Source organism: Sciurus vulgaris, assembly GCF_902686455.1.
Source record: "Sciurus vulgaris genome assembly, chromosome: 7".
NCBI lineage: Eukaryota > Metazoa > Chordata > Mammalia > Rodentia > Sciuridae > Sciurus > Sciurus vulgaris.
In genome coordinates, this window is record NC_136467.1 from 84,793,289 (window position 1) to 85,081,646 (window position 288,358).

At 35.2% G+C, this 288,358-nt stretch overlaps 2 protein-coding genes across 2 annotated transcripts; one reads left to right on the forward strand and one right to left on the reverse strand.

The window, feature by feature from the left end:
• Window positions 1-25,057: 25,057 nt before the first annotated feature.
• Window positions 25,058-199,148, reverse strand: MEI4 (meiotic double-stranded break formation protein 4; the record flags this gene model as incomplete). The annotated part of the gene is made up of 5 exons (XM_079146544.1): window positions 199,079-199,148; window positions 173,482-173,727; window positions 144,033-144,568; window positions 82,096-82,227; window positions 25,058-25,324 (listed from the first exon to the last, which is right to left on the reverse strand). The coding sequence occupies exons 2-5, from the start codon at window positions 173,711-173,713 to the stop codon at window positions 25,058-25,060; spliced, it is 1,167 nt and encodes a 388-aa protein (XP_079002670.1). The 5' UTR covers window positions 173,714-173,727; window positions 199,079-199,148.
• An 83,245-nt stretch (window positions 199,149-282,393) lies between these two features.
• Window positions 282,394-284,048, forward strand: LOC306666162 (HUWE1-associated protein modifying stress responses 1-like). Its single transcript, XM_079148062.1, has one exon. It carries the CDS (start codon window positions 282,468-282,470, stop codon window positions 283,287-283,289), a length of 822 nt encoding a protein of 273 aa, XP_079004188.1. The 5' UTR covers window positions 282,394-282,467; the 3' UTR covers window positions 283,290-284,048.
• Window positions 284,049-288,358: the final 4,310 nt, after the last annotated feature.

Consider the following 288,358-nt stretch of genomic DNA (forward strand, 5'->3'; position numbering starts at 1 on the left):
AAAGAAAGAAAGAAAGAAAGAAAGAAAGAAAGAAAGAAAGAAAGAAAGAAAGAAAGAAAGAAAGAAAGAAAGAAAGAAAGAAAGAAAGAAAGAAAGAGAAAGAAAGAAAGAAAGAAGAAAAAGAATCTAAAAAGAAATTTGAGGGGATTGGGCCCAGGTACTTCTTATTTTGGAAACTTGTTGGCACCTTTCAAACCACCCAGGAAGGAAATGCCTGCTCTGACCAAAAGAGTAATTATGAGTATCCCTGGGAATAGTGTACAAATTGGGATATTGATTTAAAATGTAGGTTTTCTTATTATATATGTGTGATGACATCCGTGGAGATATTTGCCACTGAACGGATGGTTTCTTAAACGCACAGATCTTAAGAGGACCAGGGACACAGCTCACCATGGGCGTGTGTGGACATAGGTATCAGGGTAAGCTAGGAGACAGCAGGAACACAGGGAAACAGGGGCAATGGGCTTTACTGTGGTTTCCACAGGAAGGAATGGGCAAGCCAGGGTCAAGAGGATTAGGATTAGTTAGTGTGAATAATTTCAGAGGGTACTGAAGTTGTCTAGTACCTGGTCTTGGAGTGATTAGGGAAGGTGGATGGTAGCCCTTAATGTGAGAACCTTGAGAAAGTTCGTATAAAGGATGGATGGGATCTGGGGTCTGGATGACTTGGTTTGTGGATAAAAGATGTGCTTGGATTTATAAACTGATCCTTTACTGTCTCTAAAATTTGGCTTACCCTAGAAGAAGCAGTCCCTTTAGCACCAGCAAGCCCAAATTTCAAAACACCAGAGACCTAAGGTTCACAACAGATCTTGAGGATTATACCTCATCTAGAAGAGTATGATGCTTCCTGAGCACTGTGACACATACCCCATAGCTTCCAACTTGAGAAACATAAAATAGATCTTCCCCAGTGTGAACTACAATAGGAAAAACACATGTGCTGATGAGGTTCCCCATTTCTTTCACTCAAAGAGAGATTTTAAAGGGCTTCTAGATTACAATTAGAATACATGAGTATTTGCCAAACAGCGAATACTCTACTTGGAGAAAATTCTTAAAAGGATCTTTGATTTAGGCAGTGATGGTAGACAAGTTTTGATTTTCACAGTAATCCAAGTAATTCTGACTCATATATTTGCCCTGAAATACTGTGTATCTTCTAAAAATCTCTTTATATAGGAAAAAAGTTCAGTGCAGATCATACTTTAATTACAGCAAAGTTGCTATTTAAAAATAGGCTAGAAGACCATATTGCAACCACTTTTGAAATCCTCCTCCCTCCTCTTTATCACAAATGCTTATTATTTCCCTGAATGATATCCAGGCAGCTTCAAGAGAAAAATCCGCTAATGCCCCCAAATTTGCATTTTTATAGCAGTTTTTCAATTCTTCAACATAGTATAGGAGAACTCATTATGACAGCTCCCATGCTCCCTTCAAAGAAACCGTGATGGAAGGTAGACCAGACCTGTGGAGAATTTAGATTCACTTTTTAAAATCACCTGTGGGACCTGCCAAATTGCTACTATCTATCCCAAACATGGTGCTCATTAAGAAACCCCATTGGTTCATGATTTATTGATTAGACACCAAATATCCTGGAACAGTCATAAATTACTCTTTGAATGGGCTTTTAAACATCCTTTCCCAGATTCTACCAATGAATTGTACTTCAGATACATTTGAACGTGACTTGATCTATGTGAAAATTGTTCTGTTCTTTCTAGTTCATTACTTGGATGATTATGTTGCTGGAATCTATTTAAATAACAGGATATTTATTATGAAATATTATTAGTCATATTAAATATTAGAATTTTTTATAAAAAAGAGATGTTATTTAGAACCCAAGTTTTAATATTTGAGTAATTTACTGAAGCGCTTTCTGAATATAAATTAAAATATTTACATGAATCAAGCTACAAACATTTGTATTCCAAAGTAGAATTTCCTTCCATTTGGAGGAGATTAAATCAGATTATTAAATTTTTTTTCTCTCTACTGTCCCAGAGGTGGGGGACAGTTCAAGATTTCTGCAAATATTGGAATCCAAAAAAGTGTCTGTAGTTCATGCCAGCACGAGTTATGAGAAATAAACAAACCAATCCCTGGTTTCCAAACTGACAAGACTGATACTAAAACTATTCCATGCAATCTGGAAGCTGAATATAAGTAGGACAAACCAAACGCAATAAAGAACAGATGGACAGATAACATGATGTAAACAACAAATGCAATATTTTTTTTTCTTTCTGTCATTCTGGGGATTGAACCCAGAGCCTCACACATTCTAAGCAAGTGTTCTACCTCTCAGCTATATTCACAGCCTTTTAAATTTTTATTGAGACAGGGTCCCTAGGGTCTACTAAGGAATCAAGGCTGGCTTTGAATTTGCAAACCTCCTACCTCAGCCTCCTAAGTAGCTGGGATTAAAGGAGTGTGCCAAAACTCCCAGCAAAGAGGATAATTTTAAAATCTACCAGGGAAACAGAAAAGAAGAGGAGGAAGAAGAAGAAGAGGAGGAGGAGGAGCTGAATGTGGAATTAAGTTGGCGGAGGAACTAAAAAAACTGGAAGTATTTTAAAGATGTGCAAGTTCCTTGTAGGAGTTACTAATTTCATTCATTCATTCATTCATTCATTCATTCAACTTCAAGCCCTCTTTGCGAAAAAATGTGACTACCTTTATGTGCTAGGATCAAAGAAACCATGGGGGGAAAGTCAATACTTTGTTCATCATGAAACTTAAAGACCATCTGGGAAGGTGAACACCATAAAAATTACAAAGAGAAGAGGCTCAGGTTGAACTATGTTGGGAGACTACAACATTTCAGAGGAATGAGGAATTAAGGCATGCGTCCTGAGGTGATGACTTTAGACTTCTTCAAACTTTAATCAGAGGTGTAAAGAATGCATGGGTGGTAGAAAGCAGGGTGGGTGGATGGAGAAACACAGAAGTGGGGGTGGTAGCTGTAACTGTAGCAGGGGTTGAAGAAGAAGCTTCAGGTAGCGGAAAAACAGCAGGAATGCAAGCTCTGAAGTGGAAAGGGGGATGGCGTATCCTAAGAACTGGATGGCAGCATTTCTGGAGATGAGCATGAAGATAAGAAGAACAAAAGGTGAGAACATGTAGAGCCTTAAAGAGTCATTCAGGAATATGAGCTTTACACTAAAAGAAATGAAAAGACATTAGTGAATTTTAATGATGAGAGTTTTGCAATTAACCTGCATTTAAAAACAAACAAAGACCAAAGGACCGTGATAGTTGTAATGTAGAGACTTGTTGGAAGCAGAGATAAATATGTACGACTAGGTATGAGACTACTTCCATAATCATACAATGGATAGTTTTTTGGACTAGGCTCTTGGATGAATCTGAGACTACAGAAATACAAAGAAAATGAAAACCACAACACTTGGATATTGACAGCATATGGATAAGAAGGAAATGGGAAGAATCAGGAAATATCCTTAGGTTCTTAGATTATAATAGACACAGCTGTTGGCTGCTTTACTGAAGAAATAAAACAATGGAAGAAAAACAATTTGTGGAAAAGTGCAGGATCAATTTTAAAACATTGAATTTGGAGTGTTTATGTGACCTCCCAATGCTATGCCTTGCATGTTGTTAGGTATGTACAGTAAAAATGTATAGTCAGAAGAGAGGTCTGCACCTGTCAGTCAGCATGGGCAAGACTGTCACAGAAAAAGTTCAAGGAGCTAGAATAACAAGGTATTTCTCTTGCTTCTGCTATATGTTCATTGCTTTAGCAAAGAACTCCTTTTCTAGTTACTTATTCAGGTTCCTGGGCTGCTAGAGATCTTCCCGGTTATGATGCTGCCTTCTCCCTTTGGGGCTTCAGTGTTCACCATAGCAGAGCAAGAGAGTATGTGGAAATGCATATCAACTCAAAAATATTTCTGTCCTTTAGTGACACCTGTCATTTCCATTTCCATTCCATCAGCTGATGTAAGTCATATGGCCTCTGTTGGTTCTAAAAGGAAATAGATGTAGTTTTCCATTATTATCTAGGAAGAGAAGGATCCCAAAATATTGGTGAATGCTAAGTTTGGTAACATTAGTCAGATGTTCCTAAAGTGTAGTGACAGTCATCATGTAGTAACACTAATAACTAGTGGTAGTCAACTGTTTGCCGTATATTTTTATGATTCCTCAAATTATTAGTGTCTTCCTAAGGCAATGGCCATCAAATTTATATGCCAGACTCTTTCGCAGTTTTAGATGCTAGACTGTGACTTAGATTTCTTCAGCTATTTGAATCCACCTAAGATTTGCATTAGTAAGTAAGCATATGGTATGGTTTTGATATCAGATATGGTTTAGATATGATTGCTCCCAACCCACCCATCTCTCTCACCAACCACCATGTACTCAAAGACCCATATGCTGGAAATATGGTCCTGGTGTGGTGGTGGCAAGGTGGTGGATCTTTATGAGGTAAAGCCTAGTGGAAAATGATTAGATCACAGGGGCACTGCCCTCATGGATAGATTAATAAAGCTGTGATTAGATCAGATTAGTTACCAAGAGAATGAATCCTTATAAGTGAGTTTGGCTGTCTCAACTCACTGTTTTGCCCATGTGCCCAGTCTGCATGTGGCTGGTTCCCTTTCTGTTTCTCTGCCATATCAAGACTCAGACATAGGACCCTTGCCAGGACACAACATCATCATGCTGTTGGACCTTCTAGCTATCATAACTTTGAGCCAGATAAACCTCTTTACTTTCTAAAGAACCCAGATTCACGCATTTTGTGGAAGTAACACTAAACTACCTACTGTCTTTTCCAGAGTAGCTCCTGTAATATGGTGTCATTGTTCCTGGGAAATAGCTTCAGAATCATGCCTTCTGGCCTTTTTCTAATTTATATAAGTTCCAGAATATCCCTTAAAATTATTTTTTCCTTAAATAAGCCAGAATATTTCCTAAGGTTTGCAACTAAGAATCCTGACTAATATAGTATTTGGCTCTTAGAGAGGTAACAGGGCCTCAAAGAAATGAAAATCAGTAGATGGGTCATTCAAGTTGATTGGGCTTGAAAGAATTGAAGATCTAGTCAGTGCAGAATTGGGAACTTTAGTGGTTAACGGCTTAGCATGTGAAACAGTTATTTAAATCCTATAAAGTGAAATAGCATATGAAGTTAAGACATGAGGAAGCATGTACCTATTGATAGAAAATAAATAGAAAGAACCAAGAATTATAGGAAAAGAAGTAGGACTTGCTACTTCCAGCTGCACTGGAAAGCTTGATGACAGAAAATGGTAAGGGTTCAGTCTTAAATTTCTAGCTTGAGGCACAGTAAGTGAATCCAGATCTTACTATGTCAGTAACCAAAGCACTTGTTGTTGTTACAATAGCAGAGTTGACATAGCCAAGAATAAGACATTCTATCTGTTCTGGGTTGCTGAATTTCAACTTAGATTGAATTCAGATCTCTGTCAGATTTCTTTGTAACAGCAGATTGCACAGAAAAGAAAAGCATCCTAGAATCAAAAGGGATTCATTCTGGAGAACCTCGAACCCCCAAACCTCATGGACTGTTTTCCCAGCAAAACAAAACTTCTTTACCAACCTATTAAAGCCAAAGATGCCTTACTTTAATACCTTTATGATATGTTCTTTTCAAGGGAAACAAATTTTCTTGTCCTTTCCCTCTATCCCCATTGCCTGTTGTCCTATAGCTAGAATGAGTCAAATATTTTGTTTGCTCATTGAGTTGACTGAAACTTGTATACAAAAGTGGCCTATGATGAAAGAAGTAAAGATGTCATAAAATTTCTTAAATTAGAATAGATAAATCAATAAATCATGCAAATTTTTGCATTGAATTTTTCATGAGTGACTCTAACCCTACATCAATTTCCTGAAAGGACCTAGATGATTGAAATGCAATTATTGGTAGACATATATTCAAAAGAAGAGTCTTAGAAGAGTCTTAGTGTTAGTGAAAACATAGAGCACAGTGGTATGTTACTGAGATTTTTGGGGGAGGATATTGGGATTTGCTAGACAAGTGCTCTACCACTGAGCCATAACCCTAGGCCCTGGAGCAGGCTTTTGAAGACTTTAAGATAATGGGATTGAAATTAGCTCCCTGATTCCAATCCAATTTCTAGAAGGAATCTACAGAGCTTGGCAGAGCACGTAGAATGTAGTTATTTCTCTGGTATATTCCTTTTTCTTACTTTAATAACCAGAGACCAACAGAAATGACTTTCACGTAGTATAAACAGTGGTATATCTTTATTTTGTCTTAGTGTATTAAATCTATAAATCTAGGTCATTATTTATTCAGGAGAGAACTTGATCTGCTCACAATTTTGTAGAGCATCACACAGGTTCATTACATTGATAACCTCATGAGGAAAGAAATTGGAGATGGGTACTCTAGATTCTTTTAGCAATCCATGTATGCATGCATTACATGTATGCGATACATTCCATGAAAATACTGGGTTCAAGACAGTTCTCTTGGTCCAACCCAATTTTCTAGGCTCTCCCCACTTCTTTCTTGTAGTTCTCAAGAATAAATGTAGAATACACAAGGAATATAATACTCTGAGATAGTGAGGATCTGACCAGAATAGCCTAGATCTGTTCCAATGCCCTCTGGAAATAGATTATCCTTCAATTCTTTAGCCAAGCTGTCACAATGTCCTGGAGTACAAAGCTCAGAGTGGGCTATTTTGTGGGATCTCTCCTTTGTGGTGCAAGTGGGGTTTGCAGTTGAGACTCTACCTGTCCTGGATGAACTTTTGAGCCTTTGGGATCAGATCACAATGAATTATAGGATTTTGTTGTCCCTTACTGCCTATCTATACGTGATAAATACACTTTGTGTAACTTGTTCAGTTTGTGTGTGTTTGGTTTCACAGGATTCAGAGAAGTTGTTGACCAGGGCACAGTAAACCTGGTTCATACAGGGATCTTCCACCTTAGAGAACTTTCCGAATATAGTAGAGTGTAGGACATAGGACATAGTAGGAAATTGCAAGGCAAGTTCTTATACTTTGCACCCCACTCATGAAGGAATAAGCAGAGTTAGATTTTTAAATACTGGAGAAAATAATCACCACATTTTTTTTTCCACTGGGGGTGGGACCAGGAAGTGAACTCAGGGATACTCAAGCACTAAGCGACATCCCCAGTCCTATTTTGTATTTTATTTAGAGACAGGGTCTCACTGAGTTGCTTAGTGTCTTGACATTGCTGAGGATGGCTTTGAACTCTTGATCTTACTGCCTTAGCCTCCCAAGCTGCTGAGATTACAGGTATGTGCCACCATACCTGGCAATCACCACATTTTAGGTGACTATTAGGATGCCATTTTTTAAATGGAACACCAGCAAGAGAAGGCTTTTCAGCTGGATCATACTACATGAGAGCAACCCTATAATGGCCTTAATTATAGTGAGTCCAATAATGTCCAAAGTATCTACAGCAAGAAAGATGCTGTATAGAATCTCTCAAGTCTTAATACAAGACTCATTTCTCAGGTACCTAGGTTTTAGAGCAAAGAACTTCACGTTGAACTATCAAGTGAGCAGGTGAATTTAAGAAGAGAAAGATAAAGAGGTGTCAGAGATGGAGGGGACCAATCCAAAGAGCACGGATCATGTATCCAAAAGCAGGGGTTTTAAGAGGAGGGTGGTCAATCTGTTAAATGCTCCCAAATGAGCAATTGGTGAATAATAATAATCAAATTGTGATATTTATCCCATTTACTCATTTTATTATCATAAGAACCCTATCAAGAGTTAATATTTACCGTGTAAATTAAGGAGAATGTGAGGAAAGGATAATGGATACAACAGATCACTATTTAATTATGATGAGAAAAAGAAATGAAATATTATCTAGAAGAAGATGTGGTATTCAAACAGACCTTTTGTTTGCTTGTCTGTGGTATGAAAAGTTGGTACAGTTTAAAGAGAGATTGATGATATATATGTGTATACATTAGTGTGGAGAGGATGTGATTCAAAATGTAGACACCTTCATCACCTTTGATAGAAGGAAGGCACATATTTTTATGATAAAATTAGTAAAGAATGAACTTAATTGTAGATAGTGGGCAGGTTTATGTTTGGTAATAGGAAATTAAGAGAATTCCAATGTTTTCTAATTTTTATGTAAAATATACTGATTTGGACTTGTCTCCCAAGCACGTGGTGGAAACTTAATCCCTAATGCAAAAATGTTGAGAAGTGAGACCTTCAAGAAGAGGTTAACTCATGAGGGCTCTGCTCATGTGAGTTCTCAAAAGTGGATTAATGATTATTTCAGGAGTGGTTTCACTATCATGAGAATGAACTTCATACAAAAGTGAGTTTATCCCTCTCGCCCTTATGACAATATTGCCATGTTTTGACATAGTAAGAAGGTCCTTGTCAGATGCGACTCCTCAGTCTTAGACTTCTGAGCCTCCAGAATCGTAGGTCAAGTAATTTTCTCTTCATTTGAAATCCCCCAGTCTGTGGTATTCCATGATAGCAGCACAGACAGGACTAAGACAGAAATTGGTACCAAGGAGTATGGCTGTTGTTATAACAAATATCTGAGATTGTGGAAGTAGCTGTGGAACTGTGTGATCTGTAGAGACTGGAAGAATCTGGATGAACAGGTTAGAAAAAGCCTAGATTGTCATGAATGGAATATTAAGGGCGATTCTGGGGAGTATCCAGAAGAAAAGAGCTTTAGATAGATAGAACCTGATCTTCTTAGGGATTACTTAATTGACTGTGAAAAGACTTTTGCTAGAAATACAGCTAGTGAAGGCCATTGTGCTGAGGTCTCCTGTAGAAATAAGTTACGGGCATTGGAAAGTAGAGAAAAGGCCAGACTTGTACAGCAGCAAATGGCAACATTATGTCTGTAACCTCAGACTTCAAGGAAGGGTGAACTTAAGAGCTATAGACTAGGATACATGCAGAAGAAATATTCAAGTAGTGAAACATTCAAGGAGCTACATGGCTTCTTTTAACCTATAGTAAAATGAGAGAAGAGAAAAATGATTTGAGGTTAGAATTCATGATAAAAGGGAAGCAGAACAAAAATATTTGGAAAACTGTCATCCTGGCTATATAAGGAACAAAAAAGCATGTTTAGTTGAGAAGACTGAGTGTGGCCAAGCAACTATTTGCTAAAGAGGTTAATATGGATAGTAGATAGCCAGGTTATGTTCATTAAGATAAAGGAAATGACCTCAGAGGCATTTCAGAGATTCTCAAGGTAAGCCAAGGCCTTCAGAGAAAGATTTCTGGATTAGTGCTTGTAGGACCTCAGCACTAACTGACCTAAGCCTCAGGGCTCTGCTCTCTACCAGTGCAGTGCCTTTCAGCCACTCCAGCCATGGCTCAAGCAAGCCCAGGTGTGGCTCAAACCACTGTTCCAGGAGGTACAAACTGTAAATCATGGTTGTGTCTATTTGATGTTAATTCTGAAAAAAAGAAAAAATGTAAAGTGTAAGAGATATGGGGTTATAGCAACCTCTTCCTGTATTTCAAAGAATGTCACAGAGTCTGAGACTCTAGACAGAGACTTAAAATAGGATTGGTACCTCTGCAGCGAACCCCCATTAGGGCAATGCCTAGTGGAGCTGTGGGTTTGGGGCAGTTCTTAAGACTCCAGAACTGTAGTAACATATTCTCAGTGTGGAATCCCATTCTGGGGGAGCTGCAGACACAAGACTCCAACTCATGAGAGCTGCTTTCTGGATAGGCCCAGAAAAGCCATGTGGATGGGCTATCTGAGACCTTTGGAAGTCCAACCACCTTTCTTCTTGCCTGTTTCTCTCTTTGGAATGGGAATGTCTATCCTATGCCTGTCCTACCACTTACTTTGGAAGTATCTATCTTGTTTAACTTCACAGACTATATCTGCAGCAGGAATCATGCCTTGTGTCTCAACCATGTGGTTTAGATGATTTTGAAATTTTTCTGGAGTTTGAAAATTTGAGTTGATACTGAAGCAAATTAGACTTTGAGGCTCCTGGGATGGAATGAATGTATTTTGTATGTAAGAACACAAATTTGGGGGCTTCAGGGTGGGATAGCATGACTAGAATGTGTCCCCCAAAGTTCCTATGTTCGAAACTTATCCCAGTGTTAAAGTGTTGAGAGGTGGTAGCTTTAAGAGGTGGTTAGGTCATAAGGGCTCTGTCCTTATGAATAGATTCATGTTATCACAGAATTGTGTTCATGTTATCACAAAAGTGGGTTTGTTGTGAAGGCGAGTTCATCCCTCTCTTGCTCTGTCTCACCTGCATGATGACTTACACCATGTTATGACATAGCAAGAAGGCTCTACCAGATGTGGCCCCTTGATCATGGACATCCCATCCTGAAGAATCATGAACTCAGTAAATTTCTGTTCATTATAAATTACCCAGCCTGTGGTATTCTGTTATAGAAGCACAAAATGGACTAAGACAGCAGGGGAAAGGTTACCTTCTAAGAGGGAGGGAAAATGAGATGTCAGAGATCTGAGGAAAAGAAAAAGTAGTTTGAGAGATGTCTTGAAGTGATGAAACTAAAGTAATGAGAAGAGAGAAGAGGTTCAGTGTTGAAGCTAAATTGAAATTGATAACAATGAATGCAAATGATTCAGGTAGGTCTTCTTACGTGATTTTCTGAAGGAATGTTCATTTTATAGGATAAGACTGCAGAAGACAAATGCCTATACACATTCTGAGATGGAAAAACAGAGACATACAATATCTGTCACTCTGTCAGAGTTATGTAGACATGCACACGCTAAGATAAAAATCAGTGTGAGCACAATGTGAGCAAGGAGGAAGATGTGATTTATCCTAAGGGGGGGTGTTTCATAAAGAAGATGCCCACTGAGTGTATAAAAGCCTTGGTGACTGTGTGTGTGTATGTATGTGAAGGGGAGGAGTACTCAGGACAAAGGCAAAGATCTTGGATTTGAGAATCCCCTCTCTGTGAATTCTGAATAATGTAGTTGAAAATGGTTCATAGATATTGCTCATAAAATAAACTATAATTTCAAATTCAATTCATTTAGGTATTTTGTATTGCCCTCTTGTCAGTAATACCTGGATTAAGTGGAGAGTCCAGATAGACTTACTCAAGATGTTATAGATACATGCACACATCCAGTAATATCAAGCAATAACCAGCATCTTTTTTTTTTTTTTTTTTTTTTTTTTTTGGCGGTGCTGGGGATCAAACCCAGGGCCTTGTGCTTGTGAGGCAAGCACTCTACCAACTGAGCTATCTCCCCAGCCCAATAACCAGCATCTTGATATGACAACATTTGTGCACAGAGCCTCAGGCAGACAGATATCACCATCAAGAACAAAAATAACCAATCAACTAGCACTTGGCTTTAGATGGTTGCAAACAAAACAAAGAAGCAAATGAGTAAACAAAAACTTATTTCTTAGAACATGCTGGGATTTTTCTTTGCAATGGATGGTTAGTGCTAAACATCAATATTTTAAGATGATTTTTCTTACTATTCTGTTAAGGTTTGGATGTGACAGGTACCCCAAAAGCTCACATGTGAGACAATGCAAGAAGGTTCAGTGGAGACATGATTGGGTTGTAAGAGTCTTGACCCAGTGATTTATCCCCTGATAGGAACTAACTGAGTGGTAACTGAAGTGATACGGTGCGCCTGGAGGAGGTGAGAATTGGGGAGCCGCTTTGGGTATGTATTTGTGTCTAAAATGGGGAGTCTCTCTCTGCTTCTTGATCACCATGATGTAAGCTGCTTCTCTCCACCACCCTTTCCTGCCATGATGTTCAGCCTTACCTCTAGCCCCAAAGAATGGAACCAGTCTTCTATGAACTAAGACTTCTGAAACCGTCAGTCCTCAAATAATCTTCCTCTACGATTGTTCTGGTCAGATCTTTTAGTAACAACAAATAGCTGACTAAAACATGTTTAAAGATATGATAAAGGGTTATGATAAAGGGTCATGGTGTCTGGAAAGTAGTCTATATGGTGATAAGTTTAACACAGGGAAAATAAAATAATCTTCTATGGATATTAACTTCAATTTTCTAAAATAGTCGAAGGCTAAGAACTAATGTCTGAGTCTTTCCATCTACATTGTCTTACATATCTAATACTCCACATTTTTGTAAAACAAGAATAGAGCACTTTTCTTATGAGAGCCTTAGGGAACACATACCAGTGTTTCATCAGAAAGTTGATGAACTTTATGTATAAAATGTTAAAAGGTTTGATGACTTTCCAAGTCCCAAAACTGTATGTTGGGAAATATTCCCCCACAATAAGAAAGCACCAACTAATTCAAAATAGAAGTTATAGGAGAATTATTTTCTTTCACAGCAAACTTCATATTTGTTCCATATTAAGGTATATTTATTTATCCTCAATTAACTCCACTTAAGATTTAGATGGAAGGTTGTTTTACCTCTTCACAGGCTCAAATACTTAGTTCACATACTCAGGATAATATAGAACCAGAATGGATTTGATCACTTCATAGATTACTTAGGTGCCCTGAATTATGGCCAAGGTGTCTATGAGTTGTCATTTCTTAATATGAATTATCAAATTGAGGTTATTGAGGCTTAGTACAAATCAGAATTAGCATAATGTATAATTTGCAAAAGTTAAAGAATTGAATCCAGTGTATTTTAACAAAAACAGCCCTGTGTATATAGAGATTTTTCACTTTAGTTCTATTATTGCTGATTAAGTATGTTGGGTTTTGTTCCGTGTATTCAAAGAATTGGATTAATCATGATCTTTGGTGTGTTAGACAGACATTCATTGCCATGACCAAAGTGTCTAACAAGAAGAACTTAGCAGAAGAAACATTTACTTTGGCTCATGGTTTCAGAGGATTCAGTCTATGGTCATCTGGCTCCAGGACAGAAACATCATGGTGGAAGAGCACGCAGAGGATGTCAGCTCAGCTCACGTCAGCAGGAGAGCAGAGAGGAAAGGGCTGGGGGAGAAGATAAACCCTTCCAGGGCACATCCCCAGTGACCTACTTCCTCGAATTAGATCTCACCTCCCAGTTAGCCATCCAGCAATCATTGAATTAATCCATTAAATAGGTTTATCCAGTGATGAGGTCAGAGCTCACCAGATCCAACCATTGTGTAAAAACCCCATCTTAGTCTTGCTGCATTAGGAACTATGCTTTCAACACATGAGCCATTTGGGGGACATTTCAAATCCAAACTGTAACAGTTGAGTCATGACAGTCTTATTTGTCCATTCATAGTCTTCTTCTCTCCCTCCCTTCCTTTCCCCCCTTCCATTCTTTATTTCCTTAACAATCTTTTTATAAGAAAACCACTATTCATGAATCCAAAACAAAACTATGAAATCATAGATATCACTTACATGTAAGTGTATGTTCATCTTGGCTAACCCATTCCCCCACCTTCTGCGAACCTGGAGTTAGCATCGTCCTGAAGGGAGAGGAGATACAGTAGGTTGGATAAAAGGTGCTAACATTCTCTTATTTTAACTGTTTGATAATATTCCACCTTGCAAAGATAACACATTACAAACAGTGATGGCATATTTTAGAATTAATAAATGTTCCCTCTTGCACATTTTCAGGGTTTCTTCTGGATATTGTACTTAGAAAGGCAATTTCTGCATCATAGGATACTGATTTATATTTGCTATGAATATTTGTCAGGCTTTAGTTGTCATGATTTAAAACTAAAATAAGGAAGGAAAAAGAATACGGTGAAGTTTTCTTCTTCAGTGGCATTTTGAAAATAACATGGTCTATTTTTGGCTTGAAAGTGTCCAGTAGTAAATAATGACTGTAGAAAGGTTACTTACATATAAATGGGCCTGCTTATACTTTGAGAAGCTCATTTTTTTCATGGCATCCTTCATTACTCTGTACTCACTTAGAAGTAAATAATTTTAACTGTAAATCAATTTTCATACTGACAGAATTGTAACCTAATATTTGGCAGGTACATGGTGCTATAAGGAGATGGATAAAGGTCAGTTATATCTGAAAATATTTAAGATATTTACTCCACTATAAAAGTAAAAGTGAAGTTTCAGGGAAGACCTCTGCATTCCCAACTATATCACTTCTTGCCTTCTTTACATTTAACTTTTTAGACATTATTTTCTGCATCGTAATATACTTTATGTTTTTGCATTATCTCTGTCCGCTTCATTATTATCATAATTGTCAGGATGTCAGTAATTTTATTTCCAAAATGAAGCTGGTGAAAGTGAAATCATGTAGCATTTTCCGGCATCAGGGGTCAAGGCTAGTTCTTGTTATATAATCGCCTGTTCAGAAGTGTACTCTGCTTGTAAGTTCACCTTTATGATATATGCCTTTTGACATTCTAATGGATTTTCCACATTCTTTATGAGTAGAAGCTGACTTGATGATAGTCCTTCAGACTATTAATAAGTTCTGGCATCATTCTGCCATAATTGATCACATTTATTCCTGTGCTTCATTTGCCCCATTGTGAGAAGAAAGTATAGGTAAGACTTATTTGCATGTAATCCCTTTGTGATGACATTAAAATTTGCTATGAACTACCCTCTGTACTGTCAGCAGAAGTATCCATGAACAGAAAGGGGTCATCTATTCTTTGAATGACACCAAGTTTGAAACAGCCACAGCAAACAGTGACTGTGGAAAGTGAAACAAAAGTAGACTAAGTTCTTATTTATGACTCTGTATTTTCATAACTCCCTCCTTAACTTGTCTTGAGTAATAAATTGAAGTGGGACCCTATTTCCCAGTGTATAGAATAATAGAATCATGGATCAATCAGTATTATGCTCATCACTACCTGGTCCTTCTCTCTAACAACTAAGTGCTTCTCATAGAAAATAAAAAATGAAACAAACTATTTTCATTTTTTTCCTTATTCAACTTTTAAAATTACATATACTCAATATGAAAATCTTATGTCCTTCTTCCCACTATGTCTGGACAGTACACAAAATCTCAAACATTCTTTCCTCAAAACAGTACTTCCTTTTAGATACTAAAGGAAAAGAAATAACATGACACTCTTGTCACAGATAGCTATACAACTCCTGATGTACAGCTGACCTTTAGTGACCTAATTAAAAATTAGAAGAACAAATTGTCAAGGGTGGAAGTTCTGACAGTCTACATATTGTAATATATCACAAGTGAATTGAGACATGAAAGTTGATTTTAAAGAGGATAATACAAAATAGAGTGTTTTTTACTACAAAAATCATTCTATACATGGACATGAGGTTTTTTCATCAGGACACAAATTCAGTTTAATCCATGATGAACCTAATGCACTTTGTGCTATTATTTTATTTATAATTACTCATAACCAGTAATTTTTTCCTAAAGAAAACACTTTTAAAATTTCAGCTTATTTTTCACCAAGGAATAGAACCCAGAAATAAGACAGCTACATGAGAGAATACAGTGGTTACATTTCTAGATATGGATATCTGTATTCAGTTGTGGACTCTGTGAAGGAATGGAAAGCAGAAATACCTAGAATGGAAGTGGTGGTGGGTGCTTCAGAGTTACATCCACCAACTTATTTGTGAGCAGATCATTTACAATGTGGACAGCTGATCACCATTGAGAATATGCTCCCACATTTCTAACTCCCATGTGAGAAACCAATAATGTTTCAAATTAGTATAGTAATATAGTCAACAGTTATTGGTCACTTATATATGCTGGAAACACAGTGTGAGACTAGTCTCAAACTTGGAATTTACTTGCCTCAGCCTCCTGAGTTGCTGGGATTATAGGCATATGCCACCATGCTCAGTCTTACATTATTTTTTGAAAAAGTAGTTCTTGATCAGTCAATTAGCTAAAAGTATGACTTGGGCTCATTGTTTAATTTTTCCTGTTTCTGTCTGTCATCTATAAAATGTAGGCAATGAACTGAATAGTACCAGGGTTTTTTTTCAGTTAATATTTTGAAATTTTCAAATACAGAAACAGGAGTATGGACAATGGCTTAATGGGGCAAATGGAGAATTTCTGTTAAGAGTTCTTATATATTCTTGGATTTCAAGATCCAAGGGACAGAGGTTGTGTATCTGAGTCTGCCCATCACTGGACTGCTAGTGATGCTTTCAATATTTAAAATTGCAGGGTTCAAGGGCATACAGAATTCAAGTTCAGTCCAGGCAGACCAGATTGGGAGGTAGTTAGTGCACGGTAGCTTATGCTTCATGGAGTAGTGATATTTAGTATAAGGTGATTAATAATGTTATGGTTCACAGGAGATCTATTTTGATTAATGCAGTTGTCAGTTAATGGCTGGGGTGTCATTGGAAGTCTGGGAGCCCTGGAGGAGAAAATGCTTGAAAATTTGTTCTAGCTATGTTCTGGAAGGCACTCATAGGAACAAACAATGGCAAGAGTACTGAAATTTAATATTAGGTATTTTAGGGATCAGCAGTCCTAAGCTGAAGAAACTGTCTATAGTTAACATAAGCAGAAAAGTGATGTTATTTCTTAAAGAGAGTGGTAGATCATAGGTTTCACTGGAAGCTGGAAGATCAGGTTTGTGAAAAGGCATAAAATAGAATCTGGCAGCAAGGATTGCTCAACAGTCTCATTGGTCTGTTGTCTTCATAATGAATGAGCTACAACTGATTTCATTGATTCTGTTCAGGATTCAAATTCCAGACAAGAAGTTTCCACAACTCTCAACTCTATGCTTTCAAAAATGCATCTTGATTTTTCAGTCATAAGAAATGACTGTACACAGTAGGTTGAGGAAATTAATAAAAGAATATTAGGATATTATTTCCTAAAGAAGGGAATCTAATGTCCACTATTCAGCCAAAACCAGGACCAGGATTCAGATTCAATGGGGAACAGAACAGTAACCATGAAGCAAGGCAGGAAGCCTGGTATGTGAACCATGCACCAAGAATTGTCTATTTAGTGTGTGGACACCCAGAATCTACTCTACAGCTCCCTGAATGATAGGAAAGGGTCTCCTAAAGACATTACTGGTTTCAGATCTCACTCCATGCCTCTGAAAGACTGATTTATCTGTGGCATATTAGCAAGTTAAATGACTTTGCAAATTATGAAATTGGCTAACAATTATGGCTGATTAAAAATTGTGGCTAACATTTATTATCATAATCATCATACTCACTATTAAGTATATAAGCTGAATGGGAAGAGTTTCAGGTGGAAATGGAATTTCAGTTTCGTTTAACTATAAGTCAATTTAGACTTAATGTAGACTACTTGGAGTAGAATAAAATATGAATAAATGAAATTTAATACTGTCTCTGTAACTATCTCTATGTCTCTGGACAAATTAGTTAACCTCTCGGAAACTATTTCTTCATAGATAAAGTATGACTAATAGAAATAATAACATTGCCTACTGTATAGAGTATTATGAGATTCAAATGAGGTAATATAGGTAAAGGGCTTGAAATGGTCCCTGGCACAAAGTAACATTATATGTCAGCTCCTCGTAGTAGAATGTTTAAAGTTCACAAGTACTTTTCACATATATCACTTCATTTCACTTACATAAAGAATCCTACGGTGAAATTATCCTTTTTAAAATTTTAATGATGACAAAGTGGAGGTTTTACTCTTATGATAGAGTCATTTCCTCATTTTAAAATCTAGTTACTATTTTCTTTACTAGATCTTGTTAGGTGTATGTAAATTACCTCTGAAAGATCTCCATAAAGATAATTAGGAAAGAAACAAAACGTTGGTTTCCAATGCTGGCTAATGATATTTAATAAAATTGCATAGTTACATTTTACAATTTTAGTTTAATCATTTATGCATACATTCAAAAGAAACATTCTCTTAGCAGAGTACAGATACTCTTTGTTCTTCACACTCTAAAAGTGAAAAACAGATGCTATTATAATGAGAAAATAATGGTATTGAGTTCCTTGTCCTAAGACTTAAGATGAACTAGTCAATGACAGCCCTCTGTCTTCTGCTCTGCCCCCATCTCCACTCTTTTATTTGGACCTTCTCCAACATGCTCTCTTCCAGGCTTCACTGTTGCTTTAGTGATAAGACCAGGTCCATTCCCTGATGATTATGTAATGCATTGCCAGTTCACAAGACAGAACACAAGTAAAGGTGTCCATGTACCTTTCCCAGATTTAAGGAAACTGAGTAAATGAGGAACATATCACAGACATGTTTTAAATTAATTATTCTTTACATATTTTCCCCTGTGATACAAGAAGTTATGAAGACATTTTATTATTTCATAAAATGGTTTAAAATATCAAACAATACCAACAGGATCATACTGATCAATTCTAATCATGAAATAGAGGTAAATTCTTTATACTTGTAAGAAAAAAAGATAAGATTTTGGAGCCAGTTTAGAGAAGCTATGCTTCAAATGTATTATTTATTTCCATGTCTAAGAATTGGGAATTAACTCTAATCCATGTACGGATGTCTGATTTTGATCCTTGCATTTTGAAAGATTTAACTTGCTTTATCCTCAGAAAGTGTTACTCATACTGACTTGCAAAACAAACACCAGAGTAAACTTACATCTATTTCATCTAAATAAATGCCACCAATTGGAAATCTTTGGCATCTTAACTGCACTTATATTTTTCCAAATGTAAAGGAATATTTCCCCAAATGTAAAGGAATATTTCCATCATTCAATTTTACTTAATTGAGTGCAAATTTCCCACCACTATAATTGTTGCAAGCAGATGCTGCATGTATCTAAAAAGAACATTTTATGAAGAGTGCAAAATGGAATTTTACTGTCAGGATAACTTTATTCTTTATACTGTTTTCTACTGCCAAATTAAGATCAGCTGTTGGTAGCTGGATGTTAGGAGAGCAGACAGCTTGTTGACTTTGTTGCTTACTGCCTATCTCAATCTTGGCTCTGATTCCCATCCCCAGTTCTGTGACTTTAGGCAAATTACTTAAATGACTCTGTGTTTGCATCCTCATCTATTTGGAGATAATAATATACCTTTTTTAGAGGGTTGTTAGATGGATTAAGTAATCAATATTATTTAGTGGAGTTCCTAGCACATACTCAATACATGTTGGGTATTACTATCTGCCTTAATCAAGAGAGGGTGCAAAAGTGCATAGCTTGTGGCATATATGGCAAGACATTCTATTTCAAAGGAAAGTGTCACATGTGCCAAGATTATAGTGACCTTAGAATTATTATTTTTTTTAAAGTTTCCACTTGGGAATAGTATCCACATATTCATTTGAAGTTGGAAAAATCCTTGCATTTCTAGTTATTTCCATCTTTATTTTTGTTTTTATAATTGGAATGGCTGAATTCTCTCAGTCCTATCTCATGTTGTCTTCTAGGTTTTATCAAGCTGAAAGGTAAATGTCTAGTCAGTGGTGGCAAACTTCACTTACACAGTTTAAAGGTCAGTGATCATCCTTCTGGGAGAGTGGTCTGGCTCTAGAGCTCTCCTGGAGGGAACACTGTGCAAGGTAACTCCTGGGCTGACTCTGTGTACTCCAGGCATGTCAAAGAGAAAAAGCACAATAGAGTCACTGCTGCTTGTGATGGCATCTCTCAAAGTCACACAGGGACCTGAAATGGAATGGTGTGGGTGCCATGTTTTTGTGATTATGTCAGGGTATATCCTGGTGTTGTACCACAACTAAAAAAGAATAAATTTAAAAAATTAAAAATGAAAATAAATACAAAATCATAATAAAAATTTTCTCATTAAAAAAAAACAAAGAAACCCCCAACAAAACACAGGTAAAGCAGATTTTCCCCAAACTTCAAATTTTGTCTCAAGTGATTTGGATTTCTTCTTACAAAATGAATGCTGAATTTTGAGTGAGAAGTCTATTCTTTTCCCTGATGGTTGACTGTCTTGCATTTCTTATGTCCCTAATGATTAGTCATTCATGACCATGTCTTAGTGGTCAAGTTGTTAAAGCTAACAGCAGTAATTGCTCTGTTCCCTTATAAGGTGTCAGGGATGCTCACATCCTCATCTATTTGGAGATAATAGTATACCTTTATATATTATTATATGGAGATAATAATATATGTCTGAACATGACATGGATAAGGCCCAAAGTGGTTGAATTAAGTTAAACATAAGAGTAAAATTAAATTAAGCACTGCTTATGATTTGTATCTAACCCTGCTCCAGAAAGATTTAAGGCAGCTATAAATTCATCTCTAGGGTTGTGAAATATGTTTATAATTTAAGTTATATTTATCATATGTATAATAATTTCTTGGAATAAGAGGAATCTGATACTCTTTGGGGTATATAACATTCCAGGGTAAAGTAACATCATGTCTGCATCTTTCCGCATGATCAGCACTCTATACCAAGTCTATGAAAAAAGTTATAATTAGTTTATATATCTTAAACACAGATTACAGTAATTTTTAAAAATACTACCAATGGGGACTCACTATGTATTTCAATAAAGGAACTATATCGAGTACAATCATGTTAATTTTTAAAAGTTCTATTACAGTCAACTAATACATCCATAAATTTACAAATTCACTTATTTGAAGTGGCTCATGAACAATTAGTTTCTACAGAATCCTTTTTTAGGCATACCCAGGGAAGATTTTAAAAAATCCAATTAAGTAACTTGAGGTGATTGAGTTTCTATTTTCTGAATAATTTTGTATGTATATTCAATCCTTCTGTTCAGCAAAAACAATGGGAGTAGCATTGTTTTTGACATCAGAAGCACCTGGAAGATTAGATAAAACAGATCACTGAACACTGGCTTTTCTGATATGCAGTGCGTCCTGGTGGAGGTTTAAAATAAGTATCTTAGAAATTCTCAAATTATGCTAAAACTGCTGGCCTGGGGAACACACGTGCTCAAAGACAACTATGGTTAGTATAAATCCCAGTTAATATTGTTGCCCCTGTGGGCTGGCTATGGAATATTTACAAATACTAACTGAAATAGAATAAAAGTTCACAAACCAATTAAGCAGATAGTGCATATTTATATTATAATATCAGAAGAAAATTTTACAAATTCATTGCATGTACCTATGAATTATAAAATTGAGTTATTTCAATGTCCTAAATGTTAGAATATTTTCTTTTTACAAGCTTTGCTTCTTATTAGTAATATATCATTAAAACTCCTTTTATATAGTAAATGAAAAATGGGCTGATGCCATTTTCTTTGGCAATTTTCTGTGTCAATCTTACTCTTTAGTATTCAAAATGTTCTTAAAAGACCAGCCTATTCACTGCCCAGATAAATTCAGTATTGTATAATTCTACAAACAACTGAAAAGAATGAATTCAATTTCAATAATAATAAAAATTTTCTACCTTTTCCTTCATTACTAGTTAAACATCATAAATATCTCATTTAGCAAATCTGGATGTAGTTTGCTTTGTATACTGACAAACTAAAACAATTTAGGAATCTGACAAAAGATAAAGCATAGCATTTTAAAAAATTTGTGCAAATAATTGGTTTGCACAAAAAATTGGTGCCTAATATTTGAGGAATAAATGAAACTAGTTATTATAAGCCACAGCCAACAATATTTTCACCCCACAAAGTAGCCTTCATAGAATCTATACATATACATTAAAATTTAGAAATGAGAATGGCTTTTTTTCCTGTCTTTATAGGAATATCCTTTTGCTATACAACACCAACAAATATCACTTAAATTGTAATGGTTTGTGAAATAATTACATCTATTTATAGATTCAAGAAGAAAACAATCATTATTTGTTTTCTCTCCGTTTCACTGAGCATTGAGGCTAGGTCCTACACTTACTGATCCCCTTTAGAAAGGACTTTGTACTTTTTAGAACATTGTTGTTTGGAGACTATCTATTACTTAGCTAGAATATTGATTAACAAGAAACTGCAACTCAGAAAAAGTCATAAATGTTGTTCCTCCAAATGGTGGGGACAGCTGGTCTACAGGGTTTGAAGATACTAAAATAAGATAATAATAATAAGCTAGTACTTTCAACTGCTGTGCCATAAGATTCACATTTGAGGGCATATATAACTGCAAAGAAATGGCATTTGTGAAAATCTCATGAAGTGCAATGACTGTTTGCACTAAACCAGCAGTGTAACGTAATAGGATTTTGGACTAGGAAGATGGAATACCTGAGGATGAAACTTAACTCTCCTATTTCCTGGTTGTGTGGACTTGGGCAAGTTGTTTAACATTCTTTTGTCTGAATTCCTCATATCTTAAAAGAAAATAATAATATCTATCTCATATTTTTGTTTGGAGGGCAAAATGAGTTAATATATATAAAATGATATGAGAATGCTAACACACAATAATTGGGGGAACAGAAACTCATTGGATTAGACAAAGGGGAATGAAGGGAAGGGAGGGGGTATACAAATAGGAGACAGTAGAATGAATCGGGTATAACTTTCCTATGTTCACAATGAATACACAACCAGTGAAACTCCACATCATGTTCAACCACAAGAATGGGATCCTAATTAGAATAAGTTACACTCAATGTATGTATAATATGTCAAAGAATACTCTACTGATATCTAAAAGGAACAAATAAAATAAAAATAAAAATGAAATAAAATGCTTAGCTCAGCACCTGGCTATTATTATATATATATATATATAATTTATTATTCATTTACTTAAATTTTATTCCATTATATTTCATGTAACTATCTTATAATTTTATTAATAATAAAATTAATTTATCATATATAATAGAAGCCATAAGGGTTAGCAATTATTATCATTTTTTATCATTTCTTCCATTTTTAGTATTATTTTATGGTACTATTTCCCATCCTACAACTAGTTTCAATCCTGCCTAATTCCTACTGCCTCATTCTTCGCACCCCGCAACCCTTAATGATAAAATTAGATATCTAAATTACTATAATATTCTTAACTATTATAATTCTATACTGACTTTCTTTTCTTCTCCCTTTCCCTCCTTTTTTTCACTTTTTTCTCTTTTACTGAAACATACAGAAACAAATATCTCATTTTATTTTCTTTTTTCAATAGATTTAGACCTCAGTGCTAAATTTACTGCACACTTAACTCTGAAATGGATTGAGCAGAAGATAATGAAAGGTTAGCTATCATATTTTTGCCTGAAGTTAAATGCTTACCTAAAAAGAAAACAAGAGATATCACTTGATTTTATATTAATAATGATCCCAACATCTTGCATCTTCTATAATAAATAAGATTTGCAGTTTAACTTTCAGACCTTGAAACCTTGAATACTACTGGAATTAAAATTTTTTTTCTAGTTACAAAGGCTTCAAAGCTGATCATTATGTTGGCTGGGTGCAGTGGGAAAAGGGCCACTGTGCAGCACAGCTACTTAGGGATCTTGTTAAATAATTATGGAAGAGAGAAGATGGAGATGTCATGGGCAGTGGGTTTTGTGTATTCTTACCAACTGAAGTGACTCATAGAAACCTTAAGAGGTGTCTGTAGAATCCAAACATTGAAAGACCTCCCAGTCCAGGATCTAGAATTTTTGTGTTCAACTGATACTTGTGGTGGCGTAAATTATTGGCCTTGAGTCTCTACCCTCTTCTGTATTCATGACTTTTGTCACACAGCTTTCCTAGTTCTCCCACTCCAAGTGGAGTGTACTTCCCTGCCCTTTTTCTTTGGGCTTGGTTAGTTGATGTACTTTGGTTATTGTGTGTGGGTGTAAGCGACAATGTGACATTTCTCAGCCCAGCCCTTTTCATCTTGTTTGACTGTCATTGTCATAAGAACGTCGCCTAAATGGCTGCTTCTCTGGTAACCTGGATCTGAGAATAAGCACATGTAGAAGAGACCAAAGTTTTACTGGTAGCAAGAAATCTAAGACAGTGTGTTAGGGCTTTGTGCATGCTAGACAAGTGCACTACCACTGAGCTACAGCCTCAGTCTAAGACTTTATTCTTTTTTTAAAGAAAGCTACAAATAACCCCCCAAATAACTCTGACAGATGATATAATTTTATATACATTGTAGAAGGAATTAGAAAGCTTTTCTAAGTACCTATGGCATTTAGAAATGATAATTAACAAAACAACTTTATATTTGGTGTACTTAAATTGCACAACAGGAAAGTATATAATGTGTGCTCATTAAGCCTGTTGGTTGTAATTTTAATAATTGAAATGAAGTCAATGAAATTGCATAACTGGAAAATTCAACCAACACTTCTAATAAGTATAAAGTATATTTTCTGGGTGGATGTTGGAATTATGACTTAATTATACACAACTTAACTACATTTAAACAATCATACGAATTTTATTAACATATTTAATAAAAAATCAAAGCACATATTTGTTGAGAAGAAACACTGAACATTTTAAAGAACTAAATAATACTTTAAAAAAGACTTGATGAGTATGTTGATTTTATAAAATTAAATGCAAATATTAAAAAATTTCCTCCTGTATAAGTAGCCTCCAAGATGACACACAATGATACAAGTGCAGTTATGTAAGAAAATGTTTTTAAAATTGCCTTTGTAACTAATTATTTTAAACACTTTGTATTGATAAAGCCACAAAAATTCTAAGATCTCCTTCATTACCTTTTAGCATCTATTACATGAAAATCTTTCAAAATTTACATATTTGTTATGAGAAAGACAATGGTCCACCTTAGGCAACAGGGCCAGATGATGCTGAGTGACATAGACACAATTACATGGGAGTGAGGTGAGCATTCTCAACTGAAGCAGACTGCTTTTTATATAGAAAGATATTTCATAATCTTTTTTTTTTTTTTTTATTGTAAACAAATGGGATACATGTTGTTTCTCTGTTTGTACATGGCGTAAAGGCATACCATTTGTGTAATCATAAATTTACATAGAGCAATGTTGTTTGATTCATTCTGTTATTTTTTCCCTTCCCCCCACCCCTCCCACCCCTCTTTACCCTCTATTTATACACAATTTATGACTAATCTTTAAGTTGAATTAATGATTACATTTAGAGATCAATTTAAAAACACTCATTTAAAATATTCTTGAAGATATTTAAGCACAAGATCTTCTGATATTTGTAAATTGTTAAGGAAGTGAGTTATTTTCAACAGTTTCTATCTTTGCTGAGTTCAAGAGAATGCCCAGTCTCCATAAGTAAAAAGTAAACAGAGGAAATGCATCTGAGAGTTGGAAGATAGTTTCATCATGATTCTGAAGAAATCTCTTGACTTCCTGGTCATCATGCCTTATACCGGCAGTGTGGTCTTTGGTTTCCATCTGAAGAAGCTGCTCTAGAACCCAGAACAAGGAGAAAATATTTTCATAGCGTGTCACATCGTAACTGGCTTGCACCTACAATAAATAACAAAATACATTTAAAACTAGGGATTGATGGGTGGGAAAAGGGATGAGAAAAAAGAGGAAGGGTAGAATGAAATGGACTAAATTATGCTATGCACAATATAAATACACCACAGTGAATTCCACATTGATTTTTATCTATGAATCACTAATAAAAAAAAAAATATATATATATATATATATATATGTATAAATAGAAGGAAGACCAGTAGGATAGAAGAAGGGAAACTGGGGAAGGGAGGAGGAGAGAGTAAAGGAAAGCTCTAGGGACTGATAGCCAATTATATTTCATGCTTGCATGACTATTTCAAAATGTACCCTAATACTATGGATAATTAACTAATGAAAGAAAATAAAATCACTAATTCGAGTCCAGTTAATAGTCTTATCACCTATGTAATTTTTATAACTGTTATTTTGAAATATTCAGGCTTAATTAAAGTCATTATTGCCCACAATAAATGTGAGTGTAGATTAGTTCAGAAAAATGCCAAGTAAAAAGATTAAATTTGCAGAAAAAGTACAAATATCTGATTTATTTAACATTTTCTGCCTTCTCCCTTTCATTGGTGGAGGAAAATGAAGAAGAAAATTTCCTGTTTTTTTCAAAGACTTTACAATCATAATGAATGACTTATTTTTCTCTTGACAATTTGTAAAGCTTCAAGTTTTTTCTCTGAACTGCTATACACATTGAGCATTCCTAAAACCCAAAATACCCAATCCAAAATGTATCAAAATCCAAAATTTTGAGCGTCCACTACTGTAGGTAGAAAATTCCACACCTGATCTTCTGTTTAGGTGCACATAGGTGCACTAAAACACAGGTTCACTAAAAGTACTGTGTAAAATTACTTTTATAATTGCACAGGGTACATATGAATCACAAATGAATTTTGTGTTTAGAATTGGGTTCTATCCTCAACATATCTCTTTGAGTATATGCAAATACCTGAAAAATCTGAAAACATCTGAAATAAGAAATACTTCTAATCCCAAGCATTTTGGATAAGAAATACTCAACTTGTAATTCATTACTCAGATGTATCTGAGAATACTTGGCATAGAGTTTTACATATAACAATGTTGAACGTTGAAGTCAATATTTTACCAAAGATTGCCAACATATGATACTTCTGCCAACGATAATATAAGGATCTTTGGGAGTAGGATTTTAGGGACATGTGTGGATGAAAAACTCAGTCCTAGAGCAGGGGTTATGATTGTTAAGTGACCAGATGTGGTCTCATGCTAAGTCTACACAAGGCCAAGAGCAGCATCATTATACCAAATCAGGTATATGGTACATGGACATGAAAAGAAACATAGCTGTACCTTATAAAATTTATTTGGCCTAAATATAAGGAAAATAAAAGGAAGGCCTAAAAAGTGGACAATGGTAAGCATAACACGAAACAATAGCAGTATCAGTGCAAAAGCAGAAGGTGGCTTTATTATTTGGTTACTAATTAAGAAATATGCCAGAAGCCCTATGAGGTAAACAGAATGCTTATCAACATTTTACAGGCAAGAAAACTGGGCTTCTGAGAAGTAGACTAATTAGAACATCGAGTCTACTGATCATAACCAGGGACGTTTTTTCTTATACATTTTGTTTGTTCATTAAAAATCCATTACCATTGGGATAAAAAAGAAAGAAAAGTGTTGGAAACATTTACAAAATAAATTCACTGTCATAATACATAAATGAAGGAATATTCTTTTTAGATTCAGAGGAATTTACACTTCAAAAAGGTGGCCTGATAAACAAATATATCTAGACCATTGAAAATAAATACTTTCTTTAAAGCTTATAACAAGACCTAACTCCTCTCTGCACATACATCTCCCCTCAAGAAGTAGTTACTATTATGCCCCTTTCAGGAACTGAGCCAATCCCCAAAGGGCAGACTACCTGTTATTGCCAATATTCCAGATATGGTCTCTGTGGCTATAATGCACCCTCCCACATCTTCAACAAACTCCTTGTTATAGCAAGATAGTTTGCACTCTGGGTTCCAGAGTCATGGTCTTTGAATGTGTCTATGCTTTGGACATTAACTCAGATACCATATAGAACTAGGCTCTTCTCTGATCCTGGAGCCACAGTACCTGAGCATGTCTGTGCTCTGATTCTCAGTTTCCAGTTTCACAAGTACCCATGCCTTGCATACTGTTACCAATACAGCCACGGGTGTACCAAGAACCAGAACCATCAGTCTCAGATACCAGAGCAACAGTCCCTCAATATGTCACTATGTTTCAAGGCTCAGGTCCATGGATGTTCTACTCATCAGACTCTCATGCTCTGACCATGAGAAAAGCTCAGCAACTCTTTCCTGGTGGAAGAAAAGAGTTTGGAAGTACCATAGTAGACATCACTATGAAAGATGCATGCTACTCAATAAGGATCTCAGAATACTCATCAAGACTTATCTTGATGGCAAAGCTGCATGACCAAGTTGTGCTGTCACTGATGCTGGGACCACTGCCCCACCCAGCAAGTGTCCTCCTACTCCCTGCCACAAGGGGAAGGCCTTTCTACACCAAAGTTGGCCTATGACGTTGAAAAGAGATGACTATTCTATCAAATGCACAGGTATCAATGTAAGGCAACAAGAAATGCGAAAAAAATCAGGGAGATATATCCCTACAAAAAACATAATAATGTCCAGTAGCTGAGCCCAAAGAAGTGAAGATTTATAAAATGCCTTATGAAGAATTCAAAATAATTACTTTAAGGAAGCTCAGAGTTCAAGAAAATTCTGAGAAAAAAAATCAATGAAATCAAGAAAACAATGAATGACCAAAATGAAAAATTAAGCAGATAAATTGTAATTTTAAAAAAGTAAAGAAAAATTGTGAAGCTGAAAAATAAAATGAATGGAATGAAAAATGCAGTTGATAGCATCAACAGAACTCATCAGACAAAAGAAAAATTTACTTAAAATATAAAAAAAGAATGAAGATGAACAAAGAAACTGAGTATGTGATAGCTTCAACAGAGCAAATTTTCTAATTAAGTCAAAGGGGTTTTAAAAGGAGAAGAGAATGACAAAGAAACAGAAAGCACAATTAAATAATTAATATCTAAAAATCTCTCCAAATTTAGTTAAGCATATAAACATCCAGGTACAGAAAGGACCAAGTCTGCAATCTCACTCATTCCAAACAAAAGTGCACCAAGATGAACTTTTGAATCAAATGGCTAAAAATAAACACAAAAAGAAGATTTTGAAAGCAGCAAAAGAAGCATATCACATATATGCAGAACCAATATAAGCCAGGAGTATATTCAATGTACTGAAGGAAAAAAACAAATGCAGATACATGGTGTATCTTTTTCCATCCCTTTACCTTTAGCCTGTGGATATCTTTGCGTGTAAGGTAAGTCTCTTGCAAACATCAAATGGTTGGGTCTTGTTTTTTCATCCATTTTGCCAATCTATGTCTTTTGATTGAAGAGTGTAGCCCATTCAGGTTCATTATTATAGAGAGATGATTACTTCCTGCCATTCTGATATATTTCTAATGCTTAATTCATTTGAAATAATCCAGCACCCATTTATGCTAAAAATGTTGGGGAAACTAGGGATAGAAGTTACTTACCTCAACATTGTAAAGGATGTATAAGAATATAAGCTAGAATAAAACAAGGTAATCCTTGTACATTGTTGGTGGAGAAGCAGATTAGTGCAGCCATTATGGGAAAGTTTCTCAAAAATTTAAATATAGAACCAACGTATAAACCAGAAATGCCATCATTGGGTATATATCCAAAGGAAATGCAATCAGTATGTTGAAGAGACACCTGTACTTTCATATTCATTGCAGCACTATTTACTATAACCAACTTATGTGTCTCATGATGGATGAGCTGATGAAGAAAATGTGAAATGTATATTAGGGATCACTAGTCAGTTCCAAAATAGAAGGAAATCCTGTCATTTGTGACAACGTGAATGAAACTGAGGGATAGCATTTAACTGATAAGTCATGTCATGTACATAAAGACAGTTATTGAAAGTTCTCATTGACATGTATAGTACAAAAAAATACAAAATAAAAAGCTAAACTCATAGAAATAGAGTGAAACATTGATTTCCAGAGGTTGGTGGATGGGAAGGTTGGGGATATGTTGGTCTACAGGACACAATTTCAGTTAGATAAAAAGAATAAGTTAAAGACATCTATTACACATTGTGGTAACCACAGTTAATAGCTATATATTACATACCTGAAATTTGTTTAGAGCCTTAAGTTATAGCAGAGTTTTGTGAATCAAATGATCACTTTTTTTCAAAGTTATTTAGGTTATTTCTAGTTGACTATGATTCTCATGTGTAACATAAATAGTAAAGAACTACCAAATTATACCAATCAAAAAACAAGAGCTGATTTCCATTCTGATAAAGCACAGAGCATCCCAGTTCATTTCAGGACAAGGTGTAAAACAGGTAGTGTGTCTTAGCACCTTGCCATCTACTTTGAAGATCCCATTTGAGCATGTGTAGTTCTGCTTGCAGGTGGATTGGGTTCCAGATGCAGTGTCCTATTTCTCTTCTCTTTCACACTTTTTTCATTTACCAGAATTAATCTGTATTGGGTTCCAAATATATCTTAAAATATCTATTATCATAAGTAAGTTGATTAACTTTTTGGCTTCAAAATATCAACAGCTTACAGAATACTAACTTGAAACTAACTCCATTCCTAACTCCATTCTTTAGGGACAAGACAGGAAGCACTTAACTTACATGTCTTAGCAGTCCTCCCTCTCAACAAGACTAAAAGGGCATGTCTGTGGGGGAGATCTTTCCTCTAGTTCCCAAATTTCTTCATGCTGGCAGCTGCCTGTTCTGTTTAATCATATGCTCATACATTTGCTAAATAGTGACAAGCAGAATGAAAACTAGAATAAATGGTTTAAGGAAGATGGCTGACACTCAACTGAATTTTAACTTACATAATTAAATCTTTAGTATCAAAATGGAGTTAATCATATGTGTGTCAGAAAATACCCAAAACATGTGGAACACACTTTCCTGTAAAACACCCAGGTGTTCTGCCTGAATGCTCTGCCAGAGAACTGAATGAACCTTGATAAACACACATCTGACACAATGCTGTCTGTACATCTTCCATCTAAGACTTCATTATGAATGAGTCTTGAAAGGAAACTTCTATAATCTCATGACTATATAGTGTCATTATCTGATCTCATTTTACATAATGGGAATCTTCAGAAGAGGAAATGCTTTTGTGGTTAAAAAAAAATCACTTGATTTTTTTTGAAGAACATTTTCAAAATCAAAACATTTATTTATTTTGTTGTTGTTATTGTTCTTCAGCCATGCTTGAGAAAGTCAAAATGCCTGAATGTTTTTAAATGATGTAGAATATTAATTTTTCTTTATATGCTGCTAAGTTACACTTCAAAATGTAAATTCTTAAGTTTAGTTACAGATACTACATGATACTAATTCCTCATTATTGTTCTAGTTGGAATTCAGTGAAAGTTAACTTGACATTTTTGTGAAGACTTACTATCCTTGGAGGACACAGTGCTAATTGCTAAGGCCATATCCAATTTTTCTTCTTCATCAACACAACCCCAGTTTTATTCAAGATAAGAAGAATAGATCAAGCAAAAATCTTACATTCTCCCGTCACCTTTTGGGCTACGGATAAGTCACTGGGTGGGGCTCCTGGAAAACTTAATCAGTGGCAGTTCAAGATGTTGAAATGAACCTTTTGCTCTCTCCATCATTGTTCTCAGTTAGAAATGCAGACACAATACTTGGAGGTAGAACAGCCATCAGATAAGCCATCTGGATTACCCATAGACAGATACAAAGGGTCATATTTTGGAGGGCACAGTGCAGTTCAACATACCCATGAGGCATGCCTGCACCTTCCCATATGTCAGTGTTCCCCTCTTCCATTTTGTTCTTCTGAAATTGGAATCTTGCGAGTTCATCCAGGCATGGAAGAAATGTTTAAGGTTCTTTAGTCCTGAAAAGGTGCTGCCTTAGGCTACCTCTGACATAAAAAAGTTAGAGATATCTAAGGGACAAAAAGAATGTCACATTCTTTGTCAGCAGAAAATGTAACAATAAAGGTACTATATATTTGAGGTTTAGGTTTTAATTTAGATTTTATATTTCATGCTGTAAGATATGGAAATATATTAATCCAACAATTTAATAATTTATGCGTTTAAGCCAAGGGCATGCAGAGGTTCAGTCTGGCCTGTTCAGAAATAAGCATGCTGCTGTGGAAGGAGTAAAAACACAACACGGCATTTTCCTTTTTGTTACAAAAGCAGAAGAAGGCAAAAATTAGAATGTTACAGAGCAGAAAATTAAGTCAAAGAGTATAGCCACATAACCTAAATGTTAAATTAAATGTTCACAGACTATAATATACCATTAGCTCAGTTTCCTATGTGCCAGATTTTTCTGGACAAAAGCATTAAGTAAGATCCCACCAAAATTAGTTGTCTTCTGAAAGAATGAATTTAACACAATTCTTTAAGGAAAAGGTCAGTTGTCACCATGATAATTAAGTGGGAAACTTATTCCTGACTTTTAATAAATTATCCTTTTTTATTTAGTAGAAGGCAAAAAAAGGTAGTAGATTTCAGTTCAGGATTCTAAGAGGATGATTCTAGGCGTTTTAACTCTGTCTGAGTCATTCACTAAGCAGCTGGCAGCTTCAGAAGCACAGAAAAAAGCTCAAAAGAACTGACAAGCAGGGGCTCACCAGGGTCTAGCACAATATAGCACCTGACCATGCATGCAACAGTGCTCAAGGACAGTGTAGAGAATCACACACAGATTTCTATACATACAAAATCAATGAGCTTAGATTACAATAGAGGCACACATTGATTTATACTTTGTCTCTACCAAAGGTTGTATTATATCCTTTATCTCTCTCCATAACCTGGGTGCTGGGCCCATACTGAGGAAGTATAAAGCCCAGGTCAGAGCACAGTGCAGTTAATTAGGGGAGATTTCCTAGTGATGAATTGTGAGCCAGAGTACAAAGGGTGTGAGGGGTATAGATTAGTGAATCATCTTTTGATCAAAGTGTTAGAAAAAAGAAGAATAAGAAGGACTCCATGGACATTAATCTGTTTTGCTTTATATGGATAAAAAGCAAGGTTACCTGCTTAAAAAGTAGGCTCCTAGAAATTAGTTCTAAGGGGCTTTTGTTTAATTTGTGTTATTTTTTTGTTTAATAGTTTAAAAAATCTAAACTATTTAAACTACTAATATTTTGATTCTTATTTTGTCTTGTTCCTATGGGAAAGTAAGTTCAACAAGTAGGCAAGGCTGTGTACATTAAATTATTCATGAAAGGAATATATATAAGAAAGTTTTACAAAATCTAGTTTTCATTAGGAGTCTTGTTTAAAAGTAATGATCTTATGATTAACCAGTTTTACCTGCTTTTCTTAAATCTGTTTCTTGGGGTTGAGTTTATATGATAAGATGAGAGCAAAATAAGCAGACTGAATGAGGTGGCCTGCAGTCAAGAGGAGTTTGGGCAAGAGTTACAGAAGGGAGAGGATGATCTGTATTTATGGACAAAAATATGGAATAAGACTCTGAATGGGTATATAAGTGGCCAAGATCCTTATTGAATGACATCTTTGAGAAAATAAAATCTTACTAAGCAAGGTTCTTTGTAAAGGAAGACTGTCAATTTAAAAAAAAAAAATTATTTGTTCTTTAGTTATACATGACAGTAGAATCTATTTTGACATATTTATACAAACATGGAATACATCTTATTCTAATTAGGATCCCAGTGGTGGATATACATGATGTTGAGGTTCACTGTGGTGTATACATGTATGTACATATTCTAGGTTAGAATATTTTCAATTTAACACAAACTTATTGCTTATTAACTCACAGCTCAGTCACTGACTAGCTATGTCTTTTGGGAAAGTTATTTAAGTTCTCTAAACTTCATTTTCCTACTCTAAAATTTGGAAATAATAACAGCAACTTCTTTGGTGGGTTGCTGAGAGGATTAGATTACATGTTTAAAACAGCATAGGAGTACATTCATTCAAATAAACGTTATTTATTATCTGCTATTACCATCTTCATTATCATGTTTTTACCTAAAGTTAAAAAAAATAGTTCCCACTCTCAAGGTACTCTGCTACCATATTACTGAGGTCAATTATTGAAAATATTTCAAACTTACTCTCAAAATTATTCATCTAGAGATGTGTAAAAATCAGAGAATATCCAATTATGTACTTTTTCTTATAAAGAAAGCCCTTCAAAGACTGAGATAGCAGAGAATTCCTTTTGTATATAGAAGTGTAATGCCAAGGAATCTAAATATGAGATGATTATTTTAAAGCCTTTCTGATATCAGAAGGCCCTGACCTTCCTGTAACTGGGTTAAACAACCATCTTATGGGATATGAACAACTGCAAAGTGTCCTTTTAGCCTAGTGCCTACCTCCAATCCTCTAAAAAAAAGCATGGTATTTTACTTAAATGTAGCTTGATTTATTTAAAAAAATTCTCTAGTTTCTGATTAAAGTGAGGTGGACAGACTTGTTCAAATCTCTTCTAGAGATGAGTTGGTAAAAACTGAGCTCTGCATCTTAAGTAATGTGACCTTTTAGTGCCTAACCCAATAACATCATACATTCAATTTCAAGTACTTTAAAATTTTGTATTTGCACATTTCTCTGGAGAAATATCCTCTGGTTTGACTCCAATTTATCACTTTTTTGGTTACTGGATTAAGCAGATTGGTGGATATGAGGTTAAGACCTATGACACATCGATTTTAATTCTGATATCTGCATATGAACAATAGGGAATTTCTAATATAGGAACATTGCATTTCTCTGTCCTCACAGATCTCCTGAGTCAACTTTAAAATAGCTCTACTTTGCATTACCACTGCTTTCTCAGTATCTGTACCTTTAATTATGGGACCATAAACCTGATCCATGAATATGTTTCCCTATTTTATACTACAGTAGTCTAATACTCTAAGACTAGAAATTCCTTTCAGATATGTTTAAGAAGCAAAAGGATCATTTAAATCTGAACTTGCATCATGAAAATTCATGACAAAACAAACCAAAAAAGTTATTAATAAAAGAGACTATTAAACGAAGAATAGGGATCAGGGGTGGGGACTAACTCAGATGTGGGTCCTTAGCACTTTAAAAGTTACGAATCGGTGTGCCTTATTCTTTTCCCTCTCTTCTGTCCTTTCACAAACACTCACTGGGTACCCTCATGTGCCTATCTCAATAGCTTCTGGGGATGAACAGGATGGAATCCCTACCTGTCAGTACTTCAAGTACAAGCTGAGTGTCCCTTATATAAAATGCTTGGAACAAGTTATTTCAGAATTCAGTTTTTCTTCAGATTTTAGAATATTTGCATACACCTAATGAGAGATCTTCAGGATAGGCCCCAAATTTGAACTCAAAATTCATTTAAGTCCCACATATTCGTCATACACAGTCTGAAAGTAATTCAATAACAATATTTTTAATGTGCCTGTGTTTTGAATGTAACCTGTCATATGAAGTCAGGTGTGGAGTTTTCCCTGGTGGTATTAGGTCAATGCTCAAAATATTTTGGATTTGGAGCATTCTGGATTTTGGATTTTCAGATTAAGGATTCTCATATTGAGACAAGGAAGCTATAGGGATTATAAATGAACTCAGAAGGGTCACATGGTGGGAAATATGCCAAAGGGCAGCAAATGAGGCCAGCCATGAAAGGTGATCCTGCAGGTCTGATTCCTCCTAGAGGATATGGCAGGAGAAGTGACTGGACGCTTTTTGTCAGCACAGATAAAACCTCTGTTTGACTACTACCATGGAAGGGTCTGTCTGCTTGGCAAGGGAGAGAGGAGTCATCAATCTCTAAAACAACTCACTTAGCATAAACCTTACCTTAGCATAAACATTATGCCTGAATCTTTTCTAGAGCGAGGGAAGTAGATGAGAATAATTTGTGTATGCAGGAAAAGGGTCAACTCAGTTTTATGTGTTAACAAATTCTTAAAGAGTGTATCAGGTTCCATGAGAACTACAGCCACCTCAATTTTCAATTCTTATTCATGTGAAGTAAGACACAGACAGACAAGGGGAAGCATAGCAGCAGCATTTGCGGGAGAAAATGCACCATTTAAACATATTAAGCCATTTCTCCCATGTAAATGAGGCAGAGCGTAAGAAAGATAAATCTAAGTGGGTGAAATATCTGCTAAAGGTTAGAGACAGGTATCCCCTTAGAGGATTATTAATAGAAAAAAAGGTCTAAATAGCCAGTGGGGGGTAAAATCCACAAGAAGCATTCTTTTTGGGGCTGTAAATGAAGATTACTGGGCTGGGGATATAGCTCAGTTGGTAGAGTGCTTGCCTTACAAGCACAAGGCTCTGGGTTCAATCCCCAGCACTGCAAAAAATAAATAAATAAATAAAAAATGAAGATTACTGAAGACAGTATCAAAACCTGAAGAGCCAGGTACAAGGCAGGCACCAGATTTGTTGGAGTAGCATTGATGACGGTCCAACCAAAAAGTCATAGGCTAAAATCCTTTCCTAGAAGCTGCTTAGTAAAGCTTTGAAAAAATTTGCCAAAGCAGGAAATGTACATATTTTTAAGGGCCCTGGATACAAAGCCCATAATTAATGATAAGTGGATAGGCCCATATGTGACTGGATCTTTTCCAAAAATTTTGTTTGGAAACTGCACATAAAATTTGGCTGGTTTCATATAAGGTATTAACTACTTTTTAAAGTCCAACTGAACAAGGTTGAATTCACAGAAATTAAGAGATAACACATTTGTCCATTTTCCTTCCTATTTTCAGTATGTATCACCACAATTTTAATGACATCAGTTTATGAGAACTTGATGTCAAAGACTAAGTGAAATTGCTTAACACCTGGAAAGGGTGGGAAAAGTGAAGAAGAGACAGTGTGTGTTCTTAGGAACATTTTTGCTTTCTTTTTTACTCTTCTTTTTTAAATATGATGACCACCATACCCTCCTTTAAAAAAAAAATCAGGTTCTTTTTTTCAGTACAATTGAAAAATAGTGAAACACACTTTTAGCAGTTTAATTTTGATAAATTACTTATGAGGACGGGAACATATAATATTAACATAATCTCTTCCTATAGAAAATGCATTAACATTTCAATCATTTGATATTAATAACACTTCAAACACTTCTATCTAGACTTTTATTAAAAAATAAACTCATCATTTATTAAGTCTGCTTTCACTACATTCCATGGAATGCTTGTTTACACTTAACTATAATCTGGTTGTCTGAAGATACACTTTTAAAGAAGTCCATTTGGAATACAAAAAGCTTAGAAGAAGGAACTGGACTTCAACTTAAGAAATAAATTTTTCTGGTTTAACTATTTTCACTACCTTCGTACTGAGAGACTGCTGTTAATGTGAAGTATGGTGCTGGGTAGAAATGACAAAATAATGAACAAGAAGCATATCTTCATATGCTGCAGGTCTCACAGCTGAAGGCAGGATTTCATATGTGAAAATCACAAACTTTGAACTTAACAATCAATGGCTAGGTACAAAGGGTTACTATGTTAGCATTACTGCTCACTGAGATAGTCAAAAAACACGAAGAAATGTGCTCACAAAAAAATACAAGGGAGAATTCTAAATGCCACCATTTTGGAAAATTAAACTAGCAAAAGCTTACAAGCAAAACAAAAACATTTTAGGAAATTTAGATATTAAATGTACTGAAAATAAAGCAAATAGGAGAATAATTTAAAATGCACATATTAATACACAAGTTAAAAAGTGGGTCTCATCTTTTTCAGATATAAATTGCAGAACAGGCACTTCACAAGAGAACAAATATGAATGTTCAAAAATACATTAATTGGGATTGGGTTGAATCCACATGTTATCTGGGGCAGAAAGGACATATTAAGAATAATAAATATAACTTATGTATATGAAAAAAATTGCAGAACTAAAACCATGTATTCTGAGAAGATACCCACATCTATGTAACATAGATCAATTAATTTACTTACCCAATACTGTTTGAACTTGGATATATGCTTTATAAGCAATTATTTTCAGAAAAAAGGAATGATTCAGTAAATTGGTTATTATTAGTACTAAAGAAATATTTAACTACTGACCACATTCTAGTTGTATTTGTTTCTTAATTTTAGTCTGAAATTCCAATAAATTTTACCTTTCTCAGAAACTAAATTACTGTACTAACATTAGAAAGTGATATATTATTGAAATTCAAATCCAAATATATTGCCTAGGTCTAAAATAACAAATTAAAAGCTTTAAGTAAGATGATATACTTAATAGGAAAATAAAAACCCTCCAAATATTCCAAGAAAGTGGTCTCAGAAGGAAAAACATGAATATTTTATTCAAAAAATAATCTCATTCTTTGTGTTTCATATGTAAGGAATTGTTGTTCTCTTTAAATGCTCCACTTATTGGGAATAAAACTGTTTATTTGGATTTCTAGCTCCCAAAGGTTAAGCATCTGGGAATCTGCAGATCCTTATGACAGTGAATTGGCTCTTACAAAACCATTCCTGGCAACTTCACCTGGGCCTCTGCAGAGAAGGTCACTGGATCCTTACTCAAATCCTCTCAACTCACATAGGAAGCTAATTCTTAGGATAAGAAAGGAAGTGAAGAAAACGTTGTTAGAGGAAATTAACAGAATTGAGAGCAAATGAGAAGGCAGGGGAAAAATAATAAAACTCAGATGTGAGAATTTCTGTGTCTTTTAGAATGGAAAAGGAGCTCCATATGCTTGAGTGTGCCTCTAAGGACAGACTTCTAATACAACACAATATGATGATTCTGGAAAATGAACTTGGACATATGTTTTAAAAGCAATTATTTTCAGAAAAAATAAAAAAAAAAAACTATGTTTCAGTAAGTTGGCTATTACTAGTTAACATTAAAGAAATGTTTCACATAAATACTGACCATGGTTTAAATGTAACTCTTTCTTAATTTTACTTTGAAATTCCAATAAATTCTACTTTCTTAGTAAAGGAGAATAAGTTTAATCATGTGGTCAATGATCCAATCACTTATGTCTACATAATAAAGCCTTAAAAACTCTGGATAACCGAGGTTGGCAGAACTTTCTGGTTGATGACTACACCTGGTTCCACAGGGAGTAGGCACAGGGCATCTTGCTCAGAACCCTTCCAAACCCCACCCTATTATCAGTCCCATAATTTGGCTTATAATTATTTATATTATTTATAATAACATAAGTGCAGTACTTTCGTTAGTTCTATGTCATTCTAGCAAATTACTGAAATTGGGGGAAATACTGGGAGCTTCCTCCCATTTGTCCCCTTGGTCAGAAGTACAGGTGCCCTGAAGACTGCTGAACTTTCAAATGGCATCTGAAGCAAGGGCAATCTTGCTGGGAACTGCCTTTGATATGTGATACCTGTGCTAACTCCAGGTGGTACTGCAATTTAATAGAACAGGAGTAGGCTTGTGTGTCTCAAAGTTCAGGCAAATTAAGTGAAGGTATGCAAATGACCTAAGGAAGTCACAGAACATAAATTTCTGAAGACTTTCCCCTCATATTAAATACATTAATGACCTCATGTAATGTTGCTTAATTGGGTATCCCTTGATGTTTAAAACCTTTTCACTTCTAGGTCAAAATCTTTCAATTAGAACAAAGGATGGCATAGGCAGTCCGAAAAGTAAATACTTAAAACTAACAAAAGTTTGAGGAATGGAGAAACACGACCAGTAATCAGGACCACTCAAACCAAAATGCATCAGGCAGGGGCAAATATTTCTCCATATGGAAAAATCCAACTTGCTTTGTGACTGAATTCATGGTTTTCTACAAATCTGATCTAGGTGGTCATTAAAAATATTACATAAGTCAGAAGTCATTAGAAAAACTTCAAATTTCTTTTGCAATGGTTTTGCATAAAACATTTTAAAATAATAGTGCATTTGATTGACAATACTTTTTGCTAAATATTATACCAACGAGGTTCTTTCAGAAAAAGGGCTATATTGTTGGAGAAGGTGAAAAACAGTGGATATTATAATTTCTATTTTATTCAGAATTCAAACAGAAACTTTGAGATGCCTGCAGCACATCAGATGGTTCAACAAAACATGTTGAGCATAGAATTTTTTTAATTTTTTGCTTATTTATGGAGAATTGGTGTTCTCCAGAACACGCTGTTAGAATTATTATGTGATAAAAATGACCAACATAATAAACGTTACTTTTGAATGTTAAAAACAAGTGTGTGTCATAGTTATCTGTTATCAGTAAACATATTTATTCCAGGAAAATAATAAATTATTACTGTGGCTGCATTTTAATTAAAAGCCATGTAACATCCAGCTGATTTCACATATAAGTAGTGTCACCCAGGAGGTCAAGAGTGCTTTGCTGAGTTCTTTGCAGATTCTTTCAGAGTAAGCAGAAAAAGTCACTTTCTGTTCTTTCTGTTCATACTTTTATGCGTAAGTCTTTGGGAAAGCTGGAATATTTTTATTCATTTTCGCCAAAATTTGTAATTAAAAATAACATTCTTTATTCAAAGTGGCATAAATATTAAGTTGTATAAGTGATGTTTAAAATACGTACAAGAATATCACCATGAGAGAAAAACACAGTTCTTGCCATCATAGGGCCTATCCTCTAGCAACACAGACATTAAATGAGTAATTGTGTAAATAATATACAATTCCAAGTGTGTTAAGTGGTAGGATGGATAAATGCAGAGTTCTCTGAGAGATCTCACTTATTCTCACAGTTATTTCTGACTGCTTTTCAGTAACTTCTGATTTTCATTAATAATAAAATCTATTTCATTCTAAAGCACAGCTGCCCAACCAGAATAGCTTTTTCTGGGATAACATCCTTAAATTTACTAACAGTCTATATTTATTCCATTTGCTAGGGGTTTGCTTCAGACATGTTGGGGACCAAGTATGGATTCTGAGGATAGAATGTGAAGCCTCAAGGATTCAGGAAGGGCATTGTTGAAAACAGTACCTGCACAGCCCCGGTTCTTGTGGACACTGACCAGTCTAGCATGGCATGTTCTCATTGTACAGATACCACCTCAGTCAACCTCTAAAGCAGCAGCCGAAGCCTTACTGCAGATGGACAAAGAACCTTGGTATCAGGGAGGGTTTACCTCTTCAACAAGTAATGGGCCACGCGGTAGGAGACAGGGAGGGATTTCTCAAACTTTACATTGAGAAAAATGTGCTATTTGTTATAACACAGTTGTAAAATTAAAGATGAGTAAGTGTGGTCTAAAAGGTTTTTTTAAATTTATCTTTTAATTTTTTACAGACTGCATTTTGATTCATTGTACACAAATGGGGTACATCATTTTATTTCTGTGGTTGTACACGATGTAGATTCATACCATTCATATAATCATTCATGTACATAGGGTAATGTCTGTCTCATTCCACCATTTTTTATACTCCCCTCCCTCTCATTTCCTTCTACATAATCTAAAGTTCCCCCTATCTTCTCTCCCTCCCCACCTTCCACCCCCGTTATATATCATTCTCCACTTATCAGGGAAAACATTCAGCTTTTGGTTTTTTTGGGATTGGCTTATTTCACTTAGCATGATATTCTCCAATTCCATCCATTTATTTGCAAATGCCATATTCTTCTTCTTTTTTATGGTTGAATAACATTCCATTGTGTATATATACCACAGTTTCTTTATCCATTCATCTGCTGAAGGGTATCTAGGTTGGCTCCACAATCTAGCTATTGTGAACTGACCTGCTATAAACATGGATGTGGTTGTGTTACTGTAGTATGCTGATTTTAAGTCCTTTGGGTATAAACCACGGAGTGGGATAACTGGATCAAAAGATGGGTCCATTCCAAGTTTTCTGAGGAATTTCCACACTGCTTTCCAGAGTGGCTGCACCAATTTGCAACTCCACCAGCAATGAAATAGTGTGCCCTTTTCCCCACATTCACACCAACATCCATTATTGTTTGTGTTCTTGATAATAGCCATTCTAATTGGATTAAGATGAAATCTTACGGTTGTTTTAATTTGCATTTCTCTAATTCCTAGAGATGTTGAACACTTTTTCATACATTTATTAATTGCCTGTATGTCTTCTTCTGTAAAGTGTCCAGTTCCTTGGCCCATTTATTGATTGGTTTCTTTGTATTTTTGGTGTAAAGTTTTGTAAGTTCTTTATAAATTTTGGAGATAAGTGTGCTATTTGAAGTGTGTGCGGAAAAGATTTTCTCCCACTCTGTAGGCTCTCTCTTCACATTCTTAATTATATCCTTTGCTGAGAAAAAGCTTTTTAGTTTGAGTCTATCCCATTTATTGATTCTTGCTTTGATTTCTTGTGTAAAATTCAGCCTTTCTAAATTCAGCCTTTCGCATGGTCTCATAGACTATCTAAAAGCTGGAAGTGGAGAAGGGAATAAATCACTTATAATTAATGCCTACCTTTGTTGAATGTAAGTCCTGGGATTTATTGTTTTAAGTTTAGTTGATATGCCTATATATAATATAAGAATTCCAAAGTGTGTGTATGTCATGTCAGCATTTTATAATTCTAAATGACTCAGTTTTAGAAATTATAAAATAAGAAGTTGATACTCAGATTTTAAAATGTTCATAGCAGTGGGTCCTAGTTATGTACACCTGTAATCCCAGAGACTTGGGAGGCTAAGGTAGGAGGATCCAGCCTCAGCAACTTACTGAGGTCTTTAGCAACTTAGTCAGATCCTGTCTCAAAATAAAAAGTAAAAAGGGCTGGGGATGAAGCTCAATGATTAAGAGGCCCTGGTTTCAATCCCCAGTATCAAATTTAAAAAAAATGTGGAGAGCACATAGAAAATACTGTTGTATTTTGTCTAATATACTTAACTACTGAAAGGAAATACTATTTATATGCTTTTTAAGTTCAAAGAAAACTAAAATTAATTTTTGTTAATTTGTTTTTCCATATTACTCAAGCTTTGGGGGATGTTATACCTTTGTCACACCAAAGGAATATTTGGTCTCCTTAACAATTCTATTTTTCAGTTTCACTGAATAGATATGAATTCTGATTTTTTAAAAACAAACATCAATTTTAGTGCATACTGTTAGGTCACTAAGTATGCTATTCTCATGAGATTTTAAAAGCTTTCTTATTTTAGTGACTCTATTTGTTGCTATATCATACACACTTTCACAAAAACCTGGAGAAAAGCTAAATTTTAAGATATCTAGACCTAGACCTGTATCCTTGTTATATTGTTAAACAATATCATACTTTCTGATTTGACAGTTTTGACTCATTAAAACAAGTTCATATGGTTTAACCTGATACTATATATACCTTTATACCAGTAAATAAAATTCACTCTTTTAATGCCTTGTTTGATTGAAAATAAATGCAAATGAAACAGAAAAAAAAGATTCTGAGTATATATAAGTCATTTGAAATTAAAATCTCTTGCATAAAGTAAGGTGGCTAATTTCGATTTAGGATTTTAACATTCGTCAAACCTAAATTGCTAATAGTCATCTAATAATTCCATGAAATTAACTTTTAAAATGATTGCTAGCTAAGTTTTAGTGGGTCTATAATTTTTGAATTATTATGCTTAGTTTTATAAATACTTATAAACTCACCTTTTAGCTACTGATTGTGTATTTTAGCTTAAAGTTTATTTCAAAATATTTGTGCAGCCATGTACAAACAGAGAAACAACATGTATCCCATTTGTTTACAATAAAAAAAATAATGAAAAAAAAAATATTTGTGCAGTACGCATCTGGAAAAGTCCCGTGATTCATTGTATAATACTTCACATTTGGAATATTGGCAATCAACAATGTTTGATTTATAGATTCACATTTATTTGCCAGTTTATAGTAGTTAAGTCTTCAAATCACAAGGCTATTTATTTATTTACATTAATTATCTTTTTCTGATCCAAAGGCAAAATGTATTCAGAATCCCAAGGGGATCAACCATTTCCCAGAGACACAATGATGCTACCCCTGATGACCACTCAGTGCCAGTCATTGTAAATTAATTATTTGATGCATTTTATTTGTTTTATTACATTTTTATTATTAAAGACCAAGTATCATTACATATTTTTTCCATTTATTTTCCTCAGATTGCACCTATTATGAGTTGGTTGTCTCTATCTCATGGTGAAAAGCAATCATGCAGTTTTCAGAAGACTAATACCATAGCTTATCTTTACAAGGAATATTTTTGTTCTCACTTAAATCTTTTACTTTATTTTATTGTGCCTCAATAAGAATACATTATTTTTGAGATAAGGGAGACTCATTCTCACATCTTTTTTGGGTGCGGGTACTGGGGATTGAACTCAGGGGCACTCAACCATTGAGCAATGTTCCCAGCCCTATTTCTGTATTTTATCTAGAAATAGGGTCTCACTGATTCACTCAGCACATGGCTTTTGTGAGGCTAGCTTTCAATTCGTGATCTTCCTGCCTCAGCCTTCTGAGCCACTGGCCACCGTGACGGGCTCATTCTCACATCTTCCAGGTGCCTTTTCTATAGCTCCTTACCCAGTGAGTTTTCAAAAAATTATGTTTGATGGTTTGATTTCAGGAGCATAAGTATTTCACCCTTTTCAAAACACTTCTACAGCTTGTATATTGTGCATTGAGCTGCTATAAACATTGATGTGGCTTCATCACTGTAGCATGCTGAGTTTAAGTCTTTGGGTATAATCCCAGGAGTGGGATGACTGGGCTGAATGGTGGTTCCATTCCAAGCTTTCTAAGGAATTGCCATACTGCTTTTCAGAGTGGTTGCACCAACAACCAGTGTAACTCCACATCATGTAAAACCACAAGAAGGGGACCTAAACTGGAATGGGTTGCACTCCATTATGCATAATATGTCAAACCACACCCTACTGTCATGTATATCTAACAACAACAACAACAACAAAACAAAAAAAATTCAAAACCAACAAAAACAACCCATCAACTAGGGGGCAGACTGCATTGATGTTTCTTCCATCAGCCACAGCAACTAATCATTTCAAGATACTCATTTTGCAAATGGCCAGAGTGGACACTTCTGAATATTCGTGCTTAATGTTATTTAAGTTTGAACAAACAGCCATCTACTTGGGTATGTACATTAACTTAAAAAGTTGCCAAATATCTGTGTGTGAGTAAATCCTTTCTGGTCATCAGTTGGATGACATATAGGTAAAATGGCATAATTTTCCTTACTGCTGAAAACTGGCAGTTCAACTGTCAAAAGATTATCTTCTGAAGTATTTGGCCATAAAAATATGAGCAATGCCATCTGTCAATGTGCTCATGTCACTACAACTTTCAAGCCTTGTAAGAGATCAAGAAAATATGAAAAAATGCATACACACACACACTCATCCTATTTGCAGTTAGTAACACTTAAGAATTAAGTATGACTATATTTATTTATTTCAGATAAAAATAAAGCTTATGTCTATATGAAATAGTTCAATTCAAAATGGGCATTTCTAGAATTATTATCAGTGTAGATTTTTAAACTCCTTTATAAACTTATTGCTTATATTCTATTCTTAGCCTTAAATTAGTGTTTGCTTTACATGAGATTAAGAGATCTGGTGAAACACCATGAACCTCACATTTCAAATTTTCACTCTGCATTTTTTTCTCCTTTTTCTTCCTTCTTTCTTTCCTATTCCTCCCTCTCTTTCACACCATTTCTCCCTATTTCTCCTCCTAATTAAAGAGGCACTTCTTGAGAAATTTTGCATTGAAATTTTTTTTTTTTTAGTATTTTGCCTAATATTTTTAAAATTATGATGGTTTATTATTTCAATGACTTTAACTGATCAGTAAACATTGTTTTGGCGTAACATGGTAGGGTTCCTATTTCTGAACATTACATTGGAGAGGTGATGCTTAAGGAATGGCAGAAAAACACTAATATTTATTGTATGCCAGTTGTGGTTAAGCACTGCGCTAGGTACTTGACATACAAATTCTTATTTAAACCAAAAAGGGTCAGCTAGTATAATCATCACTATGTTACTGAGAAAGAATCAGTGAAGCTGACCTTGGATTTTTACCAAGTTTCTATAAGAGACTCCAAAGTCTGTGTTTTTTCTTATCCGAAAATCCATTATCTGGTGATAAGATCTTGGAAAAGTCAATTATGTACTGACTTATATCATTCCAGAAAAGGATTTGAAAAAAATGAATCACCTAATCTTTTTTTTTTTTCCCCCCAGTACCTGGTATTGAACCCAGGAGCACTTCACCACTGAGCCACAACCCCAGTCCTTTTTATTTTTTATTTTGAGACAGGGTCCCACTAAAGTTGCTGAAGGTCTTGATAAATTGCTCAGGCAGACTTGGACCTGTGATCCTCCTACCTCAGCCTGCTGAGCAGCTGGGATTACAGGCACGTGTCACCATGACTGGCAAAGTCCCACATCTTTCTGGATTACAGTTTCTTTGAAGATTTCAACTACAAAATTCCTAGCTGGGCGAGGTGGCACATGCCTATAGTCCTGGCATCTCGGGAGGCTAAGCCAGGAGGATCATGACTTCAAAGCCAGCCTCAGCAAAAGTGAGGAGCTAAGCAACTCAGTGAGACCCTGTATCTAAACAAAATAAAAAATATGGCTGGGGATGTGGCTCAGTGGTTCAGTACCCCTGAGTTCAATCACCAGTACCAAAAATTTAAAAAAAAAAAAAAAAAAAAAAAAGAAGAAAGAAAGAAAATATTCCTTAAATGCTGTGGTTTGGGAGGTTCCATATTGACTAGAGCTCCCCCAAGGTGACCAGATTAAGTGGTATAGTCATCTACTATGCTATATGACACACATCTTACCATGAAGTATACATTTCACTGAAATTTTCATAATGCTTTTCGCATTTTCAAAATATTAAATTGTTGTCATAGAACCATATGAAGACATTTTGGTACAAAATAGCATTGTTATTAAAAATAAAAATTCCTTTCCTAGATCCTGAATTTCTGATCTTTGAAGCCTGACAAATTACCAACAATTCCATCTTGTTCACAATCCCTTTTCAAGGCTTGTTTCACAATTTTTTCAGACTTAAAACCTTTATGGGTTCGACATCTTTTAGTCATGTAAGTCAAATGAAGCAAAAAGCTTAAGCCATTGTTAAACTACACTTTGATCACAAATAATTCCTTCATACTTACCCACAGTCTATTCACACAGTCATATATCCATGTAACTTCCTAAAGGCTTACTAAATGCTACATAAAATGCAAAACCTCTATGGCAGTAAGTCCAAAAACATGAAGAATGTGTTTTATAGTAGTTTACATCATAGTGAAAGAGACAGGAAGTAAACAACAAAGCATACACACAGAGCAGTGAGTATTATTAGAAAATAAATGAAATGTTGAGAAGGCCAAAAGAGGAGAGGGGGATCTCCCTCTGGTGGAGCCATTAGGGGTGCTGAGGGCCTAGGGAGTAGCCACTTTTGTGAAGGGAAGCAGGTAGAGAACTCCAGGCAGACATCCTAACATAGGGTGGGCTATGTAGTTAAATCCACGTGCACATGCAGACAGGCTGAATCCCTGTCAGGACCCATAAGCTTTGAAAGCAAGTACATCAAAACCAGGCAAGGACTTTTACCTGCCTGCCTTCTTCAAACCTTACAAAAGATGAATTTTGCTTTCATATATAGACATTTTTCCAGAAAGCAACTTTCTACAGTACATTAGGACATCTGTATTTAAATCTACAAAATAAAACCAAACTTAAAATGAGTTCATTCTATAGCATGACTATAATTTCTTAAGGGTCTTAAAAAAACATATTCACTTATTTATTTAAGACAGAAAGAAACAGCATGAGAAGTCAAAAGATTCCCATCCTTTCCTAGATTTTCTCTCTGGTCTGCAGTCCTGAAAAAGTCCTGGTTTTCCCTGCGTTCTTACTCATTTTTTTAAAGGTGGGATTGACTGTGAAGTACCTCTTGAGAGATCTCCTGATGTAAAATGCTATGATTATCAAAATGAAGGTGATACTCTCCCTGAATGTTAAAGAATTCAACCCACGGCACTATGTATTAAAAAAAAAAAAAAAAAAAGGAAAAAATGTTATTGTATCACTTACTATAGAAGTCTTCCAAAGACGTAACTCATGAGCATTTGCCAAAAATGCAAAATTTACTTATGAAGTCTGCTTCAAACCATACATACATCGGTATTTAATCTAAGAGTTGTATTGTAAAAGTTACATTAAAAGGAAGATGTAGTTTCTATAATTTATTATCAGAAGGCAATATTATGAGCAGACATTCATTACAAATTCAAGATACAAGTTTCCTTTGGAAACTACATTTCTTTGCTGTAAAAAAAAAAATTTAAGAGTGCAACTACCTGATGAAAACCAGTATATCATGCCTTCATTCAGAGTATAATTATAGTTTTGCCAGCTCTGTAACATTCGTGTTTGTAAACAGCCTGAATGGCATGTAATTATCTGTTCTCTCCTAATACTGTCCCTAAACCTTTCTATTAAGTGTCTTTAAAAAGTTGTTTCACAAAGAAAGTCAAATGAAAGACTTATTTATTTAAGTTCACAGTTTGGACATATGGCTTTAGAAGTAAAGTGACATTTAGCATGGCTGCCTAACTTAATCAAAGTGAAGTGATGGTTAGTTTGTTCGTTCTCCTTGGCATTCTAAATGTGGACTCAACACATCATTAAATGTTTATATTTGAAGGTCACAAGTTCACCCATGTCCTTTATGTCTTCCTCTTCTACCTGCCCTGTAGGTACACATCAGAGCACTTGCCCCTTTCCTCTCTTAGAGTGGAGGAGAGCCCTTTGAGTCCTCCCCATAAAGCAGTACCCAGTCTGTCTGCCAGAGCTCTGACAAGGAACGCCCAGGTGGTGAAAAGTTGAGGAGCACTTAGTTCATCCCACATCTCCCAATTCAACAGAAAAGTATCCACTGTGCCCATCCAATCAGCCACTCTTGCATGTATGTTTATTCCAAACATACTACAGACTAATTGCTTCAAGACTTCTGTTTGTTGCCATTTCTTCTTGATATTCTCTTCACGAAATACTCACAGCCCATTCCTTTGCTTCGTTCAGGCTGGTGTTCAAAGGTCACCTCTGAGGAGAGGCCTATCTTGACTGCATTAGTTTGCTGGGCTTCTATAAGTAATCCACAGGCTGGGTAGATTCAACAACATATATTTATTTTCTCACAGTTCTAAAGGCTGCAAGTTCATGATCCAGGTGCCAGTGGCATTACTTTTCTGGGGCTCTCTTCTTGGCCTGCAGAGGTCTGCCCTCTTGCTGCCTCTTCACATGGACATGCACATGTCTTGCTCTCTTCTGTATTCAAATTACAAGGACACCAGAAAGTCTGTGTTAATGCCTAACCTAATGGATTCATTTAACTTAGTTACATCTTTAAAGGCCCTGTGTCCAAAAACAGTCACACTCTGTGGTACTTGGAGTTACCGCTTCGACATATGAATTTGGGGGAACACAGTTCAGCCTATAACAGATCATCCTAAATAATGATACAGCCTTTGATATTCTGTCTCCTCACTTATTTTTCTTGGCACTATTCTTTGACATAATTTATATGATCTGCTTTTTTCTGTGGCTCCCTCTACTGGAATAGAAATTCCAGGAAATACTCTCTTTAGCTTGCTACAGCATTTCCACCATGTAAATCAATCTCTGCACAGAGTTGATATTCAGTATATAAATACTAAATGAGTAACTTTTCTGAGGACCTGCTCTGCATCAAACACCTTTGGGTCAAGTGAGAGATGCATCAAAGAGGAAGACATGTCCCAAAAGCGAGGAAACAAATCTCATACAAAGACACAAACAGCAAAAACTCAAGGTAATGTTCTAGATTCCAATCCCTTCTTGCCCACCATAGTGCTCATGTTGTGCTTCATCTAGGTACTGCTAGTTGGAACTTCAGAGATGATAACAAGTCAAGGGTAAATGTGTATGAATATCTACTCCTTATACAGACTACCCAGGCCTAGATTCATTTCTGGAGAGTTTTGCTCAATAGTTTTGTCTTTGGGCTCAAAGACAATAAAGCATTAGAGGCTTACCTTCCTTTCTTTTTCATAACCCTCAACACATATAATTCTTTCACTTTCAAAATGCAGTGGTTACATGACACATTTGGAGAAAAAAAGATGAATCAAAGGAGAATGTATTACTCAGTGTTCTGTGTTCTTTTATATTTAAGAGCTTATTTAATTTTACAAAATAAAAATAAAATACATTTGGTATGGATGTATTTTTTAATGGAAGACTTATTTTATTTACATGTACCTATCTGTTAATATATAATGGCTTAACATAACCAACATTTTCCTTTCATTATTAAGTAGCTGCACTGCTGTTATTCACAGAAGTCCTAGAGTCTAGTTATCAAAAGCACATAACATCGGTGTCTGAACACTGGGGAAGGAAGTCAAACTGATAAACATTGTGTATCCTGAATTTTATTATATAACGTGAGACATTAAAGCTACCATATTTACCTGTATAAATAATCATTGAGCAAAATTATAGTCAGTACAAAGTTTGCAACCAGAAAAATATTACCTTTATATATTAAATGCTTCTTTTCATTAGCATTGGCATTTTACTTTTGTCTATTTTTCCCTATGTATCTACTGATATTTCTGATACTCACTAGGCACTAAATAGGCTCTAGAGTGATGTTTCCTAAACCATGTTTACTTATAAAGATGTCTCGTCTAGACTTGCATTTTACTCTAGACCTTTTGAGGTGTACCATAATAATGATGACATAATATCATATGGTTTAACTATTAAAAGTAATTAGCAATATCACTTCTAGTAAGAGCAGTCACGTAGTATTTACTATATGGTAAATATTACGCTAAGTACTTTTTTTTACTCTAAGTACTACATCATTTTATCCTCACAATAAGTCTTATAATAAGTACTCTAATAATGCCCACTTGATAGATAACCAAACTCAGTCTTACAAGTTAACTAACTTAATAATTTCACTAAATTACTAAGTTCCTGCATCAGGCTTTGAAATCATGTCTGCTTGACTTCAGATCCCAAACTTGTCTGATTATACATGCAGCTTCTCAGAAAACACACATATATAAGATCTAGAATCAGAAAGCACATATAAGAAAAGAAATGAATATTAAAAAGAATAATAATTTTTGTGACACAGAGGTTAATATCTGTTAAATGCTTGATTTTTTCAGGAAAATATAATTGACCCAGTTTAACACAAAAGGTAGTTTCAGTCCCAAATCCTAAAATGCCTTTCTTTTTTTTTTTTTCTAAAAACAAAACAAAAATCAAACCTTTCACTGAAAGAACTAGACCTAGAGATTTTTACAGTCAAATTTAATCAGGCTTCAGGATGTAGATAATTGCCTTACCATATAAACCTTTACAGTCCATCAAAAGGGCATTGTAGAACAAGACCTACAAGTGGAGATTACCTCAGATAGGGGAAAGGCAGGCAATGAGGTGACATTAAAATATACAAAAAATGACTTCAGATGCATTCTGTGGGAGTGATGTTGGGAGGAATTCTACACCAAATACCACAAGTCAGGATTACTCTCTCTGAGAAGGTAATATTGTTCCCTGAGCAATGATGTGAGAGAAAGAAATAGGTGGGCTCAAGATTTGAGGAAACAGCATTCAAGAAATAACCGGATGTAAGATTTGAGGAAATAGCATTCAAGGAACAAAGACTAAGGGGAAACACCCTGTGACAGAAATGTGAGGAACATGCTCAAGAAATATATAAGTGGTTTGATATAATGCTCTGAAATGTAATTAAGGAACTATCAGAAGCTCTGAGCTTGGGATGAGAGATGTGCTTTATTAATAATGAAAATACGCTTCTTAATTAAATAAAATCATTTTATAGCATCTCAATCCATCTTTATGATCCCTGTTAACATTTATCTGAGTGTGAACAGATGGCTTTCTAATAAAGTGTACTGACCAGAATGCTTGCTGAATCTTTCTAAACTACATTATGGCTCCATTTTCCATTTGAATCATAAACCAGCTAAGTAACAATCTGAGGTACACACAGCAGCTGCTATCAATTCTCCCCTCTGACTTTGTTCAAATTTCATTTCAGATTTTTCACAATTGCTTATGGAAAAGCATGTATGACAGTAGAAAAGGGAATAGAAGAGAGTCAGAAAATTCATATTCACATCCTTCTGCTAATTATAAAATGATGCTGAGTCTCAGTTTCTTCATCTGCAAAATAAGAATGCCCAATGTCTGTTCTGCTTATTATAGCATTATGTGAGAAGCAAATTAGTTCAGTGATATGAAAGGAATTTTGGAAATTGTAAGATGTAAGAGTTGGCTAATCTGTAATGATTTATAATTCTTCAAAGTACATGAGTTTAATAACGCTCTAAAATCCAATGGGACAATAGAAAATAAGATCAGTACTGAATGTTTATGGGATTTGCATTTGGCTTTTGATCAACAGTAGGCTTAGGATACAATGATCAGCATGAATCAAAAACACACAGTTATTGATGCCCACGTGAGTCCAAGAGCATCATCTCTAAAATGTGGGTGTGGGGATATAAGTTTTGCAGTTCAAATGGGCCATTAAATACATAAATCAGTAACTCAACAAAAACCGAGACAAAGCTTTTTTCATGACTTAATTTGTGTGGGTAGCCATAATAAAAATTATTTCCTCACAAAGTTCACTTATTTCTCATTCAGAGGTATTTAAAATTCAAAACACCAGATTAAAGGGAATTATAAGAAACATAAAATTTATCCTTCTTAAACTGTATAGAAATTCAGTGAAATTGACTTGCAATGGAAATATACAGAAAGTTATTAAAAGGAGAAAACTATTCTACAAACCAAATCCTATTAGATGTCCAAAGATGTTACTTTTTTATAAGGCCTAAATACATTATATATCTAGATATATTTGCCTACAAATATTAATGAGGATTTTCTTCCCTTTATTTAATCATCATACTTCATGATCATTCCGGATATTTCTTTGAACTTTTACCCACTTACAGTGTTCAAAACATCAGTTGCTTTTTAAAGAAATTTAAGGTGGTCTTTCAATTACTGCAGTTAGGAAGGCATATTAAATAGATATAAGAATCTTTTAAAAAGAATTAAGTATGATGGATTTCACCAGAAAAATGACTCAGGTGATTGGGTTGCAAGATGAACTAACTTCGTTTTATGTTAAACACCATTTTTTTTTTTCCTGAAACAATAGCTAACAGACAACTATGAATGAAACAAGATTGTCTTTTCAAAGAAAACCCATTACTGCATTTGCTGCTGATGATAAATTCAATCTTTCAAGCAGAAAAGAGAAGTCTAAAAAACCTATATGGACTTGATAGTTTCCTAATACACAAAGAGTTCTCTCAGGAGGTTAATGGTAATATTAACAAATGTATTTTTGTATTATATAATGAAATGTGTCAACAGTTGGAAAGTTTACATAAGTTATTGAACAAATATTTTCCAATTACCAATGGATGTATAAAAGATCCATTCAAAATGTCAGTGAATCCCCTAGATTTTAAGATATCAGGGTATGAAAAGTTCATTGTTATGACTTCAGATCATTTGGCCCCAAGAACAAACATATCTAGTGTTTCTCATCTTTTTGCTCATGTGTTGCCCTAATTCTGTAATTCTCTCCCATTTGCTCTGTGTCTCCATATGCTAATTCTTTCAGGTGTTTCAGATCTATCAAACAGGAGGCACTAAAAATATGTATTGATTATGTTAAAATATAAAATAAATAAGTTATAAGCCAAATCTTTCAAATATCATATTACTGAAGACAAAAACAAATATTTATAGTTGATTTCCCATAAAGTATTGAGGATTCAGAGGTATATGAGATACACCTACCTACCTGAGGACAGAGAGGCTTTCTGCATACTATCCACCTAGAAACTGCCCAGGATAATCTAATCCCCTGTGATGGCTTAAACTGCAGGCAGCACTTACTTGAAGCCAGTCAGTGCTATGCTCCAGTACCATACTTTTCACTTTTAAGGAAAACTGCAAATCACTGAAGTCTGATTGATAGGTGTTTAAGCCTGTTCAGACTTCTACAACAAAATACCTGAGTGGGTTACAAACAACAGAAATATTCTTCTCATAGTACTGGAGGCTGAGAAGTATAAGATAAAGGCACCAGCAGAGTCACTCACTATCTAGTAAGGATACTGTTCTCATACATAGAGCCTTCCACCAGAATCTTCACATGGAGAGGGAAAACAAACTTTTTTGAGTCTTCTTTATAAGGAAGTAATCCCATTCCCGAGGAACCCCCATATATGGCTGAGTCATCTTCCCAAGGGCAGTACCTCTTAATACTATCACATATAATATGAGATTAGGTTTCAACACATGAATTTTGGGGAGGCACAAATATTCATACCAGTTAGCAACAGGTTCTAGCACAGGGTAGAATTTACATCTCTTCTGTTTATTGTTTAAAATGAACATTTTAATACTTGGTTATTATACTTTTTATAAAAGTGTTGGCATTTGTCTCCCATCTTGATTCAAAAAGGAATCAAAGCATACAAAATTGTCAGGGCAATATATATGTTATACATTAGATATTGCTTACGAATGAATTGGTTGACTCATTCTATGAGTAATGTTTGCTCTTTCAGTATATAAAAAAATGAAAGGAATTTAGATAGTTTACAAGCATCTTCAAAACACACAAATGCTATCTATTAATAATGCAAATAGTTATGAATTTTTTGACCCCATGACCACAATGAGTGAGTCTTTCTCTGCTTTGTGAATGTCAAACACCTAATATAGAATATTGCCTATGGTAGGCAATAAAAAAATGTTTGTCAGTTTGGGTTAAAATCTAAGATCTATATATTACAAGATTAAACTGGTCTCTAAATGAACCTATTCATATTAGTTCATTATGAAAAAGCAGAAGTACTTTGATAGATATTTTTTAATCAAACTATCATTAAAGCTTTCTTTTTTGTTTTATAGGATGAATATCTTTTGTAATAGTTTTCATCATTGTTTTTCTTTTTTGTGCATTTTTATCAGTTTTAGTTATACGTGAACACTTTAGGTACTACAGCAGTCCTTAGGATAATACATTGTGTTGTTGTTGTTATTTTTAACATTTGCCATGCCCCATGAACTTATGAGGATGAGGTTTTCTGATACAGGGAGGTTGACACTCAGCTTTCTAATAGAGAAAAAATTTATTTCATAGAGCAAAGCTATTATGCTGAAAAGGCATAATTTTTATTTCTATAGAAAGGGGAAAACAGAATAATATTCAACTTAAAGGAGAAAACTTGATTAAAATTCAAATGAAACTTTATTACATATTTGAATCCCTGGAGCATTTACATAGAGACTTTTGATGTTCAATCCATTTTAAAAATGATTTCCTAGACCCATTTTCAAATAAGCAAGTTGAGTTGCACTTGAATTGCACTGCTTGTCTAAGCCACTGAAGGACTAACCAGACCTATGAGCAATAAAAGTTCACTCTTTCAGAAGCCATCACTGTTTCCTCTTTCAAATACCTGCTTTCAACCTCTGTAGGTGCCTATCAGTAAACAAGTCCTTTAAAGACTAAATGAAATAGAATGTATACTATATTTTCTCACATTCTAAGCATTTTGTAAGTTCTAAGATGACAATGGAAATAAAATTGATATTTTTATCAAATTCTGCCATTGCCTTTGTACTTTCATAGTAGATGTGTTTATCAATATGGTTCAAAATCAATCTGCCACATTAGATGGATTTTCATGGAAACACTGCCTCAAATGTTAACATAATATTGTATAAAGTAGCAATTCCACTAAAAAGTGTCATATTCTCAGGAATAAACTTCCACTGACTAAATCAAAGAGGTTTTCCTGTACAGTTACAGAGAATCACATGAAACGATCACTTTAGTATTTCAAGCACCACTAAATAGCAGGTCTGCTCTACAGCATGCACTACAGCTCTATAATCAACAAGGCTGTGTAAGGCGGTAGACATTCTTCATAATTTTCTTTGAAGTTTGCATTTTTCCCTATTGCATTCGCTGAGCATCTATGCACTTTCAATAAAGTTTAACAAAGAAGAGAGTAATGCCTAAATAGCCATAAAACATAAAATGTAACCTCCATGCAAAGTACTGGCAAAAATATGGAGTATGCTTTTGCCCAGAGCGAACAGGACCCTTCTCATACACCCAGGCCCTGTGCGGTGGCATCAGTACACTTACCTGACTTGGAGTGCCTTCCTTGAGTACCATCCTTACTCCCATGAGGTTTAAATCCTTTCCTTTCTATGAGATTGCCTGGGGGAATGCCAGGCACCAGAAAACATTTCTTTTCCCCTAAGTCCTTTAAAACTTGTTCTCTGCATTGAAATACTAACAGTCACTTTACATATAAATCTGAATATATTAAATATTGTACAGTCTCATGTCTTCCATAATTATTTTAGGTGTGTGTTCATTCAGAATAATTACTGATGATCCATATTGGTTTGGATGCTGCAGTATTACTCTTCACAATTAAATAGTAAGTGTCCCACACGTTATTCTAGAACATTTGGTAACATACTTGTTTCACAGTACGTGCTCAATACATGTCATTAATTTCCCTAATACAGTGCCCCATTGTCTCACTGAAGAAACTGAAAAGGGAAAAGAAGCTCTAAGCTAGTGGTTGATTAAGCTGAATGGAGAAACACAATCCATGGTCTAAAATGAAAAACTCTCCTGTACTTGCTGAATACTGGGATGGGGGGTTGAGGGGCACTGATGCTGTATATACTGAAGACAGAGCAAAGACCTTAAACTGTTTACACTAAGAACACTAGTTTTATTACAGTCCATAAATTCATCAAAATACTATGGCCAATGCAACAGAATTCCATGAGAGGGTCAATTGAAAAGCCTTGAACTCCAGTACCACTATCTGTTCTCCAGCAAAGAAATATAGAGAGATTTTTACTGGCTTCTAAGTACACAACCACTAGGCCAGAAATAATCCATGCAGCATCTTTAGAAAAACCAGTCAGTTATAATGGTAATTTCTTCATTAGAGTTTAGGTGGAAGGAAAGAAGGAAGGAAGGAAGGGAGGAAGGGAGGGAGGGAAGAAGGGAGGGAAAAGAAAAAGAAAGGAAGGAAGGAAAGAAGGAAGAACGGAAAAGGAAAAAAAGGAAGGAAGAAAACTTAGATCCTATGAGAAATGTTGAGTGACACAACAAAAAGAAGAGAAAGAATCTGAAAATGACTTATTAAATAAACTAAAATAAATGGAGAGAAGGTAGTGTGCATATCCATTATAAAAAGTTGATAAAAAGGATAATAATCATCAAATTGTAAAGAGCAGGAGAAATAAAAGTAGAAATATGGTGAAATGAGAATTATGAGATCTAAAATTCCATTAGGAAAATTGAAATTTACCTTGAAGATTAAAAAAAAACTCAATAATTAATATTGCAGAAAATTGAGTCAATGATGAAAGAATAAACTGAAAAGTTCATTTGATATACAATGGGGAAGAACAAAGAAATGAAAATGATGAGAAAAGTTGATAAATATAAATAATAGGAGCTACAAAACAGACTTTTATTGCAAATACATAATTTTAAAAAATGTTTTCTCAAATGGAAAAAGAAACAATAATGCAGGTATCACTGCATTTACCAAAATTCTTAATTGAAATCTATGCAGTTTTACTTCTGAATTCGAAAACAATAACACTCTCAATACCATTTAGAAATAAAAACAGAAATATCACCTATTAAAAGTTATAAAATAATTAGGTATTAAAATATACAACATACCTAATGTAACTAAATGAGTGTAGAACTGTTTAAGAACTGATAGAAAAATCAAGGAACAAATACTATATGTGAAAAATAAATATATCACAAATTAAAGGAAAGGAGTTAGTATTATTAATCAAATAATGGAAATTGAATTATCTCCCACTTAAGAATCTCACCTTACACCATACTCCAATATACTTTCCAAACAGATACTAAAAAACAACATGCAGAAAAAGTACAAAACAATATAGATTTCCTGTAATATAAAGAACTTGTTGAACAAATTAATCCCCAGCTAGAGACTACCTAATGTATTAAGTGAATACAGTCTCTCTGTAGACTCATAAGACACAGACACAAATTATCAAGAAAAAGGGAACTGTATGAGAAAAGATCATCTTTGGGAGTCAGAAATAATAGGAGACTAAGTACAAAAGGATGATCTGTCTGGCAGTGTTGAAGTCAGGAGAATCTGTTAATCCCTACTGACCAACATCTTGCATTTTACCTGACCAATGTACAAAGTAGAAATCAAAGACTGACTACATAAGATGGAATTAAGCTCAGGCACCCACTTAAGGACAAAGTCATCTGAAGACACAATTGATATGTGAACTAAGGTTAAAAAAAGAAGACCTAGGTTGGAATTGCTAAGTGGCAGAGTACTTAGCATACATGAGACCCTAAGTGCAAAGCACAGCTAAAGACAAAAACAAACAAAAAGATCCCCAAACTCAAAAAACGAACGTGATTTCTTCCGGTTTCCAGTCGATAGGAAAAAATGAAAAAGCCATGAACCAACCCTTAACACAGGCTGGGAATGTAGTTCCATCTAGTTTACAATTCATAGAGACTGTCATATTTTCAGAAGGCTAATTAGTCATAGTTCCTAAAGCCATCAGTACTTGATGCTTTCTTCAACAGGTGAGGGGAAGAATATGAAGATCCGGAATACCACTTTCATTTTCTAATATTACCAGTACAGTACTGGCTTTAACTTCTTTCCCTGACACATGGCAAGGAGGTACATCAGGGGATGGAAGGGGATGCATCAGGGGATGCATTTAGGTATTGTCACTGTTATAACAAAAAAAATACTCTAATTCATTCACTGTAGAATTTAAATTTAGAATAAATAGTACCAAATTATTGATTTCTTTGTATTTTTTAGTGTTTTATATTAATTGCATCATTCAACATGAAAATTTTAATTTGCAACATAAACTGAACTGAAAAATTTGCGAGCTGAAAATTTTACTCAATTCATTAAAAAACCTATTCTATACCTTCAAAAGATGTTTAAAATTAACCACAATACATTCATGTACTCCTGGAAAGTTTCTTTTATGTATTCAAGGCTCTGAAAGATATTTTGTGATCCTTCAAAGTAGACAAAAAAGCTTTTGTTTGTAGAAATGACAATAATCCATCAGGAACTCAAAATCTAATTTCAGAACATCCTTTGAGATCATGAACTCTAAAAAAATATCGACATGATTCCATAAAGCCATGTATAGTGATTGTGTAGACAGAAAGAAAAGACAGATTCATATGCTATTCAAACAAGCATTAGTAATTTTGCTATTGTACATCAGCATCTATTCTACATAACCCTTGAGATGCCCTCCAAACTAGAAGTGGTAAAATGGTCACAGAAGTGATCATGATGCAATCTGTTTGAGAAGTATCCATAAAATTCACCTTAGACTGGCTGTCATTCTAAGGTTTGAATCAACTACCTGGGAATCAAATTATTTAGATATACGTATTAAGCAACTCCATTTGTTTCTAGAACTAGGCTCCGAGGAGTAGATTTTCCAAAGCTACTAACCTAGTTGGCAACAGAACTAGAATTAGAACCCAGAGTTCCCAATTGGCAGTCTGTTCTTTCCACATATTTACCAATTCTATTACATCTTTTTCTTCATCCATGGTAAATTAAATTTAAAACCTTGAGTAAATTACTTAAAAATGTAAACATTTTATTAAAGGACAATTTTTTATATTTTAAGTTGCCTTGTCACAGCCTCTTCAAAAATGGCTTCTGAAATTATAAATCAGAGGTTTTATATCATTATATATGATTTATAGTGACAATCATCCTGGTCTTACTCCGATATACTGATCATATCCTCTAGCATGATCTGGCTGGATGGAGATTCAATGGTTGTTTTGAACCACTTGCTTTAAAAAACAGGTTTTTAAAAAGCATGTTTGCCTACATTTTGATGGCTTTGTGTTCAGTTTTTCTCAACAGGTTAATGGATTTGAACTGAAACAGAAAAATGACAATTAAGTTACCAAGAAATTAATGAGGATATTATGACAACAGAGAAAATTTCTGCAAATAAAGCATCTTTAACTGACTTAAATAATTTTTACTTTAGGATGAAAATTAGGAAAAAAATTGGGTTATTTATCCCAAAAAAATATGGGTTATTTATCCCATATTAACTTCTCAGCAAAATCATCTTAAAAGGAAGCTGTACTCTACAGAAACACTGTGATGGGGTTTTATTTTAAAAGTCACTGCCTACATGTTATTCATCTACATAGCATTTTATTAGAAGCAAACAGTGTCCAAACATTCAACAGGTTTCTAAAAGGCTTAGCAATTCTTAAAATTGAATATTCTACTATTTCACAACATATGATAGTCAATTATGTCAAATTTAGATTTGGGAACAGAAAAAATATGTCTACTGTCTACCAAAGATAATCAGTTTGTTTTATTTTGTTCCTTGATACTTCCTTGTTACTAGAAGACTTTCTGCCAAACTGTTCGTTTAACTTTGAATTCTTTGAATCTAAGATTGATTCAGCATAATTTCAGCTTTTCTGACAAAGAAAAGTTAGTCTAAAAAATATTCAACAATAAATTCAAGTGGAAAACGAGTGCAGGATGTGTTTGGCTCTAAACTATTCCATGAACTATTTTCCTAAATGGAGTGTTTTCCAGGAGTTTCCCAGAGGATGCAGTAATAGTAGAGTTTGGAGATTCTTCTGGATTCAAACCATGGTTTCAGTCCTTTAAACATTTTGATACATCAGTGCCATGCCTTAAGACTTTTTTATATCAGAGTAATGCTGGTCTCATAAAATGAGTTGCCGTGTGCTCCCTCATCTAGTGTTTGGCAGAGACTGTTTGGAAGTGTAACATTTCTTTACATCAGATGCTATAAATTTTCCTTATAATTATTTATTTAGGTGCATTTCACATTTTGATGTATTATATTTTAAATTAGCTCTAAATTTTTTCTAATTTCCTGTTAGACTTTATCTTTGACTAGTGGGTTATATAGAAGCATACTCATCTATTTCCAAACAGGGGGTTTTATAGATAACTTTCTGTTATTAATTACTCACTAAATTCTATGATAATTACTGAACATCTAACACATAATTTCAAATTTTTAAATCTTGTTAAGGTCTGTATTGTGATTCAGAATAAGATTTATCTCAGTGCCTATTAAATGTGCACTGGAAAATATTATAGATTCTCTTGTTGCGAGGTGGATGGTTCTAGAAACACTTGAGCCAAACTGGTTATAGCTTTGTTCCATTCTTCTACAATAATTGCTGATTTTTTCATTTAGTTTTGCTATCAACTACTGAGGGGGCCTTAACATTTTCAGGAACAACTGCAGATTTACTCAACCCTCTCTGAAATTTTATCAACTTTGTTTCATGTTTTGAAAGTGCATGCATTTCTTAGTTGTACACACATTTAGGACTACATCTTCCTGGTGAATAACATGCTTGTCATTATGTGATATCCTTGTTTATCCCTACAGATATTCCTTCTTTTGAGATATATTTTTACTAAAAATAACTTAGTCAACTCAACTTTCTTTGGATTAGTATTTGCATAATATAAATATACCCTCTTTTGGATTAAATACTTCTTAGCTTCTATTTTAATTTTCTTGTTTAAAGTGTTTGGTAGGTCATTCTAGGACTTAAAAATTAAATTTCTAATTTTTCGTAGTGTATTTAGAGTTAATATTTTCCACTTCAACTAGAAGCCTTACAACTACAGATCCCTGATATCCTGAGTTCCTTATATTTTAGTTGTTATAACACATTACACACACAAACATCAGATAATGATATAACCTTCATTTCATCAGTCATATAGATGTAAAAGAACATAATAAAAGCAACATATTCTATTATATTTACTCATATAGTAAGCCTTTCTTTTGCTCTTCCTGCATTCCTGAAGTTACAATTTTCTTTGTACATATCAATTTTTCTTAGTATGAAGTACTACATGTAGCATTTCTTTCACAGAAGTTTCACTGATTAGAAATTCTTTTAGTTTTCCTTCATCTGAAGGAGGTAAAAGAGGGGAAAAATGGAGAACATAATCCCTCTGGTGTTGTTTGTTCATATTTTTTACATTTTAGAGTCCTCAAGTAGTCGATTTTTATTTTGATTGTCTTTCTAAAATTTTAAAATTTTAATCAGTGGAAAAGATAGAATGGAGTGGTTTATATCTCATACTTACCCTTAATTATATTTGTATTTTAAATTTTAAGAACTTAAAATTTTATTAATTATGCAAAGATAAAAGTATAAATCAAACAAAATGTATTTTCTGTCCTCCCATGACAAATCTTTGAATTCTTTAAGATGCTCAATGCCATGAACACAAAAAGAAATTCAGACATGAAATTTGAACTAATTTGGTAACTCTGCAATATGTTTTCTTAAATGTTTGTCCAATACCATAGACTAAACACCAAGAGTAAGAATAAAATCTTTCTGGTTACCCAGACCTGTCTTACACAGAAGATGGTTCAGAAACCATGTGTTTTCAAAATAATACCTGAGAACTTTTTCCTAAAGATGATTTTAATATAATTCTCACTCTTCCCTCCCCTCACCTATCTCTGCTTATTTTTGTGATAGTGGGGATTAAACTTAGGGTCTTATACTTACTAGACAAGTGTTCTACCACTGAGGAATATCCACAGTCCTCTCTTAGATGTTATTTCTACACAGGGTCTTGCTAAATTGCTTAGGATAACCTTGAATTTGCAATTCTCCTGCCTCAGTTTCTCTTGTAGCTGGGTTTATAGGCGTGTGCCACCACATTCAGCTATCATCATTCATTTTTATACATGTGTATTAGTATCAGTACAGTTTTGCCTTTAAAGCTTTATATCTTGTCAAATAGTAATTACAATATCAGTTAATAGCAATTGGGCACTTATGTCAAATTTGCTAACCAGAAATATGTTTTAACTTCATGAAACCCACAACACTGTCCTCAATGGATAGAATTTTAGGTCAATCATGTATTTTGAAGCATTTTAAGTCTTGTTCATCCACACATAAGAAGAAAAAAATTAAGGTTTGTACCAATTATTATTTTTATTTAATCCTTTAATACTTAACTATGTATTTCTAAAAGGCAAAAAATAATACATTACTGTAATGATATAATCAGATATTTTAAAAATAAGATTTCTGTAATATCTTAATATACAGTGGTCAGATTTTCCCAATTGTCATATCATATTTTATTATGCTTTTTGGTTTGTTCAAATCAAGATACAAATAAGATTCATATATAACAAGAATTGACAAATCTCTTATGTAAAGATCCAGATAGTAAGTATTTGATACTTTGCAAGCCATATGGTCTCTGTTGAAACTCTGTTGTTTTAGTGTAAAAGTAGCTTAGTCAAGGCATAAATGAATAGACATGGCTGACTTCCAATAAAATTTTATTTACAAAACCAGGTGGCAGGCTAGATTTAGCTCACGGACAACAGCTGATCCATCCCTGACATATAGCTGTCACTTAATATGTTTCTTTAGTCACTCTAAAAATGTAGACCTATTCTTCTGTTTAGACTCCCTCCCTTCTCTTCTCACTATAATGCAATCTATTTGCTGAAGAAAATGAATTGTTTTCCTGAACAATCTGGGTTTTGTCAATTGTCTCCTTTTGGACAATTTAACATGTTCCTCTGTTTCTATATTGCCTTTAAGTATGCAATTCAATCCAGAGCCTTTAGGCTTAATTTGTTGACCAGACTATTTCAGAGGTTACAATATATTTAGGCATTGGATTCCAAAGCTCATGTTCTTAGCCACATGATTTAGTTTATCCATGGAGACAGCTCTTTAAAAGATTTAGTCTATTAAATGATAAATGAATGCCCTAACTAACTTTCATCTTTATTGACACAGATGAAAGTTTTTCTTAATAGTAGTTTCACAAAGGCATTCAGTAAAGTGGAAATTTTTAGGTCAATTATGTATTTTGAAGAGTTTTAAACCTTGTTTCAACCATACATAGTGATTAATATTATTAAAAACACCAGTAAGGAAGAAAACTGCATAAATATGATAAACTAGAGTTTATTATTAGGAATTTCTCTTAAGTTCTTGTTAAACAAACCAAATTAAAAAAAAAAAAAAAAAAAAAAAAGAAAAACCCATGACAAGGACCTCTAAAATCTATTTTGCTTTCTTGTGCAGTTTGATATAAATTCTAATTTTCCTGATGGATTGAGCGCTGACCTAGCCAAGCTTCCTAGATCTTAAGATATAATTAAAATATGCATAATTTCAGAAAAAAGGATAGTTACTGTTTCTTGCTGAGAACTATGATTATTTTTCTTTTTATCTTATTTAAAATGCTTTTTTTGTTGCTAAATTTTGCCCTGATACAGAAAATTAGTTTACTTTAGAATATAAGTATGGGTACACTTGTTCCAGATTCAGAATTTTTATCTGTATGTTCTACTTTATTAATGAATTGCTTAGTTTTTATTTTATTTAAGCAAAGTAGACAACCGAAAGGAAAATGCTTTCTGATAAAAGCAGCAGAGCTTTTGAATTTCTTTCTGCTCTTATTTTTTATCCAATTTTTAAAATCTACATGCATGTAGAAATTTCATCTACTTTGTAAACATTAGGTCTCTGAGATATTTAATGTGAGTATGCGTATAATACTCTAAATTCAGATTTCAGCCTATCAATATTCCCAAAGCGCTATTCATTTTTAATAGCTTGGATACTATATTCAAAAACATGCTGATGAGATAGATGAACTGCATCTAAGGAGAAAAACATTTCTATGAAAAAGCAATTAAGATTGGAATTTTATTTAAAATCAATATACTTCTAGCACTTAGGAGACTTTTTCAGTAGAAAACTACTTTATAATGCAAAAAGCATAGATCTTAAGTACGCACATTATATAAATTCAAATACATTGCTATTTCCTTATCTGTTTCTTCAGATTGTATACTTTTGAAAAAATGTTTAATGTATGGATACACTGGAAGAGTGTCAAGTGTGTAATAATTATTTTGTTTACATAATTTCTAAAAGTAATATATTTGAATATTTTTCCTTCTTGGATATTTCATTCTTCCTTTCAACTTAACATGCTTTCAAAATCTACCAATATTAATATATGAAGACCTAATTTATTTACTCTAACTGCTTTACAGTGATTATTTTTCCAGCACTGCATGTAGCCATATTTTATGAGACTTCAAATTTCAAGCTATTAAAATAAGAGGCCAAAATGACCATTCTTGTACAGTACTTCCTTTATATGGCAGACTTGCTATTTCTTTTCTTTTTTTCAATTTTTTTTTATTTCTCTTTTAATTTTTTAGACTGTGTTTTGATTCATTGTACACAAATGGGATACATCATTTCGTTTCTATGGTTGTACATGATGTAGATTCATACCATTTGTGTAATCATACATGTACACAGGGTAATGATGTCTGTCTCATTCCACCATTTTTCATACCCCCTCCCTCTCATTTCCTTCTACATAATCTAAAGTTCCCCCATTATTCTCTCACTCCCGACCACCCAACCCCCATTATATATCATTCTCCACTTATTAGGGAAAACATTCGGCCTTTGGTTTTTTGGGCTTGGCTTATTTCACTTGCTATTTCTTAAAGGAAGTGCATCTTTAATTTTGTACAGTGAAGAATTCCATTTTTCCATATCATCTCTAGCATCTCTAATGCCATCAAGTTAATATTTTAAAGGTCTATGTCATTATTAGCAGTACAAAACATTTTATTGTTTCTGTAATTGGCATTTTCTAGTACCCCTGAGGCAAACAACATTCATATTAGTTTATTTGCCTTTTATGTTTTTTCTTCTATTAAACTACGTTTTCATATCTTTAAATTTATTTTTGTATTAGACTGTTAATCACTTTTTTATTGGTGTGTAGTTCATAATAATATATATGTACTATTAATCTTTGATATACTCTACTTTTTACAGAATGTTTTGAAGAAAATATCTTACAACTATTTACCATGTAAATAACACAAATAAACCTTTATAAATAACTTTTCTTAGTAAATTGACTCAGTTCCATAACCAATTCTAGCACACTGACAACACAAGCACTTGACAGCAAATTGAGGGGAAAGAAGATCAATGACCCCACCTACGGCCTTGTTAAGTGGACTTCCTGGTAGTGTGGGTAAGTGCTAGGAGGAAATCTTAACTATTAAAACAAAGCTCTTGGCTACAAAATTACTTACACTGCACAGAACCTATGAGGTGTGGATTCTTGAAAATGGTTCCACAGGCTGCATAATTTCTCTGGATTATAAAACTGAAGATGTATAAAAACTTAGATACCCTTGTGTGAAAAGCCCTACAAAATCTTAATTGGAGACCTTGTCTTATTCCAGGCCAGAACACGTCTCATTTGAAAAACAAATTTGGGGGGCCATATAGGATGCCTGCATCTCTTCCTGTTTAATCTGTGCCTTTTGATTCCTAATATCTTTGAAATTTTAATAAGCTGACACTGAGATTTCCAATTCATTGGATTTGACAACCTGATCATGAACATTTATTCACATGCAACTATTTTGCCAGGGCTAAGCCTGAACCCCCAACTGAACCTCTATATTGTCTATAGTGTCTGCCTTGCTTCTAGATTCTCTCTCTCTCTACCTATCTGATTTAACGTGACATATCATAAAACCACCTGTCTTTCTAATGATTCCAATTTCTTTACAAAAATGCTACTTCTGCCCATTCCTGCTTACCCTTCTCTCAAAGTAATTGGTAAATTATACTTGAGTTTCCTACCACGTGATTCAGGGAGTCTCCATTTAGCCAGAGCCATGAAAAGAAATTAGATTCCACCTAGAAAAAGAGCACATAACTGATGAATGAGGTAGAGTTACATTTTTGTTTTAATGGGGCCCAGATTGAAGCTAAGAAAAGACTCTTTAACATTTACATAAAATGAAAACTAAACATACACACCTCTTTCCCCATCACATTTCTGGAGTAAATAAAACATTACTTTGATAAAAATTTTAAAACAACATATATTGATAAACCATCTTTTAGCAGTACAAATTCAGTACTAGTCAATGAAGGCTGATTCTTTGAAAATCGCATGCCATCCAGTTAAATAGAGATACCTATATACCTATTAATAAAATTCTTATGGAAAAAGGGAGTTTCTTCCTGTTCAAAGTTTTGGAATAATTTATTAATAAGAAGAATTGCAATTAATTCCTCTTGAAATATTTTTTAAAATTGTAATTGTAAAGCTATTAGGTACTAGATTTTTTTGTTTTGTTTTGTTTGGGAGACTTAATTCCTGCTTCAATCTCATTATTAGTCATTATTAGTTTAGATTTTCTATTTCTTCTTGATTCAATCTTGGTAGACTTGATGTGTCTAGAGATTTATCCTTTTCTTTTTGACTTTATAATTATTTGGTATGTAATTGTTTATAGTAGTTGTTTATGATCTTTGTATCTCTGTGATATCAGTTGTAATGTCTCTTTTTCATCTCTGATTTTACTTACAAAAGTCTTCTCTTATTTTTTTAGTCTAGCTAAAGGCATGTCAATTTGGTTTATCTCTTAAAAAGTCAACATCTTGCTGCACTGCTATCTTTTGTCTTATTTTAGTTTTGATTTCACTTATTTCTTCTCTGATCTTTATTATTCTTTTTTTTTTATTTGTTCTTGCTAGTTATACATGACAACAGAGTATATTTTGACATATTTATACAAACATGGAGTACATCTTATTTTAATTAGGATTTCCGTCTCATGGTTGTATATGATGTGGAGATTTACCACAGTGTATTCACATATGTACACAGGACACTTATGCCAGAATCATTCCACTGTCTTTCCTATTCCTGTCCCCCTTCTTATCCCTTCAGTCCCTTTTGTCTAATTCAATGAACTTTTATTCTTTTCTCCCTTCCCTGCTTATTGTGTGTTATTGTCTGGTCAACAAATTAAGCCTAAAGGCTCTGGATTGAATTGCATACTTAAAGGCAATATAGAAACAGAGGAATATGTTAAATTGTCCAAAAGGAGGCAATTGACAAAACCCAGATTGTTCAGGAAAACAATTCATTTTCTTCAGCAAATAGGTTGCATTATAGTGAGAAGAGAAGGGAGGGAGTCTAAACAGAAGAATAGGTCTACATTTTTAGAGTGACTAAAGAAACATATTCCCTATATGTCAGGGATGGATCAGCTGTTGTCCGTGAGCTAAATCTAGCCTGCCACCTGGTTTTGTAAATAAAATTTTATTGGAAGTCAGCCATGTCTATTCACTTACCATCATAGTCTCCAATTTTATCCATTTACTGACAAATGCCATAATTTCATTTTTCTTTATGATAAGTAATATAGTGTGTACATAAACTATATTGTCTTTCTTTTTTTTTTTTTTTTTTTTTTTTTTTTTTTTCCTTGAGGTTCTGGGGATTGAACTCAGGGCCTTGTGCATGCAAGGCAAGCACTCTACCAACTGAGCTATCTCCCCAGCCCTAAAACTACATTTTCTTTATCCATTCATCTGTTGAAGTGCATCAAGCTTGATTCCATAGTTTAGTTATTGTGAAATGAGCTGCTATAAACATTGACTTGGCTGCATCACTGTAGTATGCTGATTTTAAGTCCTTGGGTATAGACTGAGGAGTGGGGTAGCTGGGTTAAAGGGTGTTTCCATTCCAAATTTTCTGAGGAATCTCCATACTGCTTTCCGGAATGGTTGCACCAATTTGTGTCCTACCAGCAATGTATGAGTGTACCTTTTCCCCCACATCCTCACCAACAACTTACCTTTGCTTATATTCTTGATAATTGCCATTCTTACTAGAATGAGATGAAATCTCAGTGTAGTTTTGCATTTCTTTAATTGCTAGAGATATTGAAAATTTTTTCATGTATTTGTTGACCATTTATATTTTTTCTTCTGTGTACTGTCTGAATAGTTCCATTGCCCATTTATTGATTGGGTTTTTGTGTGTGTGTGTTAAGTTTTTTGAGTTCTTTATATATCCTGGAGATTAAATGCTCTAATTGAGATACAGGTGGCAAAGATTTTCTCCCATTCTGTAGCCTAAATCTTTAAGCTCTTGATTGTTTTATTTTTTTCCTGTGAAGAAGCTTTTTAGTTTAATATCAACTCATTTATTTGATTCCTGATTTTACTTCTGGTGCTTTAGGAGTCTTGTTGAGGAAGTCAGTTCCTAAGCTGACAGGGTGGAGTTTTGGGCCTACATTTTTTTTCTAGTAGGAGCAGTGTTTCCATTCTAATTCCTAGGTATTTAATCCACTTTGAGTTGAGTTTTGGAAGTGTGAAAGATAAGGGTTAAATTTCATTCTGCTATGTATGGATTTCCAGTTTTCCCAGCACCATTTGTTAAAGAGCCTATCTTTTCTCTAATGTTCATTTTTGGCACTTTTGTCTAGTATGAGACAACTGTATTCATGTGGGTTTATCTCTGTGACTTCTGTACTATTGTTCCTCATGTCTGTTTTGGTGCCAATACCATACTGCTTTTGTTACTCAAGCTCTGTAGTATACTTTAAGGTCTGGTATTGTGATGCTTTCTGCTTCACTTTTCTCATTGAGGATTGCTTTGGCTTTTCTGGGCCTCTTATTTTTCCAAAAGAATTTAATGATTGCTTTTTCTATTTCTATAAAGAATGTCATTGGATTTTTAATTAGAATTGCATTAAATCTGTATGGTGCTTTTGGTATATGGCCATTTTGGTAATATTAATTCTGCTTATCCAAGAACACGGGAGATCTTTCCATCTTAAGGTCTTCAATTTCTTTCTTTGCTGTTCTGTAGTTTTCATTGTAGAGGTCCTTCATCTCTTTTGTTAGATTCCCAGGATTTTTTGTTTTTTTTTTTGTTTTTTTTTTTTTTTTGTTTTTTTTGAGGCTACTGTTGAGACTACTGTGAATGAGATAGTTTTCCTAATTTCTCTTCCAGCTGATTCGACAATGGTGTATGTGAATACAATTGTTAGAGGCATAAATATTTATGATCCTTATTTCTTCTTGTTTAATTTCCTTTAGCAGTACGAAATGACCCTCTTTGTCCCTTCTGACTAACTTCGGCTTGAAGTTCACTTTTTCTGATATGAGGATAGAAACCACTGCTTGTTTATGTTTTGTCACATCATTCACATCAGTCTGTGGATCCCTTTGCCTATTATTTTTTTCCTACGAATTTGGGGGTTGGTTTATTCTTTCTCTATAAGGTCTTGTGGGATATCCTTACATTGTTTATTTGAAATCTTTTTTCTCCCTTCACAAATCCTTTATTTCTTATACAAACAGGTCCTACTTAAGAGAGACTTCCCATAAAATCATAAACTCCATGTCTTGAAACAGGCCAAGCTTATTAAAGCAACTGACAACTTATTTCTTACTAATTTGAGCTCTCCGGAGTTCCTACACCCTATCACCTTGCCAACCCTGAAGCTGAGTCCTAATTTGAAATCTTTTTTGAAGTATGCTTTTATTGCTATAACTGTCCCTCTTGATACTGCTTTTGCTGTATCCCACAGATTTTGATATACTGTGCTTTCATTTTGATTTGTTTCTGAAATTTTAAAAAATTTATTTAGTTACCCATTAATCATTGAGGTGCTTGTTGTTCAATTTCTATGTATTTGTCTATTTTCCAATGCTGTTCTTAATTTATAGTCTTATTCCAGGTAGTCTGGGAGGATAGATGTTATGACTAACTTTTGAAAATTTATTGATACTTGATTTGTGACCCCACATATCATGCAACCATGTGACAAAGGGAGAATGTGTATACTGCATATACTGCTGCTGCTGGATACAATGTTCTCAAAGTGTCCATTTGCTTTATAGTATGGTTCAACTCTGATTTGTTGATTTTATATCTGAATGATTTCTCCATTTGAGGAAAGTGGGATGCTCAATTCCCCCGTGTTACTATTTTGTAGTCTATCTCTCCTTTTAGATCTAATTATATTTGCTTTATGTATGTGCATGGTTCAGTGTGGGCCAAAGTGATCTATGGATTCAATGTAATCCCTATCAAAATACAAATGACATTTTTCACAGAAACAGAAAAAGTTTTAAAATTCATATGGAATGACAGAAGACCCAAAGTAGCAAAGTAGAGGCAGCACAATACAAACACACTACAAAGCTTTACATGGCACTCACATAAAAATCAACATTTAGACCAAAGAAATGAAACAAAAAAATCCCCAAATAAATCCATGTACATATATATATATCCATTTTGAGAAAAGTGCCAAGAACATATACAAGAAAAGGGAGAGTTTGTTCAATAATTGGTCCTGGCAAAACTGGACATACATACTCAAGAGAATTAAATTAGATTTTTTTTTCAACTACAGACAAAAAAATCAGATCAAAATGGATCAAAGACCTAAACATAAGACTGGGGAACTATGAACCTACTAAAGGAAAACACAGATGAACCATTTAAGAAATTCGTATAGGTAACAGTTTTTTGGATAGGACCCCAAAAGCACAGGTAATGAAAGTAAAAATAGTCAGAATAGGATTACATTAAACTGAGACTTTTGTACAGGGAAGAAACAATTAACACAGTTATGAAGCAACCCACATAAAGAATGAAATTATGGCATTTTTGCCAGTAAATGGATGGAGCTGGAGAGTATCATGCCAAGCAAAATAAGTCAATCTCCAGAAACTAAACACCAAATGTTTTCTCTGATAAGCATATGCTAATTCACAATGGTGCAGCGGGGTGGTGCTAGGGAAGAATAAAGTTACTTTAGATTAGGTAGAGGGGAGTGAGGGAAGGGGAGGGGGTGAGGGGCTAGGAAGGATAGTAGAATGAATCAGACATTATTACCCTATGTACATATATAACCACGCAATTGGTGGTATTCTACATCATGTACAACCAGAAGAATGAGAAATTATCTATATATGATGCATTATACTGTCGTGTATAACTAATTAGAACATATAAACAAATTGTTAAAAAAGAAAAGAAGCAAACTACAGAATTGGAGAAAATATTTGTAAACTATTCTCCTGACAAGGGGTTAACATTAAGAATATGTAAGGAACTCCAAGAATTTAACACCAAAAAAAATTAATAATCCAGTTAAAAATTGGTTAAAGACCTGAACAACATTTTTAAAAGGAAGACATTTAAGTGGCCAACAAGTATATGGAAAAATGCTCAGTATCACGAATCAACACAGAAAAGGAAATCAAACCCACAATGAAATATTGTCTCACAAGGATATGGAAAAAGGGGAATTCTGATGTAGTGTTGGTGGGAATGTAAATGAGTACATCCATGTGGAAAACAGTACCAAAAACTAAACACAGAACTACTGTATGATCCACCACTACTGGGTGCACATTCAAAGGAAATGCAATTATTGTATCAGAAGAGTTACCAGAATTCCCATGTTTATTGTAGCAGCACTATACATAACAACCAAGGTATGGAATCAAAGTATCCATCAGTGGACTAATAAGGAAAATGTGGTAAATATACACCATGAAATATTATTTCGCCATAAACAGAGTGAAATACTGTCATTTGCAGCAACACAGGTAGAACTGGAGATCATTATGTGAAGTGACATAAGTTAGACATAGAAAGATAAATACCGTATATTCTCAATTATCAGTGGAAACTGAAGAGTCAGTCTCATAGAACAGTGGAAGAGTGGTCTCTCAAAACCAAGAAGGGCAGGAAAGAAGTTAGATAAGGAACACAAAAACACAATTAGATAGAAGGAATCAGTTCTCATTTCTACAGCATAGTGTAGTAATTAGTGTTTACAACCCTCTAGAACACATTTCAAAATAACTAGAAGAGGGTTAAAGTTGAAAGTCTCCAACATATAGAAATGATTAATGTTTGAGTAGGCACAAGTACTTATTATTTTGATTTGATCATTACATATACATGTATAGAATTATCATATACCCCATAAAGATGTATAAATTATCTCAATAAATAAAATAAAATGAAGTAAAATAAAATGAGAATATAGAAGAATCACTAAAATTATGGCTATTGCTTTTTCCAGAAATAATCACCCTGTCTTGTTCTCTATTTGTTTACTGTCCCAGATGTCAACTGCTTGGATGTTATTTGAAAAGAATGAGAAACCATTCGAAACAGGAGTTACTCACACAATTTTTGAACATAAGGTTCTACTGACAATAATGACTGAGATATTCAAGTTAATATCTTGATTTCATTCTGTTTTGAACTGCCAAACAAGGGGACCCATAGAAAATCAGTATGTCAGTAGTATTCAGAATCTCCTAGGAGATCCTTTTTCAGTTATTTTCAATAGAAAACTAAGGTGATTATTTCCTAAAATGGTAAATATGCTACAATCATGATGAGACTGTGAAAAGAATGATAGATGCAGTTTTTAATTTTGATTAATTATTAAGAAATCCCTAAAAACGTAAAAAAAAATGTTTGTCAACATTTTAGGAAATTCCACCCTTAACCAATATACAATCGATTTTTTCAAGATCCCCTGCAAGACTGCATTCAGCTGAAAACAGTTAAAGAATTCCCAGGATAACAAAAGAAAAACTCACCTTTCAAAAGTCTGGTTCATGGTCACAGCAGAATTTATATGAATATATTAAATTTGACACCAATATATTATCTGCTATAATTTTCAACACCATAAAGAAAGATAGTATATGTACCACTTGCAGAAGACAAATGAATATAGAATAGTGTCAGTGAAAGACAAAGAACTGAGATGGATAGTCAGTAACAGTATAACTGCATAGTTTATCTTCCAGATGTTAGAGCTGGACTCCTGGGTTCAGTGACCTGATGCTGTCCTTACTGTGACTACGGATAGGCTACTTAAAGTCTCTGATGCTAATTGCCTTCTTTAGGAAAAAAAAGAATAATAGTAAGAAATAGTGTAGGTGGGAAAATTAAATGACATAAAATGAAATTAATGGCTATTTTAAACAATGAATATCTGTGGAAGACTTGAGATAAGTACGAAATGTTTGGAATAGACTTTGATACATAAGTCTGTTCAATAATATCCATGAAAATAATTATCACTGAATTTCCCATTAATCTTTATTAAATAGGACCTCTCCTTGGTCTGATACAAATATACATTATAGTGAACATATATGTGCAAATATGCATACACTATTATTTTTTGAATTAATAACTGCTTAGAAAACTTTGCATCATTAAAACTAAAACTATTCCTCAGAAAGTTCTTTGTGATATCTTAGTATTCATTAAGAAATAAACATTTCTTTCCTTTTTTTTAATTTGTTCTAATTAGTTATACATGACAGTGTAATGCATTTTGACACAGTGAACACAAATGGAATACAACTTCTCCTTACTCGAGCTGTACATGGTGCAGAGTCACACCAGTATTGTAATCATACATTTATATAGGGTAATAACGTCCATCTCATTCCACCATCCTTCCCACCTACACAACCCTACCCCTCCCCTCACCACCCTCTGCCCAACCCAAAGTTCCTACATTCTTCCCTACAACTCCAACCCAACATCATGGATCTGCATCTGTATAGCAAATATTCAAGCTTTGTTGTTGTTTTTTTTTTGGGGGGGGGGGTGTTGCTTATTTTGCTTAGCATATTTTCCAGCTCTATACATTTACCTGCAATGCCATAATTTCATTATTCTTTCAGGCTGAGTAATATTCCATGTGTATTTGTACCACATCTTCTTTATCCATTCATCAGCTGAAGGGCATCTAGGTTGGTTCCACAGTTTAGCTATTGTGAATTCATTGAGTATGCTGATTTTAAGTCCCTTGGGTATAAAATGAAGAGTGGGATAACTGGGTCAAATGGTCATTCCATTCCAAGTCTTCTGAGGCATCTCCATACTGCTTACCAGAGTGGTTGCAACAATTTGCATGCAATGCATGAACGTACTCTTTTCCCCACATCCTTACCAACACTTACTCTTGCTTGTATTCTTGATAATTGCCATTCTGACTGCAGTGAGAGAGAATCTCAGTGTGGTTTTAATTTGCATTTCTGTAACTGCTAGAGATGTCAAGCATTTTTTTCATATATTTTTTCTTTTTTTATTGTAAAAAAAATGGGGTACAACTTGTTTCTCTGATTGTACATGAAGTAGAGGAGTACCATTTGTGTAACCATACATTGACATAGGGTAATGTTGTTTGATTCATTCTGTTATTTTTAGGGTAGTTTTGATTTGCATTTCTCTTTTTTGATTTAATTAAATTTATTGTGAGGATAATATGTGATATCACTTTAGCAGTTAGGTATTAGAGCCTAGATTATAACCATATTACCATGAATATTAGTAAAATAGAGAATTTTAATAACACCCTCTTGCTCAAACTAGAGAATTTGTGTGTGTGTATGTGTTTTGACTTATTAATTCTTTTTTTTTATTGTAAACAAATGGGATACATGTTGTTTCTCTGTTTGTACATGGAGTAAATGCATATCATTTGTGTAATCATAAATTTACATAGGGTAATGGTGTTTGATGCATTGTTATTTTTTCCCTTCCTCCCCAACCCTCCGACACCTCTTTGCCCACTATGCAGTCCCTCCTTCCTCCATTCTCGCCCCCTCCCCACCCCCCGATATGTGTCATCATCCCCTTATCAGCTATATCATTCTTCCTTTGGATTTTTGAGATTGGCTTATCTCACTTAGCATGATATTCTCCAATTTCACCCATTTGCCTGAAAATGCCATAATTTTATTATTCTTTATGGCTGAGTAATATTCCATTGTATAAATATACCACAGTTTCTTTATCCATTCATCAATTGAAGGGCATCTAGGTTGGTTCCACAATCTGGCTATAGTGAATTGAGCAGCTGTGAACATTGATGTGGCTGCATCACTGTAGTATGCTGATTTTAAGTCCTTTGAGTATAGGCCAAGGAGTGGGATAGCTGGGTCAAATGGTGGTTCCATTCCAAGCTTCTGAGGAATCTCCATACTGCTTTCCAGAGTGGCTGCACTAGTTTGCAACCCCACCAGCAATGTATGAGTGTACCTTTTTCCCCACATCCTCGCCAACACCTATTATTCCTTGTATTCTTGATAATCGCCATTCAAATTGGGGTGAGATGGAATCTTAGTGTAGTTTTGATTTGCATTTCTCTTATTACTAAAGATGTTGAACATTTTTTCATATATCTGTTGATTGCTTGTACATCTTCTTCTGTAAAGTGTCTGTTCATTTCCTTACCCCATTTGTTGATTGGATTATTTGTATTCTTGGTGTAGAGTTTTTTGAGTTCTTTATATATTCTGGAAATTAGTGCTCTATCTGAAGTATGAGTGGCTAAGATTTTCTCCCACTCTGTAGGCTCTCTCTTCACATTACTGATAGTTTCCTTTGCTGAGAGAAAGCTTTTTAGTTTGAATCTATCACAGTTATTGATTCTTGCTTTCATTTCTTGTGCTATGGGAGTCCTGTTAAGGAAGTCTGATCCTAAGCCAACATGTTGAAGATTTGGACCTACTTTTTCTTCTGTAAGATGCAGGGTCTCTGGTTTGATTCCAAGGTCCTTGATCCATTTTGAGTAGATTTTTGTGCAGGGTGAGAGATAGGGGTTTAGTTTCATTCTGTTGCATATGGATTTCCAGTTTTCCCAGCACCATTTGTTGAAAAGGCTGTCTTTTCTCCATTGTATGTTTTTGGCACCTTTGTCTAGTATGAGAAAACTGTATTTATTAGGGTTTGTGTCTGTTTCCTCTATTCTGTACCACAGATCTACCTGTCTATTTTGGTGCCAATACCATGCCATTTTTGTTACTATTGCTATGTAGTATAGTTGAAGTTCTGGTATTGTGATACCCCCTGTTTCATTCTTCCTGCTAAGGACTGCTTTAGCTATTCTGGGTTTCTTATTCTTCCAGATGAATTTCGTGATTGCTTGCTCTATTTCTGTGAGGTACGTCATTGGAATTTTAATTGGAATTGCATTGAATCTGTATGACACTTTTGGTAGTATGGCCATTTTGACAATATTAATTTTGCCCACCCAAGAACATGGGAGACCTTTCTATCTTCTAAGATTTTCTTTAATTGCTTTCTTTAGTGTTCTGTAGTTCTCATTGTAGAGATCTTTCACCTGTTTTGTGAGATTGATTCCCAAGTATTTATTTTTTTATATTTCTTCTTCTGTGAAGTGTCTGCTCAGTTCCGTAGCTCATTTAATGACTGGGTTGTTTGGCTTTGTTTTTTTTCCCCCTTGGTATTATGTTTTTTGAGTTCTTTTATATCTTGGAGATTAGTGCTCTATCTGAGGTTCATGTAATAGATTTTCTTCCATTCTGTAGGCTCTCTCTTCATCGTCGACTGTTTCCTTTGCTGAGAAGAAGCTTTTTAGTTTGAATCTACTCCAAGTTGTGTTTTTGTTGTTGTGGTTTTGCTGGGGACTGAAGCTAGGGCGTGTGAATGCAAGGGAAGCACTCTATCAACTGAGCTATATCACCAGCCCCCATTTATTGAATTTTGATTTTACTTCTTGTGTTTAGAAGTCTTGTTACGGAAGCCAGGTCCTAAGCCAACATGATGAAGACTTAGGCCTACTTTTCCCTAGGTGCAGGGTCTCTGTTCTAGTGCCTAAATCTTTGATCCATTCTGAGTTGCTTTTTGTGCACAGTGAGAGATAGTGGTTTAATTTCATCTTGTTACATATGAAATTCCAGTTTTCCCAGCACCAATTGTTGAAGAGGCTGTCTTTTCTCCAATGTATTTTTGGTACCTTTGTCTAGAATGAGATAACCATATTTATGTGGGTTTGTCTCTGTGTCTTTTATTCTGTACCACTGGTCTGAATGTCTTTTTTGGTGCCAATACCATGCCATTTTTGTTACTATTCCTCTGTAGTATAGTTTAAGGTCTGGTATTATGATGGTTCCTACTTCACTCTTGTTGCTAAGGATTGCTTTGGCTATTCTGGGTCTCTTATTTTTCCAAATGAACTTCATTCACAATTGCTTTTTCTAGTTCTAAGAAGAATGTCACTGGAATTTTAATAAGAATCACATTAAATATGTATAACACTTTTGGTAGTATGGCCATTTTGGTAATAATTCTGCCTATCCAAGAGTATGGGAGATGTTTCCATTTTCTAGGGTATTCTTCAATTTCTCTCTTTAGTGTTCCATAGTTTTCACTGTAGAGGCCTTTTACTGCTTTTGTTAGATTGATTCCCAATTACTTTTTTTTTGAGGTTACTCTGAATGGAGATTTCCTAATTTCTCTTGCAGTGGATTCATCACTGATGTATAGAAATGCATTTGATTTATGGGTATTGATTTTAGATCCTGCTACTTTGCTGAATTATTTTAGTAGTTTTGGAAGTTTTCTGGTAGAATTTTTGATTTTCTAAATATAGAATCATGTTGTCAGCAAATAGTGATAGTTTGAGTTCTTCTTTTCTTATTTGTATTCCTTTAATTTCTTTCATCTCTCTGATTGCTCTGGATATAGTTTCAAGGACTATGTTGAATAGAGGGCATCCCTGCCTTGTTCCACTTTTAAGGGGGAATGCTTTCAGTTTTTCACCATTTAGAATGATATTGGCCATGGGCTTAGCATACATGGCCTTTACAATGTTAAGGAATGTTCCCACTATCCCTATCTTTTCTAGTGTTTTGAGCATGAAGGGATGCTGTATTTTATCAAATGCTTTTTCTGCATCTACAGAAATAATCATGTGATTCTTGACTTTAAGTCTACTGATATGATGAATTATGTTTATTGATTTTTGTATGTTGTTCCCTGGGATGAACCGCACTTGATCATGGTGTACTATCTTAAATATGTTTTTGTATGTGATTTGCCAGAATTTTATTGAGAATTTTTGCATTCATGTTCATCAGGGATATTGGTCTGAAATTTTCTTTTCTTGATGTGTCTTTGTTTGGTTTTGGTATCAGGGTGATAATAGCCTCATAGAATGAGTTTGAAAGGGTTCCCTCCTGTTCTATTTCATGGAATACTTTGAGGAGTATTGGTTTAATTCTTCTTTGAAGGTCTTTGTAGAACTCAGCTGAGAATCCATCTGGTTCTGGGCTTTTCATGGTTGGTAGGCTTTTGATGACTTCTTATATTTCATTCCTTGAGACTGATCTGTTTAAATTGTGTGTGTCCTCCTGATTCAGTTTGGATACATCATATGTCTCTAAAAATTTGTCAATGTCTTTGAGTTTTTCTATTTTATTGGAGTATAAGTTTTCAAAATAGTTTCTAATTATCTTATTTATTTCAGTAGTGTCCACTGGGATATTTTCTTTTTCATCACATATTTTAGTAATTTGAGTTTTCTCTCTCTCTCTTTGTTAGCAGAGATAAGGGCTTATCAATTTTATTTACTTTTTCAAAGAACCAAGTTTTTGTTTTGTCAATTTTTTGAATTGTTTCTTTTGTTTCAATTTCATTGATTGCAGCACTGATTTTAATTAAAGTAATAAATGTTTTAAAGTGATGTGAAGAACCAAGTACATGAGCACTTAAAAAAATAATTTTTAGTTTCAAAAATTCATTAGTTTTAAAAATACCTTTTTAACTGAATGACACACAGTGGAATGCCCAGATTTTAAGCACACATTTTGATGAGATCTGACAAATGCATACAGCCATGCAACCAAACACCAACCCCTCATTCTCCCCATTGTCCTCTCTCAAGCCAATCACTGTTCTAATGTCTTTCACCATACCTTAGTTTTGCCTGTTTGAGGACTTAATAGAAGTGGAATCACATCACCCATATTCTTTGTGTCTGGCTCATTTTGCTTAATACAGTGGTATTTTTTAGATTAATCTATGATAATTATATCATTGGTTCCATACATTTTATGGTTGAGTAGTATTCCACTGCATATATTTATGAAACCTTGTTCACTGATTCACCCAACAGTGGAAATATGTTTCCACTACTTTTTAAGACTGATACTCTTAAAATTAAAGATACTATGAACATTCATGTATGACTCTTCATGTAAACCCATCTACTGAATTGTGTGACCACATGGTAAGTTTATGATTAACTTATGGAGAAACTGCCAGACTAGAGTTATTTATGAATCCTTTTCATCTTAAAATTGGCTACAGTGCATTCTGCTCTGTACTATTAAAAATGCTAATAGTTTCCTTGTTTTTAATCAATACAAATCTCTAAGGGCTGTTAAAAGAATTGATTGGAACAATTCATGTGAAGCATTTAATACATGCAACCTGCCAAAAACTAGTTGTTGTTGTTGTTTTATTACTTTTGCTCTTATTATTTTAAATTGACAACAGACAGAATGTCTGAGTTTGAAATCCAGCTTTAGTATATGTTCTTTCTGCAATCTCAATCAAGTTGCTTAAGTAAGTTTTGGTTTCCTTGCCTATAAACCAGTTAAAAAGTATAAATTTTTCATGCTGCTGTAAAAATTAAATGAAAATATGTAAATGAAACTTTCTTACTGGGCACAGAGGCACACACCTGTAATCCCAGCGACTCAAGAGGTTGAGGTGGAAGGATGGTGAGTTCAAAGATGGCCTCAGCAACTTAGTGAGACCCAGTCTTAAAAACAAAAACAAAAACAAACAAACAAAAAAAAAACAACAAAAAACGAAGTCTCATGCAGGGATGTTGGGCTGGACCTGGATCTCTGGGCTGGCCTCCCCAGAGTGGAAGTCTCTCCCAGCAGCACTTTGTGGTATATATACACAATGGAATATTACTCAGCCATAAAGAAGAATAAAATTATGGCATTTGCAGGTAAATGGATGCAGCAGGAGAATATCATGCTAAGTGAGGTAAGCCAATCCCCAAAAACCAAAGGCTGAATGATCTCTCCGATAAGCAAATAATGATACATAACAGGGGTGGGAGGGATGCAAGAATGGAAGAAGGATGGATTGTAGAGAGGGGTGGGAAGAGGGTGGGGAGAAGGAAAAATAACAGAATGAGACAAACATCATTACCCTATGTACATGTATGATTACACAAATGGTGCAACTCTACATCGTGTACGACCAGAGAAAAAACAGTTGTACCCCGCTTGTGTACAATGAATCAAAATAAATAAATAAAATATAAACAAAAAGGAAAACAAAAAACAAACAAACATTAAAAAAAAAAGGGGGGGGGCTGGGGATGTGGCTCAGTGGATAAGTGCCCCTGGGTTCAACCCCTGTACCAAAAAAAAAAAAAAAAAAGAAACAAAACAATACCTTCTTTTCTGTACTTATTGCTATTTTCCAAATAATGCAATTCAATTAAACTTATTTACTACATTACTTCCTGTTGTCAAATAACAAGACCTCCTCTTGTTTCTTCAGAATCCTTGGCACAAGTCTTGCTACATAACATTTTGATGCCTTCACATTCTCTTATCCTTTGCTTATTTAATTCAAATTAACTTTTCAAGTTGCTCCTTTTACATGAAGTCTTTTCAGGGATTTGCAACCTACCTTGCTCTTGGAACTCCTACAAAGCATCGTGCGTTTATTTCAACACTGTACTCTTTTTCAATTAGTCAGTGTGCCTTATCTATTTCTCTTTGATATCTATAACTGTGAATTTCCACAAAATATCTATCAGAGCTCTTCAGAGAGTTAAGTAATTAGTAATCTCTTGAACAATTGCTGATTAGATGATATACCATGTTGTACACTGAATTCAATTAGATTATATAATAGTTACAGATGATGTTATTAAATGTAGAGAACTAGATGTAAGTACTTGATTAAAAGCTATTTAAATGTTCATATATTTTTTCTTATTAAATTTCTCTTTATCAAAACATTTCTACTTGTTTCTGATTTCTTTTAATTGTGCCTTTTAATTCTACCAGTAAGACTGTAAGGAATTAAATGAGCTAAAAAGTGAACACATGTAATAAACCAGTCTCACTATCAAAATTTTAATGACTTATGTTCTTTCTACACATTTGTCAAAGTGACAAATTTTGTACAGGTAAAGGGCCTGGACCATTGGCATTCAAACTAGCCTGCATATTGGCATTAGTTGGAGGGTTTGAACAATTCCAACGACTGCTACCCTATGCCACAGACCTCCATTTAGCTGGACCGGTACATGGCCAGGGTTAAAGGTTAGTCAAGTAATTCTCTTGGGCAACTGGGGATGCCAATGGTTAGAGGCCATTCTTTACTTAGGACCCTCTCTAGTTCACTTTCCTCTCACTTTTTTTGCTTTGTGAACATGCAGCCTGCCTGGAAAGATTTAAGGACATTCATCTGAACATTCCTTTGTCATCAATAAAACCTGTGCTACATGTATATACAAGTAGGGATGACAAGATGGCTTTATTTTGAAAACTACTTCATGAAAGTATCTTTCAGTAATTTCCATATGTAGAAATACTAGTCACATACATTAGAAGTAGAGTAATAACTAAAATATCAGCATGGCAAGAAGATAAGAGAGAAAGAGAGCCTGTAGTTACATTAACTATAAATGAGAGATACAGTTCCAAGTTATACATACCTCACTGATGGACCCCAGATCATCAGCAAAGCTGTTTACTTCTGATAGAAGTAGAGATATAATAGATTTTCTCAACAAGCTGCAACTTCCTAGGGTTACCAGACTCTGAGAGACATAATGCTGCACCTGAAACTAAAAATAAGAATGACTAAATTTCTACTTTACATCAAGTCAAGTCAAAGTGTATTTAATGGGCATTTTGTAACACTTTCTACTAAGCTAAATGCTATGGATAGTGCAAAAAATGTCAACATAATTCTAGGCAGTCTCAAGCAAAATTGTAAAATAGACAAATTATAACAATCTAGGCACTATGACTTTATATAGCAGTTAAATTTTGAAAGGTGTGACAGGGTACTAAAATGAAAGTTTTGCTCAAATACCAAAAGGTAATATAATAGTTTAGATGATAGACTGTAAGCAGAATGAATAAAGGTGATAAGATACTTAAACCTTATCTGATGGATGGCAGATAGATACAAAATGGTGAGAGAAGTTTGAAGATGTCTTTAGGAAGAGCTCCGGGTACTCTTAAGTTCCACTTCCATACTGGAGAGGTACAGAAGGGAGGGACTTCCTTACTTGCCACAGGTTAAAAAAAAAAAAAGCAGGGGGACTTAATAGTGATTAAGGAAAAAATGTGGGTCACTCAATTTTTATATACAGGTAAAGAAAACTATTCACCATTAAATAAATTTAAAAGGGCAGTGGTAAAAATAGACATCTCATAGTTATTAAGAGTAAGATCATTTGATTATTAATCACAACAAGGTCTATAAAATATACCTGAATGAGGTATGTAAAACATACTGAACATACTGGAATTTAATTTAATCTATCCTTTAACAAACTGATGAGGAAGGGGGTTTCAAGTAGTATCTCAAAAAACAAAAATGGTCATATACTTTGTCACTGCTTTACATGAGCTTAGAATCATATTGAAGATACACTGTTATCAATGAAAATAAAATCACGCAAAACTTGGAAATGTCATTTTTGTATCCTTTAAGATGAACACTTACATGTAGATATTTCTCAAATTGATATTTTAATAGTAAACATTAATTTTAAAAGTTAACCAATGAGAATAACAAAATGAATATAGAGTTCAAGAGAAATATCTATTATAAATCTGGACAAGCAAAACTAGCTCTTAACAGTATTCTAAATAAACTTAATGCTGAAAACACATCAAGTTATTACCATAGGAAATCATAGATATTTATTTATCATTATTTCCTTAATAATGTTATTGACTAAGACCCACACGCTGCATAACTCTCCAGCACCATTAGACATGAGATTTCAGATTTTCACAACATTTTCGTGTTTGTAATGAAGAAAAATTTTCTCTTATCTAAACTTTAAAGGACTTATGATGACTATTTCATTGATGCTTTAATTGTATACTTAACTCCTTTCTTAATATTTCATTCTTTAGGCAACAACTTAAGGTAAAAAAAAAGTTCAGAAAAATAAAAGATGCTTTAGAGAATAGTAATTAAATGATGATGGTAGTGAAGGGGGTCGTAGAACCTAGCATTATCTGATTCAAATCCCAGCTTCACTACTCAGGAACTTGTACTAGCAACTTACTTATTAACCTTCTCTGTTTCAGCTTCCACAACTGCAAAATAGCGATTTTGATAGTAACTGTTCAGTGGAATGGTTGTGCACACTAAGTTAAGCAGTAAAAATCCTTTATGTAGTGCCGGACACCTAGTAAGTGCTCAGTAATGAAATGCAACTGAGGATAATAAAAAAGCACTGAAGTTTATATAATAAGAATTTAATTAATTGACCTTTGTAAAGTTAAATACTACAAATAAAATCTACTTTTCTAAAGTTAATAAAATCCTGTTAGAGAACATTGCTAAGGAGAAAAGAAAATTTCATTATAAAGAACTCTTCCATAGCTATGAACTACTACGTCTACCCAACATGACTGAAGTACATGTAGAGCAAAGACTATGTAACCCTTAATGTGGTTTAAAATTCTGTGACTATTATTATAAAAATGGCCTCTATGCTTCCTTAAACTACAATTGCTTCTTGCCTTTTCTTAAATGCAGTGAGTGGAACTTTTTAAGAAGGCTGGTGTGGAGGACAGGCCTGAGGACATATCATGGAAGGCTATTGTAGTGGAAGCACTGGAAGGACCTGCTCAATGACCATGTCCACCTTTTCCTATCACCTTTCTGTTTTTCAGAGACTAGATAACTAGAATTAACTTCTTCCAGAATCCTCTGAAGTTAGGATTTTAGATATGAGTTGAGTTTTGCCAATCAGAGATCCTCATTTGAGTCCTTGATTTAGAAGTGAGTTACAGAGGAAGAGAAGTAGGTATAAGGTGCACATTTTGTTGGTCCAGATTATGGAAGAGGTGACATGGTTCTGATTCATTTAGTGTTAGTTCAGAGGTTACCTAAGTATGAAGGTTCTTAATCACAGCAGAAGCAGCAGCCACCTTCTGGCACTATGGCTTAGGGCATTATTCCTGAAAACTCAACCTTCCCAAAGGTGCTTTGATTTGTATGTTCAGCTGGAGGATTACAGAGCTCAGTGCCATATTAAATTCTTGAAATATGCAAGGGTGGAAATTCCTACCACATGCTTGATTAATTTGCTTGTATGAACTGTACAGAATAGAAGCATCTTGGAGAATGACTGTGAATTATCAAAAACTAAATCAGGTGGTGTTTCCAATCTTGTACTGCTGTTGTTCCAGATGCAGCTCTCTTCTGGGAAAGATCAACATTATCCCTGATGTTTGATAGGTAAGTTTTGATCTTGGAATTTTTCATTATCCTAATTAAGAGACAAATATACCAGTTTGTATTCACCCAGTAGACAGCAGCATACTTTTTCTGTCCTCTTTAAGGTTATGTCAACTTGCTGCCTCTTTGCCATTATTCACAAGGATTCTAATCATCAATACATTCCACAGGACACCATGCTGGAGTAGTGTATTGATACTGTTATGATGATATAGCAGGATCTGTGCATACCAGAAAGTAAAAAATAAATTCCAGAATACAGGGGCCTGACACACTTGGAAAGCTTCTGGGTAAGATGCACAATTTAATGCTACTTCCAAGTGAAAAACAAGTAGATTTAGCATGTGTTTCTTATCATTAAGACAAAGATATATAATGTGTGAAAGGCCTTTGTGAATATTTAAGGCAGCATACATCCATTTGTTTTACCACTTGGATGCACATATTGAGAAAATCACAAGGCTTTAAACTCTGAAAATTACCAAGAGTATTATAGGAAAAACTCCAGCTCTTCTAAGTTGAGGAACAAGAAGCTTTGACACTTGGCTCTCACAAGCAGTCCAATACACTTGGAGCTGATCAATATATGGAGACTGCAGCCCATCCCTGATAAGAAAATTATAAAGGAGGGACCTTGGGATTGTAATAATGCCATACCTTTATTGACATCTAAATATTATTTTATAAGAAAACAAAACAAATCTCTTTGCTTATACTATTTGCCCCTACCAGAGACTTAATGTACACCTGAGCTACTAATTTGAACTGGGTACTATCTAAAATCAGGTATGTATGACAATACTCCATCAAGTAGTCATCAAGTAGTTGTACTCTGAACAAAAACTTGCAACCCAAAATTCAGACTATGCAGTATTAAGAGACAGTACTGCAGTTATCAGCATCAAGATACAAATGAACTTTCTAAGCTATTATAATAAGTAAGCTAAAATCAATGAACATAACATCTAGTTATATCTATTTAGTTTCCTGTAGCCTGGTACAGAAAAGGAATAAAATGATAGATACTTAAGATACTGCTACCTGCTAAGCACCTATTCAGATTTTAGCTAATGACAAGGGATATTCAAGAGCCCCAGAGCTTCAAGACGGGATCAGTGGCACCTTCATAAAGGTCCTCATATTTCCTAGCAGCCATCTCATGTGGGCTTGGGCATGGGGAAACAGTTATTTCTGTTAGACTTTGTCATTTTAGCAATGACTTTTTCAAACCAGTGTGATTCCAAGTGTCTGGAAAGCTCTAGGGCCCTATCTAGTAAGTTTTACAACAGCCATCTGTCAATATGCAGAGTGGATTGTGCTTATTTATGACCAACTTCTCTAAGACAACAGATTAATAAAATTTCATTTCCTTATCACTGTAAACTATGCAACATTTGAATAGAAGTCAAAAGTAAATAATAATAAAAGCACAGTATTTTATGTGCTCAAAAGGATGGAAGGAGTTATAAAATCATAAACCTTCATCAAAACAGTTTATGTTCTTGAGCCACTGCCATTTTTTTAAAAGATGCATATGCACTGCTAATATCAGATACATCAAATCACACACATCACATATGAATAACAAGAAAGACCTGAGTGATGGCAAGTTCACAAGTGAATTCAGCAAAGTAAATTTTAAAAATCAGTTTGGGACCAAAGGGTCATATCACCAAATAAATGAACAGCAGTAGAGGTTGGTTATATGGAAAAATTGTCTATGTATATATGTTAGGATGCTGAACCATTCCTTCTATTTCTATGACATCTATTGGTATACTTCTATTAATAAAAGAAACCAGGTTAAACAAACTAAGGTTTCTACTGGAGCAACAGGAACTGTGCTGGCTTCTTTCGTTTAAGTATTTAGGCAAAATAGTCAGGATACTCCATCCTAACAACAGGATAATGACATCCCCCCTGCCATTGTATGCCTGAGGCATCATATTACAAACTTTTCTGAAGGCATACAAATTTTGAAAGCCCACAGAAAGATCGACAGAAAATGTTCAGCAATTTGCTAGAGACATTGAAGAGAATTTTCACTAATTACCAAACTGAAGTAAGAAAACAACTGCTAGACTACACCATCAGTTTCTGTAACAGACCAGCACCACAAGCAAGCTGTATAGTAAGGAAAATGGGCATACAGCATAAGAACAGAGGTTATCAACAATAAATGTACCATGTGAGTTTCCTACTTTCTGAAGCATGAAGATTTCTTTATTTTCCTATTATTGGTAATAAATGTACATTAATTTTAAAAACAAGAACAATGAAAAGAACAAAATAAACTTGGCTTAGAACAAGAAAGTAAATTAATAAACCAAGCCTGGGAGAGGTTGCTTTTTTGGAATCTGGGAAAAAAAGAAAGTATGAAAAATATTTTCTATCAATTCTCCACGTATGCTTATAAAATGTTTGAAATAACCAAACGACTGATCATAATAATTAATAAAAATCTGTGTTGTCACAGTGCAGCTGGCTAATAGGCAAGAAATTAGCAGGCTGAAATATCCAGAGGACTGACCATGAGAACTAACCCAGACTTTTAGCAAACCATCATGAGTGTGGTCCCTGTCACTCCACTGGTTCTCTAGGATCATGTCAATCTGTGCTGCAGAACAGAAGCTTTTTTTACAAAGAACTTAAAATGTCACTGCAACAAAGTGAAGGTAAATGTTTCAAATTTAGCTGAAATTAAGTCATAAGAAACAATGTTCAAAGGTTCTCAACTCATATAAAAATACATATACTGCAAAAATAAATATTTTTAGTTTACTAAAAGTCAATATGTTAATATACTGTGAAAGTTTCTACTGCAATTAATTACACAAATTAACATTTACATAAGGTATTGTGATTATTCATGACAATGCCATGCTTCTAAAGAACAGGACAAAATAAAACTAAAGCTTAACTTCTATTTCTATGATACCGATCATAGAAAAGAGTTGCATAGTCATTCATTCATGCTTTACAGCAAATATTGACTGAATGTAGTTTATGCCAGTGACTGAGCTAGACCCCATTACCACTTAGAATTCAATGAGGAAGAAAATAATATTACTTTTGCTTCAGTCGTTACTTCTGCTTATGGTGGGCAAGATAACTTTAAAAAGCTATCAAAATATAATCCAGTTTGAGCTTGATCAGAAAGGATACTTTTCAAAAAGTTAAAAACAGCACAAATTTAGAATGAACACATACATGATAAATTTTATATCATTATGGAGGATAAAGAACATTAGAGCACTGAATATGGCTTTGACAAAATACCGAACTTAGATTGCTAGTTTAGATATGAGAATGGTTGCTGTCTTAAAAGGTCAACCCCTCTTGTATCCTCAGGACTACACAGAAACCACTTACATCTGTGTCAGGGAGAGACTCATAGGTTAATATCTAACTTCACAGACTCAAGAGCTTGACAAAGTACATTACCTTAACCATTTAAATAACCACTGGATTGGACTGTTACAAGATGTCCCAGTATATTCTGTGAGAAAAAAAAAACTTTTGAAAAGGTATCATAACACCAAATAAAAGAATAAACCTTAATGTATTGCTGAATTTATAAGAAAGAATACAGATCTTCAAATGTTAGGGAAAAATTTTTTTTAAAAAACAGATGGAATAAGACAAAGAAATTTTAGAAATTAGGAAGCAGGGGTTGCCTTGATGGAAAACAGTACCATCGACACAAAATATTCACCTAAGGCTTTAGCCTTAATAAAGTCAGTGAGAGAGCTTGGGATTTTTTTAAACTAAGCCTAAAGGGTCCTAGTATAAGTAAGAAGGGGTCTGGTAAATGAGGAAAACCAAAACTGACAAAAGAAGCTGATTCTTCTGACAACTGGAAGATAAAAATACAAAACTACTCTTGAGGAAAACAATTTCAATTTTTGGAATTCCCATAAATTCAGACAAACCTAAACTTATATAAGATAACTGGATTTTAAAATAAACTATCTTCTACTACACACTAAAAAATATAGATTACCAAAGACATCAGACATTAGACTTATCAAATATAGAAGAGAAAATAACTATAAATAAAAAATAAGGATTACCAAAAATAATAAAAAAATAACTAAAAATGAGAAATAAAAACATTAAAGCTTAAAATTCAGTGAAAGAGATTAAAGTCAGATAATCTAATAAAAAGAAAGACTATAAATTAGAAAATAGATATAAGGACTCATCCAGACTGAGAAAGAGAAAGAACTTGTACATAAAGAGAGGCTAAGAGACAGAAGAAAGAATAGGAAGGTCTGTATTTAAAAAGAGTTAAAAAAAAGAAAGAAAATAAAATCAGATTAGAGAAGAAACAACTAGAAAGGATGGAGGAAGAAAGTTTTCTAGGAATAAGGAATAATAAAAATGCACAGGACTAAACAGTATGATGTTTGTTTTTAAAAAATACAATTAAACTGACTATAATTAATAGCAACAATGAAAGCTCTCTCTTCTCTGAAAATACTATAACAAAATATGTATTAATGTATAATTGTTACTCAGCAGAACTATTCTTAAAAAACAAAGAGAAAACCAAGGTATTTTTAATGTGTACAATATGAATCAATTTAACAGAATATTTAGAGGGACAAATAATCAGGCCCAGGAGTCTCTTTTTAGCTGATGTTATAAACAGGCATGTGTCCCTTTTCTTAGGTCTACTTATTTCAAAGAAGTTTTATATGTAATTTTATATTTCAGTTTAGTCTACATCAAAGGAAATTATATCCCAATATTGACATTTGTTGGATATGTCAGCAAAAGTACAGGGTACAGGTAGAAAAAAATAATAAAATGTAGGTTCTCTGAAAGATGATAATTAAAAGTAAACTCAAATTTGTTTAGGATATGAAGAAATAAGTGAAGAAAATAAAGTAAGAAAACACAAAAGTTGAATATTGTGAAAACTGAAAATTCTTCAGGAAGAAAATAGAACAACTGGACCAGAACCAATCCTCCAAGTTTTAAATAAGGGAATCTTCTCATAAACAACAAAAGATCAGACAGAAGAAATGGAAGGGCTTCTTCAGGTACCAAACAAAATTGATACACTAAATCCAAGGTAAATCTAAGAAATAGTTAATTCCAAATAAGAAAGTTCTTACTACTTCCAAAGGCATTAAATGTTGGGTCTCTCTAAGAATGGAATGGTACTGTCATCGTTCCAGTTGTATAACATCACTGAACTCGAGGATGCTCCTTGAAATTCAGACCTACCTTAATATAGGTCTGTGTCTTTCAAAACAATCAAGAAACAGTTCTATCAAGTTACTACTTTCCAAGGGCTTGAACCAAATTCAAAGAAGAGGAAAAATGATTCTCTTATTGCCTATATTCTTTTTGTGCATTTACACCACCAAGGATAACATGTAAGAAACAGAAATGGGGAACAGAGTGAATGCTTGTAGCAATAAAAATGAACACATAACAATAAATACAAGACCCCAGAATCATACAACAATGAATACAAGAAGAATTACAGCTTGCCTAAGTAATATATTGGATCTTGGCATTTATATGGATGTATAAATATACATAGGTACACATATACACATAAATATACATATATCTGCTATATATAGGATAGATACAACACTGAGTAAAGCAAAGCAAGTTACTAAAGAATATTTATGGCACAATTCAGTTTACAGGAAGTTTAGAAACAGCTAAACTACATTCTTTTAGAAATACAAATAGAGGTGATGTAACTATTATTAAAAAGAAATTTGTAGTATAAAAGTAAAAAAGTATTTAATCTTCAGAGTGAGAGAGAGGTGACATGGGGAGTGGTACTGGCTGTTTTATTTCTTCCTGTGGGGGTGATGGTTACATAGATGTCCATTTTCTAACCATTTGTTAAAATATGGATGTGCATGAATTATATTTGCAATTCTAAGATCTAAAAATTACTAATAAAGCCATCACAATATGGTCAAAATAAGAGGACATAACAAATTGAACCTAGGAATGAGTCAGTGTCAAGAGAGCAATCTAACAAGGAGCTTGGCAGAAGATTCAAGTCTTCAACATGTTCAACAATGAGTTTTCCCGTAAGGAGATCCTATTTAAATTAGTAAAATCCAAACAGGAATCCTGTCTATGAATATGATAAAGTAGGACACCATAAGGAAAATTCATATAAGGAAATAAGAAAAGATTGAAGTTTAGGGGAATATTCTTTTAGATATATCTAATAAATTTTTCCTGTGCTTTGAAAATAGAATTTCAGCAGGCACTATGTTATTTCCCTTAAGGACTCCATTGAGTCTTCCTTCCCTGCCCTAAAGAGAAAGGTAAAAATTGGGAATAAGCTTAGCTCAAAGTCTAGTTACTTTTAAGAATCCATGTATTTTTTATTTTTATTTACTTATTTATTTTTTGTGGTCCTGGGAATCGAAACTAGGGTCTTATGCATACCAACAAGCTCTCTACCACTGAGCCCTATCTCCAGTCTCCTCAGTCTTTTAATCAGCACTCCCTGTACAGCATCCCTTGAGGAAATTAAAAAAAAAAAAAAATGATAGTAATTATAGGAAAAGAAAGTAAGATTTGCTCATCTAAAATATCAATGACTTCTTTTACGTATCAAGGACGCAGCAGTCAGAGTTTGAAGGCAGGGGCCTGCACAATGTTTAATGAGAACTGCAGAAGAGTGGACTGGGGATGCTGTGCCAGGAGGATGGCAGGGAAACGCCTAGAGATTATTTCCTCTGACTCCCAGGGCTTGATTTCATTTTCTTTCACCTCATCTGGGTCTTCACTCTCCTTTGGTCTGTGGGTTGACTTCTATCGAGCCAAGGCAGATTTATTGCCCACCAGAGTCCAAAACTAATTTCTGAGTGTGCCCTCACTATATAAGCACTGGCACAGAGCCCTTTAGGGCATCTCCCTAATACCTTTGATGTCACTTCTGTTGAACACTTGAAGTACGGGGCTAGTATTTTATGGCCAAGACATTTTTATTAACACAAAAGGGTTACTGTTTCTTTTCTTATTGACATTATAGACTAAGCAGTTCTTTCTTTTCTGTAATTATAAAAGGTTGCTTTGTTTTGTCTTTCATTTCTACATGTTCTAGAGTAACAAGATCACTTATGCTTTTTCAATGCTGCTAACAGAAATTAGCAGTTACTTCATCTTTTTCTTCCTCACCTATACATAGCAATGTGTGCTGTTATTACCTTTTCTATAGGCACATAACTGTAAATACAAAATAGTTTCTAAATAATATAAGGAGCTGAATTAAGCTAAAATACTACCTTTCCTAGATGTATTAATACATTGTCAATCCAATTTGAGCTTTGTGCTTTCTCCTGTGAATAGATATTTTAAATCGCTATTAATAGTAGATATTTAAACTATTATTGATAAATTCTGAGCTTCAAGTTTTTCATTTCAATATTCTTGGACCCATATCCAATCCAAAATTTAATTTGATTCTGCTATCAAGAACACTAAGTCAAACTTTTAGAATGAGAGCTGAAATAGGTATATACTCACTAAATATGCTTTGGGCTATACACACAATCATTATTAACATCACTGTTTAGAACGACCGATTGTTTAATGTTCAATTTCAACTTATCTTGATGAAATTCCTGCCATCATTTGAATATTTTTTGTTTTATAGACTATATTTGCTTATTCATTCAGACTATATTTCATATCATTGTCCTTTTTCACAAAAACTGTTACTACAAGGGTGACTCCACCTGTTACTACATGGGTGAGAATATAAATATTACCTTTTATTTTATATGGATACTCAGGCACCACTATAATTCCATGCACTATTATATCAATACAAAACGATTTTACAGTAATCATGTCTTTGGAATTTTTTTTTTGAGAAAGAAAACATGGTTTTATGCCTTCAGTTGCATTAGCAAAGACAAACATGTATCAGTAACTTCCAAAATATTAGGGCATTATAGTTATTCATAATAGTGCACGTAAGGAATATAATTTGCTCCATTTCAGTCCCCAGTATTTCCACTTTTCTTCCTCTACTCCCTCCCCAATTCCCCTTCCACTACTCTATTGGTCTTCCTTCTATTTATTTGTTTTTAATGGGTGCTTTGGAATGTTTCAGTTCATTAGCACATAAGCCCTGAAAAAGACAGCTGAAGAATTGTGTGGCAGAGGTTGCCTCTCTGTTCAGCATAGCCCCTTCCTTTTCCTACAAGCACAGTGCCATACCATATTTGACAGCTTCCCTTGCAGTCAGGGGTGGCCTGTGATCACTGTCCAAGTTCTGGATAATGGACATTCTTGCATTTATAACTGTTGTCTACATCAGGTTTTCTTTAAATTCAGGATGCTAGATGGGGAATGGTGTCCATGCCAGATACTGACAAATTTACAGCAAGGTGACTTCTGAGCATGACAGATGTGAGTGGCCATCCCTGAACTGTGGACTGCATGATGGGAAGTGAAATAATGGATGTCACTGGGCTCCAGAATTGCATGAAACTCCTTGTGGTGTCTACTCACCCCCACCCAGCTCTTAGTGGGTTCCATGGGGTCAGGAAGAGATCTTCCTATGGGTTTTTTCCTCTTCCCCCTCAGCAAAGAAACTGAAGAAAAGGACATTTCAGTGTGAGCACTACAGTGCAGTCAGTGTGAGCACTACAATTATTTCCAGGATCAATGGTGGTGATAAACTATCACCATGTTTCTAATATTTTTAATTGTAAGTTGATTTTTTTTAATCTCTTCACAAAAATGCAATGTCTTTGGGGAAGGGACCCAGCCTCTTGGCCTGCCACTTTACAGGTGTCCTTTATCACTTTGACAGGACTCTTGGGCCTGCAGAAATGCTATGTGTTGGCATGTTTCTAGATTGTATGATTTGGGTTGCTTTGCTTTGTATTTTGTTTATGTTTACATACATCTTGCATTTCCCTGAAAACTAAATAAAGTTTTTGGACTTTTTAACTGTAAATTAAAGAATAAATAAAACCTTATCAATGTTTTAATGGATACTACTTTTTCTCATAAAGTGAGTAGCTGAGCAAAGAAACTAAAACAGACACTAAACCAGCAAATGCTTTTAGAATCATATACATGTGGCAGAACAATATACAAGATTTGTAATCAACCACAACTACTCAAAAGTATAAAGAGATATGCTGACCTACTACACTGTCATTAAATAAATTAACAGTTAAACTAAGTGAGAGGATAAGGAAAAAAGTAATGGAATAGCCAACCAGTGAATGTTGTTAAATTAACTTTATTCTTTACATACATGTGTAGTTGGGGAGAATCGAAGTATAAATCTTTCCCATTTCCTGAGTAACTAATCCACAAATTTCCCTTAACAACCACTCCATGAAACTATGGTGTTTTAAAATTTATGGACCCCAATTCACTGACATTCCTCCTAATGAATGGGAAAATCTATAATCATTCTTCTTGAAGCTGGGTAGCATGGTGGGAGTGATGCTACATAACTCTCAAGAATAGGCCAAATGAGGCTTGCTGCTTCTACCTTGCCTACTGGGATACTCACTTTTGAAAATATTAGCCACCTCATAAGCATTTTGACTAATGAAGAGGCCACCATGCTAGGAGGAAGCCAAATCAGACCACATGTGATAAGTCTGCTGAGAATCTTTGATTTTCATTATGTTTGAAACATATTAATTGCAGAATCTCCATCCAATACTTTTTATAAAATACCAGTTAGTTTCAAACATAACTGCTCTACTAATTAATGATAACTAAATAGGGTTTCATCTCAAAATGAAAAGAAATTTAAAAAAAAGTATGTTTGAAATGACCAGTGACATATTCCCCTTGGCTCCACCTGAAGGGGTTATGTAAGGATCAAGGTGATGACATCATAACAGTCAACTAATCCAGGCAACTAATATTAAAATAAATTGACAAAGTTTATTTAAAAATAAAGCTAAAATTTCAAATGGTTTAAAACAGAGTTAAATCCTAGTCTTCTTTCCTAATTTGTACTGATTAAACTGATTAACTTTTAGAAGATCTGGATTCAATATATCCAAGTTAAATTAATAAAAGAGCAACATTTGTACTGATGACATATTTTGACAAGTAAGTGGCTTAAAAAACTAAAATGAAATTATGATATTTTCTGGTAAGTGGATGGAACTGGAGAACATTATGGTAAAATGTAATAAACCAGACTCAGAAAGTCAAGGGTTGAATGTTTTCTCTCATATGCAGAACATAAAGCAAAATAAGGGGGTTGGGGGAAAGCAACCTCCATGAAAATGGAAGGGAGATCAGGTGAGTGGAGGAAGGGGTTGAGGAACAGAAAAGGGGAGGAAGAGTGGAATGATGTTGATCAAATTATGTCAAGTGCATGTGTGAACATACCATGGTGAATTCCAGCTTTATGTATATCTATAAAGTACCAATTATAGAAACAATATAGAGACTGGGGAAAGGCCAATGAGGCAGAGAAGGAGCAGGGAGGAAGGGAAAGGAAGGTGGAGATACTGGGGACTGAAATGGAACAAATTATATTCCATACATGTGTGATTATGTCAAAATGAACCTCACTATTATGTATAGCTATAATACTCTAATTAAAACATATAAAATTAAAGCTATTGGTTAGTTGTGCTGTGAAAAGCAAATTAGGATTAACCATGCTAAATTAAAGTTGTGAATTGACCAGACACTATCTAGAATACAAATAGATTATCATCAATTACTTTAGGAAGAAGACAGCTAATTCAGAAAGCCAGAGGTACATTTTATGGTGTTTTTCTCCCAAAGGATTCATAATGATAGATGTTTCTTCTAAATGTTCAACAGGGACTAACTACATAACAGCTTTTTATGGATGCATGGGTGCCTGTTCTGAAAATTTTCTAAGAAAGCAATTTATTTTCTTTTGAGAAAAAAACTAGCTGTGCTTCATAAACACTTATGTTACTTACCATCATCTATGCTGAAAATGTAAGATGATTGGGGGAGGGGTTGGAATTCTGAAGATTCAAGACATTTCTTAATTCCTTGCAGGTGAGTGTCAGTTTTTCTGCTTAGTTGCCAGATGGTCGAAGTGTGTGAAGTTCAGCTAAAACTACATAATACCAATACCTCAGATATTCACCAGAGGGGTCAGTGTTACCTAAAGCCTCAGATCAACAGTTACTAGTTCTCTTGACATTCCAGTGCATGCCTTTATTTCAGTACTGCTCAGACTTCACTGAGCCAGTTTTCTGCACTGTTAATCCTTCATCACTGATCAGTGTGTCTGGGTCCTTAAGTCCTCATACTTAGCAAGTCAGATACATAGTATGTGGTAAATAGCAAGTGAATGAGAAATCTAACACCTTATCAAAAACTAGGCTGAGCCAATCAATATTTAACAAAACAAGTCAACAAATCATTCTACTGACATGTCTAATTTCAGCTAACTATCACCTTAGATCACTTCTAAGTAATATATCTGACCTATACTAGTCAGTTTTTCTTCAGAAATGTTTTCACTGAGTTATGATTTAATGCTATGCCTTTAACTGACCAGGAACCAATAAAACAGATTAACATGACCAGGAACCAACAAAACAGATTAACATGACCAGGAACCAATAAAACAGATTAACAGTTGAAGAACATTACTAATGTTCACAAAGCTAGAGACATTATCCTTTTGTAAGATATGGATCTAGAATACTGGTCATAATTTGCCTATGTGTTTTACTTGTAACTTCTGGTTCCTCATAGTGATCAGAAGTGGGACCCTTAGAATATGGAAAATATTCCTATGTGACTGCCTTGGTTGTGGGTGGAGGGTGTAACTTTGCAGACAGTGTACCCCACTCTTCGGTCTGTGTTTTTGGGGTTACAGGACATGGTGCAGGTTTGTTATGGAGTTATAAAAGTAATACCAAGGGGCGAGGCTAGGTCTAAGCAGCAGTCACGGGGGACTAAAAGGAAGAAATGAATTCATGCTATTTGATACAGTGGGCCCAGGACATAATCCTTATAATATATTAAAATGTAGGCAGGATTCCATTTTGAGAAAGTAAAAATAAATCCAGCTTCCAAACAGACATGATGTTCCTAAGAGAGTACAAATAATTTTCTAACAGGATAAAGCCAGGTCATAGCATAGCTATAAATATGACTAACAATTCCTTCTTTTGCATGATTGTAGCTTTCTTACCAACTAATATTGAGCCCTGCTTTGTTCCTCCCATCTTTGAGAGGATTACTGAGGTATTCATTTGGAAACTTGTCCCTGCTTCTTCACAGCAACCAAATCTAAAGCAAATACTAACTTCCTAATCTTTGAGTTATGTAATACAAGGTCAAACCCCATATAAAAAGCTCCTCCCAACTCCCCTTCCTGAGATGGTCCTATAATTCCTCTGGGTTCATGCACTAAGTATACTAGCTTTGATTGGAGGTATATTCTGTTGGCTTTTAGTTAGTGGGTTTCTACAACTTAAATTGAAAGTCTTGTGAAAAATCTTCCCATATTTAAAAATATCTAAGAAAGGAGATTTTCTAGTCCTACTTTTTAATCCATTCAAAAATATTATAAAAAATTATCACCTTGATGCACATAAAAACATAGAAGTAGATACAATGGAACTTTAAAATTAGTCAGGCATGATGGCATATGCCTTTAATCCCATCAACTTGGAAGGCTGAGGCAGAAGGATTACAAATTCAAGACTAACCTCAGTAACACAGCCATATGCTCAGCAACTTAAGAGACTCCGTCTCAAAATTAATAATAGAAAGGATTGAGATGTTATTCAGTGGTAAAACACCCCTTGGTTCAATATCCAGTACCAAAACAAACAAACAAACAAACAAACAAAAAAAAAACAGACAGCAAATAGGAAAGGGTCTGTAAAAGTTTTTGCCAGAATAATTGTGAAAAAGTCTAATAAACTAATGGTGATAGTTAAAAAGAAATGACAGAAAGATACTGACATTACTATCTTATATATAGAAAATCACAGCCTCTACCAAACTGTGAAAACTGATAAAAGTCATTCAATAAAGTTGTAGAATATAAAAAACCCTTTATAAAACTCAATAGTTTTCTATATGCTAACAATCCATTTGAAAACAAACTAATAAAATAATCCTAGTCCTAATAGCATAAAAATAAAATATAGGAGTAAATTTAACAAAGAAATGAAAGACCCACATATTAAAAACTATAAAAGACTGATGAAAGATATTGAAAAATGACACAAATAGAAAAATATCCCAAATGCATTGATTGAAATAATTAATTTAAAAAAATTTAATTGTAGATGGACATAAAGCCTTTATTTTGTTTAGTTATTTATTTCCATGTGGTGCTGAAGATCTAACCCAGTGCCTCACACATACGAGGCAAGTGCTCTACCACTGAGCCACAAACCCAGCCTGAAATAATTAATATTGTTAAAATATTCATTTAATATGAGTTCAAATAGTCAAACTGGGACTACTTGGATATCCCATATTATTAAAAGCAATTTGCAGATTCAGTGTAACACCTACCAAAATTCCAATGTTTTTCTTTACCAAAATGGAAAAGTCAATCCTAAAATTCTTATGAAACCACAGAAGACCCCAAAGAGCCAAAGAAATTTTAATCAAAAGGAACACAGCAGGAGACATGAAGTTATCTGATTTTAAAATACAGTACAAAGGTATGGTAATCAAAACAACATGGTTCTGGTATTAAAAATGGATACACTGGCAAAAGAACAGAACAGCCAAGAAATAAACCCACATTTATGGCCAATTAATTTTCCACAAAGATGTTAAAACATACAATGGAATAAGGACAGTATCTTCAATACATGGTACTGTGAAAACTATATATCCACAGAAATAAGAATGAATGAACCCTAATCTTATCCCTTACGTTAGAATGAACTCTAAATGGATTAAAGACGTAAAGATAAGACTTGAAACTATAAATCTACTAAAACGAAACTCAGAAGAAAATCCCATTACATTGTTCTGGGTAGAGATTTCTTGAATACAACACCAAGTCAGAGGCAAGGAAAGCAAAAATGGACAAATGTAATGTCAACAAACTAAGAAGTTTCTGCACAGCAAAGGAAACAAAAAAATGAAGAGACAATTCACAGATTGAGATAAAATGTCTGTAAATCACACATTGAGACAAAATATCTATAAACTGCACATTCAATAAGGATCTAATAATCAAAATATACAAACAGCTGGATTCTTCAACAGTAAGAAACAAATCTCTATTAAAATTGGGCAAAAGACTTGAATAGACATTTCTGAAAAGAAGTCACACAAATAACCAACAGCTAATATGAAAAAAAAAATACTCAACATTTCCAATTATGAGAGAAACTCAAATTAAAACCACAATTAGATATAATCTCACACTTGTTACATTGGCTGTCATTCTTTCAATGTAGTTTTATTGGATCAGTATGATGAAATGATCTGCAATACTCAGAATCAACTTATGTCTAGTCTTAAAGAAGGACAAAGGTTATCCTGATCACCAAAGCATCTGAGCATTATCATGACATGATGGTAGAAAGATTCAAGATTCAAGGGCCCATATGGTTCTAGAGTAGGAGGCATCATAAGAACATACTGATTAAGGTCCTGCCCAGAATTTGGGTAAAGTCAAGAGACAGAAGAAAGGAAAGAGGGAATAAGTAGTCTGTTTCTTTTACTGGGATTGAGTTCATATATATGTTAGTCTAAGCTTGCATACTGCAAAACTTCTGGGGTACTGTAGAACTGTTGCCTCTGCAACTGACACTGCTCAAGCAAATTTAAGAGAACTCATTCACAGCTGTAGACTCCAAGAACTGAATCCAACAACTAAGTAATTCTGCAAAACTGGGATCAGATATAATTTACTGACTCTATGTTAAAAAATACTGGCATGAAGATTTCTTTTCTGTTCATATACTCAATAACTACTAGGACCAAGCATTAAAAAAAAAAACACACACACACACAAAAACTTAGCTACTTGTTTCAGTATATATTTATGCCTGGAAGATATGGTTAATATCTGAGGAAAACAACTTGCTCATCAAAACTTGCTTCAGGGTCCTTCACTGGTTAGGCTCCTCAACTTAAAGCTATAATGTTACAAATTCTTCCCATCCCCAACCATGCCTTTGTTTCACAAGACCTACCTTAAAATTATCCAGCTCGGGCTTTAAAATTTGTAAATACTTCTTCCTTATTTTCCAATTTATAGATAGTATTATATCTCATAGTCTTACAACTCTGTCAAAGGTGTGTTCTATAACCTTAGCTTTAAGTTTACCAAAAATTTTGTTTTGTTTTACTCTGGTGATCTTTTGGAGAGTTGAGAATCCACAGCCCACACTATGATCTGCTCTAAACATGAATAGAGGTCACAAAATGGAAAAACCAATGGACTAGGAAACACAAAGGTTCACTAAATGGGGGCTTAGTGAAATGACCGGAGATCTGATCAGTCTGAGCATCCTGATGTTTACCTTACTTTCCAACCCTCCACCTTCAGGGAATGAAACTTTGTATATCTAGAGCACCTGTCTCTTGAGAAAGACCCTTTCCTCCTCCAACTACAGGTGATATAAAGGATGGAGAACTAGACACAATTTGCTATGAATAATCAATGCATATAGTCTATCCTTTTATTTTCTCTTTCAAAATGTCTACCTTCTTAATCTTTTTTCTTACTCCAAATGAATACACTGATAATATATAAGCAATGTCAGCTAAATAATCAAGATAAATATTTGAAGTTTGATAATTAAATAAAAAAATGTTTCTTTGTAGAGCCTCCAAGGAATAATTATTAATGAGTTCACACAGCTGTTAGTATACATTCTAATGTTAAACTTTTGCAAGAATCATTCACCGATATTAATCCTACACTGAATAGTAACTGCTGAGGATAAAAACACGAATCTGAAGAAATGCTATAAACCATGTATGTTTTATCTGTAACTTGAGAGAAAATGGTTGTTCATTATCATTCTGTAAGTACCGACTTTTGAACAGGTATAAGAGGTATTTCCACAAAGACCTCATAGGATCACAAAAATTCATGATTTCATATGAGTTTTATCATTTACCTGAACAAAGGTCTTAGAAATCAAGTGCACATGTCAAATATTGCTGTTGCAAATGACTAAAATTAGCAAAAAACAGTTCATTGTAGGATGACATTAACTGCTGGCATATACACACTACTTTGGGAAAACTACAAAATCCTTTTGCCAGATAAAACTTCCTATTATCTATCAAAATGTTAAAATATTTTAAGATTTACTTCTCAGGTAGCTCATTTCAAATGTTCTTTTATGGAGTATTTTGAAATTATTCTCAAGAGAAGCTATAAACCTTATCATAAATTTTTTTATGAATAATGCCAAAACATACTATATAGAATACATTATGCTAGACGGCATTCTAAGCATTCTTTTAGATTAACCTTTTTAATTCTTACAACTACTTTATGAAGTAGGGATGATTGTTCTCCCTCTTTTATAAGATTAGAGAATTTAAGTGCAGAGAGGTGAAAGACTTTCTCAAGGTCAAAAGCAAACAAATGCTGAGGCCACGACTCAAATCCACACTGCTTGACAATCTGATACTAGAGTCTGTGTTAACTACATGCCGAACTACTAAATACACATGTGTCCTTAAACAAAATTGTTTTCCAATACTGGAGATGCATCTATAAACAATGGAATGATGTACACAGTATCTATTTACATAGTCTTAATCAATTGTTAAAAGAAAATTAGAGTACAACTAAGTTTTAATTAAATACTCTTGAATATCCAATCATGCAATCAATTTTAATAAAAGCAGTTCTGATTTTAAATAGATAAGATTTTTTTTCCTTTTCTTTCAGCTCACAGCAAGAGATCTAATCAAGAAGATATATTCAAAGCACTAATTTGGAGACAGGCCATGGATTCTTATAACAGAAAAAGGAATCACAACAACATACGAAATACGAAGATAGATACACTTGCTTATATACATGAAAAAATGTGCTTTATTTTTGGGCAATTCCTACTGTATTTTATAATCTATTTATGTAATAATACTTGATTATTAAGAATTCAGGGTGTCCACCACATGTTTTCCCTTTAAGAGGAACACTCTAGCCAAATAGTAAAATGTCCCCTAAAATCTGAGTTTTAATTACTGTTTATGTTATGAAAATAATAGCCTGTGGCTTTGGTGTAAATTTAAGATTAATATTGATGTTTAAAAAAATGCTTATGAAATCTGTTGACTAAATTGCCTGTACTTTTTATTCTCTGGCAATAGGTAAATGTGTTGTTCATCTCTTGTGAGCTCATGAAGATTTTACTTCTATGAGAATACTCTTAATAGTGCCTTCTCTGGATAGCAGCTGGCCTAGAGATCAGTGTCTTATGATGGGAAACTGGGACAAATTGTTCCTATTCCCTTTTTTTCCAGAACATTTGCCATTCTGAAGCCATAGTTAGGTTTCCAGGGTCCCCAACAGGTGGCTTAGAGGAAGATTTGAGATCCACCGAAGTGTTAACTACAAATTTTTGCTGGCTGGCACCAGAAAATGTTGAACCATCTGCCAGGTATAGCTCTACACTCATTAAAACTATCTTGTCATATCTCTTCTCACCTGGGAAGACTAGGTGGACATTAATGAGATTCCACATCTGATACTGGACAATATATACAAGCCAGACTTGCTCAGCAGGCATGATTTAGCTCACTTTAACTTACTTTCACCTAGTTATGCATAATCATCTACATAGGTCTTACATTTGGCAGGTCTTATATTCCCAATTTTGCCACTTCACATGCTATTAGGGGATTCCTTTTTATCTTTCATTTTTTAGATACAATTTTTGTAAAGGAAACTGAAAACCTTATTGGGTCATACAGCTAGAACTGCTAAACTCAACAAACTAAATTTGGAAAATGCAATTAATTTTACAAGTTTTTTAGTCTAAGCAGGTCTCAAATACTATATTGCATTGGGTAATTCCACATGCAATATGATGACTCCTTGAATTTGACAAATGGTATTTATGCTTTCCATAATATTAGTCAGATAGTAGGTCAGACCTACTATCTCAGCCTTTCCACTTTCTATCAGATCCTGTGACACAGGTATGTATCCTATCCTTTATTATTACTTATAAAATGAAAATAGTAATATTCTTCCAGGAGACTATACAGGGTTGAATTATCTAAGTTAACAGAAGTGACATGATCCAAAAACTGGATAAGACAACCCTATCTATGGGTTATTAATTAATTATCAGGTTTTTAATAAAGGAATTTATCTTTTCACACAGAAACAAATCACAACCTATATGTTTGAAATAAAACTACTGCATTCACTGCCCAAACTACTCCCATCTGTTTCTATCTAAACCACTGCACTATTATTCTAAAGTTCACAATGACTTCCCAAGTAAACCAGGTAAATTCCAAACCTTGTAATCCTCATAACTTAACTGCTCGTTGGTTCACTACAATTATTACAATGTATGATAGATGTCTTACATATTTTTCCACCAGTGCTCAGTTTACTGCCTGGCACAATGTAGAAGCTCAACAAGTATGTTGAGTTAAGTTAAGAAAGAAAGGTCACTTACCTATTCTTATCTAACTTGTCCTCTGTGGTAGACACCGTAATGTGCCACCCAGATCTCTATTCAGTGGGTCATTTGTCACCCCAGTTGAAAGATGTGCTGTCAGCAGATAGTCTGCAGCTGTCAGCTCCTTCAGATATTGCCTCAGCTGTAGAAGCCACCTCAAATTTATACCCCTTCCCTAGATGGACCAACTTCCAGAACTGACCCATGTAGGAGTATAATGACCTGAATTTCTGACACAATCCAGGAAAGCTCTGAAGCACTACTCTAGCTCCAATGTTCCCCAGAGGGTCAGGAGTGTTGCTGGATCTATCAGGGTCCACTTCTCCTTTTACAAATCCTCTTTCTGTTCCCTCTCTTCCACAGGTGTTGATTCCAAAGTTCTTCTGAATAAGTATCCTTCACATTGCACTTCTTCCCAGGGTATTCAACTGGTGACATCCTTAAAACAGTATTTAATATAGATGAAGTATATTATTTGAAACAACCTCCTCTAAAGTGTCAAACTGATCCAGGATGTCTGGTCTGTTTCTTTTATTTTGCACTCTCCCTTAATTGATCTCAGTCATTTCTATATTCTTAAGTTGAGAGGTCCCACACTGATCTCCAGTTCATACCCCTCTTCTTAACTTCACATTCATATAGCCAACACTTCATGTGAATGACATCTCCATTTGGTACCACGATCTGGGATCAGAAATACCCTTGCTGTCCTTCAATTCATTCAAAACAACTGTGTTTTCAAACTTTCCAAAGCCACAGAATGCTTGCATAAAGTTTTAATGTCCTAGTGTCCACAGTCTTAGTATTGATTTAGATATCAAAATGATGTATGATGAAAACTTAGTATCTATGTTTTGTGTATAAAGATGTCTCATGAAGTCACAGCATTTAACTTGGTGCTTTGTAGCCATTGGTGAATATTGGAATCACTGTGGGTTATTTTCCAAACTGCATTATCACAAAACTTTTCTATAACCACAAAATCAGAATGCCTTGGGGGTAGGCACTTGTATGTGCATTTTGGAAAACCTTCCTGGTGTAACAACCATTATACCTTTCTAAAACAAGCACTGTTCCATCCACTTCTTAAATTTCAACCAGCAAATTGATTGTATGTCCTTATCTACACAGAGAATTTTAGCAGGCTTAGCAGTATTGATTACCATTAGACTAGTTCCTGGTTTTGCTTTAGAATATTCTACCAACAGTATCCTTTTATAAAAGATAAAACAAGTCAGGTGTGGCAGCACATGCCTATAATCCCAGTAAATTGGGAATTGCAAATTCAAGGCCAGCCACAGCATCTTAGAGAGATTCTGTTCCAAAATAAAAAATAAAAAGGGCTGGGGATGTAGCTCAGTTGTAGAAAAGTTCTACATTCAATCCCCAGTACCATGCAAAATTGAAAAAAAGATACAAACATATCTGAAAACTATTTATTGTTGAAAATAACTGTTCAGTACCTAGTTTCATATGTATTGTTCACCCCTACTGCCATGAATATTTAAAAATTTCAAAAACTTCCACAAGTGTAAGCTTTAAAATAAGAGTCACTGGGAAAAAAACAAACAAACAAACAAACAAAAAAAATGATTAAATGAGAAAGTGAAGTCCAGCTAATTCCATTTCTCAAATAACTTAATTTAAAACATCTATTTGCAAAGAACTAGGATAGATCATGAAACTGGTATCCTCTCAGTGCTGCTGAAGATAGTTTCCTGTATCATAAATCTGATCAGGCTATTTCCCAGGGAAATAAAAACAAAATAAAATTGTTATTATGATAGTGGATGGCAAACTTTATCAAGGGTCAGATAATAAACACAGTAGACTTTGCAGGCAATACTTTTCTTTCAACTGCTTGACTCTACCACTGTTGTGCAAGAGCAGACATAGGCAACTGGTAAGCTAATGGGTATGGGAGTGTTCCAATAAAACCTAATTGAGACAGAGACAAACCCACATAAATACCGTTATTTCATACTAGACAAAGGGGCCAAAAACATACATTGGAGAAAAGATAGCCTCTTCAACAAGTGGTACTGGGAAAACTGGAATTCCATATGCAACAAAATGAAATTAAATCCTATCTCTCACCCTGCACAAAAATCAACTCAAAGTGGATCAAACACTTAGACACTAGAACAGAGAACCTGTGTCCAATAAAAGGAAAAGTAGGCCCAAATCTTAATCATGCTGACCTGACTTCCTTAACAAGACTTCTAAAGTGCAAGACATAAAATCAATAAACAATGTGATGGATTCAAACTAAAAAGCTTCTTCTCAGCAAAGGAAACCATCAGTAACGTGAAGAGAGAGCCTACAGAATGGGAGAAAATCTTTACCACATGCACTTCAGATAGAGTACTAATCTCCAAGATATACAGAGAACTCAAAAAACTTAACACCAAAGAAACCAAATAACCCAATCAATAAATGGGCTAAGGAACTGAACAGATACTTCAAAGAAATACAACTGATCAACAAACATATGAAAAAATATTCAACATCTCTAGCAATTAGAGAAATACAAATCAAAACTAAGATCTCATCTCACTCCAGTCAGAATGGCAATAATCAAGTATACAAGCAAGAATGTGTTGGCAAGGATGTGGGGAAAAAAGTACGTTCATACATTGCTTGTGGGACTGCAAATTGGTGCAACCACTCTGGAAAGCAGTATGGAGATGCCTCAGAAGACTTGGAATGGAATGACCATTTGACCCAGGTATCCCATTCCTCTGTTTATACCCAAGGAACTTAAAATCAGCATACTATAGTGATGCAGTCACACCAATGTTTATAGTAGCTCAATTCACAATAGCCAAACTATGGAACCAACCTAGATTCCCTTCAATTGATGAATGGATAAAGAAGATATGGTACATATACATAATGGAATATTACTCAGCCTTAAAGAAGAATGCAATTCTGGCATTTGCAGGAAAATGGATGGAGCTGAAGAATATCATTCTAAGAGAGATAAGCCAAACCAAACCAAAAAACCAAAGGTTGAATGTTTTGTCTGATAAGCAGGTGCTAATCCATAATGGGCGGGGGGGGGGGGGGGATAGGGAAGAAGGAAGAAACTTTGGATTGGGCAGAGGGTAGTGAGGGGGAAGGAGGGGTTTGTGGATGAAAGGATGGTGGAATGAGATAGACATTATTGCCCTTATATACATGTATGATTACACTACAGGTGTGACTGCACCATGTACAGCCAGAGGAATGAGAAGTTGTGTTCCATTTGTGTACGATGTGTCAAAATGTATTCTACTGTCATGTATAACTGATTAGAACAATTAAAAAAAAAATACTAATTGACAAAAGTATGTAGGTGACAGGCTGACCTTGACCTACTAGCATAGTTTGCCAACTCATGATCTATGTTAACAATCAAATTCTTAAAACAATAATCTAAGGTCCTTAACAATCAAATCCCTTTAAAAGGTCAATCCAAGGTACTTAATGAATATTACCATAAAGCTCTCATACCTGTATTTCTGGTATAACTCCCTGCTCTGGAAGCTATTCCATATTTATTTTTCCTTTGCCACAGTCTTGTCATTTGTTTGAGCACCCACTAATACTTCAATATTCAGAACTAATATACTGTCTAGGTGAATCCTTTCCTACATTCTGCACCTACCCTGAAACTTGGCAGAGTTAATACAGTCATATACATATGAAAGCACTTACTGCATACTGCAGATTCTCTAAGTTATATATGACCACTATCTCTGCTCCTGATGACCTGAAATCTATTCCATGGCATTTCCAGGTGATCCAAAATACCAGTATATGTGGCATCATGGACACTGAACACTGACTACAGTCTCTCAAATTAGATAGTCTACTTATTCTAGTAAAAGACAACTGAAAAGTATGGATAAATTTAAAACATTTCTTTTTCTTAAAGTCCAAAGCAATAAACATAAAAATAAGTCTTCAGGGAAATTAACGGCACACTTCATATGCACTTTATGTATATGCTTTGTTCTAAAGCAGTTCCTTTGGTCCTCATTTTACTTTCCTGAGCAAGACTATAGTGAGGTTTTGGCCATACTTTCTTCTCACACACAGTGACCTGAAAAAGGCCAGATGAAAGGGATAGAAAGACGCTGGGTTATTTTCATCCCTCTTCTCTTAGGAAGAAATGTTCTCCTCATGCCAAGAAATGGAGAAATGATTCTACTTTGAGGGACTTCAGGAAAATGAGATTTTATAATATCCTCTGGTAATCTGTTAAAATATTTTACAAATTTTGCTGTTATAAAAAAACCTTTGTAAAAGTCCCTATACTAAAGAATAAAATGATATTTTCCTTTACCTGTTCTCTTAAGAGATGTAAACAGCACGTTACCTTGTAAAATTTGCATATGCTTAAAAATTTTATGAAATTATTCCCAACCTATCTGTCTCTGTCCTTTCAGAATTTTCAATTATCCTAGTTTTCAAACTGTAGGGATTTGAAAGTCAGTCCCAAACATTTATTTCACTGGTCCAAGTCTCTGGTACTAAAGACCTGCTTTTACTGGCTTTCTTCTCCTACTTTTCCTAAAAATATAAAGTTCTAATTATTATTCAAATGAAATTAAACAATAAGATTTAAGTATTAAAGTTCTATTCTTTTGTTTAGCCTCTGAGCAATAATGTTCTCCCAACAAAGTTTAATTTTTAACCTGATCTTATGTAGAAGATTCTTCAAACATATATTTTTATATAAACAGTAATATTTAAATGAAAATAAATGAGCACAGCACTTTCTAAAGTGGGAGGCTGGAAATCTCCTGAAATTTTAATGAGTTACCTTGAATAAGAAAAACATATGGTAAGGAATGGTGATAGCTCACAGAATACTATTTCATTCATATTCAAAGCACTACTGCAAAATTTAATCAGAAGTTAGGAAGGGTGACAAGGAGAGAGGAAATTCTTTTTTATAACTAGGTTTTATCATTCTTACTTATTTTCTACCTTTCCTATATAAAGTCATCTTCTCTTCAATGAAATTATCTTATCTTTATCATCCAAGATAAAAATCTCTTATTTTATTGTGTCATTCCAAAAGTTACAGATAACACACTACTCATATGATCTCTATATACTATATAGTTAAAATGGCATATGTTTAAAATACAGATAAAACCTGCTGATCAAAATCCAACAACCCATCAAAAGGGTTTGATTCAAAATCCTGAAAGACACAATCCCAAATACTATAATCCCAAATGTTGAAAACCCAAAATATCAAAACCCCTTTAATTCAAAATCCCTAAATTCTGAAATCTCTAAAGTCTAAAATCCTAAAAGGTCAAAATCCCAAAAAGATAATTCTGGGAAAAGTAATTATTAGATTTTTAAAAATACATTGGTTTACATTTTAAAAGAGGATTTATTTGAAAAATGTGGAAAAATCAAAATAAAATCAAATAGCTGGGCATGTTGGCATAAAACTCATCAGAGTGACTCAGAAGGCTGAGGAAGGAGGATCTCAAGTTTGAGGTCAGTCTCAGCAACCTAACAAGATTCTGTCTCAAAATAAAATATAAAAAGGGCAGGGGATATAGCTCAGTAGTAAAGCATATCTGGGTTCAATCCTCAGTACCAAAAAAAAAGAAAGAAAGATTAAAAAGAAGAAGATAAAGATAAGGCCAAACAGGCTCCCCAAAATAATAGGCTGAGAAGACAGGAGAGACCAGGCTTCAGTCACATCTAACCTCAAAGTAAACTTTGACTCTGTGCAACTTGTTACTTCTATGGCATATATATGAGAACCAAAGTTTTCATTCGGGTAGAACATTCCAAATCTATAGATAGCCACCAGTATCATCTTGCTCCTATCTCCCTTCCTTTTCAAAGAATTTCATTGTTATTGTTGTTTCCCTCCTCTCTTTCTGAAAACTGCTTTATGTATATTCTTCAACTAACCAATCCTTTTCTTACAGGGCAGCTTCCTACCTTGCCTGTAGCAATCTAAATTTTTGACAAACTGATGTGATTCTTCCACACTGGCTTTTTGCCTTCTGAGCTCTGAAATCTGTAAAGTCCCAGAGCTCATTTCAGCCTGCATAATGTCTGGTCCTCTGAGTTGCATCTCTGACTGGTGGGAATACATTTTCTTTGTTTTGAGTTGCATCTGTGATTGGTGGGAATACATTTTCTTTGTTTCTTTAGTTAACTTGTACCTCAGTTTCTCTTAAAGGTCAACAGAAACATATGAAAAATAACAAAAAACTTCACAGGCCACTTTACACAACAAAATAGGCAATAATAACACACTTTTGTAAACATAAAAGGATCTCAGGTATACTAATGACAGTCACATACGTTATAATAGGAGCAATCGAAGTATACTCATAATTTAAAAAAAGGTCAAAATGTGAAATGCATGCTGCTATAGTTGATAATCATGTACAGTCAGCTTTATGACTGCAGTCATCTGAAACACTTTGACAGAAGACCTGTCATGTGATGAGATTGACCAAAAACCACAGTAGTGGCCAAGAAGTCTCACAACAGGTCTCCTGTAAGCTGGAGATCCTGAAAGACTGGTAGCAAGGCTCAGCCCAAGTCTAAAGGCATCAGAACCAGGAAAGATGACAGTGCAACCCTGAGACCTAAGTCAAAAGCCTGAGGACCCAGAGGGTCATTGGTGTAAATCCTAGGATCCAAAGGCTCCTGAGATTGAAGTTCCAGTGCCCACAGTAGCAACAGAAAACTCTCTCTGCTCTAAGGTGACTAATTCACCTTCTGTCTTTGCTCTCTCTGGGCCCTGGCTGAATGGTACCTGAGGGTGATGTTCCCCATCTAGTCCACTGAGACTTACACACGAATCTCTTCTAGAGCCACCTTAAAAGACAAAAACAAAATAAGGCTTTAATAGGTTTCTAGCTAGTTGTTCCAGTTAACATACTGCAAGGATCTTGTATATAACTGAAAACACTAAAGTCCATAATTTGGCTATTTCTCTTATATAGAACTTTTTTCTTTATTTTAGTACAATTTGGGGGCATTTAAAGTTCTAACAGTTGAAATTTTTGTTTCAGGAATGTGATTTTGGGGATTTCAGATGTTTTGAGATCTTGATTTGGAGGGATTTCAGCTTGAGATTGTGTTTGAGATCATGTCTTTAAAGGTTATGATCAGCACTGCCCATAAAATATATTTGATGAGAATACTACACCCAACTCATGACATTTCTAAGCATATATGATTAGAATACTACACCAAAATCATAAAACTCTATTAAATAAAAATGACAGATGGTTTCTGTTTCAGAAGACTAGATAATATGTACAGATCAGTGCCTCACAAACAAGGGTAGACTTTAGATCACTTGGGAAACTGTGGTATTGATACCTGAACCCTGTCACCCAGATATTTTAATTTTTCTGGGATGAGTCTCAGACATCATTACATTTAAAGGCTGGCTAAATTATTATAGTAACAGCAAGAGAGGCAAACCACTAATGAAACAAAAAGGAAGAAGTAAGTAGTTTTAATAATCAGTATACGCCAGGACTGGTATATTCTTCCTGCCTTGGCAAGTTCAGGGTGAAGAATGATAAATTCAATTAACTAGCTCAGGTAAAAATGGAATCTTATTGGGGGAAATAGGCAAATGTGTGCAAAGGGAGCAAATGTTCAGAAAGAATAGATAAGATGAGAACTGAAAAGGTGTCAATGGCTAGTTTTACTGGTTCTTCAGCTAGTTTTACTGTTTCTTCAGCTAGTTTCTCTCTCAAAAACTACAGAATTAATTGGTTCTACTCCTCTGTTCACTCCATTCTTCTCTCTAAAAGCTGAATTCTATCTTTTATCACAAAACATTTTATTCAACTCTTGAACTTCAATACGCAAAAACTCTATGGTCATCAATAACTGACTCAGGTCAACAGTCAACAGCTTAGTTCTTTGGCTTTTTTGTTTTTTCAACTCATGTTCTCAGTTTCTGCACTCCTAATAATTACATAAAAACTAGTAGAAGAGAGCTGAAATGAAACTGGTTTGGCTGTAAGGTTGGTACACAGTTGCATTAATGGTCAGTAGATGCACTGACATTACAGATGGAAAACATTTTATCATCAAAGGAAGTTCTACTAGACTGCAAGAAACCTGTTCTATTGACCAGGCATGGTATTCTATCGTACTGCAGGTTTCCAAAATGAACATGGGTGGCCTCACTTATTTTCTTCACTTTTAACTTTGGATACTTTACCAGAGCATAGTATAATGGGAAAATGTTTCAAATGTCTGATCCAAATATAATAAATACTCAATTTTGGTGAGGATGTCCTGAGAGTTATGCCAATGGCTATCCAATTCATCAGCTATTTCTGACAGAATATGTGAAAAAACTGACAATTTCATAATTTAACTTTTTTCCCTAAATATAAAGTAGCTTCCTGGAATAAAACACCAATATCAACATTGAAAATAATAGAAAGCAAATAAGCAGTTGTTTTATTTAGCAGTTGTTCCAATTTAATAATATATTCTTCCCATATATCACAGGGTAGAACTTGTTCTCTCAAATCTGCACTAAAAAATCAGACATTTTTGTTTTTATAATTTTCAAATGAAAATATGACAAAGATTAATGTCCTACTTTCATGTTGGTTGGTAGCTAAATACATAGTCATAATTCTTTATAAATAAAACATGGAATTTTTAACACCTCTATATTTCTTATATCCAGGGTATGTAAAGACTCAGGAGAAAAGTTTGGATGTGTTTAGAAACTTGGTTTCAACTTTATGTCAACTGATGTCATTAAAAACAAGTAAGTAGACTCACTCTCAATAAACAAAGTTGAGATTAAAAATCAAGCTAAGGTACACTTAATTCATTTTAAATTTGGATCAGTTAGGTAGGGTCTAATGATGCTTTGAAAATACAGAAGCAAATATTTTCATGGTCTAGCATATGTTATTTTCATAAATTCTCATGTATACTTAAAAATATAGACCACTGCTATTGTTGGCTAAAGACTTCTTCTTAGGTTGATTTGATTGATAGTGTTTGATTTTTCTACCTACTTTTTCCAGTTATTCATTGCAAGAAGAATATTAAATTATCTGCTACTACTTTTAATTCTGTCAGTCATGTGGCTGTTGTTAAATGTATACACATTATAAATGTTATATCTTCCTGATGCATCAATACTTTTATCATTATGAAATGTCCCTTTCTTACTATCCCTTTCTTAAAGTCTGTTACCTAGTATTAATATGCTTATTTCAGGACTCTTATGTTTACTGTTTGCATGTTGTACCTTCTCAACCTTTTACTTTTATGATTATTTTTAATTTTAAGTGCCTTACTTAAATATGGCATATTGTTGGAATCTGATTTTTTATTCAATCAAAAGATATGACTTTTAATCAGAAATTAATTATTCCTTCACATTTAAAATATTTTAATCATTAATTGGCACTTAGTAATTTTTAGTTATTAATAAACAGCTAATATTTGATAAATATTAAATTAGTTATTATTTAACTGACTATTGACATGTTGGCATTTAGGCCTGACACTTTGCTCTTTGATTTAAATTTTTCCTCATTTCTTTTTTGTTCCACTATTCCTCTACACTATTGTCTGTGTCAAACAAATGCATGATTTTTATACTTATCTGCTGTCTTTTTAGTTATGTTTAAGTTAGCTTTTAGTTTTTTTTGCACTGGTTGTTACAATATGAAACTTGAATGTTTCATAAATTCCTAGAAGTTGGTACTGAATAAACCAACTTATTGTGAAGAAAATAAAGCAAATTTATTCTAATTTAGCTCCATCCTTCCCATTTGGTGCTATTATTATATATGTACTTTTTACGTTGTAAACCCAATATTAAAGTATTTTTAAATATTTGTGATTCTTACTTTACTAAGTAATCTTTTTTAAAATTAAGACAATAAAAGGAAACATATATATTTCCTCAAACATTTTCTTCTTCCAAGACTTTTCTCCATTGCATCCAAATTACCATCTCTAGCCATTTCATTTTAGTCTGAAGAATCACCTTTCATGTTTCTTGTAGGTCTGCTAACAAATTTGCTCCCTTTTTCTTATCTGGAAATGACTCTACATTATTATCATTATTAAATGTTTATCTGCTGCATATAGAATTTTGGGTTGTCAGTTTCCTTTTTCTTTCAACACATTCAATGTATCATTCTAGTGCATTCTTAGCTCAACTGTTTTTGATGATAAGTCAGCTGTTCACCTTATCATGCTACTCTTCTTTCTCTTGCTGTGTTAAAGACTTTTCTCTTTGATGTTGCTCTCAATAATTTTAGTAGCTTGTGTCCACATATGTTTCTACTTCTGTTTAATCTTACTTTGGATTCACTAATTGTCTTGAAGGTAAAAGCTAATGTTTCTTCATCAAATTTAGATTGATTTTTGCACAAAATAGCCATCTGACCTCCTTGAGCTAACAAATTTACTCCCTTTTTCTTATATGGAAATGACTCTACATTTCCAGATAATGAGCTGCCACTACCAGGAGTAGTTTTGGCTCCCAACTTTTTTACTGATACAATTTATGAACTTACTAATCCAGCTCCTAGAAAACAAAATTTTACTGATGAAAAAATTGTCTACAAGTAGCCAAAGAGTGATAGCTGCAAAGGTGTTAATCCATTCAAATGGATCAGCACAGTGGATTAATGCTCTTTATAACCCAATCATTTCAATTATGAATGTTCTTATATTGTCTCACATATTAGCTTTTGGGGACACTCATATCTAAACCATAATTCCTTGTATTTTTGTCTATGTATTTAAAAGAAAAAATTCCTTTTCTATTCTTCCTCAGACTGGTGTTTGCCAGTAAAGTCCTTCTCCTTTTGGGTCCCTGGATTGATAAAAATGCTTCTAGGATTGTGATTAAATAGAGTTGAAACCAGGTCCCATGGCTATTTCTGGGCCCACAGTAGGTTCCATAGTTGGTCAGCCCATTACCAGGGGATTAACCAGACATGAATACTCTCTGGTCCCCAGAGGTAGACGGGACTGCCTCCTGGACCTTGTGCTGGTAATAAGATTAGGATAAACTCCTTAACCTGCAAACGGCAGGTCTGTTACCAGGTACATACGGGTGTCTATCCACAGCTCAGATCAAGGTCTACAACTCTGCTTTCGGCAACACAGACATGCAGACGTTCCTCCATTTTTCTGGGTGGGTGGGACTGTTCTCAGTCCCCAGCTGTAAATGTCTGGGGCTAGATGAGAAGTGCTGGAGCTGAGCTACAGGGCTATTTTAGGACCTATAGTAGGGCAAAGGTTGATTAGCCTACCTGCAAGGGTACAGACGCATGTGTCTAAGGATTCTCAGGCAGGCATGTTTGTTCTTAGATTACAACTGAGAGAACTGGAGCTACGTTACAAGGTCATTTCAGGATCTATTATGGCTGAAGTTGGCAAGCCTGCCCTAGCAGCATAAATGGTCACGTTACTCAAGATGTCCCTGTGCAAACAGGAATCCTCTCATATTATTGTTGCTTTATTTATCAACATGGTATAGTTGTCTATTTAATTCTTTTACATCCTTTGTTAATGTTCTCTATTTTTTCCACAGAGCCCTTAATTAAATTTTCTAGATTTTGTCTCATATGTTGTTTCTTGCTGTTGTCAATGGAATATTTTCCTATCCAGTTTCCTAATTGGTCATTAGTGGTATAAAAAGCCTTGAGTTTTAATACAGAAGATGGTTATTTTCTATTATTTTTAATCATTTGTAGATTCTTTTGGATTTACTATAAACAATCATATCAACTATAAGCATGAATACTTTTAACTCTTTTCTTCTAAGTGTTATTTTTCATTTTTTTTTCTTATTACTTTACCTAGCACCTTCAGTAAAATAATGTATATAAGGAATAAGTCTTGGCATCACCGTACTATTTCTTACTTTAAAATTGTAATGACTGCAATTAATTATACAGTACCTCTACTTATAGCAATATTGAAATTATTAACATAGAAGATCCTCACTGGATTCTTCAAAGAAAGTTATTAATGATTTATCATATACATGTTACTCTGAATATTCTATATTGATGCCTATTATGCTTACAATTACCTCTTACTGAGAATCTATTCATAATTATCATGTATGACCACTCTATGATTCAGTAGTCACCATGACAGTCACTCAGAATTTGGTTAATTTTGGTATAAAAAAATTCTTCACAGCATTACATGTTTTTTCTTAGTAAAATTCCCACCACATGTCAAACAATTAAAAATAAGTAGGGAAACAGTTTAAGTAAATCGCATATCAGGATTTTTATTCTACTTAAAATAGTGTGTATCTGAAGAATATTTAGGCATGTTCAGTTAGACTGTCAGAGGCCTAATATCATTAAGTATACTGTGCTTCAAATGTTTCTGTGACATTCACTCAAAGCTGAATATGCCACAAATACCATCCAAAATTTAACACTGAGAATCTGATAAGAACTATGTAGGTCATTCTACCATCCAGTGAGTTTTGGGGACTTGAAGCAAAACAACAATGTTGAAGACTATTTAAATACAACTGAAGTAGGGAAAATGGCAGCTCCTTGATTAATTTCCTGTTATCTAACTGCTTCTTTCTCCACTTTTTCTTAATCCATTTCTTCTAAACTATTTTTTCAAAGTGAGTCTTCTCCTGGGGCCAAAGTCTTCCTTATAAAGAAAAATTTTTTTTTTAAATTTTATGTAACTTCTTAACAGAATCTTATATTAGAGTAAAAGTGACATGAAAGCATGGATAAAATGAGAAATATCTAGTTGTGTCCTACCACTGCTCTTCTTCAATGCTCTCCTGATTATTATTATTTCTTCATTCCTAAGAGTTTGTAACTGCAAGTATGAAAAATATGTACCCCTAGATACCAAATCATGTATCTCAACTAGACAGAGTTGTGAATTGCTTTGGAACAAATCTTCACATGAATTTTAATGATGAATTTGACCTTTAGGTATCATTTCTTACTCCCGAGAGAGTTGCACTTAACAATAATAGTATTTGCATAAAAATTCACAGATTTTCAAAGTACTTCCACAAACACCATTTTATCTTCCTCTACTGATTTTCAAATAATAAAATGCAGTCTTGGAGAGGTTATGTGACTTTCTAATCAGTGAAAAACTTTCTCATTTCCTAATCCATATCTATAGTGATTTTGCTAACTGTATACTATCTTGGCTCAAATATTTACCTGAGAGAGAAATTTTATTACCAGTCATAAAAATATGTGGGATAAGAGTAATAGATACGAGCAACTTCTAATAATCCTCAATACTTGTAAAAGCTATTTACTGATTTCTTGAGAACTCTGAAAAGTTACTCTTTAGAAAGAAAAAGAAATAGAAAAATTAATAGAAGTTACCTACAATGTCAAATGAACAGGACCCAGATGGTTGATATATTTTTTCTTCCATTTATCAAGGGGGTATAAAAAGAGAAATTATGCCAATTAATACGGTACTATGAAAAACCAACCTGGGGCAAGTCAATTTAATTTGACATTTACATTTAACAATGCTCAGCATACAATCATTTGCTGTTACTTACCAGACTGCACATTTTGAAAGAGCTTCTTAATAACTCCTGTGATTGAATTGTTTTTCTACTAGCCTTAATTGACACTCTTGAACCTATGAATGTACAGTATTTCTTCAGTATTTATTCCCTTGGCATTTAATTAATTCATGGAAAATGAAGGCTCATATCCTTTGATTTGAAATGCACCAAGGAGATACATTAGTTTACTTTTACATAACATTTTTACATAAACAGAATGTTTGTCTTGTTGCTGAGTCAGGTTATATCTAATAGTTGCAAGAGACAGCATGTGATGGTCACTCAGCTTACAGTTTCTCCTCAGTAACAGCCTAAACTAGAGAAAACACAGTATCATATTGAGAGATTTGTGTTCATTTCAGCACTTGAAAATTTCTGTAGTGCTCACAACAAACCATCTAAAAAAAAATGAAAATAAATTTATCTTTTCAGTTAATTAAGTGGTGTGTGTGTGTGTGTGTGTGTGCGCGCGCGTGTGTGTTGATTTTAAATATACTGCCTCACCAGCATAGTGGGTTGCAATCAGTATTGAGCATTAGAATTATCTGTGAAACTTCTGGAAATCTCAGATGCCCAGAATTCAATGGGTCTGACAGGGATTCATGCAGCATTTAAAACAAACAGTTTAAAAATCACTTCTTATTGCATGTCAGTTAGCAGAAATAATTTCAAGCATTCTTGGTAAGTCTGTCTAACTTGATTTTTCATAATTCAATTATTTTAGATTATTTGCTATGAAAAGAAATTCTGATATTATTCTCTAGGAAACACATCTCCTGGTATGAAATCAAAACTATGCACTAGTAAACATGCATTTGTAAGTAAAGGATTGAAGGTTGCATGTATTTGTGTTCAAATGTTCTGATTTTATTTTATTTGATTTTACTTGGAAATAATTAAAAGATCAATCTGGCAACATTTAATTCCTACTATTAATTCCTGATGTTCTGATGAAAAATTGCTTATAACACACACAAGAAAACAAATAGTCATGAAAATGACTAAATAAAAAACAACTTTCTTTGGACAAAAAATTTATTTCAGAATAACTCACTTTCAAAATACAGAGTAAAACACTTGATAAAGGAAATTAAAAGTCTTTTCTGAGTCTCTTCTGGCTTCACCAAGAATGGAAATACCTGTTATTGTTCTATTCCTATAGAGACTACCATGCAAAATTATTATAGTTAAGTAGAAAGGCTGGCTTCATTAGAGTTTTAATGGTTTTTGTAAAGACTCATAAAAACAAAATTGAACATATCTGTAAAGTAAACCAAGCTATATTTCATGAAATATATTCTTTTAATTATTTTGCAATTAGAACCTTTTATATTCTGATGTTTAAGCCTATCCCAGGAAAAGCATATATTACTATCGTAATATAGATATTATATATATTACTATACATATTCACCAATTTTGATTTTCCAACTAGCTTCCTTCTCTTAGATGAAGCTAAAGTCATTGGATTTGTGACTGTCAGGAAATGAGGAGGAGGAGAGGCACCATTTTTCAAATAATGATCACCGAGATATGTAGGGGAAAAAAAAATAATAATTCTTGTTTCCCAGACAAAAGTCCACCATGATTTCCCTCAAGAGTGCACAGTGTTGACACCGAGGTTGGACGCCATCTCTGAGCGAACCAGCCTGCCCAACCCCCACACTGAGGCAGGCGCCATCGCTGAGCCTGCCAGCCTGCCCCCTTACTGCCGAGGGACACTTCACTTGCCTTTGTGCTGACCCAGCACACCCTTGCTGGGGCCGCCCAGCTTCTTTGGAGGCTGGTGCAGGCATTTTGAATTATTCCTGAGGGCGTGGCCATCATCATTAAGAAGGGCAGCTCCCTTCCTGAGACACCTACAGGAGACTGGAGGTCCTTTGACAGGACTCAGGATTTAAGAAGGGGAGGTATTGAGGTATTGAGAGACTCAATACCAACTCAGAGCCGCCTGGTGAGTCTCTCCCACTGGGCAAGGCTCTCTGGAGGGGTCAGTAGTCCCAGAATGCAGGGAACTTCATTGATAGACATACCCAGTGATACTCCCCGACTGGAGCCGTGAACCCGGACAACCAGAAGCATTGTAGAGGAGGACTGCCCAGCAAGAGGCTTCAGTGCAGAGTGAGGGTCCCAGGCCCGGACAGTAGGTCCACTCCCCCGGGAACATCCGAGATGAGGCCGCTCACAGAGGCAGTCCCTCACAGAGTCAGGCTCCCCAGCCCAGGCGGTAGTTCTGGACCCCAGGGAACTTCACAGAGGAGGGCTGCCCAGCCCAGGTGGTAGTTCTGCACTGAAGGAAACGTCTTGGAGGACAGCTGCCCAGTGAGACTTCCCCGGCAGGTGAGGCTTTCCCACCAGGGCTGTAGAACCAGAGACACAGGCCCAGACCAGCCATTCCCCAGCCCGCAGTCTAGGCAACCTTTTGACTGATCATTGGTCAAAAAGTGGAGGCGCTTTGCCAACTAGCAGGGAATACACACCTGAAGGTCACCACACCTAGAGGGGCAGCTTCCTTGTGGAGCACTGCATTATCAAGTTCCTCCAAGATTTCAGGCTACTGAAAGCTAGGAAGCCAGTTACTGGAAATCTACAGGGACACTAGAAGTCAATAGAAGAAATCTGTAATATCTCAGAGTTTCACTATAGAGGGGTAGATAAGTGAGCAATATGAGAAAACAAGGGAAGAAATTGTCCCAAACAAACCTAGATGCTACATCAATAAAATCCAATGACAGCCAGACAGAAGAAATGTCAGAAAGGGAGTTCAGAATGTACATAATTAAAATTATCAGGGAAGCAAGCAAGGAGATGAAAGAGCAAAAGCAGGCATTGAATGACCGCACAATCAACAGTTAAAAGAGTAAAAACAGGAAGCAAAAGATCATTTCATTAAAGAGTTAGAGATACTGAAAAAAAAAAAAAAAAAAAAAAAAAAAAAAAAAAAACAAAAAAAAATCCTTGAAATGAAGGAAACAATAAACCAAATTAAAAACTCCATAGAAAGTATAACCAATAGGATAGAACACCTGGAAGACAGAACCTCAGGCATTGAAGAGAAAATACTTAATCTTGAAAACAAAGTTGACCAAATAGAGAAGATGGTATGAAATCATGAACAGAATCTACAAGAATAATGGGATATCATGAAAAGGCCAAATTTAAGAATTACTGGGATTGAGGAAGGCTCAGAGAACAAACCAAAGGAATGAACAATTTATTTAATGAAATAATATCAAAAAATTACCCACATCTGAAGAATGAAATGGAAAATCAACTACAAGACGCTTACAGAACTCCAAATATACAAAATTACAAAAGACCCACACCAAAGCACATTATAATGAAAACATCTAACAAACAAAATACAGAATTTTAAAGGCTGTGAGAGAAAAAAAATCACATTACATTCAGGGGGAAACCAATACGGATATTAGCAGATTTTTCAACCCAGATCCTAAAAGCTTGTAGGGCCTGGAACAACATTTTTCAAGCTCTGAAAGAAAACAGATGCCAACCAAGAATCTTATACCCAGCAAAACTTACCTTCAGATTTGATGATGAAATAAATTCCTTCCATGATAAATAAAAGCTAAAAGAATTTACAAAAGGAAAGCTGGCACTGCAGAACATTCTCAGCAAAATATTCCATGGAGCAGATGAAAACCAATGATGCAGATCAGCAAAGGGAGGAACTACCTTAAAGGAAAAGACAAATAAAGGAGAAACCAAGTCCTGTCAAAAAAACAAAAATGAGCCAAATGACTGGGAATACAAATCATATCTCAATAATAACCCTGAATGTTAATGGCCTGAATTCATCAATCAAAAGACATAGACTGGCAGATTGGATTAAAAAGAAAAATCTAACAATATGCTGCCTGCACGAGACTAATCTCATAGAGAGAGATACCCACAAACTAAAAGTGAAAAGATGGGAAAAGACATACCAGGCACATGGAATCAGCAAAAAAGCCAGAATATCCATGCTCATATCACATAATGTGAACTTCAAGCCAAAGTTAGTCAGAAGGGATAAAGAAGGACATTGCAAACTGCTTAAGGTAAGTATAAATCAGCAAGACTTATAACAATCATAAATATCTATGCCCCAAACAGTGGCTCATCCATGTACATCAAACAAATCCTTCTCGATTCCAGGAATCAAATAGACCACAACACACTAATACTAGATGACTTTAACACACCTCTCTCACCACTGGACAGATCTTCCAAACAAAAATTTAACAAAGAAACCACAGATGTTAATAACACAATCTCTAATTTAGACTTTAACGGGCATTTACAGAATATACCATCCAACAAAGAGTGAATACACTTTCTTCTCAGCAGCACATGAATCCTTCTCTAAAATAGACCATATATTATGCCACAAAGCTACTCTTAGCAAACATAAGAAGACAGAGATATTACCTTGTATTCCATCAGATCATAATGGATTGCAATTAGAAATAAATGACAGAATAAAAAATAGAAACTACTACAACTACTGGAGATTAAATAATACACTATTGAATGATGAATGATTAACAGAAGACATCAGAGTGGAAATGAAAAAATTCTTAGAGGTAAATGAGAACAAAGATACATCATATCAAAATCTCTGGGACACCATGAAAGCAGTACTTAGAGGAAAATTTATTTCATGGAGCACATTCAATAAAAGAAGAAAAAAAATCAACAAATAAATGACCTAACACTACAGCACAAAGCCCTAGAAAAAGAACACAGCAACACCAAAAGTAGTAGAAGACAGGAAATAGTTAAAATCATAGCTGAAACCAATGATACTGAAACAAAAGAAACAATACCAAAAATTGACAAAATAAAAGTTGGTTCATTGAAAAAATAAACAAAATTGATAAACCCTTAGCAACACTAACAAAGACAAGAAGAGAGAAAACTCAAATTACTAAAATTTGGGATGAAAAAGGAAATATCAGACACAATTGAAATACAAAACATAATTAGAAGCTATTTTGAAAATCTGCACTCCAACAAAATAGAAAATCTCAAAGACATCAACAGGTTTCTAGAGACATATAAACTACCTAAACTGAACCAGGAGGACATACACAATTTAAATAGATCAATTTCAAGTCATGAAATAGAAGAAGTCATCAAAAGCCTACCAGCAAAGAAAAGTATAGGACCAGATGGGTTCTCAGCCGAGTTCTACAAAACCTTTAAAGAAGAGCTCATTCCAATACTCCTCAAAGTATTCCATGAAATAGAAGAAGAGGGAACCCTCCCAAACTCATTCTATGAAGCCTATATCACCCTGATACCAAAACCAGACAGAGGTACAGAGAGGAATGAAAATTTCAGACCAATATCCTTAATGAACATTAATGCAAAAATTCTCAACAAAATTTTAGCAAATTGCATACAAAAACATATTAAAAAGAGTGCTCCACGATCAAGTGGGTATTATCCCAGGGATGCAAAGTTGGTTCAACATCCAGAAATCAATAAATGTCATTCAACATATCAACAGACTTAAAGTCAAGAATCACATAATTATTTCAACAGATGCAGATAAAGCATTTGATAAAATACAGCGACCCTTCATGCTCAAAACACTAGAAAAAATAGGGATAGTGGGAACATTCCTTAACATTGTAAAGGCTATCTACGCTAAGCCCATGGGAAATGACAGTCTGAATGGTGCAAAACTGAAAGCATTCCCTCTAAAAACTGGTACAAGGCAGGAATGCCCTCTTTCACCACTTCTACTCAACACTGTCCTTTAAACTCTAGCCAGAGCAAGTAGACAGATCAAAGAAGTTAAAGGGATACAAATAGGAAAATAAGAACTCAAAATATCCCTATTTGCTGATGACATGATTATATATTTAGAGGAACCAGGAAATTCCACCAGAAAACTTTTAGAACTCATAAGTTTATTCAGTAAAGTAGCAGGATATAAAATCAATGCTCATAAATCTAATGAATTTTTATACGTAAGTGATGAATCTTCAGAAAGAGAAGTTAGGAAAACAGCCCCATTCACAATAGCCTCAAAAAAAAAATTACTTGGGAATCAATCTAACATAAGAGGTGAGAGACCTCTACAATGAGAACTACAGAACACTACAGAAAGAAAGTAAAGAAAACCTTAGAAGATGGAAAGATCTCCCGTGTTCTTGGATAGGCAGAATTAATATTGTCAAAATGGCCATACTACCAAAAGTGTTATACAGATTCAATGCAATTTCAATTAAAATCCCAATGACATAACTCACAGAAATAGAGCAAGCAATATGAAATTCATCTGGAAGAATAAGAAACCCAGAATAGCTAAAGCAGTCCTTAGCAGGAAGAGTGAAGCAGGGAGTATCGCAATATCAGAACTTCAACTATATTACAAGGCAATAGTAACAAAAATGGCATGGTATTGGTACCAAAATAGACAGGTAGATCAATGGTACAGAATAGAGGACATGGACACAAACCCCAATAAATACAATTTTCTCATACTAGACAAAGGTGCCAAAGACATGCAATGGAGAAAATACAGCCTCTTCAACGAATGGTGCTGGGAAAACTGGAAATCCACATGCAGCAGAATAAAACTAAACCCCTGTCTCTCACCCTGCACAAAAATCTACTCAAAATGGATCAAGGACCTTGGAAACAGACCAGAGACCCTGCATCTTAGAAAAGAAAAAGTAGGTCCAAATCTTCAACATGTTGGCTTAGGATCAGACTTCCTTGACAGGACTCCCATAGCACAAGAAATAAAAGCAAGAATCAATAGATGGGATAGATCCAAACTGAAACACTTTCTCTCAGCAAAGGAAACTATCAGGAATGTGAAGAGAGAGGCTACAGTGTAGAAGAAAATCTTTGCCACTCATACTTCAGATAGAGCACTAATTTCCAGAATATATATAGAACTAAAAGAACTTTACACCAAGAATACAAATAACCCAATCAACAAATGGGTTAAAGAAATGAACAGATACTTCACAGAAGAAGATGTACAAGCAATCAACAGATATATGAAAAAATGTTCAACATCTCTAGTAGTAAGAGAAACACAAATCAAAACTACCTTAAGATTCCATCTCACCCCAATTAGAATGGTGATTATCAAGAATACAAGCAACAATAGGTGTTGGCGAGTATGTGGGGAAAAGGGTACACTCAAAAATTGCTGGTGGGGTTGAAAATTAGTGCAGCCACTCTGGAAAGCAGTGTGGAGATTCCTTAGAAAACTTGGAATGGAACCACCATTTGACCCAGCTATCCCACTCCTTGGCCTATACCTAAAGGACTTAAACTCAGCATTCTACAGTGATGCAGCCACATCAATGTTCACAACTGCTCAATTCACAATAGCCAGATTATGGAACCAACCTAGATGCCCTTCATTTGAAGAATGGATAAAGAAACTGTGGTATATATATACAATGGAATATTACTCAGCCATAAATAATAAAATTATGGCATTTGCAGGCAAATGGATGAAACTGAAGAATATCATGCTAAGTGAGATAAAGCAATCTGAAAAACCCAAATGACGAATGATCTCGCTGATAATCAGATGCTGACACATAATGGGAGGTGGAAGGGGGGCAAGAATGGGTGAAGGAGTGACCGTATAGAGGGAAAAGAGGGGTGGGAGGGGTGGGGGAAGGAAAAAATAACAGAATGAATCAAACACCATTACCCTATGTAAAAGTATGATTACACATATGGTATGCCTCTACTTCATGTACAAATAGAGAAACAAGATGTATCCCATTTGCTTACAATAAAAATAAATTTGAAAAAAATAAATATTGAAAAAGAAAAAAAAGAAAATTAATAAGAAATAAAAATTTAAGAGATGAAAAAAAAGAGTGCACAGTGTTAAACTAAGTTCAGTTGACTACAAACATGGAGAAATTTACAATGGAATTACAAAGACATATAATGATCCCTTCTGAATTTTAAGTAGAAGCTTTATGGAAAAGTAGAGTTGATTTAAATGGTAGCCCATTACTATATGTCTTATACTTATTCAGTGATAGACTACTGTGTATTTGAAATTTGTAAGCCCTTAATTAAAAATCAAGCAATTTTACATATGTTCAATAAGTTATTCATTCAAAACTCACAATGTGTTACTTTTATGTACAAGCAATGGTTATGCTTACAGTTCATAGTTACATACAACAATATTTATATATATATAGGTGACAACAGATTGTACTGTAAAGTTAGAGAAATGAACCTAATCCTTATTTCGATCACCTGCATGTCCACTTCTCACTGAAGGAAACCTTTGACTTTCCATCTTCCCTTATCCAAAATAGAGAAAGACTGAATGTCATTTGGCTAAAATCTTAATTATACTTGAGTAAACTCCCAAATACTTTATTTTTCTATTTTGTGGTAGAAGAGTGCCTCCTGCAAAAAGCATTTCAGACAAAACTAAACAGATGAAAACTGATGAAAATTATGGATTTTGACATGTGTGATTTATTACATAACTCAATGAAGTTTAAAATCTCTGAATAGATGAAGATATTTTTCAGAGACAGAGAGGTCTTTGTCCTTACATCTAAATCACACGAAGACTTAGATCAACAGTGAAGATTCACCTACTTTTCCTTATTTTAAAGTACCTTTCCTAAAAGGACTCAGGTTCCTTTCCCTTTTCTTAACCCTCAATCCTAACCAACACTTTGATTTTTATTTCCTACAGATATTCTAAGTGCAAGAATCCAGTGTGCATTCATAAAATTTCCCTCCCTCCCTCCCTCCATTCTGAGTCCCAATGGCCTGTGTCTTTTCACAGCTGTCACACAACATACATGCAACCCATGAATAAAACCTACACCAGTAGCTACAGCAAAGATGGAGGCAGAGAGAAGGTAAATATTCTCCCCAAAGACTTCTTTGGTTACATTAGGGGAAAGAGAGAATAAATACTGAGCTTAGAGGACAGGTATCAGTGAGATAAAGGTATCTGGGCTACTTGGGGTTTAAAGTAAAGAAACCACAGATTTGGAAAGGCAGCAACCATTTTATTTAAGAAAAGAGCATACTCAGTTCTCCTACTTGGTTTAGATCAAAGGTTTGCTTGGCTGCTCTTATGGGATAATTATTTCAACCCTTTATACTTCAGTTTTCCCATCTGTAAAACAGGAAATAATAAGCTTTACTGGGTTGTTATAAAGATTACATGAAATGATTCATGCAAAGAACTTGGCAAGAACTCAGGAAATGTAGAATTCAGTGATCAAGGAGTTTCAATCAAAACCTATCTTTTAATATAATGTTTTAAAAATTTAATGTTTATATGAATTCCTGGTAATTTTATTATGCAGAACTGAATTCCATAATCTGGGAAGGGGCTTGAGAATCTGCATTTCTAAAGAGCTCCCAGGTGATGTCAGTATGACTGAGGTTTTAATGTGTATTATAGGAGGAGCAGTCATTCAAATACTGTGGAAGAGAAAGGCATATAACATTAGGGAAATCTAACTGCACTGATATGGATGGATCACAGGCATTAGAAAAATAAAGAAAGGGAAGGAAATATCCATTTAGCTATAAAAAAAAATCCCTAATTATCACATAAAATATCATAATATACATTAGTGTCATTAATTTTATCATGTTTTCCTTTCTTATTAAATCATTTAGTATTTTCAAAGCAAATTTTCTTTATAAATATTGACCTTCATCTTTGTGGTTCACTGGAGAATATTTAGTGATCTTGGCATGATGATCATGATACACACTTCGTGTGTGTGTGTATGTGTATGTGTGTGTGTGTGTGTGTGTGTGTGTGTGTGTGTGTGTGCTGTGGTGCTGGGAACTGAACCTAGGTTCTTTGCACTGTATCCCCAGTCCTTGATGTACACTTTTAACAGAAGGGACACTAGTTATTTGCACATCATTTTTACTACTCAATTCAATAAGGCAATATCAGAATTACAATTATTTAACTCAAGTAGGCTATATGTTAAGGAGTGTGCTTTACTCTTAATTTAGTGCTATGTGGGCAATGAAAGGTCACAATACAGATGAGAGATAAACAGTAGATTTTCAGTTGACTAACACCTAGATAGCTTGAAAAGGGAAATAAAAGTGGTCAAATAAAGTAGGCTTTCCCCACAGCTGTCTGTGGCCAACCTGCCAAATCAGTTTGCATTCACACTTAATAGCTTGGGTTTTCTTAAGATGCTCTGAGAGAGTCTCTATTCTTCCCAACTTTTCTAGAATACCAATTCTTTTCCAGTATACATTCCCATTTGGTGACTACTGACAAAAATCCTGACTCCCAGACAGTTCCAAGAATTTCAAATAGTTCTGACATTTCCAGACAGTCACAGGTGTTTTTTTTTTTGTTTTGTTTTTTTGGTTTTTTTTTAATCAAAATAAACATATTTATTTTAGATAGAGTATGAAGAATTCTCCATATGAACGTGAAGGATAATCATTTCACTATGTTCTGCTATTTCCAGAATACTAAATAACAATAAAGCAGAATACTAAAATAACATTTGACAGAAATAATTGATAGAAACCTAAAACAAGGGAAAATTCTTAACAAAAAGCTGTGGCAAAAATGCCATAACATATTTCCATACTCACTAGTAATGGAACAATCAAAAGCTCATGAGTCTTAAGTATAATAAAAATCACATTGAAATTTGATAAGGAAATATTTTTAAATATATAATTTTTAATTATTATTTTTGATTATTTATAAAATGTTTCCCCAGCATTAACTCAGAACATTAACTTGCTTTTGTGCAAGTAATACTATGTCTACCAACACATTAAGATTTGTGACCATCTTTGGCAAATTTCTGACCATAGTAGTACTAAAATTATCTAGTACCATAGTTCTATATTAATGATATGAAAAGCTTGTGACTTGGAACACCTTTCAGTTCCCACCTTATTAAACTTCTGAGTGACATGGAACAAGATTTACTATTTCCTTCTTTTAGAAATAAACTTTTCTGTTGGCTTCTTTGTTGGTAAACTGTGGGTTGCTGGGAGTAAAATACCTGACATAAACAATTTAGGAGAGGAGATATTTAATTTTGCTTATGATTTCCAGAGGTCTCAGTAGGGGGTCAGTTGGTTCTATTATTGCTCAGTTCATGGTAGCCAGGAAACAGAGTGAGAAAGAAAGGATAAGGGATAAGATGCATGACCCCAGTGATCTACTTCCTACAAACAGGTCCCACACACTATAGCTCCCAATAAGGCCTTCAAATTATTAATGTACTAATGAGGTCAGAATCTTCATAATCTAATCACTTCCTAGAAGTCCTTCCTCTGCACAATGCTATTTGGGACCAAACCTCCAACACATGAGTCTTCATATCCAAATCATAACATCTTCTAGGACAATACTTTCCTATTTTTTCTCCTACCACTCAGTTTTCTTTGTTAAACTTTGCAGGCTCCTTCATCTCTACCTGACCACTTAATGTTGGTGCTCCTCAGGGCTCAGTTCTAGGTCCTCCTCTCTGTTTGTGATTTGTTTTCCCACAGATTTTAAAACAAAACCAAAAGCCTCTATATGAGCCAAAACTAGATTTATCTCCAGGTTCTTTTTAGACTTACCTTCTAGATTTATCTTGAGCTCTTCTTGAAGCCCAAGATTGATAATGCCAGCTGTCTTGCTTTACCTATCTGTCTTACAGTCATCTTATCAGTCACCATAAAATCTCTTCCTTCCCTCAATGCTCCTTCTATCTATAAAAGCCACCTCTATTCATTTGGTCTATAATGATCAGATGTAGGAAAAGTCTTGAAGTCTACTTCTCCCTCACCCTCATATCAAATCCATAGTCGAATCCTGTAGATCGTCCCTCTAACACTTACATTTTTTGTTTTTATTTGTATAAAGTTGTTCAGACATATAGTGCCTTAATGCTGTGGAGCACTTATTAAAAAAGTATTGATACTTTACAACCCTTTCCATCATTATTCCCATTTGAAGCTCTCCTAGATGATTCTTTTGATATTTACCTGAATTATTCTAAATAGCATACTTTTAAAAATATTTATTTTCCACTGTGGGTGCTTACAATTTTATGTTCTTAGGTCTGTATTCATCTCCCTTCCTTTCCTCTACCTACACCTCCTTAAATTTTCACTAGATCACTACTCGATATCACTTAAACACCTAAATACTACACAGCCAAGTCTCACAGAATGTTTTTTCCTTTCCTGCATCATTTTTGTGTAGTTAAAATTATTTTATGTATCGGCTTAACTGTATGAATTTCATAAAAACCCACTGAAAACACTCTATTTTAATCTGCTCTCAAGAGGTTTATGTGTGTGTGTGTGATAATTTGATTTTCTTAGTTTCTGAAATATGATTCATCGCGATCCAGAATGGTTGCCTTCTGAGCCTCGTCTGCATCTGCTATTGTGAGATCTCTTCCAGCCTCACTCCCTCACAAGTTGTTCCTTCAGTTTCCTGTATCTCATGCTTTTTTTCTTAGTTATTAGCTCATTTTATTGAGTAGTTCATTTTATTGTTCAGTAGCATCCTAAGAAAGGGTGCAGAGAATTCAAATTGCCTTTGAACTAAACGAATAGTTTGACCAGGGACAAAATTGGGTTGAAAATAAATTTCTTGAAAAGTATTTTGGAATTTTGTTGTCCTCAATTCTTCTACTATGGCTTCTAAAATATCTGAATTATTTATGATCCTGACATTTTGCTTGAGAACTGTACTTTTGTGGTGGTTGTTGTTGGTTGGTTGATTGGTTTTTGTTTCCTCTTCTCTCTAAAATCATATGGTATCTTTCATTTGTCCTACTCTTTTGAAATTTCACAGTAAAAGCCTTAACATAATTCTACATTCATGCAGGTACTGGGCACTTGGTAAGCCTTCAACTGAGAATTCAGGTTTTTCATTTTTAGGAAGTTTCTGAAATGATGTCTTCAATGTTTTTACTCCTGCCTTCTAAGTTCTTTCCTCTGAAATTCTTTTTATTCAAAAGATGTACTCCACTATTGGAACCCTTAATTTCCTCTCTTTACTCATACTTTCAATTTTCCTTTTGTTATTCTTTTAGGAGATTTTCCTTAACCATTCAAACTTTATGTTTTCTTTACCATATTCTTAATTTTACAGAGGTCATCTTTATTCCCTGAGAATTTTAAATTCCTATTTTTTTCAATATAGTTATAAAACATGCTTTTCCCTTTCTGAGACTTAAAGCACACACACACACTCATACCACACACACACACACACACACACACACACACACACACACAATTTATATATTTTAAATTTAACTTTTACATCTCAGTCTGCTCTTGGTTCCCTCATTTTACTTTCAAGATCTGATTCTCATTATTAGATTCTTTCCTCAGAAATCTGTTGATTTTGGATATATGTTTGTATTTAAGAACAAGGACTAAAAGATGATTAGAAACTCATGATTTGTGACAGGGTCTAATGAACCGTAAGTTTTAGTGTAGGGTGATCTGACAGTTCTGTTTCCTCTAAGGAATCTTTCCTCTTGAGATGGTCAGTTTTTCCAGAAATGCCTTCCTGTTGAAGTTTGGAAGTTAAAAGTCTTGTTGCCAATATTCTAGAGCCAAATGGGGAAAAACAGTTGGGAAAGTATCAGCAACTTCACCTATATTTACTTAATCACCACTTTAAAAATATGGTATCTTCAGGACTGGGGATGTAGCTCAGTGGTACAGTGCTCGCTTACCATGCAGAAGGCCCTGAGTTTAATGATTCACAGTACTGAAAAGCAAAATGGTTATCGTCAAGATCATTTCTAGGTTGCCCAATAGTAACCCCCCACATATTTATTTCCATAGGATGAGTCTCCATCCTTTTCTGGTTGTGGGAGCGGGAGTTACATTGGCATAGGAGGTAGGAGAGAGGCTCCAGGGTTCTAAGTACTTTCAAAGCACACTCTGACCTAGCTTCTATTCTTTCATCTATAGGTAGCAAGAAGCTAATTTTTGAGTCTTTGGCAGATATTACTGTGTAAATTAAACGGTTAATAGCATTCTGAAAATCTCCTTTATGATTCTGTTTTCATTATGCTGAGGCATTAACAAATTACCCAAGTTCTTTCTAACTGCTAATATTTTATCACTGTTGTATAATAACTTGTTTTTCCCATATGTTCATGTGCTTTTTTTAATTACTATTGTTTTAATCAGGATAGGAGGCAAGTCAGATATATATCCTCTATTTACTGACTTCAATGATAAGTCTTTCAGTATTTTAGATAAATATCATACTACACTACTAAGCCATGACTACATAGCCTACAAGGTTTGTCTATGTTTTAGTCACTTTTTTTTTTTTTTTTTTGTAACTGTGATTAAAAGTCCTGACCCCCCCCCCCAAAAAAAAAAAAAAATCACAGGAGGAAAACTTTATTTTGTGGCTCATGGTTTCAAGGTCTCAGTCCACAGACTACCAGGTCCATTCCTCTGGCTCCAAGATGAGGCAGAACTTCATGGAAGAAGGGCATGATGGAGGAAAACAGCTCAATATGTGGTACTAGGAATTAGAGAAAGAGAGCTTTGTTCACCAGGGACAAAATACAAACCCCAAAGGCACACTCCCAGAGACCTATCTCACACCCCCTACCTACCTATAGTTACCACTCATAATTCAATCAAACCCACTGATTAGATTATGGCTCTCATAATCAGATCATTCCACCTCAGACTGTTCTTGTATTGTCTCACACATTTGGGGTAACACTTCATATCTAAATCATAACACTTTTCCCTCTCTAATTCTTTATTCTGATGTTATATAAGGTAGGGTTTTGAAGTCTAAAAACCAGTGATTTCCCATCACATATCAAATAAAACCCAAAGTTCTTGATATGATATATCCAGTTAAGATGTGTTGCATATGAAATTGAAGACAACCCAACTCAAATCACCTTAAATGTTAACAAAATGCACTGACTCATAAGAGTAGAAATCCAGAAATTGAGTAGGCTTCAGGGTTGACTGCACCTGGTTCTGATTTGGATCTACTCATTCTCTGGGCTTTATCCTCCTTTATATGGTTGTTTATCCCTTAAGAAATAGGAAGATGACTATAAGAGTTCCAGTTTCACATCATCACAAGACAGTAGCCAGCAGAGGCAATGGAGAATTATTTCTCAGAATCTCTCAGAGAATGAGAAGAAACTTTCTCAGAAGCCTAGAGGACACCTCTCCTGAGGTCTCTCTGGCCTAAAAGTCACTGTTTTTCTAATCCTGGCAGGAAAATAAGACACAGATTATATGAGGATCAAGGAGTTACAGGGATAGGTATGTGGCTCTATGGAAAAATGGACATTTTAATAAGTCAAAAGGTGAGAATGAAAATAAATACTGGGTAGGGTAAAAGGCAGAAATAAATGGCTTCCAAAAGATATCCACATAAATTCTCTGAAATTTGTGAATTATACTACTTTTTTGGGGGGAATGGATCTTTGCAGAGGTGACTAAATTAATGATCTTTAGAGAAGACATAATCATGAATTACACAAGTGGTCCCTAAATGCCACTGCAAATATCTTTATAAGAGTGAGATATGACCTAGGAGAGAGCACAATGTGAAGAAAAAAGCAGGAGAGATATAACCACAAGCCAAGTCACCAAAAGCTATAAGAGGCAAGGAAAGATCTCATCCTGCCTCTGAAGACAGGTTGACCTTGTCCTGCCTTTATTTCAGAATTTTGGCTTCAGAGCTTTGAAAGAATACTCTTCAGATGTTTTAAGCCACTGATTTCAGTAGTTTGTTACAGCAGCCATAGGAAACTATGTAGTGGGTAACCCACCAACCTATTACAGTCCGTATTTTTCCAAAATCATTATGCAGCTCTCTGCCTTTTCCTCTTTTTCAACATGAGCACACTGCTGCTTTTCACCTTTCCAAATACATGTTGTCTTAGGAATACATGCCATGACCACTATCTCAAGAGTTCTCTACTCTCAACTCTTTACCTAACTCCCTCTCATTCTGCTTAAAAGTCACTTCCTGCATCAGATCCCTCCAAGTCCCAATAATCCAAACTAGGTCTTCCCTTTTATTTACTCTCATTGCATCCTATGCACTTTTTGAAATGTCATTTTATGTTTATTTGTTCATTTACTCAGTGACTATCTAGATTAATAATGCCTCTCTCATTATTCCATTACAGTATATCCAATCTCTGTGAAAGTACCCAGCATGTAAGAGAAGTCCCATGTTCATGTTAGAGAATGGAAAAGTACTATGGGAAAAACTAAATGGTTAATGGTTGATCACTATATACTTGAAGCAACATGTTCAGTTTTACAAATAAATAAGAAGCAATTTCATGTTCATAGAAATGTTTGATTTTTCCAAGTCTCACATTTGATAAATATGATTTGTTTCCTCAACATTTATAAATATTATCAGAAGGGGGAGTGTTCTTTAAGCAGATTCTGAACTCTATGGAAAAATTCATCTAAAAAATGATAGCTTCAAAATTTCATTGATAAAACTTTAAAAAATTTTAAATGTATTTCACAAAGCTTTTTAAAGGGGAAGGATAATACATTTTTTTAAAACATGCAGAATATTTTTATGTAGACACAAGCAAAATCACATAATTTATATTCAATTAGAAACTAGGGTTACAAGGCTCTACATGCAATTATAAGGTTTCCAACAGATGGTTATTTATAGCCAATAAAGAAAACAAGGTGATTCTATATTATACCACAGAACAGGTCTTTTTTTTTTTTTTCTTTTTGCTATCTATAAACATAAATCTTTGCACACAAGAAAATCCAACAACTTACCCAAGCAAACTGTAAATATTATCCTTACAAAATTGAGAGGAAATATTACTAAGGTCTTTGATTGCCAATGAATATTTTTTAATAAATAAACAGAGGTCAGTTTCTTTCTTTTGCTCTAGGAAAAACCATATATATAATTTTTAAAATTAATGATGTAATATAAATGATTAGAATTTTGAAATGTTATATAGTAGACTAAAGAAAGTATGTGTGACCACACATGTAAGTCTGAGATCCAGTCTGCTCATTAATGGTTAATCAGGTACTTTAAATGAATTCTTTAACCTTCCTGGCCTTAATTCTTTTCATATATAAACTGAACACAGTAATAACAATCATTACACAGTTGTCAGAATAGATAATAAATTTCATGAGAAAGTGCTTTACAAATTAAAATGTAAAATATGAAAGAAGACTGCTATTAACATCTTAGGAAGAGGCACAGAAACTTATATTATACTGTGAAAGTAAATTGAACAAAGTTCTGGTCTTGTCTGTTCCTACTCCCTCTGCATGAGTACTGAAAGTTAAACACTGCTTTGAAAATCTAAGAAATGTTTAATTTATGCACTGAAGTGATGATCAAAAGGATTATTAAGATCTTAGCTTATGCCACAAGTGTTCAAATTATCAAATTAAACTAAAACTACAAGAATATTAGCCCAGATGTTGCTTTTTCAATTTAGCTTTACATAACAATGAAAATGGATCTTTGAGCCTTAACCTTAGACTGCACTTATATTTACTCAGGGATATTCTAAAACAAAATGGAGAGTAACTTTAAAAAAATCCTTGCGGCAATTTTAGAGAAACAAATGAACATCTTTTGACAAAAACAAAGAACTATAGAGGGTAAGGCATTTTGGAAAGTTCATAAAGGAATAAATGCTTGTTCTGTTATTAAATGATGTCCTAACTCACAAAAGAGAAACTTATTACAAACTCTGCTATCTGGACATAATTAAATTAAAAAGTCAATATGTTTTATTGATCAATACAATTATGGCATGAATGAATTTCAAGATTTGATTAAGCGATATCTCACACATTGGTGAAGAGAGATATCAGATTTCATGAACCATATTTTCAGACTTATCCATAAACTGACTGTAGGTGATCTAAGCGAAAATCATTTGTGATTCAAGTAAAAATGATAGTCATTTTGACAAAATAAAGAAATCGCTGTTTCTCTTTCCTACTCACTTTCTCTCTCCTCCTCGCTTTTCCAATCTATCTAGCACACACCCTTTCTCTTTTCCTCTCATTTTATCTCTTACCCTGCAGGGAGACACTCTGCCTAATAAACTCCCTTATGTGAAAAAAAAAAAAAAAAAAAGAAATCACCAACTATAAAATCTGAGATCAAAGATGCAACCTAACACAGCTGTATGGGAAGTGAAACTGTGACACTCAAATATTTAATTTACTATTTCCATAATTAAAACAGAGAGAAAAAAAAAAAAAAAAAACACGAAGCCCTAATAAGCCTCATTGGTCACTGGGAAGCTGTGGCCGTGGAACCATAGTTAGTGACACCAAGAAACGATATCCTAGTACCGAACAGACACATGAAGGTATGTCAGGAATGCCCTGATGATGTCCGCAGGAGTTCCTGCCAAGGAAGCCAGCTGATGGCACTTAAAAGTGTACGTGTATTGCTGATAGTTTCCTTTGCTGAGAGAAAGCTTTTTAGTTTGAATCTATCCCAGTTATTGATTCTTGCTTTTATTTCTTGTGCTATGGGAGTCCTGTCAAGGAAGTCTGATCCGAAGCCAACATGTTGAAGATTTGGACCTACTTTTTCTTCTGTAAAATGCAGGGTCTCTGGTCTGATTCCAAGGTCCTTGATCCATTTTGAGTAGATTTTTGTGCAGGGTGAGAGATAGGGGTTTAGTTTCATTCTGCTGCATATGGATTTCCAGTTTTCCCAGCACCATTCGTTGAAGAGGCTATCTTTTCTCCATTGCATATTTTTGGCACCTTTGACTAGTATGAGAAAATTGTATTTATTTGGATTTGTGTCCATGTCCTCTATTCTGTACCATTGATCTACCTGTCTGTTTTGGTACCAATACCATGCCATTTTTGTTACTATTGCTTTGTAATGTAGTTGAAGTTCTGGTATTGTGATACCTCCTGCTTCACTCTTCCTGCTAAGGACTGCTTTAGCTATTCTGGGTTTCTTATTCTTCCAGATGAATTTCATGATTGCTTGCTCTATTTCTGTGAGTTATGTCATTGGGATTTTAATTGGAATTGCACTGAATCTGTATAGCACTCTCAAAAAATCAAAGGACAAATGATCTCACTAATAAGCGGATGATGACAAATAATGAAGGGTGGGAGGGAGGCAAGAATGGAGGAAGGAGGGACTGTATAGAGGGAAAAGAGGGGTGGAGGGGTGGGGAAGAAGAAAAAAATAACAGAATGAATCAAACACCATTACCCTATGTAAATGTATGATTACACAAATGGTATGCCTTTACTTCATGTACAACCAGAGAAGCAACATGTATCCCATTTGTTTACAATAAAAAAAAAGTGTATGTGTTTATGGGTATGGGAAATAAAACTTGCCACTTATTTCACTGTCTCATATTTAATTAAAAGACTTCACTGTGCTACTACTGTGAGGTGAATATTGTGTCAAGCATATTTGGAGAAATCAGAACATGGTTATTTTCTGAAGCAACAAGAAGAAGTATTCATTAAGTGCTTATATAATGTTAGATATTACACTGAGCACATCATTTGCATTTTCTTAATGAAAATTCCCAAATGCTCAATGAAATTGTCATATTTCTTAATTCCAATTTTACAGATGTGGAACTTGAATTTAATTAACTTGTCCAGCATCATATCCAGTAAATAAAACTTTTCAAGTTAGAAATCTGTGTTTAAAACACCTGAAAAGACTTATTTTGAGATTTTTCTTCTATTTAAAATGTAGGCACCTATCTCCATAAACTTACTTTTTTTATTGCTTTTTGCTGCAATTCAAAGGTTTCTGTAAATTCTTTTCATTTGTCTTGAGATACTTTTCAAATTCCATTTTGATTTTCTTTTTGATTCAACAGTTGATAAAGAGTGTGTTGTTTACTTTCCACATACTGTAAAACCATCTCATTTATTGTGATTTAATTCTAGTTTCATTCCATTGAGGTTATAAAAGGTACTTTGAATGATTTCAGTCTTCCAAAATTATTAAGATTTGTTTTGTAATTTAAAACATGATCTATTCTGGAGAATATTCTGTGTTTGCTTTAAAAAATGTGTACTCTTCAGCTTTTATATGGAAAATTCCATATATGCCAGCTAAAATAATTTGGTCTACACCATTGTTCAAGTTGACCATTTATTGATTTTCTGTCTGGATATTCTACCCATTATTGTGAGGTATTGAAGTCTACCAAAAAGGACAAATTAAATTCAGCATTAGAAGAAGAATAAAGCAATAAAAATTAGGGCAGAAATAAAGGAATAGAGAACAAAAGAAGCAACAATCAACAAATACATTGAGCTTATTATTTTTAAAGAAAAAAATATTGATAAACCCTTAGCTAGACTAAGAGAGGAGGAATAAATAAAATAAAATTAGAAATAAAAGAGGGCACATTACAATGACACCTCAGATACAAAATGAATCTTAAGAAACTATTTTGAATAATTATATGACAACTAACTGAATACCCTAGAAGAAATGGAAAAATTCCTAGAAACATAAAACTTCCCCAAACTGAATCACAAATAAACAGAAAGCTTGAATAGACCAATAACAAATAAGGAGATTGAATCTGTAATTTAAAAAATCTCCCAACAAAGAACCTGATGGCTTCACTGGTAAATTCTACCAACATTCAAAGACTAATCAATACCAATCCTTCTTAAATTACTTCTAAAAACAGAAGAGGGAACACTTTCAAACACATTCTATAAGGCCAGCATCATCCTGAAAATGGAAAAGTATAAGAAAAGAAAAACACAGGATGATATCTTGAGAGCTGAGATGCAAAAATCCTTGATAAAATATAAACAAATAGCTTCAACAACACATTAAAAGAATCAAAAAGCCATGATAATGCATAATTTACCTCAAGGATGCCAGAATGGTTTCAATTCATAAAAATCAAACATACAAATGATACAATGTGCTAACAAAAGTAAAGAAAAAAAAAATAATCGCCTGAGTAGGTACAGAAAATTGATTTGAAAAACTTCAATACCTGGTTTATGATTAAAACTCCAAACGAAATAGAATATAGAAGTATCTTATATGAGAAAAGCCATATGTGAAAATCCCACGATTAACATCACAATCCACAAGGAAAACCTAAAAGCTTTTCCTCCAGATCCTACAAAAGGAAGACAAGGACACTCACCCCTATTCCCCCTTCGTTCAATACAGTTCTACAAGTCCTAGTTAAGGCAACTAGAAAAAAATAGAAAGTAATAGAAATGAAATGAGAATTAAAAAAGAAAAGAAAAAAAGAAATAAAGGACCTTCGAATTGAAGAAAAGGAATAATAATCTTGTTTGTGGATGATACTGTCATGTACATATAAAACCCAAAGGACTCAATAAGAAAACTGTTAGAAATAATTTAAAAAATGCATTCAGTAAAGTTGTAGGATACAAAAATCAATCATGTTTCTAAACAGAATTACTATCCAAAAGGAAAGTTAAGAAAACAATCTTATTCACAAATAACAAGAAAAATAATAAAATAGGAATAAACTTAACCAAACATGTGAAAGACTGAAAATTATAACAAGAAAAAAAAAAAAATAAAGTAGAAATAAGCTTAACCAAATAGGTGAAAGCCTGAAAATTATGAAACATACATGAATTATATTTTAAAAAGATAGAGACAAAAGGAAAGCCATCCCATTTTCACAGCCTGGAAGAATTACTACTGTTAAAATGCCCGTAATATCCAAAGTGATTTACAGAGTCAATGAAATACCAATCAAAAACTCAATAGTATTCTTCACAGAAATAGAAAAATAATCCTAAAATTCACATGAAACTGCAGAAAGCCCCAGTCAAAGCCATCTTGAGCAAGAACCAAGCCAGAGGCATAACACGTCCTGATTTCAAAATATATTATAATGACACAGTATAAAATATAGTATGGTACTGGCACAAAAACAGACATATACATCAATAGCATAAAATAGAAAGCCCAGAAATCAATTCAATTATCTATGGTCAACTCATCTCTGACAAGGGTGCCAAGAACACAAAATAGGGAAAGGACAGACATAAAACCCTAAAGACACAACAAGGAAACTGTAAGAACTAATTTAAAAAATTAATTCAGTAAAGCTGCAGGAGACAAAATCCAGATTTCCACATGTGAAAGAATATATTGAACCCCTGGGACACAAAAATCAATACAAATTCTTGATACACAAAAATTAACATAAGACAGATCAAACTGAACTCCTGAAAGGAAATACAGAAAATATTGTCCTGATGCTAGTCTACGAAATGATTTCTTTGGATAAGACACTAAAAGTACAAGCCACAAATGCAAAAATAGATAAACAGGACTATATCAAATTAAAAAGTTTCTACACAACAAAGAAAACTATCAACAAAATGAAAAGGAAATCTATGAAATTGGAAGAAATATTTGTAAACCATATATCTGGTAAAAGTTAATGTCCAAACTATATTTTTTGGAAAGTCTAACAACTCAGCAGCAAAGCCTATGTTCCTTCTGGAGGTTCTTAGGAGATGTGTCCTTACCTTTTCTAGCCTGCCTGCTTTGGCTCATGGCCCCATCTTCAAAGCCAGCATGGTAGCATCTTCAAATTTCTCTCTGAATTGGAGATAAACTCTTTTGAATCCTTCTTTCACTTATAAGGATCCTTTTGAGTACATGGGTCCAAAAGTGCAAGACAACCTCCACAACCCAAGGTCAGCTAATCAGCAATGTTAAGCCCTCCCGCCCCTGTAAAGTAACATAACATTTTAATTTACTGTCCACTCAGCAATCAGGTTTCTTTTTAGTTCCACAACTAATACATCCAAGAGTTGTTTTATGGCTTTAGGAGTCAGACAAGGAAGTTTTCTAAATAACTCATTATTATATGTCCAGGATTAGACAACATATAATGAACACCTAAAAGCTAAATAATAACTATAGATTTTAATATTTAATTTAATATAATCATTCCCACCTCTTAAAGACAAATGAAAACTTAAAACAAATATGCTCTTAAAAAATCTAAAAAGAATCATAATCATTCTGGTGTTGAACTTCTAAAACAGTGTCATGGTAGTACCACAGTATCATATCATGGACCGTGAAACAAAAAATAGGTGGTAGTACAATGCTAGGACTAGCTCATATTGTTTATATCATGGAAATGAACACATTTTGAAGTCTGAAAATACAGGAAAGGTCTGAAACTCATGCGTGTATATGCACAGGCATATATGAAAGGTGCAAGGTCAGAATTTCAATCAGAAAAAGAGTATTAAAGACCTAAAAAATAAACACTTCTGACTGGATGCAAGTACACAGGCTAGCTATGAAGGTGCCATCCTGGGATCTTGCAAGGAGACAGCACAACCCCAGGTAAATGAAGACAGTTTCCCAGAACTTCAAGAGGAGGACTTGTGCAGATCCCTTTTAGTTGTATGATTTCAAGATACATGTCTTTAAAATATGGCATTATAGATTAAATCTTCCAGTCCCAAACCAATGATTATCCTCAGACTAAAACACAGATATAGGATTGAGATAACAATTTCTAAAATATTTATTGTTTAAGAAATATAGTACTAATAATATTAAGTACTAATATTTTTAAAAAAGGGTCTATCTAAAAGTGAGAAAGCACAAATCACATATTTTCTCTGAAGCATATTAATCATTTCAACCAAGCTAATATTTGGAATTATTCAAAACCATTCCCAAGACATTTCATTCCAACCCCCTACCCCTTCAACATGCAGCCCCAACAACTGTTATTTACAATGACAGTCTCAAATTTTTGAAAGGTAGCAAATGGTTCTTCATCATTTAAAAATAATAAGTCATGGTCAGAATAATTTTACTACTCAACTTACTGAGAATTTGTTTTTGAAGACATATTATATTTAAAACCTTATACATTAAATATAAATAAATGAAATCCCAATCAGAATATTCAAGTATTCATAACATCCTTTTCCTATCACATTGCTCAAACATGTTTATTTCAATAGAAATCGACAGTATGTTTCAAGTTTTTAAGCAATATTATTTAAACCTTTCTAATGTATGAAAACAAGGTTTTTTAGAAGTCCATTGTTTTCTAAACACTGGAGTTTTGTTTCAATCTATCAAGTATAATCTCAATTAAAATGCAATAACAGAAGCCATACTATATTTCATCAGAATATATTATTTCTTGAAGATTTGCTTTTTGGTTGAGAAAAGCTAAAAAAGACAAAAATATTTATAAAGGGAAGGCATTAGTCAATTTTCCATTAAATAATTAAGATGTCTGAACATCTCTGGATAATAATGATGATGATAATGATGATCGCAGTCATGACAATGACAAATATTTGAATAATTTAGCCTAAGATGCTTTTACTGAGGAAGGAAAAAATGGGGAAAATACTACTAAAATTCATTTATTAATCATCATCCTAATTGTAAATGTAGTGAAAAAATTTACTTCCTCTGAATGCAACAGTTACCTCTCCCAGAAAGCCATTCATTCCCTTGTTGATCTATGCTGACCAGTATTCAGCAGTGGCTGTCACAATGGCAAATGATATGGAAAACACATACTTCAAAAACCATCTGTATCATCACAAGTTTCTTCTGCACATTCTTGTTTTAAGTCACATCAAGCTCCAAACCTTTCAGGAAAGGAAGCCTAGACTGAAAAAGCATCATCCAGTGACTCTGACAAGGAATATAAACATATCAGCAATCACACCAAAACCAGTGTAAGGTAGTCTTAAGAAAGCAAAAATAAATACTAAAGTAATTAAGGGAGATTAATATACTAAAACAAGGGATATTATTTGATACCTTACTGATGGCTAAGAAACATTATATATCTGCTGATTTGAATGTGTTTCTTAAAACTTCATGTGTTAGAAACTTAATTACCAAATTAAATTTCTTAATGGTATTTGGTGGGGCCTTTGGAAATAATAGATTAGATATGGTTGGGGGTGGGGACCCTATGATGGTGTTAGTGGCCTTACAAGAAGAGGAAGAGCTCAGAGCTAAGACCTCTTGCTCTAACCTTACCACATGATGCCCTCTCCACCAAATTATGATGCAGCAAGTAGGTCCTCACCAGATGACAAACAGAAGCTGGGGCCATGCTCATGGACCTCTTAGCCTTTAAAACTATGAGCTAAAGTAAACTATTTTCTTTATAAATTACCTTCTCTGTGGTATTATGCTATAGCAACATAAAATAGAATAAGACAATAACTTGATACAACTATAAAAAATATGATATTTAATTCTTGATTGATTATGGTCCAGAAGAAAAAGATTTTAGTTTCCCAGACAGAAAATTCAATATCTTTCACAAATGCCAAAAGCATAATCAAACATTTTTCTAAAATACTGATCAAATCATACTTTAATAGAGAGAACAGATGTGCAACAAATTAGTTTATCAGAGTTCTAAAAATTCGGAAAGAGTCCACACTGTACAAAACCTGAGCATTAAATCATGACACTGAGGATAAGCAATAATGATATATCAAAGAAACAAAGTACAATAAGTTTTTTTCCTACAGTGAAATGTGGTGAATAGATTAGATATTCTAGGCTTTGTTTTGATATTTTCAGTAGTCAATTAAAGTGTTAAAATGTGAAGGCATTTGGAATTTTCCAATCAGAGGATCACATAGAAAAAGAAGATAGAAAGTAGCATGAAAAAGAAACTCTCCACTATGTCTCAAGAGTCAAATAACAAAACAATTTCAGACTACCTCAGTGTCTCTTATTGAAAGCATCCCTGAGTAAACCTTTTATGTCAAATAAAGAAAAAAAACCTAACTAAAACGTAATAAAGGCTTATGTTCTGCATTCCCCAGTTAATTTATTCAATTATTCCACATTTACAGAGGGTCCATGAAGCATTATGCCACTTACAATTTTATGGTTTAGTTATGCATATGTTAAAGGCCCATATGTTAAAGGCTTGGTCACCAGACTGTGGCACTACTGGAGGTGATGGGACATTTAGCAGGTGGGCCTAGTGGAAGGAAGTTATGTCTCTAGAGACATGTCTCCACTGCATGGAGAAATGTAAACTGGTACAGCCACTGTGAAAATCAGTATAATTTCTTCAAAAGATGAGAAACAGAATTACTATATGATCCAGTTATATGACTCCTCAGTATTTATCCAAAAGAATTAGTCAGCATACTTTAGAGATACATGCAATCCATGTTTACTGCAGCACGATTACAATACCCAAGTTACAAATCAGCCTATATGTCCATCAACCAACAAATGTAATAAAAAATTTATACACACACACGGCACTATATTTGAGCCATAAAGAAAATGAAATCATGTTATTTTTAGGAAATGGATGAAAGTGAAGAAAATCATACTAAATGAAATAAGCCAGACTCAGAAAATCAAGGGTCTTATGTTCCCTCATATGTGGAATGCTAGAGACAAAAAAAAAGTTTTTTAAAGGCACATCATGAAAATGGAAGGGAGAACACTAGGGAAGAGAAAGGGAACCAATGGGAGGGAAGAGGTGAGTGTAAAGGGAGGTATTGGGCATTGAAACTGATTAAATTATACACACACACACACACACATATGTATGAATATGCCACAATGATACCAACTACTCTGTATAAATTACTATACTTACTATAATTACTATGGGTCAATAAAAATATAGAAAAATAATATATTACTTTAAAATATTTTTCAAAAGTAGGGAAGCTTGAAGCAAAAGCAACTATAAAGAGAACTATTCTATAACAATTAGATGCCAGAGATAGAAACAGGACAACCGAAAAGAGTGGAAGACAGATGCAGCATACCGAACTTGAGACTCTTTGACCACAAGGTTACAGGACAACAGTGCACATTAGCCAAAGGGAATGTTCACGAAAATTATTAATATCTTATAACATGAATAGGAGAGATGTATTACTTACCCGGTTTATATGGTTGTTCCCTAAAATAACTTGTAGTAGTGTTTTCTCAAATTCTTCCAATTTCTTATGACACTTTTTAAGAATATGATTAGATAAGTTATAATCACTGGTCAGTTTAGCTAAAGTACCAACAGCTTCCGTCCAAAAGCTTGAAAAAGGAAGTTTGGGATTACGATAAAAAGTGATCAGGCCATCCAGCAACTGACAAACAGAATTGGAGACTGTAGAAGAGTCTTTTTCGAAGTGGGTTAAGTCTGTTTTCAGACCACCCGATTCTGTCAAGTTCTTTAGTTCAAGCAGATGCTGCAAGAACTGCATGTGAGAAAACAAAGGATTTTCTGGAACTGCACGAGGTCTTTTCATAAGAGGTAGGAGAGGAAAAAGTGGAGGTGTGCTGCTCTCCACGAAATGTGGGGATAGCTCCAAAGATTCAGTTCTCTGCTCATTTGATAAGTCACACCCAGAATCTTCCATTGGAGTTAATGTATTTTCAGAACTTCCAGGTTCCTGAGCCAGCAACTGGGAAGATAAGTTTCCTAAAACAGAAAGGAATAGGACAGTTATCCCATTATAACTAAAATTTCATCATATAAAAACTAGACACTGATTTTCTAACTTAAAATACTAAATGATACATGTAAAGACATACTGAACATTTAACAAATAGTAGTGTAAAAAAAAAATAGTAGAGGAACACCTGTAACAGAAATTGCTCAGTCTGATTACAGGAAAGGACTCTTCTTCACAACTGAAAAGCAATGGTGATTTGCCCCATGTTCTCCAGGCACTAGCTCTCATTTAACTACATGCCATGGAGAAAAAAAAAAAAAAAGGCTGCAAGAACCAAAGGAGGTCACAGTGTGGTACAGATTCCAATTGGTGATCACAAAGCAATGGGGGTCAGAGACAGAAATTTGCTTAGTAAATTAAGAAGTGAGGATCATTAGAAAGTCCTTCCTGGTTAGATCTGTGCATCTTGGAAGAAGTGATACTAGAACTATGTATAAAGCAGAGTATAAATTCAAAATAATAGAGAAATGGAAAAAGCAAAAGAATTCCATAACCAAAGGGTTAGGTGCAAAAACACAGACTTAACAAAGGAAAACACCATACTGTATATATCAGTACTCCCACATACTTGGATGTTGCTTCCACAGAAAGTACAAGACATTAAGATCTAGAAATATGTAGAGGCCAGATAATATAAGATCATTTATGACATATTAAGAACCTTAGAATTTATCCCATAGGGTGCAGAATGAATTTCAGACTTAAATAGTGTAAGATTCCTTTGGAAAATTAATACACATACACACATATCCAAATTACAAAAAAAATACCAATAATATCTATATCTACATAGATCTGTGTGTATATGCAGTTAAAGCTAAGCACAGGAACTTCAGGTCATTCTTGGAGAGACAAACCATCATAAACACAAATTAGGAAAAGAGGTACTGGTTACATTTTTAAGTGATTATCAGTAAAATGTGCATACCAAACTGAAACCAACTGAAAATTCTCATTGAACATTCTAAAGCACACACATATACCCAGGAGACTGAGCATGAGAAATAGTTCTGTCAGCATTATAAGGAGGATCAGAAATGAAGTGTGAAAGGTATAAGCTAGGAAAGTGAAATGGCCTAATTTTCATTTGATGGAGCACTCTGGCTGGCTATAGGAAGGGTGCATTTGAGGAGAAAATGATGACACCTTGAGAAATTTATTAAACAGCATCTCTGTAGTCCTAATATCAAATAATGAGAGAAATGAGCCAAAAGGCTGTTGTGAGAGAGAAAAAGGAAAATATTGAACAAGGAAATAAACATAAAATATCAAAATAAATCTGGAAGCCATTGACAGTTTCAGGCAATAAGTAGAAGTTAAATGTAACCCATGGTTCTGACATAAAGTACTGGTAGGTGATGGTGCTACCAGCTGACACAGTAAAAACCCAGAAGAGTTAGTTGGCCTAAGAGAAACTGAAGGAAGTTCAAATTTGTTATGTAAACTGTAAAATTTGTTATGCAGCTACAAAAAAATCTAGGCAGAGATGTTCACCTAGAAATTAGACATAAGAGCCTAAAGATGGAGAAAAAGACTAGACTGAAAATATATTTTAGGAGTCCTTGGTATGTAGGTAGTATCTGAAACTATGAAAACGGTTATGATCACTCAGGGAAAGTATGGACAGTTAGGAAAACAGGATCAAAAAAGGATGCTAAAGAGTATCAATATTTGAGGACTCTGAAGAAAGAATAGTCATTAAGGAGACAGAGAGAACAGTTAAAAAGGTACAAGAGGGGTTGGAGAGATAGCTCAGTCTGTAGAGTGCTTGCCTTGGAAGCACAAGGCCCTAGGTTCGATGCCCAGCACCCCCCCCCAAAAAAAAAAAAGGTACAAGAATACAAAAGAACATGTCATAAAGTCAATAAAACATTTTTAAAGAGAATCACAAGAAGTAGAGAAGTCCAACTACAAAGTGTTAAAAAAAAATCTGTTGGAATTACCAAGTAGAAAACCACCAATCCACCAATGATCTTATCTATAGTAAACTTTGGTCAGTCAGTCAGGGTGGCAGAGGATGGAGAGCAGTAAACTGAAGAGAGAAAGTAGAAAGAAAGTAGGTCCAGACCAGTCAATTCTTCTGAGGATGTGTATCAGGAGAGTATAAAATAGATAGTAACTGCAAATAAGCATTGCTCAAGTGGGAAGAAACATTAACAACCATAGAAGAAAAAGAAAAAAATAATGGAGAATCAGAGGTTGGAGATATGAGGGAAAATAAATATGTCAGGTGGGACATGGGCTGGAGAAGGTAGAAGGTAAGTCAAGGGCCCGAGTGAATGGGATGGGCTCAGTAATTTGGAAGTACACTTTTTCCTCTAAGGCCGAAGAAGAAGGTGAGAATGTGCATGGACTGGAAAGCTACCAGTGGCACACAGGAAGTTAAAGGAGATCTTACCTCGCAGCCATAGTTCCTTGAAGTAGGAGACAGGGAGACAATAGTTTAACAGGGGAGAAGAAGAATAATAAAAATGACCTCATCTAACTTCTATTTAAAATTGTTGTTTTTTTGTCCTTCAATAAAATTAGCAGGAGATGAGGTAAAAACAGAGTTCATTTACTTAATAGGTACCTACTATAATCACTACAAATATACAGATATGTACTTGCTGATCATCACAAGAATATCTGTATTTCAAGCTTAGGGAGATAATACAGAAAGTTCAAACATGTCCAGAACAACGATTTATAGGGAAGTGTTGAAATCCATGTGCATATACCAAAAGAGCCAATCTGATCATTTTAGGTAAACAAGGATAAACATTTGAAATGACTTCTCAAGATGTGCATTAAAAATAAAGGGGCAGGGAGGCTATACTAATTATTCAGGTGAATTATACCTCCTTCTTGAGAGTCAAACAGCTCTCCAAAGAGAAAGTGAACAATTTCATTAACCTATTCTAATTTCCATCAAGATAAGCTGAACTTCAAGGGTGATGATTTCAAGGTAGACTTGTAAAATTAATTCTATCAATTAATAGGCAAGAAGTTGTTTTGTGGTTTCTGCTTTTCACTCCTCACTGGTAAGCCACAACCACTCCATTTCATCTCCTTCATGTAAGACAGATACAAATTTGAAGAGAGAAGTTCAGCTCATGTGCACACTATAGGGAGAGGAATACATCAAACTGACCATTCTTCTTCTTGACTGCTTGACCATTACTACAATCTCAAAAAAAGTATCATGAGGGCATATGGTGGAAATGCCAATGAGGAAAAACACACAGAGAGCAATCTTCTCTCAAGTGCCCTAAACAAATGCATCAGTTCAACAAAAGATGATTAAAGTTTTACATAATACATATTAAAGTCAAAATATCAAGTTGAATTAAAGAATCTTATGTTCATTATTTAATTTTACAAAGCAGTTTTCATCAAATAGTTCAACTGATGGTCACAACAAAGCTGGAAGATGTTTTTACAATTTCTAACAAACTGAAAAGGAAATGCAGGTTAAGAGACCTGAGAAAAGCCACACAGTGAGCAAGTGAAACTAATATCTTCAGTTTCTTCATACTCAAGGACAGAAAAGAAAATGAAGCCATGTGTTAATCTTTAATTCCTATTTTTCTAAGAGCAACTCAGGTGAAACGGAAGTCAAATGAGCCTTCTCTCTTATTATTGGGCTGAAGTGCTTGAGAGATACAGTACCTTTTTCACTTAATGTATATGACTTACCTGTTTGTCATTAGATTTAACAGACACACAGACACACACACACACACACACACACACACACATAGATCAAGCATTCTGACACACACTAAATTCTAAATAAACATCATCTGTTACTAAATAATTATAGGGATCAGAAATCCATTCTAAAGTATGAAATCTCATATAAATATATGCAATAAGATATTATTTAAAAGCAGTAACAAACAAAACTTGCAGATTCTGTCTATAACTGTCTATGTCCCTCTCACATACTGGATACCTAGACTTTCTATTTCATTTTCCCGAATCTTTAACTCTCTCATTTTCTTTCAGTTTTAAAATTCTCTCTTAAACCCATTTACCATTTCAGAGTAGATCTTAATTATACTCAACAAATTAAGAGTTGGTTCCTATATGGTTTAGATATTAGGTGACCCCAAAGGCTCATGTTTGAGACAATGCAGGAAGGTTTAAAGATGAAATGATTGGGTTATGAGAGTCTTAACCAAATCAGTGAATTAATCCCCAGACAGGTATTAACTGAGTGGTAACTGAAGGCTGGTAGGGTGTGGCTGGAAGAGGTGTGACAACTGGTGCATGCCTTTGGGGTATCTATTTGATATCTGGTGAGTGGAGTCTCTCTGTTTCTCATTCTCTCTGCTTCATGGTTGCCATGTCCAAAGTTGCTTTCCTTTACCACACTCTTCCTCCATGATGTTCTGCCTCACATTAGGCCCCAAGGAATGGAGTAGGCTAAGACCTCTGAAACTACGATTGTACAAATAAACTTTTCCCCCCGGTATTGTTCTTTTCAGGTCTTTGGTTGCAGTAATGAAAAAGCTGACTAAAATAGCACCCTCCTATTACACATCCTACCCTAAAAATGCCACCCCTGGATCAAGAGCAAATATATTTTCTGCTGCCCTCAAAAATAATTGCAGCCTCATCAATTCTTGATGTCATTTCACACTTACTTCTATAATGCCTATCTCACCCGTAAAACTAACTTACAGAGCTAAGTGTTTAAAGGGAATATTTTTCTGCAGTCCCTGCAAATCCTATTAACTTTATGAAAGTGAGCAAATCATCTTCATGCACCACACACACAAATACACAATTCATGTTTGCCCCACATATTGTCTATTCAGCTATTATAACTATCCCTCCTGTCAGTAGGCCCAGGGTGGTGGATCATTGTCTTCTTTGTCCCTTCTATCCTCCACATACAGTGAAACATCATGTTATGATGATTACACATTCTACACATGTATTAGTCTTGATTATCTCCCAAAGCAGAAAGGGACACACAGCAATTATATAGGCTAAGAAGTCCCAAGATCTGCAGAGGGCAAGATGGAAATCCAGGAATACCAATACTGTAAATCCCAGTCCAAAAACCAGTAGGCTTAAGAACAAAGAAGAACCCATATTTCTACTGAGTATCAAGGCAGGACAAGACCCATGTCTCTCCTCAAGGAAGGAAGGAGCAGCTACCCCATATCTCAGGAAGGCTTAGCCTTTTTGTTCTATTCAGTCCTTATAATTGGATGAGATCAACTCACATTAGGGAGGCCAACCCAATACACTCAGTTTGGTCTATCAATTCAAACAATCCCATTCAAAAACACATAGCAAGCCAGGCGCGGTGGCACAAGTCTATAATCCCAGAGGCTGAGGAGACTGAGGTAGGAGGATTGTGAATTCAAAGCCAGTCCAGCATAAGTGAGGTGCTAAAGCAACTAAGCAAGACCCTGCCTGTCTAATAAAATACAAAAAAGGGCTGGGGATTGTGGCTCAGTGGTCAAGTGACCCTGAGTTCAATCTTTGGTAACCTTCCCCTGCAAAAAAAACCCCACACAACACACAGAATGATGTCTTACCAAATATTTGGACATCCCATGGCCCTGTCAAGTCGACACACAAAATCAATCATCATAATCTGTACTTCCCTAGCCCCTTCCCCACTTTATAGTTGCCATCATCATCTCTTGAACTGCTTAATACAGTAGCCTTTCTTTTCTTATCTACCTGCCTCTAGTTGTGTCCTACTATAAGCTACATTCTGCTAAAATATTATTTTGATCACAGGACTTAGATCCTTAAAACCTCCAGAGGCTTTCCTTACTTTATAGAAAAGGGCCCTCCAAGTTACTCAGCTTGGCTTACACAGTTTTTCACTATGTGGTCCCCACCTACTTCTCCAGCCTTACCTGTGTCCTCACCCTTATTTATGTGCAAACAATGTTCTCAGGTCACCAAAACATGCTGCATTACTTCACACAACCATGCATTCACACAATTTCTTCCCATCTGGTGGATACTTAAGTCTATAACCCAGACATGTACTGATTCTTCAAGTCCTGCCTTAAATCTTCTGTGAAACCTTTCTGCTCTGTCCAAGCAAAGAAAATCACTCTCCATCTAGGCTATCTGGTACCTCACTCATACTTCAATTGCTACACCCATTAGCCTGTTCTGGATGTATTAGTGATTTCTGATTGAAAAGGAGAAATTCTTGAAGGCAAAGTTTATTTATGTGGGTGTTTCTATTGCCTAATGTCTGCCTTCCTATATACTTGGTGATCTGAACACACGTTGAAAAAAACTACATATATTCTTCAAATGCACTCAAATGTCATCACAGGCAATATATAACTTCTCACTACCAACTATGAATTCCTAGCTTTAATAATCACTCACATGTACTGACACATTAAACAATTTAAAAGTAATGTTTCCGCCACCTGGTGGTCGAACAGGAAATACTATTTTAACTGCATAATTCATCTTTTGATATGACAGTGTTTCACTTGAAAGAAACTGTTTGGCTTCTTCCTCTAGAAGGATATATTTCAGAATACTGGAAAGCACGTTTAAGGAATTCTAACAAAGAAAGGCTTCAACATGTTTAATTCCACTCTAGTAATCTACATCATCCCTATAATATCCCTAAAGAGGCGATATAAAATGCATGAAAATATTAACTAATGGAATGATTTTTCTTAACTGAATTGTCTTCACTGAATGAAGTTCACAAAAGTCATAGGGTATTTGTGGGCCAACTTGGTTCTAGATTACTTGACAACACAGCTCCTGCCTTCAGAAGTTCAACTGGACTTTCTGGTTGTTTCTTTCTCTCCCAAGTCATCTTACAGCCCCAACATAAGCCTTCCTCAATGTTACTCCTGTAGCTTTCTTGTCTCATCCCAGTTTCCTGGATATCCCCATCTTTTTCAGAGTCTTAAAAAATTCCTTTTGTCCAATAACTCAAATCTGTATCTCCAGTCCCAACCTACTCTCAAGCTCAAATCACTAGGTTTCTTCTTTACAGTCTTGTATATCAACAAAGTTTGATCTCAGCACTTAAAACTTCATATGTCCAAAACAGATAACTATCTTCACTTAGACTTGATACAATTTCCTAATAAAAATGCTACTACCCTCTAGTCTCCAAGGTTTCAAACTTGAAAATCATCTTTCTCTTTGTCCTTTACCTTCATATATTGAAAGACCATACTGATTCTGCCTTGCCCTTCTGCTCCTTGGAATCACTAAGGTGATTCCCATTTCAGGGCCTTCCTCTGCATGAAACCTTCTCTCTGTGTGCAATGTTCTCTCTACCCTCATTCACAATTTTCTCAAGGCTGGTTCTTCTTGTCATTCAAGCATGTTTTTAAATGTCCCTTCTTTAGAAATGCCTTCTCTGACCACCCCATCTAAAGGAGACACCAGCTTATTCTTTGACACATCACCCTGTTTTAAGTAAGTATCACTCATCCCCTACTGGTATACTCTGTCCTTGCTCTCAAGAATGTGTGCTCCAGGAGACTTGCTGGTTTACTGGCATATTCCAGAGCATGTAATGTTGAGTAAGAGTGTAATGATACTTACTGAACAAATTCAAACCTTTTTAATATCATAATCTCATTTATTCAAAACCAAAGTAATTACATGTAAAGACCTGGGCTATGACAGTTGACGTTACTGTCTGACATTCAATCACTGTTTAAATAAGCTTACCTTCAGATAATATAAAACAGACTGCCTGGTACATGTGTAGTACACACTCAATGAACGTCAAGTGGCCATTCTATTTTCCTATTGAAAAATCTCATAAGATGGTTAACTGTCAACAGAATAAAACTTGTTTTACATTGGCTCTCATATCTCTTCTAATAAACTCCACTCTAATTATTCATATTATTTTCCAGAAAACATTCATTCCCTGAATGCTAGTCAGATCATTTTCCAGTATATTTCTATATCTATGCCTCACACTGTTCCCTCTTGTTTTAAATACCCTCATATCCATTATTCTCTAAATAGTAACCATCCTTCAAGATAAGCAACTTGCTCCAAAAAGACTCTTATAAGTCTTGTTTTATAAGGGAAAATAATCAATCTCCTCTCCTCTCCTCTACACACTATTATCTTTCTCTGAACCATAAAGTCTAATTGTTTGAAATTAACAATGTGATTTTGCTTAACACTAGATTGTGTGATCCTATGGTGCCCACCCCAATACTGTGAATGCCAAACTACGCAGCACTCTCCAATCTAGCACTCACCTTTTCTGATGAGATTCCACAGATCTCTAATCTGTCCTTGACCAAATTTCTTTCCAACAGAATCTGTCTGACTTTGTTTTCTACCAAACACTGAAGCTACTTCTTTGACCTCAGCTTTGGCCATAGGATTCCAATTCCTCATATCTATACTCCTGGAATGTTACCTTTAGGGTCCCCTGAGCTTCCTGTGTTAGGTAATAACTGAAGTTCACACTCCTTCCTACCACGTGTCCTCTTCATTCTCTTTATCAAAAATGATATTCACTGAGATTGCTCACCCAACGCAGTGTTTCCTTTAACTTAGTTAAGAATTCCTATGCATGGACTTTCAGTATTTTTAAGGGAGGGTTCCAGGAACTTGCATTTTATACAACATTTCAGGGTATTCTCTTATTTCTCCATATTCTCTACACTGTTTGTACCCCTTACAAATACCAATTAAAAATTAGGTAGATAACTGAGAAAGTCTCAAAAGCACTGTTTTGTTTTACTCCAATGTCATGCACTCAGCCTGTGTCTTGCTAGACTTGGGAACTCTAAGTTATAAGAACTTATATTGATATGCATTACTTCTCTAATTTTCAAGCTTACTTGCAAATTAAAGTGCCTTTAGGTTTTTAAAAAATCCAATACAAACCACATTCTATGCCAAATACATCAGAATTTCTAAGCATGGCAACCAGATGTCAGTGTTTTTAAAGTTCCCAGGTGACTGCAGCATGAGAACACTTGCTTATATTAATTTATGTTTACTTGCAATTCTTTGGACAGCAGAGAAATAGGTTGTGCCCTATTTGGTGTCATCTCAACTCTTGCCTCCGTGACTCTTGGAATGTCCTCCTTCTTCTTCTACATGTGTTCATACTAATTCCTGTTTAATCTTTCAAGGTTAAGCTGCAGCTCACTCCCTTTTCAGGGAAAACTTTGCACTTATTTTCTATTTTGCAAGAGTAGAGCCTTATATATTTTTGCTATCCTATCCCACCTTAGGCTGAGTCATTATCATTTCCTGTTATTACTTAGATATGAGGTGTTACCCAAAAGTTAACATGTGGAAACAATGTAAGAAAGTTCAGAGGTGAAATCACACTGAGATATGTAACCTATCAGTGGATTGATTGATCCATGGACAGAGATTAACTGGATGGTAACTATAGGGAAGTAGGGTATGGCTGAAGGGAGTAGGTAACTGGGGGTATACCTTTGGGGTTTATATTTTGCCCCTGGTGAGTGGTACACTCTCTCTGCTTCCTGAAGACATGTATGTCCTGATCTGCTTTCCTCTGACACACCCTTTCACCACAATGTTCTGTCTCACTTCAGGCCCAGAGCAATGAGTTGGCACTCTGTGGACTGAGATCTGTGAATTCTTGAGTCCCAAATAAACTTCATCTCCTCTAAAATTGTTCTTGACAGGTCTTTTGGTCATAGGGATGAAAAAGCTGACTAAAACACTTCCTTTATAAACCACATCTCAGAATCCTACAAAGCAGTCCTGTTTCCACTCCCACTAGCAACCCATTCCACAGAGAATCGGGAGCAAGAAGTTTAAAATTCCTAGTAAATGCTCACCAGAAGATTCCCATCACATCAAAAGTTCTACCCACCAGATTAAGCCCTACATAAGCTGTGCTCTGGCCTCTTCCCTGGCCTCACTCCTAACCCCACTATTCTTAACTCTTTCTGCTCCACAGCCATGCTGGTCTGTTTCTGTTCACTGAGCTTTCTGACCTACCCCACCAGGAGGACTGCAGACTCACTGACCAAACGGTCTCTTTGTGTCCCTGTCCCATCCACAGGTACTCTACCACTTCAACCTGGTTATCATCGTCACAGCTTTTAACACACTTGGAATATCAGTTTACTTGATATTGTGTATCTCCTTCAGGGAAATATAAATTCTATTACATCTGTCTTATTCACTACTGGACTTTCAGAGTCAAAGAATTTTTGTTGAATAAGGAATCAATTAATCAATTAATGGATAAAAAGGAATAAATATAACAAGGCAAACTGTATGCAGCTTGTCTATTTTTATATATGACTATTTTAGGAGCTCTTGCATTTCTAACCAAGCCATAGCTCCTAATGGACTGTAAGCAGATTTGTTGTTTTCCAGTCTTGAAAGTCAAGCACTACTAAACAAATATGATGTATTTAAGTACTTGTTGATGTGGGCTATTTTAGAAGATCCTCAATATTGTATTCAGTATTCATAAATACTGAAAAACGTTTTAATTGCCTTTCAGTTGCCCAAAATCTTTCAATCTATAAACATTCACCTAAATTGTTTATTAGATCACAATTGAAAAAGTACAGGAAGTCTCCAGTTTTAATTCACCTTCTAATTTCTTCACCTTTCAATTCCATCCTTTAAATTACATCTATCTTATTAGGTAAAATGCAACTTTTAAATAAAAAATTGTAGGCCTTTGCCTCTATAAGGTCATTGATTTACCTCATGTGAAGCCAAACACATTTTTGTCTAAATGATGGCATCTGTTTGTATCAAACAGATGGAGATCTCAATTAAGAAACTTAGTTAGGATGCCCCAAATATGAACTGATTCCTTAGAAATAAACCTTTACTTGGATCACATTTTTTTATAGCCTGCCATATAGGTTTGTGGTTTATGGATTCTGGTTTCAAGATTTTATTTTATTTTTTTTACATCTGACATATTAAAACTATGTCATGAAATGCAGGCCTTGTTTAAAAGCTATCAAAAATTTCACTGTGCAAGACTACAAGCAAGTGATTTTTTTTTCTAAAACCATACTGACAATCACAGATATCAACTAAATTGCTTTCTATTAAATAGAGGGAGAAAAATTCCACAAAATTTCAGACAAGAGTAATTATCACTACATTTTGCCAATATTGCTTAAAATATGAGCATAGTGGACAATACTACATTCCTATGCCCCCTACTTATTTATTTTGGAATCAGTAACTGTCCAGACTGTCCCCAGGTAACTGCTAAGTATACATCTTCAAATAACTTAGGCTTCTCCAAGGAAATAATCTTGCAATCCTAAAACATACCAAACATCCATAAAATCCTCTTAATCTTCCATTCTGGTGACTAATGACAGTGTTTCTCCCAAGTGCTGACGATTATAATTAAAGCTATAATGCACACCATTAACCCTATAAGTGTCTTTCAGAGTCTTGATATGCTTACCTACTGTCTGCATAGGGTGCTGGGAGTCCCAGTAAGTTCTGTTTACTTGGGTGAGGCTCTGTCCTCACTCCCTCTGTCCCTGGAGGGCTCAAAATCACCACTTACATCTTAGAGATCTTTTCTTTTTTATATAAAGATATCACTCACTGCAAGAAAAGTCTGACAATAGATCTTGCAGGTATCAAAAAGAAATTATAAAAATGTTGACTCATTTAATAATATATCCTATTTGTCTCTCAAAATGTGGAATATTTTTAAACCTTTTAAACAATGGACTATTTAAATAGCACACACACACATATCTATGTATCACTGTTAGATAAAATATTCTTTCTCTTTAAGCCACCTATTTTCAAAATGTTGTGTTCCCTTTGAGCAGTCCCTTTTTCTTATGTTCCTATAGTTAGTCAGTAAACTGCATTATTTTTATTTGGTTCAAAATGCACCTCTTTGGAACCAAAATTCTCCTCAATGGCATCTGAGTCCATGTTCTCATTGTGCTCAGAATGCAGGTGCCCTTTTCCTATAGGCTACAGGCTTTCCTGCCTGTAGTATTTTTTTCCTCTCCTAAATCTGTTTCTCCTATATGCTGGATTTATACACACCCCTTGCCCATAATCCTTACTAGAGTAATAAAGCATAAACTTCATAAAGGTAATCATATCTTCCATCCTGGACACACCACACCCAAACCAAAAAGGGAATATTTTCCCTTTCCCAGGTTGTGACAACTATTGCCTATTGAAGTTCTTTGCTTCCTTCAGGCCTCACTCACCCTTCTTTTCTGAACCACATGTCCACAGTTACATTTCCAGTGATATTTTTATCAAACTAACTTTCTATCTCAGGTATTTGGAGATGGACACACACACACACACACACACACAAAAACACACATTTTTTTTTTCTACTTCCCTCAGCAAAGTTGCCAGGGAGTAAGTGATAACCAGTCACTTGAATTAATGTTTCATTTCTACCTTGCTTGACATTTCATGTTTCATCTCATGCATTTCCTCAAACTCAGAACAGTAGTTTATGTAATACTACTTTCCTAGGACTCCCTCCTACTTAATTAGCCTTTTCTCTTTTCCTTTGGCCAGCTTTTATTCTTCCTATCACTCCCCATCCCAGCTGACACCACTCTTACCCAAGCTATTCACTGCAATGGCTTTCAATTGGGCTATGCACACGCACTCAGGCTCACCTGTGCCAGTCTGTCTCAGGCTGGAGCCCAGTGATCTTCTCAATCTCAAATTTTACTGTATCACCCATCTGTTTAAAATACCTTAATTGTGGTTTTCCAAGTACGGAGTTTCTCTCAGCATGGGATCTAAGCACCTGTCTTTTCCTTAATCTCTTCAGATAACTAATATGCAGTCAAGTTTGAAAGATGTTTCTCTATCCATGTTTGCCTCATGCCTTGTGTTCTTCCTTCTGTCTAGAGCATATTCCCATCCCTTATTCCCATCTCTTACCCTAAGTGTTTAATATTCATCTTTAACTTAAATGTTGCTCTCCCTACAGGCCTTTTCTGAACTTCTAGATCACATTAGATTCTCATTCAATGTGCTCCCAAAGAACCTGTTATTACATGTAACCATTTCTTTTCTGCCTTTGACCATAAAATCCAAAGACAAAGTAGTATATCTGACTTACTAGTGCACTCTAAGCACTGAGTATGATGCCAGGCATAAAGTAGATGCTCAGCAATTTCTGCTAAATGACTATTATGACATTACAAAAACAATGTTTTATGAAAGCTCATAGTTGAAAAGATTATTTAATTGTGGAATCACATAAATTAAATTACTCTTTTCTCTAAAAACTCACAGAACTTTTTGGAAATATTGATAAGATCCTTAGACTACCAGACAATTCAGAAATAGAAAACTACTATAATTGGCCAAATTTAAATCCAGGAAATAGTTGTCTTTCATTTCACCATGTAAGTCCATACCTACTAGGTGCCATTGCTTTGGGCCTGTGGCAAGGCATAACATGATGACAATGAACACATGATGGAGCAAAGCTGCTTACTTCATGTCAACCAGGAGGCAAAATAAAGAAAGGAAGTAATCAGGATCCCAATATCCCATTCAAGGGCATACCCCGTAATGACCTAATTTCCTTCCACTAGGTCCTACCTCTTAAAGCTTCCACCATCTCCCAATAGTGCCACTTTCTGGTAACCAAGCCTTTAACACACAGTCTTTGGGGGACATTTATGATATAAACCATAACATAGGACAGAGGTATATGAACTAACTACAGGCTTGTTCTGAAGACCAGAATCATCCACACACTGCAGTCTGGAGATACACACGTTTCCATAGCTAACATTCTTTTGAAGTATAGTCTATCTGCCCATAAAGTTACAAATAACAACTCTGTAAGAATATTAGGTTTGAGGCTGCAGTCTTTGTTTAGGGAACAAAATAAAAAGAGTCTTAATTCTGAAAAGGAGGCAAAGCCAAAGAGAGCTCAATAGTCAATAATTACACTGTTAATTATGATTAAAATGTTTTCTTGTGAAGAGTAAAAGTCAGAGCTCAGAGTTGATTTTCTGCAAACACATTATTGCTAACCAAGCAGAATTCATTTTCAGTGATTTTTACTATTGTGATGATACCCAAAATTACATGATTGAGAAATCTGAGCAAAATAATAAAATCAGATTAGAACTTTTTATAACAAACAAAAATATAATAGAGAATGAAAATCAAGTGTGATTAATGTAACTCCCAAAATAATTGAGCAGGATAACAACTGAATTTCTATAAAATTGTCTGACAACTGACTTGTAAGAGAAGCAGATCACCAGGCTGATAACAATATATCTTCCATCTTTGGCTACTAGACTAGAATGTAAGATATGACAATCAATGATGGTTATTTTTCAATTTTACCACTAGAAGAAGAAAACTCATAACATCCTAAACATTTGTTTTTTGTTGCCTACTGACAGAATCTGCTATATCAGTTAGCCACAAGTCTTTGCAGGATAAAATGAAACAGTAAAATTCTTAATTCCTCAAGCAACCCTTAGGTTCTTCTGATGCTAAGGAATCAATGGCAATTCCCACAAGACTGTCAAAGCTAGGAGGAAACTATTGCTTGTTTTTGCCTACATGGTATCATGGCAAGCAGTCCCAATCAAACTTCCCACTCCCTCCATTATCCTCACTGCTAGCATCCTTATTTTATAGAGGAGAAGAGTGAATATCATAAGTAACCAAGTGCCCCAAAGACTTTGGTTAATACTGGTACAGCTGAGTTTCAAACCAAATTTACCTAACTCCAAAACCCATGCTCCTTCCAATTAACACCCCACCTCCAGAATTTGTCTTCAGTAACATTTCTTCTCCGATAGTACCTCCTCCTGCTCTTCCTTCACTGGTTTTCTTTGCATTTATTTATGTATATTCATTACAGAATTAATCAAGCACATACTGGGTGCTAAACGTCAATAAAGATCCCTCATTAGCATATTAAAATGTTATATAACAAGCATGGTGTTCTAGGTATTGCTCTTTTTTTAAAAATCCATACCAGTTGTCAGAATGGATGCTCTAATCATATCACTTCCCTTGACTTCTCAGACACTTTCTAGTAAACACCTAAATCTATGATATTAATGCCATAAAAATGAGGGTCAATTACATCTTCCAGGAATATAAAACTATTTCATTAGTTGGGGAAAAAAGCATGTACTACAAAACTATACTATCCCAATTATTTAAACAAATTAACAGCTGAAAATTCTTAGGAAGTTTATTTATTAAGAATTTGTGAATTACGACAATGCTATCATAAATTTTTGTGTAATTTTAACTAAAAACTATGTAACTGTGTCTATTTATAGATATAAACTAAGTACTCTCTTAATTGTCCACTCATAAATTGTGTTAAAGAAAGAATATCCATATCAACTGATATAGGGTCCTTTGGAAAGTTCTAATGTTTTGCCAATAAGAATGATACCTGCCCCTTTCTGAAGAGGCATTTTAACTCACCATTTGCTGCTGAATATTACTACAAATTGAACAACACAGAAATCATGGCAGAAACATTAAGTGTTCCATTTCAAAAGTATAGCACAACTTGTTCAATATGTTATATAATAAAAGAAACAATGCAGAGGGAAGAGCTGAAATACAACTGTTTTCTAATTTGAAAAAGATTTGTTTTATAAAATGGCTTTTGAAGATGGAGGAAACTATCTACTATTATTTACCTTAATAAAAGATAAAGTGCAATTGAAATGAATGATAGTTTTCATTTTATGATTGTTCACTATCTACCCTAGGGAGCTTGAAATCCCCACCAAGAGCCCAATTCCAAACTTAGCCATGCCTCCAGCTTATCTAAACCCCACACACACAATTTCAACTGCCAGAGATCACCAATGTCACTTGCTCACCAATGTCACTCATGCTTTCAAATCTCACAATTAGAGTTGAATAGTATACAAAAATCTAAAGTCAGCTGAATCCTCCAAAGGGCCATGTTGGTGTCTTTCATTCTTTCAACTCTGTTAGGGTATAATTGGTATGGCTATCACTTCACATATTTAGCATTTTTATGTGGGAAAAACAATTAAGACATGCTCTCTTTGCAGTTTTTACAGATATAATATTATTAGCTATAGTCATTACACTAGCATAGATCTCAGGACTCATCCTAATAAAACTCGGTGCCCTTTGAGTAGAATTTCCCCATCCTTTCTCCACTCTCAGTACCTGAAAGACTAATATTGCATGATCTAACTTATGTGTAGTATAGAAAAACACTGAACTTGTAGAAGCAGAGAGTAGAATGATGGTTCCATTCTTCCTAAAAAAGAACTGCTGAGAACTCCAGTAAAATAAAGGGACTAAAATTAGATGAGATTAATACTGAAAACTGGCAATAAAATTAGATGAGATTAATACTGAAAACTGGCAATAAGGGCCTTTGGGTTAAATATAGAATATGAAAGTGTTATGTGGGAGTTCAGGGACACCAAAATGGCAGAAGCAGGTATGTAAAACGTCACTGGAGGACAAGGCAAGGAGATGATGTCCCAGTTTACAATAAGACCCATTACCATGACAACTCCCACCACCTAGGACTTATGACCCATAACTCCCATCACAGGTTTGGTATTCTAAAATTACCAATGGAGGTGAAGTGGACAGTATTTTAATTAGATTTTCTAAAGTAACCAATGGGGGAAAATTGGACACTATTCTAATCAGGTATTATTATAAGGTAACCAATGGAAGCAAATGGGGTAAAGTCTTCAATTTAGGGTATATAGGGAAGAGAACACCTCACAGTTTTGAGCATAAGACACTGATTTCCAGATGTCAGCACCTTCAGCCTCTCTTACTTGGCCCACTCCACTCTTCCCTACGAAAGGCTACCTTCACCTTCATCTGCAATAAATCTGTACTCTGCCTGCTACTTCTATGTGTCTTGCTCAATTCTTTGTTCAGGACACCAAGGACCTGGACCCCAACTGGATACCTCAACAATAATAAAAGTTCACCTTAAACCAGTGGTCTCAATCTTGGTTATATTTTAGAATAAACTAAAGACTGAAAAAGCACTGATGACTGGGTCCAAATCTCAGAAATTCTGACATAATTAGTCAGGAGTAGGACTTCACTGTCACGTAACTCTAACATATCATTAGGGTTGAGAACCAATGCCTAGAATAGCCTTAGGTCTACCAAATACTAAAGAGGCATACACTTTCAGAAAATCTTTTTAAGAAATAAAAATAAATTTTAAAAATTAAAGTTGCAAATCTTATTATGGCACTTTTTTCATACTTATGGGAACTCCTCGCCACCGACATAGACCTGCAGATACAAAGGCTTGGACTGATGTGGTATTTACTGTTAAAAAGCTAAATGAGCACCTCAGTTTGTCATCACTGTGCTCACCATCACAGCTAACTGTGCACTTCTTTAAAGAGAAGTTTCAGAGGGACTGGAAAAATACAGATCACAGAGGCACACAGTTCTCTGGGTCCAGCTCCTGCTGTATCGCTTGACATCAGAGAGCTGTGCAGCCACACAAAGCAGCCCACCAGCACGGAGTTGGCCTACTTTAGACTGATTCCTGCTTGGAAATTATAGATATGATGAGATGCCTTGTGGTTCACAGAATATAAGCTAATCAGATGAGGATAAACATGTCATAAAAATACACAGGTAGAAATAACTTCAGAGTTATTAAAAGCATGATCAATTATTCACAAAATTAGGTATTTAAATACGCAAACTGCCATCTAACTTGTATGAACTGGGTCAAAGAATAGGTAATTTTCTTAAAAATATCATTTTACAGAAATAAATGGACATATTATACTAAATTCCAGAGGGAAAGGTATTTATTAGAATAACAATAGGTAAGACAAAGATTACTACATTCTGTATATTCTGTTCTATTGATAAATTAGAACATTCTAAATATTGGAAAAATGTAGAAGGATCAGAAGCATTTAAGTTTTTGCCAGTTATTTTTCACCAAGTAATATGTGTCAAGTTATTATGTAAAATATCAACATTTTGTACATATTATAATTTATATAGAAAAACATGCCGTACTTCATGAAAATTATTTCTGATGCTTCATATTTACAGGCTTCATCAGAGATAATAATTGAAATTAATTCCAGAAACATCTTTGAGAAATCATTTATAAGATCTCACTGAATCTAGCACCACAGGAAGACACAAAACAACTTAGTCTTTATTCTTCATGTGACTTATTAATTTAAAAAAGTAATGAAGAATTTTTAGGGCTATACTTTTGAAAACATAAAAATCAGCTCTCTCTGGATGCAATCTTTCTCTTGTGAATTTTAAAGCACAAAATTGGTCGACACACTCTGAATGTATTAAAGATACATAAGCAATATTTCTCTCCAACTCTGAGAAAAATTGAAGAGACTGAAAACATGAAAAACTATAACATATTTACTACAAAATAATTGATGTGAAACAATGGATCTGTTTGGGGCTGGGAACAGCTCACAATACCTCCAAGTCTCTTTCATTCACATAGAACCCAAAGCAGAGGCATTCTCCAATGTAGTTAATTATCATACTAATGCTAGGAAAAGTTCAGAAGCAATTTACATTTGAAAATTCATATAAACAATGTTTCTCAAAACTGGAGATTCAAGGGAAAAGATCATTTACCTGCAGTATCAGAAAAATTTAATAACTTCCCTCTTTGTGATGGACACTACCACATAAAGCATAAGAGTTGACATAAATCACATGTACACTGGCCCCACCTTACTTCAACAGAGATTAAGCAATATTCTTTTTTTTTTTTTTTTTTTTTTGGTAGTACTGGGGATCAAACTCAGCCTCATGCATGCTAGGAAAGCACCCTCTGTTTGCATATTCTATTTAGGAATTCACTCAAATTTATTTTATTTCCAGGTTAGCTATTTTACCTCTCAGTATGACCCAGAACCTAATGCAGATACATGTGCTCACAGCTGCACATGTGTGACAAGCTACTTAACTCTGCTTTCCTCATTTCTTTGTCTATGATCAAGATAACTGATAGACAAGAATTGGAGCTGCAGAGAAAGAAATGCAAAGAATGAAAATCCAAAGGCAGTTGAAAAAAGAAACAATAGGGTGAGGAGATAGATTATAAATAAGAACCACTAGAGGAATAACAGAGGAAGAAAGTGGACCTTAAAGGTCCCTGTAGAGCTGCCAGAAAAGAACTCAGCAAAACTGCAAATAGACACCTACTCCTACCTTCACAAGTCTCAGAAAAAGAGATATGTGCCCCTTTCTGAGGTGCAGACTATCCCCTTATCCTCTGTATTTCTTTTAGGTTTAAGGCCCTAGGCCACCTATGATTCCTTTGTTATCCTCTTCTTTATATTCCCCTTTCTCTCTTTTCCAATTTTTTCTCATCAACCTACCAGGATGCTATCCCTCCACTTACACCCTCTTACACCAACCTATCTTTTTTTCTTTATTCCCTTCAGAGTCAAGCCCCTTAAAAAGAAAAAAATAATAGCCCTCACTAGTCAGAAGTAGTGGTCAGACCAACAGTACTGACATCACCTGGAAGCTTATCAGAGATATGGAACCTCTGGCCCATCCCCTTTTCACTCTTTCTCCTTTCCTTCTTGCTTTGATAACGGATTAATATTATGCTATACATTTTTCCAACCTGATGTCCAGAACTATCTATCTAAACTTTACTCAATGAACATTAAATTTATTCTAACAAAATAAAATTCAGTTGTCTGGGACCCAAATAATAAATCCAAAATTTTCATAGTATATTTAGCTTTCTAACACCATCTTAAAATTAAAAAAAAACTATAGATAAACAGCAGGATATTTTAAAAAGAGACGAAACATGCCAAACATTAAATACAATCCTAAATATAAGAAGAATATTAACTTCTGCTACAGGGCTTGGGATATGATATAACTCAGAGGTAGAGCATGCACTAAGCATGGATGAGTCCTGATTTTAATCCCAAGCACCAAAAAACCCAAAAACACAAAAATCAAAATTTTTGTTACAGATTAAACTATCAATAACAACAACAAAATGACACCAATAAGAAAACCCACAAGAAAAATTGCAATAAGCAAATGCTTAGGAATCCAACTTATTTGAATGGTTTTAAGTTTTTATTTCACAGATACGAAGTTAACATTGTCATTCTTCACTTGTTCTGTTCTGATTAAATTATTGTGTGTGTACATGGTCCCGGCAAAGGTAGATCCCCTCAGGCTCACCCTACTTACTTAGTGGGTCTCCTTCTCTGAGATGCCAGATCTTACTCTCTGTATCCTAATTCCATTGCTGCAGAGGCTTGGCAAATCTCATAACTGGAAATAGCAAATATTCTTGCTAAGAATATTTTGTTCCAAGCATTAACACTCATACCACCTCTACATTTACTTATTCAACAAACATTCAAAACCACCCCCTCCACGAAAGGCATTGTGCTAATCACAGGAATATAGTGGTGATGAAAACAGACATGATTCCTACAAGCATGGAATTTAGGTCCCACAGGGAAGACAGAATGCTTAAACAATTATAATTTAGCTCACGTATACTGTGAAAAGTACAGAATATTATGCATGCCCACAGCAGGAGAATATAATCTAGGCTACTGAAGTAGTCAGAGAAGGCAGAGGGATATTAAAACTACATCAGAAAAATGAAGAGTACACAGCCAGACAAAACAGAGGAGAAGAACATATCCTACAGAGAGAAACAATATGTGTACAGAACTGAGTATAAGACAGTAGCATGAGTGAAAGAAATTCAGTGTGTTGTACTGCAGAACATGAAAGGACAAGGGGGGAAGAGACTGAGCTACAGAGGTAAGCAAGCACAAAATTCTGAAAACATTTGTATTCCAGATAAAGATTTTTGGCTTTTATCCTCAAGTAAATTAGAGAATTTGAGAATGGCCTGCAATCTAGATTGAAAATGGCAAGGCTACAACTAATGACATGCAGTTTAGTAAAGATTAATCACACAGAAGAGCTTGGAAAATTAAAACATAAGCATGTGTGTGTGTATGACATATTAGATGTAATATATATATGTATATTAGTCTAACTGGGATAAAGTAGGCAAAATTATTCCCATCAGGAATGGAGAGAAGTAAGGATTCCAGATATACACAGAAAGTAGAGTCCACATATCTTGGGGATTTCCTGGACATCCAACAAGCCTTCCTAGACCCAGCTTAAGCAAAGATGGTGGTTCTATCATGTGCACAGATTTAGAATCCTGTACCAGGAAGAGACTTGGAATGAATGACTTCTATTTGAAAAACTCCATATTGTGGAATTCCTATACATAAGCTCAACTTCTGAACCTCTGTTGCTTCTTTTAGATACTGTTCTTGTGCTAGTACCTGTTGGTTTGGACCTTCTGATTCCTTATCTCTTTATACCATTACTACCAGAGACAGATCATGTTATAATAATTAAGATTTTACATTTCTAAATCAATGCCTTACCATAATTATAACCATTTTGTATTATGAGCCTTTTGAACCATAATTTTAATTTCTTTGTATGCTGATGTCTTTTAATATCAGAAAATTAATCCAATTTTTATGTAATGATTAAACGTGTCTAATATATAACTATAAATTTAAACCACTGTAGAGTCTTTCATTAGAATCTCTATTAAATTAAGGATACAGTTTCTGATGTTTATGTATATTATCCATGTGTGTTTTAAAGCAGCACAATTTTAGGCAAATTTCCATCATTATTATATTTGATGATTTCTATTATGAGAGCTTATGTGAAAACTGAGAAGGAAATGCTTATGGTTTCATTTTCCAAGCTCTTTTGGCATCTATAAAACAGCAAATATCCCAATTTATAAATGCTGAGCTCCACAGTTGTGTCTATTAGGCAGTTATTTGCAATGTTATTTGCAATAAATCTCAGTATGTGGTCTGGCAAAGAGTGAAAAGGAAAAAAAGAGATGGGACTGAAGCTGAGTGGGCTGGGACCAGGAAAATGGCAGTCAGGAGACTAAGGCGAGCTGCACCCTGGTCTGGTCAGGTACATATGGGCTGTGATGATATCCAGCTCCTATTCTGTCTCTGGTTGCTACCAGTTAAGAACATTTTCCTAATCTCAGACTTACACAAATTCAGAAGAAAGAAATGAGGAGACAATGGAACTCTTGAGGATTTAATCCTCAGGGAATAAGCAAGTGAAAGGGTATGAGGAGACAAACTTAAGAAATGTCAGCTAGGACTGGGAAACTCCCAAAGCCATCTGGCTGGGAAACAACTGAGTTTCCCAGGACCCAAAACCTAGAAGACCTAAGTTCAACCATAACTAATTGTACTACCTGGCAATCTGTACCCCACAACCACCACCCCAAGTTCTCTATACAAGTGCCCTGTACTCAATAACAATTATTAAATAAATGTGTAAATTAATAAATTGATTTGGTTTGGTTTTCTCTTACCTTCTTTTCACTCTAGCCAATTGCTTGTTCATCCAATAGTCTAGCTATCATTTATGAGATAGCAGATATTAATAATGTTGGGGAGTGATACTGGCAAAATTATATTGTTATATTGTAGGCATGTATGATATGTAACAACAAACCCCATCATTATGTACAACTACAATGAGCTAATAACAAATGTGGGAAAATAAATAAAATTTTTTAAAAACTTAAAATTGTAGGAGAAAACATCTGATACTTCATCTATCTACTTCCTTCCCATGAATGCCAAATTACTGTGTAAGTACAATAGCAACTTTCCAGATTGCTCCCTGGCCCCAGCATCCACACACACAAGTGCATTCACATTTTAATCCTAACTCTGCTCATTGAAGCAATTTTTCCAACTAATGAAGCCGTGCTCCTGTCATCCCACCCCTTTCAATTCTTAGTTTACATTTAGGGTAAGGACAGTCAGTGATTCCTTTCTGGCTAGTCTCTGTGTTTGGAGTCTCCCTCATCTACCTACTCAGTCCTAAACTAAATCCTTGCCCACATCATGAAGTCATTTTAATCAGACAGCTGTTCTAGATTGAAGAATATGTTTTTCTCTCATTTTCTCCCCAAAGATCAGGAATACTAACTGGGAGAGAAAAACAGCACTCCCATTCATTCATTCTTTTTTTTTTTTTAAATTCATTTTTATGTAAACAAATGGGATATATTTTGTTCCTCAGTTTGTACATGAAGTAGAGGCATGCCGTTTTTTTTTTTTTTTTTTTTTTTTTTTTTTTTTTTTTTTTTATTGTAAACAAATGGGATACATGTTGTTTCTCTGTTTGTACATGGCGGAAAGGCATACCATTTGTGTAATCATAAATTTACATAGAGTAATGTTGTTTGATTCATTCTGTTATTTTTTCCCTTCCCCCCACCCCTCCCACCCCTCTTTACCCTCTATACAGTACTTCCTTCCTCCATACTTGCCCCCCTCCCTAACCCTAACTCTAACCCTAACACTAACCCTTCCCTCCCCCCATTATGTGTCATCCTCCACTTATTAGCGATATCATTCGTCCTTTGGCTTTTTGAGATTGGCTTATCTCACTTAGCATGATATTCTCCAATTTCATCCATTTGCCTGCAAATGCCATGCATGCCGTTTTTTGTAATCATACATTTACAAAATAATAATAGTTTTTGATTCATTGTTATTTTTTTCCTCCCCCCCACCCCTCCCACCCCTCTTATCCCTCTATACAGTCCCTCCTTCCTCCATTCTTGTCCCCCTCCCACCCCCCCATTACGTGTCATCATCCACTTATCAGCAAGATCATTAGTCCTTTAGTTTTCTGAGATAGGCTTATCTCACTTAGCATGATATTCTCCAATTTCGTCCATTTGCCTGCAAATGCCATAATTTTATTCTTATTTATGGCTGAGAAATATTTTATTGTATATATATATATCACAGTTTCTTTATCCATTCATCAATTGAAGGAAATCTAGGTTGGTTCCACAATCTGGCTATTGTGAATTGAACTGCTATGAACTGGCTGTATCTCTGTAGTATGCTGATTTTAAGTACTTTGAGTATAGGCCAAGAAGTGGGATAGCTGGGTCAAATGGTGGTTCAATTCCAAGTTTTCTAAGGAATCTCCACACTGCTTTCCAGAGCAGCTGCACTAATTTGCAGCCCCACCAGCAATTTTTGAGTGTACCTTTTTCCCCACATCCTCACCAACACCTACTGTTGCTTGTATTCTTGATAATCACCATTCTAATTGGGGTGAGATGGAATTTTAGGGTAGTTTTGATTTACATTTCTCTTATTACTAAAGATGTTGAACATTTGTTCATGTATCTGTTGATTGCTTGTACATCTTCTGTGAAGTATCTGTTCATTTCCTTAGCCCATTTGTTGATTGAGTTATTGTATTCTTGGTGCAGGTTTTTGAGTTCTTTATAGATTCTGGAAATTAGTACTCTCATTCTTGATCCTCCCTGCTTCCCTACTAGTTTGTTAGATGTGCTCAGATACTAGGGACAAAATAACCAATAACAGTTTTTAAACCACTGCCTACCTTTCTGAAAAGTCTTAACAAGGTAATTCTAGAGCTTCTGTGTCTACTAAATTATGTCATCAACAAGGACCGACCCTTCTCATTCTCCTGGTGCATCATTCTTAGCATGTCAGCATTAATTTTTTTAATATGGTCATATTAAAGTTGCAAAATGCTACCAGAGTTCTGGTATCATTTCTTCATGTAGCAGTGTTCCTAAGAGGAAATAAGAAGCTAAGGTAAAAAATTTTTAGACCTGCTCTCCTTCTTGGGCCTCTATTTCTTCTAAATGGGCAAATGTTGATCAAAAACTCAGAAGATTACTTTTTATCCTTCATTGGCCAGAATCAGGCCAAACTTAGATCAAAACTGGCAAAACAAGTTAAGTATTAATTTAATGGGCATAAGCACAGTTATGCACAAGTAAAATTGGAGTGCATTAGAAACAAAGAAGGGAGTTGCCTCATTCAGTAGATAATCATATCTGCCACCCATCATCAAAATGGTTTTCTGAAAACCTGGGATTCTTCTCCTTCCTTCCTTCCTTCCTCCTTCTCTCCCTATCTCCTTTGTCTTCTGTCCTTCCTTCCTTCCTTTTCTTCCTCCTTTGTTTCTTTGAAAGTGCCAGTAAGCATTTAAGTAAAATGAAAACGTGGCATAATTCCAAAATCAAGTTCTATTTAGCCTTTCTCTGTACAGTCTAGTCCCTTAATAAATAAAGAAGTATGTTTCTCATTGAAAAGCTATAGAAAAATAATTTAGAATAGAGAAGTAGCTGAACGCCAGAAATGCTATATAAATCATATCATAGTTCCTTATTTGTTTATTTTGCCATTTCAGTTCTGCTTTATTTAATTCTGCATTGCTCAGTTGCTTCAGTGGATACTTGATGCTGTAAATTAAGTTCCCCAGCCTCTCAATCTGTCAAGAAGTATTCAATTCAACAAGTATTGAGAGCCTTCTGTCTTCTTAAATACTCAAGAACAGTTGCACATATAAAGTAACCCCAAAAATTTCAAAAAGAAATTTTAATAACTACACATATAAAATAGTTTTGATTTTCAGGAATGGAATGTTCTTAGAACAACCTTTTGAATTATACATCTTTAAATAACTACTATGTTCTTTCTTTATTTTCCGATTGATAATAACCCCTCTTCTATAATTTTGTCTCCCCTTTACCAGTTACTTCATTTATCTGAATCTATGTGCTTAGTTCTTACTTTTGAAGTCTAAGCTAACAGATGGAGAGACAGATCACCTCTAAACATCTGCACAAAAACACTTAACCTGATACTCCTGCTGCGAGTAAAAGGGATTTTAATTATATGATTTTTGAAAATTTCTCTCACAAGTACTATAAGTGAAAAGTGTTCAGTGTAAAAACAGGTTATTATGCAGGCTCCTATTGTTTTGTGAACATACCTTGCAAACAAGTAAAATGCACTATATCAGTGTTATAAATAGAACTTAGATGGAAAACAACCTCGTGATGTCATCAATGTTTATGACAATCATACTTTAGGGCTACTGGAAATTTCTGTGTTCGTTCCATCATATTAACTCTACAACAGCACGAAAAAAATGAGGAAAAATTGATGATGTTTGCCACTCATTCACTAAATATACTAAAAAAATTATTAATAAGAAGGACTCTTAGGAAGACTAAAATGTGCCTATAAATCATATAAAATTATTTTGGCTTAGACAATAATGAGATTTTAGTAACACATGAGTATTAGAACCTCAGTTTTTCTGATTTATTCCCCAAAGTAAGGTTAGCGAGTCCCCATTTTCCCAGAGCATGTAGGTGTGTAAACTACACTTGCATACTCATTCTGAGATACTGCCTCCTCCTTCTGTGTTCATCCCTGGAGTTAGAATCTGCAAGCCTCTGCCGTCTCCCTCATAGCTCAATTCTTGAGTCTCATCTGCAGCTGTAACTTCAACTGTTACATAAGTGCTAAAATATCCTAAATTTGTTTCTATAGTTCCAGCCTGCTCATCCCCCTTCTGAGTTTTCAAATCATACTTCTGCCTTCCTTCTAGGTAACCACTTTAAATTCCACACACTCAGACAAGTCTGGACTCAATCTTTTATCATATGAGCTTATTTCTGTGCTCACCATCTATAGTTGAAGTGTTAATGCATTTAATAGTCCAAGATGGAAACCTCAGTTATCCTCTATACCTGTATCTTCTTAACTGCTCTCTGAATCCATTCACAAATGTCTGAAGGGTCTACCCTGAAACTATTCATTAAGTCTGCCCTTTGAGTCCTACCATAGATCTAGTTCAACTCATCATTTTTCACAAAGGGTTTGCTCATTTTCTGCTGCCCTAATCCAATACCACAGACTATGTAATTTACAAAGAATAAAGATTTATTCAGCTTACTGTTCTTAGAGTCCCAAAGTCAAGGAGCCACATCTGGTGAGGGCCTTCTGGCTACAGAGATCAGAGTCACAGAGCACCATGTGGCAAGAGGGTACATACTTCAGATACAAAATGGCTTTTATGATGGATCCACTCTCAAGATAACCCACTAACCATTCACTGATTAATCCATTCTAATAATCTCTTAAAGGTCCCACCAGGTCCCACCTGTCAATACCTCGCAATAAGGACTAAATTTTAATGTAAGGTCTGGTGGAAACATTCAAACCATAGCATGGGCTTTGGTAAAAATCTTTGAAAATTGATCCCCTGTTCTCTAATCACTGTTACAGCCAAAACACCCTCTGTGACCTACATCCATTCAATAACTATTTATCGAGCACATTCTTATGCATCAGGCTTTAGGCTGGGCATTTAGTAAAAAGTGCAAGGAAAATCAGAGACCTCTCCTCATGAATTTATACTACAGTTCAGAAGATATACAGTAACCAGGGAAGACCTCAATGAGGTAGTGTCATTTAGAATAAAACCTGCAGAAAAAGAAGATACCACCCACAAAAAAGTCAAAGAGGATAACTGAGTCCATGGTGAGAAAGAGGCTTCAGGGGCTGGAGGTTAAGGCCACAGTGGTTGAACCCCCATTTACAATGAGGAGAATATGTTCCAAGAGGTGGAAAAGGTAAATACAGGTGACATCATCTACAGCTGTATGGGCCACTCTTATTAAAAGTCTGAATCTTCCATGAAGCAAAATTAGAAGCTAGGAAAGATTTTTATGCAAGGAAATAATATCATCTGATTTACATTTTTTAAAAATTCCAGAATTATGTTTCCCAATCACAAAGTGATCGTCGATCCTCTACTTCAAAAATGTTTCTTGGTGAATGAGATGACACATTTTAGTTTACTCAAGTGAGTCCGGGTTTTCCCCTGTTGTCCAGCATAATTATTAATACAGCCCCCTTTCATTCTCACAAGGGTCATAGTGGAGACCGTAATTGTATGGTCAACTTACTGATATATAATGCAGTGAAATAAGGTTGATACTAAAGGGCCTTCTAAACTTGTTCTCAATTCACTTCTTCCTTTCTTCCCCATCACATTTCTCTTACAGTTGTTCTGGTCACTCTGAAATGTAATGCTAACAATTTCTGAATGGGATATGTATTTCCCACTCCTATGTCTTTGCTTATTATGTTTCTGCCTCTTTTAGAAAATCCTCCAACTATTTCACTGACACAATCCTGGGGAAGAGTCCTCAGAAACCTTCCCAGAAACCAGTCAGAATGGATGACTTCCTCTTCAACATTGTGTCAATCTCTCCATTATAACATTTAATACAAACAGGTTTATTATTTGTAGGTCTCTCTCCTACGAGAATGTCGGTACCTATGGTAAGAAAAGCATCTCCTCTTACGTGGTTTTGGGTCTTCATTAGCCACTAAATGCCTCCATTAGAGCTAGTACTTGATATATGATTTCTAAGTGAATGATTTCATATAAAAGCAAAATAAAATACATAGTAAGATAATAAAGTTGAGCCAGGTGCTATAATCTCAGCAGCTCAGGAGACTGGGGCAGGAGAAACACAAGTTCAAAGTCAGGTCTCAACAACATAGGGGAGCCTTAAGCAAGTTAGCTAGACCCTGTCTCTAAATTTAAAAAAAAGTATTTTAAAAGGGCTTGAGTACCCTTGGGCTTAATCCTCAATACCAAAGAAAGAAAGATAGTTGAACAATCAGATTTTAAAAGAAATTTATCCAGTAAGCTTCAAACATTATTACTTTTGTATCTAGGTTACTTTCTTTCTCTTTACCTTATTTCAAGTCTAATGTAAACCCATTCATTAAAAAGTGATAATAAACTTTAAATGAATAACTGGAAGTAAAAATATATTTGTAAGACAAGAAGAAGATGTCTAATTTTCAAGGAAACTCAGCTATTTCATGTTTGGGTAGTAAATTTCTAAACAATTCAACAGCTGAAATAAAATAGGTTAACACATTACCAAAATATGATTTCATACACTCACCACTCTTAATTGATCCTGAACAAATCCTACTCAGAAGAAGTTTTTGACGTAACTGCAGAACTTCAGCTTCCAAGGCTTCAACTTTTGATCTCCATTTCGATTCCTGCTTAGACACCAGCGCTGCTAGGTGCTCTGTGTATTCTCTGCTGCTTTTGTCTGCTGGTTTTGATCGAATAATTGCCAAGGCCAGAGCCAGTTTTGAAGTTCTCAAATACCACGCTTGAATATCCATCCTGGCTTTTGTCCCTACCATTTAATAAGAAAAAAATGTTACAGAAATTCATTTCAACATTTTTGGTATATTTCATTCACTCCAAATTGATTTTGTACAGTAACACTAATTAATAAGTTTATAATAAACTTGGTATCAGTAACAAAAAAAATTTCAGGAACTGAAAACAGTATGAGAAAGATACACAGAGAGAAATGCAGACACATCCATATTAAGTATATTAAGATTCAAAATTGTAGTTTTAGATAACTTGACAACTTCTTGGGGTTGAAAAAACACACATTAATTCGTTTAGAGGCTTCAAACCAGGTAAACACATTAGAATCACTAAGGAAGCTTTTTAAATATATGAGTGCTGGTCCCCTTTGCCCAAAATTCCAATTCAGCAAATCTGGGATAGCACTGAGATTTTTATATTTTGAAGAGAGTTCACTGGATAATCAGAAACACTAAATTAAATCATTCACTTAAATTTAAGCCCTTCCTCTTCTCCTCAATGGTTCTTTCCCTGACACCTCCAATCTGTATGAAGAACAATCTTTTAATCTTTTTGCTTCATATAAAATTGTGACTGTACTCTGATTTTGCACTTCCAGAGATTTCCAACTGCCATCCTGAGTATACTTTTCCAAATCAAAAACATGTTACAGTCTTGTGATATGAATGTACTTAAAGGGACAACATTATTTATCACTAAATTCATTAGCTTACTGTAATTATCTCTACTGAAGTATAAGCCAATCGGGGCCTCTACCACACTTTGTGTAATAACCATGGGGATTTTGCACATAAAATGTACTAAACAAAAAATATTAATGAATATTATAACATTTAACATAAACAGGTTAATTATTTGTAGGCCTCCCACTTGTTAGAATCTAAGCACTTAATGGTGAGAAGAACACCTTCCTCTTACATGCTTTAGGGTCTTGATCACCCACTAAATGCCTGCATCAGAGCTGGTACTTTAGATATAATTGCTAAGTAAATGATTTCATATAAATGCAAAATAAGATAAATGGGTTTATATTTGACTTGAAATAAAGTTAAGAGAAAAGAAACAGGCCTAAATACAAGGGCAATAATGTTTGAAACTCACTGGAGAAATTCATTTTAAATTTTGACTGTTCAACTTTATTTATTTATTTATTTACTTATTTATTTATTTATACCAAGGATTAAACCCAGGGGTGCTCAACCATTGAACCATATCCCCAGCCTTTTTTAAATATTTTTTTAAAACTTAGGGATGGTCTCTCAAAGTACATGTGCATATGTACTTCAACCAACTTCACATCAAACCATTTGAAGAAAACAATGCATCGGTACTAAACAAGTAGAGACTTTTTCCTTATCATTATTTCCTAAACAACACTGTGCAGCAACTATTTACCACAGCATTTACATTGTATTAGGTATTTATAAGTAATCTAGAGATGATTTAAAGTACATGGAAGAATGTGCATAGATCATATGGAAAATACTACACCATTTTACACAAATGACTTCAGTATCCACAGATTATCATATCCATAGGGGTCCTGGAATCAATTCCCCCAGGACACAGAGAGACAAATGTGCAATGTTCCAGAAAATTCAGGCCTTTGGGTTTGTAGGGCAAGAAGAAGAAGAAGATGTCTAATTTTCAAGGAAACAGAAAATTCATATTTGGGTAATATCTATTATATCTATTCTATTAACACAATTTCAAATTCACTCTACATTTCATACTTTATTTCCTTCAATTTCCCAAGCCTGTCCTTCCACTACAGTTGGATCCCATGTATTTTTCAAACAACAACTCAAATAATACTATATGCTTTTTCAGATTTTTTCCCACCTACCACCATATGGACCTATCTGATATCCTCTCATTTAGCACTGAAAATACACTATCTAACAGGTAACTGAATATTATTTTATTATAACCATGATTAAACAGAAAGTTCGGGGTTTACCATAGAATGTTTTTTATAATATTGAAAACTGAGACTGATAAATAGTTACATTTTCAGAGATGTTTTATTAGAATTGGAAAGTTATAGTGATATGCTGAGTATATGAACAATAGGATCCCAAATATAAGAATACAGGAAATATAAAATAATTGATAAAGGATTTATCTCCAACTATAGAATTATTGGTGATTTTATCTTCATTTTTTTTCATGTCTCTATATTTTCTAATTCTGCAATGAACATGTGTCAGAGTAAAAAAAATTTGAAAGAAAATGGATTTCCAAAATTAAAGTACACCTGCCATTTTGTTTTTAACCTTCCACAACTGTTAAATACGCCAAGGACAATATACTGTTAAGACATATATACGAATTGGAGTTATAGCTCCACTTATTTTAGCTTTTGCTGCAACAACTTCACAGACGAGTTTAGCCTCCATCTGTCATATCAGGGACAGGAGCAATACTCTAACACACCTTACTTTCAGAGAAGCACCCTGTGTGCAGGGCACAGACACCTGGATGACTGTCCCTCAAGAAGCAAGCCTGCTAGTGTATGTAACAGTATAACCTCCTGCCAAAACTGTTACCTATTTAAACATGTTTCCATTAGAAAAGAATCTCACATTCCATTAGGAATAGTAGGACTCTAGGCTAAAAAGGAAAACTAGAAAAACAGCTTATTAGCACAAGAGGACAGAGTTCACTGGGTAATAAAAACAGCAAACTCCCTGTCATCTTGCAGAGATATTTAATTAACTGATTTAAGCAAGTTGATTAAATATTCTGATTTTTAAGTCATTACCTGCAATTTGCTAATAATTTTAAAACCATGCTGAATATCAGTCATCAGAAAAGAAATATCAAATTATATAGTCCTTCTGGATTGTAACTATCTCAGGGTCACTCATCTGAATTAATTAGAATTGTATCATAAATGAACAGAAACAATTGCTAATGAAAATGTTTGGCATAGGACTGTTGGGTATAAATCACATAGAAAACACATACAGCTACAACCTAAACCAAATAGAACTGGGCTTTTAAAACTGTTTCCTGACATTTGTATGTGTGTGTGTGTTTATAAACATTTACTTTTAAATTTCAGGACAGGTTTTCTATCCACCAAGTGCATTTGCAAGATGAAGTAATTCTATTTCCCCTAAAATATCATGGAAGAAAATATGAGCATCCATGGCATAATAAGAAATATATATTTGGCCTTTGTCCCCAGTTTCTGACACAAAGTTCCTAAATTCCTTGGAATTTCTTGAGTTGTGGGAGATGCGTTTGTTATAATGGGGTAAATCCTGTTAGCCTCCAACACATCTTGAGGATAGGGGCTGGTTTCCAGAAATACCAAACCATAATTGTTAGAAGCCTGGAACTTTTATCATCACCTACCCTCTCCATCCCCAACCTCTCAGGATGCAAGAGAAACTAGAGATTGAGTTAACAATGGATCATGCCTACATGATGAAACCTCTGTAAAAGACCCTTAAACAATGGAGTTCTGAGACCTTCCAGGTTGGTAAATACAAGATGCTAAGAGGGTTGTACACCCCGAGAGAGTCAGGAAGCTCTGTGCTGGCTTTCCCCCAGGGGTGGCCCATAAGTCTTCCATCTAGCTATTGCTGAGTTACATCCTTTATGGTGAACTGGTATCAAGCAGAGTTCTTTTCTGAGTTTCATAAGTTTTCCTAGCAAAACTCACGAAACCTGACTACTGATGGGTTGTAGATCTCTGACTCTGTAGCCAACTAGAACTAAGTGTAGTAACCTGAGGACCCTGTATTTGCCATAGGCATCTGAACTGCGAGCAGTCTTATGGAACTGATTCCTTATACTTGTGAAATCTGATACTAATTTCAGGTAGTTAGTGTCAGAATTAAATTGAATTATTAGACACTCAGTTTGTGTCTAGAGAATTAAGAGAATTTTTGTTGCTGGAAAATACTCCAGCTTCCTAAACATATTCTCTGTTTAACTTGAAGAGAGATCAGTAGTAACTTTCAGAAAGCCTTTAAAAATGCAATTTATGCTCGAATAATTTCAATAAATAATTAAAATGAACATTTAATGTTCCCCAAGAAGGCATTTAGTGTCTCTAAAAATTCTTAATAGTTTAAAAGATGAAATTTTTACAGTCTTTTAAAAACAGAGCATTAGTTCAAATTGGGTCTTCTTTGTCTTTGGATTTGGAAACAGTCCTTGCCACAGCAAAGTCCTCCAAAAGGCTGTGGAAAAAAATCTAATCAGATTCCCTATGACCCCTGGATTTCCCTTAAGGCAATGCATGCTGCTCTACAAATATTATTTCTGCAATTTTTATATGCCCTATTTCTTTTACCCTCACTTTACCCAAGTGAACTTTAATTTGAGACCAACTAAGCAATCCTGTGAACTATCAAAACTGTTGGGAATTATAATCCTAGATTCTAATTTTGGTTCAACTCTAAGATCAATGTTGAAAATTCTCCAATAAAAAAAGCCCAAGATCACTCTTATGATAGACTAGTGAGAGTTTAAATTAGAACCACACAGGGAATTAAGTTCTAAGATTTTATCTTAAAGAAATGATGAGAACCACATCTAAAATGTTACTCCCACAAATGATCCATAAAACTGTTCGATTACCCAAAACACAAAAACAAAAAACAAACTACTGTGACCAGAGAGAACATATAATAGTAGAGATTAAATTGTACCATATCACACAATTAAATTGAAAATGTTTTTGAGAATATTTAAATTATGGGAAAAGAACCACATGAAATTAAATATACAGTGAAATAGAGCTGTTAAATAGTAAATTTGAAAAATTCATATAAACAGATAATATATATTGAGATTTAGAGATAAAAGGGGGAAGGAAGGAGATAGAAAGGGAAAAGGAAAAGAAGGAAGGAGGAGGGGAGAATAAAATAATACCATGGATTCTGAGTTGAGGAAGTCTGAATGATAGTATTTTCTTGTTTTTACATTTCTTTAGTTTCTACATGTCCACCATACACATCATAAAATGCATATGTCAGGAAAATGTCTTAGTACTAATCCTACAGAAATATTCCCTGTTGGACATTTTTTGAAGTAGAAATTATAGGGCATGCAGAAGAATGAAACTGGATTCTTATCTTACCAAATATACAAAAAGCAACTCAAAATGTATTAAAGGTTTAAATATAAAACCTGAGACTGTAAAGCTACTAGAAGAAAACATAAGGAATAAGCTGTTTGATATTACTCTTGTCATATTTTTTCAAGATGATCCTAGAAGCACAGGCAATGACAACAATGACAAAGACAAATGGGACTGCATCACACCAAAAAACTTCACAGTCACAGAGACAAGGAACACAGTGAAGACCGCATGAGTTGGGAGAAAATAGTCACAACCCCAAATTAGATAATGAGTTAAAAACCCTAAATATATAAAGAATTCAATTCAACAGCAAGAAAACAAATAACTAAAAATGGTGGAGTCTGAATACATATTCATCAGAAGAAGACATGCAAATAGACAAGAGGTATGTGAAAAAATTATCTGCGTTACTAATCATCAGTAAGTGCGGATTAAAATCACAATGCAATATCACTTCACACTTAGTAGAATGACTATTACCAAAAAGACAAAAGGTAACAGGTGTTGGTGAGGATGTAAAGGAAAGAGGACACTTACTGTTGGTGGAAAAAAGAAATTAATACAGCCATTATGGAAAACAGTATAGAGGTTCTTTAATATATTAAAAATAGAACTACCTTATGATCCAGCAGTCCTATTTCTGGGTGTGAATTCAGAGAAAATGAACCAGTGTGTCAAAGGTATATCTGCACTGCAATGTTCATTGCAGCATCATTCTCAAAAGACAATACATGGACTCGACCTAAGTGCTAGATGCTCAGTGGCAGATGCATAGATAACACTGTGGAAAGATGTGGTATGGAACACTATTAAGTTTTAAATTTAAGAAAGAAATTCTGTCATTTGAAACAAATGGATGAATCTGGAAGATATGCTAAGTGAAATAAATTGGGACAGAAAGATAACATAGTGATGACCCCACTTATATGTAGGATCTTTAAAGTCAAACACATAGGAGAGAGTAGAATAGGGAAGATGGGGAGATGTTAGTTAAAAGGAACCAAATTTTGCTGTAATCCTATAATCCCTGGGGCTAAGGAGGCTGAGGCAGGAGGATGGAGAGTTCAAAGCCAGCCTCAGCAAAAGTGAGGCACTAAGCAACTCAGTGAGACCCTGTCTCTAAATAAAATGCAAAACAGGGCTAGGGATGTGGTTCAGAGGTTGAGTGCCCCTGAGTTCAATCCCTGGTACCCACCCCCCAAAAAAGGAACTAAGTTTCACTGAGGATAAGTAAGTTCTAGATACCTATGGTACACCATGGTGATTACAGTTAATAATTATGTACTATATATTTGAAAATTGCTAAGACAGTAAATCTTAAATGTTCTCACCACACATACAAAAATACTTCTGTGAGGTGAAGTCTATGTTATGTTAACTGGCTTGATATTATAACTTCACTCTATAAATAAAAAATATAAATATGTATATCTATAAAAATACCATGCTCTATACTACAAATAAATACAATTTTTACTTTTTCAATTATATTTTAGTAAGATTTTTATATATTTAGATGCTGATCCATTATCAGATGTAGGAAAAATAGGTAAGCAAATAGAAATGAGTTTTAGCTGAAAAATAAAAAAGAAAAATGAAAATGGGCTTGAATGAAGCCTACAGCACTACACAATAATTTTCATATTGTGATAAGAGGCCAGCCAGCAGAACGCACTTCCTCAATTCTTAGACCTCTTCAACTGTAAAATATACCATTAATTCAGCACCTTTGGAAGGAAGGAGGAGAATACAACAAGAAAGAGCACACTAAACATACTCATATATTCTAAACTGCCAAATGCTTTCCGAATTGAGGAAACAGAATCAATGGAATGAGAATTCAACCTCCTAGATTTGCTAATCTACCTTCCTTTCCCCAAATTCCATAAAATCCAGAGACTTCAGGTAGTTCCACAGTCAACAAATGGGTATACCCCTTAACGTGGGTGTGTTTAGTGTCCCTTCCACTAATTCGAAACACACAGTGGATTTTGGAGGTGTGACAGAAAAACTCTTCAGTATGACTAAGTTGTAGACCAGTATTCACTGTAGCCTCAATGACATAAACAATGACTGGTTCATAGTGGGCACTCTAATAAATTTTTGCATGAGTAAATGAGTAAAGGAATACATGAATGTTTCAGTATAGGTCATACAGTCACAGGGCTGCTTAGATAGCTCTTAACCTTTGCACTAATAAACCTGTGTGAATTACATACCAGACAAAATGGGATGGAGGTAGGATTTAATTAATTAACCTATATGACCCATCTGTCTCTCTTCACTCAGTGATACATCCTTTCTGGATTACCTACAATGAGTGTATTTCCCCCAAACTTATGTATTTCTATGATGAACCCTTAAACATGTACCAAAATAATTCTTGAACAAAGAAAATAAGAGATAACATCCAGTTCATACATAGTTTTAGGTCAAAGGTAAAGCTATAAAGGAGAAAGATATCATATTGTGGGAACCCCACAACAAATACTTGCCTTGCCAGGAAAGCAATGAACTGAAGGACATTGGCTGAGCTCTCCTTAAGTCACTGAGATGAGTATGATTAGATGAAGTGTGGGTGTAGGAGGAAGCACCCGTGTACAAGGATAGTGAAATACACATTTATCCAAAATCAGTCTGGAGAGCAGCAGAGTACTGGCAATGCCAGAACAGTAAGTTATTACAAGATTTTTGAGATAATTAGTTTTAGTAAAGTTTGGACAAGGTCTAACATGTAATTTTTGGATTAGATCCAGCTGACAAATTTTCTAATTATTGTTATAGTTTTAGCACATATCGTACTGTGAAGTACTCAGTAGATTGACAACATGTGAAATTTTACATAAAAGAATCAAGAGTTACTCAAGATTTCAAAATTCTCTATTTTAATTATTAAGGGGGCTTTAAAAGCCTTTCCAGCAAAGTGAGTCTGTGCATGACAGGAGCTTGTAAAGATGAAAGGCTTTTCTTTCTTTCTGTTTCATTCCCATCAGAACAGATCATCTATCATTTTCTTCCTGTTAAAAAAGAGTTAACTAATAATAGATTTTAAGTACCTAGTTTCTTACCAGTTTTTAAAGCCCCCAGCCCTAACTTTTGATATCTTCTTTGTTCTGTCATAGGAAATATTTTCTCTGAATTCTGGCAGAATTTCACATGGGAAAAGTGCATCACACACATGCTATAGGTTAGCAAAAAGTACACCAATTGGGATGAAAAGTCATGTGTATAGAGCAAAATCATCAATCATCTTACACCATGCATCTTTAAAAGGGACAGGGAGCACACAGTTACTATTAACATGATTAAAAATATTTTCAAAGAACTATGAATGTTTCCTTGTTAATACAGGTATTCCACATACTGATCTGGACAAATCCTTATCACAAAAATAACAAACATTACTTACCAGGCATATACAAATGTGTGATGAACTACGTAACTCAAAACCATAAACTTCATGATTTTGCACTCTTTAAGAGGCTACATTCTAGACACGGAGAAAGTTATGTGCCATAAGATGAAGAGGACTATGGGATGAAACCACAAACCAAAGAAACAACCAGAAGAAACAACTGAGAGAGGCTCCACCAACAGCAGAGGACACAGGCAGCTGGCTTTGAAGACCAGCTAGGCCAGGGCCTGAGCTTTAAAGGAAATGAGAATAAAGAGGGGAGATCAGGAGGCAGAGTCTCCTAGGAAAAACAAATAGCCCTATGCAAAGAAGTTCCATTTTGCAAATAACACAACAGGAAAAATATTTTTTTTTCTAACTACAATTATGTAACACTACTTACGACTTACTTCACTTCTGTGTATACTTAAAGATAGGAACTCAAGGAAGCATAAGCCACCTCACAGAAACATTTTCTTTAAGGCTCATTTTTAGTTCTGAAAAAATGCGATGTATTTCTCCTCTGTCTCACTCATTTAGATCTCACCAAGGAGACTACAAATTGCAAAGAGCAACTGACAACGCTTCCTGGCTTCTTCCAGGGCTTCATTTTACAAGTAAATCGAATATTTCTTTTATCTGCTACTTGGGTCTGCATATTAAAAAACAAATAGATTAGAGTTCTATTTTCATTCACCTAAAATACCCTACTAAGAAAGAAGGATTATTTCCAAGAAATCAAGCATCTCTTGTCTACGTGCATTCTCACATGTGAGTTCCTTCACATATTTGGCCCTTTAAACACAGCATCGCTACTTGCTCAAGACAATAAGCACACAGAAACAATATAGCTCTTTTGTGAGTTAACCATCACTCAGAACTGGTCCTCACACTTCCCTCTGCAACTGTCAGCTCCTGCCTGCTCTTGAACATACTCTTGGACTGGGTCTGTAGTTGCTGTCTTCTCTTAAATCAGATAATGACAATCTCAACCTACTTTCCCACTGCAGAAGTTTCTCTTCTCCAAAAAGAATCCATCAGCTTACAAGATCCATGCTACCTACCCACTTTGCCCCACTGATTACCATTCGAACCCCTAACTAGTTAAGGAATACCAAATAAAGCTGCGGGTCACTCCAAAAACATGGCAGCCTCCAGGGCAACAAAGGGTATCATAAGGTTCATGGGTACCAGAAGATGGCATCCAGAGCAGGAAGTGTCCTAGCTCTTCTCTCCCAAATGGAACCAGTACCTATCTTCCCCTTGTACTAGGGGTTATTGAACATAAAAAGAATCAGCAATGCTGCAGGCTAAGAACTGTTGCCTTCTCTTTCCAGTAAGTGTATGGAACTTTCCAAGGTCTATGTTTCACCTACTCATTGTATTTTACTTTCTTTCCTAAAATTTCCATCTGCCCAACCTGAGATTAACAACTCAAATAAATTCATGGCAGTCAAGAAGTGGTCTCATAGTGACACTGTAACCAGGTCTAAGCCCTGATTCTCATGAAAGGTATAGGTAGAACAGAAATGGCATAGGCATCTTATTTTGGTAATGCCATTTGTATTACGGATTCTTAGAGGTTGTTAATTGATAACACTATCAATCTATTGCATATAATAAGAATACTCAAATGACAGGAACTAGCCTTAACTACAGTGATTCCATTCAACTTGAACAGAGAAAATTAAAGTCATTTGTTGAAGACCAAAGGAATTTCTCAAAGTAGCTCATGTTGTAGAAGAAATTCAGATCTTCAAGTCAGCATGGTTCTGTATCTAAAATCTTATTAGTCAAGTTAATTAATACAAAAAAGTTGTACAAGGTGAGTTTCATCCTATTACAAATCTTACTAAAACAGAGGAAATAAAGGGGAGTTATTAATTTATAAATGTAAGTGGCAATTTATCAATAGAAACCTTTTCCCAGATGTTCTACTTGAATTATTTGATTTGTATCCATAGGGCTAAAATGCAAACATGTAGACTAAGGTGATTAAATCTGGACAAAGATGAGAGAAAAATAACTGAAAATATAAGTAGTAAACATAAATCGAGAATGACTATATTAATATTATGCATATAGAAAACCCTTTTATGACAAGGAACATTTCATAATGATTAAAAAATCAAATCATCAGTAAGATAAACAATCCTAAATATGTATGTACATTATAGTAATAACAGCATAAACACGTGAAGCAAAAAGTGAAAAAAAAAAAAAAACGTAAGGGAGAGATAGAGACAAACCCAAACTCATGCGGCTGTTTTCATATACTTTCAGTAATTGATGGATGAAGTAGACCTCAAATGATGATGATGAGGACGATGATCATGATGATACAGAAAATTTTAAAAACACAGCCAGCCACCTTTCTTTGATTGGCATTTCTAAAACACTACACCTTACAAATACAGAATGCATACATATTTTTTTAAAGTTTTCATGGGAAATTCAAAATGACAAATCATATGCTGAGACATAAAAATTCTCAATCAATTTCAGAACACTGAAATGTTACACAGTGTATTCTTTAACCACAATGAATAAGATCAGTTATACCTGTGAAATTCCTGAAATATTTAAAGTAACCAACTCATTTTGAAATATAATTGGTAACAAAAAATCAGAAGTATTATAAGAAGATATTTCAAAAAAAAACACACTAGTTTGTCAGAAAGGGTGATGGTGAGAGGGCTGCAAACAGCACGTGGAGGTGCCAAAAAGAGAAGACTTGGAAGTCTTAACATTTGCAAGACTGCCAGGTAAAAGATATAAGAAAACTGTTCAGTATGTCTCCAGAAAGTAGAAATAGAATCAATGCATGAAAATTACAGGGAGAAAAAAGTCCAATAAACAGAAAAATAAAATATCTTGTGAAAGAAGCTACCCAATAATATGCTATCTTATAAAGTCATAAAATTCCATTTACTACAGCTACTCAAGCAGAAGCTGAGTGATCATCTGTCTGAGATCATTAATAGGGACATCAGTAGCTACCCCAATGTCATATGGGGTCAAATAAAATGGTGCTTAGGAAAGGGGTGTACAATGTATCCCCTAGCAGATGCCTCAGGTCTTTCAAGTTCCCTCTCCTTGCTCTGTGTTTTAATGTTCTTCCAACCTCAGCATAGCTTCCCTCTGCTGCTGCTTTGCTAAAAAGTTACTGGCTAATTGAGGACTTTTCTGACCACCAAAAAAACTGGAAACAATTCTTTTTCTTCTATGTTCATGTTACTTGAATTTGTTTTCTCAACTGTGTTTATCCCAATCTGAAATGTAGACATTTTTCTTATTTACTTTGGATTAAAACAATTTGAGTGCAATAATTCTTCCATCACTGCTATGTTCTCAGGACATGGCAATTGATTAATAAATACTTATTAATTAAATGAGCAAATTACTATCATATTTACGTTATAGCATGGTCTGGTCACCAAAAAGTACGAGATGCTTCCCATTTTTTTAACAGAAAAAAAAATGTGTAGCTGGCAAATTTACAAATTGCTCTTTTAATATTTCAATTTCATATATTTACTGGTCAGTTCACTTCCTTCAGTTTCAAGAGTTTTCTGACAAAATAATTATTTGCATTTGACTTCCTGGAGTGAAACAGTATTATTCTAAATTATATAAAGTTAAGATGAAAAAATGAAGTTTATCACTGATTCGTTTTCTAATGACTCAAGGTTACAGTTTGGTAAGTACTTACAAAAATTTTAAAGTAGCAAGAAATCATTGAATTTCCTGTTTATGGTCTCATTGTGGCCCTTAATCATCTTGATTAACAGTGTTACCTCATAGCTCTACCTTTATCTGAGTTCGTAGTCCTAGATGATTGGCTGTTTTCATGTTAATATGTTTTTTTAGTGCTGTTAGACAAAGGGGAATGAACAGTGCAGAGGAGGCAGATTTTATGTATTTAGGGTTTACTAGTAGGAAGATGGGTAGGACCAGAAGAGTGCTAGAATCTGCACTTGTCTCTCAGAATAAGCATGGTCTAGGAAATCTGCTATCTGCCTAGATAGAATTCTCAGGAAAACCTCATTCATCTACCTAAAGGGGAATGTGAGATTATGATTACTAGGGGTGTAGGTTGTGTGGAATTACCAGACTGATAACCATTTTGTGGTTGAGTGAAATGCACACTGATACAGCTAGCTGCCTGGTCTTAATAGAAGGAAACAAGTGAAGTCAGCAGAACATCTGATTGTAACAGGTGATCCGTCTACTGGCAGGCTGAACAGGAAAGAATTTCCTCATAGCAAAGTGTCTTGAGATAAAGAAAAATGAAAAGATACACTTTCTTACCCAGGAGAGTTGACTCTAGACCTATGAATTATTGACACATGCTTTTTTGTTGTTTAATATTTGCATGTCTACCCAGATCAAATAATGCTGTTAGCAGCTAATGCTGTGTCAAACTGTTCTGAATTTAAATCTGCAGAATCATGTTTGGTCAGGATGCCTAAAAAATCCCACAGCTGCTTATTTAAACTTATTTTTAATTTGCTCTAAAATGTATTTTAATCACAAGGGGACTTTCAGCAAAGTGCTACAAATCCAACATTGCTAAATATCAAAGCATTGCAAATAGACTTAGCATGCTAGAAAATGACCAATTAAATGCTTCTTTACATTCTGGGAAGAGAGGACACATGTTTTAAAATAATCTGTATTTATGGTGGTTAAATAAATTTATTTTAGAAAATATAGTTTATGAAATATATTGGAATTAAAATTATTTCACCAGGAGTACCAGGGGTATATCAGTACAAATTTCATCAGTAATATCAAACATGAAAACAAAAGCTGTTGTTTAGTAAACAAATACCATTGTTCAGAAAATTAATATTCAGGTACAGACTTGACCAACTGTTTTTCTAGTTACACAAGAACTGCATTTGGGATTTAAGCTTACTGATTGGTGTCAAAAAAGACATTGGTAAATATAAAGGTTAAATGAGGAATTATATGGTCCAATGAAGTTCCAAGGCTCATTTCTTTCCTCCAAATAAAAAGTAATGTAATGGCATAGCTCTATTAGTGTAATACAACTAGTACTAGTAGTGATACTGATAATTCCTAAGCACTCTGTGCCAAGTAGTATCATAAGTACTTTTCAACCATGATTCACTTCAGTCTTTAAAGATAATCTTACAAGATTTTTACCAGCATATTTTTTATTTTATGCGCAAAGTGAGATGTAGAGATCGCTTTGAGTCATTCACCTGCTCAAGGGCAGAGCTGGATTCAGCCTGCAGCACATCTTTCTTGAATTCTGTGGCTTAGCCCCTTCCCCAATCCAGTTAAGAATATATCTATTTTTTCAGATCCTCTTGGGAATGTTGGTGAAGGAATGAAGAAAGATGAGATAATCTTTACTACCAAGCAACTTAATTCTACTGGAAAGAAAAGATAAAAAGCTGTCGACAATCAATTAAGAGCCCAAACCAGTGATGAGTACCAAAACAGAGTTGAGAGAAGGGAAAATCACTGTGGGTTAAATGACTAGGGAAGGTTAGGGGTAGTTACTGATGCCCTTATTAAAGCAAAGGGTTTGAGTTCAGCTATGTTGCCACCTACCTGATGTCACACAGTAGACAGTAATGATGAGATCTTAACCTAAGTATTATGGCTCATTCCAGAATCTTCCTGCTGCCTCTACTGCCTCAATGCATATTCAATTAAATATACTGCAGCTTGTCAGAATCAAGCAAGTAAACTAGACTGTCAGAAAGGGTAATGGTAATGGTGAGAGGTCTGCAAACTGCATGTGGAGATGCCTAAAAAAGAAGACTTAGAGGTCTGAACATTTGCAAGGATGCCAGATAAAAGATGAAAAAAAGTTGTTCGATATTTCTTCAGAAAGTAGAACTAGAACCAATATGTGGAAATTACAGGGAGACAAATGTTCAATAAACAAATAAATAAGATATCTTGTGATAGGAGCTGTCCAACAATGGAATGTACTATCTTATAAAGTTATGAAATTCCAATTACTACAGCTACTCAAGCAGAAGCCAAATGGCCATCTGCCTGAGATGATGACAGATTTCAATACTGATGTGAAAGCTACACAGATAGACCAATGTCTTCTGCAATTCTGAACCAGTGATTACACAAGTACCCAGGCAGTGCTGTGTGGCAATTAAAAGTACTAGCTGTAAAGTCAGAGAACTTGGTTAAAATCCAAACTCCATCACTCACACATTTCATTTATTTAGCTTCTGTAAGACTGTTTGCTTATCTGAAAAATGAGGCAAATAACAGAAGCTACCTCGTAGGGTTATGGTGAGGAGTAAATGAGATAATCCATAGAGAGGATTTAACATACTGTCTGGCACAGAGTTAAGAGCCTGCAAAGATTGTGAACACAAGATCACTGTAGCACTGAATGAAGTGCATACATGTAGTGCTAATTCATTCCCCTCACCTGTCTCTGTTTTACTTTTACTCAGCAGCAGGAAGAATTCAATGTCCAAAGTTGAGCTTTGGACACACGCAATTTACACCTAGGTAATTACAACATGAGGATTTAAACAATAACAGTAATAACAAACACCTGAACAGTCAGCTTTTTAGCCTAATCATTTCTTCATTACCAGGAATACCCAAAACCAAACATCATTTGTTAAATGTTTGAGGCATCATTTTAAAACTTATTAAAGAAAAATCAACTCTTTCTTAATTGAAACAACTATTAAAAATTCAGGGTATTTCATTATGAGAAAGAATACCTAACAGTCTGCACCCGTGTGTCTTCAGTGTGTGTGTGTGTGTGTGTGTGTGTGTGTGTGTGTGTGTGTGCCTGTGTGTGTGTACACAGGGTCTCAAGTGCCTGTGCATATGGATACATACAGATGCACAAACTGTCTTTCAAAATAAGGGCAGCTAAACTAGAAAGCCAATGGCTACTTTTAAATTCATTCTTATTAAGTAATATGATTCAACATATTGCTTTTCCGGGGAAAGTATTTTCTGCATGTGTTTTTATTAATACAAAATGAAGGATAAATAAATATAGAAAGAAACTGTATCTGTATGTTGCATGTTAGAGAATGGTCAAGAATTTCAGATTAACTTACCATCACTCTTATCATTCTGAATAAACTGACACTTATTCATAGAGAAAACACTTATAAATGGATTAAATAAGTTTAAAAACTTGTTCTTCAGAAAAAAAAAAAAAACAGACAATACCACTGCGTGTGTTCAATGTTTTTAAAGTTATGATAGATTAAAGAAAAAAAATCAGAGCTGAGGGTATAACTCTGTTAGAGTGCTTACTTAGCATGTGTGAGGCTCTGTGTTCTGTGTTCAATACCTAGCATCACACACACATACATACACAGAAAAAAAACCTTTCAAAAGGCAGTTTTTGCATGATACAACAGTTTATGTATGGATTTATGTTATGGTTTGAATCTAGAATGTCACCCAAAATCTCATGGGTACCGAGGTGGAACATTGGGGAAGTGAATGGATCATGAGGGTTCTTACCTCATCAGTGGATTTGTCCACTGAGGGATGAATGGATTACTGGAGACCTGGTTAGAGGAAGCAGGTCAGAGGGGCAGGAGATTGCCTGGACAGGTTTATCTTCTCTCTGATTCCTTTCTCTTTCTGCTTCCCAGCTGCCATGGGCTGGGCTGCTTTCTTCCACCATGCCCTTCCACTATGATATTCTCCCTCACCTCAGGTCCAAAGAACCATCTGACTATGGATTCAGGGTCAAATAAACTTTTCCTCTTCTATAATGTTCTTATTAGTTATTTTAGTCACAGCAACATAAAGCCAACTAACATAATTCATATCCATCAACATACATGCGTGTCCCAGTAACCCTCTGATATAACTATTATTATCTATCTTGTTCTATTGATATGAAAATAAGAAGTAACTTGCCCCAAGTCATACAGTGGGAAATGAAGCTATAACTCCAAAGTCTCTAATTTTTCTATATTGTCTATCAAATAAACACAGTAAATTAGTACTTTAGGGCACAGATAAGCTATGTGAATATATTTCAAGTATAATAAAATTCATTTAACACTAAAACTATGTTGGATACACATTATAGATTTCTAAGAGTTTGACATCAGAAGGAATGATCCATTCTGTCACACAAAGACAGAACCAGAAGTCCAGCCCAGGCTGCACAGACTTGAACAATATTAAAAATTTGATTACCTAATAGTCAACTCTTAGAAATTCCCTGTAGACACTGTCTAACTTCCCAAATCTATTAATCCCAATTCTAACTTTGAAAGCAAAACAATATAAAGTTTATTTTCCCAAATCATTCTCCAAGGATTTGAAGTAAGCAATCAAGCTTTCCCTCTTCAAAACCCATATCCATTTCAGAAATATGGTAATATGAAGACACCTTTTCATTGTGTCAGCCTCTTCTGGTGAATATTTAATTTGGTTAAAATTGTCTCCAGTGATCATCAGCACCAAGCCTCTAATTAAATGAAGGCCTGGCTAGGTCATGTGAGCATCAGAAAGACATCTGCAGGCATGAGAAAAGTTGTGAGTCTCTCTGGAGTAGTAGGCATGGTGAGCACTAAGGGAAAGACTACAAGCATTTATTGGACATCTCTGAACATAAGACACATTATTTCATTGGATATTCATTCCTTCATTTAATAATTCTGTGATGTAAAATTCAGTATCCCTGTTTAGAGCTAAGGAAAATGAAGTTCAGCAAGAAGTACTTTCTTAGAAATATACCTTTAACAAGTGATAGAACTGTGTTTTTAATATTCATCTTTTGCATATATTCTTCCCACAGTATATTTCCCAGGCTTGAAAACAGAAAATAAGTGTAGCCTGAATAGGACTGGGCCTCCCTTAAGTACCCTGTGATTATCTTGCACCTGCCTTGATGAACTTCTCAGTCTTCTGTTACAAAATACATGCATGCACAGAAGTGCACACACGCACCCATACATGCATGCAGACATCAAGGCATGTTAACTCCAAAAGCACTTACAAAGGATGTTCCCCCTCTTAAAACTCTCCAAAGAGACAGAAGAGAATAGTACTGCAATATGAACTGACCCTAAAAATCCCATCAAAAATCATTATGTATTAAAAAGGCAAGATGAGCATAAGGACTAAGGGAATAGTTCAGGATCCAGGCTTCCTAGCTTTGCCCCTCACTAGTTATGTGATACTGGACAGATATTATTGAACCTCTGTGTTTCAGTTTGCTCATCTGTAAATGGAAATCAAAATAATTCCTCATTTATAAAGTTGTGGAGGAGACAAAATTAGCTGACATGTGATCCCTGTGAACTCTAAGAAGCACACAGTAATCACTCATTGCAATGCTGGATCCACCTGGGACTAGGACATGGTCATAATTCAGTCCTAGGCCTAAGGTGTCCAAAGTCTCTACTTGCACACTGGCCTGACTACACATCTATTTGGAAAAAAGACCAGTGTGGATTGGTGCAAACAAGGAAGAACTTCTGGAGTGGACATGAAGTTCCAAAAGAAGAGAACTCAGAGATATATAGAGAGGACAAAAACAGAACTTCACACCGGATTGATAAGAGTCAACAGTGGATAGAACCATACATATTTACAAGAATATTAATGATCTCATCGACCAAAGAAAATGGTATTTTCGAGAATCAAGGGAATAGACTAGGAACGTTGAGGTCTTAAATGTCAGTCAAAGAGAGAAGTTTGAACTTCCTGCAGTAATCAGCTGGAAGTCAGTGTGACCTTCAGAGTGGATGAGTGAAATAATACAAATGGCTGCAGGTCTTGCCTATAATCCTAGCTACTTTGGAAGCTAAGGAAGCAAGATGACAAGTGTGAGGTCAGATTGGATAAATTAACAAGACTTATCTCAAAAGATAAAAAGGACTGCTAGGGACATAAATCAGTGGTAGAGTGCCTTTGGCTTCAATCCCCAGTTTCCATCCCTCCCACCCAAAAAAGAAGTATTATGCTGAGTAGGAAGGAGTTAGGGGACTATTGACATCAGATAGTAAAGAAGGACTGGAAGAAGAACCAAACATTAAAAGCATGCACAAATAATACAGGAAGATATAAAGACTGTCTATAAAGTGACAGGGCTTGTAGTCAGACAGAGCAAGAGACAGAGCAAGTAAGGGAAGGCTCAAACATGATTGTAATATTAGGTCAATGAAGTAATGGACCCCTGTCAGAAACACATACTAAAATTACTGGAAAGTACAAACTAATGCTTGATAAAATATTTACTCAGACCACTTGAACCATTCTTTGAAGTTGTTTCCTTAATTCTTTACTGAACCCTAGCTTTATATCAATGAATGATAAAATGAAGTTAGGCACATTAATAATTAAAGAATTTGGCTCCTAATCAAGTAGCTTAAATCAGTGCCATGCTTAGTGATTTTACGCAATAGCCATCTTTTTGGAAAAGGTTCAGGAACTGGAAAGTTGCTAATGATTTACCACTAAAGATATTTATGGCAGAAATCTAGTTTTATACTACTCCCACAGTCTTTGAGCTAAAACAGATGCTTCATTTGCTATTTACAATTGTGCTGTAGTTAGTTGTATTTATAAAGCATTTTTGAAAAAAAATATTGCGGTTTTAAGAAACTGGTTTTGATGAAGAGAGTTTACTGGAAATATATGTAACTTAAATCTGTTTATTACATAATTAAAATAATGCTTAGTTGTCATCAAATAAACAGATGGACTAAGAATAGATGGCAATTTTTTAAAAAGTTAAATTTTTAAGACAAAAACTCTCTTTATAATAGTGGATTATTTAGGAAGAATAAATAAGATTTTAGGAAGTGGAAACCTCCTAAGGTATAGGTATTTTTTTGCACTGTTATAAAAAGGCAGAAGAAACATTCTCTTAGTAAATGTTTAGTACCACTGATTGGTTATACCAGGCACTAGAGATAAGGATGCTTCTTGGGGGAGAATGGAAAAGAAAACAAATAAAATAAAAACTAATGCTTGAATAATAAAACAGTGACACTTTAAATAAGTATGCAAAAAATTCAGAGGAGAAAAAAAGTTAAAAAAAAAAGGAAGGGATCATAACCAGTCAGCTATTAGAAAGCCCATTTGGGGGAATTTTTAAAGAATTTTAAGTATGTTTTGTTTTACTTTGTTTTTTACTCTTACAAGAGATAGATATTCACAAAAATGGAAGATACAGGAAAAGAAGCAATCCATAAGCAGTCTCTGAAATGTATTTTCTAACAATAAGATTAAAGATTTAAAAAGACATATCTCTCTCTCTCCAACAATCAAAATTAATGGGCTGTTTTTATTCTTCTATTCATTCAGATTAAACTAAAGCACACATTAAATACAAGAGGATTTATTTTCCAGAGTTCTGCCCTGGCAAAAGTAATCTAATCAAAATAACATGGGGGAATAAGCTCACTGATTAAATCAAAAGGAAGAATTAAAGAACCTGACAGATATTTGGGAGTCGTGTTAAAAAATAAATTGGACATGTTAAAAAATAAATTGAACTTTCATTATAAAAATTGACTTAAATGAATGGTATACTTAAGAGTCTACTTCAGAACATTTCCTTAAAGACAATTTGATTATCAACCAAAAAAAAAAAAACCAATCTGCATTTCAATATATTTTGTTATAATCTAGAATAATGTCAAGAAAAAATAAAAACATACCAAGATACTAAAATTCTAGGAGTTTCTCTGTCTGTTATTTATATTTGAAACCTAAATAAAGTTCAGCAAAATATTTTAAGTAGTGTTCCCTACAGTAATAAAAGGATGATTAGTGTACTATTGATATTTTGAGGAAAAACAAAAATGAGACTGTAGTCTTATCTCTTTAAAGAGGATTTGCAATTTGTAAGCTATTTCACCCCCTTGATAGAAAGTCTTTAAATATAGGTAAATCCAGTAAAAGAAAGAAAAATTATGTGGTCATCAAAGGCAACTCTTCCCATGTACGATGCTTAAACACACAGATGTGTAAATAGAAGAGGACCAGGATCACATTCTCCTTACATTTGGTAAGGAGGAAAGACATGGTTTCTTCTCATGTTCATCCTTCCAGGTGGAATTACCATGCCCAACCTCAATCCAGCATAATCAGAAAAGATATGGAATGAGACTGTGCTCTAGGCACCCCACTTTTAAGCAGACAGAGATGGTAAGGAAACTAAAAGGCTTGCTGTCTGAAGAATAGATGAAACAGAAATTAAACTTGTTCCATGACACCCCAACGGACAGGACAAAAACTGTGGACAGAAATAGTGTATATATATATACTGTTATCAGTCATATGTGTCTAAAGATGTGAGATAGATCTTTATCAGTAGTGAGTTTCCTATTATAGAAAGTGTTCAAGTATAATGGGTTGTGATAAGGATGAGGAAGAGTGTCCTTAATTTCTGATTAGAAAGTTAAATGACTCACCTTCCAGGACCACTTTCACCCTGAGATCCTATGATTGAAAAAAAAGAAGCCACAGACCCTGACTGATGAAATTAAAAGTTACTTGGTGATACACAATAGACACCTTTGAAAAAGTGTTAAGAATACTATGACCATCAGGGTCCAATCAAAAAGCTGATGGTACCCCAATTTGGGTGAGTTTATTGAAGAGACTATTCCTAAAAGTGTGGGCAATCTAAGGGGGTAACAAAATGAGGCAGGAGCTTTTAATAGCAGCAATGAGGAAGGGGCATCCTTTACTTCTCTTAAGCCTAAAGGCAGGAAAAGAGGGATCAGTTACCAAATGCAGGAGAGAGAATACAGTGAGGGGAGGTTCCCAACAGGAGTTGTGAATATTATCCTAAGAACTGTAGAAGGGAAGAGGGAAATTCAGGATGGACAGGACTGGGGAGAATATATGGAGGGACAAGAGGAAAATGTGTAACACAAATGCTAACAAAGCTCACAAAACTGAGGGCAAACAATGAAAGCTACAAACTGAGAGACTGAGATTAATTCTCTCTCAGTAATCTTCCAAGTGATGCGATATAAATTTCTGTTGGTGGGGAATCACAGACCTATTGCTTCTCACTATCATTTCAGAGTATCAACTCTTCTACATTCTTTAGGCATCGTGCCTGGATGTGTTCTTTGAACTAGTTCTCAAATGCAGTATCTGCTCTACCCACAGAGTACATGTCACAGAATCTAAATCCCAAATACAGAACCATCTACCCCGAGGTAATTTCCCCATATATCCTTGCTACACTTTCCTTTATTCAACAGAGGTGCTCAGTTAACTTCTGTCAGGCACTGTGTTACAAGATATAAAAATCAACAAGGTAAGTCCAACTCTGCTTTCCTACAGCTTTTAGCTATCAATCATTCTAATCTATAAACACTTCCCATTCACTAAGGTGCTATAAATCAGAAGTTGGCAAGTTATGGCCCACAGGTCAATTCTGGGTGCCCTGCTTCTATTAACTATGCTTTATTGAAATAGCCATGCCCATTCATTTATGTATCACTGTTTCTGATTGTTGAATAGCTGCAACAAAAGAGTATGACCTGCAAAGCCTGAAATATTTACTTTCTGGCACTGTATGGGAAAAAAATTGCCAACCCTTGCTCTAAATAAAATCTAGTTCTTTAAGGATGATGTTTTAAAAGACAGAACATCCTTGGGTGCCCTAGTTACAAACCATATCATGAGGAGAGTTGGCTTCCTGCATGGTTCTATCTCTAGTGTTATTTTGTTTTATTATTTTCTTTTATTGTTAAAGTAGGTAACAAAAAAATCTCACATGGCTAATATATTCTATTAACAGCATATATTCTTCTGATATCGTTTTGTCTTATATCTAGTACTGATTAATCAGAGTTCTTCTATATCACAGAAGACCCATTTTTAAGAAAAGATCCTTTTCTCTGAAACAAAGCAAACAAATTTTGACAGAGGTGAAATGCTACCTTTTAAACTGAACAATAAAATTGATTGTAAAGCACTTAGCCAATACTCAAGTGCTATATAAATGCAAAATCACAACAACAATAGAACCTTTCCTTCCCTGCAAATACATGAGTGGATACTTATTCCCCAAACACTTGACCCAGAGAGCATTAAAATTTAAACTGAAAGAAAAAAGAAAGACCAGCTTTCATTAGGTGGTACCAAAAATTCCTAATAAGAAGTGACAGGTCTTTTGCTTGTTGTGATTCCTCCAAAAGATATTAAGAGCCTAAGTCTGAGGTGGCTGTGGCTGACCATCAATTTGCCATTTCCAAAACCCTTTTCTTCCCCTAATAGGAATCAACATAGCATGAATAAAAATTAAATGGCCACTTAGTTCACATTTAGTCACCTTACTGCAGCAATAAGACTTGAGAAAGATCCTGGAAAATGTTGGTTCCTGACAGTTTTCCCACACTACCCCACAATCCACTGGCAAAATACATTCCAAATGCTCAGATGAGAGACTTAATCCAACACTGAATACAGAATCAGGAATGAGATGATGATATCAAAGGAGATGGTGGCATGGGGGAGATACAGTTGACTTGGTAACGAGAGAACTCTTTTGGATATCAGCTATGTACATGCTACCCTTGCAAACACTACCCTGTATACACTCAGGTAATGTCAGTTCCATCTGATACAGGTTCCCTTAGCATTCCATATTCTCTCATATCAGTTAACACAAATAAAGCTGGATAATTCCTTATTTAAGTAGTTGTTTAATAGCTACATCACTCAGTGATAAATGAACTTCACTGACCCCATTGCACCTGTTTTGAGCAGAAATCCCTATAGCCAGCACATGATGAGAACTGAAAAAGTGTTGGGTGATTGTCATAAAAAAATGCATGGACAGACGAGAAGGCTAGATCCTTCACACTCTGCTGGCACATAAGAAAGCTACTAGTTATTTTGAGATATGCCCAAAAATAATAGCCAATGTCTTCCTCTTCTTATATACCGTAAGTACTATTCTAAGAATATGAACTAACTGCAAACCAAACCCTTGCATCTTCTCTATCAATGATCTCCCTCTGTTCTTTCAACTTCCTCTTCTGTACTGACTTCTACCTTTCAACAGATAATCATGCTTCTCTCCTTGTTCCCAGTTTCAAGAAAGAAAAAAGAAAACTCTCGATGCCCCCACCTGACCTAGCTGTTCTTACCAAGGTCACAAGTGACTTCACAACTGCCAAGACCCCATTCTTCTCTCTGCAGCATCTCACCTGACAAATACTCCTTATTCTTAAAACACTTTGCTCTGACTTTAGTGTCATTATTCCTGATTATCTCTCTACATCTAAAAATGTATCCATGTTTTCCTCAAACCATTTACACCTCTAGTTCTTATGATTATTCACCCTTCTAACTGATCTCTCAGCTCCCTTCAGTCCATTCTCCACAATACAGTCATCAATAATGCTTCAAAGTGACCTGACTTAATTTATCTGACTCTGTTAAATAGTGACTCTGACCTTCAACTTTAGGCACCTTTATACAGCAGAATTTAATATATATGTAATGTACATATGGCCTATTAAAGAGATAAAATATTCCCTCTGATTTTACCACAATATAAATTGGACTGCTAACTTCCTGTACATACTAAAACATGCTTAAGGTAATTCTAAGTTATTTTGTTTTATTTCTGGAGACAGAACATAAGGGTGTTTTACCACTAAGCCAAACACTCAGCCCTTTTAATTTTTGTTCACTACATGGTCTTGCTAAGTTGCACAGGATGGCTTCAAATTTAAAATCCTTTTGGCTCAGCTCCCAAGTCACTGGATTACATGTGTGCACCACCATGTCCAGCTAATTTTCTAAGTTTTAGCAAGACCTCTGAAATACTGCTTTTGAAAAGCTGACTCCAAATATTGGTATTCTGACTGTCATTCATGAAAAAAGAAGAAAAAACATAATTAGAATCATCAATTTGTGCTTCTTACCTTCATTCCCAAATTGTACATCTGAATTATGTCACATGTAGTCCATTGGCCCACACTGAATGTTATCTAGATGAAAGTCATCCAAATTACACATGGTTTAAATTGTGTTTGATCTAAAACCCTTTTGAGGTAATAATTTTCTCAAATAAAAATAAGTAGAAGAGTGGCTAACAACTCACAAATCTGTCAACGCTCCCTGTATACATTATAAATTTCCTGATTTTAAGTAGGAAAAAGTAATAAAACAAGGTCAAGAAAGTGATCAACAAATGTTTAATTGCCTTGATAAAAATGCTGGTACTGAAAAATATATCCTGTGCACACTGAGTCCACATTACTATATTTTTTTCCCTACCTCAGGCATTTAAAAAAAAAAAAAAATTTTTTTTTTCTATGGTTTCTAGTGGAATTCAAGTGCAAAATATGCCTCTGCAGTTCCAGACTATGAAGTTACTATTCAAAGCCTTGACTAATTGGGCCCAAGCTACTACTTCTCAGACACTTCCTGATACTTTGGACAACTCTAGACACACTAAAAATTAACACATGGCTTTACTCTATTTACCCCTTAATTTGTAATTACCCTACTTCTGCCCCTATTTCTCAAGTACTGGTACTTATCCTTCCTTAAAGTACCATCGCCTCCAGGAACTGCCTCTGTGCCCCTCCACGTCCCACACCATTTTATCTGATCCTTCTTATGGTATTTCACCCTTTCTTTACCTTGAAAGTTTCTGGCTATATACATATTCATCGACACACGCCTGTAAGGTCCTGATGGAAGAGACCCTGTCGGCCCCACCTTTGGCATGCACAGGGCTTGGCAGAATTCCTCCAATTCTCCAGAAGAGCTGATCAATAAACGATTTGCAGCCCCAGCAATGGCCTCCCCTTCCCGGGGAAGCCTCAGGAACCATTTTGGTGGTCAAGTCAGGCCTGCACATGTTCAGAGGATGGTACTTACCTAAGAAATCCACACACCTGTGGGCTGATGATTCCGGGGATCCAGCGCAGATGCAAGCGCCTTAATTCAGTCAATACAAATGCCTAACCACGTGCAGGGCTTCACCCCTGCGAAGGTCCCGCCCCCGGGCACCGCACGTGAGAGGCTGGCTCCGCCCAGAGGACAGGAACAAGCGGAGCAGACGCCCTGGCGCAGGGTCCTCCCGCCCGCCCGCCTCCCTTGGGCTCCCAGGGGCAGGTCGCCCTCTGGCGGCAAGGAACTGTTAGGGCAGGCCCTCAGTGCTAGTGCCCTGAGCGGGAATCAGTGCTGTCCACAGGTGGTCGCAGGAACTGTGTAGTGATAACCCGGGGCCAGCGCCCACCACTCGCTCTGGGAGAGGGGCACGGGAGACCCTGAGACCACAAGTCCCAGAAGCCTCTGCGGCGATTAGCCCTGGGCGGGGCGACTGCATCCCAATACTAGCCAGTGAGCCCGGAGAGGGAGCCCCCAAGTCCGGGCACCCGACACTCCGACGAAGGGGTGCGCCCCCATGAGCTTGCTGTCTTGGAGGTGAGATTGAGCCCTAGAAATGAAAGCACCTCACAGAAAGACTCCCCTTGGCGTCTAGATTCTAGTAAGAGGTGGGGCAGAAGAGAAGGCACTTGGGAGACTGATGAGAACAATTATAAAACATTTTTTTTTTTTTTTCCAAAAGTGAAATTAAGTTGTTGATTCTTGGAAGAAAGTGATTATTACAAGGTGATGTTTCTCATAATTTTACCTTTTATGTTATAATTTAATCTATATTCTTAGTCAATTTTTGCCTTACATCATTCCAAAATTTCTTTATATATTAGAATCCCAAATAGATTCTAAACGTCCTGAAAACAGTCTTTGAAGTCTTTATTATTACAGTGCTTAGTTACTATTGTAGAGAAGTCTTAACACATACTTACAAAATAAAACACTATTTCTAAATAGAGATCTGTTCAGCTTATTTTCCTAAATGGATAAATCTTTATTAGACATACACTTATATCCAATTGGTCATTGTAAATTTCTTGAAAATATTAAGTATCATTGCTCTAACCATCTGACTATTATAAAAAGTCAATTTTTAAGTCTATTGTAATTCATTTAATGTAGCATTCTTCATTAATCCTGCAGAAGTAAATTTCAGGTTATTCGATTACCTTGAATTCCAAATTAATGGACATTAAATTAATGGTTTACCATATTTGATGTTCTCATTTGAGAAATGTAAAGTCCAATCATCATAATTCATCTCTTACAGAGATAATCAAGAGTCAAGTAGTGGAAATGTTGCAGTTACCTTGTGTTGCTACGTATGCGAAATTCCATATTAACTCCTATTCGTTAATAAAATGAATTGAAATCCTGTTCTGTGGCAGGCACTGGGTGAGGCATGATGTTGCCTGTACAAATACACAAACTGGCAATTAAAACAAAGGAGTGAAAAAAAACATTGAAATACAATGCAATCATTGACATCCAGTGTGAAAACTACAGGCTCAGTTTTAACAAAATCTTATTCTTTCTCATCAAGACTTAGGTATCTTTTAAGTTAAGTAACAATAACAGTTTTGTTTGAACTTCTAAAAATGAAGTGAATGGGAAATGTTCCCCAAAGGCTCACATGTTGAAGGATTGGTCCCAGTTTGTGATGCTGTGGGAGTTAGTGGAAATTTTAGGAGACAGGGCCTAATGGTAATAGGTGGGTCATTGGGGGCATGATTTTGAAGAAATATATTGTTGGTGACCTCTCAATATGGCTATCTTTCTTTTTGTCTCCAGTCATCCTCCATGGTAATGTTCTGCCTCAACCAAGGTCCAAAGCAATGAGATGAAGTAGCCATGGAGTAAATCTTCGGAAATCATGAACCAAATAAACCTTTAAGTTGATTTTCTCAGATAGATTGTCATAGTGACCAAAGGCTGATTAACACAAGTGGTTATGGATTTTCCAAAATATATATTAGAAAATAACTCAAGAAAATTTTTAGTTTTTGTCTCACTCATTCCTAGTAAAATACATAATAAGTAATCAATATGTTTGTTGAATAAAATAAATAGATACCAGATACCTTAAAATATTTAAAAATTACTTTTCTAAAAATATTATAATTCTCCTGTATGAGCTGTGGCACAAACCACTTTTCTAAAGGAGTTTATTAAGAACAGGAAGGTGAAAATGTACAAAGATATACCTAACAACTTTTCCACTTCTTGTTGTTCATCACATTTAAATGCAGAGAATTTGAATGGGGCTTGTATAAGTACACAGAATACAATTCTTAGAATATCATGTTTCAACAGTTTCAGAAAAATAGATTCATTAAGTGGCAGTTTGTAATAATTAGAGAAAATTTAATGATACTACGTATGAATTTTCAGGGTTCATATAAAAAGAGGAAAATAATTTAACTCTGTGCAAAATCCAAAACCTTAGAAAAGAGAACACTAATTTATTATTAGCCATCTTAATATAAACCAAAATTAAGTGAATTGGTAAAATGAGTTAAAAACATAACCAAGAAAAAATATCAATTCTAAAATGGCTAATTTAAACATGAAGACCAGAATAACTGGTAAAATGTCAAATAGAGGTATGAATTTTTTAATGTTTAAAAATAACATGTTAAAAACCCAATTTGCATTATTTTATAATACAGAATCATGAAAATAATAGCAAGTTATTCTGTAAAAAACCAAGATGTGTCATCAGTAATACCTAGGCACACAAAGGAGAAAATTACTCACTCTATGTTTAATTCAGCAATTCACAAAATATTTATTATGTTAGGTACTACACATAAATGATAAAGCCCCTGACCTCAGTAATCTAACAGCTTACGAAGAAAGCCAAATTTCACCACCAAATGTCATAATAAATAAAAACTAGAAGTAACCAAATGCACTTACTATGTCAGGTAATCATAGACTGTTTAATCCTCACAAAATACTTAAGGGGCAAGTATTATTTTAATCTTTATTTGATACTGAGAAACTGAGTCAAGTCTATTCCTCCATTAACACTAAACCTGTTAATGGTTGAGCTAGGACTTCCACACTACACTGCCTTTCCCAGTGTACCCAAACTTAATTCCTAGACATCCAGGAAGCCAGCTGTTTCTTTAGCTATTGGCCTTTAATTCAGTGTCACAAGCTCTCTACTTAGGGCGCTCTATTCACTAATGTCTGAATATCCTTGATATCTGAGATACCTAGCTCTACAACTCTTCTACCTGATAACTTTTGCATCTGCTTTTGTTTCATATTCACATTAGCCATCACTATTTTATTGGCCATATTTTCTTCAAATTGCTCTAATTAACATAATTTTCAACAATTTATAAATTCATAGCCATTAGAATTCACATTATTCTACAGAAAACTGAATATCATCAATAATTCAATTGCTATTAACACAAAACAATTTGATTTATACTGTCATTTATATGATTGTTAGCATAGTCTGTGTAATAATTCTGCAAACTTTTCTCAATGTTGTCAATAATACTAGTATCTTTGCTTTAAAAAGAGAAAAATCCATAAAAGTTTACAAGTGTTTAAATCTATTAAACTGTGTAAAATGTATGAAAAAAACCATGAAGTGTATGTTTTTAAAGTTCTTAATTTTTAAACTTAATATTTAGAATTGTAGAGTAGTGGAAAGATACAATGACATGTGCGTGTAGTTCCAGCCTCTTGGGAGACTAAGGATTGTGCATTTGTAGTCATCCTGGGTAACTTAGCAAGACCCTGCCTCAACAAACAAACAAAAACACCAAGAAAAACAACCAAAACAGAACAAAACCCAATATGATCAACAAAGAATTAAAGAATTACTCACTTTATGAATAAACTTTTGGTTTCTGTGGTATCTATCTTATAAAAATTATAATTATCTGTACATTTAAAATATAAGATTAATAAAATACTTTAAAAAATTCTTCACAAATATAAGTATTCAAGTAAACTAATGTTGAATTTGGGGATTATTTCTTTCACAAGGAAAGGTAGGGCAAAGTACTGTGAAAAAATGTACTTGTGGACCATATAATTTAAATGAAAGAAACATAAGAACTGGACAGAAATAAAAAGAAATATTCAGAACCCAATGCTGGTAACATCAATATTAAGATAAATGCAAACAAAGTTGATTTAATGATAAAAAATATTGAAGTGCCAATATTTTCTGTACTATTTAATGATGTAGGTATTAATCAGTATAAAATATCCAGTGTGAAATATGATGATAAAAAGGAGCATTATGATAATTTAGGGAAAAATAAAAACTCAACAATCATTTTCAGAGGAGAAAAAAAGCAAAGTATTGGAAAATCTATTAGTGGAAAAATATGGTCCTAACTGGGTAGGTGCAACAGTCTAGTGATGATTAGGATATGTAAACTGTCTAAAATGGTTACAAAAGTTGCTACTAAAACTACTGATGAGTAGAGAAAAACTAAGCTCTTACATTCTTTCATCTAACAATATATCTGTTTACTCTTCAGTTGAGATGAATTTGTATATTTTTAACATTAATATGCACTTGTCAAAAAACTATGAGTATGGGTTCCGACTAGACTCCCAGTTTTGAATCATACTAGCAAGAGAACCAAGATAAATTGCTTGGCTTTTATAAATTCAATTCTCTAATGTGTAAAACGGGGCTATAATGTTTGTACTTGTATTAAATGGTATAATTTGTACATAACTTCTCATTGTCTGATAAATACTATTTTAAAAAAATATTAGCAATTATTATTGTTTGAGTTCCTATCTCCCTTGAATAGTAGTGTTTTTTAAGCAACCCCAAATATAAAGGTAAAGAGATTATTATAATACATGTTGCTATGATTTCTCTGTTCATAGCAAATAAGCTTGGTCAACTATTTTCCATAACCTACCCTCAATTCCATTTATCTTCAGTAATGTTATGAGTGAATGTGGGTTTTGGGAAGGAACACAACTTCTCCTATAAATCTTTCCTGATGCTTTTCCCATGCATTGCATTCCAGAAACCACACTGAAAACCTGCCTTTGAACACAACTGTTTCCAAGTAAAATTTATTTTAGAAAGATACAGTATAGACAGAAAAGATATCATATGCATCCAAAATAACCATTTTACTCCACTGAATCCTCAAAATATACATTTTAAAGAGCAGTTTAAGATTATCTAAAATATAATTTTTAATCAAAGAGAAGTTTGAGAAGTTTGGATAACTAATAATATAGATATTATCAGTTTTTGATAGAGAATCTAAAGGAAAGAAAAAGAATCCACAGTTGTGATGTGTTGAAATGAGTTCTACACATTTTTTTCTGATTCATCTTTTTTTGTTATTATTTAGGAACAAACATCAGTCAAAATACTATTTAAATTATAAGCCTGATAGGTGAAGACAAAAACAAGTAACAATATCTATTGTTATTGATGCCTTATTTTTTGCTAAGGATTTTACAATCCTCATCTCCTATAAACGTCATAACTTTATGAAGTAAACATCCCTTGCCTAGCATATATGATACCCTGTGTTCAATCTTCAGCAATACAAAATATTTAAAAAGCATTCTTATTTTATTTTCCCTCCATTAACAAATCATGCCCAAAGTCACCCAGCTATTTAAAAGTAGCAAAGTTGAGCTTTTACTACATTTCTCTGACACCCTTATATCCTGAGTAGTCACTTTCTGGTCTCAATTTTATTTCTTCCAGTTGAAGCAAAATCCCTCCACCCCTATTACCACAAGCACTGAAATTACAGGATTATGTTCTGGGTGAGAAGACCTAATTCTCACCCAGATTCTCACCTAAATTTCTCACCTAATTCTCACCTAAATTTCTGATGATCCTCCTCTTCAGAGCCAATTGAAACACAGTTGTGTATCATGGCAAAATTAACTACACCCTAAAACTATATGCCAGTGTACTCTAGTTAACCAACTTTCAGTTATATATGAAGAATTATCTGATCCCAGTGGAAAAATTTTGCATCACAAATGGCAACAGTTTCTTCTGCATTTACATTATATGAAGCAATAAATATACTTTGCTCTTCATGCTAATTTAGAACTAGAAACATGTCATTTTTACTTTCACTTTAAAGAGGCTGTGATAGCCTGGAAAAGATATTGGATTTAGAGTTAGAGTACCTGGGGTTTAATCTGTTTTCTGCCATTTATTGCACTGTAACCCTGAGAAAATCACTTTACTGCTCTGTAAAATAAAAAAAGAAAGTTTTGGACAAATTAACCTTGAAAATTCCTCACATTTCTGAAATTCTAATTATACCCCAGACTATATCACTAATTTTTGACTGTATCCAATTACTAGCATCATATTTGGATCCTTCTCTGTAACCTGCGCATTTCCTGCTATATTTTTTTTGTCTTAAAGCATGACATATATGACCATTACCATTCTAAGAAAAAAATTGATAATTGTATACAGCAGATTATGTGTGGGATTTAAATGCATCCAATTTTTTTATTAATCTTTAAGAATATTGGTTTGTTAAAAATGAGGCTGCCTTAGTTGCTTCTAGTATTACATCAAAATGTTGTGCTATAAGGGACATGGAGAAAATTGAAAACCCTCTATTCATTTCTTGGTAGCCCATGCTGGAATACTTATTGACCACCTATAAGGTTCCATTCAAAACACTAAGCAAACAATGAAGAAATTGCTCATACAGAACTCAAGAGTTTCTTTGGGAACACAGATGAGTTAACAACTATTAAAGTGTAGCTTGTGTTCTAATGAGGGCCAATACTGGGTGCCATAGAATACATGGGAGAGGATACCAGACTCAGTTATGAAGGAGTGTTTGTTTTATTGTTTTGTTTTTAAGAAGAAATGCTAATGCTGGATTCTGACAAGACAGGTCAAAAGAGGTGTTTGGAGAAGTGTCCTGCCTCAAATCCCAGGTCTAAAAGATCCTGGTATACCTGGATCAAAGTGTATCTAGTGGTAAATTTAAATTACTCTGTCTTTAGAACAGAAATATGTTTTCTAATTCCTATCCCTCTGATGTATTATCAAAATAAAGTGATCTGTGCTAGCAGATCAATGATATCTGAATCTTCATTTTCTTACCTGCTGGACATATTATCTCCAATTATTTATTGTGAAAGGATTTGTGGGCCTTGTATGCTTGTATCAGAAATTATAATATTCTTATATTTTAATTCTCATGCATCCTTTCTCTTTACTCTCCTTAGGTTGAAAACCAGTAGCTTTTGTTTATGAATAATAATTCATTTTAAGAGTTAAAACTGTCTGATACTGTATCTTGAGATAACTAAAGCTCTATGACCTCAATGATTTTAGTATTTGATTATCTTTTAGAACTGTTACTCTGTTGAGGACTGCTTTGTACACTATCTAAAGCCTCCTCCAGATAAACAAATTTTAAAGTCCCAGCTGGAGGTGAATGTTTGCTTTCATGGTAGCTCATCAGAATCTATTGTCTTCATCCTTTTTCTTGCTTCTGCTTGCAAATTTGTCCTCAAGCAAATCCCTTCCTTTTGTTTGTTGGTTTGATAGGGCATGTTAATGTAACAGGTGCAGCAACGGTCTGAAAATGTATTTGGACAAACCAAAACTTCATTAATACATTTTTTCTAACCTAACACTTCATAGAGTTGCCATGTCTCCAAGTATCATTAAATGAAGTCTCTGAGATCCATGGCCATCTTCACCAGTTTTGCATGTGCTCTGTTCCCTGTCACACAGCTTTGCTTCAGCATCTCTGTAGGTGAGAGGAATGAAAAACAGGAAAATGTTAATTGAATTGTTTAAGAATGTGTCTTATAATTAAGAAGGAGTAAGAATATTTAGGAAACCAAGTTTTTAATCAGATCATGGAAATATTAGTACATGAATGTGTTGCTCCAAATAGGCATTCTTTTTAAAAATAATTACCATTTGAAAAATTTCGTTGAAACAAATGAAATTATTCCCCCTATAAGGTTAAGAAAATCACTCACAGTTTCTATGAAAAAATAAGAAGTAGCAGTGGAGGTTGAAGAAGCTAGTATAAAAAAGCTGTGATATTAAGAACTCATTTATTCTTTTATTAATTATATTAATTCTTGTCCCAATACCTTTAGAACATGAGTGACAAGACAGAAATGCTCTATGGGAACAGCAAACCCTTCTTAAAATTCAGTCTTATTTGAAGCTTGAGGCACACATATATTCTATCCATATAACTATTCATCCCTCTACATGAGAAATTTAAGAGTTACAAAGGTCCTGCAGCCTTATACTAAATAGCTCGGCCCTGTGGTTAAAACTGAAAATTCTAGAATCAGATGACTTCCATTTGAATGCGAGATTTGCCCCTCACTGACTGTGTCACCTTGGAAAAGTGACTAAACCTCTGCATGTCTCAGTTTTCATGTCTATAATATGAAGATTAGAATAGAGTTTTTGCAAAAATTAACTGAGAAAATTCCCCTAAAGCACCAGCATGTTTAGCACATGATTAGCACGTGGAAAATATCAAATATGTTAATTATTATTAAAGGATAAATAAAAAACATTCATTTCCCTACTGTGCTCAAGACTTCCAGCCAAATGACTATGCTGCTTGTACATTCAAGCCATCAGCAATGTATGAGGGTGAGTGTGTGTGTGTGTGTGTGTGTGTGTGTGTGTGTTAGAGGAGAAAGATGACAGACTCATTTTTACTTTCAGACCATCTATGGTTCTATATTCAACTTTTTTTTTCTGAGGAATACATTTGGTAATGTTTTTTGTTTGTTATGTTCACAAGCAAAAGTCTATGTTAGAATTTCAACTTGATTATTTCTAAATTTAGAATAGAACAACAGAAAAGAAAATTAGGTATAAATGTTCCATACTTCAAAATTTATTGCCAGAAGCATATTATAACTGAACATAAAAATTGTTATATTAAAAATTCATAACACATTAAAGTTTTATATTGCCTAACTAGCTAATTAATTTACTGAATCAATCTAAAAATATAAAAATTATGAAATATGAGCAGTCATATTTATTATTGAATTTGATGTTATAATTCTCTCATTTGTTTTGAGCTATACATTAAGACAAAACATAGTCAAAGAAAAATGTTTCCATTAGGATATTTTAAAAAAACATAATAAGCCTAAGTTTTAGAGTTGTTCCTTTCATATTTTAGGTAGTTTGTAAGTATCTACTACATAGAACTGAAATATATAAAATAAATTTCCCCTTAAATAGAGTTGACTGAAGAACAAAGCAAAAAATACAGTGTTCATTTAGAGATAAGAGACTGGGAACTTTAAAACTGAACCTATATTAATACCTTCCTTATGAAGAGCTTTGAATTTTTAATTAAATTTCTAATGTTGCTGCATGCAGCATGCCTAGTTTACCTTTTAAACTGTCAGGCATGCTACTTTCTCCTGGTTCCACATTGCCTCATCCATAAAGATGATAACATAACTGTCCCGCACTGTCGGAAACCCCCTGAATACCTGATGGGGCTTATCAAAAAAGCACACACCAGGTCCCATTTTTGGCTTCCTGAATAAAAATTTCAGAGTCTGTATCTAGGATGCTACATTTAAAGAAGGCCCTTATATAGTTCTTATGCTACTAACCATTGAAAACCACGGGTCCCCAGAATCCCCATTAATGACAAACTAAAGGAAGTGAGCTGCAGGGTTAGCATCTATCAATGTGAGTGGAGCCAAGATATTCTTTCCTCTGGAAACAGAATTTAGAGATCAAATGATTTTCTAAAACTTAAAAAATAAAGTAAGTTTTAAAACCTAGTTATATAAAAATAAAAATTAAAATATGGCATAATAAATTGTTTATTATCTCCAGAATCGAGTAAAAAGGAATGAAAAATTTTATTTTCACCTACAATTAATATACCACAGACTCAAATATCTATAGTTATCTCTTAGAATTAAGGCCTCTCATACCACACATCCATAACTAGATATTATGTGTATTTTTATTTTTTCAAAACCATGCAGAACACAAATTATGTGACCAAGTATTGTTAGAAGTACTGTACACATTCTAATAAGTCTAATAATCAAGCAGATAAGCTACTTGTTTACTATTCTATGAGTTTCCCTTCCTGGCACGAGTTCATAGTGGCTTATCAAAAGAAGTGATAGGAAATGTACTTTCTTCACACAGCATTCCCTCTTCGAAATTGGAATGTGAGAAAAAGAGTGCAATTCTGTTTGAATTGATTCTATTTGGCTATTTGTCTGCCTTTTAGAGTAAAATTGAAAGGCTCATACAAAATTTATCCATTATATGTAGAAAAGGAAGCCAAGAACATAAGGGAAAAATAATTCAGAAAGTATTCATTTCAGAAAGCAGTTTCTAACAGAAAATTTTTTAAAAGGAAGTTAAGACAATTTAATGTTCCTGAATTTTTGATAATAGATGATTTGAATAATGACTCTATCCAGATGTTTTTGAAATCTCTCTCTTTGTGAATACATTATTAGCATGAGCATAGTTCCAAGAAAGGTAAGGAAACATCATCTCCGTTCCACACTGCAAAGACCTTGAACAATCATCAAAAGCACTGCACAATTTGCAGAGTCTGACTACTGTTGAGCAAAGCATGTAAAGAAAACCTTGAGAGTGAAAAAATTACATTGAAGTTTTGAACCAGGTCACATGATTTTGCCATTGGTGGGTGTTTCCTGACTCCTCATAATATGTGACTTTTTATAACTTCATTGCATGTGTCTAGTTTTCAGACACTGTAGGTAATAACAGCTCATAATGTTAGGGTACCTGTGGCATTAAATTGAAGTCTGAAAAACAGCTCTTTTTTTTTTTTTTTGACAGTTCTACTGCCTCATAAGTAAATTGACCCTTTTGATCCTCACTTTAATAATTAATATACTTTGTTCATTGATTCAACACTTGGTTTTAGGCTTAATATATGACACAATGTAGACATTGTAGTTGAAAGAAGAAGAAAAAGAGGAGGAGGAAGAAGAAGAAGCAGCAAAGACACAGAGCTGAATCCTCAATACCTCAAACTTCCCAGACTTTGTTTTATCTAAAGGAAAGTCCCAATCAAGTTCAAGAAAGATGTGTCAAATTATAGTCCCTGTTGCTTTTATTCCTAGCACCCAGTGTGATATATAACTGTGTCCTATATTTTCATATCTAATATCCATGTGCAATTAAATTTATTGCTTTTATTCAATGACCCTTATTTGGGGGGGAGGAGGAATGTCAAGCAAAAGCATTCAATACTTACTTGCAGTCTCTGAAAACTAGCAAAGTGACTACATCCTGATGATAGTTCTTGGGAGTTTTTTATATGTAATTAATATAATCAAATGTTTTAGCTATTTGTGGCACATAACTATGAACACTTATTATTTATAGTCTGTTGCTTAAGCTGATTTTTCATCAATAAAATATGCTATTTTTCAATTAAGAATTAAAGATTAATTACAGCAATTTGAACTTTTAACCATTTGGAAACGACTAAGGTTGAAAAATGAAGGAAATGTATACTTTTCCTGACTTAAGCAGTTTATGGCCAACATAAAATATCAAATGCTCAGAGGCAAGTCTGAGAGCAAGTCCTCGGGTTCAAAGTAAAGTTCAGAAGCTTGACAGGTCAATTGCCAAAAGTAGGAGTAAGTCATGACAAGGAGGCATAGCAGAGATTGGCAACCAGAAGAAGCTACAGAAGAAAAACAAAACAAAACAAAACAAAACCAACAGAGTGGCTCAGAATGAAAGCTGGGCTAGGATCCATAATCATCCAGGTCTTTTCTTTCTTTTTCTTTTTTTTTTTTTTTTTTTTTCTAGTACTAGGGATTAAACCCAGAGAAGCTTACCACTGAACCATATCCCAAGCAAACCTCCCCCCCTTTTATTATTTGAGATAAGGTCTGACTAAGTTGCTTAGGGCCTTGTTAAATTGCTGAGGCTGGCTTTGTATTTGTTATCCTCCTGTCTCAGCCTCCCAAACTGCTGGGATTATAGACATGCCCTACTGTACCTAGCATAGGTCCTTTCTTGATTGAACATTAGATGGGAATATTGTCTGAAAGGTAAGGCACCAAGATAAACAATTTGGAATCATAGCTTTATGACAAGAGAGTAAATACAGGTTCTGTTATTAAAGGCCATGATATCACAGTGACAACTTGGTATCAATAATAAAGGTAGAGGTGGCACATGCCTGTAATCCCAGTGACTCAGGTGGTTGAGGCAGAAGGATTGCAAGTTCAAGGACAGCCTCAGAAACTTAGCAAGACCCTGTCCCTAAATAAATAAATAAATGGATAAATGGATAAAAAGGGAGGTACTGAAGATGTAGTTCAGTGGTACACTACCCCTAGGTTTAATCCCTAGTACAGCCAAATAATAATAACAACAACAACATGAGAATACTCTTGTAAAATCTACATAATTGTTTGCTTTCAACTTCACAAGGATAAAAAATCAACCATTTTTAAGTGGTAAAAAAATAAAATAACCAGTTTTCTAGGCATTTTTCAGGATAATCAACCCTTTTTATCCATGCCGCCAATATTCATTAAATTCAAAACACATTCTTCAAATCAAAAAGGTTTTAAAATTTACCAGGCTCCAAAGGACACAAACCTTCAAGCCAACAGATGATGATAGAAGTATGACTTTTCAATCTATGTTCTCTAAATGCTATATTACTTAACTGACATTGTAAAGGCCTACATATTTTTTTCACTGCTAAGAATTGAGTATGGAGTTTGTACGTGCTAGGTACCACTGAGCTGAATCTCCAGTCCAAGGTCTACAGATTTTAAGCAGTGCATATTTAAATTTTTTTATTTTGTTAATTAAAAAATTGCCAAAATTCTGTTTAAGAATTAGCTTCCCATTCCCTAGCATAAAGACTAATATGCAATTATTTTAAAATTAAGAAACATTTATTCTTTGAAGGTGGTGTTCCTTTTCTCTATGACTCCATAATGACTTATATGCAGAGCTTCATGCTCTAAAGTTATAACAATGATTCACTCCTGCCATATGTATCCCAAATCTATTCTGTCTATTCATAATTCTAGAGAGAAAGTTTTCTCATTTATAAGAACAAGGAGAAACCATTCCCCCAGACACTTCCCCAGTTCCAGCAACAGCTTTCAGAACCATAGAGTGTATTAGGTTTAAACTTGAGAAGCTGAAGTTCTCTGAGGAAATCTATAATCAAAGTTCCTGCACACTGTTAGAACTTGGTTGACTAGAACAACATGAGTTTAAAGAGAGGGAATGTTGCTGGTATGGAATAAAAATTATCTTGGGCTATCTTAGTGTCTTTACTAACCATTCACTTTCAACCTCTGAATCTGACTTATCATCTGCGTGACTATTATGTAAAACTTCAACTAGATCACTAACATTTGCCGACCACTAGCCTCCCACCGACCCTAAAGCTAGCAACACTACCACATAACATCTGAAACCTACAGATCAGATTTCCTTGCTTCTCTATAGCCTGCTTACCTAATGCCCTCACTGATGTTTCTGGTGCACGCATTGATTCGTGACCTTATTTATTTATTCTGTTGCTATAAAAGTTCATGTAACCTCTTCAATGGTGGAGCATGTCATTCAGGGTAACTTGAATCCAAGTTCCTGGGTCATGGTCACTCATATTTGGCTCACGATCAACTATTTTCTTTCTTTCTTGTTATTTTTACATGAACAGACTATGTTTAGTAAAATAATATAATCTTATCTTACAACCTTCCTGATTTTTTTTTTCTAAGCATTTCACTGTATCGCCAAGACTCACAGAGCCCACACCCAGGAAGCCAGGGTGGCTGTACCGGCTTTTTGGGGTTCCCAGATGTGACAGTAGTACAACATAAAAGGAGTTCATATTTGACTTGAACTTCCTTTGACTCTGTATCTTCAGTCCTTGGCACTTCTACTCCATGCAAATTCTATACCTCACCAAATTCTCTTAGTCAAGGTGTGTGCGTTTGAATCAACGGAAACCTCAACTCAAAGCGAGAAAATATGTACATTTACATAATACAATATTCTCAACTAGACAGGATTTCTGATTGATTCAGCAGTTGAACATGTCTTCAGAGAACCAGGTTCTTCCCATCTCTCCATCTCCTTTCCCAGTGTTGGATTCAACCAGAGTTTGTGGTGAGAGGACAGCTATTAGAAGTAAGGGTTGTATACTTTGTTGTTAAAGGGCCAGCACGATTGAGGAAGTAGTTGAATCCTACTTAAGAATAGGAAAGAACTTCCCTCAGCATCTTCAGAAAACTTCTTTCACCTGTGATTCTCACTCTAAATGAATTCATTCATTTAATTTTCACAACAATCTTATTAAATAAGTACTATTCTTAATCTCCATTTCGCAAATGAGGATACAGAGGGGTAGGCAGGGTTAACTACCTTACTGAAAAGTCACTCAGCCAGTATTGGGACAGGAGATAACCAAAAACATGACAAGTGGAGCTGGCTTCTTGCATCAGATTGAAAGTAAAGAAAGTGCTTTCTCTAAAGAATAATACTATATAATTAGATTCGATAGTAATGTTACTACCATTACTTAGCAGTATTACACATTTAAAAAAAATGACTTTTAGGTCCATATTTGGGAACCTAAACATTCTTTCTGAAAATCATTTCTTTGGAGAAGTATATTCTGTGTTAAAAAATGTGGTAAAGTAGTTGAATAAAAAAATTTAAGATGCAACTCAGTAAATGATTAAAAGAATCTAATTTGCTTAAAGACTACTAAGATACTTGGACTTTAAAAAGTTATCTGGTGCACTGTTGGTCATATTTAGATGAATTATTATCTATAATTATTCATTGGGAAAAATTTATTCACCTTCTTGAATTTATAATGCACTTCAATAGAAATAAGCAAACATGAAGAGAGTAAATGGGATACACATGACTAAAATGAACTAAGAAAAAATGTCATTCAGGAGTACACTTTAAAAGAATTTAAGAATGAAAAAATGCAATACTTATGTATTTTTAAGGGCTGACTAAGGGGATGAATTAAATGATTAATGAGAAAAAAAAATGCATGTCCTGATATTTGGTCTCCACTGAAGTTTGATAGGACATGTAACATGAAGGAGACATTTGCAAGAAACAAAATGGCAATATTAAATTATGTGTGAAGTTTCCCAGCAATAACATCATAGAGAAAGGGATAAATTTCAGAAGTTTCCTGAAGGGAAAAATAAATTCAGTCAAGTGAGATGAAAGGAAAATGATCAAAGATTATTCCTGATTTGCTTGCTTGAAGACAGTAACAATGGTTCCTCAGTTCCCCTTCTTGACTTTCCCCTCTCAAAGATGAGAAGTGGAAGTGAGGAACCATTTTTTTCCATTTTTTTCTTTTTTCATTTGTGGACAGTCAGAAAAGATATGATAGTGGAGGGAAGAACAGGTCAAATCTTTAAGGATGGACTTAATGTGGGCCATGTGCAGTTATGATTAAAGCCAATCAAATAATAGAAAATTATGAGCTTTGGATTAAAGATTTAGTTTTAAAAACTTCAATTTAAAAGATCCACTGTCAGAAATAAGCATCCAAATTAGAGAATGTCAGAGAATTGGAGAAGAGTAGAGGTGACAAAAATTACAAATGTTTTTAAAAAAAGAAAAAGAAAGATCAAGATACTAAGAAAGAGCATTAAAATTGTGTCACAATTTAAGTCGATAATTTAAATCAGAATAGTTGGGTTACTATTTATTAAATTTATCTCTAAACACAGTTTTTAATAAGGAAACCAAAACAGAGTAGAAGACTTAAAATAATTACTATTTAAAACACTTCTTTGTCATTCAGTAGAATTTTTCTTTGAAGAAATAAAAGACATTTTCCTTGCTTGCTATTGTATAGACTGTCTTGTAGTCATGTCTCATTGATTTGCATCATTTATCAAAATTTCTATGGAAGACATTTTTTAACTTATGGATTTTAGTTTGTATTAAATCTTGTCATCTTAAATAAAATTTTCAAAGATCAGATAAATATTTTATCATTTCACATTGAAAGCAAACTACTAAAATTGTTTTAAAAGTATTTTTATAGAGGACTGCAGTGTAAGTTCTATGATATTTCATGAATTTATTCTTTTATGGTCAACTTTATTAGATTGATGGAGGAAAACACTCTGACAATCCCTCTGGCAGCGATTATGGATTTGATATGCTATATTTGTCAAATATTCCAATATTCCACACAAGTTATTAACAGTCACTCAGAATGTAATATCCCTGCAGTACCGCTTCAGTGACTTTTTTCACATAAAGATTTTATGAACTTCAAAGTAAAACTGATATATTATTGGCACTTTCTCCACATTAATGTAAGAACTTTGAGGAAAAGATCATAAAGCAATTTAGAATGTCATATTACAGTAGATAGAATTTGCAAGAACTGGCAACCCTAAATATTAAAATTATTATTATCAGTATTTGTTTACAAAGATAGTAATTAAAATTTCTAAAATGTCTCCATACGTTCACATTTTCATCCCCACATCATTATTCTTCTTGTTTTATATCTAGGAAACTAAAATGCTGAGTGAGAGTGATTTGCCCAAGGTCTTTCATTCATGTTCAAATTGAATAACTGATATAGTTTACAAAGCAAACTGCTCAAGGAAAGTAATTAAAAATATACCTTGGTGAACACACAAGTCCATGGTTGAAATATATATACCTATCAATACTTCCTCTTGCACAAATGATTTAACCATCTCATCAGAGGGGCTTACTCTGGCAAAAAGAAAAGTGAGAGCTGATCTGTTACAATTTTAATGTCATTCTCCTGATAAATTCTATTTGTAATGGCCTTTCCTAAAGTAATGGAAGGTCATAGTATCTCAACAATTGTACATGTGGATTTTAGGATTTTCCACCTTGCCATTCTAGGTGGGTGTAAGAGAATCTTAGCTCCTTGTACAAAAAATTTAATTAGAGCTAATCGTCAACATCAATTCTTATAAAACTTTAGAATACCTGCATTTACTTTGTTAATCAAATGCTAATTAATCATTCTTTTTTAAATTTATTTTTATTGGTACCTATTAATTATATGGAATAGTAGATTTCACTGTGGGATATTCATACATGCATATAACATAATTTGATCAGTATCACTCCTCCTCTTACCTTCCCTTCTCCCCTCTCCATCCCTTTCTTCTATACTATGTCTCTTCCACATTTAAGACATTCTTATTATTTTTCTTCCCTCTAGTTTCCACATGAGAAAAAGCATATGATACTTATCTTTTTGAGTCTGGCTTATTTCACTTAACATAATGTTCTTCCGTTCTATCTGTTTCCCTGCAAATGACATAATTTTGTTCTTTTTTCTGACTGAATAACACTCCATTTTGTGTGTGTGTGTGTGTGTGTTTATACATATCATACATATACATACATGTATAATATGATATTTTCTTTATCCATCCATCTGTTGACAGACACCTAGGTATTCCATAACTTCCTTATTGTAAATTGTTCTGTATTGAACATTGGGATGCATGTATTTCTAAAGTGTGCTGACTAATTTTTTTGGATTTTTGCTTTTCATTTTCAAGGTCAAAACACTTGTCTTTCAACTATAATAATTATTATTATCAATGTAGTAATTCCACATCAAAATAATAATCAAATATATGGACACTGAAATATCTATAAATGCTCATCACAGCATTTAAAATATTACAAAAAAAAAAAAAAAAAAAACTGGCTATGGTGGCATATGCCTGTAATCTCAGCAACTTGAAAAGCTGAGGCAGGATGATTATAAATTCAGGGCCAGCCCTAGAAGCTTAGTGAGGGCCTAAACAACTTAGCAAGACCCTGTTTCAAGAAAATAAATAGAAAGTGCTGGTGATACAGTTCAGTGCTAAAGCATCCTCAGCACAACAGAAAAACATTAAAACTGTTAAAATATAGATTGGTTAAATAAATTATGAAAGCCCTAACCCATACCATTTTATTGTACAATTAAAAATGATTTAGAAATCTTTATATTACATGGAAAAATTCTTAGACTGCTGTATTATAGGTGAAAAACAGGGCCTCAAACTGAATATACAACCTGACTTAAACCATGTTAAAATTTATGTGTATAGGTTCAATTCTAGGAACACATTCCAATGTTAATAGTTGTCTACTTTGAGTGGTAGAAATTGTGACCAATCATCATTTTCTTCTCTGCACTTGTCTAGTTGTCCAAATTGCATATAATGGACTTGCATTTCATTTACAATCAGAAACACTACTACTTTTTGAAAATGACTATTGCCCTTGGTGTAAACTTACAAAAAGTAAGTCTAACTTTTTTTGTTAGTATTCATATTCAGAACCAGTCATTTCTGTGACTATACATAATTTCAGTTCCTCCTGAATGTGGAAATTGAGAGAAGATATCAAAGAAAGTCATAATTATTGTTATTTTCTACAAATTGTTTCATACTTTATTGCTTCTTGGGCACTTTCAAAAAGCATGGGTCTTCATAAAGTCTATGAACCATGGCATGAATAATGTGCAAAAGGAAAATAAAATGTGTTCAGTACCTAGAAAATGCACAAAGAATTCATGCTCTCATTCCTCGGAGTTACTTACATAGTTTACTTTGAAATATGAGTCTTGTTTCAAGGACACCAGGCAGGAATTTCTACTTCAAAATTCATACAAAATGTAAGAGATTTTGAAGTCTTTGGGAACAAAGTCAATGACTAGACAACATAGGATCCTGGTTGTGCACAAGAATCTGAGTAAAGCCTTAAATTCTTCCCCGCAAAGAGAGAGAGAGAGAGATTTTATATTAATGTGGTTCCACTGAAAATGTCAACTTGAGAATCTTTTAATTATACATCAAGATTCCTCCACCCCTGTATTAGTTTCCTAATGCTGACATAACAAATTACCACAAACTTTCTGGCTTAAGAGAACCAAAATGCATTCTCTCATAGTTCTAGAAGCTGGAGGTTGGAATGCAGCTGTCAGCAAAGTCGAGCCCCTTCTGAAAACTGTGGGGAAGAATTCTGCCTTGTCTCTACCTAGTTTCAGATGGTCACTAAGTTTCTGAAGTTTCTTGGCTTATCCCTTCATCACACGAATTTTTCTTCCTTCCCCACGTGGCTGTCTTTCCTCTGTGTCTGTCTGTCCCAACCATCCTCTATTATAAAGGTCTCTTCTTAATAGGGATGTTGTTGGATTAGGACCTGCTCTACCACGGACTTCAACATGTCTTTTGGGGAGACAGATCAAACCAGCACCCTCACTCTTTCCCTTCTGTGCTTTCGCCCTTTTTTCCCTCTTTCCTTCCTTCAACAACAACAAAAGCAAACAGATGAAACACTTCCTTCTCTTGTGCTTGAAGCTACTCATTGGCCACTTCTTCTGTCTCCTTGCTGCAACCTCCACTTCTATTCTGTCTTTAAAATTTACTGGGTTCAGGCTTGATTCTGGGCCTCTTCAACTTTAGAATCTTTACATATTTCCTAGGTGAACCTATCCTTTTGCAGGCTTTACACACCAATACACAACCTTGTGTTCTGGAAAATCTCAGGCCATCTTACTGTGCATTACTGTGCACTGTGCATCTATTTACTCTGTACTGATGTATGGGTTATATCATCAACTTCAGACTTTCAACACTATACAAAACAAAATTTTTACATAAGGTATCTCTGATCTGTATTTTGAATTCCCATCTTTTTCCACATACCTAGTAACCCTGTCTACTTGGTGTCTCACTAGCATTTCAAAATGACCGTGCATAATATTCTCTGTAAAACATTCTTCCTCCTACTTCTGAAAGGATTCTCCCTTCAATATTTTGCACCTCAGGAATGGCCCTAACCTCCAGCCTGTTGCTGGTGCTAGGAATTGGTCTCTGTTAATTCTTACTTTAACTCTCATCTCCCCTAGTTTCCTTCTAAGTCTTAGTAGAGAAAAAAAAAAAAAAAAAATGAAAACAGGGATTATTATAGTTTAGATGTGAGGTATCCCCCAAAAGTTCATGTGTGGGACAATGCAAGAGAGCTTAGAGGTGAAATAATTGGGTTATGAGAGCCTTAACCAGTAAGTGCATTAATCCCCAACAGGGATTAACTGAGTGATAACTGTAGGCTGGTAGGGTGTGATGGAGGAAGTGGGTTATTGAGGGCATGCCTTTGGGGTGTATGTTTGGTGAGCTGAGCTTGGTCTCTGTCTGCTTCCTGGTAATGTCCTGAGTCACTCTCCTCTCCCCCACACTATTCTGCCATGATGTTTAGTCTCACCTTGAACTCCGAAAATGTACTCAGCCTCCTGTGGACTAAGACCTCTGAAACCATGAGCCCCCAAATAAACTTTTACACCTCTAAAATTGTTGTAGTTGGGTCTTATAGTCACAGAAATGAAAAAGTTGACTGAAACAGGGATCTACAGGATAGGAAATTGGAGAGTCTCGGGATCAAAGAGAAGAGAGTCTTAGGACCAGATTCGTTATTTGTTTTAAATGATGAAGCATTCTTTACTGTGAAAAATAGGGAGTTTTTATTAAGTGGGACAGAACTAAAGTCGGTGAAGACTTTAGAAAGTGGGGCTTTAGCAGAAATAAGATGGAAGGGGTGGAGGGTTAGCAAGTGGAATGGAATGGCACCAGGTCAACTCTTTGCAGCTTAATTGTGTAAGTAAAAAGATAGGGTGGTCATTTAGTAGGGGATGTGGGGGCAGAGATAAGTTTTATTTGTCTATTTATCACTGTTGTATTTAATTTAAGATAGAGCGCATTTGAATGTTAATAAGAAAAGCCCAATAGAACTATCAGAGGTTGATACAATGGAGACAGTTTATTTGATAGAAAAAAATTTGACAATGTAGATTGGGAATGAGTCCAAGAACATATGATATTTGACCCCTGGTATAAGACTTGTACTTCTGAAATTGAAATAGAACCTCTGTGTCCCTGAAATACTGGCAGGTTCAGATAAATTTTTGGATTAATTGATGAGGGAGTACATTTCCAATGTTTTCCAATTTTTCTGGGAAATATGAGGGAAGGTCATTTCCTGAAAGTTATTGGTGGACATGGGGCATGTTTTTTGGTAAAGAGTGAAGCAGTAGGAAATACTTTCCTTGGATAGTTGGGAACGGCTGAGAGAAGCATGGAAGATGATCTATCAATTACTATTGGTAATTACAAATTCAGAATAACATCAATTTACCTATTTAAGATTTTGTTCTTACACAGACTAATATACTATTAAAAAGTTGGAGACATGGTTGTCACCTAAAAAAGCTATCTAGAAGTTGCCGAGGACATTACAAAGTGACATTGGTCTTGGCGAATTCATCACAAATTTGGGGCTGGATCACAGCTATGCAGTATCAGAAAATTGATCTGCCAGCCTCTGAAAGGTCATACATTTGTAAGGGCAGACCTAAGTTACTCAGAAGATGTGTGTAAGACAAAATTGCAATTTATTAATTTACAATTATCACTGGAATTGACACCTTCATGTGGCATGACTCTCACTTTTACCTTGATGCTTGGAATACTGGATTACAATCAAATGGTGACTGGATGAAGATGAAATTAGAGCAAAGGGGATGAGATAAATGAATCATTCACTTGATGACATGGAATATATAATAGCCTTGGTGATAGGTATGTGTTGACCACATAAAGATGCCAGGGACTAAATATCCCCCAGTTAGGCAGGGGTGGGCTATGTTTAGTCAAGGCTGGCTTTCCACCTCACCTCCTTTTCAGATTTCCTGGCTTGCTCACTCAACTTCCTAATGATTTATTTTTCCTTTAGAGTTATTTTGTCTGGGGACCTATTATGCATTACCAAGTGACTTCTAATATCTCTGCTTTATTCCACTATGAGCATATTCACAATTTAATTGTGAATATAGCAATCTTAATTTTTCTCTTTCTCGTGTTCTTGTAATATAGGTTGCCAAATCATAGTAATCTTATCCATGCTGTAATAAAATGAATGTTGTATACAGTTCATTCCATACTTAAATTATAAATACCATAATTTCTTAGTTTTCCCCTGATTTTATAGTAATTCATTAATGTAATTTGTAACCAATTATTGAGAAGAAAGGTAATAAAGTTAATCTTAAAGTTTACAATTGATATATAAAGATTAAGAAAAATATTTTTCTTTAACATGTATAAGTAACTTCTGGAGAAAAAGTTGCAAATCACTTACTATTCATTAGTGTAGCTTATACAAAGTAAACACACAGTACTTTTAACTATAGAACAAATCATGTCCTGTTAATTAGCCTGCTTTACACAAAGTGAGCACACATTACTTTTAACCATTGCTGTAATTGTTTAAAAATGGAGTGTGACTATTTATACATTTCATCTTTTAAGTTTCTCAAAGTGCAGGGCTAAAATACTGAATAAAGAAATATTGAATCTTCTCCCAGTTCCTCAAAGTAGTTCTACCAAAAAGATTTTCAGAAATGTATTTTAAGAAATGTGGTAATCATAGGAACATATTTTTAAAAAATTACTAACTTTACCAGAATACATAGATTTCTGAAAGTATTTTGTAAAGACCTAAAGGAATTCTCTACTTTCTTCACTCTTAATCTTGCTCTGATTCTTAAATCTGTCCAGACTTTCTTATGTGCTGTTACGTTTTGGATATGAGATGTCTCCTAAAAAAGCCCCTGTGTTACTGCAGGAATATCAGATTAAGAGAGCTCTGAACTAGTCAGACTCTTCTAGTCTGAATGGCTACGAGGGTGGTAATTGTAGGCAGGCAGGTCGTGGGTGGAGAAGCTGGGTCACTGGTGCCCTGGAAGGGTTCATCTTCCCTGGGGCCCCTTCCCCCTTCCTTCTCTGCTTCCTGGCTGCCATGAATGGAGCAGCACTCCTCCACCACACCCTTCCACTGTGATGTGGTGCCTCCCTTGGGCTCAGAACAATGGAGTCGGCCCACCATGGACTAAATCTCTGATACTATGAATTCAAAATAAACTTTTCATCCTCTAAGTTGCTTTTGTTTAGTGATTTGGTCACAGAACAAAAAGCTAACACACGTGCCAACTATTTCTTTCCTGATACATACTAAAACATCACTGAACAGAAATAATCTAATTAAATATTACCAAAAGCTAACTGAGAGGCCTAAATTCTGATCTTCTACAAGACCATTGCTACTAACCAGTTCAGAATTCTGGGGCCAGTGACCTCATTATTAAGTACCAATACTGGACTATTGTATGGAAATACAACAATTATAACATCGCTGATAATGGCACAAGGCGCTCTCTCTCTCTCTCTCTCTCTCTTTTAATTGAGTCTGTTCAACTGCAAAACTGCAAAAGCCCCAGTGTACTGTTCACTAATTCTAAAGAAAGAACTTGAAGGACTCAGCAGAGAGGGACTGGACACTTTATTACTCACACACTCCTTGGCGGCAGCAGGCTGGGACAACATGGAGGGCCTCTTCTCACCTTCAATCAGGGGGAATATGTAGGATAGGTTGCCTGCCCACTGCGCAGATGAAGCTCTTCACATATTTTATGAGTACATTCTTTTTCTTTGTAGCCAATGTCACTCTGTTCGATCTGCACCTAAAGATTGGAGATAGGGGAAGTAGCCATTTTTCCTTCTCCATTTCCTTCATTCCTTGGAGTCCTTCTTATTTCACCAGCAAGTAAAACAAAACAGGCCTTCCTAGAAACTGACATGTGTTTAACCCAACAGCCCGTTTATCAGCAACTTTCCTTTTCCATTTCATTTAATTCTGTTTAATCCTCAGAACAAAGCCAGTACAATTGCAGGACAGGCTTTATGCTGGTCAAAAGGCTTGACCCTCAGAGAACTCTGGATAAATTTCCATTATTCTGGTTCCACATCTAGGATTTCCTAAATCTCTTTGGACAAGGCTCTGTTAGTTTGAGGAGAGTAGTAATAAATGATGATTCTTTCACTCATTTCTGATGATATACTAGGCATTAAATAATTACAGAATTAATGACAGTAAAAAGGGTTAGCTTAAAAACTTGCCAGCATCAGCATGTTTTCAGGACAGGTTATTTGTAGGATGACCCTAACTTTTTATGTGTAAAGCTGCATCTGTAAGGGAACAGTTAGGCCTCCTAAAGTTCTGATGCCACTTACTGTCTGACCAACAGTATTAAATAGTGCCCTCCTACCAGTTCTACTCTCACCAACTTGTCCCCTTCTCTACCTTCAGGGTAGCATCTCTCTCTACCCTGGATGATAATATTTATCTGTTGCTATGTTTTATATATATGGTTTGAGTGTCCTTCAAAGATTTATGTGTAGGAGGCCTGGTTCCTAGGGTGGTAGTGTTGGGAGATGGTGTGTATTTTTGGAAGGTGGGGCCTAGCGAGAGGTTCTTAGGTCACTGAAAGTACTATCCTTAGAAGGGAATAAGATAGTTTTCATAGGATTCTTTGATAGTTATCTTAAGAGGGTTGTTATAAAAGTGTGAGTCTGGCCCTATCCAATTTCTCTCTGGCTTTCAGTTTCTAGATGTGACCTACCTCCTTCTCAGACACGTGCTCCACCTATAATAAGACATAGCCAAGAGGTCCCCCAGCAGAGCTGAGTCAATGTGAGCTCCATGCCCTAGAACCTTCCAAACTGGGAGCTAAATAAACCTCTTTTCTTCATAAAGTTAGCAGATCTCAGATATTTTGTGATATTAATACAAAATGGATTAATACATCTACCAGGTATTCTCATCATATTAATTTTATTTTGGATCCTTTAGATAAGAAAATACTATTTGATTTTTCTCTGTCTTCCCATTAGTTTGTGCCTACTTTTAGCACGAGTATCTAGAAAGAATGCATGGCATTAGTCTCTCTTTGTGTTAACAACAACAATAACAAAAATACAACTGGGTTTGATATGTCTGAATAGTTATAGTGGCATTTAAAATGCAAACACAGGTCTGTGTGGTTTGTGCTGTCTACCCTATATTTCATTAACACCTCCTTGGAAATCCACTTTCCTTATTGAGGGATCACTCTAAGTCACACATCACATCATAAACTAAATTTCATAGTCCTAGAGCAGTAGTTCTTAACCAGGGATAATTTTACCCTCAGGGCACACTTGGCAATAGGATATTTGATTGTTGTGACTGGGTAAAAGTAATTAGCTATAGAAAACCAGTAGATTGAGGCCAGTGATGTTTCTAAACATCCTACAATGCACAGGATAGCCCTGCAAGGCCCAAAAAAAAAAAGTTGACTCAAAATATCAGTATTGTCAATCTTGAAAGACCTAAAGCTTTTGGATATTCTCTGAAATAAGAAAACACTTTGATTATTTATGAGACAGATGTGTTATGCTCTTCTTGAATATTGATCTTTCTGGAATAGTAGGCTAATGCTCACTTAAAAGTATTCCTATTCATGTAGTGGAGGCATAATACATAATAATCATGTGAACATGTTTTCCAAAATCTTAAGACTATAAGGGGAATTCTGATTAAACTTATTTTTTCAATTTATAATCTAAAGTCTTCCTCTGTCCCAAACATGTAATCATAACTATCATGTGTAATATATAAAAGAGATCATTAAATGCATTTATCTGTATTACATAAGATAAATACATTCAGAGATCAGAAATAAGAAGAAACATATGTGAGGGCTACTCTCAGATGTGGGCTTCTCTTTATGAGGACTGAGATAAGCAAAGGGGAAGAAGAACCCTACTTATACAGAAAAAAGAGGATTAGAAAGTCTCTATTAAGAACAAGGATGGCAAAAACAAAAAATCTGATGAAAAAACAGGCAAAGGACCTAAACAAGCATTTCTCTGAGATATGCAAATGGATGATAAGCATATGAAAAGATGCTCAAAAATCACTAATAATTAGGAAAATTCAAATCAAAATGTGATAAGATACCTTTTCACACCCATTAGGATGATATTTTAAAAAAATAAAGAAACAACTAAACAAACAGAAAAAAATTTTTTTTAGCAAAGATGTGGGGAAATCAGAATCCCTGTGCATTGTTGGTGAAAAAGTAAGATGGTGCAGCCACTGTATAAAACTCTACAGTGGTTCTTCAAAAAATTAAACATAGAATTCTCATATCACATCTTCTGAGAATTAAAAAAAAAAAAGAACCTCAGATAATTATACAGTCATGTTAACAGCAACATTATCCATCAAAACCAAACAGTGGATAAAAACCAGGTATCCGTGAAGAGATGCATGGATGAACAAAACGTGGTTTATACATACAGTGGAATATTATTTAGCCTTTAAACAGAAAAAAATATTCTGACACATGCTGCATTCACAAAAGGGCAAATACTGCCTGCTTCTACTTCAGCGAGGTATCTAGGATAAACATACATAGGGACAAAGTGGAATGGCAGTTGTGGGGCCTAAGGGAGGAGGGAATAGGGGGTTCTTTCATGGCTTTGTAGTGTCAGTTTGAGAAGATGGCAAAGTTTTAGAGATGGAAGGTGACTATGATTTTGCTACAATGTGAACATATTTAATGTCATCGAACTATGCATTTAAAAATGGTTAAAGTGGTATTTTGGGTTATTTATATTTTACAGCAAAAAACTCCCCCAAAACTGGAAGTAATCAAAATACTTATCAGCACTCAAATGAATAAATAAATTATAGTATATACATACACTGGGTATATCACACATTGGGATATAACAACCTAAATAGATTTTACAGGCACAATGTTGAGTTAAGGAAGCCAAAGAGTTCATATTGTAGAATTCTATATATATAAAAGACATTAGGGAAACTACTCCGTGATAATTAAAATCAGAAAAAAAGGCCACTTTTGTGGGGGCCATTGATCGCAAAGAAGCACCTTGGAGCCGCCTAGAAGCCATAAATGAGTTATATCTCAACCCCAATCATGCTTACGAGCTGTCTACCTGTGCAAAAACTCATTGAGAAGTAGTCTTAATATTTGTGTTCCTTATTGTGGGTGTTATACCTACATTTAAATAGAGAAAAAAAATCCCTGTGCAAGGTCAAGTACCTAAGCCAGACAATTTCTGAGAGAGAGTTGTGCCATATTCTTGTATTCATGAAAAGAGGTCAGTAAAAATCCTGTAACTGATTTTGTTTGCTGCTGTAGTTTAAATTAAGTTGCTGGCTTATTCGAAGAAACTAATGAAGGTAGAACAAAAAGATGAAGGTGGAGTAGACACTCTCTAAGGGTACCGTTGTGCCAAGCTCTTCCACCAGCTCTGTGATGGATTAGCAGCTTCCCTAACATGATTGCAGGGTGGCTGCTGTGGCCACCAACATGAGTGCTATCATTTAAAACATAGTGTGCTTTTTGCCTTTCTGGTAGAGAAACGACCTTCACTACTCCACTCTAGGAAAACCCTTCAGCAGAATTTGGAGAAGTGAGGGTGGGAGGGGATAGGAATTGGATGGAGGATTACCATGAGAAAGGGCTAATTGTTTCCACAACTCAGAGTGGTTTTATACAGCAGAACAGTAGCCTTGTAAACCAGGTTATTATCTAGAGAAAGGGTAATCTGAATTATTTGGTTGTCTCATATCCACGGCTCCAACTTTAAGTTTGATACATGAGAGGAGAGGAGGAAGAATGTTTATTACATAAGGTGAGAAAATATCGTGGTTTGAATCTGGAATGTCCCACAAAAGCTCATTTGTTGAAGTCTTGGTCCCCAGTTGGTTTCGTGTTCAGAGGTGGGGCGTGGGGAAATAATTGGACCATGAGGGCTGTGTTCTCATCAACAAATTAACCTATTAATGAATTACAGAGTTTAGATGAATTATTGGAACTTTAGAAGGTAAGCCTCACTGGGGGTGTGCACTGTTAGGGAAATTTTTGTCCTCAGCTCCTTCTTCCAAGTCCCTCTCTGTTTTGTGACTGTGATGAGGTGGACAGCTTTTTTTCTACCACATCCTTCTGCACTGATATTGTGCCTTACCTCAGGACCAAAGCAATGGAGCAGACTAATCATGGACTGAAATCTCTGAAAGCATGAGCCAAAATAAATCTTTCCCTCTCTAAGTTGTTTTTCTTAGGTACTTTGGTCACAGTGGTGAAAAACTGACTAACATAGGGGAGAATTTGGACAACTCTATAAAGTATATGCCAAAGGTACAGCATCAACGCAATGTCAATCTTTCTCCCTAACAGATCCAGAACACTTATGCCACATACTTGTCACCTCTTTCCATTTAACCTCATACTGTCGTGTCAATTGCTACAAAATAAACCATACTAGTAAGTCCAATGTAATTATTTATTTTTCTGGAGAACTCTGGATATAGGTAATTCTCACGTGGAGTCTCTCATGAAGTTAGTCAAAGATGGCTACAGTCATCTTGAAGGCCTCTTGAAGGCCTGTGAAAGGTCTCTTCCCTTAATACCCCTCAGATGACTGGATTTGTTTCATGGCAGCTCAAAGTTCATATCACAAGTGTCCTGAGATAAACTGTATGGCCTTTGCCAGTCCAGCCTCAGAAGTCATTTGCTCAGTAATGCTTATAACTGAATCGTGTTGTTCAGTACATTTGTCTAGATTAAATAGCTGAGCTGGGTTCAACTGGAAAGGACATAGACTCCACCTGTTGATGATGGAAAGGTGCTGAAGAGTACAAAAATATTTTAAATCTACCACATCATGTGGGAAGAAGGAGAAGGCTATCTAAAAACAAAACAACACACACAACAGGAATTTTATCCAACAGACTGAACATTGATTGCCCAAAGAGACTGTTCACAATGTATGCTCAAAACAAACTACAACTGGATTTGACAGTCTTTTCCCATCCTTATTCCCAACTAGCCTATATAGGTGGGAGGTAAGAATAGAGGGAGAATGGAAGTGAATTACTTATTTGTACACTAAACTTTTTAAAAAAATTACAATTCATCTAGAGTTTACCATGTACACAGTAAGGTAACAAGAACTTAATGCCTTTCCTAAAATCAGTGACTCTTCACCTAGGCCTGAAGATGACCTATGGGTAACCAAAACCAGAATGAGGCTTGGCATCTCTGCCTTCATTTTGTGGCTGTTTCCTTTATTACCTTAAACTCTGTGACCTGTGCAGTTCTGCACATAGGCATGTTGACCACTTAAGGAGTACTTAAGGAGTGTTCATCTAATAACTGGAAATATATGCTTTATTAGCCTTTAAATTACATAACCTATTTGTCCCCCTTCAAGACTGAGGCGAGATTTGCAGCATCCTGTTCCAGACTCCTGGAATGGCATCCTCTTCCAGACTCCTGGAATGGTTGTCCTACACCAGGAGACTGCAGGGCATTCATCTCATGGTTACTGAAATGCACCCTTGTAGGATCACAGATCTGGTGGGTAATAAATATCCTGAGCAACAAAAGGAAATTGGCCTCTCAGTGACACACTTGTCCAGAGTCATTTCACAGAACCAGAACTGAGAGAATGATCAACCAGATCACAGCTTATCCAAGTCTGCTTAATTATGCAGACCACTTGCCCTCTGCCCCACTTCTTCCTCTATTTAAATCTAAAGCTCCTCTCAGCACTCCAAAGGCAGGACTACGGTCCTGAATCTCACTTTGCCTTCCCCAAACTGCCTTACGGATTAAAGTTATTTTTCTACTTCTCATCATTACATCTTGTGTTTGGATTTTGGGTGACTGGAACGAGTTCGTAGGAACCATGAGAGTCAGACCTCTGGTCTAGGACTCCAGAAACAGAAAGATAATATCCTATCAAATCTAGTTTGGAATACAGCATTAAGTATGAAGATGGTAGCTGCTCCCTCCAGAGAGAAATGACCACTTCTGATAAAATGTTTGATAGACTGTCATGATTTTAAAAGCCCCTCTGGGAATGTCATCCAGATGACTCTCAACCTGTAAAGTTCTTTTTTTCAGTCTAGCTACAAGTACTATAATCCTTAAACTGACATTCTGTTTCTTTTTTGATCCAATCTAACTTAGGGCATTCTTTCCTGCAACAAGTTTGAAATTAAACATCGCCATTTGTTTATGGTGAGTTTATCTGAGACACTTAAAAATCAAATGATAACCAGGGAATCTTAACAAATCTCAAATAATCCACTTTATGAAAAGAATATTATCAAGCCAAATTGTAATTATGTAACCCAAACTATTACATAAAAACAAAATGCAACAATGAAAAATTCTTACTTACAAATAACTAAGATATTACAAAAAATGTAGATTAATGGGAACATTATAAATAAAATTATGACTATTTGGACTAGAATGACAGGAAAAGTTGTGACATGAACAGAAATTGGTATTTAGAACAAAAGCTTAGTCTTAGGGGCTGGGGAGATAGCTCAGTTGGTAGAGTGCTTGCCTTGTAAGCACAAGGCCCTGGGTTTGATCCCCAGCACCCCCCCCCCCCCCAAAAAAAAGCTTAGTCTTAACATTTTCTTAAAAATGTGTTGAAAGTCTAAAAATAATAAACTTGTACTATTAACTTAAGAGAGTTTGAAAAGATTAGCAGAGTAACCTTTAAAAACAAAGGAATGCGCTACCTAAAAAGTAATGAGGAAAGTTTTCTCTCCATCCTTACTGACACCTATTATCTTTTGTCTTTTTTTATACTAGTGATTCCAACTAGAATGAGGTGATATCTCATTATGGTTTGATTTGCATTTCCCTGATGATTAGTGATATCAAACATTTTTTTCCCGAGATGACTGGCCATTTGTTTGTCTTTTTAAAAAAATACCTATTTAGGTTTTTGTTCTTCTTTTACTCTGATTATTTTTTATTGCTACTGAGTTGTTTGGATATGGACCTTTATAAGATGGAGAATTTACAAATATTTTCTCTTATTTTGTAGGTTGTTTGTTGGCACTGTTGATTGGTGTGGTTGGGAACATAAGTAAGTACAACCCTTATGAAAAACAGTACAGAGGTTCCCCCTGAAATTAGAAGACCGCCATGTGACTCGGCAATTTCATTATTGAGTATATACTCAAAGGAAATGAAATCTATATATCAAAGGGATATGTATGTATTGCAGCACTATACACAATATCCAAGGTATGGAATCAGCCTACATGTCTGTCAATGGATAACTGGAATAGGAAGATGTGGTATATATTGTCAACCTAAATAGCAATCATGGTGAGATTCCCTGAAGGAAGTTGATATTTGCTTAGGATGAGCAGAGCACTGCAGTGGTGACACATATGGCGTAAAGAAATGTGTGCGTGTATGAGGAGGTTACACTAAGAGGAAGTTTTGATTTGTTTTGCCTTGTTTTCACAGAAGGGAGTGTCATAATCAGCTCTTTGTCTGTAACAAAATACCAGAGAAAAATAAAGGAAGAAATTTTATTTTGGCTCGCATTTTCAGAGGTTTCGGTACATTGTCACTTGGATCCGTTCTTTCTGGGCCTGCATGGAGGCGGCACATCATGGCAGGAGGATGTGGCAGAGAAAGACTGCTCACCCGAGGTAGACAGGAAGAAAAGATTGGGGAGGAGATCAGGGGTAAGACGTAATACCCAAGGCCGCGCTCCCAGGGTCCCACTCTCTTCAACTAGGTCCCACCTCCTACATTTTTCACTACTTCCCAATAATGTTATCAAATTATGAATCCATCAGTGGATTAATCCATTTAAGAGTTGAAGCCTCACCTCATGATCCAATCAGTTCCCTATATCGCCACCTCTGAACACTGGTGCACTGGGGACCAAGTCTTCAAAACATGAGCCTCTGGGGTCTTTCCAGACTCAGGCCATGAGAGCTAGGTTATTTAATCATTATTATGACATTTAATCATTATGGTGACATGTGCTGAAATTCTCCATTTGCTGGATCCCTGTTTCCCTTCATAAGTAGTAAGTTGTCTGTGGGGAGAAACTTGAAGACTATAGTAACAAGCTGTTCTCCAACAAACATTTGCTCAATTCTTTCATTATTTATTTATTTATTTATTTTTATTGTAAACAAATGGGGTACAACTTGTTTTTCTGTTTGTACATGAAGTAGAGGCATACCATTTGTGTAATCATACATAGGGCAATGATGTTTGACTCATTCTGTTATTTTTTCTTCCCCCCACCCCTCACACCCCCTCTTTTCCCTCATACAGTCCCTCCTACCTCCATTCTTGCCCCCCTCCCTTCCCCCATTATATTATATCATCTGCTTATCAGAGAGATCATTCGTCCTTTGGTTTTTTATGATTGGCTTATCTCACTTAGCATGATATTCTCCAATTTCATCCATTTGCCTGCAAATGCCATAACTTTATTCTTCTTTATGGCTGAGTAATATTCCATTGTATATACAGTTTCTTTATCCATTCATCAATTGAAGGGCATCTGGGTTGGTTCCACAATCTGGCTATTGTGAATTGAACTGCTATGAACATCGATGTGGCTATATCACTGTAGTATGCTGATTTTAAGTCCTTTGGATATAGGCCAAGGAATGGGATAGCTGGGTCAAATGGTGGTTCCATTCCAAGTTTTCTAAGGAATCTCCACACTGCTTTCCAGAGTGGTTGCACTAATTTGAAACCCCACCAGCAATGTATGTATGAGTGTACCTTTTCCCCCACATCCTCACCAACACCTATTGTTGCTTGTGTTCTTGATAATCGCCATTCTAAATGAGGTGAGATGGAATCTTAGGGTAGTTTTGATTTGCATTTCTCTTATTACTAAAGATGTTGAACATTTTTTTCATATATCTGTTGATTGCTTGTAGATCTTCTTCTGTGATGTGTCTGTTCATTTCCTTAGCCCATTTGTTGACTGGGTTATTTGTATTCTTGGTGTAAAGTTTTTTGAGTTCTTTATATAGTCTGGAAATTAGTGCTCTATCTGAAGTATGAGTGGCAAAGATTTTCTCCCACTCTGTAGGCTCTCTCTTCACATTACTGATAGTTTCCTTTGCTGAGAGAAAGCTTTTCAGTTTGAATCTATCCCAGTTATTGATTCTTGCTTTTATTTCTTGTGCTATGGGAGTCACGTTAAGGAAGTCTGAACCTGGAACAACATGTTGAAGATTTGGATGTATTTTTTCTTCTATAAGATGCAGGGTCTTCACTCAATAATTCTAATAAAAATTGATCAGTTTTTCCTGAACCAGTAATTAAAATAATTATAGCAAAATGGTAATTATCCAACTCTATTGTTCCTTCTCCATTTTAAAATAAATAAAAACTATTTTTTTATCCTCTACTCATTTACTTGTTTGTTTTAGATGTACTGCATTTAAAACCTAACCAGTGTTTAAAACTGAAAGACACTGATTATCTTACAGAGGATACAGAACAAGGGAAACATTGGCAAAATTAACATTGCAGAATTCTGTAACACTAGTAAACAAAAAGATAGCATAAACAAAGTTTTTAAAAAGCCACAGATTGGGTGAAGATATATGTATATCATAATCAATGAAAGATCATCATATGAATACATAAATTTCCTACATTTGTGAGAGACAACTTAATGGAAATATACACAATTCATAGGATAGTATATCTGATTGATAATAAAAAAAACAAGAAAAACTGTTCAAATTCACGAATAATGAGGGAAATGCTAATGAAGCACATACCCATCCGTTTATCAACATTAACATTTAATAATAGCAAGTGTTGGAAATTTTGAGGAGGACTCTATCAAGGTAGAACTATTTTAGGAAGAATTTTGTAGTCACACATGAAAGTTTTGCATGGTCTACACTCAGAAATTCTGCTCCTACTTATGTGCCTTAAAGCAGAATTTAAATGTAATATTCATACAAATTACCTATTGATCTTATACAAATACGGATTTAGATTCAACAGGTCTAGAATAAGACTCAAAATTGCTTAACTAGCTCTCAGGTGATGTAAATGCTGCTAGTTATATTGTAAGTAACAAGACCTTAAAAACCTGTGTAAATGTGTATGAAGACACACATAAAAGGAAGTTTATAGTTGCATTAAAATAACAGTAAAAACGCTGGGAGCAACTTAAAAGTGAAATGATAGTAGAATGTTAAAATAAATTGTGGTATATTCACATAATGAAATATCCAGTAATAAAATTAAAAGTCTACATGTATCAACATAAATAAATAGAAAATAATGTAAACCAAAGCTTAAATTCCAGAGTAGCAACCTGTACTAATTTTCATGTTCTCATGAAGTTTAAAAACATTTCAAGCAACATTTTTTGAAGAATGCATGCACATTTGTTAAAAATATAAAAAATTGGGCAGGGCGCTAGAAGTAAATAAAATAGGTATACTATAGAAAGGGAATTTTAATTCCATTAATAATTATTTATTTACAATGACAATATAATGGTTTTGAAACACACACACATGTACCCTATAGCCAAAATTTACAAACATGATGGTTAACTATAATATGTCAACTCAAACAAACCACAGTACCCCGCTTTTGGTCAGACATTATTCTGGATGTTGGATATTCCTGTGAGGTTGTACTTGGATGAGATTTACATTGAAATTTGTAAATTTTGAATAAAGGAGTTTGCCTTCCACAATGTGGGTGGGTCTTATTCAATCAGTTGAAGGCTTGACTGGAACAAGCCCTGAGGTTGAACTGATTTTTACTTAATATTTCTATCAGCCTCCTGTTCTATTTTGGTACAAAGCATAAAGAGTACATAGATATGTTTTATAATTAAATTTTAACAATATTGAAAATGGTTTTATTTTATACATACATATTTAATGAGAGAAGTAATTCCTTTGATTACATATTCATAGTTGATACTAATTTCATAAAAACAAGAATAAAATTGCTGATATAATTCATTGTTCATGCAGAATTGAAGTATAATTTCACTATGGGCTAGCTGTAGGACTTTGGATCACTTCAACTTCAGGGACCTCCTTTCCCCATGAGAGAATCAGATCATATAATTTCTATGGATCTCTGGAGTGCTAAAATTCTAATAACCTAAAAATAACAATATCTCTTATAATCTTATTCTGCCTCCAGACAGAATTGGATTTAAATAATTCTGACAGATAAAGACCTCATATTTAAAAACAAAAACAAAGCGAAGTAACTGTGTAAAATAAGAAAAGTTTCTCCTAAGTTTCTGTTCATTTCTGCCATCTTGCAGTTGTTTTCAAGTGTTAAATTTGTTTTCCAATTATCGCTGTCATTTGAAGTTTAGTTTTTCAGTACTGGGGCCTTGTGCATACTAGGGAAAGGCCATACCACCTAGTTTAACCCCAGCACCTAAGGATCTTCATTGTCATATTGGTATGAAAATGATCAGAATGCTCCCATAACCTTTGTAAGTTTATTTCAAACCATAAAACTCAGAAGATTAGTGATGTCAAGTCACATAAATTTCAAGAGGTTACTCTCATCACCCCTTTGTTTGTTATAAGCAATATCATTTATTGTCTTGTGCTCTTTGTGGAAACCTTCCTACCTATTCCCTCTGCCTCCAATATCCCCTCTTCCTTTTCCTTCTCTACATTGTTGCCAGATTCATCTTCTGTTTCCCCTTTGTATGCCACGTCCTACTTGGAACCCTTCCTTACTGCCCTCCGTATTGAGTCCAAGCCGTCAGTGGCATCCAGTCTCCTAAGCATCCTCTCCTCCCTCTCACCTTCCTGTCCTGCCCATGCCTGACGCCTTCCCTCTCTATCCACTCGACAGTAACCCAACGCCCCATCGTTCATCCAGTCCACTCAGATTTCTTCCTTCTTTGAACATCTAAGTAAGCACATGTTTGTTTTTTCTCCTTAGGAACTTGATTAAATATTATCTTAGGACAACTCATTTGATGCAACAATACATTTCTCATTAACATTTAGATTGTAATAAGTGGCGTCTCCTTACTGTGTATAAACACGAAGGTCCTTGGAAGGAGGGATATAGATTATATCTCCCAAGGTTACAACTGTGTTAGTTGTAGATTTTAGGATAGCTGATTAAATGATTAAACCAAAACAATGCATTTAAAATTTTAAAATTACTGTATTATTCAAAGAGAAAACTAAAAATACATGAATAAAATGTTTAATATATTTAAAATCTATATTATTCAAAGAAAGACAAAAATCCCCACATAAAATATTTAATACATTTTTTTCTCAAGGTAACTTATCCATCCATTCAATAAATATTTGTCGGGTATTTACTCTATTTAAGTTTTGAGGCATACAGAAATATACATGTTGGAGAAAATTTCCACACTCATGAAATTTAATATCTCCATTTAAGTGAATGTGACTTAGAACAGATGAGGCTGGCACCTGAGGTATTTTCAGGAAGCAGGTTCATTGGCTACAGGGTCTAGAGGGGCTCAAGTCTGAAATCTCCTCTGAACCATCAGTCTAGACATTTTTTTAACTTTATACCCAGCGGGATTGGGGGTTTGGAGGTTTACATTCTTGCAGGAGACTACATAAATGTAATTTTTTTCTTTGAATTATCAGAAATTGCTTTTTGTCTCATTTTTTAGAACAGTCAGAGTTTTTACACATTTTACACAAAAGTAGGAGTAACATCATCGAGTCCGCAGTTAAACTTTTTTTTTTTTTTTTTGCGGTGCTGGGAATCCAACCCAGAAGGCAAGCACTCTACGGACTGAGCTATCTCTCCAGCCCTAAACTTAGCTTTTGCAAGACAGAGCAACAGGAAATAGGAAGTTCTAACCACATTGAGCTGTTTTGCAGAAATTTTTGCTGGTATTCTTTTAACAAGAACAATTACTGTGCTGCATATTTGGTGTCTGATGAGGGCCCAACATCTGGGTCATAAATGGTGACTTTTTGCTGGGTGCTCACATGGTAGAAAGGAGAAGCTCGGTTTCTGGAGTCTTTTACACAGGCACAAACCACCTCTTCCAATCCCCACCTCCAAACGTAACACTGAGAAAGAAGTTGTGTGGGGTCTTTGTCTCGAAAATTCAAGGAGTGAGATTCATGGACAGCAGAGGGTGAAAGCAAAGTATAAAAATTCATTAAAGCAAAACTCCATGGTTGGGAGGGAACCTGAGATGGTTGCCAGTGGATGGCTATTGTCTCAAGGTTTATGTGGACCTATGCGTTTGAGAAAGTCAGCTCCCAGTTCATTTCTGGGTAAGGCATTCAGTGTTTATGAGGTATTGATGTAGACTTTAGTCCAATCAAAATATTGATCAGCCATTTTTTTCTTCTCTGGAGAGGCCAGGAACTCCAGGTCATGTGTGTCCCAGTTTAAAAATAACCTTTGACCGAGGGGGCAAACCCAGTGAAGTGGTTGGTAGTCATCCCAGTAATGAAGAATAAGATTTTAGCAATCAGAAACAAGATAAAAATCAGGTTACATTTGAGGTGGGGTAAAGTTAATCAAGTCTCCCTGAAGCCAAAGATCAGACAAGGTAAGAGATAGGGGTGAATTTTCATAGGGTGATACTATACAGATTGTCTGCAGGTAGTTTAAGAAGAGCCCATACCAGCAGAGAGCTTTTAGGTTATGACCCTCAAATATTGCTTACAATGATTCCGTTGCTTGGGAAGTAAGCAAAAGCATGCACAGAAGAGAAAGGTTATGAGGAATATTCTTAATAGCAACACTATTTATACCAGAGAATGTCTGAGGGCTTGCTTGTCTACAGTAATTGACGAGCTATGTCTGTCTCACTCTGTTGTCTCTCATTCCTTCTTTTGAAAGAGAAGTTTTAAAGCCTCAGGCTCACAACAGCACTGGCCAGTATTTTCTGTCTCTGCACATCAAGGGAATCAGTGCCTGCAGGATCTCAGGTTGAATTTGAGGATTTGATCTGAGAATGCTCTATTCATGAGTCTGTTCCTGAGACTTTGATTGCCATAGGGGTCACTAGAATCACCGTGTGTGGTCCATCCCAGGTAGGCTCTAAAGATGGGGAGAAAAAGGGGAGAGACTTGATCTGTACTAGGTCCCCTGGACTGAACAACTCAGTGACCAAGTTTCTGTTTCAGGCCCCTGAAAATGGTAAGGTCTTTTGGAATTTGGCCAAAGCTATAATGTCTTGAATTTGTGCTGAAATTTCTTTGTCATTAGCAAGAAATGGTCACCCATATAGTATTTTTGTATGGGCTCAACCCTGGGGCTCAAGGGTGATTTTAATGTGAAATAATGCCATAGGAGGTAAAATAGGCCATAAGAGGTGAATGTTCTGAGTTAATTTCCTTGTATTTCTTTTGAGGGTTTTATTGATCTTTTCTACTTTTCTCAGGGAATGGACCCTACAGGCACAATGCAAGTGATATTGTATTCCTAATGCCTTTGAGACTTCTTGTGTGACAGTTACCTTGAAAGAAGAACCATTATCACTTTGTAGGAAGTCACACCTGGAAATGATTTCTGTAACTAGGACTCTTATCACTTCCAAGGTTTTTTTCTGTCCTGTAAGAGAAGGCTTCTACCCAGTTGATGAAGATGTCCACCCACACCAAGAGGTAATTTATACTTTGTTTTCATGCTTTTTTTTTTTTTTTTTAATAGATTTAACTCAGGGGCACTTAACCACTGAGCCATCTTTTTTTATTTTTATTTTTTGAGACAGGGTCTCACTAATTTGCTAAGGGTTCCACTAAGTTGCTGAGACTGGCTTTGAACTTTCAATCCTCCTGCCTCAGACTCCTGAGCCACTGGGATTACAGGCATGCACCACCATACCTGGCCAATTTTTATACCTTTTGATCTCGGCATGTGTGTAAAGTCAATTTGCCAATCTTCTCCCAGATACATGCCTTCATGTTGTGGACCTTGGAAAGCCATTTTCTTATTAAGGGGAATTATTATTCTGACAGATTTCACATGCCTTTGTAACTTATTGAACTGTGATCAGGGAGTTTTTGTCCACAGACTATCTGTGTACCATCTGATAAGTCTTATTTATTTATTTATTTTGCTGTCTGCAACTATCTATCCTGGTGGGAGTAGAGTGTATCCATGAGAGGGCCCACTCCTTGTCCATCTGAGAATACTGAGGTTGCATTTTTTTTTAAGGGAATCCTCCAATGTGGAGGAGTTTTTGTAGCCAAATAAAGCAGGGGCCCTTCTATAGCAGCAGTCTTAGTGATCTTATTGCCAGCCTGTTTCTCTCTGCCACTTCATCAATGGGTGTCTTTTATAGTGCATCACGGCAACTTCAGAAGGCAGAAAAACTGCCAATAAAAGCCTATTGATCTCTTTATGATATTTAATAGGAGATTCGTTAACTGTTAGAAAAAATCTTTCTTTATAGATGACCACATGGGCATAAAACAATAAAAGGCACACTTGGAATACATATACTTTTGCCTTTGCTGATTTTTAAAGCTCCAGTGAGAGCTATGAGTTCTGCCAGTTGGCCACTAGTGCCAGGTGTAAGGGCACTTAAGGAAGTCTCCATGACTGTCCCTTGCTCCATGAGGGAACTTCTGGTTGTGAAAAGGCCTAGACAGGGACTTCTAGAGGTTTGTCTCTTAAATCTTCATTAGTGGCATTATTTTGGAGGATTACTTGTACACAATCATGTTTAATGTCTTCATCCTCCTCTTTGGGAAAAAGGTGGAAGGTTGAGAGTTGGGTTGGTTTTAATAGGACAATTGGCCCCTTGAGCAACAATACCCGATATTAAGGAAACAGTTATCTGAAAGATAGAGACTCCTCTCGGCTTCCAGGAATAAGTATTGTGAGGGCTCTTCCCAGAGTTAATTTAGTAGCCTCAGAAACTAGGCCACTGCAGCCACTGATCTTAGAAAGCCTGTGCATCCCTTCATGACTAAGTCCAGCACTTTGCTAAGATACCTCACAGGTTTGTTGGGTTGCTCCTTGATCCTGCGTTAAGACTCCTGGTGCCATTCCCCATCTCTCACAGACACAGGAGAATGAAATTTGCCCTGGGGGAGGCTCAAAGGAGGGGCCTGGAGAAGTGCCTCCTTTAGCTGATCAAAGGCCAGTCTTTGCTCAAGTTCCTATTATGAAAGATTGGTGTCGACCTTCTGAGTATCCTTTATCAACTGGTAAAAAGGGTAGACTATTTCCTTACATTCTGTGAGCCATAGTCTACAAAACCCTGTTATGCCCCCCAAATTCTCTTCAACTTCTTCAGAGTCCTAGCTAGTGGAAAGGAAGAAATAGGTGCAGTCATTTATTCTCCCAACATTTGGGCTCCCTTGATTAATATTAATCCCAGATATTTGACAGAGGTCTCATACAACTGGGCTTTAGATTTAGAGACCTTGTATTCTTTTTCTCCTAAAAAGTTGGGCAGTGTTTTAGTTCTTGTGAGGCTTTTTCTATTGGGGAACAAAAAGGAAGGTCATCCATATATTGAAATACTTTTGTTTCTAGATGACTAAATTGTGACAGACCTTGGACTAGGGCCTGTCCAAACAGATGTGGGCTATCTCTCAACCCTTCTGGTAAGACAGTCCAAGTACCCTGGGTGGACTAATCTAAGAATCCTCAAATATGAACTATAATTGTGAGTCTGAATGTAATGGAATAAAGAAGGCAGCATACCTCACAAGCACAAGGCCCTGGGTTCAATCCCAACACCAAAAAAAAAAAAAAAAAAAAGAAGGCAGCATACTTTATGTCTAGAACTGTAAACCATTCAGAGTCCTCTGGAATCTGGGACCACGTGATATAGGGACTGGGGACCACTTGGTGTAGGGAAACAAGTATATCATTAATCAATTGGAAGTGCTGGACTATTCTCCATCCCCCATTGGGTTTCTGCACACCTAGGATAGGAGTGTTTCAAGGACTATTCTAAGTCTCAAGAGACCTGATGATTTTAAATTATTTATTATAGTTTGTAGCCTTCTCCTTGTTTAAGGTTTTAAAAGATTTTGTTTTCATGAGGTAAGGAAATGTGGTCCTTAAGATAAATTCTATCAGGAGTAGCTCCAAGTGTCCTTCCTATCTTGCCTTGAGTTGCCCACACTTAACGATTGATTTCTGTTTTCATAAGCAGCAGAGTATTTGCCCTGAGGCAATGAGGGGAGTTACCTGCCTGTGGGCCAAAATATCCCATCCCAATAAAGGGTCAGGATTTCAGGTAAGGAATGAGCAAAAAAGGTACAACTGAGGGGGCTTTGAGAAACTTTTGACCAGAGTCTTTTCAGATATTCCTTTTACAATTATTTGATGAGCATAGAGCAGACCAGGATTTAAATGGAGGACAAAGACACTGACTCCCGTGTCCAAGAGGAAACTGATCTTTTTCTTTCTTTCTTTCTTTCTTTTTTTTTTTTTTTTTTCCTATACTAAGGTCACCTGAGGTTCCCTTTTGAAGATGAAGGTCTGAGATGCAGGAGCTACAGTAGGATGCCTGGGTCTCCTCAGTCCTGTTTTTGGACCAACAAGGAAGTACCTGACCTCAGGGAACTTGGTCTCTGAGGACAGTCTGCTTTCCCATGATTCCCTTTGCATATAGGACAAGGCCCAGGAGGCCCCTTCGGTTTCCATGGGCAATCCTTTTTGAAGTGGCCTTCCTGCCCACAAATGTAGCAGGTGAAAGTGGATCTTCTATTTATTGGGGAGTTTTGCCTTGAGTTACCCTCTTTTAGTGCAGCCACATGGGCCATCACTTTTTCTCTCTTTTGTTCTTATTTTTTCTTTGTTTCCTCCTGGTCTTGGTTATAGAAAACCTTTTGACTATTTTTAGAAGGTTGTCTGGGGTCTTTTCAGGTCAGGGGGAAATTTCGAAGATTTTTTCCTAATATCTGAAGCAAACTGGGTTATAAAGTGCTCTCTCCAAATCAGATGTCCTTCTACTGACTCTGAGGCTATACTGATATGTTTGGTTAAGGCCTCTCTAGACAAATAGTAGGGACTTCCTCAGTGCTCTGTGTAACGTATGAGAGCTTTGAGTAATTCAGGGGTTTTGTATGGGTCCTCCTAAGCCCTTATAAGATACAAACTTGAAAATGTTTACTGTTCCATTCACCCAGGAAACAGTTAGAGTCCCAATGGGGCCTTCTAGGGGAATTGTCTGTCTTTCTGGAAGGGTAGATTTCGTTCCCTTGTTCTGTCAGTAAATCCCCTCTAGAGTCAGTGTACAATTTATGGCCTTAATTTTCGTAATGTCATTGACCTTTCAGTTGGGGTCAGTCTGGTTTAAAAGTAGCATGAAATTCTTCCAGGTTAGGTCAATAGGGATCAGGGGGATTATTCCTATCTTCTCTTTGGATCAAGTAGACACTACAGACAAGGGTCCTGAGGGAGGTCCTAGAATCCTCTGACTGACCCCTGTCAGGGTCAGTCAGACTCAGAATGTGAGATCTTCAAGTAGCACTGGGAAGTTGCCCTGGCCTTCTGCCTTCAATTGTCTCAAGCCTTCCTCTTCCAGGCAATAGTTTTCTCCCACAGAAAGAAAACTGAGGCAAATCAGGACCAATGTTCCCAAAGCTTAGGTGAAAGGGAATTGGTTCCATTTGCTCAGCAAGGCTATCATCTGAGTCGTATAGTCCAGAAGCCAGACTGTTTGCTCTTAATTGGCTGATGGATGCCCGGTTTTTGGTTGAGAGAGAGAGAACTAAACATTTGAATGTAGCTCAGGATTCCCATAAAAGGCAGTGGGTCACTGGTCTGTTTTACTCATTCTTTTTCAGATCCCAAACAAGCCCCCAAAAATGTGACATGGAGTGTGGACTGGGGTCAGTTCTTTGCCTTGCACATTCAGAGAATGAGATTCACTGACAGCAGAGGGTGAAAGCAAAGTATAAGATTTTATTAAAGCAAAGTAAATCTCCCATGGATGAGAGGGGACCTGAGAGGGTTGCCAGTTGATGGCTATTGTCTAGGGGTTTATATAGATCTATAGGTTTAAGGAAGTTAGCCCCCATCCAATCCTGGGTAAGGCACTCAGTGTCCATGAGGTTTTTATGTTGTCTTAAGTCCAATCAAAATATTGATCATGATCAGGCATTTTCCTTTCTTTGGAGGAGTCATGGACTCCAGGTCATAAATGTACTGATTTAAAAATTACCTTTTTGCAAGTTTTTCAGTAAAATCCTGCAGTTGCTATTTGTGTTCTGCTGCTCAGGACATCACCTGGGAACCCATTCCCTATCTGACTGGCCTTATCTGTTCCTCCTGATGTCAAAAATACTAAGTACCTCACTGCTTATTAAAATTTCAATATACAAAGAGGAAATAACTAGGGAATTATATTGGCCCAATTATATTGTTATATTGTGTCCATGTATGTATGAGTATGTAAAAACAAATCCCACCATTATGTATAATTATAATGCACCAATAAAGAATATGGAAAAAAAAATATTGCCATAGGATGGACTGAAAAAGCAAAAAAAAAAAAAAAAAAATGGAACATATGAATTTGGGGGAGAGGCATGACATTCAGCTTTATGGAGGTTGAAATAACATTTCAAAACAGAGGGATGCTTACTGATGATTTTACTTTCCTCTTGTATCTTGTGCTTTCATATATCCCTAAAATTTTCTTCTATCACTGTAGCAAAAATCCAAGATGTTTCATTAACTGTTTTATAGTAGCCATGCAGTTTGGATGGGATTGCCCCCACCCCTGATTTTCAGAGTGTGTCTCGATTGGTTTGTCAATGATTCTCAATGTAGATGCTATCAGTATTCTAAATAGCACAACCCAACCTTGTGTAGGATGTTCAGAACTTCCAGGATGTTTATCATTCTTGATTAATTAAATGTCAATTGCACCTCTAATCATTTTGATAATCAAAAAACTTTTATATGAAAACAAAATCTGACAGATTATTATGATGAATGAGTTTGTTTCTGTATACAGATTTACTATAATGTTAGAGTTGGTTTATATAATTTGTTAATCTATTATTTTGTTCATCATGAAATTATTGAGAGCCTATCATATCTCAGTCATTGCAATCAGTGCTGAAGGTATAAAGATGCTTAGGACACATTCCCTCGGGGAGCTTGCAATTATTGGAGACGACTCACAGAAACCACTAATAATAATGTAATGACTAACATAATGTTAAGGACTGAGCTCTGAAGCTATGCCATAATCATAGTGGTAGAAAGGAGTGTCTGATCAATTTCTGTAAATATCTTAGGAAAATATTTGCTAAGAAATATTTGTGTAGAGTTTTCATTCATGAATACTATGTTTCAGAGTTGGGAACAGGAAATGTAAATAAAAAAGTGAACAGAAGGCCTGAAACTGCTATTCTTATAAAGGTCTGCTTGCAGTTTGGTTCTTGGCTGGTGTTTGGTAGTTTAGATTTTAGGAGGATTACCACAGTTTCCTGATAAGAATGGCTCATTCTCCCTAAACTGTTTATGCAAACAATATAGCTTTTTCTGATCATCTGATTTCCTTCTGGCAGTCTGGAATTTTGGTGCGTGCTTGTGATTTGAATATGGTATGAATGTGTTCCCCTAGGTTTCATGTCAGGGTCTTGGTCCCAGTGTAGTGGTACAGGGAGCTGGTGGGAATTTTAAGAGGCAGAACCAACTAGAAGGTTGCAACATGGCTTCTCCTCCTCCTCCTCCTCCTCTGAGCTTCCCTTGTGATCTCTGCTTCTCACTTGTACTCCTGCCATTGCCTTGCCATCCACCATGAGCCACTGCAGCCCGGGAAGCCCTCTTCAGAAGCAGCAATCTGCTCTTTGGACTTTCCATCTCCAAAGCTGTGAGCTAATAAACTCCATTTATTTATAAGGCTCAGTCACCCTGTTAGTGAAAAATGGACTAGTACTCGAGTGTTAGGCATAAGAGGTGCATGTGACTAGCCCCCAGAAAAGATCCTGGGCACTAAGTCTCTAACGAGCTCCCCTTGTAGTTCTCTCACGGGTTTTGATACACTATGTAGTTGGGGGGATTGAGTCCTGTGTTACTCTACCTGGAAAGGACTTTTGAAAACTGGAGGAAAATAAGTTTTCTGGTTCCCTCAATGAAAAGTAGAATCTGCCCATAGTGTAATTTTTCAAAATATCTATTATAAAAATGACAACATTCTATTTCTACTAGATTTAAATAAACTCACTGAGAGAATAATGTTACTTATTTTTTAAAAATCCAGTGCAGTATCTAGCATAATACTTCACCAATTAAAGACATTTAATAAACATTATACTTTTAATCTTTCATGATATTATGAACTTCTCATGAGATGTGATCCTGTTTTATTCATTTCTATTTAACTGAAATGTAGCACAATATTGTTGTACATATCCATTCTTACCTTTCCAGGACAATTATTGAAACAACTATCATGCAGAGCACATATTTCCAGGTACTTTAAGAGTAAACAGGTTGTCAGGGCTAGCTGTCACCTGGGTGCTGACTGAATGGCATTTTTACTTATCTGTTTTAAGTCAGTTAGAATTCTCTTCCCCAGGATCAGCAGTGTGGAGAGCTATACCTCTTTGTATCCTGTACTTTCCTTTCTATATTCTCTTCTCCTTGCATTGCAGATCTTATTTCAAAACTAGAATAACCACTGCTGCTCTTGTCATTCAGAGAGTATTTTTAGAAATTTCATAAACCCTTATCTAAAGCAATTTTAACCAAGGACAGTATTTTATTGACCAAGATGGAATATGATGATTATAAATTATAATGTATAACTTAGATTGTATGGTTTGGGCTGGGGGTGTAGCTCAGTGGTAGAGTACCTGTCTAGTATGCAGGATTTGATCCCCAGTACTGCAAAAATAAATAAATAAATAAATAAATAAATAAATAAATAAATAAATAAATAAATAAATAAAACTTTAAGAAATCACAACATACATTGTGTGCTTCCATGAGGGAAGGAATTTATTATGTTTTGTTCACATCTATAGTCTCAGAATTTAGAATCATCCTTAGCACAGAGAAGTTACCCAAAAAAATCCATTGATCAAATTTGTATAATAAAGAAGAATCTAGCTTCAGCAGCAAACAAAAGTTTTATTAGTTAAATATTATATAAGGAATTTTTTTGAAAATTGGACAAAAATAGAGATTTACCTAGGGATCTGAAATAGGGAGACAAGTGACTTAAACCGTAAACAATCTTTTCAGATTAATTTTTTTCCCTCATCAAGAGACAGTGTCATTGATGTCTGATTTTCTTCAAGATTCATGACATGAAATCTTCATCTAAGAAATATTTGTTAAAAATGAGCCAATGGAATTTATTTACTGTGTGTTTTTATCATAGTATGCTTATAATATAGCAGCAGGCATATTGTTACATCTTCCATAATATCTTATCTGACTAAATTTTTAATGACCTGATTCTGTAAATATATTTTAACAGTATATAAAATTGACTCAAATTCAAAATCATGTATTCTCCTTGAAATATTAAAATTTTAGAAGGTTACCCAAATACAAAATTAACAAAAATAACATAAGCATTGTGTTTGTCAGCCTTTTATTACTGTGACCAAAATACCGAACAGGAACAACTTAGAGGATGAAAAGTATATTTTGGTTCACTGTTTTAGTTCACAGTCAAGCTGCTCCATTGCTCTGGGCCCAAGGTGAGGCCAAACATCATGGCAGAAGAATGTGGTGGTGGAGTTCTGCTCATGTCACGGCAGCCAGGAAGCAAAGAGATAGAGGAAGGGACTGCAGGAAGAACCCTTGCAGGGAACCCCCAGTGACCCACCCTTCTAGTCATGCCCCTCTGCCTGTAGTTAATACCCACCTAGTCCATTCAAGCTTCGATCAGCTGATTAATCTACAGTTCTCACAATCTAATTGCTACCTCTCTGATATTTCTGCATTAATGTAGTAAACTTCTGTTGTGGGGCACCTCATATCCATAACCATAACAAACATTTATGTTTGAATTTTTGGTAGAAACTTTAAAAAAACAAATGTTTTTCATGCATTATACTATGGGCTAGTGTAGGGAATAGGAAGTTCTTCTAAATCTCCTTTTAAAGAACCATATGAAAAGTTTATGATCGCAAAAGCAAGAATTCTCAAAAACTTCATCCAACTTATTGTTCAAGAAAAACCTATGATTCGTAAATCACATAACTATAGTGTAACTAATTGGACAATGCAACTTTTTAAAAATTTCAAGTTCAGTGTATCCTTTAGGAATCAAGTTCTATTTAATTTTTCAAGCATCCTATCTGAACCTAGCCATCTTTGTCTAAATGCCTGAGTTTGATGTGACTTTGAAATGCTTATCATTGCACATTGATTTCTTTAAACATCTTCCTTTTAAAAAAATTTTTTAGTTTTCAATGGACCTTTATTTTATTTATTTATATACAGTACTGAGGATCGAACCCAGGGCCTCACACATGCCAGGCAAGTGCTCAACCCCAACCCCATCTTTCCCCATCTTATTTTTGACTCATGTCTTTTTCAAGGAAATTATAGTAAAATCGTGTCCTTTGGATTTCTATTTCATATTCCTTCCATTCAACTGCTTCAATTATAGTCCTTTTGCTATAAAATTATCAATATTCTCTTTTTTCATTTATGGACTTCTTCCCAGAATACATCCACTCCTACACCTTTAACCTTAACTTCCAATATAAATATCATCAATCTCTTTCAGTTATTAATTCCACCAGTAGCTACTTATTGAGCATTTTCTTACCTGTTAAGCACTGTGCTGAGAATGGAACAGTGAGAACTTTCCTCTCCCAAACTTACTTTCTTCTGTTTAGTTTTTGGACTGCTACTTTGTGTCAGAGAAAGTCCTACACACTAAAGAGTTTTAAAAATTGCAGAGTCTATTTTGAAGGTATAAACAGGTAATTTTGCCTTCTTTAAGTAAGTACAATTATAGAATGGTTTTAACAGGAGACAGTGGAAAATGGGTGGGCATGAAGATTCAAAAAGTTACACTTTATTTATGTATGATTTATCAAAACGTATTAATGCATTCCATTGTCATGTGCAACTAATTAGAACAAATTTTTAAAAAATTAATGAAATAGAAAAAAAGTGAAATTGATCAAATTTTATGCATGTACCAATATGCCACAATTAAACCCACAATTCTGTATAATTAATATGTACCAATAAAAATTGCAAAGAGGCAAGAAAAAGAAAAAAAAAAGAGAAAGTGTTCTGCATTATTTATGTACTTGCCTAGAATATCAAACCCAAATAGACTGCCTTGGTTTATGTTTCCTAAAAGTTGTCCATGGATTCAAGCATGAGTTGTGTGGAGAAATAACACAAGAAAGAGAAAGAAGTTAATATAGTTTGTCATCAAGCCAGTTACTACTGCGAATGGCTAGAATCCAGAACACTCTAGGGAGCTCTGAAAAAAGTACATGACTAGATTATCCACCTTCCTTCTATCCACCCCCTCACCTAGCTTTTATTTACCAACTCCCTATTCATTAGTACTATTTTGGGGGATGTTGATTCTTGTCACTTTCGGCTTGCCCTATGCATGTGTGAGTGGGTTCTTAAAACTAAATAAAGTCTCTGGACCAAAAGGTGTACATATTTACATGAAGCAGCCTTTGGTGAGTATGATTGTCACAAGAGTACACACAGGTATAAATGAATATGATAGAATTTGCCCCGAGGCAAAGAGTTTTCCATTAAAGCCGTCCTGGGTTTGTCCTCCACTATCCTCAGTCTCCCCAGAATTTCCCTGGACATCTCCAGGTTTCTTTTTTGCTTCTTTTACTATAGAAAGAGATCTTTACCTTGAAGTCTTTTCCTTGGGTTGAATCTTCACAGGACTCGTCCTCACACTCCTTTCTACCCCATTACTTCAACATAATATAGTGTATATGAGTATGGAAGATAATGTTTTATGACTGATTTGCTCACTTTTAAAGCCAGTTCATGGGCTCTGACATTTTCTTGGCTATCAGAGCAAAACACTTACACACATTAATAAACATACTAAGACCTTGGATGTAACAAGCTTCATCATTTTCAAAAACTGAGAAACACTTTCAAAGAGAAATGAGATGTTGTTAGTTATTTAATGTACACTAAGGGTGGTGACAAGAGGGAGTGGTCCTGAATTCTGATGAAGGAAGAATATAATTATGTGTTTGAAGAATTCAACACAATGGAGGTAAACATGTAATTTTATAGATGAAATCTAGTTCAACTTCTCCTACTAGGGAACAAATGAGAAAAATGAGAAACAGCTGCCAAGTTACCTAGTTTTACTCAGTGGATTGAAGCACTGGTGTGCTCAGGTCTCAGGTCTCCTGAATTCCCAAGGTAGCCTGTGTTTTGCTCGGTATCCCTACTTCTAAGGTGGGTGCCTCCATTTATGTAGGATTTTTTTCACCAAAATCAACAAAGTGATGAATTCTTCTTGGAAGGCATATCCTACGAAAGGTACTGGATAGAAATAAGGTGATGAGAGATTTGGAAAGTTAAGCCAGAGGCATATTTTACTGAAAAATGAAAGACTTTGTTAAGTATAACAATTGGTGACTGAGAATTCTAATGTCTATGCTCTGGTTAACCTAATCAACAGAATCTGTAAAATATCAATCCATTTACTGCTTATCCTAGGAGGTACTTTTGGAGAAATGCTAGGCTTTCATATTAATTGGAACAAATTGCACATAATGGATTTCTGTAAATGGGCTGGTGCCTCACACTGTCAAATCTTCACAGTCCAGATCTTGAGAATCTCTCTCCTGGGTATAAAGATGCAAACAACTTCATCATCCCAAAGTTGTCCACCTGAGGTGAAAGTGTATTGCTGCATGAATCACAAGTAATAGGAATTTGCTACTCCTTCTCCCATTATTGTTAAGCAGAAAATAAACTGCAAAGCTAAACACTTGCCCCAGGCTTACTTACATCTTCATTTTCTTACCTCTGAGAATTCAGGTGCATTTCCAACCAGTTTACAGCCTCATAAGACATTAATATGGCCCTTTGGTTGTAATAATGTTCTGCCAAGTGCAGTGCTCTCCGAATGGCACCAGTGTACTGCTAATGGCACATTAAATCTCTCTCAAGTCCTGCCAGCCACTACGATCAAGGCTGTTTCAGGGGAGCTGTTTGAAGAGGTTGCTGATTTCTCAGTATCGATAACAAGAAGGTAAGAGTGGAGGCTGCTTTCAGTGTTTAACAATATTAAACCTGTCTTGTTTTGCAGCAGAAATCTGTAACATTTTTCTTTGAACCCTGATGTTTATCATCAGAATAGGATCTTCAACATAGAGAATGTAACTGCTCCAATTAGGTAACAATAAATGCACCACACAAACTTCAGTAATCCAAGATGAAAAGCCAGTTGGATGAGTATTGTGCTAGCTTGTCCTAATTTTTCTGCTCTTGTTCCCCATCTAGCTTGAGAAAAAGTGCTCAGGTTGTTGTAGCATCAGCATCTTTTTTCAAATACCAAGAGTTTTCCTGCATATAAAAGAATACATAGAGGGGCTCAGTAGTGGGAATATTTTGAGTCTAGTTTCTTTACTAATTTCAAGTACACAATTAATTATTATTAACTATTGTCATCATGTTGTCGCTTAGGTCTCCAGTAATTATTCATCTTATAACTGAAGGTTTGTACCTTTTAATCAAGCTTTTCCCTTTCTCCTCCACCCCATTGGCCCTTAGTAACAACTTTTCTACTCTATTGATAGGAATTGGAAAATGGTAACTATATGAGAGGATAGATATATTAATTAGCCTGATCATGGTGATCATTTCACAAATATATCACAACATCATGAACACAACAGTGTCGTCCACCAAGGACAAGAAGATGCTTGAATGTTTATCAACAACAAAATTGATAATATTTTGTAACGCACTATACACATAACCTGCACCTAATTAATCAAGACAGTTAATGTAAAAAAGATAACATGGAATAAAAAAGGTAAGTTATGAAACAAATCTTTCACTTTGATTTTACTTGTTGTCATGTGTTGCTTTATGTAACTATATGCTCTGAGAAATACACCATTATACAACTTTATTGTTATACAAACATCATAGAGTACATTTAACATAAACCTAGAGGGTATAGCCTATAATACAACAATACACCTTGCCTATATCATTTTCTCTCCCATTCTCTACACACACATGTTATAGCCTATTACTTCTAGGACCATGACCAAAAAAAAAAAAAAAAAAAAAAAAAAAAAAACACCAAGATTAAATTAAGTACAAAAAAATGCATAAAGAATATGTATGAGGCTGCTGTTGCTATAACATGGCATACTGCTATATAGTGAGTTTTTTAAAAACTAAGTAGAAGGAATATACACTAAGGATGAATTTAAAGTAAATCCATAAACCAGTAACAGTTTGTTTATTACCATTATCAAGTGTTCTGTACTTCACACAATTGCATGTGCTATATGTTTTATACAACTGACAGAATAATAGGTTTATTTATACCAGTATCACCAAAACATGTGAGTAATGAGTTAATCTACAATGTTGTTGTTGTTGTTTTTTTGGCAGTGCTGGGGATCAAACTCAGGGCCTTATGCTTGCAAGACAAGCACTCTACCTACTGAGCTATCTCCCCAGCCCTACTCTACAATGTTTAAATGGCTCCAGTGTCACTAGGCATTTTTTAGTTTCATTATAATCTTATGGAACCATCACTATACATGTGGTCTGTCATTAACTGAAACATTGTTATGCCATCCATGACAATATAAAGTTCAAAGGAACAGGTCAAACTTTTTGTAAAACTATCTGCATGATTGAAGAATAACAGACACTAATGGACTGAATATATTTTAGGTGTACAGGTTTTGACATGTATATTTGTGAAATCATCACCACAGTCAAAATAACGAGCATTTCCATCACTCCAAAACACTTCCTTCTGATTCTTTCTAGGTTTGGTTATTGCAAAGAAAGCTTCTTTAACATTCCTGTACAAGTCTTTCTATGGACATGTATTTCTTTTTCTCTTCAAGAGGAATGGTTGAATCTATATTGGATGTATACTTAACTACTTAAGAAATTCACAAATTGTTTTACAAAGAGATTGTGCCACTTTACATTTCCAGTCATAGAAAGTATGATCATTCTAATTTCTCCATATCCTTGCCAACACCTGGTATGGTTGGTCCTTTTGAGTTTTGGCATTCTTAAAGGTATTTTTAATTGTGGTTTTAATTTCCATGTCTCTATAGGTTGACAGTATTGAGCATCTTTTTATATATTTATTTGACATCCTTATGCCTTCCATGGCAAAATATCTGTTCAGATTTCTTGTCCATTATATAAAGTGGGCTGTTTCCTTACTGTTGAGTGTTAAACATTCTTTACATATTCTGAATATAGATCCTTTATCAGATACAAATTTCATAAATACCTAATCCAAGTCTTTTCATTCTCTTATCAGTGTCAGGGAGCAAAAGTTAATTTTGATAAACTACAACTTATCAGTTTGTTCTTTAATGGATTATTCCTTTAGTATCACATATAAAAAAATTTGCCTAACCCAACTGAAAGTCTTATAGTTTAGGTTTATATTTAGGACTTTTATCCATCTTGAATTATTTTTCATAAGGTATAAAATACGGATTGAAGTTTGTGTTTCTTTTTACAACTGAATCTCCAATTGTTCCTTTCATTTGTTGAAAAGATTGCCCTTTCTCCTTTAAAGTACTTTTGCACTGCTGTCAAAAAATCAATTGTCCCTATTTTGAGGATTCATGTCAGGATTCTCTATCTTGCAATGATACATTTAAAGCAATACATAGATAAGTGTCCCAACTATAAAGACATGCAAGAGAATTATTAACACAAATTTCAAGGTCATGATTACTTTCAGGTGAGTGGCTAAGATAGCAAAGCATGAAGTCAAGGGGGGGCTACTAAGACACAAAATGCTCTAATCCTTAAATTGGATGCTGGGTATAAGACTGTATGGTTTTATCATCAGTCTAAACTCTATTTAGACATTATGAAAACTATTTTTTATAAGCTGTGTATTTCACAGTAGAAAAAGTAACCCTAGACTGCCTTCCTCATCAATCCATTAGTGAAACTCGGTTAACTGGCTATATTCATTGACAATGAAGTACTGAGTTTCTATCTGTTGCAAGATGCCCAAAGCCAATGTGCTGATTATTAAGGCATGTCCTTTTAGTCTCAAACATGCTCTTCGGTAGTCTGCTTTGTGAGACTGGGTAGGAACTATGTAAGCATTTCTGCCTTTCCAGCTCCATCCTTCTCTGTTAGGTACTAACATAAGAAAAACCAGAAAGCAGGAAGAGAGGGAAGGGGGATAGAGCTTCCTGTTACCCGTCCTCCTGCCAGCATTTCCAGGCAATTGATTCTCTCCCCAGACAATTGGTTCAGTTTTCAGGTTGTTTTCTGCAGTTCTATACTAGCCTCAGAGTTACCAGCACTGGAACGTGCCTTGTCCGGGAAATCTGAGTCCACCTCTGTTCTCAGCTTTTAGATTCTGATAACTGAAACTCTCCCCTTTGTTGCCCCCAGACCTGGGGGTGGAGGCAGCTTCCTGCATTTTCCATCATTGTTACATCAGTATTCTCCTCTTGCCTTGCAGGCTTTCAATACCTTCAGGTGAAACATTTCTCCTTTCCCAATTCACTCTCTAGAAATGGTGTAGGGGTATAGGTTCACTGTTTTGATCCTTACTTTGTGACATTCCCATTAGTTGCTCCCTCATTACATTCCCCAGAAGATATAAGTAGCTTCAGTAAGAAAGAGATGCATGAGGAATACCATATATCATTTAATGCTAAAATAAAATTAAACAAAAACTGGTGGTTTGTTACAGTAACAGCTAGACTTAGACAAAATGCTACTACCTATTTTAAAATCTATTAGGCAGTGGCAACAAAACTATTCTTGCAAACAGTTCTGTAACTCAGTGAAGTTCCAATTCCTGTCCTTTTAAGTTCTTGAGAAAAACACTTTTAAGACTGATTCCATGGAGGCAGTTCCAACATATTGGAGTGGCAAGGTTCAGCTACCTCTGGTCGGCTCAGATAAGGGAATCATCCCACAAATATTTTAGTAGTTTTTAAACCTAGATTAGGACTAACTAACGCAGTTCTAAGGATTCTAGTCTACTAGGCTCAGTAAATTCCTATACCCTTTCCATGAAATGAGGAAAAAGCCAGGCCACCACTGTGGATTAAGAATAATGGTACTGGAAGCAATGATGGCCCTGGCACTTTGGCATGTTTGTACCTGAATAGTTTCAGTTTTAACTCTCCACCCCTGGATTAAGGTATTTTGAATACCCTAACTAACAACCCCTATGAAAATATGGAAAGAATAGAACACCAAGCATGACTGGTTCATCCCTAGAGGCTGAAAGAAGAGATGACTTCTCCTGAGCAAGTTTCCTCCCTTTGCCTAAATAATACCAGGGTTTTATTATCAAGACTAACCATATCTGCCTCCAACCTAGATATGTTAACTAGACTTAAATATTCGCATCAGACTGGTACAATTTAACTTCATTGAATGACATGAGGAAGCCTGACATTTTGTGACTCCAGCGTTTGAGCAAAGGTTTCCCCATCCTCCAACAGAGCTCTTATTTATTTCTGTTGTCCTAGTGTGCTGCTGAGAGCAACCTCTTCACTCTCAGAGTTCTGGTTTGGACAACACAGCAGTATACAATTCTAGCAAGTAAGGTAATGAAATGAATCATGATGTCTACGTCCATTGTGTACGTGCTAATTAGTTGGGGGGACACTTAAAGCACTCTATACTTTCAAAATGTTTTCTATTAAGAAAGAAAGGTAGGTTATTATCAAATATTTGTTTCAGAACTGCATTAGGTTTTTACTCCCTTTCTTATCTAACCTTCTCTATCCATGTTTGAGTTACACGAGTTTAATGTATTTTTTTCTCTGTATATTAGGAGAGTGTGTTACGTACATAATTAAAGTGAAAAAATCTGATGAGATAAATTGTTTTCTGTTTTCTAATAAATGAAAAGTCAACATGTTCTTTGGTTATATAAGAGTTTTCAACTACGAAATATAAATTGATTAGCAGGGAAAGTTTAGCACTTGCCAAGTTTGCCCAAGACCTTTGTCTAACTCCTAGCAACACACACACACACACACACACACACACACACACACACACACACACACACGAAGAAATGAAAGTTTAACTCACTGCATCTGACTAATCACAAAATATAAGGAATTTCTTTTACTTAGAATTCATAAATCTGCTATCATGTTAGCAAGAGAATTAATAGCTAAAAACTCTGGATTTTAATTGAGCTAATCAAAACCATTTAAAGGAATACAAAAATATAAAGAGAAAATAAGGAAAAAAAAAAAGGATAAAAATATAAAGAACCAGAGAAACACTTAAAATTTCAAACAGTAGGGAAGATGTTTGTGAGAAACAGGAATCTTAAAATTACAATAATTAGACAACAGGTGAGAAAAACAACAACAACAACAACAAAATAAGATTGAACCTAAGAGACGAAATGACTGCATGCAATTTACATGAAGCATATTACTGTCTTTTGGATTTGGAATATCCCCCAATGGCTCATGTGTTGAAGGCTTGATCCCTAGCTGGTGGCACTATTGGGAGTTGGGGGAAAGGTCAGGAGGTGCCAGGGGGCAGGTTTTTGATGGTGCGCCCCTGCAGGGTATTTCTTGTCCCTGGCCCCCTCCTCTCACAGGCTCCTGGCTTTGCAGTCACGTAAGGTGAGAAGTTTTGCTCTACCCACTCTGCTATGATGTGACCTCACTATAAGCCCACAATGAGGGGCCAGCCACCACATACTGAAACCTCTGAAACCATAAACCAAAAATCAGTCTTTTCTCCTTTAGATTGATTTTCTCAGATATTTTGTCACAGGTGGAAACTAACAAAGATACTCATCAAGAGACTTTAGAAGGACTTTTTTTTTCCTGATTTTTGCATAAATGAGAAAATAAAAATTTTTATGGTGTTTTGTTAGCTTAGAAAGCTCTTGAGTTTCTCAAAAGTGCTTAAATGAAAACATTTTGAAGAAAAACTAAAGAGGATTTTAAAATACCCTTAAAGACAAATTTTTATGTTTCTGAAATCTAACTGAATAAAATGCCTCCTAAATCATACTTTTTAAATTAATGGGTCTGAGAACATTAAGTCTAATGCAATTTTCAATTCTCTTTCTGTTCTTTCCTACATAGGAGAGTGTAAGAATATCTATAGTCCCTTTCCCTGTGTTTATAAAGGTAACAGGCCATCATGCTTACCTCTCCTGATCAGGCCAGGTGTGGGGACTTCAGGCTTTTGTTTCATTTTCAGCTCTGGGTCAGCTCTTCTTCTAAAGGCCATCAATGACAAAAGATTTTGATTTTCTTTATTCACTGTGAATGTATTTACTGTAAAATAACCCCTATAATTGAAGTTTATTGTTATTTCCACAATCCCACAATGCTGGGGACTCAAACCCAGGCCTCTAGCATGGGAGTCAGGCACTCTACGTGACGTGCTGTATCGCCAGCAGTATAATTGAAGTTTAAAGAGATTTAGTTTGTCTAGCCTTAAGAAGGTAGAACTTAGAGAAGTGATATAATTTCATTCCAAAATCTATTCCATGACACTGGCTTTCAGTTTTATTAAGGGTCAGGGCTAAAGGTATAGAGCTAAAGAACAAGGAACAAGTAAGATAAATATATGGTACATTATAAACTTTTAAATTTTGATTTGGCATTAATTAAAACTCATTTGTCAGATGTTTGTACCTCTGAAAATATTAAGAAAAGGTAAATAAATATCATTTTCCAGGGAAGGTTGGAAAGCTATCTTTGCTGAACCAGAGTAAGAACTAGTTACATAGTAATGTTACTCCTTTGACTTGAACATGTTTAGTATCTATTTATCATCACTTATAGTACTTTATACTTATAATTAATTTAATACATTTAATTAATCAAGCTTTCATATCAATTTAAAAAATGGACTCTTTTGAGGAATCCAAATTCCTCAAATGACACACTTGAAACTGAGTTAATGCGTGGATTGTTGTATTTTGAAAGCACAGCTATGTTAAATAAGTTGATTCAATCATTTCACTATATAATATCAAAATATACTGTATATTATAAACATATGATTTTATCTGTCAATTATACCTTAACAAGCTAAAAAGTGTTAATTTTGAAAAGTATAGGAATTTACATAGAACAAATCTTTTAAATTTTACTAACACACTACAAAATTCTCTGCCTTGTGATATATTGTTTCTATTCCTTTTATGGACATGTAAGTATTCATCTTTCCAGGGAAGGTGTGTATGTTTGTCTCTTGCATTAAAACTAAAATCATATCATGTAAATAGTTTTGTTTCCTAATTAACTACTTTTTAATAAAATTATATTTATGATTAAAAATACAGAAACCATTGCATTTAGCAAAACCTGTTTGATGTAGCAAAGTGTTTATGAAAACTAACAGCAAAATGTTCTCAGTTGCGTTAGTGAAGAAACTTGGGGAGGATCAGAGGGCTAAGGAAAATATTGTTTCAAACTTGAACCATTAACCTATCTAATTATTTAGTGAATCAGTGTCAGACAGTAATCAAGAATAGGTAAACAACTTGTTCCTCAAAAAGTTTAAATCTCTATTGTTTGACAGAAACTAATAAAAGATCTTATGCCATTAGGAGATGGTTAATGTGGCCATTAAAAAAGCTTCAGCTCCCTTAGTGCCTGACTCTGGCAGATAATCTCTCCAAGTAGGCAAATTTATTTAGGTTTGCCTGAGGAGTCCCATATCTAACTTTTAATTTCACTGCTGACATTTTATCTCCAGTTATAAGCACAAAAACATTTCAAACTCTGCCTTATCAAATTCAGTTCAATTATTCTATTAAAACACAGCAATATACTAGCCACTATAGCAATGTAGTTGTTCAAAGATATTTGCCTGTTGATGCTTCTTTATCAGAAAAAGGATTTTTGTTTTGTTTTGTTTGCCTAGTTTCAAATAGACTTAGTAGTGTCTTGCTTCGGAGTAGTCAATGAAAGATGACAATGAGGAGCAAATTCTAAACTTAATGCCATATTTTTATAAAGATGGAAAATATCTTAATAACATTGTTGCTTTTGTATGTCATCCAATGTTCTTTGAAAGCTGTAGGTATCTTCTTAACTGTTATTCCATGACTATGCAACATTCAGAGATGGAATACATTTAAGCAAAAGCCTTTATCTAAGTCCCTAGTTTCTTCTGATATTGTTCCATTATGTGAAGTTATTTAGCTATTTTATTTAAAATAGGTCAAACATTTATCATTGTATTTTATGTACATACGCATATGTTTGTAAAACATACTCCAAATGTTTTATAAATGAACAGGTTATACTATGTTATACTTGTCTGCTTAAAAATATTATGGAAAAAATAAGCAAAATGGAGAAACACTGAATATTCAGAATGACAAAAATTTCACATAACCTTTCCTTTTGAGCTAATTAATCAAAAAAGTTAGTTGTAGATATTGGGACTGTCCAGTAACTGTAATATCAGATTATGTTAGTGACTAACTTATCATAGGCACCTATTCATTTTGTACAGGGGTTGCAATATCAGTAGCACACTTTTAGTAGCTAGCTGCAGCCCATAGTGAGTGTTTATTCTCACATGATGTGGGATCTTACTTTCAATGATGCTTTAGGTAAATTTAAATTGTTCTAACTTAAATATGTTTACAGAATTACTTCAGATCTGTGGAATCTTGGAGCTCCTATAAAATATGGTTGTAAACTGGTTTGGGTGAAATTCACAGGCTCATAAGTACTAGACTTGTAAATATCTACATCTACGCCTATTGATAAATTACCATTCTGTATATATTTCAAATGAGATTTTAATCCATTGATTTGGTCATGTGTGAGGCAATGCAAGAAAGTTCAGAGGAGAAACAATTGATTTATGAGAGCATGAATCTAATCAGCACATTAGTCCCCTGATAGGGATTAACTGGCTCGTAACTGTAGACAGGCAGGGTGTGGCTGGAGAAGGTGAGCCATTGAGGGTATGCCTTTGGGGGTACACATTTTGTCCCTGATGAGCTGAGCTTAGTCTCTCTCTGCTTCCTGATTGTCATGTTCTGAGCTGTTTTTCTCTGTCACTCCTTTCTGCCCTGATGTTCTACCTCAGCTTGAGCCCAGAGCAATGCTTATGGACTGAGACCTCTGAAACTATGAGCCCCAAACAAACTTTTTCTCCTCTAAGTGTTCTTTTCAGGTCTTTTGGTCACAGTGGTGAAATTCTGACTAAAATACCCATTAAGTCCCAAGTTTTCAATTCTGGGAACATATCAGCGCTTTTAAAATAACCATGAGTCATATACTGATTGCTCAATTTTAGTATTTATGGGTGTTCCACACCTGGTACAACAGGACAAATGTTTTAATTTATGCATTGTCAACATATAGGAAATCAGTCTGTTAGCAGGAAGCATATTCTGATTTTGACAAAGATTATATTATAAGCAAGAATATTCCAAAGTTTGTATAGCTTTAAATACTTCTATGAAGACTAATTGTCTGTCTTCCTAAAACAAATCGCATGCCCTGTAGTTATAAGATACAAGATCTCTGAATGTGGTAGGAAACCTCTTATCATATTTTCACATTGAGACACAAACAGTAGAAAAAGAACAATAATCTTTTTCCCCCAAAGAGTAGGCAAAGTCTGACGATTATATAGTGAATTAAATTATTAGCAATTGTTTGTATGACTTGGTTTGCAAGATCAGTATAATATTAAAAAGTTGATATATTGATATATAAAGGTTGACATATTGATATATACTAGTGATTGTCCTTGCCCTGAAAACCAAGAAAATAAAACAACAACAGCAACAACAAAAATCTCTGCTATAAATGAAGATGGTATTCCAAGGTTTTATTAGTTTTAGATTTATGCATGTAGTTCAAACGTATGAAAATTTCTACCTTTTGGTTTTCATTGTAAGCTTCTGTTTGTCAGATGTACGATCAATCTGTGCTTTTATATAAAGTATTGTCATTTCTAATGTTCTATTATTTAAACTGTGATCATCTAACCTGATCAATGGTACTTATATAAAAAAAGGAAAAAATCTCTCCCTTGCCAAATAAAAGACAGAGAGGTTGAATTTAGACTATGAAAGCAAAATGGAAAAGGTAACAGTAAAAATAGTGTTGATGGATTTAGTCTTTTAAACTGAATTACTGTTTGAAATAAAGATCGGGACAAAAATAGTATTTTCTCTGCCTTAAATCCCTTTCTAGGTACTTCTGGCTGGCAAAACCCAAACAAAATGTAAAGTGCAGATTAAAAATAAGCTCCTCTATGAATTTCCCTTACATCTACTAGGTAAAGTTAGGCACCTTTCCATCTTGCTGTTTTAGGAATCCAAATGAGACTAAAATGGAGACATATCTTACATGTGTGATAGTGATGGTTATGTGGACTTAAAAGCTTAAGCATTTTAGATGATGTTAGTTTCCTAGGTCTACCTTAGCAAAGTACTACAAGCTGGTTGGCTTAGAGCAGCAGAAATTTATTCCTTCAGAGTTCTGGAGGCTAGAAATTCAAATCAAGGTGTCAACAGAGTCAAACTCCCCCTGAGACTCTAGGTGGGTTCCTTCCTTGCCTAGCTTCTATTGGCAGCCAACAAGTCTTGGCATTCCTTACTTGTGGCCTCATCATTTCTATCTTTGCCTTTATCTTTTATCACATGCTTCTCCCTATGTGTCTCTGCTTCTTCAAACAGTGAGCTCTTCCTTATCATCTCTTATCATCTTCTTACAAGTGTCACTAGATGAGGACATCCCCAGAAGGGTAAGGAGACCCCAACTCAACTCTGGCAGGTTCTTGACTTATGCCACAGAAAGGAACTTAGAATGTGTCAAAAGAGGCATAGGCAAAGACTTATTTAGAAAAACAGGGAGATTTATTTAGGAAAACAAGCAATAGAGAGTTCATGCACTCAGAGATGAAGTACAGGTGCTCAAGAGGGACACACATGTTTGAGGTCTCCTGCTTTTGCTCTAAAAGGAAACTGGTAAATGGGGAACATGAGACGTATGAGTGGTGGCATCAGCCTAGTGAGCTCAGGACAGAGTATTAGAATAGATAGAACTGAAAAACTCTGGAAAGCTATAGACAGTCCCAGTGAGTATTCAGCTGAATACTCAGTCAGCTTGTGAATCTGAGCAAAATATCTAAGGCTAGAGAAGGAACCCCTGAAATCATTACAGATGACAGTGCACTACAAGAAATACTAAAGTTCAGGAAAATGAAAACACCTGGAAATATGGATCTTCACAGAGGCGTGAAGAGTTCCAGAAATGACCATTACATTAGTAAATGCCTAAGACTTTTGAATTACTGTTTGAATCTTGTTAAATAGTAATAGACTGTTCACACAAACATGTTAAAAATGTGTGATATTATCTGCTAAAGAATGCATTCGATGAGACTCCTTTACTTTTAAAGGGGCAGTCCCAAGAACATAAATATGATAAAAATAATTCTTAACCTAGGAGGTGTCAGTGAAAGATCGAGTTATGAATTCTGGTAGCAGATTGCCATTATATCAAGGGTCAGAAAGTCTACTTCAAGGTTGCCCCTAAGCCCTGTTAAAGACTTCTGATTCTTTTTTCAACACTGAAAATGCCCTGAGAGCACTTAGGGTAGGTTTGGAAAATTGAGAATGCTTTACTAATATGAACTGCTTTTATGATGCTCTCAGAAGGGATCTGGTGAAAAAACATGTGCGAAAAATATGTTCTAGGTATCCTAGAGATTAATGAACTCAACGATAAGACTTATGAATTGTTATCCAAGTAAACACATATTAGATGGGTAGGTAGGTAGGTACATGATAGATAGAAAAAACAAATAATCTTACAAAAGAACATACAAAAAGTCAGGAAAATTGAATCCTAAGTCTACTTAAAATTTGATAACTGAAAAATCAAGATGCCAAATATTTCATCTAAACAGATATTTGTTTTATGAAATCAGTAACTAAGAGACCTAGAATAGCTAAAGCAATTCTTAGCAGGAAGAGTGAAGCAGGGGGTATCACAATACCAGAACTTCAACTATACTACAGAGCAATAGTAACAAAAACGGCATGGTATTGGCACCAAAATAGACAGGTAGATCAATGGTACAGAATAGAGGACACAGAGACAAACCCAAATAAATACAGTTTTTTCATACTAGACAAAGGTACCAAAAACATGCAATGGAGAAAAGACAGCCTGTTCAACAGAAGGTGCTGGGAAAACTGGAAATTCATATGCAACGGAATGAAACTAAACCCTTATCTCTCACCCTGCACAAAACTCAACTCATAATGGATCAAGAACCTTGGAATCAGATCAGAGACCTGCACCTTATAGAAGAAAAAGTAGGTCCAAATCTTCAGCTTAGGACAAGACTTCCTTAACATAACTCCCAAAGCACAAGGAATAAAAGCAAGAATCAATAACTGGGATAGATTCAAACTAAAAAGCTTTTTCTCAGCAAAGCAAACTATCAGCAATGCGAAGAAAGAGCCTACAGAGTGGGAGAAAATCTTTGCCACACATACTTCAGATAGAACACTAATCTCCAGAATCTATAAAGAACTCAAAAAACTTTACACCAAGAATGCAAATAACTCAGTCAACAAATAGGCTAAGGAAATGAACAGACACTTCACAGAAGATCTTACAAGTAATCAACAGATATATGAAAAAATGTTCAACATCTTTAGTAATAAGAGAAATGCAAATCAAAACTACCCTAAGATTCCATCTCACCCCAATTAGAATGGTGATTATCAAGAATACAAACAACAATAAGTGTTGGCGAGGATGTGGGGAGAAAGGTACACTCAAAAATTGCTGGTGGGGTTGCAAATTAGTGCAGCCACTGTGGAAAGCAGTGTGGAGATTCCTTAGAAATCTTGGAATGGAACCACCATTTGACCCAGCTATCCCACTCCTTGGCCTATATCCAAAGGACTTAAAATCAGCATACTATAGATATACAGGCACATCAATGTTCATAGCTGCTCAATTCACAATAGCCAGATTGTGGAACCAACGTAGATGCCCTTCAATAGATGAATGGATAAAGAAACTGTGGTATATATATACACGATGAAATATTACTCAGCCATAAAGAAGAATAAAGTTATGGCATTTGCAGGCAAATGGATGAAATTGGAGAATATCATGCTAAGTGAGATAAGCCAATCATAAAAAACCAAAGAACGAATGATCTCTCTGATAAGTGGATGATGATACATAATGGGGGGTGGGAGGGAGGCAAGAATGGAGGAAAGATGCATTATATAGAGGAAAAAGAGGGGTGGGAAGGGTGGGGGGAAGGAAAAAAATAACAGAATGGATCAAACACTATTACCCTATGTAAATGTATACTTACACAAATGGTATGCCTCTACCTCATGTACAACCAGAGAAACAAGTTGTACCCCATTTGTTTACAATGAATCAAAATAAATAAATTTTAAAAAATCTTAACAAAAGGAGAAAGAGGAGAGAAAGAAAGGGAAAGGAAAAGGAGGATTAAAAGGAAGAAAAAAAAAAGGAATAGGAGAAGGAGAAATTCAAATAAAAATTTTAAAAAGTGAGATTTCTGAGAGTTTTGATCTCACCTCAGCCAGCGCAGGGAGGGAATAAGTTAACCATGTGGAGGTGTGGGCCAACTGGAAATAAAAGGCTGAAGACTCGTATTAAGAAATAAAGACAGAGGATTCAAGATGGCGGACTAGATGGTGGCTGCGTTTCGTGTTGCTCCAGGACTCAGGACTCAAGAAGAGGAGATATAGAGAGACTTGGGACCAACTCAAAGCAGCTGGGTGAGTCTCTCCCATTGGGGAGGCGTCCCGGACGGGGCGGTAGCCCGAACGCAGGGAACTTTGTGAAGTAGAGCTGCCGGTGAGACACCCCTCCCCCCGCTGGAGCAGGGAACTCGGACAACTGGGAGCATCGGAGAGGTGGCTGCTCACCACAGCGCTTGGACTCGGCGCAACCCACCCGGGCTCTGGGAGGCTGCCCAAAGGAGAGGGTGCGAGGTGAGCTGTTTGGACTGAAATGACCACCCCTGAATACAGGGGGCTGCCCAGAGGAGAAGGAGAAATATGGGCTCAGCACATCGTTTGGACTTCGAGCAGCTGCGCCAGGGCTCTGGGTGGCTATCCGGAGGAGCAGCGTGGTTAATGGTTTGGACCCAGAGCATCCGTTCCTAAACACAGGGGGGTTGTCTGGAGAAGGAGGAGGAGCGCGGCGGGGTGATTGGGCTCGAAGTGACTGCACCAGGGCTACAGGTGGCAGTCGGGGCGAGGAGGTGTACAGTGAGTTCCTGGGACTCGTGACGAATGCACCAGATCTCTGGGTGACTGCCTGGAGGAGAAGGAGGTGCGTGGTGGGTCACTTGGACTTAGAGTGACCGCACGGAACACCAGGTGGCTGCCGGAGTAAAGGCGTGTGGCGGGTCACTGGGACTCGGAGCGATTGTAAGGGGCTCCAGGTGGCTGCTCAGAGGAGGGGCTGCATAGCCAGGCGAAAAGTGCAGAGCAGGGTCCCAGGGCCTAGGCGGCTTCTTGGTGGAAGAGTCGCACAGACAAACTGAGGGGCGGAGTGAAGGCTCCAGGACTGCAGGCAGCTTCTCTGAGGAGAGGCAGCCTAAGGAGATTCGTCTGGGAAGGGCGAGGCTTCCAGGCCCAGGAGGTAGGTCCGGGTCCCTGGGAACATTGCAGAAGAAGGCTGCCCAGCCCAGGTGGTAGTTGTGAATTGAACAGAACCTCTGGGAGGGGAACCGACCAGTGAGACCTCCCCACCAGGTGAGTCCTCCCTGTTGGGTGAGGTTCTCCCAAAAGGACTGTAAAATCAGAGACACAGGCCCAAACTGGCCTTGCATCAGCCCACATCCTACTTCCCCTTTGGATGACCATTCATCAGCAAGTGAAGGTACCTCTGCCCACTAGCAGGGAATATACCCCACCGGAAGGCCACCACCCCTAGGGAGTCAGCTTCCTTGTGGAGCACCGCATTATCAACTTCCTCCAAGACTTCAGCCTACTGAAGACTAATAGGGGATATAATAGAAATCTTCAGGGATATTATAAGACAATAGAGGAAATCTGCAATATCACAGCAGTCAACTGATACCTGAACAATATGAGAAAACAAGGAAAGAAAATGCTGCAAACAAATCTAGATGTTACATCAATGAAACCCAATGACAGCATGGCAGAAGAAATGACAGAAAGGGAGTTCAGAATGTACATAATTAAAATGATCAGGGAAGCAAATGACGAGATGCAAGAGTAAATGCAGGCACTGAATGATCGCACCAATCGACAGCTAAAAGAGCAAATACAGGAAGCAAAAGATCATTTCAATAAAGAGTTAGAGATATTGAAAAAAAACCAAACAGAAATCCTTGAAATGAAGGAAACAATAAACCAAATTAAGAACTCCATAGAAAGCATAACCAATAGGATAGAACACCTGGAAGACACAACCTCAGACATTGAAGATAAAATATTTAACCTTGAAAAAAAAGTTGAACAAACAGAGAAGATGGTAAGAAATCATGAACAGAATCTCCAAGAACTATGGGATACCATGAAAAGGCCAAATTTAAGAATTATTGGGATTGAGGAAGGCTTAGAGAAACAGACCAAAGGAATGAACAATCTATTCAATAAAATACTATCAGAAAATGTCCCAAATCTGAAGAATGAAATGGAAGATCAAGTACAAGAGGCTTATAGGACTCCAAATATACAAAATTACAACAGACCGACACCAAGGCACATTATAATGAAAATACCTAGCATACAAAATAAAGACAGAATTTTAAAAGCCGCAAGAGAGAAGAATCAAAGTACATTCAGGGGGACACCAATACGGATATCAGCAGATTTTTCAATCCAGACCCTAAAAGCTAGAAGGGCCTGGAACAACATTTTTCAAGCTCTGAAAGAAAATGGATGCCAACCAAGAATCTTATACCCAGCAAAACTTACCTTCAAATTTGATGATGAAATAAAATCCTTCCATGATAAACAAAAGCTAAAAGAATTTACAAAAAGAAAGCCAGCATTACAGAACATTCTCCAGCAAAATATTCCACGAGGAAGAGATGAAAAACAAAGAAGCAAATCAGCAATGGGAGGAACTATCCTAAAGGAATTGTCAAATAAAGGAAGAACCAAGTCATGTCAAAGTAAATAAATAAATAAATAAAATGAACCAAATGACCGGGAATACTAATCATATCTCAATAATAACCCTGAATATTAATGGCCTGAACTCATCAATCAAAAGACATAGACTGGCAGATTGGATCAAAAAGAAAGATCCAACAATATGTTGCCTGCAAGAGACTCACCTCATACAAAGAGATACCCATAGACTAAAGTTGAAAGGATGGGGAAAAACATACCATGCACATGGACTCAGCAAAAAAGCCGGGGTATCCATCCTCATTTCAGATAATGTGGACTTCAAGCCAAAGTTAGTCAGAAGGGATAAAGAAGGTCATTACATACTGCTTAAGGGAAGCATAAATCAGCAAGACATAACAATCATAAACATCTATGCCCCAAACAGTGGCTCATCCATGTATGTCAAACAAATCCTTCTCAATTTCAGAAACCAAATAGACCATAACACAATAATACTAGGTGATTTTAACACGCCTCTCTCACCACTGCGCAGATCTTCCAAACAAAAATTGAACAAAGAAACCATAGATCTCAATAACACAATCAATAATTTAGACTTAACATTTATAGAATATACCATCCAACCAAGAGCTAATACACTTTCTGCTCAGCAGCACATGGATCCTTCTCTAAAATAGACCATATATTATGTCACAAAGCTAATGTTAGCAAATACAAGAAGATAGAGACACTACCTTGTATTCTATCAGATCATAATGGATTGAAATTAGAAATAAATGAAAGAGTAAAAAACAGAAGCTACTCCAACACCTGGAGATTAAACAATATGCTATTACATGATGAATAGATAACAGAAGATATTAGGAAGGAAATTAAAAAATTCTGAGAGGTAAATGAGAACAAAGAAACATCATATCAAAATCTTTGGGACACTATGAAAGCAGTACTTAGAGGAAAATTTATTTCATGGAGCGCATTCAATAAAAGAAGTAAAAATCAACAAATAAACAACCTAACACTACAGCTCAAAGCCCTAGAAAAAGAAGAACAGCCCAACACCAAAAGTAGTAGAAGACAGGAAATAGTTAAAATCAGAGCTGAAATCAACAAAATTGAAACAAAAGAAACAATACAAAAAATTGACAAAGTAAATAGTTGGTTCTTTGAAAAAATAAAAAAAAATTGATAAACCCTTAGCCATTCTAACAAAGAGAAGACGAGAGAAAACCCAAATCACTAAAATTCGGAATGAACAAGGCAATATCACAACAGACACGATTGAAATACAAAACATAATTAAAAGCTATTTTGAAAATCTATATTCCAACAAAATAGAAAATTTCGAAGACATCAACAGGTTTCTAGAGACATATGAATTGCCTAAATTGAACGAGGAGGACATACACAATTTAAATAGAACAATTTCAAGTATTGAAGTAGAAGAGGTTATCAAAAGCCTACCAACAAAGAAAAGTCCGGGACCAGATGGGTTCTCAGCCAAGTTTTACAAAACCTTCAAAGAAGAGCTCATTCCAATACTTCTCAAAGTATTCCATGAAATAGAAGAGGAGGGAACCCTCCCAAACTCATTCTATGAAGCCAATATTATCCTGATACCCAAACCAGACAGAGACAAATCGAGGAAAGAAAATTTCAGACCAATATCATTAATGAACATTGATGCAAAAATTCTCAATACAATTTTAGCAAATCACATACAAAAATATATTAAAAAGATAGTGCACCACGATCAAGTGGGTTTCATCCCAGGAATGCAAGGTTGGTTCAACATCCGGAAATCAATAAATGTAATTCACCATATCAATAGACTTACAGTCAAGAATCACATGATTATTTCAATAGATGTAGAAAAAGTATTTGATAAAATACAGCACCCCTTCATGCTCAAAACACTAGAAAAAATAGGGATAGTGAGAACATTCCTTAACATTGTAAAGGCCATCTATGCTAAGCCCATGGCTAATATCATTCTAAATGGTGAAAAACTGAAAGCATTCCCCCTAAAAACTGGAACAAGGCAGGGATGCCCTCTTTCACCACTTCTATTCAATATCGTTCTTGAGACTCTAGCCAGAGCAATTAGAGAGACCAAGGAAATTAAAGGAATACAAATAGGAAAAGAAGAACTCAAACTATTCCTATTTGCGGATGAATGATTATATACTTAGAGGAACCAGGAAATTCCACCAGAAAACTTTTAGAACTCATAAGTGAATTCAGTAAAGTAGCAGGTTACAAGATCAATGCTCATAAATCCAATGCATTTTTATACATAAGTGATGAATCCTCAGAAAGAGAAATTATGAAAACTACCCCATTCATGATAGCATCGAAAAAAATAAAATACTTGGGAATCAATCTCATAAAAGAGGTGAAAGACTTCTACAATGAGAACTACAGAACACTAAAAAAAGAAATTAAAGAAAACCTTAGAAGATGGAAAGATCTCCCATGTTCTTGGATAGGCCGAATTAATATTGTCAAAATGGCCATACTACCAAAAGTGCTATACAGATTCAATGCAATTCCAATTAAAATCCCAATGATGTACCTTACAGAAATAGAGCAAGCAATCATGAAATTCATCTGGAGGAATAAGAAACCCAGAATAGCTAAAGCAATCCTTCGCAGGAAAAATGAAGCAGGGGGTATCACAATACCCGAACTTCAACTTTATTACAAAGCAATAGTAACAAAGACGGCATGGTATTGGTACCAAAATAGACTGGTAGATCAATGGTACAGAATAGAGGACATGGACACAAACCCAAATAAATACAGCTTTCTAATACTAGACAAAGGCGCCAAAAATATGCAATGGAGAAAAGATAGCCTCTTCAACAAATGGTGCTGGGAGAATTGGAAATCCATATGCAACAGAATGAAACTAAATCCATATCTCTCACCCTGCACAAAACTCAACTCAAAATGGATTAAGGACCTTGGAATCAGACCAGAGACCCTGCAGATTATAGAAGAAAAAGTAGGTCCAAATCTTCAACATGTCAGCCTAGGACCAGACTTCCTCAACAGGACTCCCATAGCACAAGAAATAAAAGCAAGAATCAATAACTGGGATAGATTTAAACTAAAAAGTTTTCTCTCAGCAAAGGAAACTATCAGTAATGTGAAGAAAGAGCCTAAAGAGTGGGAGAATATCTTTGCCAATCATACTTCAGATAGAGCACTAATCTCCAGAATCTATAAAGAACTCAAAAAACTCTACACCAACAATACAAATAATCCAATCGACAAATGGGCTAAGGATATGAACAGACACTTCACAGAAGAAGATGTACAAGCAATCAACAAACATATGAAAAAATGTTCAACATCTCTAGTAATAAGAGAAATGCAAATCAAAACCACCCTAAGATTCTATCTCACCCCAATTAGAATGGCGATTATCAAAAATACAAGCAACATGTGTTGGCGAGGATGTGGGGAGAAAGATACACTCATACATTGCTGGTGGGGCTGCAAATTAGTGCAGCCACTCTGGAAAGCAGTGTGGAGATTCCTTAGAAAACTTGGAATGGAACCACCATTTGACCCAGCTATCCCACTCCTTGATCTATACCCAAAGGACTTAAAATCAGCATGCTACAGAGATACAGCCACATCAATGTTCATAGCTGCTCAATTCACAATAGCCAGATTGTGGAACCAACCTAGATGTCCTTCAATTGATGAGTGGATAAAGAAACTGTGGTATATATATACAATGGAATATTACTCTGCCATAAAGAACGATAAAATTATGGCATTTACAGGCAAATGGATGAAATTGGAGACCATCATGCTAAGTGAGATAAGCCAATCTCAAAAAATTAAAGGATGAATGATCTCTCTGATAAGTGGATGATGACACATAAGGGAGAGGGTGGGGGGAGTTAGTGTTAGTGTTAGGGTTAGGGTTAGAGTTAGGGAGGGGGACAAGAATGGAGGAAGAAAGGACTGTTTAGAGGGAAAAGAAAGGTGGGAGGGGTGGGGGGGAAGGGAAAAAATAATAGAATGAATCAAACAACATTACCATATGTAAATTTATGATTATACAAATGGTATGCCTTTAACTCATGTGCAAACAGACAAACAACATTTTTCCCATTTGTTCTCAATAAATAAAAAAAGAAAAAGAAAAAAAAAAAAAAAGAAAGAAAGACAAAGGACGCAGTTAAGCGGGGGCTTTATGGGTGGAAAAGACCTGATGGGTCTGATCTTAACAAAGAGAGAAGGCCTGCCAAACTTTATTTTATAGGGGGCAGATCAAAGGAATTCATTGTTAGGAAACGTTCTTAAACAAGAATGGAAAAGCTGTGGGCAATTGGCCTGGTCAGGGTCTTATCACTTTCGCAGTATTCTTCCTCCTCCGGGAAGCTGGCACCTCATGGCTGTTTAGGCACTCTGGTATCTCTGTCTTGCAAGGCTAGCAGGTATCTAAATTCAAAGCTATCGATCTCTTGAATTCCATGCCAGGCATGGAATCGGCCACATTAACAGCGGCCGCCTGAAAATGGGCGTGTCTTTCTACACCTTCGTGTGAAAAGATTCTCAGATGCTGCAATCAAGCTGTCCCAGACTATGGAGTTCAAAGCAATAACTTATTTGCTGCTCCTGACATTCTGCTGAAAGAAGTCTTCATTGTATTGCTAAGAGAATTTTCATAACAGAATCCTCTGTCATATATTGCTTTAGTCACACATTCCATTTATGCTGTTGAGTTTCCATTAGAAGCTCTTCTCTGTGGGGAATTGAACTATTTCCGATTCCTTCCTTATTTCCTGATTCTGCTTGGCAGCATAAATGACAATTCCACAGCGGTTCTCTGCTAAGAAAAATCAGTCAGATTTAGAAATATCAATATTTGTTTCCAAGGTTAATTCTGGAGTTTATCTGTTTCAAGGCTTACAGTAGTCCACATGTACTGTGCTGGGGAGGATACACTGCACTGGGTGTGGATGAGCCTGTGCAGATGAGCAGGGGTCAGAGCACAAGGGATTTGAACCCTGGATTCAGTTGGTTCACATTTCACTCTTTGGCATGGGCATCAATGTACCAAGTGGACTAGAAAGGAAAGAACAAACATATTGCAATTTTCTAGTGCATACATTTTATTGAGCATCTGGTAGGATAACATTGTTAAGGGTAAAATTTTTAGAAGTTTAATATTAACTAGTATGGTTATATTAAGGACTGTGATAGTTGTGGTAAAACAGGAGAGTTGAAGTTTGGAACCTGGCTGTGCATTGAAAAGATCTGCTGGGGTAACCCTTTGCTCTTTGCCTTCTACAGTTCTTTTGAGACAGTTTGAAGTTGTAATTAACAGGATCTGGATTTAGGAGAAGGGGTCCAAATATTGTTCTTCATTGAGAATAATACTCCCAAGATTCCCAGGGCATTGTTGTGTTGAGAAAATAACATCAGCAGCAACCCCTTATAAACTGTAGAAGAACTTTTGAAATGTGAAGAAGAACAGACAAAGGAGAAAATCAGCCGCAGTGACAGAATCGAAGGAATATTTTCAAGGACGATGAATAGTCCTTAGATTCAGAGAAAAGCTCAAGTTTTTTCCTGTTAGGTTTCTCCATTATCGCAGTGTACTCAGCAAGATGCTTCCCTTACTCTATGCTTTGAGGTGCAAGAATACTGCTGGGTGTTCCTGGCTACTTTTCATTGTGTTAATTGCCTCTTGAATGTTTCTTTCTCCTAATTCTTAGAACTTCCTCCTTTGAATTCTTTTCTTGTCCAAAGTGGGGGAAAATTATTCTCTTTAAATCACTTCTGAAAACATGTCCCAAATACAGACAGGCCAAATTTTTGCTTCTATGATGGTCTACATACTGAACTTGGTCTGTATTTATTCAGTTGTTTACAAGTCAGACTAACTTTCACTCTCTTGCCAGTCATACTTGCAAATTTATAAAAGCAGTAAATGTTCTATAAAGATCTCTCCATAGAATATGTCAGGATTTTGGGAGTGCAAATTAAAGTCAGAGACTGTAAAGTGACTTTTAGGCCAAAAAATTTCTAAAGTTCTCTTGCGGCTTTATCATTCAATCATTATTTTTGGGGGGAGGGAGTATTACTAAGAATTTAAACCATGGGTACTTAATACTGAGCCACATTCCCAGTCATTACTATTCTTCTTCTTATTATTATTACTTTGAGACAGATCTCACTAAATTGCTCATTCAACTAATTCTTAACTCACCTTGCAAGACATTATATAAAGTGAAAATTGTTAATTGTGCACAAGATTTATCAGACCGTAAGCCTGTCCACCCTTAGAAATTCTTCTCTTAGTTCTGTGCTATTCTCTTTAAAGCTATGTTTCCCAAACAGATAGAGATCTCCCATAGCTTCCTGCTTGTGTATGGTAATTTTCTTCCTCAAGTTACAATATTGGAAAGTTCCTACTCAACCTTCAGCTCAAGCACTATTCCTTCTATGAAACTTTTCCTATCTCACTCATTCTCTTGGACAGAGTAATGTGGGCCTTCTTTTTGTTATTTGATATATTCATTAAGATATCATACTCTCTTACTCTTAGAATTATTTTATTATTGAGATATAATTTATATACAATAAAACACAGAGATCCTATACACTGAATTTAATGAGTGTTGATGACAAATATATACAACTGCTTAACTAACACTTGTTCCATGAGCTAGATTATGGGTGTTATCTTCAAAATTTCCATTCTGCTCTCTTTCCTGGTAATTCTTCCCTCCATATACCTGGAGAGAAATAGTGTTGTGATTTCTTGCACCATATCATGGTTTTGCATGTTCTAAAACTTCATATAAATGAAATAATAGAATACATACTCCTTCATGCCTGCTTTGATTGACAAAATATTTTAGAAAGTCTTTTTTGTTGTGTTCATTCACTTTTTATTGCATAGAACTATTCATTGAATAGTTGCACACAATTTATTTGGCATTCATATCTTGTGGATACAGAAGTTGCTTTTACATTTTTGGATAGAAGGTATGAATATTTCTGTAAAGGACTTTCTGTGGATTCAAGCTTTTACAAGTATTAGTCATTAACTAGAAATAGAATTGCTGAGTCAAAGGGCAGTTTTATGTCTAATTTTATTTAAAAAAAAAAAAAAAAAAAAGGCCCAAGGGTTTTCCAAACCATTTTACACTTCCACCAGAAATGTATGGTATGAGAAATCTGCTTCCTCTGTGTTCATCAATGCTTAGAATTGTTGTTTTTCCATGTATTTTAAAATTGCCTATATTTAAAGTATAAAATTAGAGAAGGTTTTTACATAGTTATATACCTATGAAATCCACCACGGTCCAAACAATGAGCATATCCCACACTTCCAAAAATTTTCTTGTGTCCTTTTACAACTCTACTTCGTCCCTCACCATCTCCTCCTAAACCCTCTGTAGGCACTGATCTGCTTTCTTTCACTGCATGTTAGTTTGTTTTTTATGCAAGTTTGTGTAAATGGAATTATAGAGTGTAAACCCCTCAGAGAAGCTAAGGCACAATTTGATTCAGAAACAGTTTCTTTAAGCTGATCAGAGTTGCAACATGGGAAACACAAATTTTAGGCAGGTTGAAATTTGCCCCAGGATCTCATAGATTTCAAACAAGTTTTAAGGGTGAAAATTTTAAGTGGGGAGGCAGGGTTACACCAGTTGTTTGTCAAGAATTTGGATTGGTGCGGATAAGGTAGCAGTTGTCTTATAAGAAAGGGTTTGGGGAATTAAAGAATGTGTATAAACCAGTTTTCAGAAAGATGGGGGGAAGGGATAATGACAGAGGTTCTTGAGGAAAGAAGGTAATTTGGGGCAAGATGGCCCTGGTGTCTATCTGTAGGATTGAATGTTCTGCTCTAATGAAAACTCTAGCTCTCATCAAGTAAACTATTAGATACAGTAAGTTGCATAGGACCAAAAGTTGATTATGAGGTAGACATGACTGAAGAAGCATGTCCTCTTGGCCTGGTATTTTGGGGTATCTCATCCTGCTTTCATTAGATTTTAATTAGTACACAACATTATATACTTTTCCTCCTGATTTCTTTCACACAGTATAATGATCCTGAGAATTTCTATGTTGTTACTTATATAAATATTTTTCTTCCTTTTTCTTGGTGAGAAGTATTCCATTGTATAACATCTTTGTACATCCATTCTCCTGTTGTTACACATTTTGGTTGTTTCCAGTTATTGACTCTTTAAATTAAGCTAGAATGAGCATTCATGTGCAATTCTTTCTCTGGATGCATTCTCTATTTTCCTTTGGGTGCATGAGAATATAGGTGCATGCTCTATTTTCGACTGCAACATATGCACAATCTCCCACTCTCACTATCAACATCTCAAGTAAGAATGGTACATTTGTTGCAATTGTTACATTGACACTTTATGATCACCTCCAGTCCCTAGTTTACATTACTGTTGACTCTTGGTGTTGTATGTTCTGTAAGTATTGACAAATTTACAGCATACAAGAGTCTTTTATGCTCCATCTATTTATTCTTCTCCACCCCCACCCTTGACAACACTGATCATTTTTAATGTCTCCATAGCTTTGCCTTTTCTACAATGTCATATGGTTGAAATCACACAGTATTTAGTATTTTCAGATTGGTTTCTTACAATTAGTATTATGCATTTAAGGTCCTTTGCTGATTTATTCTTGACTTGATAGCTCATTTTCTTTTAGCACTGAGAAATATTTTGTTGCCTGGCTGTGTCACAGTGTATTTTTCCATTTGCCTACTGAAGGACATCTTAGTTGCTTTCAAGTTATGGTAGTTATGCTGCTATAAACATCTGTATGAAGTTTCTGTATGGACACATATTTTCAGCTCCTTCAGGTAAATACTAAGAAACGTGGCTGCTGTATTTTGTGGAAGTTTGTTTAGTTTGGTAAGAAACTGCCAAACTCTCTTCAAGGTGGTCATAAAATTTTGCATTCCTATCCATCAGTAATGAATGATTGTTCCTCTTGTTCCATATACTTGCCAGCATTTGTTGTCAGTGTTCCAGATAGGTGTGTAGCACTATCGCATGTTGGTTTTCTGTCTTCTGACTTCATATTTTTCAACCAAAATATCTTCAGGCATTTTTTGTGACCATTCATTTATTTTTTCATTTTTACTGCTCTTCTTTTTGTTAAGTGGTTCTAAACAATGTGATTATGATGTACCTTACCTTTGTTTTATTTATGTCCCTTGCTTTGGTGCTTCCTTAAGCCTCTTGGATTTGGAAATTTATAACTTTTATCAAATATGGCAGGGATGGAGTTGTGGCTCAGGGGTAGAGCGCTTGCCTAGCACGTGTGAGGCACTGTGTTTGATTCTCAGCATCACATATAAGTAAATGAATAAAATAAAAGTCAATCAACATCTAAAAAAATGTTTTAAAAAATATGGCAACACATTGCAGCTGTGTGTGTGTGTGTGTGTGTGTGTGTGTGTGTGTGTTCCTGGGGACAGAACCCAGGTCCTCATGCTAGCTATGCAAGTGCTCTACTACTGAGCTACATCTCCAGTCCTTTTTTAAAATTTATTTTAAAGTCTTAAAGTGCTTTTTATGCTCTTAATGCTCATCAATATTCTAATAATGCATGTTAGGCCACTTGTTGGTTTCCACTGATCACTGTTGTTCTGTCCATTTAATTATCAACAGTTTTTCCCCTGTGCTTCATTTTAGATAGTTTCTGTTGCCACTCTTCAAGTGCACTAATCTTCTGACATGTGAATCCCACCAAGTAAATTTTTCTCTTTATAAGTCTGCAGACAACCTATCACATGTGGGTTCCTGTAATTTTTTAAATTCAGATTCCAAAATTTTTCAGCCAGATTTACTATACAAATTATTTAGTTTTGCCCCATTATCTCTTCTTTTCTCTCCTTTACTTCTCTAATTATGTGTATGTTAGACTGTTGACCTTGTTCCATAGCTTTTTGAGCCTCTGTTAATACTTATATCTTAGTTATTCCATTTCACTGATTTCTTTTGACTTATTTTCAAGTTCACAAGTTTTTATCCCTGTATGTCCAAAATATGGTTAATTGTATTAAATTACATTTTTATTTCAAATAATGTATTTTCATTTTTATTACAGCTTTATCTTTCTTGAAATTCCCATTTCTTCTTCCATTATATCCTTTTGTTCTTCTTATTGATTCTTTAGCATATTTATTATAGACTTCTCTGTTAAATCTAATACTAGTATTGTCAGTGATTCTGTTTCTCTTGACTATATGTTATAGTTGGATGTCCCCAAAGGCTCGAGTGTTAAAGGCTTTGCCCCTAGTGCATAATGTTCAGAGAGGTTTCGCCATTGGATCCTGAGGGCTCTGCTCTCATCATGGATTAACCCTTCAATAGCTGAATACATTATTGGGATGTGGTGAAAACTCTATGAGTTAGAGTCTAGTTGAAGGAATTTTGCCTCAAAAGGGTATATCTTGTCCCTGGTCACTTTCTTCCTTTCTCTTTTTCCTTCCTGGAATCCATGAGGTGAGCAGTTTTTCTCTGTGACACTGCTGTATCATAACATTCTGCCTCATCTCAGGCCTAAAGCAATGGGACCAACAAATCATGGTCTGAAACCTCTGAAATTATCAACCAAAATAAATCTTTTCTTCTTTGAAGTAGTTTATGTCAGGTATTTAGTCATAGCTGCAAAAAGTGGACTGATATATTATTAGGTCACATTTTCTCTTTACTTTTTTAAAAAGCTGATTTTTGTTTGTACACTAGAAATTGTGGATGAGATAGTATAAAGCCTACAAAATTATTCCATTTTCTCTGATAGGTATTATATTGGTGACCTCATTTTTGGCTTTGTTTAGGTGGATTTGTTTCAGCTTCAAATTTAGGCCTATGGCAAACTTTTTCATTCTGAAACAGATGTCTTACTCTTAAGCCATGCTTTTCTAGAGTTTCAATAAAAAGTATTAGTTGTTTATTTTGCCCCTCTAATATATTGGAATTTGACTTCCAGAATTTGTACCTTTGACTATGGACAGCAAGTGCCGAGAGATGTCTGCTAAATAATTTCAGTCTGCCAGCCCACAATGTCTTCCTAGTCTTCTATTGTTACCTTCTCACATTCACAGTTCAATAATCATTCAAGAACTGAAGAAAGTATAAATGCAGGTTTCAGACTTTCTTCTCTGAACAGCCTCCTTCCTGAATTTTTTGTTCTTCAATTTCCAGTTGGTCAAGCAGTTCAAAAGCTTTGATTTTTGTCTCTTCAGGTCAACAACACCTTGTGAGCATTACTAAGTTTTTCCGCCTCATATTGTACAGACTGATGAAAATTCCTGCGGATGAATCATATAAATCTGGCTTGAACACACATAGTTCCTTTCTTTCAAGTGTAGACTCTCTTCAGTTTTCCCTGTCCTTAGGTCACCAGTAGTTTTCTTTCTATTTTATCAAGCTTAACATTTGGTATCAGTGGAAGTATTCATCCCTTGTGTGCTACCCCACCATTACTGGACTCAAAAGCATTTTTTTTTTTTTTTTTCTTCTTTTCTCTGAACTTTGAGCACCTTGAGAGACAGGGTCTTTATTTATATTTGTTCTGGGAACACAATCTGACATAAAATTGGTGCTCAGTGAATTTATTTCTGATGAATGGCTATGACATTTTTTTATCAGGTACCATGAAACGGGATTCTGAAGGCCAAAATAATCTAAGAAGCCTTATGAGAGGGAGATATTTCCAATAAATTGAAAGGTGTGCTTTTACTTTGATATTTGTTATATTGTGTTTGAGATAAAACACCTGGGTGTACATTCATGCTGACTATAAATTTAATGTGTTGAGAAAAGAAATTCACATCTTTAGCAGTACACTTCTATTTTGTCTCTCAGAATAATTTGCAATCTTTTTACAGGAAATCAATTTCCCCAACAGCTAATAGTAAACAAAATTAGAAGAACTATGGCAATAAAAATACAGTAATAACTGTATTTCCATGTAGGGAATACTCCTGTTCCTACTTAAATGCAAAAGCAATAGACTGTAAACATATTTAATTTAAATGATCTTTCTTAGTCCTTTCTCTGTGAATGATGGTTATATTCTGTTCTCTTCACCACAAATTTCCCAAACTGAAATGCAGCAGCCTCATGACCTGGTCCACAGCATCTGATCTTTAACCAATTTTTGTTTTACTCTAATTCTTTTTTTTTCCTTTTCTTTTTTTCTTTCATGTAGTAGCAGGGATGTAATATAAGGTAGGTTTACATATACGCAGAAAAAGATTAATTTTGTGGAAGAAGAATTCAAGGGCTTTTGTGGCTCTAATCAATCACTCTTGTCTCCTGTTCAGGCCTAAGCCCAAAAAAGAAATGGGATAATATATAGGACACCAGGTAAGACACAATTTCTGTGTCTCTCTCAGGACACTGAACTATAAAACAAGTGATATTGGGGCAGTTCAGTGCAGTCCCATGTTTTATTTGTAAGGAACAGAACTCAAAGTTACATATATATATATATACACACATATATATAGTTACATATATATATAGTTACATATATATATATATATATATATATATATAAAGCATCTTCTAGAATACATTCCTACATTGGTCAGAGAAAATATTCCTTTTGAATATATTGCTCTAATCAGTTGCCAACCAAGATCTAATATAGAATGCAGTCACAAACACAAATACAGCCTGATAGATGATTGATTATGCCTTCCAATACAGAGTTTTCACAGAAGGTCACTTTTTGACCTCTCTAGAAAATGGCAGATAAGAGATAAAGGTCACACTCTCCTTTTGAAGGAATATCTGCTCTCTTGTTACAGATGGAAGGGATTATTAAATAAATTTATTTCTCAAGGAATTATGAGAACCCATAAATATTAAAAAAATACTTTCATTCAAATATTTAAACAGAGCAGGGAAGAGAAAATGAAACTAATTGAGCTATTTCTTTCTTTCTTTTTTTAACCATTGAGGTAAAATAAGGTCTCAATACTCTCTTTTTAAAAATTTTTATTTTTATAGACTACATTTTGATTCATTGTACACAAATGGAGTACAACTCTTCATTTCTATGGTTGTACACAATGTAGATTCACACTATTTGTGTAATCATACATATATGTAGGGTAATACTGTCCTTCTCAGCCTATTATCTTTCCTTCCCTCACCCTCTCCTGCCCCATTTTCCTCTATACCATCCAAAGTTCCTTCATTCTTCTTCCCTGCACCCAGCCACCCCTTCCTCTGTTATGTATCATCATCCACTTATCAGAGAAGACATTCAGTCTTTGGTTTTTTGGGCTTGGCCTAGTTCACTTAGCATGATATTCTCCAACTCCATTCATTTACCAGCAAATGCCATAATTTTATTCTTTTTTGTGGCTGAGTAATATTCCATTGTGTGTGTGTGTATATATATATATATATATATATATATATATATATATATATATATATATATATCATAGTTTCTTCATCCATTCATTAATTGAAGAGCATCTCGGTTGGTTCCACAATCTAGCTGTTGTAAATTGAACAGCTATGAACATTGATGTGGCTGCATCACTGTAGAATGCTGATTTTAAGTCTTTTGGGTATAAATTGAGGAGTGGGATAACTGGGTCAAATGATGGGTCCATTGAAAGTTTTTTAAGGAATCTCCATACTGCTTTCCAGAGTGGCTGCACCAATTTGCAACTCCACCAGCAACATATGAGTGTGCCTTGGTATTTCTTATCAACCATCTATCTCTTTAGTTCAATGTATTTCAGTTAATTTTTTAAAGTAATTGGGCTAGCCACTTCAGTGGCCATAAAGATAAATAGTTTCTTACCTCAAGTTACATGTCAGCTAGAATAGAGATTAGTTTTTAGTGTTATAACAAACATATTTACAAAATGCTATGTATATTCTAAGGAGGAAGAGCTCAAATCCTGTTAGAAAATGAGAAGAAACTTCACCAAGAATGTAATATTTGGGATGAAATTTGAAGAAGTATAAGTTTTAATTCATGGGAGGAGAAGAGGAAAATCTAAGGGACAAAAGCAAGAAACCCATGGGTACTGTTTAAAACAAAATTTTATTCAGTGATACTTGCTGAAGCACAGAGGTGGAGAAGAACCACTGTGATAGGTGAAGGGAACGTTGCAGTTCAGAATGGAGATTCCGATTATAACATGGACAAATGAAAATTTATAGCCAGGCACAGTCTGGAATCAGTGATTGAAAAATTACTAAGAAGAAATACTAAGCTTAATGGGGATTCTAGCTAAACTGACTTCACAGGATTCTTGCTGAAGATAGGTCAGGGTGATCAGACATCACTTGAGAAATGGTGAAGGCTGAAGAAACCAGTCAGATATTGAGTGTCATCAGATATTGAAGGTGAGAAGTTCTCATTAAACTGATGTACCAGTGTTTTTGCTAAAACTGAATTTCACAAGAATCCTTGAAGGTTCAGAAACCTGGCTAAATTTTGGAAATACATGAGTGAATTCAGAAAACAGCATGTCAATGGGTCTTGCAAATAAGCAAGAGAGTATCCTTCATGAAGCTTTCGCTGAGGCCATAGTTCTTACTGTAGTCTGAGAACTTCTCTTAGCACAATGTTCCACCCCTAAGTAGATCCTCATCCTCAACGCATCAACTAGAACTAGGAAATTAAGTGAAAATTTTAACAAAGAAGGAGATAGAGAAGAAAAGTCACATCACACAAATCACAGAATTAATCAAATAAATCAACTGACAATTTTGGGTTTCTCACCATGGTTCATTTCTACCAGGTGCCACCATCTTTTTTACTTACTGCACCACCCCATTCCACCCCTCTGGATAGTTCCCTGCTAGCCAGACAGTCCCTACATCATGCTAGACCTTTTATGACTTGTTTTGCTATTTTAATTTCCTGTGGCTTAGCTAAAACTTCAATCCTCACATACTCAGGCTGGCAATGACCATCACAGACATGGAGAGAAAAGAGAGCACAGTGACTTCACCTAATGGAGCTAGGGTGAATCAGCCTCATTTATTTTATGAGGTGATTTGCTTATGTGAATGACTTGCCCCACAGAAGACTGATCAAATTTTTCTGCTCTGCTAATCCTAAAATGGTGACTTGAGGACATGTGATACTTCAAGATTTGTATGTATCCCTGAAATATGCTTTCAAATTTGTCTAATGATTCATTACATCAATTATAAATTAAAATTAAATAGATTCTATTGTGTAATGGTTTTATGAAAACAACTGGATATCTTTTATCTTACATCAGGAGATTAATTTGTTTAGCAACTTAAGAATTATAGGAATTCTGAGGGTCATTAATATCATGCCATTGACCTCGGACATCATCAACAAAGGTCATGATGCAAGGAACTAACATTTCTTTAGAATATTTATTCATTACTAAGTATCCCTTTCTTTTTGTCCACAATTTGTTCCAAACTACAGTATAAAATGTCACATTATTGATGTGGCATTATCAAGTTCCATCATGATTGACCTGATGTCACACTGTTTTGTAACACAACTGGTTTCTGTCAATCAAAGTAACTTACAGAAACCTGTTATAAACACAGAGAACAACTTGTGCTGGCAAAGAACCATCTGGCACACTCTGCCTTAAAGACGAGACTTGTGGTTATTTAAAAATCATTAAAGTTTAAATGTGAATTTTTGCTCTATTAAAGCCATTGCTTGCTTCTCAAAATTTTCAACAGTTCAATAGTTAGTTCTCCAAGGAGGGTAAGAAAGTTTATCATCTTTATGAAAGAGTTTGAATTGATGTTGGAGAAAAGTCTGTGGTATAGCTATGACTCATCTCTGAGAAAGGAAAATCATTTCTTGGTGAGGACGAGACAGAGAAGGGGTAGGGAAGATGGAGAAAGAGTAGGAAATGGGAAGATTCTTTGGCTAACCTACTGAAAATGGGATAAGAACAGAGAAAGTAAAGGGAGTGCTTTCTGATTTTCTGAAGAGCCAAGATGAGCTCTCCAGAGGGCCCAGTAATAATCTAAGCCCTTAAATCTGGCTCTGTTCCAGTAGTGCTGGCTTCTGCCTGATGTGTCACGGAGCGTCTCCCTGAATTCTCCTCTCTAGGGTAGTACACGCTACTATTTCCTCCTGCTGCCATTATGTTTTAAAGTGACTGTTATGTGTCTAATCTTTGTAGTCAGTTTCCCATTTTGAAGAGATGGCAAGGGACCTGTGAAAAAGAGTTTAGGGTGAGTGTGTGGAAGATGGAGCAGTGTCCCGTAGCCTACTCAATCTTTCTCTACTAAATAAGAGATCATCTATGATGTCAAGAGGGTTGGGCAGCAGGATAATCTCTATTTCCACAAAAATACCATGGATAACTTTCTTTTTGGTCTCCGTTCTGCTTTTCATTCTCTTAGCCATTCCCGCCTTAAAGTCCTTCTGCTTCCATAAAGAGCTCATGACTTTTCTTTTCACCTGACTATACCTCCCTGCCCCCTAAAGATATGTATCTACAGGACCAGTCTTGTGTTGTTTTATCTCTCTTTCTCCTTTGAAATATCATCTACTTCATGATATTACAGCAGTTATTCATGAGTTTAGTAATTACTCCTTGGCCACATGCTCCTGTTTTTTCTTTTCTTTCTTCTTCTTCTTTTTTTTTTTTTTTAGTGGTACTGGGAATTGAACTCGGGGCCTCAGGCATACTAGGCAAACATTCCATCACTGAGATACATCCAAGTCCATCAAAAAGCGTTTGCTTGAGCCTTGAGCATACTCTCATACGCAGAAATGAATATTAATAATTTCTAAATGTCCAGATTTCATTATGTGGGATACACACACACAAAAAAGCAGCATAGTAATAATTATATAATGACCAGTAGAAATAATAAATCACAATTTTAAGTGCTTGGCCACAGCTAGTGTAGAATCTTTTTCTCCCCTCTTTTCAGATTACTACTCTTGTGGACAGATAGAATTTAATTACTTAAACAAATCTCTTTTCAAATTGAGCACAATGGCCTCAATGCTAAAAGAGGAAAACATTCAAATATTACATGTTCTGTGGCCATTGGCAGAGTTGTTTCATTCATTTTAGGACTTACTAAACCATTTTAAAAGTATATTAAGGGGGCGGGGGTCGTCCGGGCTGCGCGGGGCCGCGGGGCGGGGTCGCCGGCCGTCGGGGTGTAGGAGGCCTGGGCCGCCGCGAGGAGCCGCCGCCGGCCGCCGGGCCCCGCCGCCGGGCCGCTCGACGACGACGCTCCCGCGGGGGCCCCGCCTGAGGAGGACGCGGCGGCGGCTACGAGGCCGCGGGAGGCCGCGGAGGATGGAGGAGCGGAAGGAGGAGGGCGAGGCGGAGATCCAGGAGCACGGGCCCGAGCACTGGTTCTCCAAGTGGGAGCGGCAGTGCCTGGCCGAGGCCGAGCAGGACGAGCAGCTGTCCCCTGAGCTGCAGGAGGAGGCGGCGGCCGCCGCGCAGCCCGAGCACAAGCAGCAGAAGCTGTGGCACCTCTTCCAGAACTCGGCCACCGCCGTGGCCCAGCTCTACAAAGACCGAGTGTGTCAGCAGCCAGGACTTTCTCTCTGGGTCCCCTTCCAAAACGCAGCCACCGCGGTCACCAACCTCTACAAAGAAAGTGTGGATACCCATCAGCGAAGTTTTGATATTGGAATTCAGATTGGCTATCAGCGACGCAATAAGGATGTGCTGGCTTGGGTTAAAAAACGCAGAAGAACTATTCGTAGAGAAGATTTGATCAGCTTCCTGTGTGGAAAGGTTCCTCCACCACGAAACTCTAGAGCTCCCCCAAGACTGACTGTAGTGTCCCCTAACCGAGCTACTTCAACGGAAACTAGCTCATCTGTAGAGACTGATATGCAACCCTTCCGGGAAGCCATAGCTCTGCATGGTCTTAGTGGTGCAATGGCTAGTATAAGCGTGCGCTCGAGTACCCCAGGCTCTCCTACACATGTAAGCAGTGGATCGAATGCTAGTCGAAGGAGAGATGGACTCCATGATGTCGATTTGAACACTTTCATATCAGAAGAAATGGCACTCCACTTGGACAATGGTGGAACTAGAAAGCATACCTCAGCCCAGTGTGGCGATGTCATTACAGACTCACCAACCCATAAACGCAACAAATGATCTAAACTGCAAACATTCTCACACCCACCATGCTGCTTGAAAGCCACTCGATCCTCAACATATACTATTATTGCAAAGGCAACATGAGGCCATCTTCCCTTGTTCACTGTTTAAGACAAGTGAATTCGATAGTGGTTGCCATAAAAGGAAGTTCTAGGTATTTACAGTAGATGCCTCTTGTAATATGGCTTTCTCAAAAACTATAATCCTAGCAGAGGACATCAGATATCGTGTAGTCATTAGCAAGATCATCATAGGCAAACATATCCGTTCCAAGGCTAAAAGTGACCTTAACTGTATTTATTCTCAAAGGAAAAGGAAATATCAGATGTTTATTTGGTTATAGAATGTTTTTTTTTTTTTTTCTCCCCAGTCCATTTCCTGCTGTGTTGAGTATTTTGCTTCAACAGTATTGCCAGGTTTCCCAAATTATCTAAAAACAGGATTTGACTTCCTTGTCAGATCTGCAGGCTTCCATTTTTACAACTGCACTGTACCATGCACCTGGTTTCTATATAGTAAAGGTGTGCAACTTCTAATTATTGGACTGCCCTGTTTTTAGTTTTCAACACAGTTTCTAATTCTGGTGATTGTGTGATGTAAAGAGGTGCTATGATGGTCATGCAATTAATACTTAATATTGAATCAATACACAGAACTTTATTGGATTCACTTTGTGTGTGTTAGTGCTCTAAAAATAGCAATATTATTGAACTGCCCCAGATTAACCCTGTAGGCTTCAAATACTCAGTTTTAAGACAAGTAAAAAAAAAAAAAAAAAAAAAAAAAAAAAAAAGAAAAAAAAAGTATATTAAGAAAACGTGACCCTTTTACTTAACTTGCTGGGATTTTTTTGTTTATGTACAAAGCTTTAGCAAATGCTTTGCAATGTCTTGCTCAATGTTTCATCAACATTTGTGTGACAAATCTGATGTAAAAAATTATGTTCTATATTTTTTATAACATAGGACAAATAACTTTTGGAAATATCTTGCCCAAGTCCCTTCATTTTATAGAGGTGCAAACCACATAAAACAATATCTGGAACCCACAAAGATGAATTGGTTTATTCAAGTTCACACGGCCAATAAATGGCTATAGGGCCCAAATTCCAGGAATCTGAGTCCCAAATGCTTGCTTGCTTAAGTAATTCCTTTGAGTATTTCCCCAAAAATGTTCCTAGAATATGTGGTTCTCCTGTGTGAGAATAAAATATTCTTTCCCCAAGAATTCTTTGAAGCACAAAAGTTTGCTTGGGAAGAAAGAGAGAAGCGCAAGATTTACACCAAGGTCAAGAGCTCTGAAGGACCAGCTTTACTGGAGCATCATCTCCGGTACCTTTTTTCCCATCAATGTGGCTGCATGTGAGCCCATTTTATTACCATTAGAAAAATGTTTCTTGATATTTAAAAATATTTGCATAAATCTTTTCTCTATAATTATGACCTGACTTTACTTATATTTGCTTGATTTATCATTTTAACTTTGAACACTACTTTTATTCTCTTTGCTTCAGCAAGTGACCAAGGTCATTTTGCAACTAATCCATTTCACACATTTAGATATGTGCTGCGTCTTTTCCACATGCTTGCACACTTAAATACGTTTTTCTTTAACTTGCTGTTTTTTTTTTCCCTCCAAGTACTGTATTGCTTTGAAATTATTTCAGACATTTTCCTTATTAAAACTTTGTATTTTATCCCTTCCTACTTTAGTCATCATTAATTACACATTCCTTTTTATATATTAACTGGCCTACTTTCATTTGAGGTACCTCATTTAAAAGATCCTGACACAATTCCATGCATACATCTTATATCAAAATTGGCCTCACAGTTATTAATAAAAAAAGTATCATTCTTCCTTCCTCTACACTTCAAACACTTGTTTTGAGGTTTTGTTTTGTTTTATTAATATATGGCAGATGTCTTTTTCTACATTTACTCAGTAGAAAAGTCAGGCCTGAAAACAGTCCCCAGGGCTGGGCCTGTAGCTTGGTGGTAGAGTGCTTGCTGGCATGTGTGATGCACTGGGTGTGATCCTTAGGACCACATAAAAATAAACAAATAAAGGCATTCTGTTCATCTGCAACTACAAAAAGATTTTTTTTTTAAAAGAACAGTTTTAAAAAACAAACAAATAAAACAGTCCCAAAAGTTCCTCTAGTTCAGCCTTTTGCATTATAGTAGTACTTCTCCTTATACTGTGGACTTCATATAAGTCACATCTTGCCAGACAGTTGACCTGTAGCAAGACCAATTCTTTCAGTTGCTATGTGCACCTGTATCCTAGTGTATTCCTTCTCTGTGACACCAGCTATGATTCTCACCCCTTATCCACTGGTACCTGGAAGGGCTCCCAGAAGCCAAAGGTTTGATTTAATTCTCACAATGGGTGGTAGTGACTATTGTGTATATGGGAAGACCCCCTTTTGGGGGATCATGAGAAAAAAAAGGCAGAGGAGGAGGGAATTTACATCATTCTTCGCTCCGGAACTTTACAGTTGAGGCAGAAGCAGCAGTGCTTGGTTTTGCTCCCTCCTATCCTTAGGAGATAACATCTTTATCGTTTCCCTCACCTTGACATCATTGCAGATATGATTCTTAATGTAGGTGGTGCTTGTTTCTTTTCTTTTAGGCTGTAAAGGACACTTCATTGGATTAATGAATGACTGTGGTGTTCTTTCCCTGGAATGTTGTAGCAGGACCTTGTTCTCCTGTATGCTCCTCATGCTTTTCTACCTGCTAGGATATTGAGGAAATCTGAGGTCAGTTTGTGTATATACTAATAATTTACTATTATTTTAAAAGCCTGAGGGGATTCATTATGGCTAATTTCCAATTACATATTCAGATATTCCCATTGCATTTCCCTTGGCACTATTGTTCAAAGCACTTTCCTTAATTTTTAAATTATGCTGAAAGTTCTTAATACCTGGGATTGCTGGAGACCGAGTTAATGTCTTGTAATTTACTTTAGGATGAACATCTTCAAAATTACCACTTAGTTCTTCTATTCCTCCATAGCTCCACTTTATAACTCCTCACAGACCAGATATGACCTAGCTCGACCACAAAGATATTCTCAGTGCTGCAGCTGGTGATGCAATCATTTAAAAGTGTACAAAAATTTTGTGTTCAAAAAATATTCTGTAGTGTTGTTAGAGATGCATTCACTGAAGGCAGTTTGTATTGGACTCCATTGTTACTGATGGCAAGTTGATGGATAAGCAATCTTCTGGTTATAAAAAATAGACCAACAGTTACCATTTGATAAGGAGAGTGGAGCAAAAAGAACCTACAGAGAAAGAATCTTCCTTATTTGGGAAAAATGTATCCAAGGCAGGATGATGGACCACAAGGGAATTATTTTTTAGTGCTAATGTTCAAGTAGACAACATTTTATTTCTTCATTGCTTATGTTCTTTTTCTATGCTGAAGGGAGATGAAATGAGTCTTTAAGGAGAGCAAGCAAAAAGAAACTCAGGTCAGTCAGTCAACACATTTATTGAAGCCCTACAGTGTTCTAGGCAACACAGTTTGCTCCTGGAACTACCTGGGGGACAGCAAAATATGATGGAAGCTCTTAATGCCAAGTGCAACAGAAGATAAAGCAAATGGTAGGGAATAGATTTCAAAATAAATTTACCAGTAGATTAAGTAATAAAGGAAAATTCGAATCAGGATATGTGTGTCAGATTTTATTTTTCAAAGTGGATAATTAAAGGTTATGCTAGTTAAGAAAAAGTCAAAATTTATTAAATCATTTTTTAACTGTAAACTTGCTTAAAAAGAATACTTGAAAGCTGAAATTATGATAAAGTATAGGATTATTGAAATTTTTGCACACTTAACTTTCTTGTTTTTCCGGTTAAATGGAAAGCAATTGGACAGTCAGTAACAACTTCCTGCTTGCCTATTTTAAATAGACAAAATTCTCACCATGACCACAAGATGTGTTGTGTTGGTTTCTGCCTGTTTATTGTTATGTAGATGAGTGCTTCCCAGTCTTTCCCTAGCCATGATTTCCGTGGAATAATACCACTTGTATGGTATGGTATGGTATGGTATGGTATGGTATGGTATGGTATGGTGCAGCATGAGAATGTTATGAGTCCAAGACAAAAGCACCGGTCTTTAGGCTTTTGTGACAGCCTTGGACACTCCAAGGGCCTAAGGACCAATGTATTTTCACTCACGTAAACTTCTCTAGCACATGACTATCAGAAAATACTGTCTAGATGCCACACACTCAGCAAAGCTAGATTTACTTTGATGGTATTTCCTCCATTTTTTTTTCTGCCAAAAATCAGGACTATGTAACCTGAATAATAATTACAGAGCACATTTTCTTGATGCTAAATCATGACAAAGTTTTTAATAGGCAAATTGCTCCCCTGGACAGCTGAAAAGTGGCATGATTAGCCAACTGCTCTCAGGGGCATCTTAATCCTGTTCTGAGGAGCTACTTGGTAAAATACTTTTAATGACTTAATATTTGGCTTGAAGCACCATAATAGAGCTCACAAAGAATCTAAATTTGATGCTTTATTTTGTTGAGTACAAGTATTACAAGGGAAATTTGACTTCAGTGTTCCCTAGGAAAAATTACTCTTAGATCATTTTTATTAGACACTGACTTCCAAAAATGTAGCACAAATAGCAGAGAGGAGAGAACACACACCATAAGCAAATTTTTTGGGGGGAAACAGATGGCATCTCTCGGGGTGGCCTAGTACTAATGTGAGGGGAAAATATTTTCATATTCATACTTCAAATGGGAGGCAATGACTGCCAAAGGTAACATGATAGCCTGGTACATATTAATGTTAATGACTCAAACTGTTCTCTAAGAGAGGCTTGGGAAGTGTGCATTGTGTGGGCAAATCCAAGCAAGAAATAATGGACAGTATATATATATGCCTTTGTCTTATGTCACAAATGACACAAATCCTGGGGCCTCAACAGTTTCTTCTTTGAATCCAGTATTTTTACTTGACTCTCAGCATATGGTAAAGTCAAGTCATGGAAGGGAGAAAAATAAGAATGGAAAGCTTAGCATTCTAAGTT

Bases quoted from the DNA above. Each gene is read 5' to 3' on its own strand.
- LOC306666162 (XM_079148062.1), top strand. From the start codon at position 282,468: ATGGAGGAGCGGAAGGAGGAGGGCGAGGCGGAGATCCAGGAGCACGGG.